Source organism: Monodon monoceros, unplaced genomic scaffold, assembly GCF_005190385.1.
Source record: "Monodon monoceros isolate NGI ecotype Baffin Bay Population unplaced genomic scaffold, NGI_Narwhal_1 Super_Scaffold_20, whole genome shotgun sequence".
Taxonomy (NCBI): Eukaryota; Metazoa; Chordata; class Mammalia; order Artiodactyla; family Monodontidae; genus Monodon; species Monodon monoceros.
In genome coordinates this window covers 94,619,915-94,908,272 of record NW_021703777.1, presented here as the reverse complement: position 1 = coordinate 94,908,272, position 288,358 = coordinate 94,619,915, and the positions used below count along the sequence as shown (strand labels likewise).

General features: G+C 39.9%; 1 protein-coding gene and 1 pseudogene across 2 annotated transcripts; one reads left to right on the top strand and one right to left on the bottom strand.

The window, feature by feature from the left end:
* Positions 1-133,472: 133,472 nt before the first annotated feature.
* C1QTNF7 (C1q and TNF related 7) lies at positions 133,473-269,758 on the top strand. 2 transcript variants are annotated; one of them, XM_029234550.1, is made up of 4 exons: positions 133,473-133,531; positions 133,730-133,857; positions 262,848-263,093; positions 268,783-269,758. In XM_029234550.1, the coding sequence occupies exons 2-4, from the start codon at positions 133,836-133,838 to the stop codon at positions 269,412-269,414; spliced, it is 900 nt and encodes a 299-aa protein (XP_029090383.1). In that variant the 5' UTR covers positions 133,473-133,531; positions 133,730-133,835; the 3' UTR covers positions 269,415-269,758. The 2 variants fall into 2 exon arrangements, with proteins under 2 accessions (XP_029090383.1, XP_029090382.1); XM_029234549.1 differs by having other exon boundaries at positions 133,506-133,857.
* LOC114902258 lies at positions 158,245-158,841 on the bottom strand (annotated as a pseudogene).
* Positions 269,759-288,358: the final 18,600 nt, after the last annotated feature.

Sequence of the window (288,358 nt, the reverse complement as noted above, 5' to 3'; positions counted from 1 at the left end):
ATGCCCCAGTCCAGGAAGATCCCACATGCCATGGAGCAGCTGGGCCCATGAGCCATGGCCACTGAGCCTGTGCATCCAGAGCCTGTGCTCCACAACGGGAGAGGCCGCAACAGTGAGAGGCCCGCGTACCGCTAAAAAAAAAAAAAGTAACAACTGACACTGCAGAAATACAAAGGATCATAAGAGACTACTACAAGCAACTATATGCCAATAAAATGGACACCTTGGAAGAAATGGATAAATTCTTAGAAAAGCACAATCATCTAAGACTGAACCAGAAAAAAATAGAAAATATGAACAGACCAATCACAAGCATTGAAATGGATACTGTGATTAAAAATCTTCTAACAAACAAAAGCCCAAGGCAGATGGCTTCACAGGTGACTTCCATCGAACACCTATCCTTCTCAAACTCTTCCAAAATATAGCAGAAGGTGGAACACTCCCAAACTCATTCTATGAGGCCACTATCACCCTGATACCAAAACCAGACAAAAGTGACACAAAAAAGAAAACTACAGGCCAATATCACTGATGAACATAGATGCAAAAATCCTCAACAAAATACTAGCAACAGAATCCAACAGCACATTAAAAGAATCATACACCATGGTCAAGTAGGGTTTATCCCAGGAATGCAAGGATTCTTCAATATATGCAAATCAATTAATGTGATACACTGTATTAACAAATTGAAGGAGAAAAAACATATGATCATCTCAATAGATGCAGAAAAAGCTTTTGACAAAAATTCAACATGAGTTTATGATAAAAACTCTCCAATAAGTGGGCATAGAGGGAACCTACCTCAACAAAATAAAAGACATATATGACAAACCCACAGCCAACATCATTCACAGTGGTCAAAAACTGAAACCATTTCCTCTAGGATCAGGAACAAGACAAGTTTTCTCACTCTCACCACTATTATTCAACATAGTTTTGGAAGTTTTAGCCACAGCAATCAGAGAAGAAAAAGAAACAAAAGGAATCCAAAATGGAAAAAAAGAAGTAAAACAGTCACTGTTTGCAGATGACATGATACTACACATAGAGAATCCTAAAGATGCTACCAGAAAACTGTTAGAGCTAATCAATGAATTTGGTGAAGTAGCAGGATACAAAATTAATGCACAGAAATCTCTTGCATTTCTATACACTAGTGATGATAAATCTGAAAGAGAAACAAAGGAAACACTCCCATTTACCATTGAAGCAAAAAGAATAAAATATCTAGGAATAAACCTACATAAGGAGACAAAAGATCTGTATGCAGATAATAACTATAACACATGGATGAAAGAAATTAAAGATGATACAAACAGATGGATAGATATACCATGTTCTTGGACTGGAAGAATCAACATTGTGAAAATGACTATGCAACCAAAGAAATCTACAGATTTGATGCAATCCCTATCAAACTACCAATGGCATTTTTCACAGAACTAGAACAAAAAATTTCACAATTTGTATGGAAACACAAAAGACCCCTAATAGCCAAAGCAATCTTGGGAAAGAACAATGAAGCTGGAGGAATCAGGGTCCCTGACTTCAGACTATACTACAAAGCTACAGTAACCAAGACAGTATGATACTGGCACAAAAACAGACATATTGATCAATGGAACAGGATAGAAAGCCCAGGGATAAACCCATGCACATATGGTCACCTTATCTTTGATAAAGGAGGCAAGAATATACAATAGAGAAAAGACAGCCTCTTCAATAAGTGGTGCTGGGAAAACTGGACAGCTACATGTAAAAGAATGAAATTAAAACACACCCTAACACCATACAAACACAAAATACCTCAAAATGGATTGAAGACTTAAATATATGGCCAGACCCTATAAAACTCTTAGAGGAAAACACAGGCAGAACACTCTATGACGTAAATCACAGCAAGATCCTTTTTGATCCACCTCCTAGAGAAATGGAAATAAAAACAAAAATAAACAAATAGGTCTTAATGAAATTTAAAAGCTTTTGCACAGCAAAGAAAACCATAATCAAGGTGAAAAGACAGCCCTCAGAATGGGAGAAAATATTCTCAAATGAAGCAACTGACAAAGGATTAATCTCCAAAATTTACAAGCAACTCATGCAGCTCAATATCAATAAACAAACAATCCAATCTAAAAATGGGTGGAAGACCTAAACAGACGCTTCTCCAAAGAAGACATACAGATTGCCAACAAACACATGAAAGGATGTTCAACATCACTAATCATTAGAGAAATGCACATCAAACCCGCAGTGAGGTATTACCTCATACCAGTCAGTATGGCCGTCATGAAAAAATCTACAGACAATAAATGCTTGAGAAGGTGTGGAGAAAAGGGAACCCTCTTGCGCTGTTGGTGGGAATGTAAATTGATACAGCCACTATGGAGAACAGTATGGACGTTTCTTAAAAACCTAAAAATATAACTACCATACAATGCAGCAATCCCACTACTGGGCATATAGCCTAAGAAAACCATAGTTCAAAAAGAGATATGTACCACAATGTTCATTGTAGCACTATTTACAATAGCCAGGACATGGAGACAACCTAAGTGTCCATCGACAGATGAATAGATAAAGAAGATGTGGCATATATATACAATGGCATATTACTCAGCCATCAAAAGATATAAAATTGAACTATTTGTAGTGAGGTGGATGGACCTCGCATCTGTCATACAGAGTGAAGTAAGTCAGAAAGAGAAAAAGCAATACTGTATGCTAACACATATGTATGGAATCTAAAAAAAAAAGAAAAAGGTTCTGATGAACCTAGGGGCAAGAGAGGAATAAAGATGCGGTCATAGAGAATGGACTTGAGGATACTGGGAGGGGGAAGGGTGAGCTGGGATGAAGTGAGAGAGTGGCATTGACCTATATACACTACCAAATGTAAAATAGATAGCTAGTCGGAAGCAGCCGCACAGCTCAGGGAGATCAGCTCAGTGCTTTGTGACCACCTAGACGGGTGGGATAGGGAGGGTGGGAGGGAGGTGCAAGAGGGGGGATATGGGGATATTTGTATACATATAGCTGATTCACTTTGTTATACAGCAGAAAGTAACAACATTGTAAAGTAATTATACTCCAATAAAGATGTTAAAAAAAACTATTTAACGTTTAAAATAGATTGTGAATATTAGTTATTGCCTTTATAAAAGTCTGGAGGATCAACAGTCCCTCAGTTGGGAATTGTTGCCCTGTCTGTTCAATCTCATTTATTCAGCACACATTTACAGACATCTAGGGTTATAGAGAGGAAGAATTCTACGCAGCCCATGGAGAAGTTCTTTATGGATGGGGCTGGGGATGGGGGGTACAGATAAGCATAAATTACTATGCAGGGTTGTAAGCACCTGAATAAATGTTTGTTCCTGGTGGAGTGGGGTCAAAGGAGAAAAAGGATCAAGTCTCCTTGGGTGAATCAGAAAAGATTTCATGAAGGATATGTCTAAACCAGTTTCTAAGAGGATGAGTAAGGAAGTTTATAACCTCAACTTGTTCCAGGAATCAGTGCCTCTCAAAACCGCCTTCCAAAAATAGTGAGAAACACATGTTGGAACCCACCTTCACATCTTTACTCCTCAAACACATAAACACACAAACTTATATACGAAACTCAAGAGAAATTGGATACATTCTGTTCTTTTTTTAAAAAGTGATGGTTTTAACTATGGGAGTATAGCAGAATCATCTGAAAAACTTTTTAATTTTCAAAACACCCAAGCAAGAGACCTTTTTCCTAATAATCTTGCATCACCTTCAGTGTGAAATAGGATTGAGGCAATCACTGACATCAATGTTTACGCAACTTTGGTCTCTAATATGGAGAGAATTAGACTAAACCACCCCTATCACTCTAGATTTTCTCAAGGAACAGAAGACTTCTCTCTACAGAATTAAAATTTTCTCTTATAGGTTGTAAAGCCATGTCAGTCATAACAACTTTGTTTATTTCTAGGGTAAGTCACGGAAGACTTCAGTTCTCAAAGAATAAGTTCATGAGCTCCATGGTAATGGGGAGGGAGAGGCAGAGCTATTTCCCCAGCCCCCTGTAAGGTAAGTCCAGTCAACAGTACCATCTGAGTGCTCCCAGAAAAAGAGCAAGTCACTTCTCCTAGTGTTTCTTTCTTCCAAGAAAATATAAACACACTGAGTTGGTCAATAGTTCGTTTTATCTTGCTTTATCAAAGGGAACAGGGAAACCTCTGAGAAACCTCTCTTACGTGGCACCCATTACCCATCCAGTGACACCTAATTGTATCCTGATGAAAATATGTAGAGCTTTATGTGTCAATCTTCAGTTTTGCAGGACAGCCCCAGTGGGATGACCAGCAATGTGTAGGCACATATCCCAGGAAGATGCTTAGGATTTTAAACTCAGGAACCCGTTTTTCAACTTCTCAGGTCTAAGCTGCCTGTGTGTTAAGGTGATGGGGGCGTGGGGACAGTAAGGGAGTCAGAGTCAAGTAATGTGTTGGGGAGTGCCCCCCCTCTCGAAGCCTGGACCTTTTGTCAGGGACTTGCCTGCAGCTGTAGCCTTTATTTCTACACTGTCTCAGGACTCTGTAAAGAAACATAAGACAGTTTCTTCTCTCCTTTTAAATCTCAAATCTGGCAGAGTTATAGACTTCATGGGGGAGAGAGAAGAAAAGCTCAGGAATTGACAACCACCGATTCATTGAGCACTTACTGTGAACTGGCTAGGGAACTGTGAAGTGCTGGGGAAATACCATGAGATACAGTCCTTGCCTTCATCAAGCTTCTTGCCTGGGGAGAGATAGACAAGGACACAGATGAACTATAAAGCATTCAGAATTATTGCAGAGATCTAGGCAGGAATGGGGGTGCCTAGATCTCTTGATTTTGGGCTGCCAAAATCAAGCAGCCCAGTAACTTACTAGCCACCCCACCTCCTTCCCTAATCTCACCTCATACTCTCCCACTTTTCATTTTTGTCACATTTAGTCCCTATTGTTGCTCCAAACTGCTAAGCACTTTTCCAACTCAAGGCCTTTGTATTTGCTGTGGCCTCTGTATGAAAATACACCCACCCCAGGTTTTGGAAAGTCTGCCCCATTTTTGTCCCTCAGGTCTTGGCTTAAATTTGTCTCCTCCTGAAAGAGACCTTCTTTGAGGTCTCCTCAGACTCAGAAACTATACATTTTACTTTTACCATTCTAACTGCTATCTAAAACTTTTAACACTGTCCAAAAAACTAGGCTGGGCTCTTGTTAAAGACAACAAGGCAGATTTTATTCAGACGGCTGACATAGGGGAAAGACACTCCAGTACAGACTGAGCTCAACGGCAACTAAGACAAAGGTGACCGAGGTTTTCAAGGGAAAACAGAGAAGGAACGAAATTGGGCTATAGGAGAACATAAAGGGGGTTACAGGGAAATGGGAAATTACAGGAGGGGAGAAAGTGGAGAATTACTGAAAATGGTTTGTCAGTAAGGCTTGGGATAATGTTCATTCTGCAGTTTGGTAGCATTGTGTTTTCTTGAATGAAGACTCAGCCCAGAGGTCACCCTTAAGGACACTGCCTAGTGCAGGTAGAAACCAGACTAACATTTGCTCAAATCTCTTAGCATAGTGTTCAGGTAAGTCCTTTGTGCTACGTGGGAGTTCTTAGCTCCCAACTATGCTTAGGGTTTTGGGTTCTTTTAATCAATATCTAGAGTTAATTGGTGTCTATAATTTCTTCCCAAATAGGACAAAACCTAACCAAATTTTAAATTCCCACATTTCCTTGATCTGCTTTCAGTACCAACTCTGAGATTTATTTATCAGCTATTTTAATAATCAAAACATTTTTATTCTTTTTAATATATTTTACTGTTTTTGTTTTCTCTTTTCCTTTTTTTTACCCCATATTTTTTTCTTAGATTTATTTTGATTCATTTTACCAACTGCAATTTCTAGTAATTGTTTCAGTTAGCGTTTAAGGATGGCAAAACATTCCAGTCACTGAAATGTGCCTATTTTGTCCTCCCATCTGAATTGAACAGTAGTTTGGTTGGGTATAGAACGCTGATGATACTGTTATGTTTTCTTCTTGCATTCAGTGTTGTGAATTAGAAGACTTATGCCAATATGATTCTTATCCTTTTGTAGAGAAGCTCTTTTTCCCCCTTGTCAGAAAGGTTTTTGAATTTCCTCTTAATTTTTGGTGGTCTAAATTTTTTCTACAATATTTCTGGATGTGAATCATTTTATATGCCTCCTGCCCAATTCCTAATAGTCCTTTTTAACTCATGTCTTCCTGAAATTGAATATGTTTCTTTCATTATTTTTTGACTATCTCTTTCTATCTATTCTCTGTGTCTTTTCTTCCAGAACCCCTCTTAGAACTTCTTATTTTTTAATTGTTCTTTGATGTATTTTTTTTGCCATTTTACTTTGCCTTCTGAGAAAATTTCTCAATGATCTTCCAGTTATGAGTTCTCTTCTCAGTTCTATACATTCTGCTATTTAGTACATCTGCTAATCTCTCCTTTTATTCCAACAACTTTCTATAATCTAGATCTCTAGTTGAGTCTCTTTATTTGAATCCATTGTCCTTTCTCATCTCTCTGTATTTGCTACATTAATTTGTTTTCCTTAGTTCTCACAACTAATATTGGTTGAGTTTGTTGACTCAATTGTTAGATTGACTTTCTTAAATGTTGCATGAATCTTGGTTTTGTGCTGGTCTCTGTATCTTTGATTGCTTGACTATTTGAGAGCTGGATTATACTGCCTATTGCCAGTGATGATAAACCAAAGGTGGATGTACTGCTAGCTGGAAGGTCAGTAGCTAGTTTTCTAGTCACAGAGACTCCTTATTTCCCTTGAATATCACAAGCCACCCAGGGGCCTATTCTACCTCTTAGGTCCAATGCCTTCACTTACTGTTCCCACCTAGGAACAGACCTTTCAGTTGCTGCCCTGGCGTGTGAGGTGCGCATGGTAGCCGTGAGGGGGAGGGGGCAAGCCATCTGAACTCTCCTACTCTGGTAGAAGCCACTTTGACCACAAAGAGCTCCCTAGATCTCCCTCCTGCTCCAGTATCCAATCCTCAGCATTTAGACAGAGTATCTGAAGCCACTCCCAACTGGGAACAAGCTCCCCACAGCAGAGTTAGGGCTACAGCTTCATCGATTATTCATATCCCATCTGTCTCAAGCCTTTCAGAAATTGTTTATAATTTCTGGTCTCTGGAAAAGAGTCCCTCTTGTTTCACAGCACTGTTATGGGAAATTTTATTCTATATATTTAGAGGAGGAAAAGGGCATTATAGCATATGCTCACTTTATCATCTTAATCGTCTTCTGTATTTAATTTGCAAATTTGTTTTTGATTAATAGCTGTACAAGAACTATAAGCATAAGAGTATATATCCAATTTATTTGTACACATTTAAATAATATTGCAATTAAAATAATTGAACAACACAGGGAAATCACTATGTATTAAAATATTCTTGGGGGCTTCCCTGGTGGCTCAATGGTTGAGAGTCTGCCTGCTGATGCAGGGGACACGGGTTCGTGCCCTGGTCCAGGAAGATCCCACATGCCGCGGAGCAGCTGGGCCTGTGAGCCATGGCCGCTGAGCCTACACGTCCGGAGCCTGTGCTCCGCAACGGGAGAGGCCACAACAGTGAGAGGACCGCATAACCCCCCACAAAACAAAACAAAACGAAACAAAATATTATTGGAAGTAATGTCTATATATTACCCGTTTGAGAAATATTGTCTGGGTTCTTAAATGAGAACTTACTTCATCTAGAGTTGGTTGAAGAGGGAAAGACTAAAAACAATACTTCCCCTGACTCAGCTGCAAAGCCTTAACAATAGAAGCAACACTAGTGCTAGTGCCCTCTGCAATGACCCTTATCTTCAGGCTGAAGCAATATATTTTGGTCCTGCCAACCTGCTGGCCAAGCAGAACAGAGAGAAGGAAGGGAAGGAAAGCTGAGATGTAAATGACAGGGCTTATGCAATAATTTTAGTGCGTCAACTAATAATCAAACATATTACATTGACTTGTCCTGACAATAACCTGAATGTTTTGATGTTAGTGGGTTAGGTATTACCTCCATTTTACAAATTAGAAAAACAGAGGCTCACAGAAGTCAAGTGACCTGCCCAAGGTCCCACAGCTACTCTTGACTATGAAGTCAAAGTCCTTTACAAGCTGTATCAGTCAGCATCCCAGCAGGACAGAGATGACACGTTAAACTTAGGATAATTTAAGGAGGGTTTAATAAAGGGATTACTTAAATGGTGTTTCAGGGAGTAGAGAAATGACAAATGCAGGTCCCCTATGCTAGTGAGAGGGGAACAGTCACCACCACCAGGCTCAGTGGAACAAGGATGGGAAGTGATTACTGCATAGACTCCTAAACTTTTATCTGTCTGCTGGACCCTGAAGACCCCCAACTCAAGATAGTTTTTAAATGAATTCAATAAAATACTTATAGTTAAAAAAGAAGCCAGCTCTATTAAAATATGATGAATAAAATATTTAAATAAAATAAGTTTGTAATGTATTAATATAAATGTTTCTTTTTTGGCACATTACCTTAAAAGATCTGGCGGTAGTCAAAGAATCACTACAATTTCAAAGTAGTGACGAGCATAAAAATATTTGGGCATATCTGCACCTTCTGTAAAGTGATAGGAAATATACCTGGTAGTAGTCACAGGCATTGCCAGTGCCATTATGATGTGCTGCTTAATTTGATAATTGAAGGAAATGGTAAATTTTGGTCAGAGATTAGTGAATATAAAGATGTAATTTTATTTTCTCCATTAAAGTTTACAGACTTTTTGAACTCCTTCCACAGATCCCAGATTAACCCTTCAGCTATTGGAACCCAGAAGGAGAAAGTCATGCAGAGATGCTACTTTGAAAAGACCAGTGAGCTTTGGTAGAGGGACACACATCCATATAGCCAGCCCAGGGAAACTCCACCAGGAGGAAACTGGGTAATAAATATCCCAATGTCCTTCACCTCTTCCGTCTGATCTCATGCAAACTCTCCACATTGATGTAGTTTATATAGATTGGCTTCCCAAGGCAGAGAACAGGGTGAAGAAGACTGGAGAGAGACTCTAGGGGCAGATGGAAGCATCCAGCCTCCAAAATTCTGCTGATCTGCCTATTTCTACACTTTATCCGCATGCAACATACCTCTTTGCTCCAAGTAATTGCAACTGAATTATTTTAGTTCTAGAAAGCACTCAACTCCTTCCAACATGAAGGGACACCCCCTCCAGGAGATTGGTTCAAGATGGCAGAGTAGAAGGACATGCGCTCATTCCCTCTTGTGATTCCTTCAGGAATCACAACTAACTGCTGAACAATCATCACCAGGAAGACACTGGAACTCATCGAAAAAGATACCCCACATCAAAAAACACAGGATAAGCCACAATGAGATGGTAGGAGGGGCGCAATTCCAATAAAATCAAATCCCATAACTGCTGGGTGGGTGAATCACAAACTGGAGAGCAATTATACCACAGAAGTCCACCCACTGGAGTGAAGGCTCTGAGGGCCATGTCAGGCTTCCCAACCTGGGAGTCTGGTAACAAGAGGAGGAATTGCCAGATTATCAGACGTTGAAGCCTACCGGGATTTGATTGCAGGACTTCAACAGGTCTGGGGAAACAGAGACTCCACTCTTGGAGGGCACACACAAAGAATTGTGTGCATCAGGAACCAGAGGAAGGAACAGTGACACCATAAGAGGCTGAACCAGACCTATCTGTTAGTGTTGGATGGTCTCCTGCAAAGGCAGGGGGCAGCTGTGGCTCACTGGGGAGACAAGGTCACTTACAACAGACGTTCTGGGATGTACTCCTTGGTGTGAACCCTCCCAGAGTCCACCATTAGCCCCACCAAAGAGCCTATAGGCTCCAGTGCTGGGTCGCCTCAGGCCAAACAACCAAGAGGGAGGGAACTCAGCCCCACCCATCAGCAGACAAGTGGATTAAAGTTTTACTGAGCTCTGCCTACCAGACCCACACCCAGCTCTACTCACCACAAGTACCTCCCATCAGGAAACTTGCACAACCCTCTTAGATAGCCTCATCCACCAGACGGCAGACAACAGAAACAAGAGCTACAATCCTGCAGCCTGTGGAACGAAAATGCCATTCACAGAAAGATAGACAAAATGAAAATGCAGAGGACTCTGTACCAGATGAAGGAACAAGATAAAAACCCCATAAATACAACTAAATGAAGTGGAGATAGGTAACATTCCAGAAAAAGAATTCAAATAATGATAGTGAAGATGACCCAGGACCTCAGAAAAGAATGGAGGCAAAGATTGAGAAGATGAAAAAATGTTTAACAAAGACCTAGAAGAATTAACAAACAAACAGAGATGAACAATACAATAACTGAAATGAAAAATACACTAGAAGGAATCAATAGCAGAATAACTGAGGCAGAAGAATGGATAAGTGACCTGGAAGACATAATGGTGGAATTCACTGCCATGGAACATAATAAAGAAAAAAGAATGAAAATAAATTAAGACAGCCTAAGAGACCTCTGGGACAACTTTAAATACACCAAAATTCACATTATAGGGGTCCCAGAAGGAGATGAGAGAGAAAGAACCCGAGAAAATATTTGAAGAGATTATAGTCAAAAACTTCCCTAACATGGGAAAGGAAATAGCCACCCAAGTCCAGGAAGTGCAGAGAGTCCCAACAGGATAAACCCAAGGAGAAAAAGGCTGAGACACATAGTAATCAAACTGACAAAAATGGGAGACAGAGGAAAATTATTAAAAGCAACAAGGGAAAACTGACAAATAAAATACAAGGGTTAACAGCTGATTTCTCAGCAGAAACCCTACAAGCCAGAAGGGAGTGGCATGACATATTTTAAGTGATGAAAGGGAAGAAACTACAACCAACATTACTCTATCCAGCAAGGATTTCATTCAGATTTGATGCAGAAAACAAAAGCTTTACAGACAAGCAAAAGCTAAGAGAATTCAGCACCGCAAAACCAGCTCTACAGCAAATACTGAGGGAACTTCTCTAAGTGGGAAACACAAGAGAAGAAAAGGACCTACAAAAACAAATGCAAAACAATTAATAAAATGGTAATAGGAACATACCCTATCAATAATTACCTTAAAGGTGAATGGGTTAAGTATCCAACCAAAATACACAAGCCTGTTGAATGGATAAAAAACAAGAACAATATATATGCTGTCTACAGGATACCCACTTCAGACCTAGAGACACATACAGACTGAAAGTGAGGAAATGGAAAATGATATTCCATGCAAATGGAAATCAAAAGAAAGCTGAAGTAGCAATACTCATATCAGATAAAATAGACTTTAAAATAAAGAATGTTGCAAAAGACAAGGAAGGACACTACATATTGATCAAGGGATCAATCTAAGAAGAAGATATAACAATTCTAAATATATATGACCCCAACATAGGAGCACCTCAATACTAAGGCAAATGCTAACATTTAAAAGAGGAAATCAACAGTAACACAAAGATAGTGGGGGATTTTAACACCTCACATACAGCAATGGACAGATCATCCAGACAGAAAACTAATAAGGAATCACAAGCTTTAAATGACACAACAGACCAGATAGATTTAGTTAATATTTATAGGACATTCCATCCAAAACCAGCAGATTGCACTTTCTTCTCAAGTGCACAAGGAACATTCTCCAGGATAGATCACATCTTGGGTCACAAATCAAGCCTTGTTAAATTTAAGAAAATTGAAATCATATCAAGTATCTTTTCCAACCACAACGCTATGAGATTAGAAATAAATTACAGGGAAAAAATAAAACATCATGAACACATGGAGGCTAAACAATACATTACTAAATAACCAAGAGCTCACTGAAGAAATCAAAGAGGAAATCAAAAAATACATAGAGACAAATGACAACGAAAACAAAATAACCCAAAACTTATGGGATACAGCAAAAGTAGTTTGAAAAGGGAAGTTTATAGCAATACAATCCTACCTCAAGAAACAAGAAAAATCTCAAATAAACAAACTAACCTTACACCTAAAGGAACTAGAGAAAGAAGAACAAACAATACCCAAAGTTAGTAAAAGGAAAGACATCATAAAGATCAGAGCAGAAATAAATAAAATAGAAACAAAGAAAACAATAACAAAGAGTAGTAAAACTAAAAACTTGTTCTTTGAGAAGATAAACAAACTTGATAAACCTTAAGCCAGACTCATCAAGAAAAAGAGGGAGTGGACTCAAATCAGTAAAATTAAAAATGAAAAAAGAGAAGTTACAGTGGACACCACAGAAATACAATGCATCATAAGAGACTACTACAAGCAATTCTATGCCAATAAAATGGACAACCTGGAAGAAATGGACAAATTTTTAGAAAGGTATAACCTTCCAAGACTGAACCAGGAAGAAATAGAAAATAGGAACAGACCAATCACAAGTAATGAAATTAAAACTGTGATTTAAAATCTTCCAACAAACAAAAGCCCAGGACCAGATGGCTTCACAGGTAAACTCTATCAAATATTTAGGGAAGAGCTAACACCCATTCTTCTCAAACTCTTCTAAAAAATTTCAGAGGTTGAGCATTCTTTCATGTGTTTGTTGGCAGTCTGTATATCTTCTTTGTAGAAATGTCTATGTAGGTCTTCCGCCCATTTTTGGTTAGGGTTGTTTGTTTTTCTGTTATTGAGCTGCATGAGCTGCTTGTAAATTTTGGAAATTAATCCTTTTTAAGTTGCTTCATTTGCAAATATTTTCTCCCATTCTGAGGGTTGTCTTTTGGTCTTGTTTATGGTTTCCTTTGCTGTGCAAAAGCTTTGACGTTTCATTAGGTCCCATTTGTTTATTTTTGTTTTTATTTCCATTACTCTAGGAGGTGGGTCAAAAAGGATATTGCTGTGATTTATGTCATAGAGCAGAACAACCTAAGTGCCCATCATCAGATGAATGGATAAAGAAAATGTGGTACATATATACAATGGAATATTACTCAGCCATAAAAAGAAATGAAATTGAGCTATTTGTAATGAGGTGGATAGACCTAGAATCTGTCATACAGAATGAAGTAAGTCAGAAAGAGAAAGGCAAATAACCTATGCTAACACATATATATGGAATTTAAGAAAAAAAAGTCATGAAGAACCTAGGGGTAAGACAGGAATAAAGACACAGACCTACTAGAGAATGGACTTGAGGATATGGGGAGGGGGAAGGGTGAGCTGTGACAAAGCGAGAGAGAGGCATGGACATATACACACTACCAAACATAAGGTAGATAGCTAGTGGGAAGCAGTCGCATAGCACAGGGAGATCAGCTCAGTGCTTTGTGACCACCTGGAGGGGTGGGATAGGGAGGGTGGGAGGGAGGGAGACGCGAGAGTGAAGAGATATGGGAACATATGTATATGTATAACTGATTCACTTTGTTATAAAACAGAAACTAACACACCATTATAAAGCAATTATACCGCAATAAAAATGTTAAAAAAATTTTTTTTCAGAGGAAGGAATACACCCAAACTCATTCTGTGAGACCACCATCACTCTGAAACCAAAACCAGACAGATACTCCAAAACAAGAAAATTACAGACCAATATCACTGATGAATATAGAGGCAAAAATCCTCAACAAAATACTAGCAAACAGAATCCAACAACACATTAAAAGTATCATACACCATGATCAAGTGGGATTTATCCAGGGATGCAATATTTCTTCGATTTGTGCAAATCAATCAATGTGATACACCATATTAACAGATTGAAGGAGAAAAACCATATGATCATCTTAGTAGATGCAGAAAAAGCCTTTGACAAAATTCAACACCAGTTTACGATAAAAACTCTCCAGAAACTGGGCATAGAGGGAACCTACCTCAACATAGTAAAGGCCATATATGACAAAATGACAGCAAACATGATTCTCAGTGATGAAAAATGGAAAACATTTCCTCTAAGATCAGGATCAAGACAAGGATGTCCACTCTCACCACTATTATTCAACATAGTTTTGGAAGTCCTAGACACAGCAATCAGAGAAGAAAAAGAAATAAATGGGATCCAAATTAGGAAAGAAGAAATAAAACTGTCACTGTTTACAGATGACATGATACTATACATAGAGAATCCTAAAGATGCCACCCAAAAACTACTAGAGCTAATCAATGAAGTTAATAAAGTTGCAGGATGCAAAATTAATGCACAGAAATTTCTTGCTTTCCTATACACTAACAATGAAAGATCAGAAAGAGAAAATAAGGAAACAATCCCATTTTCCATTGCAACAAAAAGAATAAAATACCTAGGAATAAACCTATCTAAGGAGGTAAAAGACCTGAACTCAGAAAACTATAAGACACTGATGAAAGAAATCAAAGATGACACAAACAGATGGAGAGATATACCATGTTCTTGGATTGGAAGAATAAATATTGTGAAAATTGCTGTACCACCCAAAGCAATCTACAGATTCAATGTAATCCCTATCAAATTACCAATGACATTTTTTACAGGACTAGAACAAAAAATCTTGAAATTTGTATGGAGACACAAAAGACCCTGAATAGCCAAAGCAGCCTCGAGGGAAGAAAACAGAGCTGGAGCAATCAGACTCCCTGACCTCAGAGTATACTACAAAGCTACAGTAATCAAGACAATATGGTACTGGCACAAAAACAGAAATATAGATCAATGGAACAGGATAGAAAGCCCAGAGACACACCTATGATCAACTAGTCTATGACAAAGGAGGCAAGGATATACAATGGAGAAAAGACAGTCTCTTCAATAAGTGGTTCTGGGAAAACTGGGCAGCTACATGTAAAAGAATGAAATTAGAACACTCCCTAACACCATACCCAAAAATAAACTCAAAATGGATTAAAGACCTAAATGTAAGACTGGACACTATAAAACTCTTAGAGGAAAGCATAGGACGAACACACTTTGACATAAATCACAGCAAGATCTTTTTTGATCCACCTCCTAGAGTAATGGACATAAAAACAAAAATAAACAAATGGGACCTGATGAAACTTAAGAGCTTTTGCACAGCAAAGGTAACTATAAACAAGATGAAAAGAAAACCCTCAGAATGGGAGAAAATATTTGCGAATGAATCAGTGGACAAAGGATTCATCTCCAAAATATATAAACAGCTCATGCAGCTCAATATTAAAAAAACAAACAACCCAATCAAAAAATGGGCAGAAGACCTAAATAAACACTTCTCCAAAGAAGGCATACAGATGGCCAAGAGGCATATGAAAACTTCTCAACATCACTAATTATTAAAGAAATGTAAATCAAAACTACCATGAGGTATCACCTCACACTGGTTTGAATGGGCATCATCAGAAAATCTACAAACAACAAATGTTGGAGAGGGTGTGGAGAAAAGGGAACCCTCTTGCACTGTTCATGGGAATGTAAATTGATACAGCCACTGTGGAGAATAGTATGGAGGTTCCTTAAAAAACTAAAAATAGAATTACCATATGACCCAGCAATCCCACTACTGGGCATATACCCAGAGAAAACCATAATTCAAAAAGACACATGCACCTCAATGTTCATTGCAGCACTATTGGCAATTACTCGGTCATGGAAGCAACCTAAATTCCCATCGACAGATGGATGGATAAAGAAGATGTGGTACATATATGCAATGGAATATTTCTCAGCCATAAAACGGAACAAAATTGGGTCATTTGTAGAGATGTGGATGGACCTAGAGACTGTCATACAGAGTGAAGTAAGTCAGAAAGAGAAAAACCTATATCATATATTAACACATATATATGGAATCTAGAAAAATGGTACAGATGAACCGGTTTGAAAGGCAGAAATAGGGACACAGATTTAGAGAACAAATACATGGACAACAAGGGCGGAAAGCGGAGGGCTGGGGTGTTGGTGTGGGTTGAATTGGAAGATTGGGATTGACATATTTACACTAATGTGTATAAAATAGGTAACTAATAAGAACCTGCTGTATAAAAAAAAAAAAATTTTTTTAAGAGACCCCCCCCCCCAACCCAGGAAGATTTTGCCTAACCACCATTCATATACTATTATGCATTCTCATTGAGTAATGTCATTCTCATTCAATTAAAATAAATGTATAGTTTATATTTTTTTAGTGTTTTGTATCAATGGCAATTATATTTGGTGGCATGTAATAGAAGTCCAAAACCAAAAACAGTGGTTTAAACATATCAAGAGTTTTGTTTTTACTACATAACAAGTCCAAAAGTAGGCAGAATAGGGATAACTGTGTGGTGGCTTATAACTGTTATGTTATACCTTCGTTGGCACAGGGAACAGTGTCTGCAAATTGACGGAGGCTTGAGGACCTTGTCTTTGCAAGGAATCAAAACAGGGCATCGTTATGCTGAGAAGATAAAATGTGGTGAAAGATGAAAGGTTGGGAGTGATGGGGAGAAAGTCCTGAATGTCTGCTGTGGGTTGGGTCTGCCTTCAAAGAGAATGATTCACGTGGGAAACTAGGTCAGAGCAGTTTCTGATGAAGGTGAGGATTAATGACGATCTATGTGTTACTGTTCTTATAAAAAAAAATTGAATAGTATGACTGTCTTCCTGTAGGCCTGATGCATGTTCCCAATTTTGTCTCTCATCTAATTACCTGCAGAAAACACGAGTACCAACTTGATTGCTGCCTCCACCTTGTTTGTGACCCATGATAGGTATTCTGAGAAACAGGTCCTTGTCACTCCAAAACCTTACCTAAGATCAGGCTTTGGGAGAGACACACTGAAAACAGTCGGTGCCATCAACACCTTTGTTAGCTACATCTTCTATCCTTTTTGTCTCATTGTCTCTCCTTCTTCTTCCCCTATTTTTTATCTTTTCTTCCAACCATACTTAGGACCTCCTGAAAATCTCTTGATTAGTCCTTTCAATGTGACTGAAATGAATGAAGGTTTCCTACTGCTTATGAAAAGCTGAGAATCAAACTCAACAAACTTTGATTAAGCACCTCCTGTGTACTAATTTTTACAACTGCTCTGTCATTTCCATTTCAGATGAGGAAACTGACTTCCAGAAATATGAAGTGTTTGCTTTTTTTTGGTTTGTTTGGATGATGTTCAGTTTTATTCAAATTTGGCTATCCATGTAAATGATTCAAAGTTGAAAATTATGCCACATGGCAAAGATTTGACCAACTCCTGAGCAGGCAACCAGCCAGCCCAGCTGATGGACTGGAGAGGATCCAGCCTAGGATCACCTGTTCCTCTTCCTTACTAGATGACTTGACCTTTCCAAAGCAATGTTTCGTCTCCAACCAAAAGGTCTTAAACAGGCATGGGCCATCTCTATACTCTTGCTTTTCCTTCATCACTTGGCAGGATTGAGTGGAGGACTCCAGGGCTCTTGAAGAAGGCAAAGGCATCTGTGAAGGGAGGACATTAATCCCCAAATGACTGTGTGGAGCAGAGAACCCCCATCCTTATCTTCCCTCCCTGACCCACCACTGACCTGCATTGGACTATGACATGAGCAAGCAATAAAACTTTATTGCTTTATGTCACTGAGATATGGGGATTATTTTTTATAGCAGTTAGCCGACACTGGCTAATACATAGCTGGTGCAATATTTGTGTCAATCAACTAATATTTGGGGAATGCCTTCTGTGAAAAGATGCTATCAGTGCAATTCAGAGTTTTATATAATAAATTTCAAGTGAGTGGCACAGACAGTGTCTAGGTGATTAGAGCTTGAAGAGCTGGCTACCTGCCAGATTCCTAGAACAGGTGAGTTTCAAAGGCTAGGTAGAACTTGAACGATGCCCTCGACCACACACAAGGCAAAGTTTTCTGTAGTAAGCAAGCCTGTACCTCTGGAGACAAGGATACCAGGTTCAATTCTAGATTTACTCTTTACTAACTGCATGACCTTGTGGATTCTGGGCCTCAGTTTTCCCATCTTTAAAGTAGGGCAAATAATACCTCTCTTTGTTGGTTATTATGAAGATTAAATGAAAAATGTGTGTTAAGTAGATATAATAGGCCCTTGGTAGATGATTGTTATTGTCACTATTATCAATGTTACAAATATAAAGAGAACTTTAGCTTCTCACTGGTTTAGATACAACTAAATTAAGTAGTTACCTTAACCATAAGTATTTTTTCCTCTGCTATTGGACAGTGGCATGGATGAATCTACCTCAGTTTATGTTTTTGTTTTCTCTAAGAATAATCAAAATCTGAATTGAAAGTTTACCCTATAAGAGATTGCACACACTTTGGGCCTCACCTAATTCCATCTTCTTACCTTGGATCAACAGTTTATTTCATCCAAAAAGCATCCTCCTAAGAGTGGGCCTGGCCAAGAATGCAGTTGTTTCTTTGTGGCATATACATTGTTATGCAAACTAGTGTTTTATTCTGTCATTTAGATTTATAAGATATTAGAGCTGACAGGGACTGTGGAGGGTGTCAGATCCAGCCTATCATTTTACATATACAGAGGTAGAAACTGACACCCAAGTGTTAGTGTCACAGATGTTAATCTGCATGTTTTTTCCTGTCTCCCCCATGCCTTAGGTATTCTACTAACTTAATGGTTTAAGTCTCACCCACAAAGTTCCATAGAACCTCCATTAATCAAATTGCATGGGGAATCAAATTTTCAGATTAAGTGAATTAATGGAGAAAATGTTCTTTATACACATACACACATATATACATATATGTGTATATGTATATTTCTCCCTAAAATGCACGAGTTCCTCTTTACTAACTTAGGACAGTTTGATGAGCAGAATCAAATGTCCCTTTAGTTAGCAGTAAAAGGAACCTAGGGATCATTTAGTCCATATTTTTGTTTTTTTTTCCTTTCTGTGCACATTGACTACATTTGCCAGCTGCCCTTGTACATGGTTTGGGCACATGACTGAGTTCTAGATGATAGAATGCAAATGGATGGGATCTTTGTCACTTCCTGGCCCAGTTCATGAAAACCTACCACATGTCTCCTACATACTTGTTTCTTCTTTCAGCTGGTGAGGATGGAGATGACTGGACTTGAAAGCCATGAACTGAAGGTTATGAAACTACAAATCTAAAAGAGCCTGGATCCCTGAATCACTGTATGGAGGACAGCCACCCACTGGTAAATAATACTTGCTTTGGAATGTGAATAATAAGAAGCAACATCCTATTATGTTTGATACATTATATATCTTGGGGTCTGTTTGCTAAAACAGCTAGTATTTCCCTAATCCATACCTAGCTTGATAATGGCAAAACCAGAAGTACCTACTGTAGATGAGGCACTATGTTTTTGTTAAACGACATGAACATGAATTAAAGCAGTTTGGGACCTTGAGAAGCTTTAAGGCTAACAGGATACTGAGATATAGACAGAAATAGTGTAATGCAAAATAGAAATCTAAAATATGTCTACAGAAAAATAAATATGAAAGGACATAGGAATTAAGTAGACAAATAAGTTGTGTCATTGTGTCATGAGGCATGAATTTCAGGAGGAGGAAAGTGGGGTCTTTGGACTGGGAGGATGGGCAGCATGCAGAGATGAAATCATCAGGAAACAAAGCAATGAAAACAAAACAAAACAAAAAAAAGCCTGGCACAGTGAGTTGTTCAGTGGGACAGAGATGGCATACATGAACAAAAGAAATGGAAGGATGAGGCCTCATGATGAAAGACCCTAAATGACCGGTTAATAACTTTGAGTATTATTTATGAGTTTGGCTAAGGGTTGTCACCAATACCTGTTGGCTGAAAAATCTTGAAAATAAGCAACAGGCTGTGCCCTCAGAGTTTGAAGAGGGTTACAAGGCTGATTTATAACACCCCCTGGAGCTCATACCACAGAGAGTTTTCATTTCTGAGATCTGGTCTCCTAGGACTTAGGTAGTCAGAGAAGATCAGAGATTGTTGGGGGGAGTTGGAGAGGGAGGAGAGAAGACAGATCATCCAGAATCCGTACACCTTGACAAGTTTCCAGACTCTGAACAAGGTTGAAGATAAAATGATCTGATGAGCTTTTCAATCCTGTTCCATCTAGGCCTTGCACAGGGAAGTATGTCAACAGCTTTTGTTGCCTAGAAATACATATACATGGAAATAACAAGGTTAGTGTTGGATGTCATGGCAGAGAAGGCCACACTGGGAACAGTGTGCCTTGAAATCAGGTCACTTAGAAAAAAAAAAAATCCTGCAAAGTAAAAGCTGAAACAAAGCTAGTAATTTAAATACTTTTCACAGGCTGACTTACTGGTTCTTGTTCGAACTGAAATCTAGGAAAGGCACTTTCTGGGTCCATATCTCTTTAAAGCTTGTTTGAGTATGTCTTTCATTTTATTTTTAAATATAGTGCACACATAGATCTCAAGCTTTAAGTGTCCTTTTTATCACTGTAGCTAGAAGCAAAAAAGCCATCCAGCTGTTGGTTCTGTTTGTATCAAATTGGGTCTCTTCTGAACATTACAATTCTCATCCAGTAAGAGTCCCCAAATGGACAGAAGGGTCAAGCAGGAAAGAGGCAGTGACAACTTTGAATTTTCACTTATTTTTTTTAATTAAGAATCATCACCATCATTAATATCACAGAAAATTTGGAACATCAAATTAAGCAACACCATACAAATATTAAAATCCCCCCTAATCCATATGCAAGCAATAAACAGTTTGCAGGAGATGGGAAGGTATTTATAACACAGAGTGAGTGTTTGCAAAAAGCAAGTTATCAAACAGTATGTATGCCATGAGTTCTATTTTGGCTGTGAAAAAATACATAGAATTACATATATGTATATATGTATAGAAACACTCCAGAAGATCATGCAGCAAATCTTAACAGGAGTTCTCTCTCAGAATATTCATAATTTTAACTTGTTCTTTGCTTATTTGAATTTTCTGATTCATCTGAACATTTATTACTACTATACTGTTTTGGGTTTTTTGTCAAAGCACTTTTTTTTTTCATTTTTTTAAACATCTTTATTGGAGTATAATTGCTTTACAATGGTGTGTTAATTTCTGCTGTATAACAAAGTGAATCAGTTATACATATACATATATCCCCATATCTCCTCCCTCTTGCATCTCCCTCCCACCCTCCCTATCCCACCCCTCTAGGTGGTCACAAATCACCCAGTTGATCTTCCTGTGCTATGCAGTTGCTTCCCACTAGCTATCTATTTTACATTTGGTAGTGTATATATAAGTCTATGCCACTCTCTCACTTCATCCCAGCTTACCCTTCCTCCTCCCCGAAAAAGATTAACCAATTTGATATCACATCCTTCTTGGTTGAGAAAATACTACCCCTTTTCAAGGGCAAGTCATGTTAATTTCCCTGTAGAGATTTCTATCCAACAAGCCCATTGGTTTATGGAAGAGTCATTGACACCACATCTTGTTTATGTAGAGAACAGAAAAGAACAGAGCTAACATTTATTTAGCATATTCTATCTACCACATGCTTTTTATTCATTATTTAATCATCAAAACAACCCAATAATATAGGAATCCCTTCTCCCAACTTCTGCAGAATAGGAAATCAAAGTTAATTAATTTAAGGAACATATCCAAGGTCATATAGCTGTAAAGCACAGAGATAAAAGAAAGTTTGTCCTGGCTTGAGAATTCATGTCATTAAGTTGCTGTAAGCAAATATGCGATCCAATTGTAGGGTTTTAAAGAAATGGACCAAGAAGAGGAAACAAGCCATATACACATAAGGGATAAATAACACAGTATCAATCTCATCCATAAATTTTTTTTAACATCTTTATTGGAGTATAATTGTTTTACAATGGTGTGCTAATTTCCGCTATACAAAAAAGTGAATCAGCTATACATACACATATATCCCCATATCTCCTCTCTCTTCCATCTCCCTCCCACCCTCCCTATCCCACACCTCTAGGTGGTCACAAAGCACCGAGCTGATCTCTCTGTGCTATGCGACGGCTTCCCACCAGCTATCTACTTTTCATTTGGTAGTGTATATATGTCCATGCCACTCTCTCACTTCATCCCAGCTTACCCTTCCCCTCCACTATGTCCTCAAGTACTTTCTCTATGTCTGTGTCTTTATTCCTGTCCTGCCCCTAGGTTCTTCAGAATCTTTTTTTTTTTTTAGATTCCATATATATGTGTTAGCATATGGTATTTGTTTTTCTCTTCCTGATTTACTTCACTCTGTATGACAGTCTCTAGGTCCATCCACCTCACTACAGATAAAGTTCATTTCTTTTTATTCACCCATAAATATTGAATAAAACTAACATAAAGTAATAATCAAGTGAGATTATTTTAAGAATAATATCTAGGAAGTGTATCTAGGAAGTGGTGGGATTTGAGGAGCTTTGAGCCTGCTCATTTACGGATACTATTAATTTGTAAACATCATTACAATATGAGTATTGCAATACAGAATATTACAATATTTTGCTGTGAAAGCTACTGTCATGTTCTTTTCCTTTTTTATTTTATTTATTTATTTATTTATTTTTTTGCGGTACGCGGGCCTCTCACTATTGTGGCCTCTCCCGTTGCGGAGCACAGGCTCCGGACGTGCAGGCTCAGTGGCCATGGCTCACGGGCCCAGCCACTCCGCGGCATGTGGGATCTTCCCGGACCGGGGCACGAACCCGTGTCCCCTGCATCGGCAGGCGGACTCTCAACCACTGCGCCACCAGGGAAGCCCCTCCTTTTTTATTTTTTTATTGAAGTAGAGTTGATTTACAATGTGTTAATTTCTGCTGTACAGCAAAGTGATTCAGTTATACATATGTATACATTCTTTTTTATATTCTTTTCCATTATAGTTTATTTCAGGATATCGAATATAGTTCCCTGTGCTATGCTCTTTTCCTAATGCATTTATTTCAAAAATAAATTGAGCTCATTGCTCATTGCCTTTAGGCCTGAATAATCTTAATTAAATATTGACAGATCTATGCACAAAGCGATCCCTCTTGGATTCACTCATATATGAATTCACCAAACACTTACTAAATACCTCCCAGGTTTTAATAGTCAGAAGAAAAATAAATATGCAGTCATAAAATAACACAGAAAGTGCTATGATAGAAATTCTTATGAGGTATAGGATCTGGACGGGGGCTTCCTATATCACCAGGGATAGGTTTCATAGAAATGGTAATGCCAGGAAAACCTCTGAAGGGTAAGGAGGAGGTAGCTTGGTGGAGTAGGAGGGGTGTCACTGGTCAAGGAAAAAGTGTATTCGAAAGCTCAGAGAAGTGAGAGATTGTGTGGCGTCTTCACTAGTTTATTGGAGAGTGGCAGAAGGTGAAGCTGGGCAAGTAAACTGGAGGTAGACCAGGAGTATGAGCTCTGCATGTCATGGGTCCACTAGACATACTAAAACTGCCCTTCCACTCCTTATATTTTAGAGCAAGGCATCCATGCAATTACATATTTAAGTCCACGCTTTGCTTTCTCTTTCACGGTACTTTCTTTCTACTCCCCTCACCACCATTTTGGCTCCTTCTGATGTGATGTGGGTCAGCACCAGAGAATCAGATCTTTACTTGCTCAGTTGTCTGTCAGGTGGTTTTGCAAGTGAGGGTCTCTGGCCCCTCTCGCAGAATAGACACGACTCTGAAGGTTGGCTATACTTCCTTTCTCCTAAATCTTACACATCAAAGACATTTCATCAAATGCTAAAAGAATGCCAGCATTTAGAAAGTACTTTGTGTCTTCTGAGGGTAGCAAGATGCTGTATGTGAGATACGGTGACAGATGGCTAAGGGGCCTTGAAAACAATATCCTTCTTGAAACAAAGTAGAAAACCAGGTCATTGCCACCATGCATGGTCCTGTCAGAAGAGAAGAATTAAGGTGGGACATATTTTCAAGGTCATTTCAGATCCTATTATCCTGCTTCTCTGATGATAATGATAATAAAAACAGCAACATTTTTGTGACTTACACAATTTTCAGAGCTCATTCACCTATGATCTCCTCTGAGCAGCTGATGGGGAAGGTGAACTTGGAGGACCCAGAGTATGTCCAAACAGACCTCATGATTAAATGACATTTTAAATGGTAGGTGTGAGATATTGAACAACTTACAATCCATCCCTCTGTGTTTGATAACAAAGGATGGTTTCACGAAGAGCAGAGCTGACCTCCATATTTCTAAACTTGATATTTAGGTATATTCCAAGAATATCCTATTATTCCTGTATAATCTATTATTTATATTTGCTTATAAAAACATTTCAAACTGTTAAATTTTCATCTTGTTTCTACCATAGAAAAGCTGTTTTAAAATTTGCTGTTTTCCCCAACATACTTTAAATTTTCTTTTCAATTGTACTAAACTTACCTTTTTATAATTGCAAGCAGTAGTCCATAGTTAATTGCAATTTCAGTATTAACAAAGAGAATGTGTTTCAGAGACATACTCATTTGAGTGAAACATAGTAACTAGAGACAGAAATGATCTAGGAGACTTGGAGGAACTTTCCAGAAAACAATGGATAGAACCAATAACTAGAAATCATGCAATGTGTGTAAACTATGGGGAAGAGAGGGAAGAGGGTAGGACTTAGGTAGAGGTATCCTTTCCCCAAGTGTATTCTGTGGAACTCATTCTGCTACAGGTTTCTCAGAAGAAAATTGAGCTCTTATGGTCAAATAAGTTGGATATAACACCTAATATATCATATTAGCCTAACAAAGGCTCTAAGAAGTCCTGCAAAGCAAATTTTATTTACTCCAAAGTTTTTGAAACTTTTTTACTACAGATATTTAGGGGTTTTTTCATATAGCTCTGCACTAGGTTTCCATGAAGCACACTTTGCGAAATGCTGCTTTGAAGCTAGGGAAAGTGTGAGAGAGTCTGACCTACATTTTGGCAGAAAAGGTAACCTATCAGCACTCCTACCAAAGACAAAATGTTATTTTACAATATTTTTCTCAGAAGGTCTTTAAAAACACTCATGATAAGGTATTTGGTGTGAAGAGTTCTGATGTCTGCAGCTCACTTTGAAATGTATCAAAAACAACCTGAACTGATGAATGAACAGAAGGATAGACAGATAGGTGACAAAGTAAGTATAGTGAAATGTTAATTGTAGAATATATGTTGGTAGGTACATTAGGTATTCACTGTAATTTTAAAACTTTTCTTAATGTTTGAAAAAACTTTAGGTAAAATGTTGGGAAGAAAAAGAATACACATGCGATCAACACTTGTGTGAAGTATGGCTAGAAGGAGGTTTTCAACTTTCCATCACAGTTCCCATCTGTTGACCACATACCAAGTACTATGCCAAATACTTGACAGACATATTATCTCACTTAATATTCAAACTAAATGAAAGGAAAGTTTAGGGATCCCCATTTAAAGATGAGACAAGGCTCAGTGAAGTGAAGTGTCACGACAAAGTTCACCATTGGTTTAATGCCAATGTCTTTTATGCCATGTGTAAAAGGTGTCCAAATTATCATTCTCTTCTTGCCATAACATTCTCCACTCAGGAAAATATGGCAGTGCCCAGGGGGAATTTTCCCCCTCCCTCCAGCCTTATTTTATAGTTGAGTTATATTATAGTTCAGTTGTGGGGAGAAGCAGAAAGGTAGAAGTGAGTTATCTACTCCAGGAAGAGCCAAGATTTACTGTAGGTGGGGGAGAGAAGGAGCAAAAAGAAACAGGGAGAAGGAAGGAGAAGACCATTTGGAAGACACGTGTGGATTGTGGTGGACGAGATGAAAATGAGCTCTCTAGACAGTTTTAGGAGCAAGAGGAATAGAAGGAAATAATTTAAAATATATATGTGGTCACATATAAATGAAATTTTCTTTAATATTCTTTGAGAGATGCAGTATAGACTGAGGTTAGTTTTATGCCTTTGTTTTCTGGACTATATTTCTTGGAATGTGATATTTCTTTGCTCTATCTTTTTGAAAATGTGTGTAGGAAGCAGATTTTTGTTACTCAGAAGAAGGCATTCAGCTCCGGCATCCATGATCAAGCGACTTTCTTCAGCACTGGATTGGATGATGGAAGAGATGTGTGTTGGGAAAGTACAGGCAAAGATGGGGGACAGACACCCTCCTTCTCTTCTTACGATGTGTGAGCTTAAGCTAGCTAACCATGCCAACCCTTAGCACCATTATGCCAGTCAAAATGGTATTCGTTGTGGGGACCTTTGGCTAATTATTCATGGGATTCCTAGAGTCATAACCGTCAGCCTACTGAAGTGCTGCTTGAAGTATGTAATCAAAAACCTTTAGATCTGGAGAAGACAGGCCTGACCTTAACCATTAAGAAAGACCAGGCCTGGGCTTGGTTTCTGGCTACTTCAGTCCTGCGGCTCCAAAAGATAATAGAGTCTTTAGCGTCTTGATGACTTTAACCCTTTACATTGAGCAAGGAATTTAGAACTGTGTGCTTAATACAGTTGATTCTCTGAATCCTGGGTTCTGCATCCCCAACTTCAACCAACAACAGATCAAAAATAATTGGAAAAATGAAAAAATTCCAGATAGTTAGAAAAAGCTTGTATTTGCTGCACACCCACTGGCAACTATTTATATACTATTTGCATTGTATTTACAATTATTTACATAGCATTTACATTGTATTAAGTATTATAAGTAATCTAGAGATGATTTAAAGTATACAGGAGGCTGTCCAGAAGTCATAGGCAAATACTACACCATTTTATGTAAGGGATTTGAGCATCCTAGGATTTTGATATCCCAGGGGGTCTTAGTACCAATCGCCCTTGTATACTTGGGGATGACTGTCTTGTCTTTCTTTAAGCTATCCCTTTCCAGTAGAAGCAACCACCCACTCACACAGTGTTAGAAATTTTTATTCCAGGTTCTATGGCAGCTTCCACGAGTTCCCCACACCTCACCTTCCCTGGGCACTTTATGGTAACTGGCTATGCATGAAAATTGGATCCATGGTTTTGTCACTCCCTGGCAGGTTGCCAGAGTCCCACCCCTCAACTGGAGCTGGATTTTCACTTTCTGTGGTCCTAACCTGGCCAAATAATCAGTCCTAATTTCACCGGTGCAGAGGTCAAGGGCCTGATCACTGGCTGAGCTGACAGCAGAGCCCGCCTTCCCGGTGCCTGTGAAGGACCTCTCTCCACTGCTTGCTACCGCCCCCAGGGATACAAGTCACTCAGCCAAGTCAGCCTCTCCATTTTCTGCTCAGCTCTGTCTTGGTTTTGGTCTTTTCCTCAAGGCTCCCATGTGATGTGGTAAGGGTCTGGGCTCTTTGGAAGGGTAAGTTCACAGCTACTGGAAGGGGCCCTGCACGGGAGTTATTCATTTTCTTTCTGTGGGTGTTGACCCTAAACTCTATTTTCATTCATCCATGCATCAATTAATTAGTGAGCTATGTCTCTATGTGAGTCTACAGGATAAGACCCAGAAATAAGGATACATGTGAAAAGGACCTCTCCGATCCCCTCTGGTGGGGTGCTTGTCTGATTGGAAGCCCCAGGCCCCACCCTTCTGGATCGGCCTCCGCGTCAGTGGTGAGGCCACACTTTTTACCAGCTACAGGTTGAACACAGTGGCATCCTACAAAGGCCCTTGACTATGTGGCCTGGGGCTTCTCTCTCAGCTGAGTGACCTTGGCTCATGGACTCCCCATCCACCTGGTCAGAGCTGTCTTATGCTGCACTGCAGACCCAGAATCTTCCTAGCCAGCCCTCCTTCCTTCCCCTCTCCTTCCCAGGGGCAGGTCTGCATTTCCACCCAGAGACTCCCTGCCCACTCCCTCGCCTCCTCTTTATCCAACAGAGGCATCTCTCCCCAGAAGTTTATTGCACATTTGAACCTGTCTGAACATTTGCTTCGCTAGGAAGATTCAAGCTCAGAGGCCATCCCAGACAGACTGGGGAGGAGAGACAGCGAAGGAAGGAAAGCTGATGGAAGGTGTTGACACAGCTACCACTGTGGGCCACCAGAGGCTCAGCCCTGCCCAGAACCTTCTGAGAAACCATGCATTTCACCTCAGAATTCTATCACCAAGGGGCAAGACACCTGGAGTAGTTATTCACAACTGCTTCTCCTTCCCCTGCCTGAGGGTTACTCCTCGGGCATTAACCGTCTTGCAGGTAGTACTTCCTGATGCCTGCATTGCCTCTCCAGGTGGCTGGGATGGGGCCAGGCAGTCCATTCCAGAGCCCAAGCTCTTCATCACTAAGCTATGCCCCTCCAACACACTACAACATTTGAAAGCTTGAGTTTGAAACCAACATGGTGTCCAATGGTTACTTTTATTTGGTCACAAATTAGAAACAGTTTGGTAGTCCATCTTGCTGACCCCACAGAACAGTTTTGAGGACCTCTGGCATGCATGTATTTGAAGGAACTTTGTAAACTGTAAAGTGCTATCTAAGAGGAATAGATTATGCTCCTGGAATAACCTTGAAATTTTTCCCCACTTCCCTACTCTGTTCTGTTTCTGAAACAAACACATACATTGTCTTGTCTGTCCTTCCCCCATGCCCACCCACACTGTGTTCTAGGAGCTTCCTCTGATAAAACTGGTTTCACTATCTCACCAGTACAGGGTGTTTCATTCTATTCCAACATGGCTTAGATAACACAGATTTAAGAGTTTGTACTTCATCCTTCCTTGATCAATGTTCTTGACTGTTACATGCTTGCCTGAACCCCATCCCATTCAGTCATAGTGCCAGAGGCTTAAGAACAAGGAATGGTTTCACATCTCTCTCATGTCAGCAAGGCAGCTTTTTCTTAACCCTCTCTTCCTAAGATGGACCCTAAATCTTATTGGGTCTTTCTCCTCTTTGAGACTCTCATGAAGGTTAAGGTCTCTCTCCTCAGAAAAAATAAAATAAAATTACATAAGCCTATATACACACATATACACACAGGCACACAGACAGATGCACACACACAAATTAGGTACAATTTTGGGGGGATTCACAGCCCCTCTGAAACCCAAGGACTGTGGGTGCAGGTCTGAGGTAAAACATTTGATCTCTGATGTCAGCTAGATCGGATTTTAAATACTGGTTGGTTGTAAAGTATCTTAACAATGATCCCAGCTCACAGTAAGTGCTCAATAGATAACAGCTGCCTTCATCATGAAAGTAACGCGCTGTCTCCAGAAACTTACACAGTCCCAGGAAATGTTCAAAAAGAAGGCTGGGCAGCTTAAACAGAGATTGCAGTTTTCTAGGGGGAAGAGGTTTATGTTCAACCTTGGAAGAGTCTAGTGTTGGTTCTCCCTCTGCTGGCCCATGGTTAACACGCACCCTTTGTTTTGATTCCGGTGAGTGTTGGAGTGGTCCTTGGGAAGGCAATGGGGACAGAGCTGGGAGATGGGGAGTTAGGAGACCCGTGTGTTACTTATGAGCCAGGGAACATACTGGAAAAGCTAAAGACAGGGACATGTGTCTCTCCCTTTGTTTCTCTCCCTTTGCTTTTTTAAGCCCTAACTATTGTATTTGCTGAGCAAATCCTTTCTGGGTATCTACCCTGGGGACATAGCATGATCCCACATAAATAAGATATAGCCCTGCCCACAAACGCTGGGTCTCTCCCTTAGGAGGTTTGCCTTTACTTTCTGACTTAGAGTTTCAGTGGAAATCAGAGAGTACAGAATCACGCTGGATGGGGTAATGATTAACAGCAAGGGCTTTGAGCTCTGATTCACAGCCCTGCCCTTGCTAGTGGAGTAATTGGTTCACTGGGCCTCTCTGAACCTCAGTTTTCTCATCTATAAAATAGGGTTCATAATAGCCTCCTCTTATAGCATTGTTAGGCAGATTAAACAGTAAGCTGGGGGTGCAGTGGAGAGTTTAGCAATAAAAAGAAAAGTGGTAGATATTAGCATTATTTTTATTCTAACATAAAAATAAATAAATAATAAAAGCCTTTTTCATTTTTAAAATTCCACAGTAATACTTGCTTGTTACATAAGGTCAAACCCTTGAAATTGCTAGTATTCAGCCAGTTTTGACCTATAAAGCCAGCATATTTTCCTACGGTTCAACCTAGTAGAAAAATTAGAAATTTCAGATTGAAAAAATAGAAAGTATCCATAGCAACACCATCCAGAGATACCTGTGGGTGTATCCTTCTGACTTCTTGTATATATGTAAATAAATAATGCTGATGAGAGCTAGGAGTGAAATCTCAATCAAACTAGGTTGTTGTTGTTGTTTTAAGCTTAATCTGACTGGTGAAGGAGGGGTCAAATTTCCCCAGAGGGTACCAGGATTACGAGTGGAGCACATGGTCATTGAGGTCCCTGCTAACATCCACTCCACTTGAGAGAGATGCACTGTTTCTGTAGGACTCCGCAGCAGCAGTAGCCAGGCTGTCCACCTGTCCCTTCCCAAGGGTGGAGTGCTGACTCAACAGGTACACTTGGCTTTGGCCAGTGAGGGATGTGGCCTTGACAAGCTGTTTCATCAGCTCCTTAAGATGAGATGAATTGTTGCTTTGACCTTATAATTTCCTAACCACTCTGGGTAATCAGGGTTTGGGCTAGAGCACAATTACTTACTAGAGTAAACCCGTGGTAGAGTTAAGCCTGCCATCTCTCTTTATTGTGCCAAGCATTTTACCAACGTAAATAACTCTTCACTAATTTTTAGAATGGAGACATAGCTATCAGGCTGCACACAGCCTAGCAGGGCTTAGCAATACATATCAAGAGTTTCCTAAATGTAGTGCAGATCCTGTTAAGGGTGTAGAGGAAGCTGGGTCCAGAAGGGTCTGCTCTTTTTGTCTTCTGGCCCTGGGGCTGATGAAACTCTCACTGATGTAGATACAGCTTAACAACTGTGCTGTCACTTGCCATAGACACTCACTTTGTTCCCACCACTCGAATGAAAGAGTGAACGTGGCCATGTAAGAACACTGGACTAGGAGACAAGAGCCCCAGGCCCTAATTCTGTTAACTGAGTCAGTGACTCAGAGCAAGTTACCCATCTTCTCTGGCCTGTAGATTCCCAAGAGAAAAACCCAGGGATTTGAATCAGGCGATCTCTAAGTTTCCTTCTATTATTGTTTTCAAGCTTTCTACACCTAATAGAATCCTTTCTTCTCATTCACTGAGCCTATGAACTAGAAAGCAGCAAGAATCCAAAGATCTAAGGGAGAATTAGAAATTATGGGGGTTTATTTTGTTCATTAAAAACACTTTTGAGAGAATAAAAAGGCAAGACAGGTTGTAATTTATCTATCTGACAAAGGACATATACCCAACATATATAAAGAATATAGGACTTCCCTGTTGGGGCAGTGGTTGAGAATCTGCCTACCAATGCAGAGAACATAGGTTCAATCCCTGGTCCAGGAAGATCCCACATGCCACGGAGAAGCTAAGCCCATGAGCCACAACTACTGAGCCTGTGCTCTAGTGCCCATGAGCCACAGCTACTGAGGCTGCATGCTGCAAGTACTGAAGCCCACATGCCTAGAGCCCGTGCTCCACAACAAGAGAAGCCACAGCAATGAGAAGCCCGCGCACCGCAACAAAGAGTAGCCCCCGCTCGCCGCAACTAGAGAAAGCCCGTGAGCAGCAATGAAGACCCAATGCAGCCAAAAATAAATAAAATAAATTTATAAAAATAATTAATAATAAAACTTAAAAAAAAGAATATATATGTTCCTATATATATATCCTATGTATCAGTGTGCAAAAGAATGTGCAGACAACCCCCAACCCCAAAAAGGGTTAAATATTTTAACCAAAAGGGATATAGAAATAGTCAATAAATTTGTGGAAAGATACTCAATTTCATTAGTCACCAAGGAAATATAAATTAAAACCACAAAGAGGTACCCTACACACCCACCAGAATGACTAACATGAAAGAAACTGATGAGGCAAAGAATTAAAGAAGATATGGAGTGTTTGGGGTTCTATACACTGCAGGTGGGAGTATAAAATGGTCCAACCATTTTGGAAAATAGTTTGGCATTATCTATGAAAGCTGAACATATATATAATTTATGACCCAATAATTTCATTCTTTAGGTATGTACTTAACAGATATTCATACATATGTCTCTCAAAAGACTTGTGTTAGAAATCAGCTAAAAACTGGAAGCCACCCAGATTTCCATCAATTGAAGAATGAAAAAATAAGTGTGGTGTATTTATACAATGGAATCCTAAACAGTAATGAGGATGAACAAAATACTTCTAAGCATAACAACATAACTTCTAAACACAACAACTTCTTAACAAACATAACAACTTGGATGAACTTCAAAATATAATGAAGAGCAAAAGAAAAGAGACACAAAAGAGTACACATTGTATCATTTTATGTACCTAAAGTTCACTGATAGGCAAAGCTAACCTCTGCTATTAGGCATCAGGGTAGTAGTTTCCCTTGGAAGTAGGTGGTGACTGAAAGGGGGATTCTGAGATGTTGATGATATTCTGTTTCTTAATCTGAGTATTAATTACAGAAATGTGTTCTGTTTGTGAAAATTTACTGAGCTGTGCACTTATTTGTAATTTGGGGGGTATGATACACCAGTTAAAAAGTTTTCTAAGTAAAAAAATTAAAAGTTATAAATTTCATGATATTTTTGGTATTCTTTCCCTAATACCACTACCAGAGGCTTTTTTTTTTTAACTATTCTAGCTTCTGTTGATCATCCTCTCTTCCAAATTTACTCTGTCCCATGTAACCGAGCATTTGAAAATGTGCTTTTTTTCCATGGTTTTCTGATTATTTCATTTTCTTTAATATTGCACTGCCAACTGCATTGTGAATTTCTAGTACGTGGAAGCTATGCCTTTTGCCTTTGGACTCAGGCAGAAAGTAAAGAATGTCAAAGCTGCCAATCCATTCTTCAGATCCCATTGTTTATTGTGTCAATATTCTCATGCCATACTACAATCCTCAACCCTGGCTTTTTCTATCTTATCCCATTTGTTTATAAGCCTGTCAGTTCACCTTACCCCTGAATGTCCCATTTATAATATCTGCAGGAAAACCTGCCCCTTTTTCTCTGGATCACTCTGGCTTCATCAGTTCAGTTCTGCACAGATTCAGCAGCTGATCCATGCTGGATACTCTCTGATGCCCCAGGGATGTGGAAATTATGAAACTGAGTCCCTGTCCCCAGGAGCTCCCTGAATAGCCAGGGAAGACAGACTCAGAAATGGAAAACATCTCATCTATTCATTAACTATATGGAAATGAAGATGTGAGATACACAACCCAGCCATGGGTGGCTCGAAGAAGGCTTTCAAGGGACAGAGTCATCCTAGAATCCAGTCTGAAGGGTGAGTAGAATTCGACCAGGTGAAGAAAGAAGAAAGTCTTTTCAAGCAGAGGGAACAGCAAGTGTAAAATCACAGAATCACAGAACAGCAGAGCATTCCTCTGTGCCTGTGCCTGTGTGAGTGTGTGTGTGTGTGTGTGTCTGTGTGTGTCTGTGTGTGTTTATGCATGTGTGAATGTGCATGTAAGGGGTGGGGGAGGTGGAGTTATTCTAACCAGTTGGGTATCTCTGGATTCTAAGCAGAGGGACTGGGAAGGTGAAAAGTGAGCAGTATGTGAAGCTAAAGAGATAAGTAGGGGCTAAATGAGGGACCTTGAATGCTAAGCTGAGGAGCTTGGAGCCAGTAACATAGAACAGGGGTTGGCAAACGATAGCCAGGAGCCAAATCTGACCCACTGTTTGGTTTGTCAATAAAGTTTTACTGGAACATAGTCACATCTACTCACTTATGCATCATCTATGGCTGTTGGTGCACAACAGTGGCAATTAAACAGTTGCTACAGAGACCACACATCCCAGACCTTGATGACCCCCAGTGTAGAATGTGATGATCCACTGAGGGGTTCTAAGCAGAGAACTCAAGGTGTGTGAGAGGAAAGCCACCCAGACACAGACTTGGTCCATGCTGTGGAATGGAGACAACGTATTTTGCTTATATACCACAGAAGCATCATCGAGGGCCTTCTCAAGTTGAGTACCGTATTTTCGGAGCCCAGGACTATCCTGAGCTCTTCTCCACACCTGCAGATATTGACTGACATAATGGTACATGACCAGGGATGCAACTGGACCCCATGAGACTGAACAGGAATTGAACTGAGGTGGAATCCACCAACCTTCGGCTACTGTCCTCCAACACGTGGGTTTAGGTTTAGGTTTAGGGAGCTGTATGTAACATACCCCTTTCCACTTTTGAGTTTGGAAGCCAATTGGTAGAAAATCCTAGGAATATAGTGAATAGAAATACAAACAGGATCTTTATTGTTAGTATTTCACCCCTGAATTAGGCAAACTTACCACCTCAGAAACAATGGCTAAGCTGACCCACCTCAGGGTTCTCCCTGTGAAGTCTTGTTCCTGAACGTTCACTTCTGCAAACAAGCAGTCACAGAGGCAGACAGACTGAACTCCTCCAGGCACACTAATCGGATAGGTCACACCTCTGTCCCAGAGAATGGGACAAGAGGCAGTAGCGTCACCATAATGGAGCTTTCTCCACATAGAAGCATGAAGGCAGAGAACAGGAGCTGTGCCATCCCCAACACTGTGTTGTTATTTTCCACTGAAGAACTACATCTTTCAGTGATGTGCTGATGTTAGACTCTTGTGGGAGAATTTCTTTTGAGCCATCAGGCCAGACTCTACATCTATGGAGAGTAGTTTTCCTTTTAGGGAACTGAGGTCCTCACTGTCAGTAATCCTGAGAAGATACTGATGCTGAGAAGAGCAACAAGGACCAGGCACAAGTCTCAGATTAGATGAGAATAAGTTCGGCTCAGAAACTGAAGTGTGAAGATTCCTGGAGTGTTTGTAGTGGTAGGAAGTTAACTAGAGGGTGAGGCATGTGGAGGATGGGCCACTAGTCAAGGAAATGTTCTAAGAAGAGAACCTAGAATGAGAAGACGCCAGTTGGGAGGAATTACAGGTTACAACCAGCCTTGCACAGCCCTTTCACTACCCCTGAAACTTCAGTCCAATCCTGTTCCACTGACTGATCCCAGTTGTCAGGTATTGTACATGGCCCTGCCCTGTGATTCAGAGGGGGTAACAAAAGGAAGAACAATGCCAACCTCCTCTGAGGCCAAAATGGGAGAAAGAGTAATAACTAACAGCAACCACTCTTCTCAGAGAGAGGCCATCCCACCAGACACTAGAAGCAAAGAAATCAGCATGGAGACACCACAGGAAATATGCTGTGGAAAAAATTAAGGTCATGTCCCTGAGCATCTGTAAGTCAACCTGGACCTCTTGGAAACAGCCAGGGACACTTTGAGAAGGGCTAATTCCCAGAAATCAAGTCATGGGACTTAAACTGTCATCATTTGGGTATTAAGGTAAATGAGGTATTGTTTTGAAATCACAGGCAGCATATGAAAACACTTAGCCCATTTGCCAGCTCATAATAAGCAACAACTACTCAACAAACAGGACTTCTTATCATGTTTACTGTTGCATTATTATGATCTGTGCATCTTGGCTTTCATTTCTGCAGGGTGACTGACTGATCGGTTGCTGTAGCATCAAAGCTATATAGGGATCCCTGGACAGGCTCTTAACAAGGATTTGTAGAGAAGTAGAGTTCCAAGTTGTGCTTTCAGGACAGTAGAGATTCAACTTTGCAGACAAAAAGAAGCTCTACAAAATGTGGGTCAAAGTCGCTGGAAGCTGGGCTGTCTGGGGGGAGCTTTGGCCACAGCCATTGTGTGCAAAGGCGGGAAGAAGCTGGGAGTCGGAGGGGTGGAAGAGAAGCATGAAGTTTATACAAGGTGATTTCATAGAAGATCAAGCCTGACATATTTTTAGGTCCTGTGTAATAAATGCAAAACAACCATTTCTCTTAAGAAGCTTCTTCGAAATTGCAATAAATTCTCCTCAACAAAAACTCCAGTCAAGTCCAGCATGTAATCTCCTACTGTCAAGAAGAGTAATGCCGAGTGATATATGTTATTTTACTATTAAAAAAAAAAAAAAGAGGTTGCTGGCCTGGAAGATAGAAGTTAATTTACCAAAGCTCCTTCTCAAGGATCTGCTTGCTCACATAGTGGGATCTCCTTTTTAGCTTCTTGAGAAAAATGACTAATTTTAGGGAGATCCTCTTTGGTTAGTTCCTTCTAATACCATATCTCCCCCATGAAGTAGGAGTGAGAAGATCTGGAATTAGATAAACAGGGGATGGAACCCTAGCTCCATTATTGTTAGCTATGTAGTCTGGAGCAGGTTGTTTCCCATAGCTAAACCTCGATAATCTCACCTGTAAACAGGAGTGATAGTGGAACCTACCTCATAAGCCTTGTCTTGAGGAACAGGTGAAATTAGGCGCCTTAAGTTATGACCCTATGACCTGGCATTCAGTACATGCTCAATAAACATCTGTTAGTATTGTCATCATAATCACCACCATTATCACATCATCATCATCATCTTCTTCTTCTTCATTATTACTGTTATTCTCCACCATCTTTAGGTACATCATATTTTTCCCCCAGTGTATGTCCCTCCTCAATATCAGAGCCTTAGGGATCCACAGTCATGTTTTGCAGTGCGGGTGGAGTTTGAGATAGGGAAAAAAAATGGATTTTTTTCCTCTGTTATTTTACCCTGAACAGTCCTGCTGTGTTCATGGTGGACTTCATGGTGGATGGAGTGCACACTGTGTGAAGCAAGTAATGTGCAGGAAAAGGTCAGGCAAGAGGAACCAAAGGCACCTGACCCACTTCTCAAACCAAACACTCAGTTTCCTTATTTATCAAATGAAGAAAGTATTTTCTGCTTCATAGGATGTCGTGAAGATTAAGTCAGATAACATAGAAAGAGTGCCAAGCACAGTACCTGGCTTTTGTTTAGCATTCAAGAAATATCACTTTCCGTCACTGAGTTGACTTCAAGATCATACAACCGCTTTGATTTCCACTATATACGACACATATCTAAAGATATGGGGATTTTCCTCAGAACAAAAGAAGCCCTATTTTCAAGGGCTTACAAGGTCTCTCGTATTACAGGAGTTCTTCTCATGACTTTATTTGGAACAAAGCAGAACTATTTTTCAAGATACATTAGCCTGAAATGGACTCAATTAGCACTGATTTTCAAAGTGATGGAAGTCACCTGAGAGCATTAAATTTTTAAAAGACAGAAAAGGAATTTGACAGAGACTTAGTCATTATTTCTGGGGAGGGGGTATGATTTTCCAGATTGAAGCATATGTTATCACTTTAAACAAACCATTTAAAGGTGACTTTAAAACAAATTTAAATGAAAAGAAATGGAATACTGATACATGCTGTAACATGGATGAACTCTGAAAACATAATCTAAGTGAAAGAAGCCAGTCACAAAGAAACATATTGTTTAATGACATTTATATGAAGTATCCAGAATAGACAAGTCCATGAAGATAGAAAGTAGGTTGGTGCTTGCCTGGGCCAGGGCGGGGTGGAATGAATTGTGGAATGACTGCTAATGGGTACGGAGTATCTTTTTGGGGTGAGGAAAATGATAAAATATATTGAGCTCATGGTTTCAAAGCCCTTCTAATATACTCAGACCACTGAATTGTGCACTTTAAATGGATTCATCGTATGGTTTGTGATTATGTCTCCATACAGTTGTTATAAAAACAACTTAGTAAGTTGTTACCCTGTAAATATTACACATGAATAATGAAAGGAAAACAATGCAAAAGGATATTAATTGCTTGGAATAAAGTTTACAGTAACAGCATCATGGATCCAAAAAGCTTTGAATCTCAAATAACTTAGGTGGCAATGGAGTTGGTGTGCTCTGGACATCCTCCATAGAGAACACACAAAGTGGGTCTAGAGATGACCAAAAAGCTACATTAAGGAGGCAAGTGGAGAACTGAATAAAGCTGTTTCATGAAATGTGATAGGAGAAAAAATGTTTAACTAATGTATCTTTTTATGTACTATTGTTCATACGGTACAATACTGTATGATTTATAATTTATATGATGTATGATATATAATTTATGATTTATAAATAAATATATATAGTAACTAATATATATAGTAACTAAATTATAAATAAATATATATAGTAACTAAATTATTATGATTTATAAATAAATATATATAGTAACTAAATTAATAATGTTATAAGTAGACACTGGAGCATGTTATCGACATCCCTAACATTTATTTAATCAGATTGGCCACATAGTTGAAGGGAACTTTGTATTAGAAAAACGGAGTTTCAACTGACAGTGGTAACACCTTAGGATCCTGAAGTTACTTAGAATAAGGAAGAGCCCTAAAGGTATTGCAGAATCCTGCCAGTCTTACTGGCCACACATCTTGAGATTCAGGCCATGCCCAGGTTCAAACCTGATTGGAGGAAACATTTCTTGAAAGCACAAACTGTCTAGACCAGGGGGTGACCTAAGTAGACACTATTAAAGACCAATTGTTCAATGAATATTACACCTGTGAATTTTGCTCATAAAGTATTAAACCCCTCAACGATAGGACTGTTCAAATGAAGATGGGTTGACCAAACATCTGCCAGTAATTCTGTAATCTTGTGTTTTTAAAATGAAGATTGCAACATGTTAGTGAGATATGAAAGTAATTTAGTGGGTACCCAACCAGCATCGATGTATATTATATCTTATACACTTTATATCATGTATATATATATATATATATATATATATATACATACATACACACACACATATATGATCAGAATACAATAGAAGAAATTAGAATAAGATTGATCGGTATATATTGTATACGGTAAGGGTAAGTATTGTTTCCTGAAAACATTTTTCAGAAATGTGTGTATGTGTGCATGTGTATATGAACATCCTTGGTCAATCTGTTATATGATTTGCATTTTAAGAATCTTTGAAACACACTGTGGGTGGGTGGGAGGCTGGATGGGATAATCCCTAAGCTTCCATCTAATTCTTGGTCGATTATTCTGGAATTCTCAGCACTGAAGAAGAAAAAATATGAGGCTCTTCCAAGACCAAGGAAATGGTGTGTCACCACTCAGTGCTCAAACACACACATACGAAGCAAGCCCCCAACCATGTAGTAATTGCAAACACATTGCTTGACAGTGCCCATCAGCTCCAGCAAGATGTCACAGGAGAAGCAAAATCCAGAAACTCTTCCATTGTTGTAACAGGAAAGTATTTCAGTGGTTTAAGTCACAAATCTAATGAATCTAAAAGGCCAGACTATTTAAATGTCTAGACAGAGGAGGCTTGTAGTCAGTAAACTTCTTACCAAGAGATCCTCCTAGGGGCCCTCATTTGTGTTAATAAAATTCTCAGTAGTAGGTCCCTTACCACTGATAATATTTTCAACAATGCATCAGTGCCAACTCTGGGGCTATAGTGCAGCACTACAGTTGAAGACATGAGTACAATCTGACCACAGAGCACTGGAACACCTCTTAAAAATTCCAAAACAAGTTTTTAAAAAGTGAGTTAGGGTTTTTTCCTCTTAAAGGATGAAGTGCCTCCACTTGGCAAGAAGCTCTGTGAGCAGTATGTTATTATAAACATATTTAGCTTTGGGGGAGTAAAGTGACTAAAACTAAAACAATCTGGTTAAACCATTAACTCTGCAATAGTTCAACTCCCAAAAGCAATGGTTCAACTTAAAAATAAGTTAATATTTACTGAACGCAAACTATGTACCAGGCATCGTGATAAGTGCTACGGGTTAGCTGAAAAATCTATCAGACATAAGTTCCTGCTGTGTCTCAAGGATATATAGTTTAATAGTGGAAATGGGCTGTACCCAGATAACAAAAACAGAGGGCAGGCCATGGTAAGCATTAATCCTTTCTGGATCAAAACCACCCATCATTCAGTGTTACACTGACCAAGGGTCCGAGGTGTTTGTTCCTGTCTTAGCTCTGGCTTCATACAAAATACCATAGACCGAGTGGCTTAAACAACAGAAATTTATTTTCTCTCAGTTTTGGAGGTTAGAAGTTCCAAGATCAAGGCAATTCAGCTTCTGGTGAGGTCTCTCCTCATGGCTTGTAGGTGGCACCATCTTGTTGTGTGATCACATGACCTCTTCTTTGTGGGCATGTGGAGAGGGAGAGGGAGGGGGTGGGAAGGAGAGAGAGATCTCTGATGTCTCTTTTTAAAAGGACACAAATACTATTGGATCAAGGCCCCCCCTTATGATCTCATTTAACCTTAATTACTTCCTTAGAGGCTGTCTCTCCAAATAAAGACACACTGGGGGTTAGGGTTTCAACACATAAATTTGATGGTTGGGAAAGGGGTGGTTTGCACACAAACATTCATTTCATAACAGCTCCCAAACCTGATTTACACAGGAAATTACATAATTTTCCTAATAGAATGTAAATCCAGGTAAAACAAGGGTGAGCTCTGTAGTAGGCAGAATAATAGCTTCCCAAAGATGTGCACACCCTAATCCCCACAACCTATGAAAATGCTAGATTAAATGACAAAGGAGAATTAAGCTTGCGGATGGAATTAAGGTGCTAATCAATGGCCTTTAATATAGGGAGACTATCCTGGATTATCCAGTGGACCCAATGTAATCACAGGGGTCCTCAAAAGTGGAAGAGGCTGTCAGAAATTAGCCCCAGAGAGATAGCAACATAAGAAGGAATTGGTAGTGTATATATGTCAATGCCACTCTCTCACTTCGTCCAGCTTACCCTTCCCCCTCCCCCTGTCCTCAAGTTCATTCTCTATGTTGGCATCTTTATTCTTGTCCTGCCCCTAGGTTCTTCAGAACCATATATATTTTTTTAGATTCCATATATATGTGTTAGCATATGGTATTTGTTTTTCTCTTTCTGGCTTACTTTACTCTGTATGACAGACTCTGGGTCCATCCACCTCATTACAAATAACTCAATTTCATTTCTTTTTATGGCTGAGTAATATTCCATTGTATATATGTACCACATCTTCTTCATCCATTCATCTGTTGATGGGACACTTAGGCTGCTTCCATATCCTGGCTATTGTAAATAGTGCTGCAATGAACATTGTGGTACATGACTCTTTTTGATTGAGATAGTGACATTGACATATATACACTACCAAATGTAAAATAGATAGCTAGTGGAAAGCAACTGCATAGCACAGGGAGATCAGCTCGGTGCTTGTGACCACCTAGAGGTGGGATAGGGAGGGTGGGAGGGAGAGGCAAGAGGGAGGGGATATGGGGATATATGTATACGTATAGCTGATTCACTTTGTTATACAGCAGCAACTAACACAACAATGTAAAGCAATTATACTCCAATAAAGATGTTTAAAAAAAGAATTAAATGAAGACACAGATCATTTTCAAGGTATTGAAAGAACTGTTACCAAAAAGCTTGGGTAATCCAGCTCTTTGGTAACAAGTGATAAACCGGGAATAGAGTCCTGATTCAGCCTCTGCCACTAGCCTGTATCATGGGCTCAGACAACTCAACCTTTCTAACCTTAGTTTAGTCATTTGTAGAATGAAGTGGTCAGACTACCGGATTGCTCACATTTCCCCTAGAAGGTGCTAAGTGCCGTCTTCCTGATCTCTTTCTCCCTGTTTGGATGGAGGGATGGGTCAGGATTCGTGGAGAGTGAGACACAAACTCTTTCTTCTCCTTTCTTTTCTGGGAGCTGCAAAGATTCAGTCTCATTTGTGAATCGTACACTTTAGACTTGATAAATGTATAACTGATTAAACTTTACCTCTCTAAAGAAAAACATCTTATGGAAAGAGAAGTGTTCCGTGACTTTTAGGTTGAGAAAGGTGTGGTTGGTTTGAAGATCTCAGCTGGGAATACACACTCACAAACCCATTTGTACATCTGTTAGAAAAACCAAATGCCATAGGAAGTAAGAAAGTTTAACGTATAGAGTAGACGTTTGTTTCTAGAAGTTGCTCAGAGATTGCTCGTTTTAAAACGCACACCATTGGTAATTGAAGGACGATTTGCTGCAGCCAGTGCAGGGCAGGATGCTGCAGTCTCCTATTTTCAGGACTGAAGATGGCTACTCGGCATTTTAAGGAAACCCCTCTGGGTGACAGCGATAGGGCAGTGAGATTCTGTTCTGCGTTAGTATGTCACGTCAGAGCCTCTCACTGGTAATGCTGGAGCTGTGTCAAATCACAGCAATTATATATTTAAGGGGCAGCAAGTGCTTTAAAGCTGTGAATTACAGTTGTGCGGACATACATCTTATTTCTAAAACGCCTGTTTGGATCACTATGCTTTTTTGGAATTGAGATGTCTAAAATCCCCATATTTTGGAACAAGTCTAGCCCTCTCTGTTTGGGATAAACTCTTGTCTACTGTGCATGAATTCTGCTTTACTTCTGGTCTGAGGACCATAGGTGGTTTAAATCCATCTTTTCTATATCTTGGTCAGAATATCAGCTGAAATGTTGACTGCTGGCTTTGTTTTCCTTATAACCATAAGAAAGTCACATTTGCATAAAATTCTTGTTAAACAGAATTTTCTTCCATTGATGGTCCCTTAGTATTGGATCCCATGGTTCACTGTAGGCTACAGATGACCTTGTATGTTTTATGAACTGCTGTGTCCACAGTGCCTGGCAAACAGTAGGCACACAAGAAATATTTGTAGAATAAGTGAGAGAATGAATGAATGCTCATGTTTTCTAACCTTAAAGGATTCAAGGCTATTATCTGTTACATAAACAAGTAATTAAAGTGATTGTTGGAAGCATCAAAAAAAAAAAAAGAAAAGAAAAGAAAAGAAGGAATTGACCTGACACCTTTGGCTTTAAAGATGGAGGAGGTGGGATCATAAACCAAGGAAATTTGACAGCCAGGAAACATATTCTCCCCAGGCCGTCCAGAAAGTATCACAGCCCTACTTTGATTTTACCTCAATGAGATACATTTTACCCCAGTGTGTTGGACTTCTAACCATAACTGGAAGGTAATAAATTTGTGTTGTTTCAAACAACTAACTTTGTGGTAATTTGTTACAGCAACAATAGAAAACATAGAGAAAAAAGAAAACAGAGGTCCCACAATTTTTTTTTTCCCATAAGAGCTGGGGTCATGCTTTGGAAAGACTTGATAACAAGTTAAGTCAAAATTGGGCTTCCCTGGTGGCGCAGTGGTTGAGAGTCCGCCTGCTGATACAGGGGACGCAGGTTCATGCCCTGGTCTGGGAAAATCGCACATGCCGCAGAGCAGCTGGGCCCGTGAGCCATGGCCGCTGAGCCTGCGCGTCCGGAGCCTGTGCTCCGCAACGGGAGAGGCCCCAACAGTGAGAGGACCGCGTACCGCAAAACAAAAACAAAAACAAAAACATTTGTTATCATATTAAGTGCAGGTCAGACCCATTTTAAAACATTGGTGGAGGACTCCCCTGGTGGCACAGTGGTTAAGAATCCACCAGCCAATGCAGGGGACATGGGTTCGAGCCCTGGTCTAGGAAGATCCCACATGCTGCAGAGCAACTAAGCCCGTGCACCACGACTACTGAGCCTGTGCTCTAAAGCCCTCGAGCCACAAAGACTGAGCCCGAATGCCACAACTACTAAAGCCCGTGTGCCTAGAGACTGTGCTCCTCAACAGGAGAAGCCACTGCAAGGAGCAGCCTGTTCACCACAACAAAGAATAGTCCCCGGTCTCCACAACTAGAGAAAGCCCACATGCAGCAATGAAGACCCAACACAGCAGAAATAAATAAATAAATTTATAAAAAAATAAAAATAAAACATTGGTGGAAAGGCAAATGGGGCAGAAGCAATAGTTGAAGACTTGATGGCTAAAAATGCATTTTAAAATTATGGAAAGATGCTTAGCCACAGATTCAAAAGACATTATATATCCCAATGAAAATATCTTTATAAAATTGATTTTAAAAAAAACAAATAAAAAGAAAATATCAAAAAAAGAAAATGGATCTAAAATAAAATTATCTTCGGCTGACTCTCACCAGAAACAATAGAAGCAAAAAAAGAACAAAAACAAAATGATGTCTTTGAAGTGCTAGAGAAAATTACTGACAACTCAAGCTCTTGTACCCAGGGAAAATATTCTTCAAAAACAAAGGTAAAACAAAAACACTTACAGACAAAAAAAGAGAATTTTGTCACCAACAGACAAAAAAGATACTAAAGAGAAGGAAAATGGTCACAAATAGAAGTTATATGGAAGGAAAAATAATTAGCATGTGTAAATCTAAATGAATAAATGGATAAATAAGAATAAATAATAATAAAATTTCTTATGGAGTTTGATCTATAGAGAGAATTTAAATATCCAATAACAATAACATATGTCAAAAGTAGATAAATGCAGTTAAAGTGTTCTATCATCCTTCTATGGACTAGGACATGAAAAAGGCAATAATTATATTGCATTTAATGTCATAAAAACATATTGTAGAGGGAGACCTTCAAGATGACGGAAGAGTAACACGTGGAGATCACCTTCCTCCCCACAAATACACCAGAAATACATCTACATGTTGAACAATTCCTACAGAACACCTATTAAACACAGGCACAAGACCTCAGACTTCCCAAAAGACAAGAAACTCCCCACATACAAGGGTAGGGTAAAAGGAAAAAGAAGAAACAGAGACAAAAGAATAGGGATGAGACCAGCACCTCTGGGAGGGAGCTGTGAAAGAGGAAAAGTTTCCACACACCAGGAAGCCCCTTCAGTGGTGGAGATAGGGGGCAGTGGAGGGGAAGTATTGGAACCATGGAGGAGAGCACAGCAACAGGGGTGCAGAGGGCAAAGCAGAGAGATTCCCACACAGAGGATTGCTGCCGACCAGCACTCACCAGCCTGAGAGGCTTGTCTGCTCACCCGCCAGGGCAGGTGGGTGCTGGGATCTGAGGCTCTGGCTTTGGAGGTCAGATCCCAGGGAGAGGACTAGGATTGGCTGCGTGAACACAGCCTGAAGGGGGCTAGTGTACCACAGCTAGCCAGGAGGAGTCCAGGAAAAAGTCTGGAACTGCCTAAGAGGCAAGAGAAAATTGTTTCAGAATGCACGAGGAGAGGGGATTCAGAGTACTGCCTAAACAAGCTCCAGAGACAGGCGGGAGCCGTGCTTTTCAGCGCCAACACCAGAGAACGTCATGAAATGCTAACGCTGCTGCTGCAGCCACCAAGAAACCTGTGTGTGAACATGGGTCACTATCCACACCTCCCCTCCCAGGAAACTGTGTAGCCCGCCACTGCCAGGGTCCCATGATCCAGGGACAACTTCCCCAGGAGAACACACAGCACACCTCAGGCTGTTGCAATGTCATGCTGGCCTCTGCCACCACAAGCTCGCCCCACATTCCTACCCCTCCCTCCCCCAACCTAAGTAAGCCAGAGCCCCCAAACAGCTGCTACTTAAACCCCGTACTGTCTGAGTGAAGAACAGACCCCCTCAGGTGACCTACATGCAGAGGTGGGACCAAATCCAAAGCTGAACCCCAGGAGCTGTGTGAACCAAGAAGAGAAAGGGAAATCTCTCCCAGCAGCCTCAGGAGCAGCGGATTAAATCTTCACAATCAACTTGATGTACCCTGCATCTCTGAAATACCTGAACAGACAATGAATCATCCCAAAATTGAGGCAGTGGACTTTGGGAGCAACTGTAGACTTGGGGTTTGCTTTCTGCATCTAATTTGTTTATGGTTTTATGTTTATCTTAGTTTAGTATTTAGAGTTTATTGTAATTTGTAGATTTGTTTCTTGATTTGGATGTTCTCTTCCTTTTTTTAATATATAGATATATAATTATTTTTCCTTTTTCTCTTTTTGTGAGTGTATATGTGTATGCTTCTTTGTGTGATTTTGTCTGTATAGCTTTGCTTTTACCTCTTGCCCTAGGGTTCTGTCTGTACATTTTTTTGATTTTTTTTAGTATAGTTTTTAGTGCTTGTTATCATTGGTGGATATGTTTATTAGTTTGATTGCTCTCTTCTCTCTATCTTTCTTTCTTTTATGACTTTTTAATTCTTTTTATTTTTAATAATGTTTTTTTAAATTATTTTATTTAATTATTTTCTTCTTTCTTTCTTCCTTTTTCTCCCTTTTCTGCTGAGCCGTGTGGCTGAAAAGGTCTTAGTGCTATGGCCAGGTGTCATCCTGTGCCTCTGAGGTGGGAGAGCTGAGTTCAGGACATTGGTCCACCAGAGACGTCCCAGCTCCACAGAGTATCAAATGGCAAAAGCTCTCCCAGAGAACTCCACCTCAACGCTAAGACGCAGCTCCACTCAACAACCAGCAAGCTACAGTGCTGGAAAACCTATGCTAAACAACTAGCAAAACAGGAAAACAAAATCACCCACTAGCAGAGAGGCTGCCTAAAATCATAATAAGGTCACAGACACCCCAAAACACACCACCAGAGGCTGTCCTGCCCACCAGAAAGACAAGATCCAGCCACATCCACCTGAACACAGGAACCAGTCCCCTCCACCAGGAGGTCTACACAACCACTGACTCAAACTTAGCCACTGGGGGCAGACACCAAAAACAACAGGAATTAACAACCTGCAGCTTGCAATAAGGAGTCCCCAAACACAGTAAGTTAAGCAAAATGAGAAGACACAGAAACACACAGCATATGAATGAACAAGGTAATAATTCAACAGACCAAACAAATGAAGAGGAAATAGGCAGTCTAGGTGAAAAAGAATTCAGAATAATGATAGTAAGGATGATCCAGAATCTTGGAAATAGAATATCAAAAATACAAGAGACATTTTATAAGGACATAGAAGAACTAAAGACCAAACAAACGATGATGAACAACAAAAATATGATATTAAAAATTCTCTAGAATGAAACAATAGCAGAGTAACTGAGGCAGAAGAACGGATAAGTGACCTGGAAGATAAGTCAGTGGAAATAACTATCGCAGAGCACTAAAGAAAAAAGAATGAAAAGAATTGAGGACAGTCTCAGAGACCTCTGGGACAACATTAAACACAAAACCCTACAAATTTTAGGGGTCCCAGAAGTAGAAAAGAAAAAGAAAGGGACTGAGAAAATACTTGAAGAGATTATAGTTGAAAACTTCCCTAATATGGGAAGCAAAATAGTCACTCAAGTCCAGGAAGCACAGAGAGTCCCATACAGGATAAATCCAAAGAGACACAATCGAAGACACATATTAATCAAACTATCAAATATTAAATACAAAGAAAAATATTAAAAGCATCAAGGAAAAAACAACAAATAGCATACAAGGGACTCCTTATAACGTTAACAGCTGATCTTTCAGCAGAAACTCTGCAAGCCAGAAGGGAGTGGCAGGACATATTTAAAGTGATGAAAGTGAAAAACCTACAACCAAGATTACTCTACCAAGCAAGGATCTCATTCAGATTTGACGGAGAAATCAAAAGCTTTAGAAACAAGCAAACGCTATGAGAATTCAGCACCACCAAACCAGCTTTACAAAAAATGCTAAAGGAACTTCTCTGGACAAGAAACACGAGAGAAGGAAAAGACCTACAAACACAAAACCCCCAAATTAAGAAAATGGTAATTACAACATACATATAATTACCACACACGTAAATGGATTAAATGCTCCAACCAAAAGGCATAGACTAGCTGAATGGATAAAAAAACAAGACCTGGAAATACGCTGTCTACAAGAGACCCACTTCAGACCTAGGGACACATCCAGACTGAAAGTGAAAGGATGGAAAAAGATATACCATGCAAATGGAGATCAAAAGAAAGCTGGAGTAGCAATTCTCATATGAAACAAAATAGACTTTAAAACAAAGACTATTACAAGAGGCAAAGAAGGACACTACATAATGTTCAAGGGATCAATCCAAGAAGATATGACAATTGTAAATATTTACTGCACAACACCAGAACACCTCAATACATAAGGCAAAAGCTAACAGCCAGAGAAGGGGAAATCAACAGTGACACAATCATAGTAGGGGACTTTAACACCCTGCTCTCACCAATAGACAGATCATCCAAAATGAAAAGAAATAAGGAAACACAAATTTTAAATAATACATTAAACAAGACGGACTTAATTGACATTTATAGGACATTCCACCCAAAAACAAGAGAATACACTTTCTTCTCAAGTGCTCATGGAACATTCTTCAGGATAGATCATATCGTGGGTCACAAATCAAGCCTTGGTAAATTTAGGATAATTGAAATCATACCAAGTATCTTTTCTGACCACAATGCTCTGAGACTAGCTATCAATTACAGGAAAAAATTTGTAAAAAATACAAACACATGGAGGCTAAACAATACAATACTAAATAACCAAGAGATTATTGAAGAAATAAAAGAGGAGATCAAAAAACACGTAGAAACAAATGACAATGGAAACATGACAACCCGAAACTTATTGGATGCAGCAAAAGCAGTACTAAGAGGGAAGTTTATAGCAATACATTCCTACCTCAAGAAACAAGAAGCATCTCAAATAAACAACCTAACCTTACACCTAAAGCAATTAGAGAAAGAAGAACAAAAAAGCCCCAAAGTTAGCAGAAGGAAAGAAATCATAAAGATCCAATCAGAAATAAATGAAAAAGAAATCAAGGAAACAATAGCAAGGATCAGTAAAACTAAAAGCTTGTTCTTTGAGAAGAAAAACAAAATTGATAAACCATTACCCAGACTCATCAAGAAAAAAGTGGAGAAGACACAAATCAATAGAAATTGAAATGAAAAAGAAGAAGTAACAACTGACACTACAGAAATACAAAGGATCATGAGAGATTACGACAAACAGGTATATGACAATAAAATGGACAACCTGGAAGAAATGGACAAATTCTTAGAAAAGCACAACCTTCTGGGACTGAACCAGGAAGTAATAGAAAATATAAACATACCAATCATAAGCACTGAAATTGAAATTCTGATTAAAAATCTTCCAACAAACAACAGCCCAGGACCACATAGCTTCACAGGTGAAGTCTATCAAACATTTAGAGAAGAGCTAACACCTATCCTCCTCAAACTCTCCCAAAATATAGCAGAAGGAGGAACACTTCCAAACACATTCTACAAGGCTACCATCACCCTGATACCAAAACAAGACAAAGATGTCACAAAGAAAGAAAACTACAGGCCAATATCACTGATGAACTTAGAAGCAGAAGTCCTCAACAAAATACTAGCAAACAGAATCCAACAGCACATTAAAAGGATCATACACCATGATCAAGTGGGGTTTATCCCAGGAATGCAAGGGTTCTTCAGTATACACAAATCAATCAGTGTGATAAACCATATTAACAAATTGAAGGATTAAAACCATATGATCATCTCAATAGATGAAGAAAAAGCTTTTGACAAAATTCAACAACGATTTGTGATAAAAACCCTCAAGAAAGTAGCCATAGAGCGAACTTACCTCAACATAATAAAGGCCATATATGACAAAACCACAGCCAACATTGTTCTCAATGGTGAAAAATTGAAAGCATTTCCTCTAAGATCAGGAGTAAGACAAGGTTGTCCACTGTCACCACTATTATTCAGCATAGTTTTGGAACTTTTAGCCACAGAAATCAGAGAAGAAAGAGAAATAAAAAGAATCCAAACTGGAAAAGAAGAAGTAAAGCTGTCACTGTTTACAGATGACATGATACTATACATACAGAATCCTAAAGATGCTACCAGAAAACTACTAGAGCTAATCAATGAACTTGGTAAAGTAGCAGGATACAAAATTAATGCACAGAAATCTCTGGCATTCCTCTACACTAATGATGAACACTCTGAAAGAGAAATTAAGGAAACACTCCATTTGCCATTGCAGCAAAAAGAATAAAATACCTAGGAATAAACCTACCTAGGAAGACAAAAGACCTGTATGCAGAAAACTATAAGACACTGATGAAAGAAATTAAAGATGATACAAACAGATTGAGAGATATACCATGTTATTAGATTGGAAGAATGAACCATGTGAAAATGATTCTACTACCCAAAGCAATCTACAGGTTCAGTGCAATCCCTATCAAAGTATCAATGGCATTTTTATTAGAACTAGAACAAAAAATTGCACAGTTTGTATGGAACACAAAAGACCCCAATTAGCAAAAGCAATCTTGAGAAAGAAAAATGGAGCTGGAGGAATCAGGTTCCCTGACTTCAAACTATACTACAGAGCTACAGTAATCAAGACAGTATGGTACTGGCACAAAAACAGAAAGATAGATCAATGGAACAGGATAGAAAGCCCAGAGATAAACCCACGCACATATGGTCACCTTATTTTTGATAAAGAAGGCAAGAGTATACAATGGAGAAAAGACAGCCCTTCAATAAGTGGTGCTGGGAAAACTGGACAGCTACATGTAAAAAAGTGAAATTAGAATACTTCCTAACACCATATACAAAAATAAACTCAAAATGGATTAAAGACCCTAAATGTAAGGCCAGACACTCTAAAACTCCTAGAAGAAAACACAGGCAGAACACTCTGCGACATAAATCACAGCAAGATCCTATTTGACCCACCTTCTAGAGAAATGGAAATAAAAACAAAAATAAACAAATGGGACCTAATGAAACTTCAAAGCTTTTGCACAGCAAAGGAAACCATAAACAAGACAAAAATACAACCCTCAGAATGGGAGAGAATATTTGCAAAGAAAGCAACTGACAAAGGATTAATCTCCAAAATTTACAAGCAGCTCATGCAGCTCAATATCAAAAAAACAAACAACCCAATCCAAAAATGGGCAGAAGGCCTAAATAGAAATTTCTCCAAAGAAGATATACAGATTGCCAACAAACACATGAAAACATGCCTAACATCACTAGTCATTAGAGAAACGCAAATCAAAACTACAATGAGGTATCACCTCACGCCAGTCAGAAAGCCCATCATCAAAAAATGTACAAACAATAAAGGCTGGAGAGGGTGTGAAGGAAAGGGAACCCTCTTGCACTGTTGGTGGGAATGTAAATTGATACAGCCACTATGGAGAACATCATGGAAGTTCCTTTAAAAAACTAAAAATAGAATTACCATACAACCCAGCAATCCCACTCCTGGGCATATACCCTCAGAAAACCATAATTCAAAAGAGTCATGTACCACAATGTTCATTGTAGCTCTATTTACAGTAGCCAGGACATGGAAGCAACCTAAGTGTCCATCGACAGATGAATGGATAAAGAAGATGTGGCACATATATACAATGGAATATTTCTCAGCCATAAAAAGAAATGAAATTGAGTTATTTGTAGTGAGGTGGATGGACCTAGAGTCTGTCATACAGAGTGAAGTAAGTCAGAAAGAGAAAAAGGAATACCGTGTGCTAACATATATATACAGAATCTAAAACAAAAACAAAAAAAATGTTTCTCTCGAACCTAGGGGTAGGACAGGAATAAAGACGCAGACATAGAGAATGGACTTGAGGACACGGGGAGGGGGAAGGGTAAGCTGGGACAAAGTGAGAGAGTGGCATGGACATATAAACACTACCAAATGTAAAATAGATAGCTAGTGGGAAGCAGCCACATAGCACAGGGAGATCTGCTCAGTGCTTTGTGACCACCTAGTGGGGTGGGATAGGGAGTGTGGGAGGGAGACGCAAGAGGGAGGAGATATGGGGATATATGTATATGTATAGCTGATTCACTTTGTTATAAAGCAGAAACTAACACACCATTGTAAAACAATTTTACCCTATTCAAGATGTTAAATAAAGTAAATAAAGTTATTACAAAACAATAAATAAATTTAAAAAAATAGAAAGTCCAAAAAATAAAAATTGTAAATCTCAGAGTTACCAATAAAAGTATATGTCAGTAATTTATTACATTCTTTAGTAAAACTCATTATGTATGTTTTGTATAAAAATTATAATATGTATAGTGCAGTAAGTTACAATACAGTAAGTAAATTTTAATAACATGTTCATAGAAGGGAAGATTAGAATAATTATTTGAGAGAAAATAGTAAAGAAGAGAAAAAGGAATAGGGTGGGACAAGTTTTTAGATGGGATTGACTCCAATGAGGCAAGATAGAACATTATGGAGTGACAGAAATATTCTATATCTTGATCACAGTAGTGCTGACATAGCTATATAACTTTTTAAAATTAATTAAACTTTATACTTATAGAATGTGAGTTTATTGTATGAAATTATACCTCAATAAATTGGATTTAAAAAGTAAATACCTGGTATGACCCAGTAGAACTTAAGGCAAGAAATATTACTAAATTGGAAGAGGGCCATTTTATGAGATAAAAGTTTTATTTTCCAGGAAGATGTAGTATCTATAAAAAAACATGAAATAAATGGCCTCTAGACATCTAAAGCAGTAATAATAAACAGATCCAAACAGAAAAATTTGCAAATCCACAGTCAAATGGTGGATATTAATACAGCTTTCTCCTTAATCAATAGAACAAGTAGACAAAAACAATACAAATATAAAAGATTTGACAACATGGTAAACACAATCAACCTAATTTACTCACACAGAATGCTGCAAGCAATAGCTGCATAATACACAAGTTGTCAAGTATACATGTGGGGTATTTACCAATACATTAAAATAAAGCAAGTCTCAAAATTTTTCAAAGATTGAAATCATACAGAATATAGTCTAACTACAGCAGAATTAAGCTGGAAATTAATTTTTAAAAGATAACTAGAGGGCTTCCCTGGTGGCACAGTGGTTGAGGGTCCACCTGCCGATGCGGGGGACGCGGGTTCGTGCCCCGGTTCGGGAGGATCCCACATACCGCGGAGCTGGTGGGCCCGTGGGCCGTGGCCGCTGGGCCTGCGCGTCCGGGGCCTGTGCTCTGCGGCGGGAGGGGCCGCAGCGGTGAGAGGCCCGCATACCGCAAAAAAAAAAAAAAAAAAGATAACTAGGAAATAATCTTGTATTTGAAAATAAGGAAGTATTCTTTTGAATTAACTCTGAAGTCACAGAAGAAATCACAATGAAAAATTTTAAATATCTTGAAATTAATAATAAAAATACAATATATCAAAATTTCTAGAATGTAGATAAGTTGTGTTTAGAGGGTAATTTATAGTCTATTAGAAAAAGATAACAAGTTAAAACTCAGTCATCTAGCATCAATCTGAAGAAGTTAAAAAAAAAACAACAAAATAGTATATTAAATCCAAAGAAGAGAATAACAAAGATCAGAAATCAATGAAATAGAAAAGAAACATGCAACAGTGAGACTCAACAATGTCCAAAGTTTGTTATTTGAAGGTATTAATACAACTGATAAACCCCTAGCAGGAATAATAGGACAAAAAGAGAGAAGGTTAAAAACCAACATCATAAATGAAAAGGATGATAAAAGTAGAAAATTCTAAAAGAGAAAAATGTAATAAGATCAATGGTTTCCTGAGATTAAAGATGTGGGATGTTACTGACCAGCCAGGGGGATAAGAAAGGTTCTATATCTTGTCTGGTGTAATAACCTCTGGTCATACACATTTGTCAATGTTCATTGAACTGTATACTTAAAAGTCATTCATTTTATTGTATATGAATTATTCCTCAAGAAAGTTTACTTTAAGGAAAAAAGTAGTAACTATTAGAAAGCAAGGGAAAAACTACCAGTATTCAAAGATATGTAGAGAAGCCAAAGGAAGTACACATAAGCTGTGGAAATTAATAAGTTAATATAGCAAGATTGCTTGGTACATGGTCAATATCACAAGAATCAATTGTATATCTAATTACCAATAACAAACAGAAAATGAAATCCAAGAGAAGGTATTATTTACAACAGCATTAGAATATACTCCATGGCTTAACTGTCAACAGAGCTTACACAGTCATTGTAAAATATCCATTGAATACTGATATTAGTTTCTAAGCAAATTATGATAGAATTGTAATGGTGAGATAGGAGAAATGTGATAACAGCAGAGGCAGGAGCTGGGAAGAGAGGTAAATACCTATATCCAGTGACTGGAAGTGAGAGGGTGAAGATTAAAACAGATCAACAAGTGACAATGTAAGTAGTTTATTTAGAGACATAAAGGTAGAAATATGAGTATGCATAGTTTTGACAAATTTAAAATGACTTTAGAACATGAACTTTGGAATCAGATGACCCTGAGTTTGAAATCTTTCTCCTTCATTTTCTAGCTGTGTAAACTTGGTGGACTCACATAACATCCCCAAGGCTTAGATGTTTTAATATGTAGACTAGGAATAATAGCACTTACTTCATAGGGTTGCCGACTAAAGTCTATGATTCTCGGTCTTCTACTGGGAGAATCTATCAAGATGGTAGAGTAAGAGGCATGGAATTCACCTACCCACCACGAACACATCAAAAATACATCTACATGTGGAACAATTCTCATTGAAAATTAACTGGAAAATGGCAGGAAGACTTTCCTGCAACCAAAGCTGTAAGAAAGATCCACAGGTAATTGGGTAAGAAGGAAAGAAAAATGATCAGGTCAGTACCTGTGCCCCTGGAGGGGACTCAGAGGAAAAGGGAGAATATATGTGCAGAGCCCCACCTTGGGGAGTGAGGAGTGAGAGCCACAGACTGGATGCCCCAGTCCTGGTCTCCTACCATGAGGATGACAAGCCTCCTTAGCTGGTTGGAGGACCGCTGGCTGAGACTACCAGGAGGGCTGTGGGAAGCCTGGACTCTGCTCATGAGGGGCACACTCACTGGCTTACCCCCAGGTGGAGTGGAAAGGGTGGTTAGAGGTCTTCTCTAGAGGCTGCCAGGTTTCCCGTGGCTGCCTGGGTGTGCACTCCAGCTCCACTCACTCCCCGTCACAGTGCTGCACTGGATGTGGGACAGCCAGGTCTGAGAAGAAGACTCAGCTCTGGGACACAGAGGAGACCCAGTCCTGGGGCAGGGCTTGGGCGGGGTTGCTGTAGCCACTGTTGGCGCTTATTCAACCAGTTCATCAGAAGAAGCCCAGAATTCTGACAGCGGCCACTCCACCACCACTCAGGCCCCGGGAATCCACGCCAGCACTACCTGCCTTATGGTGTGGCTCCCCATCAGGGAGGGGGGGTGAAGGCTGGGGGCAGTGATCAGCTGTGAAGGAAAGGGGACTTCCACGTGATGATGTGCCTGAGCGGAGCGAGGGAAATAATTGCAGGTGCTGCACAGACAGCGTCTCAAGGACAGTTCAGAACCCTGTCTGTGGCCAGCATTGTGGTAACTTATAAACCAAACTAGCATAGGAGCAGTAGAAGATTTAGAAATGATTGGAAAAGGCTTTAAGTAGCCGATCCCACCCCACCCTAAAATCCCTTCAGAGATTGGAAAAGAATTCTCTGTGTACAGAGTGGGATTCGAGTCATTTCATTTGGATCTCCAAAGACAGCCTGGCTCAGCTGACATTTGGATTCAAAACAAGAGCTAGACCAGAAGAAAATATATGGAATCTTCTTCAGACGATGTAGCCTTGAATGGGCCCTGCATGGGTCCCATTTTCTTCAGCACTCCTCTACTCTGGGGCAAGGGTCCCAATCCTGGGAGAGGGGTTAAAACACATTAAAGGGAACAGAGTCAGCTCAGGCCCAACCCGCAGGGCTTCTGCTCCAGCAACTTGGGATCAGACCCCACCCCAAATAGGGTGGTGATGGGCATTGAGCAGAGGGGAAGTCCCACTTCACTCGCTTGAGCTCCAGCCCCTAAATCTCCAGTCCCACCCCCTACCAAGGTGATAGCTGTCAGCACATCCCGAGGAAAGATGTGACTGCTGTGTCCATGTCAAATCCAGTCCTCTCACCAAAGGCACTGGGCACATGTAGTCAGTATAGGGACTCTCCCACCTAACAACACCTTTTCAACACCCCAATGGGATATTGTTTCATATAAATTCATAAAGGCAGAGAAAGTTAAGCAAAATGAAAAGGCAGAAGAAGTGCTCTCAATTGAAAGAGCAAGAGAAAACCCCTGAAAAAATAAATAATGAAACAAATAAACAATTTACTAGATAAAGAATTCAAGGCATTGGTAATAAAAATATTGACTGAATTAGGGTAAACAATGATAAAGACAGTGAAAAATTTTACAAGGAACTAGAAAATATAAAAAAAAGACCCAATCAGAAATGAAGTGAATGAATTCAATAACTGAAATAATAAACAAACTAGGAGGAATGAATAGCAGACTAAGTGATAGAGAAGAATGCATAGGTGATCTGGAAGATAGAATAATGGAGATCACCCAATCAGAACAGCAAAAATAAAAACAAATTAAAATAATGAAAACAGCTTAAGAGAGCTTTGAATAATTTTAAGTGTACCAAATATGTGCATAATAAGGGTCCCAGAGGGAGAAGAGAGAGAGAAGGGAATTGCAAAAGTATTTGAGAAAATTATGGCTGAAAACTTCCCAGACCTGAAGAAGGAAACAGATATCCAAGTACAGGAAGCACAGAGGGTCCCAAACAAGATGAACCCAAACAGACCCACGCCAAGACATATCATAATTAAAATTGCAAAAGTTAAAGAGATAATTCTAAAGACAGCAAGAGAAAAACAGAGTCATATACAAGGGAATTCCTACAAGGCTATCAGCTGATTTCTCTACAGAAACTTTGCAGGCCAGAAGGGAGTGGCATGATATATTCAAAGTGCTGAAAGGGAAAAATCTACAACCTAGGACACTCTATCCAGCAAGATTATCATTTAGAATCAAAGGAGAGATACAGATATGATCAACAAGTGGTTAATATCCAAAATCTATAAACAGCTATTTACCACTCAATACCAAAAACCAAAAAATGGGCAGAAGACTTGAATAGACTCTTTTCCAAAGAAGACATACAAATGGCTAACATGCACTTGAAAAATTTCTCAACATCACTAATCATTAGAGAAATGCAAGTCAAACAAGCACTGAGATATCACCTCACACCTATTACAATGGCCATCAGCAAAAAGTCTACAAATAATAAATGTAGGCAAAGATTTGGAGAAAAGGGAACCCTCATACACTGTTGGTGGGAATATACATTGGTGCAGCCACTACAGAAAACAGTATGAGGTTCCCAAAAAACTGAAAATAGAACCACCATGTGACCCAGCAATTCCACTCCTAGGTATATATCCAGAAAAAAACAAAAACACTAATTTGAAAAGATACATGCACCCCAAAGTGCATAGCAGCACTATTTACAATAGCTAATATCAATATATGGAGGTAACCCAAGTGTCCATCAACAAATGATTGGATAAAAAAGATGTGAGATATATATATATATACATATATATATATATAAAACATATAGATATCTATAGATATATAAATATTATATAATAGTACTATTATATAATATCTATAGATATATAGATATATATAATGAAATATTACTCAGCCATAAAAAAGAATGAAATTCTGCCATTTGCAGCAATGTACATGGACCTAGGGAATATTATGCTTAGTGAAATGAGTCAGACAGAGAAAGACAAATACTCTACGATATCACTCATATATGGAATCTAAAAAATGAAGCAAGTGAATATATACAGCAAAACTGAAACAGACTCACAGATCTGAAAAACAATCTACTGGTTACCAGTGAGAAGAAGGAACAAGGGGAGGGGCAAGATAGGTGTCTCAGAGATATAAACTCTTATATACAAAATAGATAAGCAATAATATATTGTACAGCACAGGAAATTATAGTCATTGTTTTGTAATAACTTTTAATGGAGTATAATCTATAAAAATACTGAATCATTATGCTGTACACTTGAAGCTAATATAATCCTGTAAATCATTTTAAAAATGTTACTATAATTTTATTGTATTGAGTGGTAAGCATATTTTAAATATTAAGAGAATAAGTTGCCAACTACCTTCAAAGTTTATATACCTACATTTCATACCAATAATTGACATACCTCTGCCTTAACTCCTCCTTGGAAGGAGACTATGTGCAAATCAGAAATAAGTGGTTAATATGTAAATTTTTAAAATAAATAAAGTCTATGACTCATATGGGTAAGATGAGATTAATACAGTGCCATTCATCTTTCAGCTGCTAAGGAACATTGTCCACAATGCCTCCAAATCCTCCATCCTCCACGGGTTCAGCTTCCCATCACTGCCCACTGCTCTGCAGTCTCAAATGAGGGCACTTATTGTTTCCTTTTCTCCAGGCTTTGAGATCTTTGCATGAATGAGATCTTTGATCTCCCCTTGATCAAAGGCAGCAGGCAACCTGGAAGGGAAACCTCATTTACAACAGGTACACCTCACTGTGGAATACACAAAAATTACAGAGACAAGGAGACAGAGAAGAGGCAGAGTGATGTAGAAATTATCCAAGATATGTAAAGTTAAAAAAAAAGTCCAGTTGCAGAAAAACATGTTAGTATGGTACCATTTTTATTAAATCTCACACACACGCACACACACACACACACACACACACACAATCGGTTCATTCATTAAACAAAATGAACACGATAATATGCTGAACCTATGAGAGAAGGTTGGGATTATGGACAATGTTTTCTTTATAGGCCACATGTTTCTGTACTGTTTCAATTTTATTTACAGTAATCACATCTTACTGTTGTAGTAATAAAAATAAGAACTTTAAAGATTTAAAGGAAAAGAAGAAAAGCAGTCCATTCTGCAAACAAGGACCCCAAGATGCAGACCCAGAGCAGTTTTCCTGAGTATACGATACAGGAAACATTGGCCTTTATAATAGAATATTATTTTTAATTAGAACTAAATGTGAACAGAAATGGGGTCAGCCGTGTTGAAACACAAAAGAAACAGCAGAATTTTCTTTCTAATGGTGTTCAGAGTACTCTCTGACAGAAAAACACGTGGAAAAAAAAAAATGGACAAAGCCCATCAGCAAGAAATTTTCATTATCTGCTAGATTGTTCGTAGCTTACCAGGAACCTAACGTCAGGAATAATTCACCAGATAAGACTTCACATCACTTTTGAATCTTGAATGCTTTCTAGGTTTATATAGATATCACCGTTTAACAAGCTTGCTTTTAAAAGTATTTATTAATCTATCTCTAGTACTTTCTTTCTCATGCCTATCCTTATTCATGTTCTCATTAACCTTATCTAGTAGATTATCCTTTCTTATTTTGTTAAATGAGAAAACAGAGGTTCAGAGTGGCTAGAAAACTTGTCACAAGTCCAGTTAGTAACAGAAATAACCTGATTACTGGTCACCTTGATAAGAGGTAAAATAAGGAAAGTGTGTATAAAGGAAACAATGTTCCAGGTAGAAGAATCACAGTGATAAGCGGACACCAGTCTCTCATTTCATAGAGAACTTGCCTCAGACAAGTGGCCTAGAGTTTCCCAACTATGTGGATCTGACACTTCCCTAAATGTTTTGGGAATAGGGCTCCCAAACAGAAGTTTAAAGAGACCCTGAAGTCCACACATGGGCTCCCCAGGAAACATTCCTGGAATTTGGGAACTGGGAAATATCTTAGGCTCCTAAGAACTCTGATCCATTACGATCCCTATAAACTCGTGAAGGGTGGTATTTGAGCGGACATGACCTGCTCTATCACAATGAAAATAAGATGCCTTATCATTTTCCTGACTTATCTAAAAGAGTCCTTATTTCATATATTCTAGCCACTTGCCCCTTCAGGTCATTCTGTTCAGACATTGGAATTTGAAAGATATGGCCACCACACTGATAGTTTTTTTATTAATTTCATTTTTTGCCTTAAATTAAGAATTAATCCATTTCTCTCCTGATAAATATGCCAAGAAGATTATGAAATGACATTTGATTTTCTCTTTTTTTTTTTTGCGGTACGCGGGCCTCTCACTGTTGTGGCCTCTCCCGTTGCAGAGCACAGGCTCCGGACGCGCAGGCTCAGTGGCCATGGATCAGGGGCCCAGCCGCTCCGCGGCATGTGGGATCTTCCCTGACCAGGGCACGAACCCGTGTCCCCTGCATCGGCAGGCGGACTCTCAACCACTGTGCCACCAGGGAAGCCCGATTTTCTCATATTTTTAAATCCACCTATTTTCTTATTAGTTTGAAGGAGATGCTGAAGGGCTTAGATTTTCAATCTTCATTTCCATTGTTAACTTTCTTGCCAAAAGTATGTATAAAATATGAGTTTCTTGTTTATTAAGTGTTCATTTCTACACTGTCAGCTGCTTGATAATTGGTTATTTGTACCCATTCAGGTACTTACATCACCATGATGGTTTTGTGTTCCCATCTAAACCTATGCAGTTATGAATCAGCTGTCACTTCTTACCTGTTATAGCAACTCTTAAAATCAACTTACCCTGGCCAAACTCCACAACTGATGGTCTTCTATTCAAAATTCTCTACTCTAGTGATGGTGGTGCATTCCCATCGACCTCTTTTACCCTAGAAGTAAACAAAGGTGAAGTTGTGGCTATATTTTATACAACCACGAGGGGGCAGCAATGTGCAAATAACTGCTCCGGGTCTCACCTTTTGGCCTAGTTTGGGAGGAAAATGTGGTTCTCATTCCCCATGTGCTTCTCAGATTTAAAATAATGGTAATGTAATCATTTCAGTCTTGCTCTGGAAACTGTCAGAGCTAATTCATTTCAGACAAAAATATACTGACTATCCACATATGAATTCAAATCAGTCTTCAAGATTCAGGCTCTGCTCATTCAGGCATGTGTTCATCTATTCTGTACTCAGAACCTACTGCCTATGCTATGCGCCAGGCATTGCTCACATCCACACCACCTTCTGAGGGGCTTCCCCAGCAACCCCGTCTAAAATCACAATTCTCCCTCTTCTTCAGCGTCTCTTAAGCACTCACTTGCTTATTCTATCTTAATTTTTTGTTTGTCTACCTTGCTCCTTAAGAGCTGAAGTTTTATTAGTTCTGTTCATCAGTGTCTCCCCAGCTCCTAGAACAGTGGCTGACACATAACAAGGACTCAAAAAACATTTCTGGAATGAACAAATATAAAGTTACCAACACATGCCGCCATGGAGGTGGGTCTGAACCTCTTCATCTGAACTAGATAGTGCCAAACTGTTTCCATTTTTCATTCCCACCAGCCATGGGTGGGAGCGATGCCCAAAAGGAATGTTATTTGATATTAGCATTTGAAGGAACTTGGGACATCACCTAGACTCTCCTTTTGCAGAAGAGAGAATTGAAGTCCAAGTGGAGGAGAGATTTGCCCAAGGTTACGTCTATCTTGAATGGTTGAATCGTTCCAAGCCAGGATTCCTGACCTCTGCCTACCTTGCTGCCTCCCTGACTTTTTCATTTTCCTTAAACACCACCTCCTGGGAAAATAACCTGCATTCATTAATCACCTGATCTGTATAATATTTATTTGGTAATTGGCTGAGAAAAGACTTGGGCATCTGCTTCCAGGTTCCCCAAACCAGCACTCTCAGAGACATCTCTGATCAGACTCTGCATGAGACCCAGTACTTACCTGCCAGCACCTGCCTTGTGCTAGGTCCTTCAGAAACATCCAGCCATTTGTTCCTCACAAAAACCCTATGTACTTTTATCCCCACTGTGTACTTTTATTACCAATGAGAAGGGGTACATCATATCCACATGGCACTTATCGTGGACTTGGGGTTGTCCTAAGGGGTCCATGCTTATAGCTCATCTAATTCCCTTAAGAACTTTTGAGGTAAGTACAGTTGTTGTTGCTAATCATAGATGTGGACACTGAGGTCAAGAAAGGTAAGAACCTTGTCCAAGTCCCCTCTGCTATGAAGAGGCAAAGCCGCCATGTGTTTTATTACTGCGCTCTGCTTCCCGACAGAAAACAAGGGCTGGGAATGGTGCAGTGGGCTGGTACCATCTGACCCTCCTTTTGTGCATCGTTTTTCCACAATATTAGGTTGCAGATTTGGGCCAGAATCCTTTTGTTAGAAAGTCACAGGTCTGAAACTGGGCAGAAAAGAAGAGACAATGTTAATGCAAAAGCTGCCCAGGCTGCAAACAGTATTCCTCCCCTGTCTATTCTCCTCTAATTTGCTGTCATCTGCCAGGATCTTTCCCTGGTGCCACAACTGCTCACAGAAAACTCTGTAAAATATGGCATTAACTGGCCACCCTTCCGTCTGGGCATCCAGATGCCAGCTGTGCCGTGGGTGTGGAGGACTCCCCAGAGCTTGTCCGTTCCAGTCTCAACTGGATAGTGAACTGAAGTTACCTCATAGAGACTTGGAAATGGCGTTTGCGGGAACGAAGCTGGTTAGCTCTGTTATCCTGTCAAACTAATCTGGGCTTGAAGCCCCTTTGCAACTCATCAGGAAAACATAGTCTAAAAAGACTATGCTGGCTGGAGATGTCCTTGCTTATTGAACTTTTACATCTGGTGTGAAATAAATGAGCAGAAAAGGCTTGGCTTACTGATTCTATACCTCTAGTTCATCTCTGGATGTCTGGCTGGAGTTCTGACCTCTGGAAATGCAATGCACTGGTGACTCACTGAGCTTCTTTCTGTGGCGGAAAACAATGTGTTGAAAAAAGTCTTCAGGGTCCAGTGGACCAGGGGTGCTTTACCAAGCACTAGATGAATGAATATGGGCAAGTAACTTTACCTGTCTGAGCCTCAGTGTCCTCAGCTGTAAAATGGGAGTCATGATAAAGCCCTTCTCATGGGGCTGCTGTAAGTATCTGGCATTTAGTATATGCTCAATAAAAGGTGTAAAAAGCACAAAGGAGCAGACCCGAGTCCCTGCTCCACTGCCTGCTAGGGAGGCGGCATCAGACACACCACTTCCCCTCTTGAAGACTTGAATTCCTCCTCCGTGAAAGGAGGAGATTGAAATATCCCCCTCTCTAGGGTCTCTGACCACTGTGTTCTCCTACCAGATGACCACTCCCTCCCCTGCATATCTAAGCTGTTTTTCTAGAGTTTTCAGGGGGATAACACAGAGATCATCAGGGTCTCCACTGCCAGTCTCTGGGAGGAAGACAATATTTATTGAACATCTGCTAAGTGCCAGTCACTGATCCAGACACTGTTCCTTTGCTAACCCACATAAACCTGTCAGTAGACCTCAATGTGTGTTCTGCTATCACTAGATTATGAAAGAGGAAACAGGTTGAGAGAGCACAGGTAACCTTCCCAAAGTCACACTAAATGAGAATGGCAAAATCTATACTTCCATCCAAGTCTGCCTCTATCCCAACCACCCTTGCCCCCAGACAATCTCAAGACATTGGAGAAATGAAAATTGTCCTTTAGGAACCTTGGGTCTATGAAGAACTGACATCAAGTATTGCTGCTGATAATACTCACTTTTTCAATGCCATTATGAATGCTCAAATGGGAAGCAAATAAAAAGGGTATTTCCCAGCTTTTTGCAATGGAGTAATTTACAATTTAATTTAGCCATACTGGTCTTATAGAGCACTAAATCATTTAGATTTAACAAGAAACCTCATGGTAAACAATCCCAAGTAGCCTTTGGAATTCTCCCCAGATACAAGGTTTTGGAATTTCCCATATTTTGGCTGATTATCTCAGCTGTAGTAATATTGGCCAGTTCATTGCACATTGCACATGGCAGAAGAAAAGGCAGGTATCAATTGGAGCAAAAAAAACACAGAGGAAAAAATGAAGTTCTTCTTGCCTTGGTTTTTCCCCTATTATATTTTTGATGATATCTCTTAGAGAAATGATCAAAACAACTTGAAGCTTTCTTCATTTCACATGCCCTGGGCAGCAGCTGTTGGAAAACCCAATTACTGAAATGCATGAGATTGTTGGCTAATTAGGGGGAGCATGCCCTATCTGAGGATTCAGACATGATGTAGCTGGCACACTCTACAGGGCAGAAACCTATCTGTTCTTTCCTCATTGTTAAATTCCTCTCTTAAAATCGTTCTCCAAGGGAAAACTTTAATTTAGAAAGGTCATAGTTGGAGCTTCTGCCAAAAACAGCACAGGCTGGGAGAACAGACAATAATTTTGTCACAGTAATCATTGACCACCAGAGACAATGGAGATAGCTTCTTTTTTCCCCTTAAGATGATATTTTTCTATTTGGTCATTTTAGTTATAACAACAGATACCAGATTATTAAACCTCAAAGCCAATCTATTTACTTTACTGAAAGAATTTCTCTCAACCTTGAACACACACACACACACACACACACACACACACACACATACACATATCATTGGAAAGATATTTAAGGGGAATATTTCTGTCTAAACATGTACTTCTTGGTAGAATTCTGTTTTAAAACTGGTCAAATTTCTCCCATGAGAAGTGCCAGTTTAGAGATTCAAGGAGGCTGATCTGAAGCCTCAAAGTTTGGGGCAAGTGAATGTATTGAATTAGTCAGAGAGCAAACGTGGTAACAAACAGCCCCACATCTCAGTGGCTTGATGCAGTCAAGGCTGTTTCTTGTTAATTCCAGTGAAAGTCAGCTGGTAGAGGCCTCTCTGTTGCATTCAAGGACCCAGGCTCTTTCATCAGTGGCTCTGCTATCATTTCTAGGGATTCAGACTCCTTCATCTACCGGCTCCAACATCCCTGAGGCCTCAGGATCTGTCACTGGATACCCTGACTCCAAAGAGCAAACAAAAGAAGAGAGAGAGGGAACTTCCCTCGTGACACAGTGGTTAAGACTTCACGCTCCCAATGCAGGAGGCCCAGGTTCGATCCCTGGTCTGGGAACTAGATCCCACATGCAGGCTGAAACTAAGAGTCCGCATGCCACAACTAAGGAGCTGGCAAGCTGCAACTAAGGAGCCCACGAGCCGCAACTAAGACACAACACAACCAAATAAATAAATAAATAAATATTTTTTAAAAAAAAAAGAAAAAGAGAGAGAGCACTGAGGTTAGCGTGGGAGATTTTAGGGATCAGGCTTGTTAGTGGCATACATCTCTGGTGCCCACATTCCATTGGCTGGAACTCAGTCACATGACCCCACCTAACTGCAAAGGAGTCTGGGAGATGCAGTTTAGCTATGTGCCCAAGAGGGAAAAGGAAACAGGAGTTGATGAATGCATAGCAGTCTCTTTATTACCAAATGTATTGAGAAACTACTGTGACAGTCAAAGTGTGTGACAGTTTCTCAGGACAGGTTAATTATGGCTTTTTGTTGCTGAAGACATTTAAATGGTCTAAGCAATTTAATTGTTCAGTGAATGATAAACATTTCCGATAGGAGTTTAGGAAATGTGAGTTAGGGATGCAGTAAAGGTCAAAACTGAGATGAGGCTGAACGATGGAGACCCATTTGGCACATAACTTGCTTCTTGTGTGGCATCTAAAAGGGTATGTTTGGACTGTAGTTTCCTGAAGCACATGAGGCAGTGTGTGAATGCAGACTCCACAGGTGGCAATTATCAAAGGCCAGTTCTGGAGCAGCCAAAGCCATCATTGGTTCCAAGGAGAAAATACAGAGCCAGGAACAGAAAATTAAGTCAAAAGGGGTTAAGAGACAGGGAAATACAGAATCAAAATGGGATTGAAGGCAGTGGCCAAAAGGAGCCAGGAAATTCTGCCACAAACATTTATTTCCTCCATTTTCTGAATGTTCATTGAGCACTTTCAATGTGCCAGTTTCCATGTTGGAGAACTCAGTCTCTGCCTACAAGGAATCCAACATTCTGTTTGGGTGGACACTGGCCACGTGGTACATGGATGAGCTTGTCTGACCTAAAGTCCAAGCTCGAGGGGAGACGCAGACCTCTTCATGAAGAGATCTGACAAGACAGCAGCTTTAACAACTGCTAAGATGTCTTCAAACAAAAGACCCTCTTTCTGAGATTGTTTCCATCCTTCCTAAGAATTCTAGGCCATGCCATAGCCAGCCCACATCATGGGAATGCTGAATCAGGAAATTTTAGAGTTGAAAGAGCTCTTATAAATAGTCTTAGTCAGGGCTTTTTGTTTTCACCAGAGGAAAGGAAATCTGTGATATGGCGGTTCCCATATCACTGTGGGTATCCCAGCCCCAAAGACTCACTTTTTACACCAAGATCATGCAATCAGCCCCATTCCCTTGATGTGTGATCTACGTGGCATGGAAATGATTAAAACTTTTCACTTCACAAGCATCTACTGAATTCCCACTTATAAGACCCACTCACTCTCCTTGATGATCGGCCTTCACATGTCTCTCATGTCTTTTTCTTTAAACATGCCACTACGTTTCACTGAAGTTTCACCACAATGGTCTTTGTTCTCCTCTCTGGAACTCTATGGAATGTGTATGATTTTTTCCCCATTTTATTATATGTAATTAAATTTTATCAAAAAACTACTGCAATCGTTAAGAGTTTCAGCAAGTCAGGGAGAGCACATTCAGATGGAGCCCTTGAGAAAAATTTAATAAGTACTTATACGTCCAAAGATTTAGATAGGATTAAAATGAAACAATGGTGTGATGCACTAACCAGAACTAGCCACAGAGGGGAGCCATTACCACCTTCAGCACCCAGGAGGGGCTGGGGTAGGAAGTGGTTAACTTCAAGAGAGAACCAAAGACTGAATCTGTGTTTTGGGTGGAAAGATTCGCCAGCACCCTTGGACCTACTTGAGAAGGTGCAGAGGAAGGAAAACAGACCTCCCCCTTCTCCTGCCTGCCCCTCCCATTGGCAGAACCTGACCAGAAGTGAGAGGTCAAGGGAAACCTATTGATGCAAGTAATGAAAGTCAGCTTCTCAGCTTCAGAACAGGATGGAGAAGACGGGGTGGGTGCAGAGGGGCAGATGGAGAATACCGAGCCCTCCCATCATTGCCAGGCACCATGCTATCCCTGAATGTGGAGGAGTTGGGGAAATAGTCTTGGTCCATGACTTCACAGAATTTACTGTAAATTCTGCATTGGTGCATGTACCATTGGGTCATTGGTACATGCACCAATGAACTTGGCTAAGCATTTGAAGGAAAAAATAGGCACAATAGGAGGTAATAATAAGGGATCTCTTTTAGACTGGAGATCTTCCTGTGGATGTACCATTTCAGCTGAGCCAGAGCATCCCAGACCAGGGCAGAGCATGAACAAAGGCCTCTGACACATACAGCTCTTTAGAGATTTGACTCCTTGAACTTCATTTGAATTTCTGTGAAATACATGGGTGTTATTTCTTAGGAACTGCCCCCTAGAAGTGCCCAGATCAAATGGAAAGACAGTGGCTTGGGAGTCACGAGGCCTGCTTCACCAGCCCTGTGTCTGGACCTCACTGTCCAGGAGACGTGGCCCAGGTCACTGCGTCTGTCTTTGCTTCCACTTATTATCTGTAAAGTGAAGATGTCAGCTTGTTGGCCCAAGTCCCTTCCAGTTCTAAATTCAATGCTGGTCATGGACTTTATCTTTTTAAAGGTGTTTTTCAACACTTTTCAAAATTCTATTTTCTGCTACGTGAATGCCCAAGAGCAATTTAAATGTTCTTTAGATCTTCAGATGAATGGCAGTTGAACGAGATCTGTGCTGAGCACAAGCTGAGTTCTGTGTACAGTTCTACAGGGATTAAATAATATTCTTTGGTATTTGGCCAAAGTAAAAACACCAAGTCATAAAACTAAGGGAAGAGACTCTAGCTGTGTCTGTGGTTTTCAGATAGAGTATGTTTTATAGGATCAGAGAGTATCTGGGTCATCTCTCTGACCCCATCCCAAAGCTTGATTCCCCCTCCAGCAGCCCCACCCTGCTTACACACACCTGGGACAAACACTGAGAAAGGCCATGATGTCACCAGTCAACTCTGGCTTCTCTGAATGTCCCTTTACATCAACCTGAAATCTGTCTCCAAGATGTTCCCTCAGATTCCCCATCATTCTGCTTTGGGTCCTATGGAATTGGATGCCCTTCAGAAACTCTAATTACCATGTTCCCTCTTCCTTCCAGATTCTCAAACTCTCCATTCTGTCATCCTGGAACACTGCTCTCTTCCTCTCCAAAAAACTCCTTGCTTCTCCCTCCCAAGAGTGATACTTCAGGTCTCAGGTGAAACGTCTCCTCCATGGGGCAGCCTTGCCGCACTGAGTTAAGTAGGATGCCTTCCTCTCATTCAGGCTGAGCAGCTGTCTGTCACCTGCCTTTGCTTTATCACTTGTCTTCCCTCAAGACTCATGCTCAGAGGGAGCCCAGATCGTGTTTGCTGCTCTAACCCGGCACCTAGAGAAGCAGTGAGGGACGTTTTGTTAATTTCCACTGGAATGAGGGATTTTAAGAAGACCTGGGTTTTGCTGAGAATTTTGGAGTCCACAGACTAGAGTAAGAACTAGGAAAACTTTACTACAGAGCTTTAGATAAATGACCTATCACAGGCATTGGGTGCCTTTAGATATCTGTCTCCACGTGGTGAGAACACTTTAAAAGATGTGATGAAAATCATAGTCTCTGTTCTGGCTGATTCTGAATTATTTTCTGTGTGTCACATATTGTAAACAATGATTTGTTGTTAAGTTGAAAGAGCAAGTTTCCAAACAGTGTCAGCTGTGAACCCTATTTCTGTGAGCGAAGGTTTATACACACACACACACACACACACACACACACACACGAACACAAAGAGAAGGTCACAGCTTTTGTAGATCTACAGTGGTGGGATATAGAAATGTTTAGAATCTCAGGATAAAATCAAAATACTATAAAACCATATGAGCTTTTAAAAAACTGTCAGGATTCAAAGAATTTGAAATCTAAAGGTCTGAGAGAATGTTCATTGATGTTTGTGCTATGGGGAGGGCCCCCTTTGCTGCTAATCAGGAATCTTCACCATCTTGGGGTCCACATGGTTGTCTGCTCTGGCCCTCAGGTGAGGGATTTCTTGGACCACCACACTGTTAAAGTTTCATTCTTTTTTAAAAATTTGTTTTTATTTTATTTTTTTATTGACCTATAGTTGATTTACAATGTTGTGTTAATTTCTGCTGTACAGCAAAGTGATTCAATTATACACATATATACATTCTTTGTTATAGTCTTTTCCATTATGGTTTATCACAGAATATTGAATATAGTTCCCTGGGCTCTACAATAGGACCTTGCTGTTTATAACTGTTTTGATTTTATATCCTCAAATAATGTTGACCAAACTTTCACTAGAAAGTGATACTTGAATGGGAAAACCTTTCTGAATAATCAACTTTGGTATTAAATAGTAGATGCAATTAGGTGTTACAAAGAAGGTCATAATATGGCCTGAAATGAGAATTTGTAGTGTGAGTTTTGGAGTGAGAAAAGCATGAAATGAGACAATGGTTTACCAAAGTCATCCTGTAACCAGCAAAGGATACTGAAAAACTGGAAGAAAAAAAGTCTGGTTACTTGGTTACAAGATGTACATGGTAAAGGTGTCCTTCGGCGTAAGGGTTGTAGATCCACATGCACCAAGAACACAAACCCAGCTGCTTTATATTTAATTCCTATGAAAGAATCAGTTTCAAGATTTGCTATTTTTAAATTAGGTGAGCTCTTTAGAAACCTATCCCTCAAATCAAAGGGAATTATGTAGGTTAAAGCTGGGATGATATACATTAAAATATTAAACGTGGCAGGTTCTTGGGGACAGGACAAAATTATGAGTGGCTTGTATTTTCTTCTTTATACTTACATTTTTTCTAGTTTTTAAAGGTTAGCATTTATTGGCTGTAAATAAATAAATGAAGTGTTACATAATCAGCCTTTAAGAAAGAACTAATGCCAAAGGCAGTAAACGGTTGAAGCCAGCAGCATCTGTCTGGTCCGGAAGATTTTTCATGCCAATGTGTCATAGCCTGACACAGCACAGCTGTGTCCCAGCACCCTTGTTGGGAGGAATCTCATCCCCTCCAGGAGAAGTTGGCTCCTGGGGACACATGTGATTCATGACATACATCATTGAACATGGGCAGGAAAAGGAAAGAGGATGAGAGGCAAAGAAAAATACATTAAAAAAAAAGAAAAATACATAACCACCCTCCAATATGTTTAGACTGTTTTAGAGCCTAAAAAGTTAGGAACAGATGTGAGTCGACAGTCACTTTATACACTTAAGTCCCAGAATATTTGAGAAGGCAATTTTCATTCCTTCAACTAGAAGGGAGATTCCCATTCTAAGTCCTTTATCTGAAATAATGTATGACTTAAACTACCACACCAATGTCCATCTCTAAGGATAGGGTCTGAATTATTCTTCTGTCTAAATTTCTAAAGGTGTCTCTAGCGGTTCCCCAATCTGTAAGGTCGAATAGAACCAACAGCCAATTGTGAGAATGTCTCTAGTTCTGAAGAGGGATATGGCCCTCTAGGGAATTTCTGGTAATGAAGAAAAATGGTAGAAGGAAAAAAAGCCCCCTTATGAGCAGATGTCTTGGGCATACGATTTTGCCTATACAACCATTTCTGGAAACCTTCCTCGCCTGTTCTTATCCCCGGCTCCAGAGATGAGCAGCTGACCAGGACTGGACAATCAAAGATACTTCAACTTTCTGGCCACAGTGACTGGCTTAGGTATGGACACTTGAACTAGACCAGGCCAATCGGTTACTCCCCAGGTCTTTTGCTGGGATTTTCTGAAAAGAGATGCCCTCTTTCCCCTGGGATCATGGTCTGGAAAGATGCTACAGTCCCAGAGTTGCACTCAGTCATCTTAGCCTCCTCAGGCAAGTGAAGCAATGCTAAGGAAAAGAGAGACAGAGCTCAGAGCATCATTTGTACACTTGGTCCAGCACCCGGAGGCCAAGTGCACCCTTTGAACGTCTCAGTTGCTGGACACAATAAATTTCCTTTTTGACGACAGTCAGTTTAGTTGACTTTGAAAGGTGGAAGGAAAGCCTTGCAAATGAGAAACTCCTGAGTAATAGGATAGATCTTATTCTAAGAGTGAATTCTGCTCGAATATAAAGTATAGAAAAACTACTTGGGACTCAGAATAACTCATTCTTCTAATTATCAGAATTCTGGGGCTATTCATTTGCTACTTGGTCTGACATATCTCTGCTAATGAAAACTTACTGGTTTCTGATATTAATAATAAGCCCCATATTTTGAGCAGCCATTATGCACCAAATATTATACTAAGCACTATATTTACGTTATCTCTCATTTTACCATGACCTTCAAGGCTGGTATTGTTATCCTTGTTTTATAAACGGGGTAAGTGAAGTGAAGCAAGATGAAGAAATTTGCCTGAAGTCTCCCAGCTGGTAACTGGCCACGCTGGCCCTCGGATCATGCAGCAGCTGGTCCTACTACACATGATTTTCCATCATGGCACGTTGCCACTTGTCTGCCAGGATCCCCAGGTCATCTCCATCTCCAGAGGCTTATTGGACCCTTGCCTCCTTCCAGTCAGAGTGTCTGGTCAAGGAGAAAGGTCAGGCTTGGTGAAGGTCATGCACTGCTGACCCCCAGTCTGGCTCATTGTTCAGAACTCTCACCAACTCCTTCGGCTTGCCTGATCTTGACCACCACCCCGTATCAAAATCTACGTGCCAAACATTTTATATTAACCCCTGTGGGGTCCATTTAAGTTTCCAGAACCGTCCTGATCATGGACATCAGGCACCACCTAAAAAGTGAGCTTCCCTAAGCACTTGATGTTCTTCGTTTTCAACTGCCCTCCTAGGTCCATTTATCCCTCCTGATTCTGTTCTGCTTCCCTCCTTGCTACTGACTTGACTAGGTCTTTCGCCAGTTCCTGTGCTTCTCTTCTTTCAGAGGTGGGCTTGTTCCACTTGCTGTCCTGAGGGAACCACCTCCCCTCGCTGACTCGGCCCTACAGCCCTCATACTCCAGCCCAGCTTCACAGATGCTCATTGTTCTGGACTGGTTCTCATGGGATCCACAAGCAGCAGCCGGGCCACGTAATCTGAATTCCCAGAGGAAAGCAGGATGAGGCAACTGGCAGGTGTGTTAGTCTAGGTCCTCCAAGAAGCAGATGACAAGTCAGGATTAAAAGTGCCAGGATTTTATTGGAGGAAGTGCCAGTAAAAGAGAATGAAAAGGGAGCCTGGAAAGGCTGAGAGGCCATCAGAATACGATGAGAATCTGACTAGGTGAAGGGGAGAAGAAGATGAGATTAAGTGGAGGCATCATAGACTGTCTGCCATCAAGTTGAAAGGGGATTTGGCCAAGGGACCAGCGAGTCCTTGAGATAAAGCTGCCCATCAGAGAAGTCCCTTAGTCTTCCTAGTATCTCCAGTACCATGTTCAGTTCTTAGCAGCAACAGCCGTGGAAGGCACAGCCTGGGCACAAACGCGACAGTGGATTTCAAGCCTAGCAGCTGGATCTTCATAGGACTCAGCTCTCAGTGGTCGAGGGTCTGGAGACACATTCTCGTGGCCCCCATGGCAGGCCACTCTTGCTAGGATTTGCCTCTGATCCTTTAGACTCTGAAAGCCAATCCTGCTTGAGGAGCACAGAACATGAGAAACTTCATAACACAGAAAGGCAGCTCCCATTGTGGGGCAGTGGATTTCCACCCCTTCCAGGCCGCTCAGGAGTCCCCAGGGAATTGACTCAGGAGCAGCTTTGGGAGTCAAGAGGATGCTGATCTGATGGGACTCCAGACCTATCAACATTACATCTACTAGAGAGGCTGACTTCTGACTTATTTCATACCCTGGGATCGCGAGTAGGAACATTTATGTAAAAGAGCAGAACACTTAGAGAATTTTAAAGTCTCATTTGCGATGGGATCAGATGGGTCCAATTCTCCTGCATCTCTATTTCTCCAGTGCCCTAGCACAGAGCCTCACCTGCAGAGGCGCTTAGTAAAGGCCTCTACTAGTGTATGAACAAATGAGTGAACGAATGGAATTAGTCCATGTAAATTCATTCTCAGAATGGCTCTTTTAGTTAGATTCTCACTGTCCCCATTTTACTGATCACAACTTAATATTCACAGAGCTGATATTAACTGGTCATGACCAAGAAATTATTCAGCAGGAGCATTGAGAGTGAAATCCAGGTCATTTGAGCCCAAACCTTGAGACCTTTGTGCTGCACTCCTCTGCAGGCACTGTGTTCTAGGGCCTTCTTTAAAATCCCCCACTCTGTGTCTGCAGCATCTAACTATAGACAGTGTAAGGCTCTAACATTTTCAGTTTCTCTCTCTACAGGCCGTTGGCAACAACTACTCCGCATTCCGGGTTGTCAACAAGTTTAAAAAAGTAATCTGCACTCTGCTTACTTCTACATTCCTCAGAAAGCTTTCAAATGCTCAGAGGCCATATCCTCTCATGGTACAGATGAATTACAGGCCTGGGGTGAGGGAACTTGCAGACTCATTGGTTCTCTTGTCATGATGTTTTTCTCTGTACTTGAGAATGTGCACCATGCCCAGAGCAGAATTATTCAATTGTGGGTTGCTGCCAATGATGATTCAAGAGATGCTGAGTGAACAGGATGGATTTTTGCTGTGGCTCTTGCAGGAAATAAATCTTCTTGGTACTTAAAAGTTTGGATTATGTCTTTGATGTGAAATTTACATGGAAGGAAAACCTTAGACAATTGGGCTAGCTAGGAAGATTGAAAATAAAAATAATAATAACTACTTTCTCAGGGGACCAGATGCAGTGTTAGCACTCCATGAAACTCATCTCATTTAATCCTCCAACAGCCCTAACAGTAGCTACAATTAATATCCTGGCTTTATAAATAAGGAAACTGAGTCTCAGATGGTTACTTGGCAAAGGAAATGCAGCAGGTAAGTAATGAAGTTGACCTGTAAATCTTAGCAGAGCACAATTAGAAGCAAATGCAAGTATTAAGGACAGAATTCTGAATTAATGCTGGTTATATTTTATATACTATAAGAACAGGGATGTTGCTGTTAGTGTATTTTTAAATTTTTCTTAGATTAACTGGATTCCAGCACTTAATGGCAATAAGGGTATTAGTCAATATGTTACGTCATTGGATTACAGGGTGGTTTTATTTATTTATTTTTTAACATCTTTATTGAAGTATAATTGCTTTACAATGACGTGTTACTTTGTTTTATAACAAAGTGAATCAGCTATACATATACATATATCCCCATATCCCCTCCCTCTTGCATCTCCCTCCCACCCTCCCTATCCCACCCTTCTAGGTGATCACAAAGCACTGAGCTGATCTCCCTGTGCTATGTGGCTGCTTCCCACTAGCCATCTATTTTACATTTGGTAGCGTATGTATGTCCGTGCCACTCTCTCACTTCGTCCCAGCTTACCCTTCCCCCTCCCCGTATCCTCAAGTCCATTCTCTACGTCTGTGTCTTTATTCCTGTCCTTCCCCTAGGTTCCTCAGAACAATTTTTTTTTTTTTTTTTAGATTTACAGGATGGTTTTAAAAAGCCAGGCTTGGAAACCTCATTAGAGTCCCTGGCTTCCCAGTTTCTAAAAGACTTTTCCATATTAAAACCATCCCACTTCCTGACATGATAAATGATTACAATTTCATGAGCCTCAATTCTCACATTTGTTTCAGTTCTCCTACTAAATCTACACAATTACTTGACATCTTTGCAAATGTTCTTGAAAAATGTCTGTTCATGGACTATAATAACAAAAACTTCACTATTAAGATACACTGATAGCAGAATATAGCACTTGTAGAATTCAGTCCTTCACTAATGCTCTCTTCCAAAATCCTCAAGCCAGCTATTACTAATGCTTCCAAGAGTTACTCTTTTTATTTTAAAGGAACATTTATTTATTTATTTATTTATTTATTTATTTATTGGCTGCATTGCATCTTTGTTTCTATGCGTGGGTTTTCTCTAGCTGCAGCGAACAGGGATTACTCTTTGTTGCGGTGCGCGGGCTTCTCATTGTGGTGGCTTCTCCTGTTGCGGAGCATGGGCTCTAGGCACACGGGCCTCAGTAGTTGTGGCTCACAGGCTCTAGGGCACAGGCTCAGTAGTTATGGCACACGGGCCTAGCTGCTCCATGGCATGTGGGATCCTCCCAGACCAGGGATCGAACCCATGTTCCCTGCATTGGCAGGCGGATTCCTAACCACTGTGTCACCAGGGAAGTCCCCTCAAGAATTACTCTTAAAAATACTCACTATATTATGCCTGGTAGTATAGATTATACACACACACACACACACACACACACACACACACACACATATATATATTTTTTATATATATATATTTATATATCTTAATATATATATATGAAGTAATACAAAATTCCTTTAGTGTGGCCCTCCATTAGGACATTTTTAAAAATTTACTTATATATATATTTCATCTTCTTTTGGGCCTCTGCAGAGAAAAAAGCAAAGGATTCATTCTATAATAGGTACAAGAGAGACTCCTATGGGAGACAACTCCCATTAAAGATGAATTCATATTTTTAAAATTTACAAAGCACCCAAAGATTGCAAGTGTTAAAGGAAAGCGTGTGCCAGTTGATTCAGTAAGTAGGATAATTCACAGCTAAACAATTAGTGATAATAGAATAACATGAAAGGGACTTATAAATAGGCAAAACATGTTTAAATAGTCAAGTCAAGAAATAAGGTAATATAAAGCAGAACTTTTTGAATAAAATAGCAGGTACAGTCAGCCTTCCACATCTGTGAGTTTCACATCTACAGAGTCAACCAACCTTGGATTGAATATTAATTCCAGGATCTCCATGGATACTGAGGGCAACTGTAGATTTCAAAATGAACTCTAAAATAACCTAGAAATGAAGAATTTCCAGAATTTCATCAGAAGATGAACCAAAAACTCATTAAACAATTAAATTCAACTAAACACAGTTGAGACAGAATAAGAAAACAATAGAGTAGAGATGAGGAAATCAATCAGAAAGTAGCTCAAAGAGATAAGGAGATGGAAAATATGAAAGTGAAGGTGAAAGATGGGAAGGAGAGAAGTACAGGATTGAACAGGTATCTAATGAGAGTTCCAGAAGTTGAGAAGAGAAAGAATGAGATTCAGGACAGGAATCTCTGTCTACTTTGTTTACTAATGAATCTCAAATTACTAGAGCAGAGGCCAGCCATAGTAAGTGCCCAGTGTGTGTGGGGAGGTGGGGTGGGTGTGAATGCACACGGGCGTGCGTGCGTGCGTGTGTGTGTGTCTATTAAGCAAGTAGCATAAATGGGCACTTGGATAAACAGAAAATAAAAAATTACCAATTATTATCCGATATGATATCAGCAGTAGTCTCTCTGAGATTCTCTTGGTCTTTCCCTTATGCTTGTCACCTCGTGGTGACAAGGTGGTAGCATCGGGCTTAGACATCAGATCTTCATTCAAGACAGGAAAAAAGAGGAATAGTTCAGGATAGATTCTGCAATTTTTAACTTATTTCTCATTGGCCAGAACTGAGTCAAATTATTATTGGAGCTACAAGGAAGGTTGGAAAATCAACTATTTCACCTTTACAGGCTCTATAATGGAGGCAGTCATAGAAAATTAGGTTGACTTCAGAGCTTGGGTAAGCCAATCTGTGTCAGCCACATTCAAAAAGAAAGGATTTGAACCCAATAGGAAGGAGAGGAATGTAAGAAAGAATTTTAAAAATAATAGAAACATCATATCATAACAAGAAAATAAAGCAAGAACATTTTTTTGTTTTTGTAGTATCTCAAAGGTCACAGTCTGAAGAAAGAAATGGTGACCAGAAGGAAGGGGTACAGAGGGGAACAAGACAGAAGAGCAGAATGCCCCCTATGATACCATGGCCTGCCTCATACAACAGCTGGAAAAGTGGTTTCTTCTCAAATCTCTCTCCCCTCCAAATTGGAATTCATTCCCAATAGAACCAAGCCTCTTAATTACCAATAGGCAGAGGAATCCTTCCTCCCACTTCTGGATAAAATTATTTCTGTGGTGTCAGCAATGCAGCAGTCTTCAGACAACAAAATAAGGAAGAACCAGGGCATCCCTGGTGGCGCAGTGGTTGAGAGTCCGCCTGCCAATGCAGGGGACACGGGTTCGTGCCCCGGTCCGGGAAGATCCCACATGCCGCGGAGCGGCTGGGCCCGTGAGCCATGGCCGCTGAGCCTGCCCATCCGGAGCCTGTGCTCCGCAACGGGAGAGGCCACAACAGTGAGAGGCCGGCGTACCGCAAAAAGAAAAAAGAATGTCTAAATGTGTATAACTGAGTCACTTGGCTGTACAGCAGATACTGGCATAACATCGTAAATCAACTACACTTCAATTTTAAAGTTAATTAATTACTTATTTTTTTAAAAAAAGAAAAGAGGTTGAAATGTCTCCTGCCAAGAGGAAAAGGATGTTGGATTGATGTCTGTAAGCCCTTGATTGGGACCCAGGCCCGGCTCAAACCCCTTCTCTGTCTCTTCCCCAAAGTTTCTCCCTGACTTAGCGTCGTCCATGGCTCTGATGACCTGATTCTGGTCACACCAGGGGAGGACATAAAGGGGGCTTGGGAGAGAGAAAAGAAGGCTTACATCCAAGTTAGGCCGGATCTACTTGAAGGCAAGTCACATCAAGACTTGCACTGACAAGAGAAATGCACTGACAAGAGAAAGAAACTCACATCAAAGGCAGACTGTGGGAAGGTAGGGGCAGGAATCCGCCCAGGCTGCCTGCTGGGCATCAGCCATCCAGCCAGAGCCACGGCAAACCTGGCCAGGTAGTTTCTGCAGCTGTTCTTTTCTTTGTTTTGTTTGTGTTTTTTAACATCTTTATTGGAATATAATTGCTTTACAATGGTGTGTTAGTTTCTGCTGTATAACAAAGTGAATCAGCTATACATATACATATATCCCCATATCTTTTCCCTCTTGCGTCTCCTTCCCTCCCACCCTCCCTATCCCACCCCTCTAGGTGGTCACAAAGCACCAAGCTGATCTTTTAAAAAAACAAGGTCTAGGTAATTTCCCGATCAGCCTCGTTTTTCTCACCAAGTCATTAAACAGGGAGATGCCTTGTGGCCTTGGACACTGGATTTTCTTTATCTAAGTGAAAGTCATCCTGCAGAGGGAACTCTGGGTTTCTGCCATTGTGTCCAGAATCCACTCTCTCTCAAAGGCGGTTTTACATGCAGGGGCTGTCGGCTCCACTGCGCTTTATACTCAGGTAGAGTTTGCTGCTGTTTTCCTATTAAATCTGAAGAACAGTCATTCTCTTTCCACACACACCTCCTTCAAAGCAGGGAAAAGATGACCTATTATAGCAGAAGGCAGTGGTGAAAGGGGAGAAACTTTGAAACAAGCTGGACCTGATTTGAAAACCTAATTTCTGATAGTTTCCTCATTCTCAAGGGTAATACCCAGCCATCCTGCAGAGTTATTATGAGGACTACAGAAAATGCATGTAATGTTCTCAGCATGTGCTCTGTATGGATCAAGCGCTAAATAAATGACTCCTATGTATTCTGATGCCTATTTTACTGGGCTAGATGCTTTCCTGTTACCTCACCAGATGCAACACACACACACAAACACAAACACACACGCACACACCCCTGAATCTCTAGGTCCCATTAGGTGGACAAACTAAGGAACCACTATGTGTGTATTATGTTGATTCTGTGTTGCCACCAGGTATTGTGCTACAGAAAATGGAGTGTGGTAGGAAACATAGTTCTAAACCACCCTGAAGATGGCCCAACCCTGGGTAATATACTCACGTGTTTAATCGTAGAGGAAAGAATAATGGACTAAGGGTCTGGGTTTGTGGGCTTGCTTCTGTCAACACTATGTACTTTCCTTATATCAAGAACATACAGTGCAGATGGCATCAAACAAGAACTTTACATGTAGCACCTCATTTAAAGGCCCTTAAAGGACAACGATCTGAACACACAGGGCTTTTCTCCACCCCTCATATCCCCTCCCCAAGGGAGAAAGAAAGGCTTCCCTAATGTACGCTCCCAAGGGAAAGAATTTAGCAGCAGCGCCCTGCCCCACTCCCATTCATGGACACACATACTCTCTGATCCTGGATTTGACAAGCTTCCAGGGGAGCACTCTGTCCCCTCCTAAGACGTAAGTGGTTCTTGGACTCCACCTGGGAATAGCAAAGGAGATAGAATTCAGGGAGGACATTTTAGGAAGCTCACGTGGGTATAGAGTCACACCACATTTCTTCAATTCAGCCTTGATGCTAATAAAACTGAGGTTTTGATCTCCACCTGTGTGATTCTTGCAGCTGTCTTTCAAGGGGCTCCAGACACAGTGGAGGTGACAGGGGTATTATTTAAGGGTTCCCTTAAGCCCCCCAAACAGGTACTTCCATTCACATTTTAATATATGAAGAATCTGAAGCTCAGAAATTAAGTAACTTGCCCAGGGCTGTTGAGAGACAGTGGGTCACACAGGTGGAATTGAACCCAGTCCTTCTGGCTTCAAAGCCTATGGCCCATGCTCATGCTAAGCTGTCATCCCAGAAAGCTATGTTCCACCCTGAGTTAACTTGAACAAACGATCTTCTTTTTATGACACAATCTGGAGAACTAGCCTTCCCTTCTTGCTCTTGTTTTTCCATATCAGCAAAATCAAGAGGTTGGATAAACACCAAGGAAGTCCCTTCCAGATCAAAGACTTTCCTTCAATTCACATCATTCCTCCCTCTCCAGTGTATCTTCAGTGCTGAGGCTCCACAAGTTTTAAACCTCTGAAAGCAGAGGAAATTAAGTTTTATACCTTTCATTATAATGAAACATATAAACCTGAATTTATAGATTAATAATTTTTAAAAATAAAAATAAAAGCAGAGCTGGTCGGGTTAAAGTGGCAGTTGAGAATGTGTAGTCAAATGTTTTTGGTCATCACCAACCTCCCATCACAGTTTGAGGCATCTCAGCACAAACCTGGATCACCCTGAAACCCAACTAGAAATTCACGTAAGTAACAGGAATAACATGAACTTTGGGGCCAGAAGGCCTGGGTTCAAGTCTCAGCTACTGCATTTATGAGCTGCTTGCCCCACACAAGTCATTAACATTTCTGAGACTCGGATTGTCATCTGTAAATTAAGAGTCTAACTATCCTCAAAGTTGCCAGGAAGGCTCAACATCATTAAATATTAGAGAAATGCAAATCAAAACTACAATGAGATATCATCTCACACCAGTCAGAATGGCCATCAAAAAATCTACAAACAATAAATGCTGGAGAGGGTGTGGAGAAAAGGGAACCCTCTTGCACTGTTCATGGGAATGTAAATTGATACAGCCACTATGGATAACAGTATGGACGTTCCTTAAAAAACTAAAAATAGAACTACCATATGACCCAGCAATCCCATTCCTGGGCATATATCCTGAGAAAACCATAATTCAAAAAGAGTCATGTACCAAAATGTTCATTGCATCTCTATTTACAATAGCCAGGACATGAAGCAACCTAAGTGTCCATCAACAGATGAATGAATAAAGAAGATGCGGCACTTATATACAATGGAATATTACTCAGCCATAAAAGGGAACAAAACTGAGTTATTTGTAGTGAGGTGGATGGACCTAGGGACTGTCATACAGAGTGAAGTAAGCCAGAAAGAGGAAAACAAATACCGTATGCTAACACATATTTATGGAATCTAAGGGAAAAAAAGGTCATGAAGAACCTAGGGGTAAGACGGAAATAAAAACACAGACCTACTAGAGAATGGACTTGAGGATATGGGGAGGGGGAAGGGTGAGCTGTGACAAAGCGAGAGGACATATATACACTACCAAACGTAAAATAGATAGCTAGTGGGAAGCAGCCGCATAGCACAGGGAGATCAGCTCGGTGGTTTGTGACCACCTAGAGGGGCGGGATAGGGAGGGCAGGAGGGAGGGAGACGCAAGAGGGAAGAGATATGGGGACATATGTATATATATAACTGATTCACTTTGTTATAAAACAGAAACTAACACACCATTGTAAAGCAATTATACTCCAATAAAGATGTTAAAATAAAAGAAAAGAAAAAAAAAGAAAGAAAAAAAAAGTTGCTAGGATGCAAACTGTTTTGGAAAATGTCAAACTGTACAAATGTGAGTCATATCAATAAGTATCAATTGTATCATTGTATCAATAATGTAGTAATTTTTTATCATTCATAAGACCATAGCTTCCTATGAAAATGATCAGGGAATGCCATCTTAGAGGTGGTATCTTAGAGACTCAGAGAAGCTTTGTGAAAAATCAACAACTCAGGCTAAACAGGATTAAAGGCAAATGGGATTGAAGACGCTGACACAACTTCTCAACTACTCCCTAAAATGCTAGCACTCTCCATGCAATTGGGTAACACGTGTTTTCAATGTCATGCAACTTTGTACTATGACTGGAAAACCTAGTGTGTGGAAAGAGCTCAATTTAAAGATGGAAAGTTGGGTGCTTCCCTGGTGGCACAGTGGTTGAGAGTCCGCCTGCCGATGCAGGGGACACAGGTTCGTTCCCCGGTCCGGGAGGATCCCACATGCCACGGAGCAGCTAGGCCCATGAGCCATGGCTGCTGAGCCTGTGCATCCGGAGCCTGTGCTCCACAATGGGAGAGGCCACAACGGTGGGAGGCCCGCGTACCGCAAAAAATAAATAAATAAATAAAGATGGAAAGTTGGGATATTAGTCATTTCTCTTCCTTCTACTGCCTTTAGCCAATTGGACATCATTTTCCTAATGAACTTCTGGATAATTTTTAGGAAGCGCACCTCCTTTATGACACTTAACCTTCTCAAAGAGAATTGATCACTTTCTCCTTCTCTGTGTTTCTATTGCAACTTGTATTCTTATATCTAGAGTTGATTCTCATTATCCGCAGGATTTATTTCCTGTAATGTCATCATAAGAACTAATTTGGTTAAGTACTGAACAATTGCTCCTAAGGGAAATACAGGATTAGGTTCCTGTGAACCTCTGGTCACAAGTTTCTTGTCAACTGATCAATACATAACCTTGTTTCATGTACATTTCAGTCTAGAGTACCTTATGTAGTATATTACTGATATTTTGTTGATTCATTAACACCAAACTCATGACCAAGAGCACTGTAACTCATACTTGAAGAAAGCTTATCTAACACACGTATTTTCTCCAAAAGGCCCATCACATCCTAAGTGTTCTTGTACTCAGGAACACTAGACTGCACTTTAGTGCTATGCCCAAGGGCCATTTTAAACAGCAAAGTCACCACAAAAGGTACAAAAATGCAGAAAAACATGGCACTAAACAGACCATGGAAAGAACAACTTGTTTATAGTAGAAGAGCTAAAACAAGAAGGTAAAGCATCAACTCATCCAGCTTCAGCTGGCAATGTGTGTTGGGAGACAAACTTTTCACTGCTTTGTGCATATCTGCAAATGACCTGGAAAATGCTATGATTTGGGAGTTACAGATAAATTTTAGCAAGTAGGCACATTCGCAAATATGGAATTCACAGCTCGTGGGGAGAGTCTATCTCTACTACAGAGCTTTTATAAAGTAAATGACCCAAACTAGGTAAAACACCTAAAACTTCAAATATGATTATTTTGCAGTTACTTTCTACACATCTGCAGTTCTAGCCCCAAACTTACTCCTCAGTGTTAGAATCAAGTTCCCATGTGCTTATCGTGAAGGGAACACAAGCTCAACAAAGCCAATGCTGAAGTCACCCACTTTTTCCCTAAGTTTGTCTTTCCTTCGTCTATTTTGCAATATGGATCTCCTCCTTCTAGAAAGCCTCAGTGTCCACCATCGCAGACATATCTCTTGAGTGCTCACTCAGAGGCAATTATCCCTCTGAGCACTTTACTTCTATTATTTCTTTTGATCCTGACAATAACCCTATGAGATAGGTACAACTATTATTTCCATTTTACAGATGAAGAAACTGAGGCACGGAGACTATAAGCACATGGCCTCAAGTCTTCCAGCAAGTAAGTATTAGAGCTGGGTTTTGGACCCAGGTAGTCTGACTCCAAAGAATGAGTTCTTTTCTTAACCACTCTGTTACACTGATGTAATCTTATTAAATGTAAGCCATTTTGACAGTCATCTGCTTAAGTCTTCAATGACTCTGTATGGCCTACAGAAAATAAATAGATATAGATAGATAGATAGATAGATAAAATAAAAGCTCCTGGACAGAAATTCAGGACCCTTCCTTATCTCATGCCAAATTTGTTTTCCTGATTTAGAGTCATTTATTTCTTTCATGAATGTTACACTTCCAATGCCAAGGATGACCATGTTTCATTTTACCTTCCTGCCTTTGTGCTTTTATGTATATAAAAGTCCCTTCCACCTAGAATACTTACTCCTGCAATGTGGACCTAATCCTACCCATCTTTGTGCACAACTCATCATAGCATAATCAGCAGAAGAGCCCAACACAACAGAGGCCACCACGTTTGTTTAGTGGTAAAGGTCAAAGAAAGTTTCTGCATGGCATAAATTTTCAAAGCAAGAGGAATGGCAGCATATTCCTAGTTGGAGGGACAGCATCCCACTCCCCCACGAGGATGCTAATGCCGTACATGATGCAAGGTTCTGCCATTCTCACTGGGTGTTGTTTGAGGGGCAAGAGTCAATATTCTCCTACCCTTCTGGCTGTTGCTGGACCCCAGGAAGTATGCCTGCCTGTTAAGAAATGCAATATAATCTCTATGCATCCCTGAGTGTTTTCTGCAAAACTGGTTAGTTAGGGAGGAAGTCTTGCTTATTCTTAGGTATTTGAACACTAGTAGGACCCAAGCATCCCTTAACCCTGCTTCTGGAGCCACCATCCTCACTGGCCTTGCATCTGGGTGGTGCTTGCTCTGAATTTGTTTGGTGGCCCGTGACCCCATACCCAGTTGCCCACAACATATTTTAAAAATAATTTTAGGGACTTCCCTGGCGGTCCAGTGGTTAAGACTTCACCTTCTAATGCAGGGGGTGTGGTTTCGATCCCTGGTCGGGGAGCTAAGATCCCACATGCCTCATGGCCATAAAACCAAACCAAAACATAAAACAGAAGAAATATTGTAACAAATTCAATAAAGACTTTAAAAATGGTCCACATCAAAAAAAAATCTTAAATAAAAAAATAATAACTTAAAATGCATTTTGTCTTCCAATAGGACTTTCTTTCCCCAAAGACTCCAAGTCATGAACTTGTATGTGGGAAGGGCAGCCATTTCCTGAGTACTTAACAAGCCACTTCACTAAGAAATATTTCTAATACGCCATCTCATGCAAACGCCACGTCAACCCTAAAAGTGTAAGAATTATATCTTCCTTTTGCAAACAAGGAAGCAGAGGTTTGAGGAAGGCAAAACATACACTCAAGTCCACACAGGCAATGAAAGACAGAGCCAGGAAATTTTTTCCCATTAAACAGCAATATTTAACTGACCATTAGGTTCCAGGTACAGTTCTCAAATACAGTCAGCCCTCTGTATCCACAGGTTTTGCATCAGTGGATTCAACCAACCGCAGGTAGAAAATATTTTTTAAAAATTTCCAGAAAGTTCCATAAAGCAAAACATGAATCTGCCACTTGCCAGTAGCTATTTACATAGTGTTTATGTTGTGTGTACAACTATGTACATAGCATTTACCTTGTATTAGGTATTATAAGTAATCTGGAGATGATTTAAAGTATATAGTATATGGGAGGATGTGCATAGGTCAAATGTAAATACTGTGACATTTTATATAAGGAACTTGAGCATCCGTGAATTTTGGTATCCACCTGGGTTCCTGGAACCAATCTCCTGCAGATACTGCGGAAAAATTGTACTGACAACACCATGAGGGTAAAGTCAGACAAGCTCTCTACTATCATGGATGAGACAAATATTAATCAAATAATCACAAAATTCAATGTATAGTTGCAAACCATGATAAGTGAAGAAAGGGGCAGCCATGCTGTGAAATGGACAACATTTGAACCTCTCCTTGTCTGGGAAGTCAGAAAAGGCTCTTTCCTCAAGGTGAGTTGCTCCTGCTGCAACCTAAACAATGATTTGGGGCTAACTGGGAAAAGAACGGGAGTGTTGGTAGGGACAATAGAAGGGTACAGTTGTGAGGGATATTTAGGAGATAAAATGATAGGACTTGCTGAGTGGATATAGGACTGTCAAGTGAGACCCTAGATTTCCAACTGAATTGGAAAGATTCTGCTGTTCTGTTCTTGAGAACAAGAGAGAGGAAGGATCTTGGATGGGAAGACAGAAAGGAAATTGTGAGTTTGGCTTTGGAGTTGGTGAACGTAAGATGCCTTTGAATTACCGTGGTGCAGAGGTTGAGTGGAGAGATGGAAGGAAGGCCTTGACTGATATAAATGCATAAGTCACCAACATACAGATGCTGAAATTGAAGCCAGGAGGAGAGACTAAGGAAATGATTTAAGAAAATGATCTATGTTGGAGTTTAATGTAAGGAAAAAAAGAGGAGGATAAGCTTGCAAAGATTATCGAAAACAAAGAATGTATTGTATCATTGAAAACGAAACAAAGAGCTTGTTTCAAAAACATGAAATTCTTCTGACATCAAGCGAGATTATAGCTGAAAAATATCCTTTGGATTTAGCAGCTTAGAAGCCATTGGTGACTACTAGCAAGAGCCCTTCTGGGGTGATGATTATCCAAGCCAGATTAAAGTGACTGATCAGGAAATTGACATGAAGATTATAGATGACTGGTGTGAGAAGGATGGAGAGCACAAGGGCTGTAGACAAGGGGTGTCCAATAACAAGGGCCGTGATCCTGATCACTTCACTATTTCACCTCTCCCTCTTAAGGCAATGAAGGGATTCTATTTTCTATTGGTTCTATTTTTCCTCATCTTCTAGCTAATCAGTGGTAAACTGAGTCCTGTGTCATTTTGATTAACCAACTAATTGAGTTTAAACTATAGTCTGACACATAGTAGAACCTCAGTTATTGTTTATTAAAGGAGCGATATAAGGAAGGAAAAAAGGATGCAAGGAAGGAAAGGAGGGAGGGAAGGAGGGAAAGAGGGAGGGAGGAAGGAAGGGGGGAAGATTTAGGAGCTAAAAAACATGAATCTCTTTATTCTGAAACAAGATCCTACTACATAGCACAGAGAACCATATTCAATATCCTATGATAAACCATATGGAAAAGAATGTTTAAAAAAGGAATGCATATATATGTATAACTGAATCACTTTTGCTGTATAGCAGTCATTAGCATTGTAAATCAACTATACTTTAGTAAATAAATAAATAAAATCTTTATTCTGGAGGGTGAGGAAATGGTGAGACAGTCAATTGTCAAAAAGAAACATCTAGGCAACTAACAGCATAAAATGTTTAACTCATACTACCTTCACAATGGTTTCCTCTCCCTAGTGAGAAAAAAAAAATCTTTTGGGGAAAAATACCCCTAAACTAATGTTTTTATGAATAACTACTTTTATGATCATACTATATAAAGTAAATTTTGCAAAACCAATTTAGGGTGAACCAGCCTTTTAAAAAGTTACTTCAGATAGAAAGAATTTTGCATAGAAGCCAAGTTCTTGAAAGGGTGCTAAGGCAATTTACATCTATTACTGAGATACACCACTGCTGTAAGTGTCCTGGAGGGTATGGTATCCGCAAGTAATGACACGTCTCTGCTCCCTCAGGCTTTCTCCTGAGCACTTGTCTCTTGATCCCATTTGAGTAACAGATCATCATTCATGTATGGGGAGAGCTGACTCACCCTGAAAGACCTCACTTGGGTGTGCTTGCCAGGTTTTGAACACGGGTACCCTTTATTTCATTGTTTCAAGAAATATGAGTCTTTGCACACAGACAATAGCACACAGCATCCAAGTTTCATATTTTTGGCTCTCTCAATCTGAATCTAAACATCATACCTTTGTTTATACAGAGCTTATAAAATCTGCTCATGCTACTGTGTTGACTGAGCTAAAAACATAAATTACATTCCTTGTGTTTCAACAATCTTCACATTAGGAAAACATTGTCCAGTGAACAGATTGTATTCACTGTTTGGCCAGGTGATTTGGAGCAGATTCACGTCATCTCAGGATGTTTCAGGGTCTAACTTTTACAGAAGGAAAATTAGTCAGACTTAACGGTCCCTGTGGCTTTGTAAGAACTGATGGGTTCAGGCCATATTCCCTTCAGGAGACTGAGGTGTTAAGTTGCCAACATATAGCTGGTCATTTATCGATTGCCTGAGAAAATAGCATGCAAATTATTAATTCAGTTGCTTTTGCTTTAAGCTAGTCTGGTATGCAGTAAGGAGACACTCAGTTTAGTGAGGGGTTAAGGAGGAACCAACCAGCTTACCTTAATAAGAGCCTATGAATAAAACATTCTGCGTCTGATGGCCAGAACTCAGCTCCCAAAATGTTGTTGGCCTTGGTGTTTTACCCCTCCCATTTCCTCCTCAGGAATGACAATGGAAACCTCTTCTTCAGTCTCGACCTTCATTTTTCCTACTAAATCAGCAACTTAGAGTGAATTCTTGGTTCAGTCACCTTCTGGCCACTCTGGGAAAATGCCAAAGCCCGCATCCCGTCCCAGGAACATCCACCTCCCGCTCACCCTGGATTCACAGCTGTGCAAACCTGGAATAAGCAACTTTCCTACCAGTCTTTCTAAAAACCCTACTAACTCCCATTCCTTCTAGAGTGACTACTGTCAATTAAATGTATAGGTTCAAGTTAATACTATCAATGATGAGGCTCTTACATGAAACGTAAAACCCCGAAATTCAACTTTTTAATAACAGTAATAATAATGATAGCTAATATACTCTGTGTGTTGTGGACACCCTTCAGAAACAGGAGGGACCTCACCCATCCCAAATCTGGTTCAGATGTCAAGACTGATAATGCGCACACACCAAGAAAGTATGAAAAGATTTATTATTTACATAATAAGGCTTTTCAGGGAAAGCAGAACAAGCCTCCCAGGCTGGCCTGAAACTGGCTTGAAACAGCAAGGAGAGGAGACTGGCTTGAGGTTTCGATTGTGGTTAAGGGGTGGGGCTGGTTGGGGATTTCAGGGGCTTAAATAGTTTGAATCTCCCATCAATTCCAAAGGAGGAACCACCCTGTCTTTCTAATCAACTTGCCCAGATGTGAGGCAGAAGTGGGAGAAGGGAGGGGTAAAGCTTAAGAGCTGTCAACAGTCAAATACCAAAAATGGATTCAGACTGTTTATTACACTGAGGCAGGTCCTGCGCTAAGGACTTTATGTGTCAGCTCATTTAATTCTTTCCTCTGCTTCAGGAACAGCTGATTAGCCCCATTTCACAGATGAGAAAGTCAATGCCCAGAGAGGGCCAGATGCTCACCAAAGCCAAACAGCTAGAGCTGGGACTTGGACCTATGTCTGTCTAAGGACAAATATCTTGACTTTGACTTTGACCAGACAGCCAGGGTAGCCTAATCCAGCCTGACAGCTGGCAGGTGATGAAACTCACAGCTAGGCACCCTCACACTTATGTCCTTGTCAGTACATACACTGGGGGTGGAAATCATGTTTTCAATGATGAACTTGGTGGAGTAGAGTCCAGATCTTGGGCAGAAAGGTCACATGACAAAGCAGGAAGACCTCAGGCATTGAAATCAGAGAGATCTTGAATTGAACCCTACCTTCCTCATTTGGGGGAGTTCAGGAAAGTTCTTTATGCTCTCTGAACCTTAATATCCTAATCCATGAAATGGGGACAAGAATATTTACCTTAAAAAGTTTTTATATGTATGTTAGAAAATGTCAGGTATCTATCTAGTACCTAATGCCCAGTAAAGTAGCTATCATGATCCCTATTCCTAGGTGCCTAATATAGCCTGCTAATTAGCACATTGAGCAATTTAAGAATCTAGAAGCTTCTATCATCCTTTTTTTGTGATCGTTATTGAACATAAGACTTGGGAGTAGATGGGTTGCTATGTATACATACACATCCATTTTAGCATTTATGCCCAGATTAATGTTTACTGGCCAGATGCTAGAAAAATGGCATCAGGTAAGAGCAAAAAGTTACAGACAGGTCCTCCGAGAGCTATCAATGAGTTGCTGTAAAAACTCTTTCCTAATCTAATCTAATCTAATCCTAATCTGTCCTAATCCAGTTACTGAAGGAAATCAGGAGTGGTTTTTAGTCCCAAATGGTTTCTCCTTCTCATCTGATAATAACTCCTCAGGACAGATTTGGTGAGGCTACCCCAATCTAATTCAAAAAGTGTATGTTGCATTTTTCATTAATTTCATGTAAAATACAGAAAGAAATCCCAGGAGAAACTTAATGTCAATGTCCATAAATGAAGCTGGTTTCTCTTCAGAACAGCTCATGTTCCAAGGTGTGCCTCTACTATGGCAGCCTCATTCCCATTTCCTTGCGGTTTTTCCACGTTTACATGTGCCAATTTAGTTAGATTTCCTGAGATAACGTTGAAAAACAGTGAGGATAAATGACTCAGAGAGTCACTCTGCAGGGTGGAGAGAGCTTAGATAGCCTGGGTATAAAGCTGGGTGTACCATCACTACTCATGGGAACATGGGTGAGTTCTCACTGCTCTCTGAACCTCTGTAAAATGAGAATGATATTCCCTATCTGTAAAATGGGGACAATGTTCTCTCATGCCTGTGTATGCTGTGTGGATTAAGAGAGATCCAGAGAGAATGGTGTCTAGCCATTTGCCTGGCACATAAATAATGTTTTGAGGTATATGCAAATTACAGATATCTAACTCAAACCATGTTAATAGAAGGTGGAGTTGATTTTGTATGCTGTTCATAACCAACCATCAGTCCAAGGGTGGGTTCTCTGTATGGCTTAAAGCCAGTCTAGGCTGATAAAGTCAGTACAGAAGGGAGATGATCAAGTCTGTGCCTTCTCGCCACCCTTCAGATCTAATTGCATCTTCTTGGCTTTATTCTCACACTGGTTCTCTTCACATGGTTGATAAGATAGCCACACAGCACTTTGGACTCACAGACTCCTGATTTACTACTGCTAGTGGAAGGAGGACTTCTTTACCTGATGCCCATACAGGAATCCCAATGAAGACCCTGACTGGCCCTGCTTGGCTCGTATGTCCAACTCTGAATCAATCATTGTGGCCAGGGGAATATGGTACTATGATGGGCCAGCATGAAACTGATTGGCATCTCTGAGTAGAGGGCAGAATACCCAGACCATGGAGTGGGGAAGAGTGATTTCCCAAAGTAAGTGACACTGATACCTGAAAAGGAGAATCAACGCACTGCAAGCAAAAACTTTAGGACAATCCCTTCCCTAAATAGGTGAATGAAACTACTAATTGAGTATGTTTCCCTCCACCCTCTCTCCTCCCTATACAGCTCAAACCCCATCTGGCAGAGTGAGCTAAAACAAATGCATGGAGCACGAGCCAGTATCCACAGAGCAAACATAATACCCAATACATGATTTCTTATAGATTGTCTTGCAATTTTCTAAGCAGCTAAATACAATTTCTTCAGTGAATTGGATAAATAGAAGAACAGGTTGCATTTAGCCAGAGAAATGATAGGGTGGTGGTGTTTTTTTTCCCCAATATTTGAAAAGTAGTGACACATTATTGTCTTGGCCTGCAATCTTATGGAAATTCACATAACAGGTCCCTTCCTCTCATAAGCAATTTCCTTCCTGACAGGCTTAAGTGGATGAGTGATTGCATACCTGCTGTCTTCCTGAGGATCTGAGTGAAAAGTGTCTTGGAACCAGTATCGCAATTTTAGAATGTTGTCTGCTCAGCTCAATTGTAAAGACTTACATTCAGTCTCTGATGCAAACCTTTATCAAAAAATGTAAGGCTCCTTAATCTACAATTCAGACCACCAGTAGAAGCATAATTGTAGCTGAGTGGACAAAAAGAATATCCAATTTATTACAACTAACTTTCAAGAAGTTGTGTAACCCATCAGAAAAACACTGTGACTCTTTAGCCCTATGGCAAGTGGCTGGATCTTCCATGGTGGATAATGGTTGATGACGCTAATGGATAAAAGCATCCGTGAGAATGATGAGTGGTGTTCCAGAGATCTTGGTTAGCGCTCAACTTTTTACAGCAGGTCTCAGATGAAAATGAAGATTAAACCACACCCACTTTCAGCCACTGGAGTGTGTCACCAGGAGCATGCACACACACGTGCTGTGTGGGAGAGGGATGCTGTGACAATGGGAGAGATCACACATCCCATCACCTGAGATGCATGTGAAGATGGAGCCCTGAGACCAGTTCTCCAAAATAAGAGGATGGGACAGGAGGAGAAGGTGTGTGTCTCATGTTGTCCATAGCTTTGTCATTGATGACAAGTCACAGATTAATTTCCTCATGATGCTTTTGTGCACCAGCAGCTTTCTGGCATGAACCTAACTTCACTGAAATGGAAAAATGTGCTTCAAGACATCAGCCCAGGCTGTCAGCTATGACTGATGACTTAGAAGGGATTTTATATTATCCAGGTTACTGCTGTAATTGGATAAAAGCTAGAGGCAGAGATGATGTCATTTGGGGCACTGAATTCCCTCCAACAAGTGAGTGATAGACAGCAGCTTGAGCTAGACATGTTTAAAGATCTCAAAATAATTTAAATACATAAAGTAACATACAAGTAATGATTCAGTACCTAGAAAAAGGTCCTTGTACCTGGTAGGTAGTTTGTGAATGTTCATTGTATAAATGAGGGAATTCCAATCCCTTTTCTTTTCTATCATACACTGTACCAGAATCACAAATGTTTTCAGGTTTAAACTAATTGGCCTCTAGCAATGTCTTTATGAGGTGCCAAAAAGGGCCTATGAATTCTTTTCTTCTCAATATCTGAGGAATCTGAGACATGAAGAAGTTAAGTGATTTAAAGATAACATTCAATAAATCCTGGATGAGGTGGACAGAAAGCATATCTCAAAATTCCTGCTTCCCATCCAGAGAATATTCCATTTCTTTCACTATTTCCATCAACTTGCTGCTTGAAGACACTCTATGGTACAACAATGTGAGTAAGAACCTTGATTTTCAAGCAGTGACCTGGAGCAGATCTGTCTCTAGGTCCATTTACGGATGATGCCAAGAGAAATGTCCTTCCTCCTTTCTCATAAAGTGAAATTGCCCCTCTCCTTGAATTTTGGAGATTGTTGCATTCCTGCTATGAGTTCATACTAAATTGGCAACCTAGAGTGGATTCTTGCCTCAGCTGGCTACTCTGGGAAAATGCCAGAGCCCACCAACCCAGCCCAGGAACATCCACCTCCTCCTGCACTGGAGCTGGACTTGTCCCAACCTGGAGAATGGGGACAGAGACACCCTGAGAAGATGGGCAATAGGTGTGACCTCAGCCCGCACCTCCCCTTCCCCACCTGCAGATGAGCAAAAGGGGTCTGCAGACAGGGAAAGTGAAGCAGCCAATACTATGGCTGAAATCATGCTCTGAGCATGCCCAGTGGACCCAGGGCCCTAGGCATCTCCAGAGTCACAGAGAGAAATTCTAGGGAGGGGCTAGTCATTCCATTATGCAACTGGTTTTCTTGGACTGCGCGCTTTGTGAGCTTCAACAAGGTATTCTCCCTCATCTGTGTTTGAGATGGACTGGACATCCAGATTAAGTGAAGGATTCTAATCCATAATAAGCAGTCAATGTGTTTAGCTCTTGAAAGAAATACTCAGAAAAGAAAAGGAGTCAAGAGGTGAAGGAGTCTTCTTTATCATAATAGCAACACTAAATTAATTGCCTTTTGAGTAATATTCTTTACTATGGCTAGTGCAAATGTTGAGCAGTTGGTCTCAGGCCAAATAATTGTTCTACCTTTAGAAATTTAAGAACCTCTAGACAAAAGAGACATTTTCAAAATCCCCTTGTTCAAATATGCACAAGCTGCATGACCCTGGGCAAATGGTTTCAAAGTCTGGGGTTCTTCATCTGAAAGGTGATCTTCCAGATTTCCTAGGTTTGTTTGAGGATTAAATGAAATCAGGTTTTTCTAGGGCCTAACACAGTGCTTGACACATACAAAGTTTCAAGACACTGATTGCATTTCTCTTTCAAGTACAACTGAACTCTTTTTCCTCCCACCTGGACATATGCTCCTCATAACACTCCTTAGCTGCTGTGTGATAAAACCAAGTCAGACCCTCTCTGGGCCCAATTTTCCTTCTTCATAAAAAGAGGATGAAGTTGGGCAATATATGAGATTTCTGTAGACTGTGCTGTTTTGATCTTCCCCAGAGAAGATGTCTCCCATTGTGAGGTCCTCAGCAGTTTCTGTTCCCTCCCAGTTCTATTCTTGTCCCTCCACATGTGAGGTATGGCAGTAGTTTTCTAATGTCTGTGGCCATGATGCTGCCTTTTTTGCCTAAAAGACACAAGAAAGGAACACACTGGCTTCTCTTCTTTTCCACATGCCCAGGCAGGAACTTTGGCTGAAACTGTGAGAAAGGGGACGTGGATCTCAGCTTCCACTTCAGTAACTCTTTAGTCCAAGGACACCCAAGGATAAAGAAGAACATACACTGCTATCGAACCAAGTGCAGAAAGCCACCCACCCATTATTTCATTTATATTTCATGATAAGCATTTACCTTCTATAGACTGACTGGGACAATAGATCAGAACTCCAACCTTCCAGCTGTGCAACTTTGAGCAAGTTACCTGACCTCTCTGTACCTCAGGGTCTTCATCTATAAAAGAGGCATCATAAGAGAACTTGCCTCATAAGGTTGTTGTCAAGATTAAAAATGTTGTAGATATAAAGTTCTTCCAGTAGTGCCTGGCATATGGGGAAAGTGCCAAGCCCTCTGTTGGGTGCCCAGGACACAAAGATGGACATGCCATGTCCCTGACTAGATGGAGTCAGGGGAGTCATGGGGAGGCCCATGTTGAGTTTGGCTGCCTTGATTTGAATCTAAGGTGCCAGTTGTTAACCATGCTTGTGACCTTGAGCATGTTCCTTAATCCCTGAAACCTTCCATTTCCTCATCTGCAAGATGCAGAGGCCAATGGCACTGACCTTGAGCTTTGGACGAGATGTGATGCATAAAGACCTGGCCCAGGACACAGCCCATGTAGACCCAAGCAGCTCCTTCTGAGTACTTAGAGCAAAGGGTGGGGAATGCCATGAAGGCAGTAGACCACAGGGGCTATGGAAGCACAGAGTAGGAACACCCAACTCAGACAGGGATGGGAGGAGGTGCCAGTGAGGCTTTCTGGAGGAGGGGGTCCTTGGGGTGACTGTCAAAGAACAAGCCAGGGCTGACTAGGTATGGTGTCGGAGAACACTCGAAGCAGAGAAATCATGAGATCCAGGATATTATACAGATAGTCTTCTGCAGAGTTCTCTCGCCACGGGGGTACCCTGGAGGATAAAACAGCTTTACTGCCTAGTTTAGGTCAAAGGAAGTTGAATCTTGAAGTTTAAAAACTTGATCTTGAGTTAACTGCCCATAAGGGACCAGTCTAGCTTCAACTGCAAAGCCAAATCTCCCAGATTTCTTTGGGACACTGGAACTTAAAGGGAAGGATGGAAGGTATGTCTCTGGAGTGTCATCATCCCTTGCTACCTGCGTTCGATGTGCAATTTGACACAGATTAGAGAGAGCTTGGCAAAGCTTGTTCTGAGTGGTTCAAAGTTGAGCTAGATCATACCCCTCTGTGCTGTTCCTCAGAAGAACAAAATTATACAGCAAGGAGACACAGCGTAAGGAAGGTCAGCACATCCCCCATCTAAGAAATTAGCAAAGCTGTAAATTCTAGCAGCTTCTCCCCAGGCCCAGGAGAATCACAAGGACAGACTACAATGCCGAGCACAATTACATTTTGAAGACATCCACTACAGGGGGCAAGGCTGATATTCAACATGCACAGGACACCTTTGAAGACAGAAAATAAATTTTCTGCAACAAATGACCCCAGGAAACAAGCAACCCCCAGACTCCTAGCCCCTGCCGCTTTAAACTAGAAGTCGCATAAGGGAAGGGTACTCAGAAAGGCCAGTGAGATACAAGCCTGTGTCCTTCAGGGGATTACTGGAAAAACTCAAGAAAACATGGAAAAAGATGCAAAGAATGACCAGTGCAAGAATGTACCTCTGCTGACCTTTTTTTCAGCTTAAGCATGCCCCATTTAGATAAAAAGATGTTGTGATTTGCATTTACATGAGAGTTTTGCTTGTTTGTTTGTGGACTGGTCTGTACACCCTTTCACTGGTTCCTTGGTAAATGCAGCTTCAGGGTGTGAAGTGACCCAGGAAAACCCAAAGGTGGCATCTGCTTCCCTTGGCAGTATCTCTATATTAATGAAAACCATTAGTCCTTATCATACATGAATTTACAGAAAAAACATAAGGATGTGGAGTTGTCACCCAAAGATTTATCTCTTTGTTGTTTTTTTTTAAAATTTTTCAGGAGCTCTTTTTTTAATTTTTTTATTTTTCTCACATCTTTATTGGAGTATAAATGCTTTACAATGTTGTGGTAGTTTCTGCTGTACAACAAAGTGAATCAGCTATATGTACACATATATCCCCATATCCCCTCCCACTAGAGCCTCCCTCCACCCTCCCTATCCCATCCCTCTAGGTCCTCACAAAGCACCGAGCTGATCTCCCTGTGCTGTGCAGCAGCTTCCCACCAGCCATCCATTTACATTCGGTAGTGTATATACGTCAGTGCTACTCTCTCACTTCATCCCAGCTTCCCCTTCCCCACTGTGCCCTCAAGTCTGTTCTCTTCATCTGCATCCTTATTCCTGCCCTGCCACTAGGTTCATCAGTACTGCTTCTTTAAATCCCATATACATGTGTTAGCATGCAGTATTTTGTTTTTCTCTTTCTGACTTACTTCACTCTGTATGACAGATTCTAGGTCCATCCACCTCACTACAAATAACTGAGTTTTGTTCCTTTTTATGGCTGAGTAATGTTCCATTGTATATATGTGCCATATCTTCTATATCCATTCATCTGTTGATGGACATTTAGGTTGCTTCCATGTCCTGGCTATTGTAAATAGAGCTGCAATGAACATTGTGGTCCATATCTTTTTTTGAATTATGGTTTTCTCAGGGTGTATGCCCAGTAGTCGGATTGCTGGGTCACATGGTAGTTCTATTTTTAGTTTTTTAAGGAACGTCCATACTGTTCTCCATAGTGGCTGTATGGAGGTTCTTAACTCCACACCCTCTCCAGCCTTTCTTGTTTCTACAGTTTTTGATGATGGCCATTCTGACCGGTGTGAGGTGATACCTCATTGTGGTTTTGATTTACATTTCTCTATTTATTAGTGATGTTAAGCATCTATTCATGCATTTGTTGGCCATCTGTATGTCTCATTTGGAGAAATGTCTATTTAGGTCTTCCGCCCATTTTTGGACTGGGTTGTTGGTTTTTGTCATATTGAGCTGCATGAGCTGCTTGTATATTTTGGAGATTAATCCTTTGTCAGTTGCTTCATTTGCAAATATTTTCTCCCATTCTGAGGGCTGTCTTTTTGTCTTGTTTATGGTTTCCCTTTCTGTGCAACAGCTTTTAAGTTTCATTAGGTGCCATTTGTTTATTTTTGTTTTTATTTCCATTTCTCTAGGAGGTGGGTCAAAAAGGATCTTGCTGTGATTTATGTCATAGATTTTTCTTCCTATGTTTTCCTCTAAGAGTTTTATAGTGTCTGGCTTTACATTTATTAGGTCTTTAATCCATTTTGAGTTTATTTTTGTGTATGGTGTTAGGGTGTGTTCTAATTTCATTCTTTTACATGTAGCTGTCCATTTTTACCAGCACCACTTACTGAAGAGGCTGTTTTTTCTCCATTGTATATTCTTGCCTCCTTTATCAAAGATAAGGGTCTGAAGTCAGGGAGCCTTATTCTTCCAGCTCCATTTTTCTTTCTCAAGATTGCTTTGGCTATTCGGGGTCTTTTGTGTTTCCATACTAATTGTAAAATTTCTTGTTCTAATTCTGTGAAAAATGCCATTGGTAATTTGATAGGGATTGCACTGAACCTGTAGATTGTTGTGGGTAGTAGAGTCATTTTCACAAAATTGATTCTTCCAATGCAGGAGCATGGTATATCTCTCCACCATGTTCATGTTATCTTTGATTTCTTTCATCAGTGTTTTATAGTTTTCTGAGTGCAGGTCTTTTGCCTCCTTAGGTATGCTTATTCCTAGGTATTTTATTCTTTTCGTTGTGAAGGTAAATGGGATTGTTTCCTTAATTTCTCTTTCTGATCTTTTGTTGTTAGTGTATAGGAATGCAAGAGATTTCTGTGCATTAATTTTGTATCCTGCAACCTTACCAGATTCATTGATTAGTTCTAGTAGTTTTCTGGTGGCGTCTTTAGGATTTTCTATGTATAGTATCATGTCATCAGCAAACAGTGACAGTTTTACTTATTTTCCAATTGTATTCTTTTTATTTCTTTTTCTTCTCTGATTGCTGTGGGTAAGACTTCCAATACTATTTTGAATAATAGTGGGAAGAGTGGACATCCTTGTCTTGTTCCTAATATTAGAGGAAATGGTTTCAGTTTTTCACCATTGAGAATGATGTTGGCTGTGGGTTTGTCATATATGGTTTTTATTATGTTGAGTTAGGTTCCCTCTATGTCCACTTTCTGGAGAGTTTTTATCATAAATGGTATTGAATTTTGTCAAAAGCTTTTTCTGCATCTATTGAGATGTTCATAAGGTTTTTATTCATTAATTAGTTAATATGGTGTATCATATTGATTGTTTTGTGTATATTGAAGAATCCTTGCATCCCTGGGATAAATCCCACTTGATCATGGTGTATGATCCTTTTAATGTGTTGTTGGATTCCCTTTGCTAGTATTTTGTTTAGGATTTTTGCATCTATGTTCATCAGTGATATTGGTCTATAATTTTGTTTTGATATATTTGCCTAGTTTTGGTATCAGGGTGATGGCAGGCTTGTAGAATGAGTTTGGGGTTGTTCCTCCCTCTGCAATTTTTTGGAAGAGTTTGAGAAGGATAGGTGTTAACTCTTCTCTAAATGTTTGATAGAATTCGCCTGTGAAGGCATCTGGTCCAGGTCTTTTGTTTGTTGGAAGATTTTAAATTAGATTTTCTACTTCATTACCTGTGACTGCTCTGTTTATATTTTCTAATTCTTCCTTGTTCAATCTTGGAAGGTTGTACTTTTCCCAGAATTTGTTTATTTCTTTCATATCGTCCATCTTAGTGACATATAGTTGCTTGTAGTAGTCTCTTATGAGCTTTTGTATTTCTGCAGGGTCAGCTGTAACCTCTCCTTTTTCATTTCTAATTTTATTGATTTGCATCCTCTCCCTTTTTTTCTTCATGAGTCTGGCAAAAGGTTTATTAATTTTGTTTATCTTCTCAAAGAACAGCTTTTAGTTTTATTGATCTTTGCTATTGTTTTCTTTGTTTCTGTTTCATTTATTTCTGCTCTGATTTTTATGATTTCTTTCCTTCTACTAATTTTAGGTTTTCTTTGTTCTTCTTTTTCTAGTTGTTTTAGGTGTAAGGTTAGATTGTTTATTTGATATTTTTCTTGTTTCTTGATGTGAGCTTCAATTGCTATGAACTTCTCTTTTAGAACTGCTTTTGCTGCATCCCATAGGTTTTGGATCATCGTGTTTTCATTGTCATTTGTTTCTAGGTATTTTTTGATTTCCTCAGTGATCTCTTGGTTATTTAGCAGCACATGTTTATCCTCCATGTTTTTGTGTTTTTTATTGTTCTTTTTTTCCTGTAATTGATTTCTAATCTCATAGAGCTGTTGTCAGCAAAGATGCTTGATACGACTTCAATTTTCTTAAATTTTCCAAGGTTTGATTTGTGACCCAAAATATTTGTGATCTATTCTGGAGAACATTCCATGTGTACTTGAAAAGAAAGTGTATTTTTCTGCTTTCAGATGGAATGTCCTAAAAATATCAATTAAATCTATCTGGTCTATTGTGTCATTTAAAGCTTGTATTTCCTTATTTATTTTCTGTCTGGATGATCTGTCTTTTGGTGTAAGTGGGCTGTTAAGGTCCCCCACTATTATTGTGTTGCTGTCAATTTCCCCTTTTATGGCTGTTAGCCTTTGCTTTATGTATTTAGGTGCTCCTATGTTGGGTGCATAAATATTTATAATTGTTATGTTTTCTTCTTGGATCAATCCCTTGATCATTATGTAGTGCCCTTCCTTATCTCTTGTAACAGTCTTTATTTTAAAGTCTACTTTATCTGATATGAGGATTGCTACTCCAGCTTTCTTGCAATTTGCATTTGCATGGAATACCTTTCTCCATCCCCTCACTTTGTTTGTATGTGTTCCTAGGTCTGAAGTGGGTCTGTGTCTTTTGGTTGGTGCATTTAATCCATTTACATTCAAGGTGATTATTGATATGTATGTTCCTATTACCATTTTCTAGTTGATTTGGGTTTGGTTTTGTGGGTCTTTTTCTTCTCTTGGTTTCCGGCTTAGGGAAGTTCCTTTAGCATTTGTTGTAAAGCTGGTTTGGTGGTGCTGAATTCTCATAGCTTTTGCTTGTCTGTAAAGCTTTTGCTTTCTCCATTGAATCTGAATGAGATCCTTGCTGAGTAATCTTGGTTGTAGGTTTTTCCTTTTCATCACTTTAAATATGTCCTGCCACTCCCTTCTGGCTTGCAGAGTTTCTGCTGAAAGATCAGCTGTTAACCTTATGGGGATTCCCTTGTATGTTATTTGTTGTTTTTCCCTTGCTGCTTTTAATATATTTTCTTTGTATTTAGGTTTTGATAGTTTGAGTAATATGTTAATGCTTCTTGGCGTGTTTCTCTTTTGGGTTTACCCTGTATGGGACTCTCTGTGCTTTCTGGACTTGATTGACTATTTCCTTTCCCATATTAGGGAAGTTTTCAACTATAATCTCTTCAAATATTCTCTCAGACCCTTTCTTTTTCTCTTCTTCTTCTGGGACCCCTATAATGTGAACGTTGGTATGTTTAACGTTGTCCCCGAGGTCTCTGAGACTGTCCTCAATTCTTTTCATTCTTTTTTTTATTCTGCTCCCTGGCAGTTATTTCTACCATTTTATCTTCCAGCTTACTTATTTGTCCTTCTCCCTCAGTTATTCTGCTATTGATTCTTTCTAGAGTATTTTTAATTTCTGTTACTGTGTTGTTCATCACTGTTTGTTTGCTCTTTAGTTCTTCTAGATCCTTGTTGAATGTTTCTTGTATTTTCTCCATTCTGTTTCTGAGATTTTGGATCATCTTTACTATCATTACTCTGAATTCTTTTTCAGGTAGGTTTCCTATTTTGTCTTCATTTATTTGGTCATGTAGGTTTTTACCTTGCTCCTTCTTCTGTAACATATTTTTTTTGTCGTTTCTTTTTTTTTTTTTTTTTTTTTTTATGGCTGAGGCTGTATTTCTGTCTTACTGGTTGTTTGGCCTGAGGCATCCAGCCCTGGAGTTTGCAGGCAGTTGGATAGACCCAGGTCTTGTTGCTGAGATGAGGACCTCCAGGAGGCCTCACTTTGATTAATATTCCCTGGGATCTGAGGTTCTCTTTTAGTCCAGTGGTTTGGACTGGGAGCTCCCACCACAGGAGCTTGGGCCTGACCTCTGGCCTGGGAACCAAGATCTCACAAGCAGTGTAGCATGGCAAAAAAAAAAAAAAAAAAAAAAAAAAAGGAGCTATACAATAATAAAGAATAAAAACAAAATAAAATTAGAAAGATAAAAATATATATTAGGAAAAATAAAAATATAATTGAAACTACAACAAGGTAAAATAAAGGTAAAATAAAACCACAACAGAAAAAAAAAAAAAAATCTTGGCTATGGGGGATGGAGTTTAGGCGGGAGTGGAACTAGGCAGGGGCAGAGTTTAGGGTGGAGCAGAACTTAGGCGAGTGGTGGGTGACATTCAAGCATGGGACAGGGCCTCTGCTTAGGACCTGTGTGCGGAAGGGGAGAGGCAGCACCTCCAAAGGAGGGCTTCTGTAGTGAGGAGTTCAGGAGTTTGGAGGTAAGGCCCTGGGTGAGGGTTTGTGGGTGTGGTTTAGGTCCAGCACAGTTGAAGGGGGTCTCCGAGTGTAGAGGTGGGGCCCTGGGTGGGAGTGTAGGAGCGGGGCTTGGGCTCTGCTCAGTAGGAGGGAAGCTCCGAGGACAGAGGATTAGACCTGGGAGCCCAACAGGTTCCCTGGTGCCTAAGTGGACAGGGAAAGTGCTTGCTGCATTCCCTTCTGTTCCTCCGTGCCCCCCGGCCATGGGTCTCCCCCAGGGTCTCCCCCATCCCCGCTGGACCCCTAACCATGGGTGGGTCCCACTGGGTGTAGGAACTCCTCCCCTCCCCCAGCTACCCCTCAGGTGTGCCTGTCTTGTAGGGCTGTACTTTACTTTTGCTCCCCCTTCCCTCCCTCCCACTCCCTCAGGACTGGCACAGCTGGAGGGGGCCTCAGTGGGCAGAGTATCAAGCCCAGGTCTCAGCAGGCTCCTGGGGGCCCACGTGGGCAGGGGAAAACTGGCTACACTCCCTTCTGATTCTCTGCCCTCCCAGTGGTCCCTGAATTTCCCCCTTCGGGTGTGGGATCCCTTCCCTTCCCCCAGCTGCCCCTCAGGGGCACCAGTCCCGTCCCACATCCACTTCTCCTCCCCCCTCACTCCTCCCCATGCCCCATGTCCTACCCTGTCACTGAGGGTTCCTCCCATCCCCTTAGGTGTTCATTGTCTCCCACCGGTGCCTGGTAGGTGCCCTAGATGTATGGAGATGCGAATTCTGCATCCTCCTAGTCCGCCATTTTGACTCTGCCCCCCAAAAGATTTATCTCTTTAATGGCTATTTTGCTAGCTTCTCTCTTTCTCCCTAATTTGTAAATGTGCAATTACCCCAGACTCAGTCCTGGACACACTTTCCTGCTTTCTTTGGTCATCCGTCTGTGCAGTTTTAACTGATCTATGATTTTCACTTCTATACTAGTCAGCAAGGGTTAGGATATGCTGTAATAACAAACAATCTCCAAGCCTCAAAGGCTTTAAACAACAAAAACATGTTTATCTTTCACACAAAGTGCCCTGAGGGTCTGGGTGACTCATTCTATTGGCTTTCCTCCATGTGATGGTTCAACATTTTCTTCTGTCTGCTATTTCTAAGGTAGGAGAAAATTGGGTGGTTGAATCTCACATGGGCAATTAGTTGATTGGCCTGGAAGTCACATCACTTCCACTTACATTTGGCCCGCCAAATCAAAGCACATGGTCCTACTTCACGCCTGCTTTTCCACCCTCACCTCATGGCCCTCACCCCTCTCTCACTTCCATCACATCAGATTGAAGCTCTCCAAAAAGGGTTGCCTCCCCCATGAGGACTTCCCAAAGTGTGGTTGACTGTTGTTGTAATTGCTCCTGAATGATTCACGTCTCCCTGTACTCTTACCCTCAACCCCTTGTCTCATTGACTTTGAAATTTGCCATGTAATTTGCTTTGGCTGCAAGGCAATAGAACTTGTGATATAAGCAGATAGTTGATCACTGGGATTTTCTCTTTCTTTTGCTCTTTGGAACCTTGAGACTACCATGAGGAGAAGCCCAAACCAGCCTCCTAGAAGAAGATACCATGGAAGGAGAAACGAGGCAACCAATTGAGGACCATTGAACCAAGCATCCTACCAGCCACTATACATCTGAATGGAGTCACTATAGACCCTCCATGATGCCAGCTGAACAGAGAGATCAGCCCAGCCAGCCCTGAGCAGAAAACCACCCAGCTGGCCCAAAGATTTGTGAGGAATAACACGTTTGTTATTTATGGCTGGTTTGTTATATGGCAAAACTACCAGACACAGAAGAACTGTCTTGTTGAGAAGGTTATTTCTCTTACTTCTTTACCACACTGCCTCCCTTCTTATCTTTCAGGACTTGGGTGAAATGGCAACACCTTTAGATCCTAATCATAATGATAGCTTGACTTACACAAAATCATCAGCAATCATTCTTGATTTATAGCTTCTGGTTGGCTGGGGCCATTACATAGTTTTTGTTAAACATTTTCTATTGATCTAGGCAACAATATTTTTTATACCCACTACACTGTTCACCTCCATTCCTTTTATGTACTAAAACAACTGTCATTCTTAGATTTTTACCTTAAAGTTTCTCATTTTGTTTCCCTACCTACCATGTCAACAACTCTTCCTAAGATACTTGATTTAGCTTAATAAATGTTTCTGGATATCTACTACATGATAGAATAAGTGCTGAACATTTATAAGTAAGTAAACCACATCTCCTACACTTGACAGTTTACAGTAATGGAGCTAATGACAAATGAATAAATGGAGTGCAGAAAACAGGATGTTTGTAACAACAGATATCCAAGGAGGGGCAGAGCTAGTACAGAGATGGAAGGGAGGGAAGGGAGATGGAAAGCTGTATCCATTGAATAGGGCTACTTGGAGATTATTCTTGGAGCTGCATTTTAATGTATGAGAGACAGTCAAAGCAGGGAAAGAGTGTTCCAGAATGAGAAAAAGACCATGAGTAACTTAAAGCAGTGAACAACACAGGGTGTGGGTAACCAGGGTTGGGGGATACTATAGGCAGCCATGTGTCACGGAAGGTAAAGTGAGGTGGGCTGACCGAGCAGGAAGGGGCCAGATGACTATATACATCTCCTGCCATCCCAAGGAATTTAGATACTGCTGATGTCCTCTTCCGTCTCCCTTTATTTCATGGATTATTGGGACTGGAAATGGTAATTTATCTGTATCTCACCCATCTCCACTCAATCTCCACCACCTCAACATGAAGGTTTTCCATCTGCCTTTAGGATAACAATTTCCTGCTTTCTGAATCTGTTCTTACTCTTTCTCCTCCACCCCAACACCTCCCTCTATCCTTACCTCCACCAGCATATGCCCCCATACCCTGCCCACTTTTTCTCCTGTCATTATTGGTTTCATCACTAATAACCCCCTTCCTCCTCTCCTCTTCTGTCAGCCTACATCACAAGTGGAATGACTTTTTGATGAAGAAGACATTCCAGACAGAGATCAAGGTGTGACCAAAGATTAGAACAAAGCTGACTTAATGGCAGGATGGGGGTTGGAGTGAGAAGGGATCCCAACAGGGATTTATTCGTTGGGCTGAAGTCAAAGATTCATGTTTAAGGAGCAGTGAGTAGGAAAAGAAGGCTGTGGTCAAACAGTGGTAGACCTTAAATAATAGGCCTAGAAGTTTGTATTTCTAACCTGAAGGCAACAAAGAGCTTCTGAAGACTTTTCACCAGATGATCCAGTGTTTTACTGGGTGGAGGAGAAAGGAGTTGTACACTGCACTGGTATAAATTGCATGATACAGAATTAAGGAAACTGTTACCAGAACAAGCAAGAGATGAAGGGACCCAGAAAGAATGGAAGGTAATCATACAGTGTAAGGAAGTGTAGTCAGGCTCTGACTACGTGTCAACTGTCATGTGTTATATGTCCAATAACGTGATAAGCCCTTTACATATGTTCTCTCATTTAACCTCATTAATCCTCACAACAGCCATGTGAGTTAGATACCATTACCCCCATTTTCCAGTTGAGAACTGAGGCCCTGGGAGATTTAATTATTTGAACAAGGTTGCCCAGATGATGAGAGATGGAATGTAGGTTCCATAATCATTTTACGACACTTGGAATACTAATTCCAGGCTCCCTAACAGGAGGCCGTGGCCTGAGGGTCTCCACACAGCCCGAATTTAGACAGGCTCTTCCTTTTCTATTTGTTCAAATAGAATTATGTGCTTGGTTGGCTTCCCATCTGCAATTTCATGTCAAAATGAATTTTGTTTCTACATTCTCTTCTTTTGAGTTCCAACCTCTGTCTCTGTCATTAGTTTTCAATTTGAAAGTGACCGCAGAGGCCTCCTTTGCTAATGCCTCCTTTCTCCCTTTGCACTTTTGTTACTATGATTCACTGGTTGGGGCCTCCCTGCTGAGGATGAGAGGAGGGGTGACCTGTCTTCCTGAAAATGTCCATTAAAACCCAGTTACTGAGCCAAATGCAGTTATATCCCTCCCATGATGCTTTCTCTTTCTCACACCTGCAACCACTTTCTCATCCTGTCTCATCCTGCTGTTTGTCCTTCAGATGTGCTCTGTCCTCCCTCCATCCATCTTCAGCCAGTCCAGGCACTTGCCCTGTAGGGTGGCTCTCCCCCACCACCTCACCTCACCCTGAATGTCTCTCTTACTTTGCTCTACTGCCCCAGTGTCTCACTTTCTAGCCGTGAATGTCCAAACTCCCCACTTCTTCCAAGCCCAGCTGTCACTGTTTTCTCTCACACCTGGATCTTTACCATTTCCTCCCAACTGTCCCTTGTGACTTATTGATACTTCATGTGGTGTTACTCAGTGAGGTTGACTGATTAATGGCCCCTCAAAGGTGTCCATGACCTAATCCCCCACTAACTGGGAATATGTTACCTGGTAAAAAGAGACTCTGAAGATGTGACTAAATTAAGGAGTTTGAGATGGGAAGATTATCCTGGGTTTTCTGAGTAGCCTAAATGTAATCATAAGGGTCCTTACAAATGGAAGAAAGGCAGGAAAGGAAGAGAGTGAGGTAATGTAAGGACTCAAGCTATCGCTGCTGACACTGTAGATGGAGAACAGGGACCATAATCCAAGGAATCAGGACAGCTTTTAGAAGGTAGAAAAGGCAAGGTAATGGGTTCTCTCTAGAGCCTCCAGAATGGAATGCACAGATGAAGGAAATGAGGCCAAAGATCATGTGGGCAATAAAGGATAAAGGCAGCTCTTCCTAGTACCAAAGCCTGAGTTCTTTCTATTAAACCTTACTTATATGGTAGGCTTGTCAGAAAATAAGTAAGTCTATTGTCTTAGAGAAGTAGAAGTACTTAGGTCTTCTGAAGACCCTTCATTAAGCACAGATGCCTCTCCTTATTGAACTTATTCTACTATCTCTAAGTTTTTGCATATCTGCCTCCCAGCTCTGGGTGTATTTCTGCATCTTCAGGGTTTAGCACAGTAATCGGCAATACTCAGTAAAAGCTGACTGAAGAAGTGAAGAAGAATAATAGCCAGTGGTTATTGCAAATTCACTATGTGCCAGGCACTATTCACTTCATCTCTTCTGGCCTCAGTCACTTGCTTTATAAAATGAATGGATGGATGAACAGTTAGGTAGATGGGATGGATGGATGGATGGATGGATGGATGGACAGGCTGACAGATGAAGAGATATTTGGATGGCTGGTAGGATGCTCAGATAGGGGAAAATATATCTTAATATCTAGAAAAATTTTTACCAAAGTATTGAATCTGTTTGCAATTCCTCCTCTTTTGTGTAATTAATTGTGAGCACAATCAACAGAGTACAGAGCTGGAAATGTTCTCTAGATGTTCTTGATGCAACCATTCTGGGTATTAATGAGTTATTGCCCAGAAAGTGCTTTAAAAATACAATTAAGGGGAAGTTTCATGAAGAAATAGCAAGTGAATTGCTGGACTCTATCACAGTATATACATGTCTCCTTTTTAGAGCTTTTAAAAGTTCTTTTTCTTTTAAGTTCAATTTTGTGGCTTTTTTTTAAAGTTGATTGTTTTGATAACTGTTTCTCACAATAGCTCTAAGCAAGTAGATGACAAGGATAATATTTTATTCATCTTTCTATTTCTACTATGAAGCATAGAATCTGAAATGTATTGTTTGTCAATAAATAACAAATAAATGAATAAATGAAAGGACTTGATTACTCTCACTACACATTTGAATACTGAGAGTTTATAAACTTGTCATTCTTCCAACGAATGCTAATTTTAAAAATCCTGCTGTCCCCAAGGCCCTGTCCTGCTCACACTGATGGATGCACATGATACTTTAGAGGCTAACATAACTTCACATTGGCTACATGTGGAGAAACTGAGAAATCAGGTCACTGATTGAATAGGTCCATTCACACAGCAAACGTCTATTGACCACCAGCAACATGCCAGTGAGTGGTGGCGACTTTGTGAAGAACCTGGTACTTTATGCAGGGACCACACGTAGTCATTAGTGGGCTCCGTGCTGAAATCAGAGCTGAGCTGCAGAAAGAAAAGGGAGAGAAACTACTGTTATCAAATTGAAAAGTAGCTAAATATTTTCTCCTATAAATGCTGAGCCATGTGTGTCTCTGTTGTCTCTATCAAGTTCTTTTTGATTTTCTAAATCTCAAAAATAAGAACTTTGCTGTATCACTGCATGGTAGTGGAGAACATGAAATCTGAGGTCAAAAGGACCTGATTCTGAGTCCTGGCTGTGCCTCTGATTAAGAGTATGATCTTGGGCAAGTAAGAATCTCTCTCGGCCTCAGTGTCCACATCTGCAAAATGGGAGAAATAACGGTACTGCTTGCACGGAATTACAGTGAAAATTCAACGAAGTAATAAATGTAAAAGGCTTAGGTCTGTGCATGGCACACAGTAACCACTCAACAAATACCTGCCAACTGGGGCACTGTAGACATAGGGTGGAAGGGGCCAGCCAGTTATTGGGCGCCAAACATATGACAAGTCCTCTACCGGGTGCTTATGCATGCATTTATTCAGTGAGCTTTATTAAGCCTCTACTAGGTACCAAGAACTGTTCTGAGGACTGAGGTCACAGCAGTGAAGAAAACAGAGCAGGAGAAAACATCCTTACCTTCAGGGAGCTCCTATTCTAGTGACACTGCTTAATCCTCATATGTGCCTCAATTTCCTCATCTGTGAAATAATAATAAGAGCTGAACTTTCCTCATGGGGTAGTAAGGGAAATTTGCTTATTAAATATGAAGTGCTCCAAACTGCATCTGGCACAGAGTAGGGACTACATAAGGACTTGCCGTCTAAATAATATCTGTTGCTGTTGTTATTATTATTATTATCATCATCGTCGTCATCTACCTTTGTACCTCTGGCATCAGCTACAGGAATTTTTATCTATTTTTTACAAAGAGGTTGAGTAGTTTTACTAAAATGACACAATTAGTAAAAGGCAGAGCCAGAAGTTGAGCAAAACCTGTCTCCAAAATTGATATTCTTACACGCTACAAACATTTCCAGCTCCCTCTCCACCTGCCCTTGAGAAAAACTTATTTTACACCCACTGACTAGTATAAACAATTATATCATATACTTCCTTTCCCAGAGTCATTTAAGTTCTTAACAAACGGGTTTTTCTGATTATTTTCAGTGATGAATGATAGAATTAGCAGCGCCTTTGGAATTTTTACTTCCAGGTTGACCTCATTAGCCTTGTTTATAGACCAGGCAGGGCAGACAATGTTAGATCCTGTAAAACAAGAAAGGAAGGTCTGTTGGATGGGGCAGCTTGCTTTGATTACCCATTTTGGACCATGGAAGCCTATACAGTAGTGATTTTATTAAGTGTTTTAATATGAACCAGTGAGACAGCTTTGGAGTTCCAAAATGCAGACAGGGATTTTTTTGTGTGTGTGTGTGTGAAAAGTGACTTTTAAAAGTCTGAAAATTTGTTGTTCTTTCTTCCTTCCAGTAATGAATAGTATAGACCTTTTCTCTAAAGACAATTTGTAACCCCCTTTAATCTACAGATTAACACCTTGTTGGAAATGACATTCTTTCTCCAATAAAAGGGACAAATAAGACAAAGATCAATATTGTGTGTGGTGATGCTTCTCAAAGAGCAAAGTTCAAAGTTAAAGCCAAAAACTTCATGGGGGGAAATATGGAAAGTATATGAGAGGAAAGTTGCAAGATGAAGGGGAAAAAATGGATTAATAAAATCTATGCCAGGGCAGGAAATCAACCTAGACATATTTTATTTAAACCTTTGAGTTTCTGTTTGAGTTGATTTCCAATGGCTTTGAACTTTTTCAAAAACATCTAAAGATATTTCTTCCAGAAGGAGGATGCTTGGTGTGAATACAGGAACTCAGTGAGATCCATTAATTATCTCAGCTCCTGAAGTCCTTGTTAAAGTGCCAAGATTCTTCTGGTGAATGAGACTCTCTTGCTGCTTACGTTGTACCTGAGGAGCTTATTAAAACTATCAGTTCCCTGACCATATATGAATTGTACTGAATTAAAAGCCCAGATGCAGGGGTGGGGGTGGGTGAGGAGCTCGTATTTTCAACAAGACCATGCATGACTCTGAAGCAGGCAAGGACACTCTATTTCCATCTTTCCTCATTGGTCTAGTGGTCCATTTTGTGGATGGGAAAGCTGAGAACCAGAAAGGGCAAGTAACTCACACTGAATTTTTTTTTATTATGGTAAAATATACATAAAATTTACCATTTAACCACGTGTAAGTGTGCAGTTTAATGGCATTAAGTACATTCACTCTGTTGTGCAACCATCACCACCATCAAATCTCCAGGAATTTTTTCATCATCACCAACTGAAACTCCATCACCATTCAATGATAACTCCCTGTTCCCCACTCCCTCAGCCCCTAGCAACCACACTTTCTTCTTTCTGTCTCTGTGAATTTGACTACTTTTAAGTACCACATATAAATGGAATCATACGATATGTAACCTTTTCTGTCTGGCTTCTTTCATTTAGCATAATATCTTCAAGATTCATCCATGCTGTAGCATGGATGCAAATTTTATTCACTTTTAAAGCTGAATAGTATTCCACTGCATGCATGTATATATCACATTTTGTTTATCTAGTCATCCATTGATGGATATTGAATTTCAATTCTTGACCCTCTTGGACCAAGGACAGGACATTTCACTTAGATACCTTTATTCTCTCATCCCCTTCATAGGGTTACCAAATTTAACAAATAAAAATACAGAGTGCCCAGTTGAATTTCAGGTAATATATATATATATATATATATATATATATATATATATATATGTACATTTTGAGTATAAGTATGCCCTATATACTATTTGAGACACAGTTATACTGAAGATTATTCATTGTTTATCTGAAATTCAAATTTAACTGTGTGTCTTGTATTTTATCTGGCAGCCCTATGGTCCACAGAGAGTAAAACCATAAGGAAGGAGATTCCTGTCTACTTGGAACCTTGAGTTGCCAGAGTTCTTGTTTTTGAAGCTTATCTTAATCAAGATTAATGTAAAGCAAGCAAAAGCACAGTATAAGCAAGCAACCTTTGTACACATCTTCTCAGGTTCCAAAGCTTTGTCTGATACGTTGCACCCTCTCCTTAATCCTGCAACCACCATCTCCATTTTCTACCTAAGGAAACTGGGGAGTTCCTAAACTCAAACAGGTGGTAAAAATCAGAGGTTTGGCTCAAACCCAAGACTCCCAGATCTCAAATCCAGTCCATTTGAAATTTTATTTTTCACTTTAAGCATAGAAATACGATAGGCTTTGGAAGAACAAGTACACTCATTCAGTGATGGAGGGGATGCAAAGTGCTACTGCTCCAAGAGAGGGAAATTTGGTAATACCTAACAAAATAAACTAAACATAAAACATAAGCCCATCAACCCAGTAATCCCACATTTAGGAATTTACCCCAAACATACACTTTCAACAATATGAAGATACATGTGCATGTGATTATTCATTGCTTTATTTATAATTAAAAATATTAGAAACTACTTAAATGTCCAAATATAGGATATTGGTTGAATAAACTATAATACATAGATACAATGGAGTACTATGCATCTGGAAAAATAGAATGAGGAGGCACTCTAACAACTGATATAGAGTGATTTCCAGGAAATAATGTTAAATGGTGAAAGCAACATGCAAAAAATATATCCTTTGTGTAAAAAAGAAGAGGAATTAAGAAACATATACCTGCTTAACTTTACAAAAGGAAACCCAGGAAGGATAAAGCAGAAAGTACTGATGTTGGTGGAGGTAGTACAGGGTGGAGGAAATACAGGAGTGGGTGACATTTCTCTGAGTAAACCTTCTGCATAGATTTGACTTTCAGAAGAAAGTTTATTTTCTACATATTTTAAAAATAATCTTAAATCAACAAGGATGGAAAGGAGGAAAGAAAACCTAAAGCAGAAAATAAACTAAAATAAATAAACCCAAATGTATTTAAAATGAATACTGATGAGGTTCAGTAGGTGGATAACTAATTTGAGTAACTATGACACAGTGTGCCACTGTGTACTCTTAGTCTTAAATGGGGTTGAGGACTGGGGAACAACTGAATTCCTCTTAGTAGATTTGTTTTGCTTAGTGGTGTGGGTAAAGCAATTTTAAACCTACTTTAGATGTATAATAAGATTGAGCAAATGACTAATATGTCATTGAGGTTGTTGGTATCCAGGCTTCTCACTAAGGAAGAAGGGAAATTTAAATATGGAACAGGGATTGGTTGAAGAAGATATGGTATACATATACAATGGAGTATTATTCAGCCATAAAAACGAATGAAATCTTACCATTTACAGCAACAAGGATGAACCTAGAGAATATCATATACTAAGTGAAATGTCAGACAGAGAAAGACAAACAGTATATGATATCACTTACATGAGGAATATAAAAAATAATACAAATGAATTTATATATAAAACAGAAATAGACTCACAGGCATAGAAAACAAACTTACGATGACCAAAGGGGAGAGGAAGAGGGGAGTGACAAATTAGGAATACGGGATTAACAGATATAAACTACCATACATAAAATAGATAAGCAACAAGGAATTACTGTATAGCACAGGGAATTATACCCAATATCTGGTAATAAACTATAATGGAATATAATCTGAAAAAAAGAAAAAAAAAAACCCTGAATCACTATGCTGTACATTGGAAACTAGTACAATATTGTAAATCAACTATATTTCAATTTTTAAAAATTAAATAAATTAAAAAAAATGGAATGGGAAAAAACAAGAACAACCACCCAGACTGGAGTTGGAGGTTTCAGTCAGTGCACACACGTGATTCCCAAAATGTACATGTATGTGTGTATGCATGTGACTGTGCACTTGTGTGTATGTATGTGTGTCAGTGGCATGCCAGACACAGCCATACTGGCTCATGAGATCTCATTTTTAAATTTCCAGACACTCTGTGAGCCCATTGTTAACATAGCTGTTATTAAAATTAAATTATATAAACTTATAGCTAAATAAATAATATTAAAAATAAAGGTAACAAATATAAAAAACTCATAATACCTTCAATATTTTACTACATTTTATTATTATCTATGCTCTTGATGTTACTTGCATTTATTGTACCTGTTCCCAACTCCACATTCAGTGGTGACATCACATTGGTAGCTTAAAACTGGCTGCAGTGAGAGTAATTATACCATTGAAATCAGTAATTACTACAAAGCAAAGTCTTGTTTGCTTGTTTGTTTGTGGTTGTTACAGGTACCAGGATACGTTGAGTGTGTGTATATATAAGTATGCAGACATATTTCCAGTTCTTATTATTGCAACTTTAAAAATGCACATCTAAGAACTGGTGAAATACTACTGTCTTTGTTCACTTGGCCTCTGTGGTCTGCCCCAATCCTTTGGGACATACATTCTGGAAGAGCAGAACTTTGTTTATTTTGTGAATTGCTTTAATTAAAGCCTAGGACACAGCCTGCCATGCAGTGGGTGGTTGATAACTGTTTGCCAAATGAGTGAAAAGACAAATAAGTGACTAATATTTCTCATTTAAAAGTTCAAAGGGGTCCCTGATTCATCACAGTTATATCGAGATGAGTCTACCAAAGAATCCCAAGCTCCTAGCCAAATTTGAGTTTAAGAGACCGCTCTTTCCAGCAGTGTAAATAGAATGTCACGTGAATTCATGGGCTTCCACACACAGACTGGTGTCTCCTAACCTCCCTCTCCACCAGTGCCGCTGGGAAGACGGGCCTGCTGTGATCACTGCCAAATCCCCAGCTCCATGTTGTAGTCCCTTGACTAATGACAATGGGGTTTCTTCCGGCAGTTCTTCTCAAAGAATGAACTTGAGCCTTTCCCCTTTTAGATCAGCAGGGTATTCCCCGCATCAGCATTTACAGGCACAGCCATTGTCCCTTAATTAACATCTATGTGACTTCAGATAAATCAAGGGAAGTTATTCATGGAAAACAAAAAGTTGAAAACCCAAGTATTCAAATCCAGTGAACAATACTTTTGAAATCAAAGATTATTCATTGAAAACCAAAATTGGCAAAAGGATAAGTCACCTTGGAGAGTCAGCCAGGTCAGGTAGCACAGGAGGCCCACCTTATGATGTTATGGTCCACGGTCTGCTTAAGTTAGGAATTCAGAGTTGAGACTTCTTTAGACACAGGCTCCACTGCAAACCTGTACTGTGAATCGCTAGCAATTCATGTGGGCTCCCTCCCTGTTTGAAGATAGATCTGACCTCTGATTTTTTCCTGCTGCTTCCTTTGCAAATCCTTCAAAATATCATATCTTCCACTGGGATCCTGGGGACCTCATCCATTGCTTAGATCCTGAACTTCTTCCCATTTGAGAGGGGCCTCAGACACTATGTTTCCCTCCATGTCATAGGCTTGTCTCCCTTTCCCACTTGGAGGGGAGAGCTGGCCTCCAGCTGGTGGTTTTCCAGTTTCCCCAGGGAGTGTGAACCTGAGCTCTTGCCTTATGACCAGGAAGGATAGAACTGTTTGGTCCTAGAGATGGAGATAGGAACACCACGTCCTCAATAACGTGACCTGTAGACGTCATGTTTGGTTGGATTCCCCAGTTCTCCAGAGTAGACTTGACTCTCTACTATCTTGTACACAGCCAGCTCATTCACTTATCTTCTGGCCCCCAAAAACATTAGAGTTTGAGCCTCTCTGGGATGTATAAAATTAAATGTGCCTCACCACCAAGAGAATTAATTTCTTTCCAAAAACTCTTGTCTGGTCCACATTAAAAAAATTTATAATCCTGCTCCCCATGTAACTGACCTCATTTCTTGAGCACTAATAACCTTAGCCATATTATGCATTTGTTGGTCCCTATCCTTCCTGCCAACTCCACCCCCTCCTTCCTGCCCCGAGTCACATTACAATGGTTCCAATATTGAAGGGCCCCATGCCCCAAAAGTTTCTCTCTAATCATTAGGCTTCTACACTCACCATAGGAGGGAAGATCAAAGAAGAGTTTCTGATGCCAGTGATTTTTGCAACCTGCTGGATTGCACAGATAGGATAGCAAGATGGCTAATGCAGAGATAAAGGGACTGTCCTAAAACCAGACAGACCCAGGTTTTGCATTTGACTTGCTGAGAAGACTTGCACAGAGAAACCCCCAAGTCTTAGAGCCTCCATGGTTTCATATCTAAATGGAGATAGCAATGCACTACTTATAAAAGTGAGACAACGTAAAGAAATGAAAATCACTTCTTATGGTGCAAAACCATACAGATACAGAAAATTGCTACTATTTTTCAATCCATGCACTTCCAGTTTCTCCTACATGAAGTGATCCTTCTATCCACATCCAGAACCACCAACCTACTCTTGACTTCTTCAGTGTGCAAATGCTGCTGACAGGTCCGTTAGAAGGCAGATGTGGATAATCAGAGACACGACTTCAAAGGGGAAACACCAGCACCATCATCATTATGGTCCTGGTATGATTTCAGGAGAAGTGCTTCCTTCCTGCCCATCTACCCCCAGCAATTGCTTTCAGGTTCCCTTCACAGAATGATTATAACTTGATCCCCAATTTGGCTGCTCATGTCAATGATAATCATCTCCATTGTCTGTAATATTTTGAAACCTGCTGAATCTCTACCACCACCCACCCTTGGAATAGGAAAAAGAACCAAGAACATGGTCAACAGATGTGACCAAATAAGGGGGATGAAATATGGGAATCCATAAGAAACTCTTCCTTTGTACATTCCTCCATCTACTGCAACATGGAGAGATACAAATTAAAAATAATAATAAACATTTATTAATGCCTCCAATATGCCACTATTTCTCTTAACTCCTGTGGATTCTCTAGAGAAACAGAACTCAAAGAGACAGATAGATAGTTAGATAGCTAGATAGATGATAGATAGATATAGATGGATAGATATAGATAGACAGGTAGATATAGAGAGATCTAGTACGTATATATATATATTTATTTTTTTTAAAGGAATTGGCTCATGTGATTGGGGGCTGCTAAATCCAAAATCTGTAGGGAAAACTGGCAAGCTGAAAATTCCATCAGGATTTCTATGTTACACTCTTGAGACAATTCCTTCTTCTCTAGGATACCGGCTTTTACCCTCAAGGCTTTCCTTGGATTTGTTGAGGGCCACACATATTATTGAGGCTAGTCTCCCTTACTTAAAAGTCATTGATTATAGATGCTAATCCTATCTACAAAACACCTTTCCAGCAACATCTAGACTGGTGTTTGACCAAACAGTTGACACCATAGCCAAGTTGAGACAAGATTGACCATCACTCTCTGTGAGGAAGGCTGTAGTAGGCCCATTAGTGTGGGGAAACTGAAGCTCCTGGACATCAGATAATTTACGCAAGGTCACATCACTAGTGAGAAGGGTAGACAGAATTTGACCCTAGATGAAGGCCATTCTCTCCACTCCAGCACATTACGATACGGAGAGACAACTGAACTTGTAAAATAAGCAAACTACAAGAACAATCCTAGGAAAAAAGACTGCCAGGAAAAAAAGTAGAGCTAATAATAACAATTTATTTATTTCCTAAATGGTATAATACTGGTGGAAAAGAGAGTTTGACCAGCGTTACTGTAATGTTTGTGTTCTTTCGCGTCTTGCTACCCAATTTAATCTCCAGACCAGCAGCATTTGAGTCACCTGGGAGCTCATTAGAAATGCAGAACCTCAGGCTCCGTGCCAGACCTACAGATTCAGAATGATCATTTTAGCAAGAGCCTCGGGTATTTGTTTTCTATTTCTACGTAACAAATTACCATAAACTTATGTTTTTAACTTTTATTGGAGTATAGTCGATTTACAAGGTTGTGTTAGTTTCAGGTGTACAGCAAAGTGAATCAGTTATACATATACGTATATCTTAGTGACTGAAAATAAGACCCATTTATTAGCTCCCAGTTCTGTAGGTCAGAAGTTGGGGTGGGGTGCAGTACAGGGTCAGCTGGATATCATATTCAGAGGCTTCGAAGCCCAAAATCAAAGTATTGGCCCGGCCACTCTTATCTGACGGTCCTGAAGGAGAATCTACTTCAAACCCATTCAGGTTGTTGGCAGAATTCATTTTCTTGTGGTCATAGGACTGACAGCTTAGCTTCCTTACTGGCTGTAACCTGGGGTCCACTCTCTGCATTTGCATTTCTCCTCACGGGGCCACCTCCAAATTCAAAACAGCAACAGCACATTGAATCCTTCTCACCCTTGGAATCTCTCTGACATCTGGTGTTGCCACCAACCAGCCAGAAGAAGCTCTCCACTTTGGGGGGTGCCTGTGATCAGATGAGACCCACCTAGATAATCCCCTCTCTTCAGGTCAACCGTGCCACATCGTAAAACACAATCACCAGAGATATATCTCATCACATTCCCAGGTTCCAGGGATTAGCCTGTATGATAAGTGTTTTTTTCTTACACCTCAAGCAATTCTCCAATTCTCAGCAAAAACTGACCGAGCCTCCCACAAGTTTAACTCAATTCTGACCTACCTATCTGGAGATGGTGTCAGATACCACAGATTAAGCACTCAGCCTCACAAGACTACCCCTCCTGCAATGGTTAAGAATCCGTCTGACAATGCTGGAGGTACAGGTTCCATCCCTGGTCCAGGAAGATCCCACATGCCACAGAGCAACTAAGCCCTGGCACCACAACTACTGAGCCTGCACTCCAGAGCCCTAGAGACACAACTACTGAGCCCGAGCACCATGACTACTAAAGCCCACGTGCCTAGAGACAGTACTCCACAACAAGAGAATCCACTGCAATGAGAAACCCATGCACTACAATGAAGAGTAGTCCCTGCTCACCACACCTAGAGAAAGCCCACACGCAGCCATGAAGACCCAACTCAGCCAAAAATAATAAATAGATTTGCCTTTAAAAAAAAAAAAAGATTGCCCCTCCACCCTTCAGACACCAGTCACATGTCCAGGTTATCACCTGTGCTTCTGAGCAACCCGCTGTGGATGGGAGGTTCCCATGACCTCTTTCTCCCCAGATTTAATTAATTTTCTAGAGCAGCTCACAAAACTCAGAAAAATATTTTACTTACTAGCTTACCAGTTTATTACGAAAGAGTATAACTCTGGAACAGGCAATGGAAGAAGTGCATAGGGCAAACTATGAGCAAATATAGCTCATTTTAGATTGCACTTGCATTATCTCATTTAATTCTTCAATCAGCTTATGTCCGGTAATGGCTACTTTCCTTCTGAAGATGAAGAAGCTGAGACTCAGAGAGCCTCAGTGTTCCACCAAGGTTACAGGACAAGTGCACAGACAGCTGGTATTTAAACCTAAACTCCTGCTTAAAAGTCAAGCATGCTTCCTTTCTCTCTCCGTCCTCCAAATAATACTCATATACACTTAGGGAGGCTGGTTTTCCTAAATTATTAGAAAAGCAACTCTGGTATTAAGTTCATTTTTTTCTGACATGCAGAAGACTGATAGAATAACTAATTAAATGGTTCAGTGTTTAGTGGGTGACTTGCTCTAGTGAACAAAACCAACTATCATCTCTGTCCTCACTGGAATGGGATGTCAACAGTTAGCAGACAGGGCACTCCAGGAGCTAATGGCTCAGGGCAATAATGAGGGGTTCTAACCTGGTCTAGGAAGCTCAGGAAATCCTTCCAGAATGACTTGCAATTTATGGAAGTCATTTCAAAGACAAGGCACCCAAATAGCATTTTTGAGAAGATATTTTTAGATGGAGGGCCTTGCCTCTTAAATCCTTCAAATCATACCCTGGGAGTGATATAGGCATGCCACTGAATTTGTGTATAACATAAAGAACATTTGCCTTGGAGGAAGGTTTAGGATCTAGAGCTCAGGCTCTCAACCAGGCATCAGTAGTTGTCATGGGGAGTATCATGTACTACCTCTGATCCTCTGATTTTGAAAAACCTTGGTTGGTTTTTGAAAAATCTTGGTTGATAAATTAACTTTATGATCCTTCTGTTCAAGGATGCTGCCCTAGAAACAGCTGTAAGGTGAAGGAGGGGCTCATGAAAGGTGGGGACCAAATACCTGGAAACAATTTCTTGGAAAACATCCCAACCCTGGTGGCCCCAGGCTCTGCTCTTAGTCCACATGGCTGGGTGCAGTGCCGAATCTAAGTCATAGAGCAAAAGCCAAGAAGGCTGGTAGCATCAGAGTGGGCCAAAAAGAGGCGCCTGGAGGAATTCTGTTATTGACAATTATCTAAACATAGCAGTCTTGTAATTTGGATTAAGTGTTGCTGTTGCATGTGTGATGCAATCTCCTCTATCTCCTCTCAAAACCTTTAGTAAATATACATTTCTCACCAGTATGTTTGAGATTAAGTTTGAGGTACCAAGAGTAGAAGTTACCCAGTGAGATACCATCACATTCATGCTACAATTATTATAAACTTTGATAACATTAAAAAGTATATAACACTATATCCATTATATTACTGAACTCTTAACTTTCTTCCAGTCTAATATTTTGGTTTGAAGAAGAAAGACAGAAAGCACACGGCAAGTTTAAAGAACCACTATCATCAATGAAAATATATTATTTCAAGTTCTGGCCAATTCTGAAATAAATCTGAAGATCTACCCTAACATTTTATTTTGACTTTTTGTGAATTGAAAGAATCACCCTCCACAATCAGGTACAAGTTCATCCATGAAAGCAAAATAAAAGTTGAGCCAGGGATTTTGTCCATCCCTGAAGCCAAATCCAAGCAAAAATGTTTTCTTGACTCTCTTCCCATTTTCCTCTTTCATTCTGGCAATGAACTACCATCAAAATGTAATAATTTCAATTTCACACAGTCTCCCTCTTCCCTCACAGGGTTCACAGTATGGTAACGTCCAGTCCCAAGCATTATATCTGGTAGTACTTCACGTCTGTTTGAAAATGGATGAAATCATACATGCCCACCTTAAATTTGCTTGGTAACTCTGAACATGGTTTTACAACATAACCTTCCAAATGGTTTTCCCCTTATGTGGTTTCATTTGGTAGCTTTTTTTTTTCTCGTATGCTCATAAATACAAGGTATTATGTGAGGCACCATGGGGATAATAGAAAGTTACAATGAAGGCTAAGACATAATCCCAGCCTTTGAGAAACTTATGCTTTAATATGAAAAAGAAAAAAAAAAAAACAGTCGTATAAAGAACTGACATAAAGCAGAAAGTGATAAATACCCTGTGAGTGAGATAAATGACTACAGCTTGAAAGCATTGAGTGTCCTTGTAGGCAGGGTTTTGCCGGGACAAGAGAACTATGTATGTAAAAATTAGTGGCCAAGTGAGGAATAAAATAATGCTATTAAATAGCTTTGCAAATGCCCATTCACACCACACCCTAGTCAAGGAGATGGAAAGCTGATCTTTTCTCATGCTTAGTGTTGAAGGACAAGGTTTATGCTTCAAATTCCAAATAAGCATTGCTACTTTCCATCTTCCACCCCCAGATCCACAAACCAATGCCAAACCCACTTACTTAAGCAATTGTTTGGTCCAAAAGTCTAACATAGTGAAAGAATGGTGGACCTATCTCTGGGTAGATGACTTTCCTGTTATTACATGGAAATAGGAAATTGAAAACCACACACCTCACCAGGGGAAGAGGAAGTGAAAGGGTAAACAGGATAGTTGTCTTTGCCCAGCCCTGAGAGCAGAAGTCATCCCCTGATCTATCACAGAAACAGAAGAGAGCTCAGACAGCAAAGCCCCAGGCTGTCAAGGATGTGTCTCCACCCAGTGAACTCTGGCCAGGAAATTTCAGTCTTGGACCAAGCAGACCAAGTCTTGGACCAACTTTTTCTCCATTAGAGGGACACTAGACAAGGAAAGGAAGATTATGGAAAGAAAAAGTAGTATTATCTCTTTCTCTCCTAAGGACCGAAGATAAGATGTGAGCAGAGGGATGGAAAATTTCCTTTCTCCCAATAAGTGTAATTACCTTAGAACAGCCTCTTCCTAAATCTGCTTTGCACAATATTTGTACCATAATGTGTGCCTCAAAATAGGCATTCTTTGAATCAAGTGTTTCTTTAGGAAAAAAGATGGAATATTTTTTCCCCTTAGTGGAAGATTAATAGCACCCATGACACAAACTTTCGCACATTCTTGCATCCATATCTGAATTGGTAGACTCTAATGCTGATCCTGGGCTTGAGCATGTGACTTGCTTTGGCCAATGAGTCAATAGCAAACTTGATGCAAGCAAAAACTTGAAAAATGAGTTGCGTATTTCAACTTCTTCTCTTAGACTCTTATAATTACCTGAGGACATGTCCAGACTATCTTTCTGGAGAATGAGAGCCATGAAAAAGAGTCATGTGCCATAGCCAAGGCCATCCAAGATAAGCCAACAGCCAGCAGACTACAAGACATGTAAGGGAGCGCCTGCCAAGACCAGAACTGCCTAGCTAAGCACAGCCAAGATCAGTGGAACTGTCCAGTCGACCAACAGATTCATGAGGAATAATAAATGACTGCTGTTTTAAAAGCCACTAAAAAGCTGTTTTAAAAGCTGTGGGGTTTTTTTGTTTTGTTTTGTTTTCTTTTGTTTTTATATAGAAATAGCTAAGTGATACACCCTTCTTAGAGAGTGCTATGGACTGAACTGTGTCAACCCAGAATTCATATGTTGAAATTTCAACCCCCAATGCGATGGTATTTGGAGATGATTTTAGGAGGCAATTAGGTTTAGATGAGGTCATAAGGGTGGGCTCACAATAGGATTAGTATTAGTAAACATGTGCTATCTTTCAAGAAAAGGGAAGAAGAATCTCCAACGCAATTCAGAGACCATCAGTGTTGCCACTCTCATGGCAGGCCCAGAATGCACAGGTTCATGAGGCAAAGCTGCCTCCACCTCTGTTTCACAGGGTGGGACCACCAGCAGCAAAGCCACATGGGTTGTGTTACCCCACTAAGACATGGCGATGACAACCACCCCAGTGGGTCTGAAGGGCAGAGCATTGACCAAAGAGAATTATCCTAGAGTCTTAAGAGCTAATGCAAACCGACATGCTATGTTTTGGACTTGCTTGTGTTCATCACCTCTTCCTTCTTATTTCTCCCTTTTGGAATGAGGCTATCTTATGCTGTTCCACTATTGTATTTTGGAAGCACCTAACGTATTTGGTTTCACAGGTTCACAGCTGGAGAGGAATTTTGCCTTAGGATGAGTCATACTTCAAGTCTCACCCACATTTGATTTGATGGTATTTAGATGAGAATTTGTACTTTAGACTTCAGTTGATCCTGGAATGAGTTAAGACTTTGGGGGCTATTGGGAAGGAATGAATGTATTCTGCATGTAAGCACAATATGAATTTTGTGGGGTCAGGGGCAGAATGTTATGGACTGAATTGTGTTCCTCCAAAATTCACATGTTGAAATCCTAACACTCAATGTGATGGTATTTGGAAATGGAGCCTTTGGGAGATAATTAAATTTCGATGTCATGAGAGGAAGGCCATCATAATGAGATAAGTGCCCTGTAAGAAAAGGAAGACACGCCAAGGCCATCTAAGATGTAAGGGCACAACATGAAAACACTTCTACAAGATGGGAAGAGACTTCTCATGTTGGCACTCTGATCTCAGCCATCCAGCCTCCAGAACTGTGAGAAAATAAATGTCTGTTATTTAAGCCACCACTTTGTTATAGCAGGCCAAGCTGACTAAGAGATTCCCACATATAACTAGTATCACGCAAACTTATTTTACCATTATGTCCCTCTCCGTGGAACATTTCAGAATATGATTCCATAGACAACAGTCCAGAGAGACACTGGGGTAAATAAATTGCAATAAATAAGTGCTCCAGGATGTCATATTTTAGAGATGTAATAAAGAAACGACAATCAGGATTTAATGATGGGATGTCTTAGGGAAGTAGAAGAGGGAGTAAAAGCAATAATATATGTTTAAAAGCTTGAGAACCTGAGAGGATTGTGGTATTTTTTTTTCACACATACACACTGTATTTTATTTTTACAATAGATAAATAAACTGACACCAAACATTGTAAATGTATGACTACAACAAAAGCAACAATGATTGCAATTACCAAACACGAAACACACTCATACTGTGTCATAATATTGACATTCAGTCCAGTAATCCTCCACTGTAACAGCTCCTTTACTTTGCAGTGAAAATTGATTTGTATATCTTTTGTCTCTGAGTCCTTGTGGGATTTTTTTTTATTCAAACAGAAAGTCACAAAAATTATAATCATCCTCATCAGTTCACTCAGTCCCATGTAATTAATTTTTTCTTATCTTGATCTTTTGTTACCACTTTTATGAATTCTTCAGTTTTCCATTAGAGCTCTGAAAATGCTTATTCATTCAGTTCAGCAGTGTAGTCAGTTACCAGAAACCTGTACTTGTCAGAGTCTTCTCCATGAATTCCTTGAAGATGAAACCCTTTTACAGGAACATTTTTGCAAAAGCCTCAGAGTACACCCAGAACTGTCTGTAAATGACAGAAGACTTAAAAATGACCACGGTTAAAGATTTGATGGAAGTTCATAATAATGCAACTGACAAGGAAATTTAGTTATTTCTGAGATATACATTTTAAAGTAATAACTAGAATTATGACTTACAACATTACACCAGAATATATGATTTTTAGAAATTTCATGTAATGTCTGAAACATTTATATTAACATATTTCCATACAAATAACCCAAAGAAAATTTAGTATTAGTTGTTTTCTTGGTTTGTTTGTTTGTTTGTTTATACTGAAGGTTTTTATTAGTCATCAATTGTATACACATCAGTGTGTACATGTCAATCCCAATTGCCCAATTCAGCACACCACCATCCCCACCCCACCACGGTTTTCCCCCCTTGGTGTCCATACATTTGTACTCTACATCTGTGTCTCAAATTCTGCCCTGCAAACAGGTTCATCTGTACCATTTCTCTAGGTTCCACACACATGCATTAATATAGGATATTTGTTTTTCTCTTTCTGACTTCCTTCACTCTGTATGACAGTCTGTAGATCCATCGATGTCTCAACAAATGATTCAATTTTGTTCCTTTTTATGGCTGAGTAATATTCCATTGTATGTATGTAGCACAACTTCTTTATCCATTCATCTGTCAATGGGCATTTAGGTTGCTTCCATGACCTGGCTATTGTAAATAGTGCTGCAATGAACATTGGGGTGCATGTGTCTTTTTGAATTATGGTTTTCTCTGGGTATATGCCCAGTACTGGGATTGCTGGGTCATATGGTAATTCTATTTTTAGTTTTTTAAGGAACCTCCATACTGTTCTCCATAGTGGCTGTATTAATTTACAATCCCACCAACAGTGCAAGAGGGTTCCCTTTTCTCCACACCCTCTCCAGCATTTGTTGTTTGTAGATTTTCTGATGATGCCCATTCTAACTGGTGTGAGGTGATACCTCACTGCAGTTTTGATTTGCATTTCTCTAATAATTAGTGATGTTGAGCAGCTTTTCATGTGCTTCTTGGCCATCTGTATGTCTTCTTTGGAGAAATGTCTCCTTAGGTCTTCTGCCCATTTTTGGATTGGGTTGTTTGTTTCTTTAATATTGAGCTGCATGAGCTGTTTGTATATTTTGGAGATTAATCCTCATCCATTGATTCGTTTGCAAATATTTTCGTTTGCAAATATATTCGTTTGCAAATATTCTGAGGGTTGCCTTTTCGTCTTGTTTATGGTTTCCTTTGCTGTGCAAAAGCTCTTAAGTTTCATCAGGTCCAATTTGTTTATTTTTGTTTTTATTTCCATTACTCTAGGAGGTGGGTCAAAAAAGATCTTGCTGTGATTAATGTCAAAGAGTGTTCTTCCTATGTTTTCCTTTAAGAGTTTTATAGGGTCCGGTCTTACATTTAGGTCTTTAATCCATTTTGAGTTTATTTTTGTGTATGGTGTTAGAGAATGTTCTAATTTCATTCTTTTACATGTAGCTATCCAGTTTTCCCAGCAACACTTATTGAAGAGACTGTCTTTTCTCCATTGTATATCCTTGCCTCCTTTGTCATAGATTAGTTGACCATAGGTGCGTGCGTTTATCTCTGGGCTTTCTATCTTGTTCCACTGATCTATATTTCTGTTTTTGTGCCAGTACCATATTGTCTTGATTACTGTAGCTTTGTAGTATAGTCTGAAGTCAGGGAGTCTGAGTCCTCCCGCTCTACTTTTTTCCCTCAAGACTGCTTCGGCTATTTGAGGTCTTTTGTGTCTCCATACGAATTTTAAGATGATTTGTTCTAGTTTCATAAAAACTGCCATTGGTAATTTGATAGGGATTGCATTGAATCTGTAGATTGCTTTGCGTAATATAGTCATTTTCACAATGTTGATTCTTCCAGTCCAAGAACATGGCATATCTCTCCGTCTGTTGGTATCATCTTTAATTTCTTTCATCAGTGTCTTATAGATTTCTGCATACAGGTCTTTTGTCTCCCTAGGTAGGTTTATTCCTAGGTATTTTATTATTTTTGTTGCAATGGTAAATGGGAGTGTTTCCATAATTTCTCTTTCAGATTTTTCATCATTAGTGTATAGGAATGCAAGGGATTTCTGTGCATTAATTTTGTGTTCTGCAATTTTACCAAATTCATTGATTAGCTTTAGTAGTTTTCTGGTGGCATTTTTAGGATTCTCTATGTATAGTATCATGTCATCTGCAAACAGTGACAGTTTTACTTCTTCTTTTCCAATTTGTAATCCTTTTATTTCTTTTTCTTCTCTGATTGCTGTGGCTAGGACTCCCAAAACTATGTTGAATACTAGTGGTGAGAGTGGACATCCTTGTCTCATTCCTGATCTTAGAGGAAATGCTTTCAGTTTTTCACCATTGAGAATTATTTTTGCTGTGGGTTTGTCATATATAGCCTTTATTATGTTGAGGTAGGTTTCTTCTATGCCCACTTTCTGGAGAGCTTTTATCATTCGCGGGTGTTGAATTTTGTCAAAAGCTTTTTCTGCATCTATTGAGATTATCATATGGTTTTTATTCTTCAGTTTGTTAATATGGTGTATCACATTGGGTGATTTGTGTATATTGAAGAATCCTTGCATCCCTAGGATAAATCCCACTTGATCGTGGTGTATGATCCTTTTAATGTGTTGTTGCATTCTGTTTGTTAGGATTTTGTTGAGGATTTTTGCATCTATATTCATCAGTGATATTGGCTGTAATTTTCCTTTTTTGTAGTATCTTTGTCCGGTTTTGGTATCAGGGTGATGGTGGCCTCATAGAATGAGTTTGGGAGTGTTCCTTGCTCTGAAATTTTTTGGAAGAGTTTGAGAAGGATGGGTGTTAGCTCTCCTCTAAATATTCGATCAAATTCACCCGTGAAGCCATCTGGTCCTGGACTTTTGTTTGTTGGAAGGTTTTTAATCACAGTTTCAATTTCATTACTTGTGATTGGTCTGTTCATATTTTCTATTTCTTCCTGGTTCAGTCTTGGAAGGTTATACCTTTCTAAGAATTTGTCCATTTCTTCCAGGTTGTCCATTTTATTGGTATAGAGTTGCTTGTAGTAGTCTCTTAGGATGCTTTGTATTTCTGCGGTGTCTATTGTAACTTCTCCTTTTTCATTTCTGATTTTATTGATTTGAGTCCTCTCCCTCCTTTTCTTGATGAGTCTGGCTAATGGTTTATCAATTTTGTTTATCTTCTCAAAGAACCAGCTTTTAGTTTTATTGATCTTTGCTATTGTTTTCTTTGTTTCTATTTCATTTATTTCTGCTCTGACTTTTATGATTTCTTTCCTTCTGCTAACTTTGGTTTTTCTTTGTTCTTCTTTCTCTAGTTCCTTTAGGTGTAAGGTTAGGTAGTTTTCTTGAGATTTTTCCTGTCTCTTGAGGTAAGCTTGTATAGCTAAAAACTCCCCTCTTAGAACTGCTTTTGCTGCATCCCATAGGTTTTGGATCATCGTGTTTTCATTGTCATTTGTCTCTGGGTATTTTTTGATTTCCTCTTTATTTCTTCAGTGATTTCTTGCTTTAGTAACATATTGCTTAGCCTCCATGTGTTTGTGTTTTTTTTACGTTTTTTTTCCCTGTAATTTATTTCTAATCTCATAGTGTTGTGGTCAGAAAAGTTGCTTGATATGATTTCAACTTTCTTAAATTTACTGAGGCTTGATTTGTGACCCAAGATGTGATCTATCCCAGAGAATGTTCCGTGCACTCTTGAGAAGAAAGTGTAATCTGCTGGTTTTGGATGAAATGTCCTATAAATATCAATTAAATCCATCTAGTCTATTGTGTCATTTAAAGCTTCTGTTTCCTTATTTATTTTCATTTTGGATGATCTGTCCATTGGTGTAAAAGGTGTTAAAGGTGAGGTGTTAAAGTCCCCCACTATTATTGTGTTACTGTCAATTTCCTCTTTTATAGCTGTTAGTAGTTGCCTTATGTATTGAGTTGCTCCTATGTTGGGTGCATACATATTTATAATTGTTATATCTTCTTCTTGGATTGATCCCTTGATCATTATGTAGTGTCCTTCCTTGTCTCTTGTAACATTCTTTATTTTAAAGTCTATTTTATCTGATATAAGTATAGCTACTCCAGCTTTCTTTTGATTTCCATTTGCATGGAATATCTTTTTCCATCCTCTCACTCTCAGTCTGTATGTGTCTCTAGGTCTGAAGTGGGTCTCTTGTAGACAGCATATAGATAGGTCTTGTTTTTGTATCCATTCAGCAAGCTTGTATCTTTTGGTTTGAGCATTAATCCATTCACGTTTAAGGTAATTTTCTATATGTATGTTCCTATTACCATTTTCTCAATTGTTTTGGGTTTGTTTTTGGAGGTCTTTTTCTTCTCTTGTGTTTCCCATGTAGAGAAGTTCCTTTAGCATTTGTTGTATGGTTTGGTGGTGCCGAATTTTCTTAGCTTTTGCTTGTCTGTAAAGCTTTTGATTTCTCCATCGAATCTGAATGAGATCCTTGCCGGGTAGAGTAATCTTGGTTGTAGGTTCTTCCCTTTCATCACTTTAAGTATATCATGCCACTCCCTTCTGGCTTGTAAAGTTTCTGCTGAGAAATCAGCTCTTAACCTTATGGGAGTTCCCTTGTATGTTATTTGTCATTTTTTCCTTGCTGCTTTCAATAATTTTTCTTTGTCTTTAATTTTTGCCAAGTTGATTACTATGTGTCTTGGCGTGTTTCTCCTTGGGTTTATCCTGTTTGGGACTTGCTACACTTCCTGCACTTGGGTGGCTATTTCCTTTCCCATGTTAGGGAAGTTTTCGACTATAATCTCTTCAAATATTATGTCTGGTCCTTTCTCTCTCTCTTCTCCTTCTGGGACCCCTATAATGCGAATGTTGTTGTGTTTAATGTTGTCCCAGAGGTCTCTTAGGCTGTCTTCATTTCTTTTCATTCTTTTTTCTTTATTCTGTTCCACAGCAGTGAATTCCACCATTCTGTCTTCCAGGTCACTTATCCATTCTTCTGACTCAGTTATTCTGCTATTGATTCCTGCTGTGTAGTTTTCATTTCAGTTAGTGTATTGTTCATCTCTGTTTGTTTGTTCTTTAATTCTTCTAGGTCTTTGTTAAATATTTCTTGCATCTTCTCAATCTTTGCCTCCATTTTTTTTCCGAAGTCCTGGATCATCTTCACTATCATTATTCTGAATTCTTTTTCTGGTAGGTTGCCTATCTCCACTTAATTTAGTTGTTTTTCTGGGGTTTTATCTTTTTCCTTCATCTGATATATAGCCCTCTGCCTTTTCATCTTGTCTATCTTTCTGTGAATGTCAAGGATTGTGGTATTAATAACAGAATTAGGCAACTCAGGAGAAGTGGGTTTGAGTGAAAACAGATTTGCTTTAGAGATATTAAACCTGAAGGGAATGTACTGTCTCCTTGAAGTGAGACTTCACAGGCATCAGAAAAACAGGAGTGATGCCCGGGGAGAGAGCTGGGTTTGTTCTGCAGATTCGAAATGGTGAATGACCAACTCATGAAAGAAGACCCTGCAAAAGGAAGAAAGTCAGGAGCTGAGTGAAGCACCTCAAAATGCTGTGATATAGGTGAGCCATACATACAGAGGCGAAGGGTGGGAAAATGAAATTGTACCTCATTTTGAGGTACATTTTAAGGCAGATTTGAGAGACTGTACCTCAAACTGTTGATTTCTTGGTAACCTTACAACAGTGCTCATGAGTCATTTAGCCATTAATTGGATATTGATTCACTAGAGGGCAACCAACCAAGATGGTGACCTAATTGCCATCATGTTGCATGAAGAACAGTTGAAAGCACCAGAATCAGTGAGCATGGAAAATGGAAGAGGAAGTTGTGGTGGAGGAGGGAGGCAGAGAATTGCCTTCACATATTGTAAAGGCTTTTATGGGTGGAAAATGGAGCAAGAATAGTCACTGTTACTCAGAGGATTCTTCTATGTTTTGTTGTGGTTCCTTCCTCTGGGAATCATCAAGCAGAATGGAGTAGCCAACTGTCAAGGCTATGAAGATGGATCATGAATAGTATGAGAGTGAATTAAAACACCCTCAAATCTTCTTCCAAACCTGTGATCCTGGATCTACAAATAAGTCATCTCCTTTCCTAATTTTGACTATTTTCTATAGGCTGATCTGCTCCCCTCTATCACTAAGAAAGTAAAAAGGGAGCTCAGATTTGCTCCCCATGACCAAAATCCATGATGAGTTAGCCAGAGACTGCAAACTCAAAGAAATGTCTTCTGCTCCATCTGTGTCTCCAGTACCCAACAGTGATGAGCACAAAATACACATCTGTGTACTACCTGACAATTTGGAGAAGATCAGCACCTCCTGTGTGGTTGCACCTTGAAGTTAGGATTGAATTACAGTCAGCCCTCCATATCCACCAGTTCAACACCTGAAGATTCAACCAACCATGGATAGAAGTTTTTTTTTTAATTCCAGAAAGTTCTAAACAGCAAAACTTGAATTTGCTGCACACCAGCAACTGTTTACATAGCATTTACACTGATTTATAACTATTCACATAGTATTTACTTTGTATTAGGTATTATAAGTATTCTGGAGATGATTTAAAGTATACAGGGAGGATTTGGGTAGGTTATATGCAAATACTACATCATTTGATATAAGGGAGTTGGGCATCCTCAGATTTTGGTATCTGCTAGAGTCCTGGAACCAATCTCCATGGGTACTGAGGGATGACTGTATTTCCTACCACTCCCAATAAATAACATTTCACTCGGTCTCCAATCTCCAACCTTTAATAATGTCTTCCAAGAGGAAGATGAAGTTTCCCAACAAGGTTCATTTCTTTTTTGGCCCCTTCCTCGATGTTTTCACATGTTTGATAAAACTCAGCAAAGACTTTATTATAAAATCCAGATGAAACCACCTGGGTTTCAGGATATAATTGGAAACTTGGCTGCTTTGATGCATGCAAAGGAGAAGAAATAAAGTCAACTATAAGAACACAAAGCTTAATATATGAATAACGTTCAAACTTTGTAATTACATTCAGATAGGGAAGTACATGTTTTCCAAGAAAAACAACCTGCTGCCTCTAAGAGTTTAGAGTGTCTTTCAGAAGTAATCAGTACTCCAATGCAATGGATGCTAAGGAAAATACATGATGTAAACATATTTTCTTTATTTGGCATGAAGAATGTGTTTTAACCAGCATTTAAAAGTTCAGGTACTGGAACCAGACAACTTGGTTCAAATCCCAGCTTTGCTACTTACTGGCTGTGTGAATGGAATTAGTCACCTAATCTCTCTGTGTTTTAGGTTCCCCAGCCATAAAATGATGATAACGTTAGTATCTACCTTATAGGATTATTGAAAGGATAAAGTGAGTTAATACATTTACAGAGCACATGAAACAGTGCCTAGTATGTAGTTAGTGCTCAACAAATTGTAATTATTGTTGCTGTTGCTTTAAAATAGTAGAAGAGAAAAAGGCCTGCCTCTTTTTGAGTTTGTAGAATGAAGGAAGCCACATGTCTATTGGGAATTGCTCAAAATACCTGAGGTAGAAACAAAATATATCAACCAGGGCTTTCTATACCCCTGTTCAAAGACAGTATAAAAAAACACATGGCCTGAGTAGGGGGCAATTTTCAGAAAAATTAGCTCTCAACTAGTATTAATGAGATATTTACCCATTTCTACAGAGGAGTAAGTAGCCTGGAACAGTCAATGTCAGGATGATGGCTTTGTTCTGTATACATAGTAAAACAAATGTTTTTTGTTTTGGAGTTTCCTAGTTAAAGGTTAAGGAGATTACTTAACTTGTAACTTGGAATTTATAACTTTCTTTATCCCCTGAATTGAAGGTTGCTTGTGAAATCTGACAGTAAACCACTGGACAATTTTCTTAATAAATGCATATATTTTGAAAGACAGGGAATAAGTTTTGTTTTCAACATCTATTTCTCTCTCTAATCTTTCCATCGTTTCCAATTTATCTTGCCAATGAGCACACAATGTAGAAAACCTAAATTTACAGAAGTACTCACAACTGACATTTAGCTAGACTCATTTTCCAAGAGGAAGAAAGTGAGAAATTACGGTTAATATGAAAATAACTATCATTTGTCGAGCACTTATTGTTGTGTCAGGCCCTGTTCTGCATTCTTTACCTCCATTATCTCAATCAATCTTCCAAGAATCTTTCAAGATAGCTATCTGTGTTAGAGTAACTGATGCTAGCTAACTCTGACAAATAAACCCCCAAACTCAGTGGGGGAACTCAATATAGGTTTGCATATTACTGAATAATGTCTGATGCAGGTCACACAGCTTTCCTGGGTAGCAGGTCTCTAAAAGGTGCCTTGAGGTGTGGAGTTCCTTCTATTATAGGGCTTCAGCACCTCTGAGTCTTTTGCTTCTTGCCCTGTAGACAGGGAGAAAGAAAGAATGTGGCATAGGTATACCAGTTTCTACCTACCTCAGCCCACAATTAACCTACATTACTTCTGCTCAAATTGCCCAGAAATCAGTCACATGGTCAACCAAACTACAAGAGAGGCTGAGAAATGGTGAGGAAAATGTAGACACCAGTAAACACTTAAAGTATCCTCTATAGTTTACCCACTGGTCACCAAATATATCGAGATTTCCTTCCCTCTTTTCAAACACAGAGCACACTTACCCCTCCCCAAAGGAACTCCCATCTGGTCACTGCAACCAGCTCAAAGTCCAGGACTTCTGGTTCTGTGAAGTTCTTGTTCTTGTCTAAGTCTGGATGAGGCATCTCTTGACCCAGTGTCCTATGAACCAAAAAGAAAGTGATCGATAAACCAAAGTAACAAGTGTGCTCTCTCTCACACACACACACAAACACAAATACACACAAAGTATAAATGGCATAATAGCAATAGGATAGCTATAATAAAAAATCCTGTCCAGAAAAGGAAAAACTGGGAGACACACAGCAGTCATTGATACTGCATATGGCCATGTTGACACACCCACCCTCTGCCTTGTGGGTAGAGAAGATTCTTCATAAGGCACCGGATCTGCTCTCTTGGGGAACTCCTTGTCTGTTTTTCTCTATGGCCAGAAGTTATTCCTTTTGAGAGGGTCCCCTTGTCCACCTCTGAGGTGTGTATTGAAGAGCTGGCCCTCCATGCAGCCAACAGTCCACCTCTTGCTAGTGGAAGAAGTGGTTTTCAGTCTTTCATGACATTTTTCAGATAGGCTTATGGTTATTTTTAACAATATAAGTCCCTCAAAAAAATTGGCAGTCTCTTGCAAGTCATCAAATTTATGTACTGTCTCTATTCCCTTTTATTTCTCTTTGTAATTTAGCTATTTCTTTCCTGGGCTCATCTCATTCTTGAAACACTTGCCAGTGCAGTCAATAGTGTCCACCACACACAACTAATGATTTTCCCCGCATTTTCTCCTAGATCTACAAGGTTACTTGGCACACGGAGCCTTCCAAGTTGTGGTAGCTGTCAGTTTAACCAAATGTTTTGTCACTGCAAAACGTAGCATCTCACCTTTCCAGCATTTGGTATCAGTTTCCTTGACTATTGACTCTTATGCCAATGCCACCAAGTTTAGGATTTTGTTAGAGCAGCATCCCATGTCCATTACCAATTTTGGTACTGGTCAGGGGAAATAATGCTAGGTGCTGTGTTACATCAAGGTGACTGATAAATAGGTCTTGCTAAGTACCTTATACGTAGTGAGGTGCTTATTAATATTATTGGAAAATACAGTATTAGGTGTATATATGCAAATCAGTTGTTTGAACATATTTGTATTTAATCTTTCGCAATTAAGGAAACCAACACTTAAAGAAATTAAGTAACACATTAGAGATGTGTTACTGGAATCTGGAACAGATTGATCCAGATATATCTGGAATGGTTGATCCAGGTGTATGACACCACCTGTGCTTGTGCCTCTGGACGTCTCCTCAGTAGAAGCCAGAGCGAAAAATATGCTCCACCTTGTTCTTTGCTTTTATAGCATAGGAAATCTGAAACCTGACCGTTTCCCTGTAGTTTCTGATCCTTTTTCTCTTTGCACTATTTCAGAGGTATTACCCTCTGTCCATAGCATAATAATAGTTACTTAAGATGACTCAAAAACACAGTGGAAAATAATCTGTAGTTTTTGAAACAATGAACGAGGTCTTTGTCTCAAAATTTATTTATGTAAGCTTACACAGTGAGCTTACTTAATGGATTGTGCCTGTGTCAACATTTCTATTCTCCACTGAATGGTTTATTTGTTTAATGAATGTTTTCTGTATTCATTTAGGGAATTTTATTATACCATAACCATTCATTAAATCTGGCGGAGGTAACGTTGTCGTATGCTTAATCTCTGTACAACCTTTGACATATTAACCTTCCCTATGGGAACATATATGCAAACCAAAATTGTCAAAACTGTTGGTTGACCTGAGCCTACACAATACTTTATTCATCCAGTAAATATTTATTAAGCACTTACCATCTATCAGGCGCTGAGCAAGACATGCTTTAAGATAGACTATAAATATTTTTTAAATCACCATTTTCAGTTGACCACATTTTACGTTTGCTGAAATGTCGATTCACAAATGTGTGTGTGTGTTGAGAGAGAGAGAGAGAGAGAGAGAGAGAGAGAGAGAGATTAATGGCAGTTTAGTAAGGGTGGTGGAAATTGTAAAAACTACTAACATTGGTTACAGACTTAATGTCAGAAGATTTCTTCAGGTACACAGAAAGACTGCAAAGCAAATTTTCTTCCCTGAGGTTATGATTTGCATACAGAATGAAGGTTAAAATAAGACCAATGTAAATAACATCATTTTAGATATTTTCCCCTCTTAGTAAAACATAATGTACACTAATTTAAATTTTCAAACAGAAACATTAGGGAGGAATTGTATGGAAATAATTGTATCAGCAAAAGTGATGTTTAAACACAATTTCACTAGCATTACTGTTCCATAAGTAGGAACCTAAACTTTCCTATGTGCTTTTTGCTTCCAGTGAAGTGATACCACTTGGTCTTAAGGCATCACTTTAAAAGGCAAAAGCCACTTGAAGGAATACGGTGAGAAGAGCGATGCATAAAAGAGAGAAACAGAACTGTTTAGATATCTGAAACCCTTGCTTTTCATTTGCCTCAGCCTGAGTTTTGCAGAAGGACGTCACCCACTCCCACTGATTCCTAACAAGAGTATATATTAAGCTCTTTGAAATGTGAGTGTTATGGGAAGGATCACAGCTGCTTTAAATTATAGAAGTTGGCAAGTGCCGGGGAGGAGAGGGAGGTTTTTTAAACTGAGAAAGACAGTTGCAAAACTTTGCACAGCAGCATGAACTCCAAGCTTCAAAAGCATTCTCACGCGCAGACGGGCACTTTATTTTTCATCAAGTTTTTTTTGTGTTGTTTTGAAGCTGCTTTGAATGATAAACACATATTTCTGCTGTAAACTTTTTTAATGGTTTCTAAACTCATGGGACAACCAAAGCAAGAAACCCTCATGATTTGGGGCAAGGTTTGATGTCAGCAATGCCTAGAAAAGGTAAGCTTCTATTTTCACTGCAGTTTTTTTCCCTTCTATTTGGCCTTTGTCAACAATATTTACTGGAAAGACTTAAGACACCTACTTGTAGAGAAATGGGGAACTTGTAGAAAGTATGTCAACAAATGATAAGTCAGAGGTTGGAAAACCTCAGCTGTAGTGTTTTCTACTTTCTATTCCGCTTGTCGCAGGAACAGCTGTGAACTATTTTTGACTGTATGAAAAATGGCATTTCTCTCAGAAAGTATGTGCAGATCTTCAAAATCTCCAATCTGATGCGCCTAGCATTCACCTGTGTGGTGATGGGCTCATTTATTGCAAAGGTCAGATTACCTGTGTTTTCTTATCCCATGATATGCAGCTCAACTTCCGGAGCTATGATCTTTCTATTAACTCAGAAATCTTTCCCGTGGAAGATTTTAACATCCTTCCAGAAGGTCTCTGAAGTGTGCTTACTCTGACTTCTTATAAACTTGTTTTGCAGCCTATGTTTTTTAAAAGTTAAATAAATCGTTTGACTTTTCCTTTGGAGTGACATGAGAGGACTGTTATAGATATTGTGTCCTGGGCAGAGTGAAAAAGTTCAATTCAAAATCTGTGAAGTTTTCGTTGACTGGCAATGCTCTCATCTGAATAGGGTGGCTGTGTCTTCTTGATTGTGCCTCAGAAACAGGTAGGGAGCAGAGAGCCTAAGACAGTCCTGGTTTTTCTATGCATGGGTCATAGGAGAAGCATCCTGTGGTTTTAGGTAGAGGGGCAAGTAACTGTCTGCTGTGTCGTTATTATTTCCTTGAGAAAGTCTCTGTTATCAGTGTTGTCATCTTTCTTTCCAAAGCAGAATTCCAGGTGCAAAAAACTAGATATCCACAGAGATCTGCAAATCCCCCCAGCAGGGTGCGATTTTAGCAGAGCTCACATTCATTCTTCACGCACACACATGTACTCAGAAAACCCTGTAGGTTTGCTGGAGCTTGAGTGGTTTGGGACATCTAAGCAACCTCAGTCTGTGAAACCCACTGCTGCAGAAACTCTAGCAACAAGCCAGTTAGGCCTGGGTGAGGAAGTGAGATGCTGCCCCGAAGACGTGGCTCTTGGGGTGCAAAGGGCTCTACCTGCTTTGCTGTACCAGCTGTTGATCTGTTTCTGGACTGTTTTTCCTTGTGTGTCAAATTCTGATGACATAAAGTGGATTACAGCGACGTCCCCTGCCTTCTGTGATCTCAGGGAAAGGAGAGAAATTCAGATCAGAGAGAAGGGCGTGATTGTAGAAAACTGAGAAGGCAGTTCCATCAACTCATGGCAAGGTCGCAGGGAGAAAGGATTACTTCCTTTCTCCATCCGCATTTGTGAATGGAGGAAGTGAGGGACCCCGCCTGTGGCTTCACTGTCTTGCTCCTTTCCAGACCCTCTCTGTTCTCCCTCTCTCCCTCCTGTTCTGTCCAAGCCAGCCATGCAACCTCAAGAAAGGGAACGGTGGGTTGGACAGACAAGATGATTAGCATCTCCTCCTTCTCGTCCTCTTGGCCATTCCCAGGCCAGTTGGGGAAGCCCCCACCCTATTTGGAGGGGGATCTCCAGGACCCCACCCTGTGACCTCATCGCAGGCAGCCGGAGAGCTGGGATGGCCAGGGGTTGCGTGGCGCCTGAGTGCACCCTGGGGATGGGTGCGGCCACGAAATGTGCAGTGTGGCGTGAGGTGACTGCCAGGGATGGAGCGTGCACTTCCCATCTTGGGCTCCCATGGCAGCTGGCAGCATTTCTAGAAGCCAGATCCTCCAGGCCCCACCTCTGGGCCCGAGGAGGCCCCAAAGAGGACAAAAACAAAAAAGGAGGGAGGGAGACGCAAGAGGGAGGAGATATGGGGACATATGTGTATGTATAACTGATTCACTTTGTTATAAAGCAGAAACTAACACACCATTGTAAAGCAATTATACTCCAATAAAGATGTTAAAAAAAAAAAAAAGGCAATTAGAGTTTCTAATGAAGCCCCAAGCCAGCTGACTCATCTGAGGCGCAGTCACTGGGGGGCTTTGTGATGAAACCTGGACAGAGCCCTGGAAAGGACAGGTCAGGGTTGTACCGAAAAGGACACAGATGATCAGCCCATTGTGACCTAATCGTGCCTTCTCACCTCAGAGAGGCTGAGAGAAAGGCAACATCTGTGAGGGACAAGAGAGGAGAGTATTAACTAATGAGCTGCCAGGGAGTGCAGAAGCCACACTGTCTGAACCTGTAAAGAGTTTCAACCAGATTTAGCCCAGGTTGCCAGCTACAGCCTCACACCCCAAGTCTGTAGATCAGGACCTGAGAAGCCCCAGACTCCGGAATCAACCCCTAGGGCGCCTGGGAAAAAGACACCATCGCAATTCAATAAACCTTAATTGTGTGTCTACTCAGTACCAGAACCTTTATCAAGGCTCTTTGAACTTGACCCTTGACAGACCAAATGGTAACAGCCTGGAAAGTTCATGGCAAACACAAAGAGGGGCTTTGCAAATCAGCCTGCTGAAATCAAAGACAGCATCTAGTTGCATTTGAACTAGACCTTGGAGGAGGTGTAAAATATCATGGGAGAGACAAAAGGGTCAAGAGCATCCAGGCAGAAGCCAGGGGACAAAGGCACAGAGATGTAAAGGTCATGGCTGCTTCCCTGTGGATGTTGAGGTGCTATTTCCCCAAGTGCATTTCAAGGAATACCAGCTTCATGGGTTATTAATAAGAAGATAACCAAAAGTATTTCCTGGGCAGGCAAATTTGTGAAAGTGAAAAACTATACACCACAGAGGACCAGAATTCAGGCTCTCGGGTCACAAACATCTGACTTCAGATCCCTGCTCCACCCCTTAACTGCCATGTGAACTTGGACCCGTTCAATCATCAGTTTCTTCACCTGTTACGTGAGGATCATTATATACATTCTTATGGGGGCACTTTGAGGATTTAATTAGAGAATTCATGAAAAGGGCCTACGATCAACGTGTCTGGCATATAAGAGCTCCATGAATTTTAGTTATTCTTACTAGCTATTAGATGCTTGTTTCTTTACTGCAGGAATTCTCACATGTTTTAGTTCCTTAACATGTCCTCTGTCTCTCCATGGGGGGGTCATTAGACTCTAATGTTTCCAACATGTTAGAATATGAAACGACTTCTTTTCCCCGAAGGGTATCATACAAACCATGCGACTCGGAATGCATGCTGGGAAATGATTGGGTTGGCCCAGTGAGTTGAGGCTATACGGCCTTCAAGCCAATGACGTTTCCCGAGATTTACTTGAAATTTATCAATCTCCACCAGTCACTTCACGAATTGTCTTCCATATTTCTATGAAACCAAAGCCCCCAAACTCGGATTCTCCTGTCAAAGGAAATTGACTTTTTTCTTAAAACTATTGTCAATTTTTAGAAGGAAGAGAAAAGTAACAGCAAAGCAAATTCTTGTCCTTCTTGGCTTTCACACCCAAAAGGCCAACCTCTGCCTATGGTTTGAGGGCCTGTGTATAGAGGGCAAAGCAAGGGCAAAAGGTAGGATAAAACATGATCCCACCTCAAGGAGCCATCAATTGAGTGGAGAAAATAAAATGTGTGCTCTTATGTCTAAAATGCAAAATTAGGTTTACAAGGAAGGCTATAAGAGGGGTTCAAAGTGAATGGGAATTCAGAGAAAAGGAGACCTTGGGTCCCTGGAATAATCAGAGTAATAGGTAACATTTTTTGACATATACCAAGTGTAAGGAATTGTGCTAAGTACTTTACAATGTGATAACCCATGTGTCCTTTATAAGGTTACAAGGTGGGTGTTGACTTGCCCATTTCACAGATGAACAAACTGAGCCCTAGAGAAAAGCTGTAACCTGCCAGAAGTCTTCCAGGAAGTAAAGGGCAGAGTATGGTCTCAAACTCAAGTCCATGTGATGCTCTGTATCCCTTACCCAGGAATGACTCTTCAGAGGAGATAATGTGTCACTTGGCCTTGAAGAATGGATAAGGATTAATGGGAGGGGAATTTCAGGCAGTGAAAAGAATATCAACAAAAGTATGAAAGAGACCAATGTGGGGAGTAGCAGGAAAGCCTCCCTGGTAGAACAAAGGGTGTGCATAGAAAGAAGAGGGAAATGAGCTCAAAAGACTTGGTTGGATCTTAAAAGTTTTCACCACAAGAACAAAAATTTATAAGTACGTTTGGTGATGGATGTTAACTAGACTTATTGTGGTGATTATTTCACAATATATACAATTACTGAATCATTATGTTGTACACCTGAAGCTAATATAATGTTATATGTCAATTGTATCTTAATTTAAAAATAGAAAAAAAATTAAGAAAATTCTAAAAAAGAAATGTAAGAAAATGCATTAAGCTAGAAAATGTTGGAAAATAGAGTTATATTGTTATAGAAATGTATAATGAATAAAAAGTTATGTTATTTTCTGGAAAAATTAAAAAAAAGACTTGGTTAAAAAAAGAAAAAAAAACGTGGCTGGAATCAGATCCTAGAAAGCCTTGAATGCCAAACCACAAAGTTTGGATATTTTTAATGGAGGAATCATTAAAACTTTGTAAAGAAAGTAACAAGAATGTAACTCCCTGGTGGTTCATTAGAATAATAATTTAAGATGATTAATCGGTCTGTACAGCAGGGGCAGAGACTAAACCTCCAGTTAGGAAGAGATGTTTGTCCAGGTGGGAGATGGCAGTAGTTGGTGCCACAGCAGCTAAGGGATGAAGATGCTCATTGGACCCAGTCTCCTAAACCTGCTACACCAAAGCCTTGACTGTCATAGTGGTCTTTCAAAACAACAACCTTGAGGCCTCACTAAATCCAGATTTAACCCTTAAGATGACAGGGGGTGGGAATGGAAGGTCCAAGAGGAGCTGGTTGACCTCTGAGAGCCTTCTCAGCTTTCAATCTCCGTGGAGATAAACTCTAAGCACTTTTATGGAAATCACTAACCATACAGTTCCCTATTCCATCACCAGTTTCCAGACTTCATATCAAGCAGGCATATTTCCTAAAGAACTTCAGAGTCTGCAAAATTTTTATGAGTTTACAACTATGGCAATTACATAACAGTGGTAGCAGCACACAGTGATTGGGGGAGAGTGTATTTTAGTATATCCCTTCAGGGGAAATTTTTATCCATCCTCTTGGCTGTCTGCCTTTTGCAAAATTCAGCTGTCTACCTCTTGTGACTGAAAACTCTTCCTGCAGCGCGATACCACATCAGGATCTTGTGGTGCTTTGAATGACAGTGATTCATGCAGGGCTCATATGACTTCCACCAGTTCCCACATAGGGTGAGTTTCAGAGAGTAGGAATGAATTCATCTTTAGATTTTCCAGTGCCTTACAATTATAGTAGGTGTGAATCAATCTACAGACACAGGTCTGCAAGAAATTTCATATTTCTCCATTTTATTTAATACAACTTAAATTTGATTCTAAGAGTTAATGGCAGCAGAAACTTTTACTTTCAGAAATGATCAGGCTCCTACTCCCACAGATACCGATACCGGCAAGGTCTTCCTTCAGTCAGCTATGCCCACTTTTATAAGTTGCCTGTCCTTTTGATGTCTGTGAATTGTGCTCTCCAGCCCTGCTTGGGAACTGTCAGTCACTGTCCAGCCAGGAACCTGGGGTCTGAGCAATCCTAGTCTGAGGTCTGGTCACAAAGAGTGAGCGTTTCCACTTCTCACAGATCCACAATATCTGACCCCAGTCCCTCCAGGTCTGGGGAAATCTCCCATCAAAGGCCCTGCATTCTCCCCTTTCCCACCATATACTCTTGGGCTTGGACTTTCAGAAAAGAAAGGAAAAAGTATTATTTTCAAGAAACTTCTGCTTTCTGCTCTGCCTATACAACCTTGAAACAAGGAAGTACAAAAAGCCGGGCAACATTCTTGGGATAAGTTGGGAGTGGAGAACACACACAAATAAATATTTCCCTAAGTTATTTTGTTGCATACCCAATAGGTATTCAATAATGGTCAGTGGAATGCATGTCCCAATAATTGATGAAATGGCTTCTCCGAAGTTGCTCAGTTTGCCACAAGAGTTTAGTAGAGGCTTTTTATTAAGAACCTACTATGTGCCAGTACTTTACATGTACTTACTACGTGTCCCCATTTTTCAGGTGAGAGAGGTGAGTCACTTATCCAATGTCCTATGAGCACTAAGGGATGGAGCAGGTATTTAAAGTTGTTCCCATCTCTAAAACCCAAACATTTTCCACCCTGCTACATGGAGTCCTGGAAAGGATTCCTTATTCTCTACCAGAGCTCTGTTCTTAACTAATTCTTCAGTAGACATTTCCAATTAACATTTTTTAAATTTATTTAATTGAAGTTGATATACAATGTTGTGTTAATTTCTGCTGCAGAGCAAAGCGATTCAGTTATACATATACATATATATATATACATTTTTTCATATTCTTTTCCATTATGGTTTATCACAGGATATTGAGTATAGTTCCCTGTGCTGTATAATAGGACCGTGTTGTTTATCCATCCGATATATAATACGTTGCATCTGCTAATCCCAAACTTCCAACCCATCCCTCCCACCCTCCTCCCCCTTGGCAACCACAAGGCTGTTTTCTATAACATTTGTTTTAAATAGAGATTTTTCCCACCATGAACATAGTGTGATTCTGTTTGACATACTGATAATCTCATGGAATGGCTTTTTACCCCATCTCATCACTCATCTGCAAGGCAGCAGAGAGGGAGACTTAATCCCATTTGAAAGATTAGAGCAAGGTAATGTGACTTGTCAAAGGCCACAGAGCTAGAAGGAAGCTCAAAGTCGAACATGCATTTGTCTCTCTCTGCCTCTAAGTCAAGGGAAAGAAGTTAGTCCTAATCAATCAAAAGCTAATTACAAACCAGTATTAAATATTTACACTTTTAGTGCCTTCTTATACTACCAATAACAGAAAACCATAGCTGATGTCATTGCTTTAAAACTCATCCTGCCAGATGTACACTAATGATATTTGAGAGCTGTCATTAAAACTTTAGCTGGTGGCCTTGCCACCTCAAAGCAGCTTATTCTCTTAAACTGGTAAGTGCTTGTTTCAGTTTCTTTCTTACATCATTAATTCTTTTAGAAAAGACTTCTTAGGAGTAATTTTGACCCCTGGCCACTCTAAAATCTAATTTAACATCAGTAGAATCTCAGTTTAGGGATTCTTTGAATTACCAACCCATTTTATCACAGGTGTTCATATCAGTTCCTCAGATCATTAGCATCCCCTCTTTTCTTTCACAATAAAGACCATATTCCTTGGCATTGTCATGGGGAGCTTTGAAAATCTGTCTCTTACCCACCTTCCTCACTCCCTGCACCCCTACTGCTCCCCTCCATATATCCATATACCCATTGCACCAAATACCACAGACTAGGTGGTTTAAACAACAGAAATTTATTTTCTCACAGTTCTGGAAGCTAGAAGTTTAAGACCAAGGTGTCATAGGTTTGATCCCTTCTGAGGCTTCTCTCCTTGACTTGCAGATGGCTGCCTTCTCACTGTGTCCTCACGTGGTTTCTCCACTGTGCAGAGCATCCCTGGTATCTCTCTGTGTGTCCCAATTTCCTCTTCTTATAAGGATACCAGTCAGATTGGATTAAGAACCATCCTCAGGGTCTCATTTGAACTTCATCACCCCTTTAAAAGTTGGTATCTCCAAATAGTCCCATGGTGAGGTACTTCAACATGTGACTTTTGGGGAAGCCCAATTCAGTCCAGAACAACCCAAAAGCTATGCACAGTGAAGTCTTCACAGTTTCTCATGCATCCCTTTTCTCCATATGACATAGGTCTAAAGTATTGAGTCTATTCCCTTGCCTTTGTATAAATTATGTTGAGCCATATACAACTGCTGAACTTCAACCATTCTATTACCAACAAAAAAATGGCAATTTAATATAATTCCGATATAATTTAGAGACTTAAAAACTCTCATTTCTTGAAAACAATTTATGTGTGGTGTCCTTATAATATTACAGAAATTGTTGGTCATCCTCCTGTTTGTCCTCGAGTCTGAGATAAAATGGTCTCCAAAAGGCTTTGAGAATTTATCCACACTACAGACCCTACCTCTAGCTTCAACACCAGCCATAGCCAAAAGCTCATACTTAATAAAGCAGCCTCTTCCATTAAAATACCACTGGTCACCAGAAAGTTCTTTCTTATGCCAGAATCTGGCTCTTTTTTAATGGTTCTCTCCTGGTCCTTGTTCTGCTTTTATCAGTAGCAAGAAGTCCACCTCTTTCCTCTGGCTTCTTAAATATTTAAAGACCATCACCACCTCCCTTCCTAACTCTCTCTAGGGTATCCCTGGACTTGCAGGGAGGAATTTCCCCAGACACTATGTGGTTCACCAAAAATACTCATGCCTCCTTTGAAATGACGTCTATACCTGAACACCGGATACCAGATGAGTTTCACACCTAGTGCTAGCTCCATATCTATTTCCTGGGATGGGTAACAGCTACGCAGAGCCCTGCATTGAAAAAAAAATCTGAACCCAATCTAAGGTTAGCAGGAAAGAACGTAGAGTTTGATTAGTGATGCCTTAGGGAGAAGCAGATACTCTCCAGAGCTGCACTAACTACTACTCTGGATACTGTCTAACAGCCTAGGGCACAGGGGAGCTATTACTGTCTGTGATCTAAATACTCTATTTTCCTTAATGCTAAATTTGCATCAGCTTTGCTAGTCAGCCAATCTCATAAAAACGACAACAACAACAACTAAGACACTCAGATTATTCTTTAACTTAGTTACAGCAAAGCCTATTTTCATCCGTGCTGTGGTGCTGCTTTTCTTCCTAGTTTACTAAAAAAATGAAGAATCTGGAATCGTGATCTCCTTGTGTGGCAGTTTCAGTCCTAACCCTTCCTGGATGTGTGATTGTGGGCAAATTATTTGAATGCTCTGAACCTCTGTTCGTCACTGAAAATGAGAACAATATGTACCTGCTCCAGTGGGCCCACTGGTATCATAAATAAGATATTATGTGAGAAAAATTTGTAAGTCAGAAGGTGAAATACAAATACTAGTTAATGTTAGGAGCCTGCTGGTTTTGGCTGGCCAGCTAATTTTTTACCTCAGCCTCTTTGTCTTAGGGGATTTCTTCTCACTGGACAAACTGACATCTAGTAGGGGATTAGAAACAAAAGTACAAGCAAGAGGAATGGACACACACTAGATACTCAATGAATGGACTTGCACATGAATGTAAACTGGTCAAGGGAAAGAATTTTGGCCAAGATGAAAGTGTTCCCACCATGTTTTCAAAGCAAAATGATGAGTGAAATCCAGAGTGCCTCTCCCTGGTTGTTTTGATTATTCAAGGCCAAAGATGTTTGGTTTGGGATGATTTGTGCTTTCCATTTGCTTACACAAATCTACATTGCTGACCTAATGCTTTTGCCTGCGAAAGAAAATATACCCATTTCTCTGGCTGTTGTCAGCAACACATTAGCGTAGCTCTGCACCATATGCTGCATCGGGGCGACAATCCTAAATCTACAGGACAAAGCTGCTGTGCATGAATGAATAAGCATGTGGCAGAGACCCAGGAGGCCTGAAACCACACGCTCCACCTAACATGGGCAGTCACCACCTGCTCCAGTGGGGGGTGTCCAGGTGCAATGTGACCCTATGGTGCCAGATCTTCAGATTTTTCAAGAAAATCCACATATCTGGATTTTTATGTGACACGTTCCAATTTTAAAAACACTTGCTGTGTTTCTGACCTATAGAAATGACAATGTCATATGGTTCAACCTAATATAATCTAGAGACATAAAAACTGTTCCCATTTTCCTGCTATGTGGGAAACCACAGGAGCCCTCACCCTTCAAAAAAATTTCTTTTTTTTTTGCACACACACACACTATTAATAACAATAGCTAACAGAGAGCTCTTCCTACACAGAGGTATACATCTAGATAAACCCTCATTTAAACCTCCCAACACAGCTGTAAGGTTGGTACTATGTTTAATCCTATTTTACAAATGAGACCCAAAGCCCCACCATCAGTTTTTAGTGACACATATGTACGTGAATACATGATCCCCTTGCCAACAGAGCCGGAGTCCTTCTGTCTCTTGAATTTCAGGAAGAAAAGTAAAATGTATTTTACTGCCCATGTGCCCAGAGGTGGTCAAGTTGGGGTGAACAGTGAGTCTCCTGGCCGCTTCTGCTAACTTTAAATCTCCATATGCCTTGTGTTAGTCCACTAAGGCTGCCATAACAGGATAATACCACAGGCTGGGGGCTTAAACAACAGAAATTTATTTCCTTGTGGTTCTGGAGGATGGAATTCCAAGATCAAGGTGCCAGCAGGGTTGGTTTCCAGCCAAAACTTTCTTTCTGGCTTGCAGATGGCCGGCTTCTCTCTATGTCTTCACATGTCAGACAGAGAGAGAGAGAGAGAGAGAGAGAGAGAGAGAGATCTGGTGTGGTATCTCTTCCTCTTCTCATTTTTTTATTTTATTTTATTTTTTCTAATATCTCTATTGGAGTATAATTGCTTTACCATGGTATGTTAGTTGGTGCTGTATAACAAAGTGAATCAGCAATATGTATACGTATATCCCCATATCTCCTCCCTCTTGCATCTCCCTCCTACCCTTCCTATCCCACCCCTCTAGGTGGACACAAAGCACCGAGCTGATCTCCCTGTGCTATGTGGCTGCTTCCCACTAGCGATTGATTTTACCTTTGGTAGTGCATATATGTCCATGCCACTCTCCCAATTTGTCCCAGCTTACACTTCCCCATCCGCGTGTCCTCAACTCCATTCTCTATGTCTGCATCGTTATTCCTGTCCTGCCCCTAGGTTCTTCAGAACCATTTTTTTTTAGATTCCATATATATGTGTTAGCATATGGTATTTGTTTTTCTCTTTCTGGCTTACTTTACTCTGTATGACAGACTCTAGGTCCATCCACACCACAAATAACTCAATTTTGGTTCTTTTTATGGCTGAGTAATATTCCACTGTGTATATGTGCCACATCTTCTTTATCCATTCATCTGTCAATAGGCACTTAGGTTGCTTCCATGTCCTGGCTATTGTAAATAGAGCTGCAATTAACATTTTGGTACATGACTCTTTTTGAATTATGGTTTTCTCAGGGTATATGCCCAGTAGTGGGATTGCTGGGTCATATGGTAGTTCTATTTTACTTTTTTAAGAACCTCCATACTGTCCTCCATAGTGGCTGTATCAATTTACATTCCCACCAACAGTGCAAGAGGGTTCCCTTTTCTCCACACCTCTCCAGCATTTATTGTTTGTAGATTTTTTGGTGATGGGCATTCTGACTGGTGTGAGGTGATAACTCATTATAATTTTGATTTGCATTTCTCTAATGATTAGTGATGTTGAGCATTCTTTCATGTGTTTGTTGCCAATCTGTGTATCTTCTTTGGTGAAATGCCTATTTAGGTCTTCTTCCCATTTTTTAATTGGGTTGTTTGTTTTTTTGATATTGAGCTGCATGAGCTGCTTGTAAAATTTGGAGATTAATCCTTTGTCAGTTGCTTCATTTGTGAACATTTTCTCCCATTCTGAGGGTTGTCTTTTGATCTTGTTTATGGTTTCCTTTGCTGTGCAAAAGCTTTTAAGTTGCATTAGGTCCCAATTGTTTATTTTTGTTTACATTTCTATTTCTCTAGGAGGTGGGTCAAAAAGGATCTTGCTGTGATTTATGTCATAGAGTGCTCTGCCTATGTTTTGCCCTAAGAGTTTACACTGTCTGGCCTTACATGTAGGTCTTTAATCCATATTGAGTTTATTTTTGTGTATGGTGTTACAGTGTGTTCTAATTTCATTCTTTTACTTGTAGCTGTCCAGTTTTCCCAACACCACTTATTGAAGAGGCTGTCTTTTCTCCGTTGTATATTCCTGGCTCCTTTATCAAAGATAAGGTGACCATATGTGCATGGGGTTATCTCTGGGCTTTCTATCATGTTCCATTGATCTATATTTCTGTTTTTGTGCCAGTACCATACTGTCTTGATTACTGTAGCTTTGTACTATAGTCTGAAGTCCAGGAGCCTGATTCCTCCAGCTCCATTTTTCTTTCTCAAGGTTGCTTGGGCTATTCGGGGTCTTTTGTGTTTCTATACAAATTGTGAAATTTTTTGTTCTAGTGCTGTGAAATATGCCACTGGTGGCTTAAATAGGGATTGAATTGAATCTGTAGATTGCATTGGGTAGTATAGTCATTTTCACAATGTTGATTCTTCCAATCCGGGAACATGATATATCTCTCCATCTGTTTGTATCATCTATAATTTCTTTCATCAGTGTCTTATAGTTTTCTGCATACAGGTCTTTTGTCTCCTTAGGTAGGTTTATTCCTAGGTATTTTATTCTTTTTATTGCAGTGGTATAAGGGATTGTTTCCTTAATTTCTCTTTCAGATATTTCATCATTTGTGTATAGGAATGCAAGAGATTTCTATGTATTAATTTTGTATCCTGCTACTTTACCAAATTCATTGATTAGCTCTAGTAGTTTTCTGGTAGCATCCTTAGGATTCTCTATGTATATATCATGTCATCTGCAAACAGTGACACTTTTACTTCTTTTCCAATTTGGATTCTTTTTATTTCTTTTTCTTCTCTGATTGCTGTGGCTAAAACTGACAAAACTATGTTGAATAATAGTGGTGATAGTGGGCACCCTTTTCTTGTTCCTGATCTTAGTGGAAATGGTTTCAGTTTTTCACCATTGAGAATGATGTAGGCTGTGGGTTTGTCATATATGTCCTTTATTACGTTGAGGTAAGTTTCCTCTATGCCTACATTCTGGAGGATTTTTATCATAAATCAGTGTTGAATTTTGTCAAAAGCTTTTTCTGCATCTATTGAGATGATCATATGTTTTTTCTCCTTCAGTTTGTTAATATGGTGTATCACATTGATTGATTTGCGTATATTGAAGAATCCTTGCATTCCTGGGATAAACCCCACTTGATCATGGTGTATGATCCTTTTAATGTGCTGTTGGATTCTCTTTGCTAGTATTTTGTTGAGGATTTTTGCATCTATGTTCATCAGTGATATTGGCCTGTAGTTTTCTTTTTTTGTGACATCTTTGTCTGGTTTTGGTATCAGGGTGATATTGGTCTCATAGAATGAGTTTGGGAGTGTTCCTCCCTCTGCTATATTTTGAAAGATTTTGAGAAGGATAAGTGTTAGCTCTTCTCTAAATGTTTGATAGACTTCACCTGTGAAGCCATCTGGTCCTGGGCTTTTGTTTGTTGGAAGATTTTTAATCACTGTCTCAATATCAGTGTTTGTGAATGGACAGTTTATATTTTCTATTTCTTCCATGTTCAGTCCCAGAAGGTTGTGCTTTTCTAAGAATTTGCCCATTTCTTCCAGGTTGTCCATTTTATTGGCATACAGTTACCTGTGGTAATCTACCATGATCCTCTGTAGTTCTGCAGTGTTGGTTGTTACTTCTCCTATTCATTTCTCATTCTATTGATTTGAGTCTACTCCCTTTTTTCTTGATGAGTCTGGCTAATGGTTTATCAAGTTTGTTTATCTTCTCAAAGAACCAGCTTTAATTTTATTGATCTTTGCTATTGTTTCCTTCATTTTTTTAACATTTATTTCTGATCTGATCTTTATGATTTCCTTCCTTCTGCTAATTTTGGGGTTTTTTGGTTCTTCTTTCTCAAATTGCTTTAGGTGTAAGGTTAGGTTGTTTATTTGAGATGTTTCTTGTTTCTTGAGGTAGCATTGTATTGCTATAAACTTCCCTCTTACAACTGCTTTTGCCACATCCCATAGGTTTTGGATCATCGTGTTTTTATTGTCATTTCTTTCTAGTTATTTTTTGATTTCCTCTTTGATTTCTTCAGTGATCTCTTGGTTATTAAGTAGTGTATTGTTTAGCCTCCATGTGTTTGTATTTTTTACAGTTTTTTTTCCTGTAATTGATATCTAGTCTCAGAGCGCTGTGGTTGGAAAAGATATCTGATACGATTTCAATTTCTTAAACTTACCAAGGCTTCATTTGTGACCCAAGATAAGATCTATCCTGGAGCATGTTCCATGAGCACTTGAGAAGAAGGTGTATTCTGTTGTGTTTGGACGGAATGTCCTATAAATATCAATTAAGTTCACCTTCTTTAATGTATCATTTAAAGCTTGTGTTTCCTTATTTATTTTCATTTTGGATGATCTGTCCATTGCTGCTAGTGGGGTGTTAAAGTCCCCTACTATGATTGTGTTACTGTCGATTTTCTCTTTTATGGCTGTTAGCATTTGCCTTATGTGTTGAGGTGCTCCTATGTTGGTTGCATAAATATTTACAATTGTTATATCTTCCTCTTTGTTTGATCCCTTGATCATTACGTAATGTTCTTCTTTGTTTTTTAAGTCTTTATTTTAAAGTCTATTTTGTCTGTTATGAGAATTGCACTCCAGCTTTCTTTTGATTTCCATTTGCATGAATATCTTTTTCCATCCCCTCACTTTCAGTCTTTATGTGTCCCTAGGTCTGAAGTGGGTCTCTTGTAGACAGCATATGTACAGGTCTTGTTATTGTGTCCATTAAGCCAGTCTATGTCTTTTGGTTGGAACATTTCATCCATTTACATTTAAGGTAATTATCGATATGTATGTTCCTATTACCATTTTCTTAATTGTTATGGGTTTGTTTTTGTAGGTCCTTTTCTTCTCTTGTGTTTCCCACTTAGAGAAGGTCCTTTAGCATTCGTTGTAGAGCTGGTTTTGTAGTGCTGAATTCTCTTAGCTTTTGCTTGTCTATAAAGGTTTTAATTTCTCCGTTGAATCTGAATAGGGTCCTTCCCGGGTAGAGTAATCTTGGTTGTAGGTTTTCCCCTTTCATCACTTTAAATATGTCCTGCCACTCCCTTCTGGCTTGCAGAGTTTCTGCTGAAAGAACAGCTCTTAACCTTATGGGGATTCCCTTGTATGTTATTTGTTGTTTTTCCCTTGCTGCTTTTAATATTTTTTCTTTGTATTTAATTTTGGTAGTTTGATTAATATGTGTCTTGGCATGTTTCTCCTTGGATTTAGCCTGTATGGGACTCTCTGTTCTTCCTGGACTTGATTAACTATTTCCTTTCCCATATTAGGGAAGTTTTCAACTATAATCTCTTCAAATATTTTCTCAGTCCCTTCCTTTTTCTCTTCTTCTTCTGAGACCCCTATAATTCGAATGTTGGTGTGTTTAATGTTGTCCCAGAAGTCTCTGAATCTGTCCTCTATTCTTTTCATTCTTTTTTCTTTATTCTGTTCTGCAACAGTTATTTCCACTATTTTATTTTCCAGGTCATTTATCCGTTCTTCTCCCTCAGTTATTCTGCTCTTGGTTCCTTCTAGAGAATTTTTAATTTCTTTTATTGTGTTGTTCATCATTGTTTGTTTGCTCTTTAGTTCTTCTAGGTCCTTGTTAAACGTTTCTTGTATTTTCTCCTTTTTATTTCCAGGATTTTGGATCATCTTTACTATCATTACTCTGAATTCTTTTTCAGGTAGACTGCCTGTTTTCTCTTCATTTGTTTGATCTGGTGGGTTTTCACCTTGCTCCTTCATCTGCTGTGTGTTTCTCTGTCTTCTCATTTTGCTTAACTTACAGTGTTTGGGGTCTCCTTTTCACAGGCTTCAGGTTTTAGTTCCCATTGTTTTTTTTGTCTGCCCCCAGTGGGTACGGTTGACTCAGTGTGTTGTTTAGGCTTCCTGGTGGAGGGGACTGGTGCCTGTGCTCTGGTGGATGAGGCTGGATCTTGTCTTTCTGGTGGGCAGGGCAGCATCTGGTGTTGTGTTTTTGTGATGTCTGTGACCTTATTATGATTTTAGACAGCCTCTCTGCTAATGGGTGGGTTTGTGTTTCTTTCTAGCAGGACAGGAACACAATCTCTTCCTCTTCTTTTAAGGACACACATCCTGTTGGATCAGGGCTCCACCCTCATGACCTCATTTAAACTTAATTACCTCCTTAAAGGTCCTACCTCCAAATATAATCACATTGAGGATTGGGGCTTCGACTTCTGCATTTGGGGGGTGGGGACACAATTACGTCCTTCTCACCCAACCTCTTCTACAGATAATCAGCCTCTCCTGTCTTTTTCTCTTTTCCACCCTTACCCTTAGACTTCTTCTCACCCAGCCCACGACATTCAGCCATTTTCCTCTTTCTACCCTATTCTTTGTGTCCTTCAGTTCATTATTCTACACAGCTTCTCTTTTCTCACTTTCTGTAAGCTCCTTTTCATGTATTCTCCTCCTCTCTCTTCCTCTACTTTCTCAGCCTTTCTCTTTCATCTCAACCATCACCTTCTCCAAAGTCCTCTCCCCTCTCTTCATTTTCCTCTTGTCCTCTTCTTCACAACAACCCCAAAGTCTAAATTCTATTTTTTGTTTGTTCATCTTTACACCTCATACCCTGTAGCATGTACACTCCAATAACTGGAGTGCCCCAAGCAGTGCCTGGTACATAGTACAAACCTCATAAGTGTCAGAATGCCCGTTTTACACAGGATTTGAGGCAAGTTAAAAGAAATGTGCAAAATGAAGCAGCTTAAGTGGAAGTTAAAAAGTCAAAGCCCTGATGCAAAAGGGAAACAAAATATGTGAACCACAAGACCCAATTTGGTTACTGTGATTGAGCGTGAAATTTCACTTCCTGGCAGCCAAACGCAGAGTCCTTTCAGACTTAAAGTGACCCATGTATTCTCTGGTGTGCTGGGGTAAAGTACAGGAGGATAAGAAATGAATTCCTTTCCTCTTGCCCTGACCCAGGCACCTGTTTTCTCCATATCTCAGCTTTCTTTTCAACAGTTCATTAATCTCTCACTGGCTATCCAGTGCTGTATTGTATTAAAAGCTCACTCAAATCCTATTTAGAATATTGTTTTGTGTAGTAAAGAATGCAGATCTTATAATGAAGGCAATTTGTAGTTGAAGGCATTGCTAGGAGGTTGCTAAAGGAAATCCACAGTATTGTCAGTGTCGTGTCAAATCCAGAACTCACAAAGCAGAGCCAGCAATATTTTATTTGTAGACAATCAACTGGAATGTATAAATTATTACTGGCAGATTATTATAATTCTGAATCCCTAACACAAATAAAAGGAAACCCAGAGCATCTTGATAAGAAGTTTTTGTTTTTGTTTTTTTCTGGAAGTCAGTAGAACAGCAGTTGTATGTGTTTATATTAGTCTCAAGATACTTAATTTGCTGAGCTTAGTATTTCAGAAAAAAAATTGTATGTATTATATTTGTGGGAATCAAAAATAATGGTTTGAGATTTTTATCAAATATGGAGAGTGGTTATGTATGAAAAAAAAAGTTTACTGAATGTGGGTTCAAGCAACAGCTGTGAAGTTCATGGGAGAAAAATATCAGATAAAGGGAAGAAGGAAAGGAGGGGAGAAGGAAGGAGGAAGGAAATGTTCCTCTGAATTTTTTTCTACTTTCCCCTACAGATACTCAGTTTCCTCATCTTCCCTTACATTGTACTATTCCCTCTTTTCTGTCACTGTCACCTTCCCTCTGAAGCCTGCAGAGAAACCTGTATCTCCACCTCAGACTACTCCCTCTCCGTGAAAACCTAGTCCTTTATTTTCAACACTTTCTCCTGAACATAGAAATGTAACCATCATCACAGGTTTTCTGTATTGTTACTGACTCAGCCATTATCCCAAAATATGCCTAAGGCTATCACTGTTATACTAGACTCTGGACACCACATGCCAATAGGGCCATTGTCAAGCTGAAGTAGAGGTAGCTTGTGTGACCAGAAGATGAGAAGTAATAAAACCAAAGCACACAAACAAGGATTGCAAGGTCCTCCCCTGGAGATGGGAAAACTAATGGGAGATGTGAGTATGATTTCAGGTATTTGAATATCTCCCTCAAGTAGGACTTTGGAAGCAATTCTCCAAGATTTGGCATCAATTACTTAGGATTCTAATACAGAGAGGATTTGACCTGAGTTAAAAATCACAGTTTTGTCATTTTTCTAGGCTTGTGTCCTTGCGGAACTAACTCTGCCCACCTCCATTTCTTTGATGTAAAAAATGAGGATAATAATATCCATCTCATTGAGGTTGTTATGAGGATATACCATGGTGCTCAATCAGTCATAGCTAAGATTAATATTCCTGGTACTTCTGTTGAAATACAATAGAAGAGAAAGCATTAGATACACAGAGTTATTGTTTGGATCATAAAGCATAAGATTTTCTTTCCTTCCTTCCTTTCCTCATTCTTTCCCCATCGTATCCAGCCATACCTTGAACCTGCATTTGGTAAGCTTTCTGATTAACCACAAGTGGCAGATTCCCTTTAGCAACACTATAGCAAAAACTCTAACTATAAATTGCCTTAATGCAACACTTGCCTCCTTTATTACAGAAAAACACACTCTAAGAACAGAATTTGAGGAAGACCCCAAAAGAAATTCAGAAGATGTGAAACAGAGCTTTGCAATATTATATAAATAAAAGAGAAAGAGAGTCTTAGCTGTGGTTCTCAACCCTAGCTGCACCTTAATCATCAACAAGGGAGCTTTGAAAAAACCTAAAGCCCAGTTTGCACCCCAGACCATTACTTCAGAATCCCTGATGCTGGGATCCAGGCGTAAATAATTTTTAAAGCCCCCCAGGTGATTCTAATATACAGCCAAGGTTGAGAACTGCTGTTCTAGAGAAAGTTACTAGCCAATGGTGTGGAAAGCTGCAGAGTTGACAAGGCTGGATGTGTACACACTGGTGTGAGCACATCGATAATGTTCTAAACTCTAGAGAGACTTTTCAGGAGAGCGGTGGGAACAGAAATCAGGCTTGAAAGGAAGGAGTGAGTGGCTAGGAAGAGTCTACAGCAGGCGTAGCTTAATCCTTCAGCAAATATGGTGGAACCCAGAAGGGAAGAGTGAGGAAGACAGCGTGAGGAGTTAGCAAAAGCAAAACAAGTTATTTCTAGAATATGGGAGACCTAAGCATATTTGAACCAAAGCTGAGTCTACCATGTCTTGTACACTTCCAAATTAAATTTGGGGAAATAGTGAAAAAGTGTTTGCACTGATCAAATAAATTTCATCTTGACGATTTCAGATACATCACAGGCTCTTGACCAATTATGCCCTCTGCTTTATGTCTCACCACTCCTTTCATTTTAACTGCCATTTGTTCCATTTTCTGCTGTGTGTCAAATATGTCACTTGATGGCCGCTCTTAATCCTCACAAAATCCTGTAAAGTGGCTGCCTCCCACTTTACAGATGAGGAAACTTTTCAGATGAGGAAATTAGATTCAGAGAGGCCCCGTGGTTTGTCCAGAGTCAATAAGTGACAAAACCAAGATTCGAACTTGAGTCTCTATGACCCCAAAGCCCACAGTCTTTTTACCCTGCTCCCGTGCCTCCAGATAAAGCACAAATTCAATCCTTGGAGAGTTGCGTGCTTCCTTCGAAATCTGCAAAATGACAAAAACTATGCCGTGAAAGGTGGTGTCCTGGCTCCAGGACCTCTGGATGAAATGAATGAAAAAGTGAAAATGTATCAGAGGCTGCAGAAGGGCTTGAGCAAGGTACAAAGCATTTCAGAGAGAGGTGGGCATGAGGTCTGTCATCATTGACACAGATGCCCAGGAAGATAGCGGAGGGGCAGCCAGAATTGAGGTTGCCCACAGCAGACACTAACCTGAAAACGCTCCATGCGCAAGTGCAGCGGGGTTTGGACAGCAATGGTCATTCTCAACATCGTTCCTCTCTGCCATCTGCCCATGCCTTCCACCTTCCCTGGACTTATCATCCTTGCTGACTTCTGCCTGCCAAATCATCCAACTTGTGCCAGCTCATTTGACCATCTTCTTTTGCTCAAACTGAATCTCCACGTCCCTTGATTACCCCTGAAAACTGATCAGTATCCATTTGCAAGCAATATTTTCCTCCTAGTATGTCCAGGTATATAGGGTCCAGAGGGCTGTTTGATTTCTGGGATATTAGCTTAGAAGAGAATGAAATTTAATAAAAAAGTATGAGTTCCAAATAGCTGCATCATCTGTGTCAAGGAGATGATTTCCATTTGGGCTGCCACCCGTAGATATTATTATCAGTTATCCCTTATACTCAGATGGGGGAGTGAGCAAAACATTATTTTTCCTTCCAATCAAAAGGCCTGGAAATTGCTGATGCAATGTCCACATGAAAGAGCCAGAGATATTTTGTGTTGCCTTTTTAAAACATATTTTAATATTATATTTTAAAAAGAAACTGGCCAGCAAGTTCATTCCAGAACAAGTTTTAGACTCTTTGAGAATCAAGTTGGGTAAGAACATAACAGAGGCTGTTTAGTTGGAACAGAAAAATTGCCAACATGCCCATAAAAGGAAGGATAGGCTGAACATTTTCTTTTGGCTCTTATTTTCAGATTTTCTTCAAAAATTAGTCTAATAAAAATTCAAGAGAAGCCATGCAATACACCTATGAAATACAAACACTTCAGGTAGAGCTTGTATCTCAGACCAAAATCAGTCCAGGGAACATGTGGTAATTTGGACAAGATTCCTGTCTGTGATGTCCCAGATTGATTACAAGATTCATCAGAAGGAAAGCTGGGGCATTTGCTAAGTGCCAATTTTGTGTCTGGCATGTGCCTTACACATGCCAGACACCATAATGGATGAACATTATCTCATTCAGTCCTCCCAGTTACCCCTTCAGAATGGTATTAGTCCCATTTACCAAGAAAGAAAAAGAAGTAGAAAGTGTGGCAAGTGTGTGGATAAGATATGAGTTGAAGCATAGATTGAGACTACTGTTTATCCAAACTGTGTTTGAATCAGTGAATGAATGAAACTTAGAAGGTAACAAAAAAGAAATATATTATATACTGAGTTGATAAGCCTTGTACTCATTTCAACACTTGGAAACTGGAAGCCAATGTTTTGTGTGAGTCTAAAGCGTCAGTCAAGGGACATCCCAATATTCGTGGATCTCCATGAAGAAGCACCACCATCTCCTCCTCCTCCACAGCAGTTTTTGTTGTCAGCTAGTTAAGTGAACTTAATCCTCATCACAATGCACTTTCCAACTAGGGAAAATGAGAATAAGAAGTCTTAAACATCAAAAGAGAGAAGTTGGACTGGGTCTTGAAAGGATACAGACCCACACACCCAGTGGAGAACAGAAAAAATGATTTGCAGATGGAGTCCTTGGTGAAGGCCAAGTATCCCTGTTTGATCAGAGAAGAATGTTCCGGAAGGAAAACAGTAAGATGAAAGCTAGATAAGGGTTGGAGAAAGTTCAAGCCATGAAGGACACAGAATACAAGAGAGGTAATTTTGACTTTATTTTCAAGGAACTGGGAACGCATCAAAGGCTTTTGAGTGAGGGAGACAAGAAGGAAACAGAGTTTTAGAAGGATTAAGCTGGCCATGGTTCGGAAGAGGGACTGGAAGTGGGGAGACCAGCTGGGGGACTTCCTCAGAAGAATTCCATGACACTCAAGGCCATGGCTGTCGGGAGGCTGTGCATGCCATTTTGGCTGTGCTGTGTGCTGTTTGGATGAGACAGGCATCTGTAGGTTGTTTGTGCCCTGTCCAATGGGCTCCCATGGAATGGCCTAATTCCTGTGGCCTTTGATGTGGAAATGTCATCCTGACAGTGAGCGAATTCCAGGAACTCTTCCAGCGAGAACACCTACTGAAGAAGGGGGCCCCCACTACCAGGATGTTGACCTTAGGAAGCAAGGAGATGGTGATGAGAAGCAAGCTGCTTGGGGAAAAAAATGTGCTTGACTCTTAGAGAATTGTTTCCAATGCCCTAGAACACAAATTTAAACTACGGCCTCAAAGCAGGAATGGCAGAACATGAAGGGCTCACTTGAACTTCACACTTAAAGAACAATTTTCCATAGAGACATTGTTGCCTCACCCCACCCCTGCTCTGCACCGCTGGATCCTCGCTTTTATCAGAGCAATCTCCAGAGTCCATTGCATTAGGAACATCCTAACCAGACCTTGCTTTTCGTGGGTAGTGGGTCTGTGCATAATTCAAGAAGACGGTGTAGAAGAGGCTGGAGAAATAAGATTGCATCTCAGCTCACTTAGACATCTGATCTTGGGCAAATTCCTTCAGCTGCAGAATAGTCATAAAAGCATGAGGATGAGATGAAATAATATACATGACAGCATTATATTCAAAGTAAGGGGCTGACTACAGAGGTCAGCATGATCATAAATCAATGCCTCCAGAGCCAGGCAGGAAATGCAAATGAACGCAATGGGCTGAGTGAAGACCTGAAAACCAGAGCTTCCATGCTCTGGTACCAGTTTCTCGGACACCCTCAATTTACTTCCCAATGTTTAAATAATAGCAACTAATTCAGATCACCTATAAAACCCCAAACAAAGCAGTGGATCAAATTCAGCTGTCAGTTTGCAGACATGGACTGGCTGCTTGAAAACTGTTACACTCAAACCCCAGTTCTGCCACTTTCTAGCTGTGTGTGTTAGACGCGTCTCACACCTTCTCTAAAGCTTATTTTTCTCATCAAAGAAATGTGGATAAGAAGGGCAATGTAGAGAGCAGTGCTGGAGATTAACTGAGATTAGGTGCCCCGGAGCTCAGCAATCTGGAGGTTGGAACTGGGGGATGGAAGCCCCGTGCTCTGCCAGATATTAACCCTTTAGTTACTAGTCTGCAGAGAAATCTGCTGGGTGGGAGATTGGCACAACAGCTTTCACCAAAGTCCTTCATACATTTTTCAGTCTTCTTAATGCTCAGTAAGTATCAACAGTTATTTTTATTAACTGAAGTATAGCTGATTTACAATGTTGTGTTAGTTTCTGGTGTATAGCAGTTATACATATTTTTTTTTCAGATTCTTTTCTAACATAGGTTATCACAAGATATTGAATATAGTTCCCTGTGCTATACAGTAGGTTCTTCTTGTTTATCTATTTTATATATAGTAGTGTGTATATGTTAATCCCAAACTCCTAATTATCCATCCCCCACTTTCCTCTTTTTTTTCTTTTTTTTTTGGCTAGACAAGACTTTTATTGGGTACAAGATGATCATTTTTGATAAAGAATTATAGTAGAGATCTTAAATGAAGATAACAAGGTTCAAAGAAGTTTGGTCAAAAGACCAAAGCAGATCCAGACTTGCCACCTGCCTTGGAATATGGGATTATTACCTGTTACCATTTCTCTGCAGTGCTTCAAGATGCTACTACTTGTTACAGGGCTTAAGAAGCAACTATCCCCTAAATAATGGTACCTGCCTCAGAGGGTTATTATGGAGACTGAATAAATACGAAATAGTGCCTGGCATATAATAAGCTATTATTAAAGGCCCCTGGAATCCTATACTGTCGCTCATAGTTCTTGCTTGTCTGAATACTGGAGGGCTAGGTAGGCTGGGGTAGCCGTGTCTAGAAGGTGCCTAGAAGGGCACCACATGATATACAGAAGGATTCTCAGTCCTGAATCTGCTCTAGCCTCAAGAGCCCAGGAGGAATCCACCTTTGCCCCACTGACAACCCTCCCTCAGGACAATGATATGAGGACAAGAAAGAACTACCCTTAAATCAAGGATAGAAACCCAGGGAAGCCACGAGGTGCTCAGCACTGTGCTTTTGACAGAGAAAGCCCTACCCTATGAACACCAGCGCCTGTGTTTGTCTCCCCCTCCCGCTTTTAGTTCCAAAGCTACTGAAGCCTATATCTCTGATCTTTTACAGAACCAGTACCAGGCATTTATCAGAAGAGGCCAAACTTCAGGTTTTCATACAGCCCTCCCAGCAGTATAAAAGTAAATGTCAGTAATCTCAGTGGGCTCTTAACCTGCAACCCAGCCTATGCATAAATTGCAGTGCCTTGGCCAATACTATAGTAGGTCTTGCTCTTCTCCAGATATGGTGAAATGAAACACCTTGCTTCAGGTCCATTCCCTGTATCTCCTTGCATTTCCCCTCAATATAATTTCCTGATTCTGAGGCAGCTCTCACACCTCATTTTCCCCTAAAGAGGGAAAGCAAAGAGTAAATTCCTCTTACACTCAAAGGCTAATGCCCCCCTAAAATGAAGAATCAACAAGGTCTCAGCTCAAGTTTAATAAAGCTACAAAAGACCAAAAGTGATACCCTACAACTATACACATCAGTTTGCCTGCCCCATAATACAGCTCAGGCCATTCCCTCCAGAGGAAGAAAGGCTGGCCTCCCCAACCCCTGCAAGAAAGGCCTGTCCTGTCCCACACCACATCTGGGTTGAGTGTAAGGTCTGTGTTTTAAGCATGACAACAGTACAAAAGACAATAGTTTTGTTCTCATGGCCACCTACTGCAGCCTGGCCCTAAAATGGTCCAGCGCTCACTTCTGCTTAGAGAAATATTCTTTCCTCTTCTGGACATCAGGCTTGATGGTATCACTGCCAGGCTTGCAGCCAGCTGGGCATACTTCCCCATGTTTGTCAGTAAACTAGAAGGCCTGAACTAGTCTCAGTGTCTCATCCATAGAACTGCCAACAGGAAGGTCATTTATGGTAATCTGTTGAAGGATACCTCTTATCATCAATAATAAAAAGGCATGAATGAGATGCCTTCATTGGCCTTTAAGACCCCATAGTCCTGAGCAATGATGCACTTGGGGTCTGATATCAAGGGAATGTTCATGGGTCCCAGTCCTCCTTGTTTCTTGGGTGTGTTGATCCATGCCATGTGACAGAAGTAAGAATCTACAGAAGCACCAATCACTTGGCAGTTGAGTTTCTTAAATTCTTCTGACCTATCACTGAAAGCAGTGATCTCCATGGGACACACAAAGGTGGAGTCAAGAGGGTAAAGGAAGAACACAACATATTTTCCTTTGTAGTCAGATAGGCTGATATCTTTGAACTGACCATCTGGCATTACAGCAGTTGCTTTAAACGGGGCGCACGGTGCCAATTTTGGCATTTCCTGAAGACATATTGCTATCAGCAGTTCTCACAGACAAACCACAGAGGACAGTCAGGAAGGAGACATGCCCCCTTTCCTCTTTGGCAACCATAAAATTGTTTTCTGTGTCTGTGAGTCTGTTTCTGTTTTGTAAATAAGTTCATTTGTATCAGTTTTTTAGTTTCCAGATATAAGTGATATCATATGATATTTGTCTTTCTCTGTCGGACTTACCTCACTTAGTATGATAATCTCTAGTTCCATCCATGTTGCTGCAAATGGCTTTATTTCATTCTTTTTTATGGCTGTGGTATATATATATATATATATGTATATATATATATATATATATATATATATACCACATCTTCTTTATCCATGCATCTGTTGATGGACACTTAGGTTGCTTTCATGTCTTGGCTATTGTAAATAGTGCTGCAATGAACATTGGGGTACATGTATCTTTTCAAATTAGAGTTTTGGTCTTTTCACAACAGTTATTTTTAAGGCTCGTTAAGGTTCACTGCTACTCCCCATCCAGATTTTCATGTCACTTGAAACTGTGCTCTATGTTAAGGGAGATTAAATAGGAGGAAAACACAGGCCCTAACTATTAGAGGACAGACTATATTTAAATAACTCATCACAGAAAAAGGCAATGTCACTAGACTTGGGCTGTCCCCGACCCCTGACTCGGCTAGGTTTGGCCTCCTCCATCAAGGTCTGGCAGGTGTAATAGCATGGTCTGGCTCACTGAAAAGCTTCAGGCACTCCAGTTGGACAGCCAGCTATCCTCTGAATAATCAGGGCTTTGGGATTGGGGTGGATGACTAGGCATTTGAGAGTTGGGTTCTGTGAGCAAAAGGACTCCATCAGTGTTTTAAGAACACATATAGTCAATTCTTGCTGTTCACAGCAGCTATGTCCTATTTAAGGTCATTCCAAAGGCTGAATTAGCAAATTCATTTTTCCTAGGGGAAATACAAAGTTAGGTTCCTGGAAGTTTCTGGTCACAGCATTTTCAGCAGTTGACCTACACATACCCTTGTGTTACATGTGTTTCTGTTTAAAGACACTTTAATACATATTGTTGATTCATTAGCATTGAATGCAGGCAACGGAAATGTAACTCATGCCTGAATGATGCTTATCTAACACACATATTTTCTCCATAAGGCACATCACAGCCTTCTTGTGCACTTAGGAACAATAGACAGCACTTCTCCTCTTGGGGGCCAATTTAAACAGCAAAATCACCAACAAAAACCAAAAAGTGCAAAAAACATGACAGTACATAGACTGTGAAACGGATACTTGTTTATAGTACGAAAGCTGAAAGAAGAAAGTAAACCATAGCCTTGGTGGACCTCAGCTGGGAACACGCATGTCAGGTGACTCATATTTTTGCAGTTCTGTGCATATCCGCAAATGACCAGGAAAGTACTATGAGTATTGATTTGGGGGTTGCAAATAAATTTCAGCAAGTAGGCAAATTTGCAAATACAGAATTCACAAATAATGAGTATTGACTGTATCTAAAAGTTATTCACACACTTAACATTTGCATTTAAACTCAGCCTGGTAGGACTCTGGTCAATTTCTATCAACTCAATTTATTTTTAAAATGTGTAAGTATTAACTAGCACAGAGGACATCATGGATGTTGAAAAAGATAAAATGTTGCATTGTAGAATTGTTTTTTTTTTCCTTGAAAGGACACAGACAACAACTGGAATTATCCCTGAGACATATTACCAAGATACTACATCAGCCATTTGCATATTTTAGCATGAAATTTATAAAAAAAAAAAAAAAAAAACTTCCTCCTATTAAGGCAGACTCTCTTCCTGGGACTTCTACTAATTGATCCTAGATCTGTCCTTGAGAATTACCCAGAACAGGGTCAAGCCTCCTTCCACACGGTGGTCTCTCAAATATCTGAAGATGCTACCAGTTCCCTCTTTCAAGTTGGCAATTTTCCACATTTGAAATCCCCATTCCTCGTAATTACTCTAATTTCACCATCTTTGTTGCTTTCTTGGAACATTGTTTCTAATCTATCAGAAATTAACTTGCCATGTCCTGCTTAGGCTCTAGAATGAAATGAATAGCCTCAAATTCTGCTGGTTAAGGTATCAATAAACAATTTTACTGAGGAGTACCTTGGCAATATATGTGACACTCTTTAAAATAAGCACATCCTTCCATGTCTTAAAGTTTATACTAAGGAAATTATTATGAACATGTGCTATAATTTAGTTACAGGGAATTCCCTGGCAGTCCAATGGTTAGGACTCTATGCTTTCATTGCCAACGGCTCAGGTTCAATTCCTGGTCGGGGAAGTAAGATCCCGCAAGCCACATGGCACAGCCAAAATTAAAAACCCACAAAAATAAATAAATAAATAGAATTTAGTTTAGATGTTCATTACAGGGATCTTTATTATCCCAACATGTGGAAACACCCAAGAATAGAACAATATTAAAGAAATTATGGCACATCAATACAGCTATTAAAATGACAATGTGAACAAATCTACATTGACTTACATAGGTATTTATAAAATTGTAATAGAAAAGAAAATTATAAAAAAGTGGTTACAATCTGATTACATTTTATTAAAACATCCATCTATAAGAAAGGAAAACATTCCCAAGAGGTTAACAAAACTCTCGAAGTTTAGTTCAAAGTGTTTCCCTTCTTCTTTATCTATTTTTTTCTACAATAAGTTATTACATTCATAATTTAAAAAACACAATTCTGTTCAGTGTTTTAAAAGATTACGATTAAAACAACCCTTTGGTAGTTCCCTATTGTTTTCAGGAAAGAGTCCAAACACCTGGCTTGGGACACAAGACTTCTTATGATCTTACCTCTTAGGTTCCATCACCTAACTGGCCTCACAAGTAATTTCCACTTTGGTCATAATGAACCATCTGAAATATCCCCTGTTTTTATCCTTGCTTTCCACCTCACACCTTCTGCTTGAGATATCCTCTAGGTTTAGAAACTGGTTTGGGGAGATTATCCAGAAATTACACAACTGGCAAAACCAGTCTTGGCTGCCTGACTCCGAAACCCATGCTGCCTCCCCAGGATCAGAATGAAAAACTGACACAGTCAACCTGATACTTTTCTAATTATCTTGGTGCCATATTTAATCTTAGCATGGGCAAGTGAGTCACCTGAGCATTTACAAAGTTATCTGGAAGAGAAAGAAAACCCTGAAATACAGCCTGTTCCATTGACATATATACAGAAGGTCAAAATGATTTCAAAAATGTGTTTTTTCTTTTGGAGAGGAATGGTCCAGGGTATTTGGAGCAATATTTCAGCCAGAGAGTAAAGCTAAGTTCGCCAGTCTATGTCCTGTGTGTCAGATTTCGCTAATCTGGCCCACTCCGACTTCTTCTCTTTCATTATAAGAAGTTAATATTGAATTTCAAAACCCAAATGGCATAAATAAATTCCAGATGTCTTCCCAAATTCCTAAATCTCACATTAGAATAAGGAGAAGCTTCACTGTATATGAGTAGAGGGTTACATTTTAATTCACTGAAGAGCCAAAAGGATCTCTGGGCAATTCTTCAGCCTTTATTTCACCAAGAAAACACATGAACTCTTTGGACTTTCTTAAGGAAATGAGTCCTCAAGATTCACAGCCCAGCTGTCTGACATATGTTCTGCTTTATTTCTCCCCTTAAGAGGTAAAATAACATCGTCATGAAATGCAGGGCCCTGGAGCCAGGCTACCTCAATTCCAATCCAACTGGGTGATTTGGGGCAAGTCACTTAAACTCTCTATTCCTCAGTTTTCTCATTTGGAAAATAGAGGAATAGAGAGGGATAATCATAGTACCTACCTCACAGGGTTGTTATGGAGATAAGTGACTTAATAATTTGAAGTATTCAGCACAGTGCCAGCCACACAGCAAAATGTTTGCACTCATTATACCTAAGAGGTGTAAGTATGGAGAGCTGATGGAGCCCATCTTAATGGTTAGAAATTATTTTCCCTTCTTCTCCTCCAGATAAAAGGGCTTAATCCAAGGTTAAGGAGGCTCTCATCCTTCCGTGAGTGATTAATAATCTAACTTCAGATCCCAGACCTTTCCCCTCAGCTTGGTCCAGACCCAGACTTACCTATCTGAGTCATGGTTTCTCAACCTTCTGCCTTAGCCATGCCATCCCACCAACTTTGCATCCAGGATAACTCTACTTACAAAAATGTAAAAGCTCTCTCCTTGGAGGATTTGTGGATGCAGTTTCACACCTCCAATTAATTATAGGAGACCATATATGTAAAACACCAAAGTGCCGTAAGTGCTCCAAAAAATTATCATTTTCTTCCTTTTTTCCCCACCACCATTAATGTCTGATGCCTACGTTTGCAGAAACACTTAATTATAACCATGCAAGACCTTCAGTGATCATCTTTAACAGAGAATTTATAGTCCACATATCCTTTAGCATCTCAGTTTCACACCTCTAGACCATGCATCCGTGCTAGAAAGCAACTAGACAAACAGTGCTATTTCATACATGACGTGTATTTTCACCTCTCAATAACAATGAAAGCTTGTGTAATATTTTAGTACGTACAGATCCCTTTCACATGCATCACCTTACTTTGATATCAACTCTTTAAGTAGGTACTGATGTTGTTGTTGTTGTTATCGTTATCATCGTAATTTGCAGTATGGAAAACTAAAGCCTAGACCAATGAAAAGGCTTGCCCCAAATCCTGCAGCTGGTAAGTGATTCAGTGGGGATTTGAAGCTGGATTCTCTGCCCTGAAATTCTTTGCTTTTCTTCTAGCAAATTTCACTGCTGAAGTTATAAGATTAAAGACTGCAAGCCTTAAAAGAAGCCTTATGAATTCCTTGCTTGCATCACTTTTCATTGGATGTCCTTTTTTATTTTAAGCTCTGATTTTTGTTTTCTCTTATGTTGCCATGGTTGGCAAAATCAAGCTCAGCACAGTCATTCAGCCAGCTTGGAGCTGTTTCTGTAGGCTATCATGATTGTGTATTGGATGACTGGTTTAAAAAAAAAAAGACATGTTTAATTGGTGTTTTCTTTCAAGCAGCATTTTGTTATACTGCAGCCAAATAATGCCTCATTTAGAAAGAAAAATGAACTATTCCAGAAAGTTTGTTCAGAAAAGAGGCCAAATCTTTTGCAACCATGAAGTATTATACACAAATCTGAAAATAGTCCATATTGAGAACAGGGTGGGAAGGTGAAGTAGAGCTGTGCCAATCAAGAATGTCTGACTTCATGTATTATAACAGAAACTCAGCTTCAGTGTCCTGGCTAAATAGGGGCTTGTGGTTCTCACCTAAAAAGAAGTGAGTTTGGAGGTTTGCAGTTAAGGGTTGGTACAATGGCTCCACAAGGTCATCAGAGACCCAGGTTCCTTCTACCTTTCTGCTTCTCCATCTTGGTATATGACTCTCTTTAGCAGGATCACAAGATGTCGAGTCTACATCAGTGTCATAACTGTCTTCTGCATGAAGGCAAAATACAAAGAACAAAATCTGAACAGATGACACCAGCTGTCTTTCCCCTTTTGGAAGTTTCCCAGCAACATCTTCCATCAACCTCTGTTTACATATTATTGTCCCTACTGGGTGGGTCACATGGCCTTCAGTGACCACAGGGAGTCTGGGAAGATGGGTATTTACCAGGTACCATTGCTGCCCCCAAACAGATGAGACCTCTGTTAGTAAGAAAGAATATCAAAATCGGCATTGAGAAGCAACTAACAGAGTCTGCCAAGAAGACTACCATTCACTGGGGTCCTGCAATGTGCTAGACACAAACTAAAACAATGCTAAAAAAGAAAGAACACTATCCTTGCATTAGAACTAAAGAAAATGATATCCAGAGAGATGTGAAATGTGAAATGCATTTTTCTCAGAAGATCTCCATGTGGATTTTTCTCATGTGACAATTCCTGGCACAGAATAGACACTCAAAAATGGCTTTAAATATTTCCCTTTTCTTTGTCCTCCCTCACAAAGGAAATTAGAAATGCAGTACCAGCTTCCCCTTGGAGTGCCTTTATATCTGCATTGTCTAATTGATCTTGTTATGATCTAACTATAGCTACTGGTCTGGCCAGTGTGTCCATATCCTCAACCTCTGGCAAACACAGCACTGCTGACTTTGTTAGATCATGTCAAATTTTTCCTGCATGATATATTCTCTATTTTTGATTTTCTCTCCAGAGCTGTAATGATATTGTTTTCACTTGCAATGTCATCAGCTAAGACATAAGTAGCCTTTTGTTTGGTTTTTATCAGCATCTTCTTTTGCTTGGCACTTAGTAGGAGCTCAATGATATCCATTGAACAAATGAATCTCAGCTTCATCATTTACCAGGTGTGTGATCTTGGACAAGTTTCAGACCTACCATGACGAGAGAAAAGAAATGCTTGTTTTAGAGATTTTTTATCATGCTGCAGCATTATAGCTGCAATAGCTGATGACTATAGCCTGCCACCAGTTAGTGAGGGAGGGAAATTCATGCAAAAGAGATGCTCAGCAGATAATGCCAAAGATATTTACTATAGAATAACATCCATGCTGTAACAAGACTCTTTTCTCTACCATTTGTTAAAATTAATAGACAATCCTGAGTGATAATAGCCTCACATATAAAAAATGCTAAAAAAAATGACACAGGAACTTCTCTAAATCCTACTCTGAGGTTTTTAGAGCATGTAGAGCACCACCATGGAAGGAAATGTTTTCCGAGCAAGCATCATTCTGTTGCATCAGTGGGCAAGTGCATGGGATGCCGATGATAAAAGAAAATACACAGAATGCTTATCTCACTGACACAACTGCATTATAAATGCATTAAGTTTGAGTTATGGGAACCAATTAAACAATCCCTGTACAGAGAGCAGAATGGGTAAAGAACCTCTCCTTTGTCAAAAATTGAATCTCTTGATTGTCAGTGAAAACCAAAGCTGGAGGAAATTTGGAAATCTGATATGTGGTCGCCTGGAGGTTTATCCCTACCAAAATGTAAATTCACACCAGTGTTGAATGGGGTTTCCATCTTGCTTGACACACTTATGTATCAGACCTCTCTTCATAAAACATCCAGTGAAACTGGAATTTTAGAAGCAATAAGAAGGTGTTTGGCACCATATACAACTTCATACATAGGGTATGATTCATACCCTAGTGTCTTTTCAAGGCATTTGTTAGATAGCAGAAGGTAGCTCTCAAGAGATTTCTTTTTGTCAGGCAGCATAAACAACTGGAAATGTATTTGTGTACTTAAGAATCAAACAGACCTGGATTTGATTCCAGGTCTGCTATCTAATAAATGTGCAACACTAGGCATACTACTTATCACCACTGAGTTTTTTCCTCACCTGTAAAATGGAAATAATACTTAGGTTGAACCAAGTGAAATTGCCATATTTGAAGTCAAGAGAAGTCAAATATTGGTGATTTCATATGGTTCAGCCTGTACCTGTTTCACAGGACTGAGTCCAGATTAGAAGACTAAGTCCATGAATGCCTACGAGTCACAACTCTACTGTTGCACGTGATAGGCACCCAACTCAAAGTAGCTTTAGAAAAAGGGAATATATATCAAATCACCACAATGTACACTTCAAATATCTTTCCATTTTATTTGTCAGTTATACATCGATAAAGCTAGAATGTTTTTAAAAGGGGAGAGAATGCACTAACTCATGTAATTGGGCAATCTAGGAATGGTGCCACCTTCATGCATGGCAGGATCCAGGGGCTCAGATAATGCACTGTATCCTCACTCTCTCTCTCTCTCTGCTGCCATACCTCCTTCTGTGTCTGTTGACTTTGTCATGTATGGTGGACAGGATGACCAATGATAGTCTTCACCAGAAGCAAAAGGGACTGCTCTCTTCCAAAGGCTGTTTTTCTTGTGTTACATGTTCAGCCCTTAACAAATCACTGTTTCCATTGTGTCAGGTGCCAACTACTAGGCTTGGTCCAGCCTGGTTGATTTTCTCACCTCCAGGGTGATGGCCGGAGTGAAGGGCACTACACATGAGAGCCTGATTAGAGCCACAAAAGATAATGAAGCAGTACCCAAAGAATACTGGGGTATTAGACAGGAAGGGAAAAAATTGTCCACTACAGTATGTACAACACTTATTACAGATCCTGGCACACAGAAGATGTGCTAAAATTAGCTGAACAGTTTCCTACACTATAGTCAAAGGACATAAGACAAAGTGAACAACTTTTCTCAGTTTGCCCAGGATTTTCTTGGTGTTAACAATCTATAAGTCTCACACCCTGGAAAATTCCTCAGTCTCATGCAAACCTTCCTGGTTTATCTAACATATCCCTGTTTTAAAGCTGAAAGTTCCACATTGGGAAATCACCTCATTCCCAGGCAAACCAGGACAGCTGGTCACCCTGATCAAAGAAAGCACTTGTAAGTGTAAATCTTAACTGCAGTTGAGGTCTTGTTAGGTCAGTTTATTAGTTTGTTGCATCAATAGAAGAATGACGTGCTATGGTACATCCAAAACCAACAAAATAGTAGGGAAATACTATTTCTATAGATAGTCCAACGGAAAAATGCATAGACCATGTGTTTTATTTAGAGTTACATGATCTGCTCCTTTGCTTTGCATTCCCCCTCTGTTTTCTTTGTTTTTATTTCAGTGTTTTTCTTTCTCCCTTTTCCTCTTTCCTTTCATACTTTCCTTCCTTCCCATCTTCCTTCTCTCATTTTCTTCTCTTTCTTTTCCTTTCTTGTTTGGCAACATATTCACCTTTCAAATAACATGTGATTTAGATTTGTTTGTGATCTTCAGAGGAGCTGTTATGTGTTGTCTGACTAAAACACAGCAGCCTCACTAAATACATTTATAGTGGTTAATCCACCCAGTAAGTGGAAACTTCACTGTTGATTAGGACAAGAAATGTATGTGCAATTACTGTGGGCTTGCTGAGCCAGCATGGTCATGATGCTGAGCATGAAGAATGAAAAAATTGGGGGGAAAAAAGGCAAAGCAAAGAAGATGGTGATGATTGTGAAATGAGTAGACTGGAGACTGGAAGAACTTTAGATTGAATTCTTTCAAGGGACATTTTGGTTTAACTGTTTACATAGGGGTTGCATCTACTACTAATGGAAATTGCTGAGATTTGGGAACTCTTTCTTCTTTTAAATCAATATTATCATTAATTAAGTAATGTAAACCAGGAAATCCTTCTTGGTTACAAACTATGCTTTGAAGCCAGGCCTGCATTTGAATGTTTTCAATCAAAATCTTAAAATAAAATTAGAAAGAAAGCAATGTCTAGTCTTTGAAGGAGAATTATCTTGAGGAAAACAGAGCCTTCTGAATTAAACTTTGGTGAGGGATGAGAATTTTGTTGCCGTTATTAAAGTGCTGAATTTCTAAAGAATTAACTCCACTTTGGAGGCAAATTCAAATGCTCCCTCATGACAGGGGTTCCATCCACAAGTCAGAGTCACATACTTGGGACGTGCACTACCTTTGGGTTTTCCAAATAACAGCATTCACATCAATTTCACAATTTTTGTCAATACATAGTACCACTTGTACCATTTATTTACATAACATTTTCCCACAAATTTACTTTTTTAGACTAAGATGATGTAGCCAATGCAGTTCATTAGGGCTCATGCATAGCAGTGTCCTGAGGAGCCAGGCTGACTCTCAGACTCTAATGATTTTTAAACTTTTGTGGGAAGAAAAGTATTATCACCCACAAGAAAAGCAGTATACTCTGGTGGCATTGAAAATGCTTGGAGCCTCACTACCTGATTCTTATCTTGGTTTTACATTTTGGTAGCCTCGAGATTTTGGATAAGTGACTTTAATTTTCTATCCATATGAGTGTGAGGATTAATTAAGACAATGCCTAGAAATAATCAGTGAACAGTGCCAGCACTTAACAAATGTTAGTAAGGATTTCTTCTTAGTTCATTAGTAGAAAGAATGAAGGCTTGCATAGTCCTGTAGGGCAGACAGTTCATTTATTCTGGGAAAGCCAATTAAATGTGGAATGTAATGCAAAGGTTAAGTTCTGAAATAAGTGGTTTCAAGTCATTTCAATGCATTATGGGAAATATTTTTTTAAAAAGTTTAAGTTGAAGCCAGAGGGTATCTCTGCAGATGAGAGCACTTTGGGAGGAAATGTATCTAGCTCCTTAGGGACAAACAGTGTTATAGTGTTTGTTGCTAAACTGGCTTCACCAAGACCAGATTTGTATCACTTGCAGTTATTGAATCAGAGGTAAGAATCTGAAGGGAAAAAAATATATTTTACCAAGATTTTGTGAGTCTCTTTGCACAAGTTAAGGTGATTAAGTGCCCAAGTGAGAAAACACAGCCCAGAGTTAGGGAGAGGCTGATCTCCCCTTCCTCTGCAGAGAAGCCAGCATCATTTTGCTATCACAAGGATTTTTGATAATTATTTTAAACATTCTATTCTATATATGATTATTTTGGGAATATAGGAAAGCTACTTCTAGTGTATTATTTTTTTACTCTGGCAGCCATATTGAAGATACATAATTTCTAATAGTCTTTTAAAATGTGTTTGCATTGTTTAGATGCACAATTGTATGACCTGTCAATAATAATAACTTTGCTTCCTCCAATCCAATTCCTATACCTCTAATTTTTTGTTTCCTGTGTCATCACATGTAAATTATATTACCATTATTTAGGAATGATTAAAATAGTATTGTATTTTTGATCCACTATGATAAGGATGACTTTGAGAATATAGCAATTAAAAGCCCAAGAAATAGCTAAAAATCTGTTGCAGTAAATGATGTAATGTGACAATGCCCTGGGCAAAGACAATGGGTAAAAAATAACAGATGGAAAAAAGTATCAATGAGCAATAATTTTTTTTCATTTTTTTATTGAAGTATAGTTGATTTACAATGTTGTGTTAATTCCTGCTGTACAACAAAGTGATTCAGTTATATATATATATGTATATATATATTCTTTTTTAATATTCTTTTCCATTATGGTTTATCATAGGATATTGAATATAGTTCTCTGTGCTATACAACAGGACCTTGTTGTTTATCCATTCTATATATAAAAGTTTACATCTGCTAAACCCAACCTTCCATTCCATCCCTCCCCCAACCCCCTCCCCCTTGACAACACCAGTCTGTTCTCTATGTCCATGACCCTGTTTCTGTTTCATAGGTAGGTTCATTTGTATCATATTTTAGATTCCACATATAAGTGATATTATATGGTATTTGTCTTTCTCTTTCTGACTTACTTCACTTAGTATGGTAATCTCTAGTTGGCATCTATGTAGCTGCAAATGGCATTATTTCATTCTTTTTTATAGCTGAGTAGTATTCCATGGTATATATGTACCACATCTTCTTTATCCATTCATCTGTCGATGGACATTTACGTTGTTTCCATGTCTTGGCTATTGTGAATACTACTTCTATGAACATAGAGGTGCATGTATCTTTTTGAATTATAGTTTTGTCTGGATATATGCCCAGGAGTGGTATTGCTGGATCATATGGTAATTCTATTTTTAGTTTTCTGAGGAATCTCCATACTGTTTTCCACAGTGGCTGCACCAACTTACATTCCCACCAACAGTGTAGGAGAGTTCCCTTTTCTCCACACCCTCTCCAGCATTTGTTATTTGTAGACATTTTAATGATGGCCATTCTGACCTGTATGAGGTGGCACCCCAATGAGCAACATGTTAATTGAGTAAATAAATGTAAGAAACAAAACTTAACTACAGGGCTTTAAATATGAGATAACACCAGGAAATTATCCATCATACCAATCAGGATTCAGTTAGGTAAAATCACTCTAGGTAGGGATTCAAGATGAGAATCAAAGCCTTAAACAATCATTGAGAGAACTATAGAGAATCTATACGTAGGACCAAATTTCATTGACCTATACAACACACAAAGGAATCCATGCAAAAACTGCTAAAATCTGAATAAGTCCTGTAGTCTAGTTAATACTATTGCATTGATGCCAATTTCCAGTTTTGATCTCCTATTACAGTGATGTAAGATGTCACCCTTGAGGGAGGCTAGTTTTTGTTTTGTTTGGTTTTTATGCAATTTTTCAACTTCCTCTGAATTATTATTATATATTAAGTATAATAATATTATATATTATATTAGTATATTATATACACTAGTTGATTCATGTATAATTATTTCTAAATAAAAAGCTTTTTTTAAAAGGGGGCTGTAGAACCAACAATTGAAGAAAGAACATACTGTTTTGCTGGAAACCCAGAAGTGCAGGATTGCTAGGAAGCCACACTAATGTGTGATTACAGGATCTCACATAGAAGCTCCTGTAAACCTTGCATCAGTTGACTGTCCTCACGCTGCCTGCAACTGCCACCAAAGAATGTCCTCTTATTCCTTTCTGCCTTTCACATCCCTGTGAGTGCCCTCCTTGGCTGGCTCTGATCAGGGACCCTGACTGCAAGGGATTCTGGGAAATGTCATTCCAGGCTCCAACTCCCTGGTCTGTAAGAGAGGGAGTAGAAAGGTCCAGGAATGGATGATGCCAAGCTGAAAACATATACCCCAGCTCACTGATATTTAACAGATACTATAAATTTATAATCTAGTCCTTGAAAAGGGGATTAGAAGAAGGAAATTAGACAAAATTTTCAGTTTATGAATAAAAGAAATTCTTAAATAATTCGGTTTCCCAGCATAATTCCTTGGTATCTCTTCCAAGCTATCTTCATACAGAATAATTTATAATAAGAAAGTTTTCATAGAATTTTTCCAGTTTTTAAAACAATTCCACATGAACTCGCTCACTGACCCACCAAACAATGCTGAGAAATAGATAATAATGAAAACACAAAATATTTATCTAACTCTTTTATTTATAGTATCACATTTCCTTGCCAGCCACCAACAAAAGTGTGCTCCTTGTAGTTCTCTGAAGAAAAAACACCATCTTTTCATGTCTTCGTGCATGTGGTTTCTTTAGCTGAGAATGTCTATCCCTGGTAACAAATTCCTCCTGGCAGGCCCTATACCTCTTCATACCCTGTCCCACCAAGGTCTTACTTCCTTTCTTTCCTGAAAGAGACTGAGTCTGATGGGATATGAACAGGCATCCCTATCGTGCAAAGAGCCAGGCTGTGCTGCCCTTGCAGGAGTCCAGAGGTGGACAAGCAGGCCAGCAGGTGTGACACAAGATCTGTTCCTCATCTACACCTCCTTAGTCTAAGAATTCCATCCTTGATCAGTCAAATCTAGAACCCCCGTGCAAAATAACAAGGAGAAGAATAAAATTGGTGGTATGCAGAAGACTTAATAAAGGTTCCAATTAGATGGAGCTCTCTCTCAGGCATATATGTGCCAGTCACATGACTGTAAAGGAATCTGTTAGCCTCTTTCTACTATTTATTTTCCTTGGTTCACCTTTTCCTACCCCTCCCTTCCTTCCCTTTAGGTCCTCCTGTTAGTGGTCTAATTGCTGCAGATACTTGGGAAAAACATCCCTGCCCTCAGGGAGTTTACAAACCAGTAGAAAGACAAACATTATGCAAATTATCTTAGAAGTATTATAGCTATTGTAACAACTACTACAACTGTGAAGAAACATTCATGAAGTTTTACAAAAGGAAAAAAATTACGAAGGGGAAGTATAGGATAATATGTAAGAGAGAGCAAGGGAGAGCTAAGGTAGGTGAGGAGCAGGTCAAAGAAAACTTCCCTGGGGAAGGAACACAAGTTGAGCTTGAAATGATGAGAAAAATGTATCAACATAAAGGAGGCTGAGAAGAAAGCAGGGAGAAAACATTCTGGGCAGGCTCTCCACAGCTGTCAGACTAAACTCAGTGGGGACCCCAAGGGAAAACACAGAGCTCCTTCTACCCCCTTTGCCTTCTCAAAGTGCTGTGGGTAACAATGTCCTGCCTCAAGGCAACTGAGCTGGGAATTAGCGTGAAAGAGAAATAGAGGTTCCTGGCTCAGAATCAAGGAGAGAAAAAGAGGTGGAGGCAGAATGTGTCACGGAAAGAGCAGAGCTTTGGTTACCACAGTTTACATTTGGACACGGCCCCTTATTGGCTTTGTGACCTTGGAAAGGGAATACCGACTATCATAGTTGTTGTGAGGATTGACTGAGAAAAGAAACAAGCAGGACCTTATGCCCGGTAAGGGCTCGATAAACGTTAGTTCTCTTCTCTCACTTTCTCCAGGTTCACTATGGACTGAATTTGTGTCCCCTGCAAAATTCATATGTTGAGACCCTGACCCCCAATGTGAATGAATCTAGAGATAGGATCTTTAGGAAGTAATTAAGGTTAAATGAGGTCATAAGGGTGGGGCCCTGATCCAAAAGGACTGTGGCCTTATAGAAAGAGGAAGAGAGAAAGATATCTCTCCTTCTCTCCATTGTGAGCAGACACAGCAAGAGGCAGTCTACAAACCAGGGAAAGGGCTCTCCTAAGAACCTGACCATACTGGTTCCTTGATCTCAGGTTTCCAGCCTCCAGAACTGTGAGAAGATAAATTTCTGTTTTTGAAGCCACCAGGCTATGATATTTTGTTATGGCATCCCAAGCCGACTAAAACGAGGCTCACTTAGAAAATTGCTCTTATAGATGATCAAGTGCAAATCTTAATTGCAATGACATTTAAAGAATAGATTTATGAAAGGGCCAAGGAAATGGTGGAATAACTAAACATGATCTGGTTTGGGGCTTGAGTATTTTAAAAAATGAGGCTGACCTTGATTCATTTGGTGTTTGGTTGTGATGACTTCCAAAACAAAGATCCAGTCTGTGTCAAGACTTCAGATGCTTTTCCATGTGATTGAGCAAAATGTTTTCTCCTTGCTTTTATTCTTACTGTTGCATGAGCAATGGAAGGACACTTAAACTCTAAGAAAACCAGTAGTGGCCAGCATGGGGAGACAAGTGCCAAGAGCTGGGATGACAGGGAAGAAAGGTGAAATATACTCCTTAAAAGGAGAAGAACAAAAGGCCAAGGACCCAGGATCTCAGACACTAAGGGCTGTGAGCCAGTGCCACAGATGAAATGGGAAGTGCTGGTTGCACCACCCCATCAACAATGTGTTCTGTGTGAAGTGCTGTGCTGAGTGCTGGCAAACACTGCTTTCCAATTTCAAAGCCTGCACAGGCTGATAAGCACCATCTCAATGAAGACCTCATTTGAATTTCACCACAGCAAAAGTAGGTGAGCACAGCAGGACAGGAATCATGTCTCCAGAGATGACGCTGTGGTTTGGAATATTTAAATGGGACTCCCTTTCCTGGTAAGTGTTAGAGGCAGAGTGGCCAAGCCTTGATTTTCTGATTCCAGACCCGGTGTCCTTTCCATAGCAAATGTCAAGCCTTGCTCTACCTAGTCATCTGATCTTGACCTGGTTTTCCAAGGTCAAAAGTTTTCTCCATGCCCCATACCATTTTCCAACCAATATTTTCCTTTTCCACCAAGGTCACTTGATGGTTTCTTCTAGAACAGAAAATAATGTTGGTGGAACATGAGAATGGAAAGGAGAAGAGAAGCGTGTAATTTGGGCCAGGTTGATAAAAGTCCATCATATAGTGTAATTGCTTTCATCCTTGATGATGCTTATTCATAGAGATCATCATATTGTATGACCAAGCAAGGAGAGCTATTATTAGGATTCCCATTTTGCAGCTGGGTAAACTGAGACACAGAAGAATTAAGGACAGAAGTATCCAGTGACATGTGTCCTAAAGATCAAGAGCCAGACCTCAAAATTTTGTGCCTGTCTCCACCTACCTGTAGGGGACAGAGTTCTGGTTTGACTGCCAGGAGGCCTTTTGACTCCAATCCTTCCCCTCACAGCCTGTGTGATCCTGGTCAAGGCCTGTCACCACTCATCTTGATCTTCCTCTGTAAACTGAAGGGGCTGGATGGCCTGGTCTCTAAGAATATTCTCTAAAGTGGCTCATGAGAAAACAATCACAACCTGCCCTGAAGACCCATCAAAGGTGCCCCTGATTTCCCCCAGCAAGAAATATAAGATGACGTTCAACTTGAATTTTACACTTTTAGAGCAAATATTGTCTAGACTCTTTGTGCTGTTTCTCAAGTGTGATTCGGGGAGTGAGTCAACTGATAGAGGAAGAGATTTATTTTTGCTTGTGAGGTTCACAAACCCTTCTTTCAGGCTCTATCGAACCATTGGGAGGTCTGTGTAGGCCGTGACATCTCCACACAGCGTGGGCCTGGCTGGTTCCTCTCCCCCGCCTCTGCTCGAAGCCTGGGAGGATGCTTTGGAAATGAATCAGGAAATTACTTATCACTCTGAAGCCCCAAAGAGCTATGAGTCCTCCTCACTGCCAAAGGGAGGGGGACTTCAAGTGAAAACTCCACATCTGTGTGCAGTAGAGTTCAAAGACTCAAAGTGTTGGAAGGTCTTGCAAGCGATGTAAGTAAAGATCCCTCTCTCCTGATTGAAATGAACCTCTTCAGTCTTTTTTTCCTCCCAGAGATGAGTCATTTGGCTCATGCTGGTGTTACTCTTTCTCTGTTCTTCGCTAAGATTTGGGGGTGTTTACTGACCTGGAGTTTCTCAATGAAACATCTCCTCTGGGGGCAGCTCATGTGGAACAGAGAGAGAAAGCAAAAGTCAGAATCGGCTTTGCTTGGGTTAGTTTTGAAAACAGCCCCTGACTTGGCAGATACGCTCTCTCATGGCTATAGATCCATAAACAAGAGGAGTAAGAGGCTGATGTGCACACTTGTGGGAGCAAACAGAAGGAGTTCCATCGCCTCCCCTGAAAAACAGAATGATCATCGAGTCAGTGGCTACATAATTCAAGCTGAAGGTTTTTCCTTTGTTTTGTAGGCTTTAAATAGAGGAAAAAGAAAACATTAAAGCTCTTACTCTCTTGTGGAGATTTCCTTGTAGCAGTATAAACTGTGCACTCAATTTACTCTTGGTTAAGGGTGCTGATTTATTTACTGTTTATTTTATTAAATAAATGTGCCCATAACTGCATATAGCTTTGGAAATGACAATGCATTCATTGCAATATATGTGTGTAAATATTTAGACTGCACTGGTAAAACTACGAGTTTGAATTAATAGTAACTCTATGAAAGGATTGCATAGTTTCATAAATAATGCATTGTTCTAGAACGTGTCTTTTATGAGTATTTTTTTAACATCTTTATTGGAGTATAATTGCTTTACAATGGTGTGTTAGTTCTTGCTTTATAACAAAGTGAATCAGCTATATAAATACATATATCCCCATATCTCCTCCCTCTTGGGTCTCCCTCTCACCCTCCCTTTCCCACCCCTCTAGGTGATCACAAAGCACAGAGCTGATCTCCCTGTGCTATGTGGCTGCTTCCCACTAGCTATCTATTTTACATTTGGTGGTGTGTATATGTCAATGCCACTCTTTCACTTCATCCCAGCTCACCCTTCCCCCTCTCTGTGTCCTCAAGGCCATTCTCTACGTCTGCATCTTTATTCCTGTGCTGCTCCTAGGTTCTTCAGAACCTTTTTTTTTTTTTTTAGATTCTATGTATATGTATTAGTATACGGTATTTGTTTTTCTCTTTCTGAGTTACTTCATTCTGTATGACAGAATCTAGGTCCATCCACCTCACCACAAATAACTCAATTTTGTTTCCTTTTATGGCTGAGTAATAGTCCATTGTGTATATGTGCCACATCTTCTTTATCCATTCATCTGTCAATGGACACTTAGGTTGCTTCCAAGTCCTGGCTATTGTAAATAGAACTGCAATGAACATTTTGGTACATGACTCTTTTTCAATTATGTTTTCTCAGAGTATACGCCCAGTAGTAGGATTCCTGGGTCATATGGTAGTTCTATTTTTAGTTTTTTAAGGAACCTCCATACTGTTCTACAAAGTGGCTCTATCAATTTACATTCCCACCAACAGTGCAAGGGGCTTCCCTTTTCTCCACACCTCTCTAGCATTTATTGTTTGTAGATTTTTTGATGATGGGCATTCTGACTGGTGTGAGGTGATAACTCATTATAGTTTTGATTTCCATTTCTCTAATGATTAGTGATGTTGAGCATTCTTTCCTGTGTTTGTTGGCGATCTGTATATCTTCTTTGGATAAATGTTTATTTAGGTCTTCTACTCATTTTTGGATTGGGTTGTTTGTTTTTTTTATACTGAGTTGCATGAGCTGCTTGTAAATTTTTGAGATTAATCCTTTGTCAGTTGCTTCATTTGCAAATATTTTCTCCCATTGTGAGGGTTGTCTTTTCGTCTTGTTTATGTTTCCCTTTGCTGTGCAAAAGAATTTAAGTTTCATTTGGTCCCATTTCTTTATTTTTGTTCTTGTTTCCATTTCTCTAGGAGGTGGGTCAAAAAGGATTTTGCTGTGATTTATGTCATAGTGTGTTCTGTCTGTGTTTTCCTCCAAGAGTTTTATAGTGTCTGGCCTTACATTTAGGTCTTTAATCCATTTGGGTGTTAGGGAGTGTTCTAATTTCATTCTTTACATGTAGCTGTCCAGTTTTCCCAACACCACTTATTGAAGAGGCTGTCTTTTCTCCATTGTATATTCTTGCCTCCTTTATCAAAAATAAGGTGAGCATATGTGCATGGGTTTACCTCTGGGCTTTCTATCCTGTTCCATTGATCTATATTTCTGCTTTTATGCCAGTACCATACTTTCTTGATTACTGTAGCTTTGTAGTATAGTCTGAAGTCAGGGAGCCTGATTCCTCCAGCTCCGTTTTTCTTTCTCAAGATTGCTTTGGCTATACGGGGTCTTTTGTGTTTCTATACAAATTGTGAAATTTTTTGTTCTAGTTCTGTGAAAAATGACTTTGGTAGTTTGATAGGGATTGCACTGATTCTGTAGATTGCTTTGGGTAGTATAGTCATTTGCACAATGTTGATTCTTCCAATCCAAGAACATGGTATAATCCTCCATCTGTTTGTATCCTCTTTAATTTCTTTCATCAGTGTCTTATAGTTTTCTGCATACAGTTCTTTTCTCTCCTTAGGTAGGCTTATTCCTAGGCATTATTTTCATTTTGTTGCAGTGGTAAATGGGGATGTTTCCTTAATTTCTCTTTTAGATTTTTCATCATTAGTGTATAGGAATGCCAGAGATTTCTGTGCATTAATTTTATATCCTGCTACTATACCAAATTCATTGATTGGCTCTACTAGTTTTCTGGTAGCATCTTTAGGATTCTCTATATATACTATCATGTCACCTGCAAACAGTGACAGTTTTAGTACTTCTTTTCCAATTTGGATTCTTTTATTTCTTTTTCTTCTCTGATTGCTGTGGCTAAAACTTCCAAAACTATGTAAAATAATGGTGGTGATAGTGGACAACCTTGTCTTATTCCTTATCTTACAGGAAATGTTTTCAGTTTTTCACCATTGATAATGATGTTTGCTGTGGGTTTGACATATATGGCCTTTATTATGTTGACGTAAGTTCCTTCTATGCCTACTTTCTGGAGGATTTTTATTGTAAATGGGTGTTGAATTTTGTCAAAAGCTTTTTCTGCATCTATTGAGATTATCATATGGTTTTTCTCCTTCAATTTGTTAATATGGTTTATCACATTGACTTGCATGTGTTGAAGAATCCTTGCAATTCCTGGGATAAACCCCACTTGATCATGCTGTATGATCCTTTTAATGTGCTGCTGGACTCTGCCAGTATTTTGTTGAGGATTTTTGCATCTATATTCATCAGTGATATAGGCCTGTAGTTTTCTTTTTTTGTGACATCTTTGTCTGGTTTTGGTATCAGGGTCATGGTGGCCTGATAGAATGAGTTTGGGAGTGTTCTTCCCTCTGCTATATTCTGGAAGAGTTTGAGAAAGATAGGTGTTAGCTCTTCTCTAAATGTTTGATAAAATTCGCCTGTGAAGGCATCTCGTCCTGGGCTTTTGTTTGTTGGAAGATTTTTAATTGCAGTTTCAATTTCAGTGCTTGTGATTGGTCTGTTTATATTTTCTATTTCTTCCTGGTTCAGTCACAGAACGTTCTGCTTTTCTAAGAAATTACCCATTTCTTCCAGGTGGTCCATTTTATTGGAATATAGTCGCTGGTAGTAATCTCTCATGATCCTTTGTAGTTCTGCAGGTTCAGTTGTTACTTCTCCTTTATCATTTCTAATTCTGTTGATTTGAGTTTTCTCCCTTTTTTTCTTGATGAGTTTGACTAAGGGTTTATCAGTTTTGCTTATCTTCTCAAAGAACCAGCTTTTAGTTTTATTGATCTTTGCTATTGTTGCCTTCATTTCTTTTTCATTTATTTCTGATCTTGTGTTTATGATTTCTTTCCTCTGTTAACTTTGGGGGTTTTTTTGTTCTTCTTTCTCTAATTGTTTTAGCTGTAAGTTTAGGTTTTTTATTTGAGATGCTACTTGTTTCTTGAGGTAGGATTGTATTGCTATAAAGTTCCTGCTTAGAACTGCTTTTGCTGCATCCCGTAGGTTTTGGGTCGTCGTGTTTTCATTGTCATTTGTTTCTAGGTATTTTTTGATTTCCTCTTTGATTTCTTCAGTGATCTCTTGGTTATTAAATACTGTATTGTTTCGACTTCATGTGTTTGTATTTTTTACAGATTTTTTCCTGTAATTTATATCTAGTCTCATAACATTGTGGCCAGAACAAATACTTGATACGATTTCAATTTTCTTAAATTTCCCAAGGCTTGATTTGTGACCCAAGATAAGATCTATCCTGGAGAATGTTCCATGAGCACTTGAACAGAAAGTATATTCTGTTGTTTCTGGATGGAATGCCCTATAAATATCAATTAAGTTCATATTAATGTATCATTTAAAGCTTGTGTTTCCTTATTTATTTTCATTTTAGATGATCTGTCCATTGGTGAAAGTGGGGTGTTAAAGTCCCCTACTATGATGTGTTACTGTCAATTTCCACATTTATGGCTGTTAACATTTGCCTTGTGTATTGAGGTGCTCCCATGTTGGGTGCATACATATTTACAATTGTTATATCTTCTTCTTGGATTGATCCCTTGATCATTATGTAGTGTCCTTCTTTGTCTCTTGTAATAGTCTTTATTTTAAAGTCTATTTTTTCGATATGAGAATTGCTACTTCAGCTTTCTTTTGATTTCCATTTGCATGGGATATCTTTTTCCATCCCCCCACTTTCAGTCTGGATGTGTCCCTAGGTCTGAAGTGGGTCTCTTGTAGACAGCATATATACAGGTCTTGTTTCTGTATCCATTCAGCCAGTCTATGTCTTTTGGTTGGAGCATTTAATCCATCTACATTTAAGGTAATTATCAATATGTATGTTCTTATTACCATTTTCTTAATTATTTTGGTTTTCTTATTGCAGGTCTTTTCCTTCTGTTGTGTTTCCTGCCTAGAGAAGTTCCTTTACCATTTGTTGTAAAGCTGGTTTGGTGGTGCTGAATTCTCTTGGTTTTCATTTGTCTGTAAATGTTTTAATTTCTCCATTGAATCTGAATGTGATCCTTGCTGGGTAGGGTAATCTTGGTTGCAGGTTTTTCCTTTTCATCGCTTTATGTCTTGCCATTCCCTTCTGGCCTGCAGAGTTTCTGCTGAAAGATCAGCTGTTAACCTTATGAGGATTCCCTTGTATGGTATTTGTTGTTTTTCCCTTGCTGCTTTTAATATTTTTTGTGTGTGTTTAGTTTTTGATAGTTTGATTAATATGTGTCTTGGCATGTTTCTCCTTGTGCTTATCCCCTATGGAACTTTCTGTGCTTCCTGGACTTGATTGACTATTTCCTTTCCCATATTAGGAAATTTTCAACTATAATCTCTTCAAATATTTTCTCAGTCCCTTTCTTTTTCTCCTCTTCTTCTGGGACCCTATAATTCAAACATTCATGTGTTTAATATCCCAGAGGTCTCTGAGACTGTCCTCAATTCTTTTCATTCTTTTTTCTTTATTCTGCTCTGTGGTAGTTATTTCCAATATTTTAGCTTCCAGCTCACTTATCCTTTCTTCTCCCTCAGTTATTCTGCTGTTGATTCCTTCTAGAGCATTTTTAATTTCATTTATTTTATTGTTCTTCATTGTTTGTTTGCTCTTTAGTTCTTCTAGGTCCTTGTTAAACGTTTCTTGTATTTTCTCCTTTCTATTTCCAAGATTTTGGATCATCTTCACTATCATTACTCTGAATTCTTTTTCAGGTAGACTGCCTATTTCCTCTTGTTCTGGTGGGTTTTTACCTTGCTCCTTCATCTGCTGTGTTTCTCATTTTGCTTAACTTACTGTGTTTTGGGGTCTCATTTTTGCAGGCTGCAGGTTTGTAGGTCCCGGTTTTTTTGGTGTCTGCTCCCAGTGTGTACACTTGGTTAAGTGGGTTGTGTAGGCTTCCTGGTAGAGGCAACTCGTGCCTGTGTCCTGGTGGATGAGGCTGGATCTTTTCTTTCTGGTGGGCAGGACCACATCCAGTGGTGTGTTTTGCTGTGTCTGTGACCTTATTTTAATTTTAGGCAGTCTCTCTGCTAATGTGTGGGGTTGCGTTCCTGTCTTGCTACTTGTTTGGCATAGGGCGTCCAGCACTGTAGCTTGTTGGTCGTTGAGTGGAGCTGGGTCTTAGCCTTGAGGTGGAGATCTCTAGGAGAACTTTCACTGTGTGATATTACATGGAGGTGGGAGGTCTCTGGTTGACTGATATCCTAAACTCGGCTCTCCCACCTCAGGGGCACAGCGCTGACATCTGGCCAGAGCACCACGACCCTGTCAGCCACACGGCTCACAAAAAAAGGGAGAAAAAAAGAGAGAAAGAAAGAAAAAAAAACATAAAATAAAGTTTTATTAAAATAAAAAATTTTTAATGTTATTAAAAATTAAAAGTAATTTTAGAAAAGAAAGAAAGTAGAGAGCAACCAAACCAAAAAATAAATCCACCAAGGATAACAAGCGCTAAAAACTAAACTAAGATAAATATAGATCAGAAACTAGTCAGTTGCATACAGAAAACCCCAAGTCTATAGTTGCTCCCAAAGTCCACCACCTCAATTTTGGGTTGATTCTTTGTCTATTCAGTTATTCCACAGATGCAGGGTACATCAAATTGATTGTGGGGATTTAATCCACTGTTCCTGAGGCTGCATGGAGAGATTTCCCTTTCTCTTCTTTGTTCACACAGCTCCCGGGTTCATCTTTGGATTTGGCCCCATCTCTGGGTGTAGGTTGCCTGAGGGCTTCTGTTCCCCCGCCCAGACAGGACGGAATTAAAGGAACAGTTGATTCGGGGCCTCTGGCTTACTCAGGCCAGGGGGAGGGAGGAGTACGGAATGCGAGGCGAGCCTGCAGCAGCAGAGGCCAGCGTGATATCACAACAGCCTGAGGCGCACCGTGTGTTCTCCGGGGAAGTTGTCCCTGGATCACAGGACACTGGCAGTGGTGGGCTGCACAAGCTCCCAGGAGAGGAGGTGTGGATAGTGACCTGTGCTTGCACACGGGCTTTTTGGTGGCTGTAGCAGCAGCCTTAGTGTTTCATGCCCGTTTCTGGGGTCCGCGCTGATAGCCGCACCTCGCGCCCGTCTCTGGAACTCGTTTAGGTGGTGCTCTGAATCCCATCTCCTTGTGCACCCTGAAACAATGGTCTCTGCCTCTTAGGCAGGTCCAGACTTTTTCCGGACTCCCTCCCGGCTAGCCGTGCTGCACTAGCCCCCTTCAGGCTGTCTTCATGCAGCCAACCCCAGTCCTCTCCCTGGGATCTGACCTCCGAAGCCTGAACCTCAGCTCCCAGCCCCTGCCCGTGCTGGCAGGTGAGCAGCCCCTCTGAGGCTGGTGAGTGCTGGTCGGCACCGATCCTCTGTGCGGGAACTTCTCCACTTTGCCCTCCGCACCCCAGTTGCTGTGCTCTCCTTCATGACTCCAAAGCTTCCACCCTGCCATCCCCTGTCTCCGGCAGTGAAGGGGCTTCCTAGTGTGTGGAAAGTTTTCCTCCTTCACAGCTCCCTCCCACAGGCGCAGGTCCTGTTCCAATTCTTTTGTCTCTGTTTTTTCTTTTTTCTTTTGCCCTACCCAGGTACATGGGGGAGTTTCTTGCCTTTTGGGAAGTCTGATGTCTTCTGCCAGCATTCAGTATGTGTTCTGTAGGAGTTGTTCCACATGTAGATGTATTTCTGATGTATTTGTGGGGAGGTGATCTCCATGTCTTACTCCTCTGTCATCTTGAAAGTCCCCCTTTACAGGTATTTTAAATTAGATTGTGGTTAAGGGCTGAGAAGTAATTGCAGGAATGTAGCTCACTTAAAAGAAATAGTTCTGTTTCGATCAACCTCTGTTCTGCGAGTCTTTACAGCTTCACCAGGACCTCATGTCCTTTTCCACGGTCCCTCATCAAGAACCCTATGGCTGCAGGGAATATGTGTGATGCAGTGAATCATAAGGTGGAGGGATGTATGTCTGGAATGTGAATGGAAATTCTTCAAATATTGGGAAACATTTACTGAGCATTTGCCATATTTTTGGCTGTCTACTGGCCATGTGTCATGTGGTCTTTGGAGAAGGTGGCTCACTGGTAAAGAGTAGTGTCTCTGCAACCAGAGCACCTGGGGACACATGCCGAGTGGCCTCTGTGTGACCCAGGGTTGGTTATTTAACTTCTCTGTGCCTCAGTTTCCTTTCCATGAAATAAAGGTAATAATAGTGGGGTTCGCATGAAGCTTGAGAGTTAATGTAAGTGAAGTATTGTTTTCGTCTCACATATATGAGAAACTGAGGCTAGCAGTAACTAAGTAACATGCCCATGGCAGCACAGGTGATAGCTGGCAGGGCTGGATTTGGGAGTAAATGATCCAGCTTTATCATAATGGAGGAAGTCCACATTTCTAACCATTGCCTCCTTCCCTTGTGTTATTGGGTTCTTTCACATGCATCCTTTATCCATCCCTCTTTGTCTCTTGAAATAGTCTTTGTTTTAAATCTATTTTGTCTGAAATGAGAATTGCTACTCCAGCTTTCTTTTGATTTCCATTTGCATGGAATATCTTTTTCCATCCCCTCACTTTCAGTCTGGATGTTTCCCTAGGTCTGAAGTGGGTCTCTTGTAGACAGCATATATACGGGTCTTGTTTTTGTATCTATTCACCAGTCTATATCTTTTGGTTGGAGCATTTAATCCATCTGCATTTAAGGTAATTATTGATATGTATGATCCTATTACCATTTTCTTAATTGTTTTGGGTTTGTTATTGTAGGTCTTTTCCTTCTCTTGCGTTTCCTTCCTAGAGAAGTTCCTTTACCATTTGTTGTAAAGCTGGTTTGGTGGTGCTGAATTCTCTTAGCTTTTGCTTGTCTGTAAAGGTTTTAATTTCTCTGTCAAATCTGAATGAGATACTTTCTGGGTAGAGGAATCTTGGTTGTAGGTTTTTCCCCTTCATCACTTTAAATATGTCCTGCCACTCCCTTCTGGCTTGCAGAGTTTCTGCTGAAAGATCAGCTGTTAACCTTATGGGGATTCCCTTGTATGGTATTTGTTGTTTTTCCCTTGCTACTTTTAATATTTTTTCTTTGTATTTAATTTTTGATAGTTTGATTAATATGTGTCTTGGTGTGTTTCTCCTTGGATTTAGCCTGTATGGGACTCTCTGTACTTCCTGGACTTGATTAACTATTTCCTTTCCTGTTTTAGGGAAGTTTTCAACTATAATCTCTTCAAATATTTTCTCAGTCCCTTTCTTTTTCTCTTCTTCTTCTGGGACCCCTATAATTCGAATTTTGGTGCATTTAATGTTGTCCCAGAGGTCTCTGAGACTGTCCTCAATTCTTTTCATTCTTTTTTCTTTATTCTGCTCTACAGTAGTTATTTCCACTATTTTATCTTCCAGGTCACTTATCCGTTCATGGCCTTCTAGGTAAATGTTCTTGACCATGGACCGTGAGGATTTCAGACAAGGAAACTGAAGCTCAAAGACATGAAGATGTAACCCAAAATCATACACTTAGAAATTAGCAGGGCTGGGAGTGAAGCACAGATTTTTGAAGTCCTGTGCTCTTTTCACAACCCCATCCTCTGGACCAGGTCAGGCCCATACTGCCCCCTGCAAGGAAGAGTGAGCTAGTGAAGGATGATTATGTTTGTCATTCAGGAGGCCTTTCCTCTGTGCCTCATTAACTAAATAAAGCAGGTCCCTGGGTCCCTGTGTTAATCATTCACCAGAGGATTCAGATCTGCATCAAAGTTTGACAGTCACTCTGCTCAGCATGTTTTGTAATCTGGGGAAAAATGGATTGAGGCATCCCATACGACCTTCAAAGGAGGTGAAAAGTTCTGTTAAGGACAAGAGATGGAGCACTTTCCCCCATTCAAATTTTTGGATTTCCCTGTGGTCAGAATCAACATTATTTCAGAGTGATTTACTGTCTTGTTTCTATCCCAGTGTTTTCCTCATCTTTCAGTACATGTGACCTTCTAAGCCCTGTGACCATCTGAACTTCTTGTCATAAACCCCTTTGATTGCATCGGCCTTCAGTGTCAGCAGATGGGTAGATTTCTTTCCCTTTGTAGGCCTTTTATTATAAGTCAGTACAACTCAGTGGAATTCACCACTGTGTTAGAAGAGCATGAGCTGTATCTATAATCTGAGAAAATTACTCAATGAACTTTACACAGAGAAACCAGCAACACAGAATATTCACAGTGCTGAATAAAACATAATCAGATTGATTTCTCTGGAGATTAGGGCGGCACAGAGACATACAAGACAACAGGGAGATGTCAAAACACATACCGGGAAGTCCAGATACCTCAAAGGGAGGTCACGGAAGGTGTGGTAGAGCAGGAACCATTGAACACTGGAAATAATTTCCAGTGTTGGCCAGCTTCAGGATTTGAAGTGAAATATCCCTGGCTTTGAATCCTGGCTTCACCACTTTCTAACTCCAAGGCTCCAGGTATGTCATTTACCTCTCAAGCGTGTGTAACAGGCATAAACAATCAGCATAATACCCAGCATAGTAGATGCCCAATGAACAGAAGTTCCTTTCCTCCCAGTTCTGGTCCATTCAAGCAACAAATTTTTATTGGGCACCTCCTATGTACTAAGTATTATTCTAGATACAGTAGTGAACAAGAGCCCAGGTCTCTGCCTTCATACCTTTAGAGGAGGAGTCAACAGAATTATAAATCAAAATGTAATTTGGAAGACTGATAAATGTTATGAAGAAAATAAAATGTGGTCATGAGACAGAGTAACTACAAGGGTGGGGAAGGGGATACTTCTTTAGCTAAGGTGGTCTGGGATTGCCTCACTGAGGAAGTGGTAGTTAGCACAGTCATGGATCATAAGAAAAACACCAAAGCCGTGGTTAAGCCACTAACTCACCACATGACACTAACCAAGTCATTGAAACTTGTTAGGTCTTGGTTCCATCACCTCCAAACTGCAGAGATGGAGGAAATCTATGGGGCTTCTGTTAGTACTGAAAGTGGGTTTTGTTGGTTCCTTTCCCTGTGTTAGGATCTTATGCCATGAGTGATTGTATAAGAACAAGAAAAACAAAATCCCTGAACCAAACTATACTACAGTTATTTCATTCTTTCATTCCATTCTCTGGGTTTTTTTCAAAACGTTTTTCTTAACAAAGATAAATGAATAAGTCCTAAGTGAATGACGATTAATTAGTGATTCCTTTTAAAACGCTCAAATCATCACAATTCCTAGGGATTACATTGCTGGAAAAGACAAGAACCACTGTATGGCAGATTTTTAGAGATGAATTGTGTGAGCTTCCCAATGACTTCATGTGTGGCTTCAAGTCTGAAATTGCACATATGTCAGTGGAGCCAAGACGCAAAGCTGCCAGAAGTTGGCTGATCCAACACTCTATTAGCCAAGAGTCATGTGCGTGGCTTTAAGAAATAATCCATGGTCTGAAATGTTTCCTTTCTTAAATTTGTGCAGCAGACCTCACTTGGGGCTGAGACAACATCCATGCAATGTGAAGGTCACAGTGCAGATAACCTGTACCAGAGGAGTCTTTGTCTCCCAATCCACCAAATATTTGTGGTCAGAGTATTGTTGGCTGGAACAATCCAGATGATTGTCTAATTACTCCATTTTGCTGTTAGCACCATGGTATAAACCCCAATTATGGATTGACAACTTTTGTATGCATGCCAACCAAAAATGTATAGGTCAATGTTTTCGATTCTCAAATACTGATAGTTGGTGCTTAATTTCTAAAAATGTGATCTCTCCAAATTGCTAACACATTTTTAAAAACTGTTTTGAAAACAAGGTCCAATGTTAGAATCCAAGCACTGAAAAATAAGAGCAAAGAGGATGAGATTAGGACTTTGAATTTAATTAACTGGTAGTATAGAGTTATGGGCAATTCAGGGATGCTCCTTGAAGCTCTAAAGCTATTGTAAGCAGTGACCTGCTGTCCAGTAGGGAAAGCAAGGTAGGAGAGAACTACTATTGTATAGTCACTATTTTTTTATTTTTTTGGCTGCGTTGGGTCTTCGTTGCTGAGTGCGGGCTTTTCCTAGTTGCAGAGAGCAGGGGCTCCTCTTTGTTGTGGTGCACAGGCTTCTCATTCCGGCAGCTTCTGTTGTTGCAGAGCACGGGGTCTAGGTGGGCAGGCTTCAGTAGTCGTGGCTCATGGGCTTGTTGCTCCGCGGCATGTGGGATCTTCCCGGACCAGGGCTCGAACCCATATCCCCTGCATTGGCAGGCAGATTCTTAACCACTGCACCACCAGGGAAGTCCTGTGTACTCACTTTCAATGCAAATGATATTCCAGCATTTTACATACATTAGCTCCTTGCCACACTCCAAGTATAGTGTGGCTATGTCTCTGCTTATTTTGCAGATGAGAAGCTGAGGCTCAGCGTAGTTAAGTAACAATCAAGTTCACCGGCTAGGAAGTGGAAGAACTACAACTTGAATCTAGGGCTGCCTTACTCCACAACCAACCAACTTGCCGCTCCACTACTCTGCTTTAGAAAGATAAAGGGCTTTTTATTCCCACATGCAATGCACATTCTATTTAAATAAAAAAAAGAATTTACTGCAAGTTTTTAAGTGTTGAAATGGCCTCCTGAGGGAAAAGTCGGAGGATTTGTCATCTTTGGAGAAGAAGAACTGCTATGTATGCTATTTTAATGACATTTTTCTTTATTAATACTAGAACCAGGTACATCGACCAATAAGCAGTACAGATTTAAATGATGCTCCTGGTAGTTATGGTGTTGCTGGCAGTTTCTTGGGCTTTATCAGATTCTATTAAAACAGGATTGGTTATCATATATGTCTGGGATAACTCCAGAGGGGTCCTTCCCCAAGGTGAAAAGACGGACAAGATGATTCCCCAAGTTCCCTTCTAGTTTTTCCAACCAAAGACTAAGTCTGCATCCAAGCAAAGCAAAATGGTGGTGATGGGCTAAGTCCAGCCACCTCACTCTGCCTTTCCTGCTCCACGCCGATTGCTTTGGGTGAAGTGATGTCCAGACTTTTTGGAAGAAACATAGTCTCTATGATCACAGGCTCTGCTGGCCATTTTCCCACAATTAGGCTGGGGACTTAACTCTGTTCCAGTTTGTGCCCAACTAAATGAACACCATTCCAATGAATCTAGTATCTAACTTGAGTCTGTACTTCCAATGTTTCAGAACTATAAATCAGGACCAAAGTCACATAAAACATGGAACACTGTTGGAAAGCAGGAATGTCTTTCAAAATTCTGGCTATTATGTGTATCAGTTAGGATTGCACTTGTCTGTGAGTATCTGAAGGCCCAGTTCCTTTCACATGGAAGGGGTTTATTTTTCTCACATAAAAATAAGCTAAGAGGTAGGTGATCAAAAGATGGCATAGCTGTTCAGATGTCACCAAGAAACCAGGCTCCTTCTATATTCCTGCTTCACCAGCATTAGCATGTGGTTTACGTCCTCACGATGGCAAGACGGTTGCTGCCTCTCTAGGCAGTGAGTGCATATTCCAGGCAGGAAGGCAAAAAACTTCTTGTCAAACCTTGGCTTTTTATTTGGGAAGGAAAGCCCTCTTCTGGGACTCTCTGTGTGCATCTTATTGACCAAACTGTGTCAAATGGCCACCCCTAGCTGCAAGGGACTCTGGAAGCTTGTGTCTTCTGTTTCCAGTCTTCCATATAGAGAAAGGCAGGGAAGAAGTGTAGTGGGATGGTTAGTTAGCCAGTCTACAGTATTTGTCAAAATATGCTATAAATTCCTATTTTTGAAAGCAATAAATTTGGAATTTGATACATAAATAGAACTACATTACATAGACATTTCTTAGCTGCATATATTTTAATGCTTAATTGTGAGCATGAAAATATTTTAAAACTAGTAATAAGAAGTAGGTGGGGACAGGATTCTACCTAAATTACTACAGAGTAATGGAAAGAAATGGATTGGACGTCAGATGAAGGTGTGGATTCCAGCTCTATACACAACTAGGTGTGGAATGTCTCTGGACCTCAATTTCTTTATATCCAAAATAAGAGTAATAATAGCTACCCATAGAATTGCTTTAGAATTAGATTAGATACCATATAAAGAGTCTGACAGATAATAGACATTCAAGAAATAGTAGCTCTCTTCTCTTTTTGCTTTGCACCTTTTATTTGGCAAGTGCAAAAACCTTCATAAAATCAAATTCAGCCAAGAGCTGACAGTTGAAGAATCAACCCTTTGACTGCAAGAAATTAGGACAAAGCCCCTGAATGGTGTGTAGCCTTTCTTGATCAGCACACACCAAGATTCTTTCATTTTGGGCTTCACCACATTATCTTAGCAAACCAGACAAAAATGTCTAAGTAATTATGTTTTTCAAGCTGCATCATATACTTCAAAGTGCCATCTGCTTATGACATGTTACAAAACAGAGTCAATAAAGCCATTTGGTGACATTTTAAAAAGTGACTTCAGTGTTTGTTACCAAGGGATATAATTCTTAGAATTTGTGCAACTTGTTCTGTGCTGTTGAGATGTGAACTGAAACCTTCACGGAGACGTTCAACTGTTTCAATACATTATCTTCATCTTAACCCGAGCAGCCAAGTTTTAAATTGAGTTTCTTTCTATTTTAATTACCTCCTCATGTCATTCTGACCTTTCCAGTCAAAGATGGATGACTAAAGCTTATTACCTCATAATCACCATTGCAAAATTAAAAATGGGAAATGAAACAAACCAAAAAGAGTTCACAGAATCAAAATCTGGTCATCAGCCAAAACCTCATTTCTGCATTATGGTAAGGTGGGGAAAAAAATGATAGAATGTAACTCAAAGCCATGGATTCTTGTTCACGTATGAATTCTGTGACCTTTAGCAAGATATTTAAACTTATTCTCTGGATCCTTACCTGGAAAAAGGAATGAACACACATGCCCCTCCCCTCTCACCTGGTTATTGAGATAATGCAAGACCTGCTAGTCAAAATAATGTATGATCTGCTCAAGCCTATTTTGTATTTCTTACCTATTATGGTACAGTTTGTACCACATTGTAGCATGTAATGAATCCCATAACCTTCTCAGACTTCCATCTGAATTCTCACCTTATTTTTACAGCCAAACTTTCTTAACAAGAGGCCATTATCTTTCTCCACTCTCTTTTTCATACCCTTAGTCTGAACTTAGCCACTTCTTCCTGGAGTGTAGCTCGTCAGACTAAATATCCAGCTCTCTGCAGGCTGACCACTTTTTTCTGTCCCCAATGCAACCAAATTCATCTCATGTTCATTGAATATATGTATATTTTTTCATTTTTATTGGAGTGTAGTTGATTTATAATGTGTTAGTTTCAGGTGTACAGCAAAGTGAATCAGTTATACATATACATATAACTGGTCTTTTTTTGATTATTTTCCCATATAGGCCATTACAGAGTATTCAGTAGAGTTCCCTGTGCTATACAGTAGGTTCTTATTAGTTATCTATTTTATATATAGTAGTATGTATATGTCAATACCAATCTCCCAATTTATCCCTTCCCCCCCCCCTTACCCACCGGTAACCTTAAGTTTCTTTTCTACATCTGTCTGAATATATATTTATTTATTGAATCAGGAGTGATACAAACAGAAAAAAATCTCTGCCCTTTTGGAGATCACATGTCAGTCCTCTGGCCTCCTCAGGCCAGGCATACTGATCAAGACACTGATAATATCAACAATCCAGTGTCATGCCCTCTCCTCTCTCTGAGCAACTTCCCCCAAGTATCTCTGTGCTGTGCCCACATGTGCTCCTGAATTCCTCTACGACAGTCCTTATGCAAATCATGGTCCAAATCACAGTCCACTATGCATGTCATGTACCTTAATGGTGTCATCTTGAGAATGGTAACTTTCATATGAAGAATGCAATCTCTTGTCTTCCCGAAACTGATCATCTCCATGCAGCCAGAGTGTTACTAAGTTCTGGGCAGAGATGGAGAGAAAGCCACCTCTCCATATTGAGTCACCTGACCCCAAAGTAGTTGTGCTTGTACCCAAAGACTCAAGTCTTTACTGGAAATGTCTTCCTGAAAAGTTTTCCTAGAAACACTGCTTTCAGCCCCTGACATTAACAACTCTCTCTATAAAGCCTCAAAACCAGAACAGAAACAATCTCTACTCCCCACTGTCTTTATATATCCCCCTCCCTATTCAGACACTTGTGCAGACACATCCCCCAAGACTCTCACCCTTAATGGTCAATCTCTAATGTCTCATTGGTCTTGGCTAGACCACTCTAGAAACCAAGGGAATCTGGGAAATTTATGACAAGTTTTGAGCCTTCAAATTGGTATAGTTTGGAAATAGTCATCACCACCTACTCCTAAGCACAGAAAGGCTGGGCACATATGGACTCTTTCAGAAAGTGGTTTCTGAAGAGTTGATATTCTTTCTTCACCCCTTTTTTGTCCTATGAGATGCCATTAACCTACAGGTTTTATTTTCCTTGGAAGAACAGAGATGCATGGTGGTTACAGGTGGGTCAAGGGAGCCAAGTCAAGGTTATTTCAAGGATGGAAAGAGACTTGAACATTTGTACAGGCTGAGAGCAAGCAGTCAGTGGTGGAAGCTGAAGATACCCGAGAATGAGAGAAGGTCATCTAAGTGAGGCAAGAGGTGGGTCGAAACAACCACCTGGGGGGAAGGCTTGGTCTTAAAAAATCATGAGTCTTGACTCACACCTGTGTCCACTGAGACAGGCAGGAAGTGAGTGAGGATGGTTGGGAATGTGAAAAAATTAAGGCTAGGAGGGAAATTGAGGGAATCATGATGCTTTTTTGTTTTTCTCTAGGAGGTTGGAACTGGGGTCATTGCTTAAGATAGGACAGTGAGCTGGTCAAGCGTGTGCCACAAGCACCCAGACTAGTTCTTGTCATAAAGTAAGTAAGCACGAGAAAAAAAATTATATTCCCTTCTTTTCCCCTGACAGATTGAAATTTATAGCAAATGTTTATTTCCAAAAGGCCTCATATAAAAATAGCCAGCATGACATCACCCATATATTTTGCATTTTAAGCGAAACACGTGAGCCTTCCTGAAACTTTTATTTTAAATCCTGAACTATAATGACCTCTCTAAACTCATCTCAGTTTTGAAAGTAACTTGGCCCAAGTGCAGACTGTCAGAGAGGCCCCCTGACCACACATATGCTCTCTTTGTGACCCACAAGTCTGGAGAATGTTCTGGAACTTCTCCAGCAAAGAGGTGTGTGTAGGAGGAAAAGGGAACCCTTGGAGCTTTTGATTTTAGTGCTGTGACAATTGTTGCAGACATAACGAATGAGGGAGATAATCTAAAACATGGGCCGTTTGCATGTTTGGCCTTTGAAGATTTTAATAAGCATCAGCTTTCCTGGGCCAGATCAGGTTCTTCGCTCCCAAATGTTTCAGATTTCGACTGTCTTCCTTTGATTATTTAAAATCCTAAGGGTGAGTTCAGGGAAGTTTCATGCTCAGACTTGAGGGCAGCTGGCGGGTAAAGCAGAGCAGGTAGAGACCTCTGGGGGGAGCTCCGACCTCTCCTTCCCTGGCCCTACCTTCCCTCGCCCACATCACAGTGAGAGGAGCACAGATATGGGTGGACCGTGTCTAGATTCAGCCAGTGTTTCAGGAATCCCCAAACAAGAATTCTCTTGTGAGAACAAAGGTAAAACTTGGGGGTTTCCTGAACAGTGGTTTTCTCAATCTCTGTCTCTCTCTCTCTCTCTCTCTCTCTCTCCCCCGCCCCTCTCTTTTCCCCTTTCTCTCTTTCCCTCTCTCTCATCTCATCTCTTGCAAATAAGTAAGTACTGGTCTCTTTGGCTTGCCTTTTACGACTTCTGGTCACTCACAAAACCAGTACAGTCACAGGGAGGCAGGATTAAGTATCCACAATGTGCCTGGCACTATTCTAGGCACTTAAAACAGAGCCGTGATCAAAACAAATTCCCTCCTGCCAGAGTCCAGTTGAGGGATAGACAGACAAAGAAAACACAAAGATGTGTGTGTGTGTGTGTGTGTGTGTGTGTGTGTGTGTGTCAGAGGTGATGAGGACCACAAAGAAGGAAGTGGGGTAAGAGAGGGCAGGTGTGCTGCTTTAGACAGGTGGGTCAGAGAAGGCTGGGGGCAAGGAAAGCCAACATTTGAGCAGAGACTTGAAGGCGGAGAGGAATGAGCCACACCAGCATCTGGGAGAAGAGTGTTCTGGGCTGGGGCGTTAACAAGCAGGAGAGAAAGCAGGATTGATGACTCTTGGCTTATTGCAGGAACAGGAGGATGCCAGGTGGCTGGAAAGAAGCACATGAGGTGGACACGTGAGGTCAGAAGGGAGTGGGGATCCAGAGCCTCTAAGGCCTTTGCAAGGGCCTTTGAGCTTTATCCTGAGGGATGCACAAATCTCTTCCTGGGTTTTGAGCAGGAGAGTGACTGACAGGTTCAGACTTAAATTCTGTAAGACCACTCTGACTGCTGTTCGGAAAATGGACTGTAGGGGTGGCAAGGCTGTGTAAATCACATCATCCCCACTCTAGCACTCAGTAGGCTTTCCAGGAGTATTGTGGTTTCAACACCAATAGCAGGCTCCCTTGATAAAGAATTCACAATAAAATGGACATACGTCAAAAGTTTGACAATCTTCACCTTATGGATTACATTTTACATTATGCTGCTCTGCCTAAGGACAGACAAAGCCCATCATAGCACAATAATAAAATGTAATTAAGTTGACTAAGGACATTCTATTTGTGGCATTTTATTTTGCCAGCAAAAAAGCTCAAATACCAAACTGTTATTTCAAAACCAGACCTAGAAGCCAAAGGAAAAAGCTGTCTGTTTGTCTTTGTTTTCCCTGGACTTGCCTTTCCTGGCAATCAGAGTGATATCCACAGAGAACACGAACAATATCTGTGTCCCAGCTCAGCCCACCAGGGTTCTGGGATCCTTCTCAGGCATTTGTGAGCAAAGCACCAGCTGTAACAAGATGTTCCTTTACCTGGTCTGTGTCCTGTGCATGAGACCCTTCAGGTGGCCATGTGGAGGGAGGCTTACTACAGAAACTAGCTAAATGAAGACTTAGATGTGAACGGTCATGGGCCCCAATTAAATATTGTTTATCAACATTGCTAGCTAATACTCACCAGACACTATTCTAGATGCTCAACACTCAGCAACCAAAAGTGCAAATGAAAATACCTGACCTCATGCATCTCACCTCATGCATCATGGGGAAAAAACGTGGTAGAAAAATAAATAAGTAAAACACACAATGTTGACAAAAAGAAACCAAACAAACAAAAAACGCACAACCTAAGAGTTATAAGATACGTTTTATTCGGGAAACTTACTGAGGACTATAGTCCAGGATACAGCCTCTCAGATTGCTCTGAAGAACTGTTCCAAAGAGGTAAGGGAGGAGCCAGGATAGAGAGGAGTTTTCACTGAAAAAAAAATGTAATCAAACATTAAAAGAGTACTGCTAATCACAGAAAAAACAGACATCTCAAGTTAATCATTTAGGTGCTTTCCTATGTATGGGAAGGTGCGAGAGTCTGGCCTCTTTGAAGTCATTCCTTAGATATACATCTTAACTACCTAGAGCCAGTGTTCTGTTTTTCTTCATCCTGAATCCCCTCAGGGTGCACTGTCTGGGGGGCTGCAGTGGCTCAGGGCTTGATGGCAACAATGTCCTTTGTTTACTGGAATGGCAGGCAACCTTCTTTCTCTACTGAAGTGACAGTAAATATTTTTTTGTTCACAATAGTATGTTAGATAATTATACATGTAATGGAGAAAATAAAGTTTAAAAAGGTGCAGAATGGTTAGATTTGCAATTTTAAGAAGAGTGGTCAGGAGAGGCCTCACTGGCCAAGTGAAATTTGAATGCAAACCTAAAAAAAATGATAGAGCAAAATGATGATACAGGTACAGATATAGATGTAGATGTCAGTGTATAGGTATAGGTATTGATGTGAGTGTAGATAGAGGTATGTATGTATGATAGAGACAAACGAATGTAAAAAAATAATAAACAGAAACCTCAATTAAATAAAATTAGGAGACCAGAAGGGGGAGATCTCGTTCCCTGTGATCAAAGATTCCTGTTCCTTCCTGGCAAGGACTCACCAATAAAACCATGAACTCTTTGTTTACCAGAGCCCCCTCAACTTTCTTTTCCCCTTTATAAAAGCGTTCTCCTTCCCCTGCCATGTGGGAACTTGCACGCAGCTCGTCATGGTTTTGTAGATGACAAATTGCAATTCTCTGATGAATCCGAATAAACCTTTTTTTTTCTGGAGAAATCACTGGAAGACTCTTTGATTTAGGTCAAAAAGAGATGATAAAGGTAGAGAGAGATAGAGGTTTAGATGTAGATGTACGTAGATGTACGTGTAGGTGTAGGTATAGGCAGGTGATATAAGTATAGGTACAGATGATTACAATTCTAACTCCAATTGCAATGTGTGAAGATTTTTCCCTGCAATAAGAAATTCTCTGTGACACCAATTATGATTCTGCTCCTGTGCCAGCTGGGCATCCTACAATTCAATTCAACTCTGACTCTCTGTACCCAGAGATAGCATCAGATCCTACATGTTAAGGGCTGTCTTACAAGGCTGCCCCACCTTAGATGCCAATCGCAAGTCCAGGTTGGGGCCTATGCTCTTCACAGACAAGCTGTAGATTAGAGGTTCCAACGACCACCCCCTTGGGTTTGACTAGTTTTCTAGAGAGGCTTACAGAACTCAGAGAAATATTTTACTTACTAGATTACAGTTTGCTATGAAAGGATATAACTCAGGAAAGGCCAGATGGAAGAACTTCACAGGGCAAGATATGTGGGAAGGGCACCAAGCTTCCATACTCTCTGAGGGCACCACTCTCCCCAAATCACCACGTGTTCCCCAACTCGAAAGATCTCTGAACCTTGTCCTTTTAGATTTCTATGGAGGCTTCATTACAAAGGTATGATTGATTAAATTATTAGCCATTGGACTGAACTCAATCTCTAGCCCCTGTCCCCTCCCCTGAGGTGGGGATGAGGGATGGAGGGAGAGGGTGGGGCAAGGGACCAAAAATTCCAACCCTCTAATGCAAGTGGTTTGTTCCACTGGCAACCAGCCCCCATCTTAGGAGCTTTCCAAAAAATCACCTTCTTAACATAACAAAAGATACCTTTAACGTTCTTATCACTTAGGAAATTCCAAGAGTTTTAGAAGCCCTGTGCCAGAATCTAGTGGAAGACCAAGTACATACTTCTTATTATATATATCGCAATATCACAATAACATAGACAGAGACAGAGATTGAGATAGAGACGCACATCTGAGGGAAAAGCTTTCCAGGCTGGAAGAAAAGTGTATGCAAATACCCTGTGTCAGGAATATGCTTCAGGAGCAGCACAGAGACAGTATGATTGAAGCCAAATGAGTGAAGAAAAGAGAAGGAGACTATGAGGTAACATGGTGGGGAAGGGCAGGCCTGTGGCTCCTTCTAAGCCTTTAATTTTCACTCTAAGAAGGGTCACATGGGCCTCTTATGAAGGATCAATCAGGGAGTCATAGCATAACGTTTCTCTGTTGAGTGCCTTCTCCAAGGGCAGGAGCAAGAAGACCAGATGGATGTCATCACAATAATTCAGGCAGGAGATACTGTTGAAAGGGACAAACGTGGCAGCAGTAGAGATGCTGAGCAATGGTGAGATTCTTGAGATAACATTTAAGATGACTAAGATAACATTTAAGGAGAGTCAGAAGGATTCATGGGAAAGAAGAGCATCAAGGGGTTTCCAAGTTATTTGGTCTGAGCATCTGAAAGAATTTTTTACCAATTAGTGAGCTGGGGCAGAGCAGGGGAAGCAGTTGGGGAGGGAGACAGGAGCTCCTATGTTGGACACGTTAGGGTCATGGTGTCTAGTAGACACACACATGAAGATGTCTAGTGGTGGTTGGATGTGAGTCCAGAGTTCAGGAGGAAGCTCTGAGCTGTAAATAGACATCTCAAGCCATGTGACTGGATGGGATCACCGAGGGAGAGGGTGTTGATAGAGAAGAGAAGGGATCTGAGGACTGAGCCTGGGCTTCCAACACTTACAGGTTAGGAAGAGAAGCAGGACCCAGGAAAGGGGGCAATGAAGAAAAAAAGAGGCAAGCAGAAAACCAAGAGACAGTGGCTTCTCAGGGATGAATGAAGAAAAAAAGGAAGAGCCATAGGTCAAGTACCAAGAAGTCTGAGAAGTGACCACTGATTTAGACATGTGGGGTTGTTCATGCCTTTGACATAGGTGATTTCAGTGGAGTGGTGGGACAGAAGCCTGACGGGATGGGTTTGAGAGAGAATGGGAGGAATGAAATTGTAGATACTGAGTAGAGATCATTTATTCAAGGAGTTCCCTAAAAAGGGGACCAGCGAAATAGGGCAGTGACTGGAAGGGAAGCGTCTGGAGAAGGTAACATATTAGTAATGTAGCTAGTAAATATAGTAATATGTTTTACTACAAATATAATTTACTTTATATATTTCTATACATTATTGTATGATGATATATGTATATATTTTACTACCTACATAATTTCTATTTCTATATAATGTATATATTGTGTCTGTTACACTACCACAGGAACTCTGAAGCCAGGGTACGTGATGGGTTTTCTAAGCAGATACTGAAATCACTGAGAATTATGACAGTGATGCTGGAGAGAATGGCAGGAGCCAGGAGTAGACATCTCCAAAAATGAGGGGCGTGGTATAGATTAGTAGGTGACTGGTGGGTGGCATGGACTAATGACATGAGATTCAGTGCTGGAGGGATATAAGGAGGCAGGAGAATGAATGATCTGGTAACATCAGAGAGGAGCTGAGAGGCGACCAAGTTCACCTCCAGGCCCAGTGGAATGAGGAGCGAGGGTAGGAAAGAGCTGCCACTTGGGTGGGCTGCAGGGACAGAGATGTCCCCAGGGGAGACCCAGGCTTCAGTCAGAACAAGAAAGTGAAAGAATATCCAGAAAGGAAGATGAGGGTGCAGAGGACTTTGCTGGTCTGAGTGGAACTTCAGTTCCAAGGGACACCAGGGAGGGACTTCTGGTCCACCCCTGGAAAGGGTGGGAGCTGGGCTGGGAAAGGGGCCATCAGAGTGAGAGTCCACAGGATGAGTGATGACCTGGGGGCTTGAAGGACATGCATTGGCATTAAGGGTGTGATGAGGCTCCCCCGAGGGTTTCAAGGCAGAGTGGTGGTAAGTGAGGCTGTAAGTGGGAAGGAGAAGTAAGCTGGGGTCTTCAAGAACTGTGACAGGTCCACAGAGGCTTGGAGCTGGGAGAGTGAGAAGCCTTACCTGGAGCACCCAGAAAGCTCTGAGGTGCCTTCCTTGCTCCCAGTATAGATTTTCATTAACTATCTAGAGAGGCCCAGGAGCATTGGTAATCCTGGATTATAAAGTGTGAGAAAGTTGAGGAGGCAGGAAAGGAGGCTGATGGAGTCAGCAGGGGCAGGTTATGGAGAACTGTGCATCGTGCTGAAAACTTCGGCCTTTATCCCACAGACTTAGTCTTTGTGATGTGACAGGGCCCTTATGAAGATTATGGTTTTACTTCCACTCCACATAACCCTACGCATCCTTTCTACCTACAACTTCAGGGAGTTAGGGGTTTACCAGTTGTATATGTCAATGTTCAACCAGAGAAACAGAACCAGTAGGAGATAATATATATTGAGATGTATTGTGAGACATTGGATTATGGAGTTGTGGAGATTGTCTAGAGAGTCTGAAATCTGCCGGGGAGAGCTCCAGGAAGGGCAGAGTAGAATTGTCAGGGACGAGCTGATACTGAGGTCCATATGTGGAATTTCTCCTTTATCAGGGAAGCCTCTGCTCTGCGTTTAAGATCTTTTAACTGATTGAATCATGCCCACTCAGATTTTCTAGGAAATCCTCCCTTACTTAATCACATCTATAAAATACCTTCTCTGCAAAACCTAGACGAATGTTTGGTGAAAAAACAGGGACTGAAGAGTCTAACCAAGTTGATACATCAAACTGAGGATGACGACATCAATGTACTCCCTAAAGTCTATAGATCCATGGTAGGAATTCCTTCTGTGCGCAATGAGGAGTCCACAGAGCATTATAGGGAGAGGAGTAAGATGGTCCACCTTGTACTTCAGAAAAGTCAAATCTTTGGGCTTAAGTGGTAAAAAATCTTAGGAAGGAATTTGAGCTAACAGTACTATAAATAAAAATGACTTTCTCCAGTGCAAATCAATGTGAATTATAGTTTATCTCAGTGGGAAATAAAGCAAGTTGGAGAGAACCCCAAAGAAAAGTTATTCCAAATTTCCCTGGATATTTCAAGAAAGGAAGTATTTGTCCAGTGTGCAAGAATTTTTAAGTAATAGTTCAAAATTCCCAACAATCACCCCGTCTTCCACTAAACTTACGATTAATGAACTGACAAAGATTTATGAGCACCTAGTCAGTACCCAGCATCCTAATGAAAATAGGAAAAAAAATAATTAGCCACTGTTCCTGCCTCTTCCCCATGAGGCAATTTCTCTGGGGAGGCTATCAGCTAGCACTCTCTCAATTGAAAGTGAGAGAACATCCAAATCAAGATGCTTCAAAGCAAACAGAGGGGAGGAGGAATTCATTAATGCACATAACTAAAGTCTGGGGTAGATCTCCCGCTTCAGGTTCAGTTGGATCCAGGTACTCTAAGAACATAGTCTGAACTCTGTCTTTATGCATCTTTTTGTTCTGCTTTTCTCTGAGGTGGCTTCATGGTTGGTCAGGTCTCTTCTGGCAGCAGCAGAAAGGGTCCCCAAGAGCTCCAGGCCTACATCCTAGAGCAGTTTAATTCCAGCAGAAAAGTCCCAGGGTTGAGTTTCACTGGACTCCTGTAAGTCACTAGCCCTCCCATGAATGAATCATTGTGACCAGAGCAATGGAACAACCTGGAGAGGCTGAGCATGGGTGGAGAGAGAAAAAGGTCCCCAACAGAAAATCAAGAGGTTGTTCCAGAAGTAGGAACAGATATTGGGTAGACAACAAAAGGCAGGGCCCTCTGTAGGAATATCACAATTCAAGATCCAGAAACCAGTGCAAGTCAGAACAGAGCTGAGAATCCCATTGGAGATCCTGCCCTAACCTTGAGCCTCAGTTTCCTCATCTCCAAAGTGGGGCTAATAACAAAACTTACTATGTCTCATAGCTACAAGTATTATTAAAAGTCAAATGCAATATATGCAAATATGCCTTATAAATAATAAACCATATGTAAATAAGATATGATGAGAGCTTTAGCCATGGAGTGAGGTTCGAGGTTGTGCTGCAAAGGGGAAGCAGGGAAAAAGAAAGCTAGCAGGAAAAAGTATCACTATCTGGACAAAGTTATCCCCAGGAGAAGAGAGATTTGTTCTGTTCTATTAACATAGTTAATACAGGTGATCCTTTGTATTCAGAATTTTCATCTGAGAGAATGAATTGGAATAATAGTAGTGAGAACTATAAATTTGTTCCTTAATAGCTATGTGACTTTGGGCAAGGTTTTTAATCTCTCAGTTTCCTCATCTGCAAAGTGGGATAATAGCAGCACCTGTCTCATAAGATAACTGAGGATTAAGTGTGTTAACATAGGTAAAGCACTGGGCATATACTAAGTGTTCTATAAATATTAACTATTGCTATTGGTCCTCAAAATCATCTGAGTTAGTAGCTATTCTTATTCCCATTTGTTTCTGGATTTAAAAATTGATGCATAAAGGAATTAAGTAGATAAGGTAAGATTTGAACCCAGATCTGACACACTTCAACTCTCAACTTCAGTATGGTCTCATAAACACAGGCAGGCAGGGAGGGAGACATGGGACCAGGGAGGGAAGGAGGGAGGGAAAAGGCATTTATGATATCCAGGTTATTGCTTGGACTTACTTTAAGCAGGAGTAAACCAGGTATTCTAGAATATCCCTTTAGCCTTGGATTGAGTGATAGCAATCGGAAAGGCTTTGTTAGAGAACGTTTTAGCCAGCTCCAAAAAAGAAAACTGAAAATTCTGGGAATGTGCCATAGATAACACATTGCACTTAAGCATTCTTTTATCAAAATCCCTAAACTCTCCACTCCAGACATGGAGAAACCTGACTCCGTCTTCTGCCAGGAGACTGAGATTGCACGTTCATCCCATCGTGGTCCATACCCATGTGTATATAGAGGCATGTACCTTGCATCACCTTGTTTTCTCCTCACCGCAGTGGCCCCAGCATGGATACAAACTTCCTGTCAGCTCCACTGTACAGATAAGGACAGAGGGGCAGAGCCCTTATGTGAACCAAACCTTCTCTCCCAAACCCAGTGCTTCTTCAGCTTCTTCACAGGCATCTCTCCAGGAGAGCAGCCCAGCCCAAGGGTGCTAGCCCTGCCTTCTACAATCCATAAGCCCTGAGGGACATCCCTGTTCATCTGGCCCCTGCTCAGCCTCTCCAGGAATGCTTAGAGGCAGCCTTCTTTCTAGGAGCATGGAGTGAGGCCATGAGGCTCCCAGGGAGAGCAGATTAGAGGGTATAATGGGAGAGATGTCTAAGCCAGAAATTCCTTGTGAGTCTGCTTTGTCTCCCTATGAACATATTTCCTTTCTCCATCTCTTAGCAAGAAACTGCAATAATTCTCATTTTCTAAAAAAAAGCATCAAGGATGTTTTCAAGAGGGATTTCAGTGAAAGTGTCGGGGTGAGAGGAACCAGGAAAACAGGTGAATGCCAAAGCCTGGGAGTTTGCTAACCTCCAACAAGGAAGTAATCATAACAATTGCAATAAAAGCCCGGAAATAGACTGTGAGTTTGCCTGGAGACACTGTCTCCCTAACTGGACACTCCTCCCACGGGGCCACTCTGCAGGACTCTCCCACAGTGGCTGCGAGAGGGCGGGAGGGATCAGACCCTCTGGGAAAGCTGACACACGTTCTAGGCCAGAGGGTTCCCAACCCGGGCCTTCCCCAGAATCACCTGGAAGCTTGTTAAAAGGCAGACTCCCAGGCCCTATCCCTAAAGATCCTGATTCTGAACATGTAGGGTGGGGCCCAGGCATCTGTGGTTTTAAAAGGGCCCCTTGGATATTCTTGAGGACTGTGTGAGTTAGAGAACCATCACTCCAGGTAACTCCCATGCTGCGTAACCTGAGGCAAAGGAGGTACCTCTCAGAGCTTGTAGCACAGAGAGCTTGCAAGAAATCGTTGAGTTGACAAAACTAGACAGCCTGACGCAGAGCAGTAGGGGAATGCCCAGATGACTCAGAGTCCCCTCAGACCACAGAAACTCAGATGCAGGGGCAGAGACAGACACTCACTGAACACTGTGGAGTGAAATAACATGTGGTAGAAAACAGATATGTATGGATCCCGCTTTTTAAAGAAAATTATCTCAATATGTGTACATGTTTGTGTAGAGTTTACAATAAAAATGTGGAAGGATGTGCACACAGGTCTGTTAATGGGATCCTTTGAGGACTAGGATTCAAAGGAGGATATTTGTGGAAAGGGATTCACATTTTCCTTCACATACTTCTATATTGCTTTAATTTTTCACAACAAAGATATTTATTTTATAATTTTCAAAAAAATACCCAAAATAGGTGTCTGATCCAAATTGAATTGGAATCCACTCTTCACATTTCAGGGATCACAGGTGAGATGGTGAAGAGTCTCACTGGTCATAAACCATGAAACCTGGCTCTAGCACTTTCTTACCTAGAGCACCCTAAAGGGCCTTGGTTAAGAAATGTGTACCCAATTAATAATTAGGATCAGTAATAACAATTTAAACACTCCATCTGTTTCCCAAAAGTAGGAATATCTCAACATGGACCCATGGGATCTTAATTTATAGAGGTGCCTGATGAGGACATGGAGAGACCATGACAACCAGGGCCACCTGGGGAAGCACCTGGTTGGTCAGGAGGCAGAGGGATAGAGAGAAAACACTAGACCAGGGCCTTTATTACATTTTCCACTGGAAAGGTGAGACAGGAATGGGTAAAGGGGATTGGTTAGTTTCAAAACTGGTTAGTTTCAGCCAGTTTTGGGGCATAGGGACTGTCCCCAGGTGCCTGGCACCTGTCACTGATTTAGGGCAGCGAGAATGTTGGCTTGGTGTGTGAGACCTGGGTAAAAGAGCTCTTTGGGGGTCTGGGCTCTGGATTGGACTTTGCATAGGAGAGGCACACTCCCAGTCCAGCCCTTTGCTATCTCCACAAACTGGTGAGCCCTGGGAGGGGCAGTCTCTCCCAGGGCAGTGAGGCCATATATGCTAGAGCATCAAGAATATAGAAAATAAGAAAATATGGTGAATACAATTGGCTCTGTGATGAATGAATGTCAAAGAGACAGATTCAGAATTGAAGAAAACACAATTAGAACAATGACCCAATTAAGAGGCCAGTCTCCTGGGTCATAATTCAGACCTCCTCTGCAGTAGGCATGATGGGCTGGGAGTGGAGATGGAGAAAGAAGAAGGAGGCAGGGTCAAGACCAAGGGACCACGAGCAGGGCCAACAATCCAAATGAGACTGAAGAGACAGCAGAAAATCATTGGGCCTACTATGTGCTGAACAAATATAGAGCACCCTAAATTTATTATCTCTAGCCCCTTGAAACAGGTATTACCATCACCATTTTACAGATGAGCAAACAAGGCTCAGGGAGGCTATCTTACCCAAATTCATCCTGCCAGTAAATGGTGGAGGTAGGATTTAAATCTCAGTCGGTATGACTCCAAATTTAAAGCCTGATTCCTCATAAATCTGGGCTTGAACCTGGGCAGATGCTACCCTGAGGAGATTGATTCCGGTGAGTCAGGGAGAAGGATGAGGGCTTTCAACAACAGTGGTTCCTGATCAGGGCACAGCCACATGACAATTCCAAGCAGAGCTGCCAAGCAAGTAATTTAGTGCAGCTGAGATTTTCACAAGGCTCTCATCAAGGCAGATGTCACTCCAGTCCTGGTGGGCAGCAGGCATGCAGGAGGGCTGCAGCCTGAGGGCAGCCAGGTGTGGACACTTGGCCACTAGAATTGCATCCTGGGCCCCATAAGTCCAGACCTGCACCGAGGTGGGCCTGAGCCAGCCTTGGGCAAGTTTGAAGATGAGAATGGACCATCTGCGGATGGGAGGGGAGCAGTGTCTCCAAAGGGGAGGTCCAGGGGCAGAGAGGGACTGATCCGGAGAGGCCCCATCCAGAGGTCAGTGGATTAGCACAATTGTGCACTAACTCTTCTGCCAGTGTTAATCACGGTTTGGGGGTGGGGTGAGGGGATTAAGCAAATCTCATATATTCCAGCAATATTTATTGAGCTTCAACTGTATACGTAACACAGGGTATCATAGTACTTGCCTGGCAGCTTGGTCTTCCCTAAAGCAAACCCTAAGACAAAGATTTGGCGACATAAAGTAGGAAGTGGGGAAAGTGAGGCAGAATAGGGATAATAAACCCCAAAACATGGTATATTACTGAGTAGATTAACACCGTGAGCAGCCGAGGCTCCATCCCTCTGGGGACCCTGAGGGGCTGCGTAGAGCACACCTCAGAGTGGTCTCATCCAAGATGGGAGGCTGGGGTACTTATCCACCATCCATGTCCCGCATGGGTTGAGGTTTGCCCCTGGGGCTTCCCATTTCCAGCCCTGCTGGCAGCCCACAGTCTGGCTGAACAGGCTCCAAAGCAGGCCCCTCGGGCAGGGAAGCAGAGGTCCATGGGTAACTCTGGGGGCAGTTGTCAGTGTGGAGGGGTGTTTCCCACCACAGTGGCAAGTGAGTCTGAGGTCGGTCGAGGGCCATGGAGCAGGGCAGCCCTAGTTTCTGATCCTCAGAGAGCCCTCGCAGACTCTGTGTTTCCACGCTGAACTGTCCGCAGTTACCTGGCATACCTGCTCTATAACCAGGACCGCACTCAGGGTTCCTCCATCTGATTGGGAATCTGCTCATCACACTTCAGGGCTGATCTTGGGCATCCATTACTCCAAAAGGCCTTTGGTGACCATCAACCCTTAGGTGGTAGTCTGCTCCTAGTTCCTATGGGTATCACTAGAGACTCCATAGATAGTGGTTAAACACACGTGTTCTGAGCCACACTGCGCTTGAGGGCACTAAGTCATGGCCCTTACCTTCGAGGGGCTCACAGGCATAAGAGCAAGACGATCTCAACCCCCTCCAGGCTGTGAACACTCCCAAGAGTCCTTAAGGCTTCACTCAGAAACATGCTTTCTGAGAAAACAAAACAAGCAACATTCTTTGGAATCAGCTTCCTTCTAGATCCTAAATTATCATAGGACACCTAACAGCCCACCTCAAAAAGCCCCACCCACAGCCAGGGATTTGCTTTAACAAACCACATGAAAATCTCCCACCTGAGGCACGTAACTACATAGTCCTGCTCCCCAAAATCCCCAGATCATCCAAACCGCTTTTGAAGTTGCCAGAGCACACAGTGGGATAGAGTCCCACCACTCACCCCCCCATCCCCAAGCACAGCCCACCCTCTACCAGACCACCACTTGAGCATTCCAACAAACCTGGTCTGGCTGTTTTCCTCCATCTTGGCTACTATCCTTAATCTACTTAGTCATTCATTTATTCACTCAGCCAACAATTTCTCGAGTGCTAGTCACGGGTCAGATGCTATATTTGGTTCCAGCAATGCAAACATGATGAGATATGACCCTAGGTAAAAAGGAGCCTATAGACCCTAGAAACAATAGCAATTTTATTCTTCCACGCCCAGCTGGGAATTTTAAAACACTTGGAGTTACAAAGAGTTCTAATTAACCCTGGATAGAAGCCGTTTACCAAACACTAATGGCAAGCCAGTCATATTAGACTCATGTGTAACTATCACTGGCCTCATCGGTGTCTGAACACCTTTGTTTGATGTCTTGATCGGATTCCCGCCTACTACTCAAGCCTTCTCCTCCAACATTGACCTTCAAAAACTGTGCTTTCAACATTTCTGTTCTGTGACCATCTTTGCCCGTGCTCAGGTCTCCTCTGAGTGGGCACCGCCTACTCAAATTTCAGGGCTGAGCTCACGCAGCCGTTTCTCCAGACGACCTTTCGTGACCATCCATCCTGAGGTAGCAGTTGGCTTCCAGCATCTATGGTATCTCTGCAAGCGCTCTAGATAAGCATACACACTCTGAGTCACACTGCATGCACCGCCCATCCCAACTCTGCTGCTTTGTGAGCTGCACCAATTCCTTCACATTCCTAAGCCTCAGTTTCCTCTGTCTAGAATGGGGATAATGATAGTAATACATGGAGAGTTGTATGGATTGAATGAGATGGCCCATGTAACGCCTTAGCCTGGTGCTTGAGCACAGAGTAAGCATGCAAATTTAGCTGTTGGAATCTCAGGATATGTACAACATTTGACTTTAATTGGTACCTTAATTTGACTATCACTTCTTTATGTTACTATAAATGACTCTATAGGTGTTGAGTACATGAATGAATTACGGATATGCCATTTGCAAAATTTATAAGATGCCTTCAAGAAATCTGTCCCAAGTGCCCACTTGGGACCAGGCACTGAGCCAGGGGCTTTCCCAGATATCAGCGCATCTGCTGTTCTCAATATTCCTAAGGGATGAAAAAGTCCATTTTTATTATCACATTTTTACAGATGAGAAAAATAAGCCCAGAAAGTTTATGCAATTTTTCCAGGGCTGTGCCATTAAAGAATGGCAAGATAGGGGTTTAAGCCTAGATTGCCTGGTTCCAGGGAAGAGATATTATTGTGGTCTAACATGCATGCTGGATTTTAGGGAAAAAAGACTGGAGCTAAGATCACTGTCTCTAGGCTCAATAGTACATCAAAGATGTAATGCTTTTATTCTTAGAGAATGTCTAGGATTGCACACACATTTTTTAATTGTGGAGAGGAGAAATACCTTATTTTAAAAAAAAATAGAAGAAAGCATTTACAGACCGTAAATTGCAGGAAGACCTGAAGACAGCAGCTCCCATGAGCTCCCATGATCACCTTACAGGGTTAGATGATCAGTATAACCCATCAGAAATCAGCCAAGTTTGTTCAGAGACAGTAAATAAAGCTGTCAATGGCACTAAATTTGGTACACAAGAAGATATATGAAAAGAAGTAGAGAGAAACAGAAAAGTTCTATTGTCTTGTTTCCTGGTGAACACAAGAAATCTGAAACCCTCTGCAACAAGAGACCTTCCTTTGGAGATTCTATGAAATTTCCCCTCCAACACTCAGGGAAACCATGAAGCTGGTCAGCGTCCAGGACGGCTGATGAATGCTCTGCTCTGATGCACACCTTCCAACCAGCCCTTCCAACCTCCTCCGTGTCTGCACTTCCTATCATTTGATACAGAAATTGTTGGCTTTTCTTTCCCTGTTTTAGTCAAAGAGGCTAGTTTATGCAGGAGTAACAAACAAACCCCAAATCTCAGTGGCTTAAGACAGCAAAGATTTTATGTTGTTTATTGCTGTTATCATTGCTACATTTTGTTGTTGCTACAATATTGCTATAGCTACATGCTCAACATGGGGCAACAGAGTAGGCACTCAGGGACATGGCCAACTGCACCATCTTCCTGTACCACCATCATAACTTGAGGCTTCATAACTCACCGTGGAAGGGAATGAAAGCATGTAGGTGATTTGTGTCACTTCCACTCACATTTTGCTGGCCAAGCAATCCATCTGGCCATGCTTAGCTTTGAGGATGGAGGAAGGAGGTGTTACAGAAGGGGATAGAAAGGGAGATACTGGTGGGCTCCAGTGCTGTGGACCTCACATAGGAGAAGTCAGAACATCCCTGTAAAAATCTGTTTCCACATTGCAGATAGCCAGGGGGAAGGGAGTGGCAAATACATGAAGAGGAACCAGGAAGACTCGCCATGTTTGTTGTTTACAAATAGTCTCTGACTGGGAGAGCCTGGATGTGAAAAGGGGTGAGTAGGGCTTGGAGAGAGAACCCTGGAGTCATAGCTCTAAATGTTTCATTATGAGCTACACTGACTATCTGGAGACAAAAGCCTGAAGGAGACAATTCATCAAGGCTTGTTGGGTAGGAGGGCAGAGACCACAACCAAATTTGGAGCCCAGTTAACAATGCTCCCTCCCTCCTCTGCTCTACTGTTAGTCAAACAGCTGGATGCACCTACTCATATTTGAGTAATACTGAGAAAGAAACCAGGCGGCAAGGGCCCCAGCATGGGTATTGCAAGAGGAAGAAAAAAACAAATACAGAAGGCAGATTAAAAATACAAACGCCACGAATGATCTATTCCAGAGAACAAAGAAATTAGTTCTCTTCAGTCTTAAACGAACTGACAGCATAGTTTTTCAGAAAAGAAAGTTCAAAGAAGCAATAGAAGTGATCAAAAGAGAAATAAGAAGAAAACCAGTTGAAAAGTGAACCGGCAGAGCTCAGGAAATAAATGGAAGATAAAAATAAAGCAATTAGAGATATGAAAGTCAACTTAGAAGCAGCAGAAAATAGATAAATACTGTTGAGAGCACAGGCCAAGTGTAAGAAATCACATGAAATGAAATAGAAAGGAAAAATGAGATGAAAATGATGACAGACAAGACAATATGAACTGAGGAACACAAACTGGTATTCTGAACAGAAAAAAAGAGGGAACAGGAAAAAGCTTAAAAAGCTCTTGAAGTAAAGAAAGCTAGGTATCTCTAGATTTAAAGGACACACCGTATCCTAGGGGAAAAAAAGCAGAACTGGCAACATTGGCGAATGCACTGTGAAGATACTGAAATTCAAGAGGAAATGTTCCATCTGCCTCATGCAAAGAACAAGAATCACAAGATTTTTCTCATTCCAAAACAACACTCAACACGAGTAAACAGAACAACATCCATCACGTTCTAAGAGGAAAAGGGTGGTGACCCAAAGAGTTTTCTACTCAGTCATAGTCTGCTGTGTCTATAAAAGAAACAGGCATTAACATGCAAGAATGTTAAGAAACATTCTTAAACATGCAGGAATTCAAGGGCTATAGTAACAAAGCGCTTCTTGAGAAATATCTGATGATGAAATCCAGCGTACAAGGCATGAATCAAAATTAAACACCCAGCCATGGAGAAAAGGACAACAGTAAGCACTGAACTCATTTAATCACAGAACCAAGACGGACGAACAGTGGGAATGAGTTGGCAGAACAGAATATAAATATGATCATTCTAGGCAATCCCAAAATAATAATGTAACTAACAAAAATCAGGAGGTTGGAGGTGGTAGGGAGCAGAAAGTGCATAGAATCCTCCTCTTTCATGGCAGAAAGTAAATATATAAGTGGAAACATACAGAGGTTTTTTAAAGCAAAATAATATCAAACAACATTTTTTCAAAATTGTCTTTTAACCTTGGAAACATCATTTAGGAACTAATATCCGTTGTTATGAACAAGTATTTATCTGAAGTTCAACCATTCCTTCAGTTTGATTCTAGTTTGTTTTCCTTTGGGTAAAATCAAGTAGACTTAGGTTTAGCATGGAGATCATGGGCCCTAATCCACAAAACTCAGGCTTCCCAAGTTGGGTTCAGTAATCATTTCAATTTAAACACATTGAGTTGTTCAGAATTTTAATGATTTGCATATTATTCCGGGGAATCACTAATGAAGTCAGCGCTCACTTTTCCTCAGTGATAAATGCATCACTTAGGAATGCTTTGGCTGCAATCAACAGAATATCTGAGTAACAGCAGCTTAAACTAGGAAGGGTTTTTATTTCTTCACACAACAAAAAGTCAGGGGGTCGCTGGCATGGGTTCAGCTGCTCATTAAAGCCCCTGAGACCCAGCCTGCTTCTCTTTTCCCACCATTTCATCCTTAACATGTTATCTTGCATCCTCATGCTTGTCATCAAGATGACTCTGTGCTTGAGACATCACCTCTGTGCTCATCACAGGCAGAGGAGGAGGGGGTGGGTACCAATTGTGTATGGTGCTTTCAGGAAAGCAAATCTTTCCAGAATTCTCCATTCAAAGTTTTATATATATATATACCTTATTGGCTATAATCATGTCACATGCCTCCCAAGGCCACCGGCAAATGAGGCTAGGCAGTGGGCATATATTGCCAGCTGACAAAATTGGAATTGTAGTAGCAAAAGTAGATGGGGAGCAAATATTGATTTTATAACAGTATCTGCCACAAAAAGAAAGTTGGAAAGCTCAGGAAACTAAAACTCAGAAAACCCTGTTCCTTCCTCTAAGTCAGTATCTGCTAAGGAGTTATCATTCTCCCTGCTGAGTGTTTTGTCATCTGGATAATTTTGGCTTAGGATAAATTTTGAGCAGAGTGATCTTTTGAAAATGAAAACCAGATCATGTTCCTCTCCTGTTTCCTACAAGGCCTTCCCACTGAACTTCAAATACAACTTAAACTCCTCCCCATGGCCCCCATGACCTAGCATGATGTAGCCCAGCATAACCTAGCTCATCTTCAACACCCTGGCCCTTGTTCTCTCGCGGCTATCTCATCTCCTTCCTGGGAACAGGCAGGATTGTTCCTGCTGCAGGATCCTTACAGTGGCTACTCCTCTACAGGGACCACTCGTCCACCCAGGTTCATTTGTCACAGCTTCGTCTCATTCAGATCTCTACTCTAACATTGCCTCCTCAGGAAAACCTCCTTTGATCTCCTTCCCAAGACTTTCCATCCTCCTAAGTGCTTTCTAGTCTTTCCAGCACTTCCTGCTATTTGAGGTTAACACTGCATTTGTTCCCTTGGTTGTTGTCTGCCTACCACTATACAGCACCACTCCCTGAGGGCAGGACCATTTTCTGTCTTATTTGCCCTGTTTCCCCAGTGTCTGGATTCCTGCTTTGCACGTCTTAGGTTCTCAACTGATCTCTACTGAATGAGTAAGGGGATGGACCAGAGTTAAGAACCCAGACATCAATATCCAGGCAGAACCAGCAATGGGGGCACAAGTTCAGGGTGGCAGACACGGTAGGAACACACGGAGAGCTCATAATGGTGCCATGTATCCGAGAGGAGAAGATGAATAACACGTGCTCGCTGCCCTCAAAGGAGCATACCCTTCACCACACGCATAACAAACCACACAGGGGACTCTGCAAAGGGAAGCAAGACGAAAGGAAGGTGTGGGCCGAGTATGACAGCTGCCAGCTTCAAATTTCCAAATTGGAGAATAGCGCACAAAGATTTCACTAGAGGGATGTGTATTGCAATGTTACTGGCAAAAGCAAAAGCTAAAAACAACCAAACCATCCCACAATAGGAAATTAGTTAAGACAATTTCCATACAAACTTATAATATCATTTTTAAACTACATTATAGAATTATATTTATTATACGGAAATATGAGTAAATATAGAGTAAATGACAATAGGATTCCCCCAAAAAAGTAATGCATAGAATAGTATAATTTAAAAGAGAGAGAGAGAGAATATGTATCTTTCCAGATGTAGATGCCAAAATGATAACAGGATTATTTCTGGGTGGTCTGATTAACAGCTGATTTCTATTTTCTTTTTTGTTGTTGTTGTTTATCCATATAGTCTAATTTTTCCATGATTAATATGTATTAATTGTGTAATGTTTTTCTAGTTTCAAATAAATGAATCAGGATGCATGTTTTAAATCCCATCTCAACAGTATGAAGAAACACTGGATATCAGAGGGCCTTTCCTTGGAGCAGGAGAGCAGCCTGCTGTTAAATATTATTCCAGGCACACGCACATGTTTAAAAGGCTCAGCTGGCATGGGGACAAGAGTGTCAGGAGGACAGCACCAATAGTATAGCCAGGTGGTGGCCTAGGCAGCCCTAAAACTGAGGGTCAGTAACACCGTATGGATGTGGAAAACAGATCCCAGAGCCAAAATGTCACTTACAGCTGCATCTTGTGCCAAACTCACTTTATCTTCAGAATGTGCAAATTAGGTGTTACTCTCCCATTTTACAAATGAGAATCCTGAAGTTCAGGGAGGCTCAGTGAATTGTCCTATATCCTCCAAGAGCAAAAACTAGATCAGCTCTGCCTGACTCCAAAGACCTTACTCATCTCCCTGCATCAGTTAATCTTCATACATGTCTGCCTTAAGCCCAAATAAGTGGAAGACACCTAGTGAGCAGTTAATCCAGTGGATGTAAAGCATTTTGTGTTGTTATTCTGGAATCATTAGTTTGAATAAAATCTAATCAAAGGCAAAATCAAATAAAACACTAACTGCAATGTGGTTTCCTGGACTGGGTCCTGGAAAAGACAAAGAGCACTAGTGGGAAAGCTGGTGAAATCTAAGCAGTCTGGAGTTTAACTAATACTAAAACAATGATAGATGATAGATAGGCAGATAGATGATAGATAGATAGATAGATAATAGATGGATAGATGATAGATGATTTGATAGAGAGATGGTAGATGATTTGATAGATAATGGATAGATGATAGATGATTTGATAGATAGATAGATAGATAGATAAATGCTCTTGCAGAATGATGAGGGTGAGGAAGCATATGGTCTATTAAGGTAGACATCTACCTGCCCAATTACCACCTCCTTCCTCCATCTCAGCCCCAGAGAGAGCTCCAGATCCCACTAGAGGTCACTTTGGAAACCCTTGAGCTGGTCCAATCAGCTTACTTTATAGATGAGGAAACTAAAGCCTGACAATCGAAGTAGCCCAAGAACTCTCGGTTGGACATTGGCAGAGTGGACTGGAGCCCAGTGTTCTGGACCAAATGTTTATGTTCCTTCAAAATTCTTATGTTGAAGCCTTAGCCCCCAGTGTGATGGTATTTGGAGGTGGGGTTTTGAGGAGGTAATTAATTTAGATAAAGTCATGAGGGTGGGACCCCCCTTGGTCGGATCAGTGTCCCTATAAGGAAAGGAAGAGAGACCAGAGTGCCCTTTCTCCATCATGTGAGGACACAACCAGAAGATGGCATCTATATGCCAGGAAGAGAGCTCTCACCAGGAATCAAATTGCCTGGGACCTTGATCTTGGACTTCCTAGCCTTAAGAACTGTGAGAAATAAATGCCGTTGTTTAAGCCACCCAGTATGTGGTATTTTGTTACAGCAGCTTGAGCTGACTGAGACACCCAGTCTCCCCTAGGTTAGTGCTCCTTCCCGGACACCAGCTGGAGTCAGGATACATGGAATCCTGAGATCATTTTCAAATCTACCTCTGCTGAGAAACATTTCCAAATAAAATATACCACTCTCTAAAATTGTTGGATTTTGCAAATCCAAGAAAAGGTGAACTAGTTTTATCAAACACCTATATTCCTGAAAGGCTATATGCAAGTGAAATATTGTTGACATAAGCAGTGTGAATTTGCTATTTACTATTTTTTTCTTTGGTTAGACACCACTGTATCACTGAAACAATGATCCTCAACCCCAGGACCTGCATCCAAACTATCAGGGAAGCCTGTTAAAAAATTCAGGTTCTTGGGCAAACCTAGGTTTTAAGTCATTAAAACTTGAGAATGTGTCCCTGATACCTGTATTTATTTAGTGCTCCCCTTTTGCGATGGTTTTCTCAGAAAAGACAAACTGGAGAATGAGAGATGGTTGTGGGAAGGAGACTTACTCTCACTATATATACTTCTATCATATGAATTTTTCAAACACCATTGTGTGTTGCCTATTTGAAACTAAACTAAACTTAAAAATTCCCCTTGCACAGCCACGGCAGGGAATTACAGATCTAGCGAGACTGTGTTGCATCTCTTAAAAACAGAGTATTATACAGAGTTAGCTTAAGGTCTCAGGGCAGCCTAGTTAGGTCAAGTTCCTGGTTGAAATAATGAGTTTAGGAGTCCAACAGTTCAGGTCTGAACCTGCCTCTGCCCCAACGAGTGTTCAGTCTTCTGAGCACCTCATCTGTAAAACCCATATAATGGTACCCACGTAACAGACCTGTGAGGATGAGTGAAGACAGTATATGTAAAACACTCAACACGGAGCCTGGCATATAGCCAGCCCTCAGTAAATAATAGCTATTCTTCCTCTTTCTTTTTTCTGTAGCCCCTGTGCTGGAATGGGGATTATTGACATGATCAGAACTGAAGTATTTTGGAAGGAAAAATTCTTCTTTGTTTCACAAAACAAAATTGGCTGACTTTAAGCTAGAAAGTGTATGTGCCAGAAAGGTCTCCACATGCCCTGATAAGTGCTAATGGCCAAGACTTCTCACCCCTGTTTTCTTGCCATCAGCACTGATCTAAGAAATTAGAACTCTTTAGGCGTTTTCATCTAGATGAAAGTGTGCATTCATAGTTTTCTTGGACATCCTCCATACTGTTCTGAAGCTTTGGTTTATTGCTTTGCTTTTTAACTAATTTTTTCCCTTAGATATGTAAATATATTGCTAAATATTTGTAAAATAGAAGGGAAAAAAAGCAATTCAAAATTCCACCAGCTTAACACAATGGATGACAGTATTTTGGTATATTTCCTGCTAGGCCGTTAATGTGTGAGTTATAATCATAAAAAGCATTATATTTACACTGAACAGATTTCATCTTCTGGCTTTTCTTTTAACAGTGGATTGCAAATATTTTCCCTATTATAACCACACTTTAAACTAGCTTCATAATATTCAACGGGGTGACTATCCCACAATATATTTAACAATTCTCCTATTTTGTAACATTATAGTTTATTCTGATTTTTTGGTTGTTTTTAATGCTGCAATGAACATCTTTATATGTAGATATTTTTATTGAATTAAGAACTATTTCCTTAGGTTAAATTCACACAAATGGTGTGTTCTGTTTTTCAAGTATAAAACCCCATTAGAGAACAGTATGACCTTAACTAGATAAACTTAGAAAAATCACAACCATTTCATGTGAACGCGCTTTCTCCCTGTTTTTCAGAATTATCAGGGGAATAACTCTGTGCAGAGCAGAAACAAAACAGCCTGTGATCTACCAGAGACAAATGGAATTGCAAAAAGTTCAAAGGGCAACATTTTATTTGGCTGTTAGAGCTTCAACATGAATTTTGAATTATAACCAAGACAAAACAGAGTTTTGAGAAGCATCTGTCATCCAATTTGCATCCCCTTTCCATATGTGAACAGGAAGGGAAAGACACTACCATTGGCCCCAGCTGAAAGAGACTCTCTAAGGAAATGAACATGTATACTAACTAAAATCATCTTTCATAACATTCAAACAACTGGTGAGTTTCAACCAGCACCTTGGCAACAGTTCATTCATCCTCCGCTATTCCAGGGAGACAGCCATTCATTTCAGTAAGAATTCATTTATGTTAATAATTTTTGTTCATTGAGCACTCAACCGTGCCAATGTCCTAATATATTTTCTAAACGTATGATTTCATCCTATTTTATAGAAGGCACACTGAGGTACAGAGAGACTGTCACATTCCCAAGATCACACAGTTAGTAGGTGGTAGGGTTGGGCTTCAAACCATGCTTTCGAGCTTCAGAAATCATGTTAAGAAGCCCAGCCCCAGAGACCCGTACTCTGCCTGTTGCCTGGAACTCAGACAGGGTCTCCCGTTGTCGCTTGTGTTCGTTTTCTGTTGCTGCTATAAGAAATTATCACAAACTTAGTGGCTTAAAACAACACGGTTATTATCCTACAGTTCTGGAGGCCAGAAGTCTGAAATGGGTTCACAGGGCTGTGTTCCTTTTGGAGGCTCTAGAGGAGAAGCTGTTTCCTTGCCTTTTCTATCTTCTCGAGGTTGCCTACACTTCTCATCTCCTGGTCCCCTCCTCCACCTTCAAAGCCATTATAGCATCTTCTCCCTCTGATTTTGTTTCCCTCTGCCTCCATCCTCACATCACCTTCTCTCTGTAACTCTAACCCTCCTGCCTCCCCCTTATAAGGACCCTTGCGATGACATCAGAGGCCTACATAGTTAATCCAAGATATTCCTCCCTCTCTCAAGACCCTCAACTTAATCATATCTGCAAAGCCCCTTTGCTATATTCACAGGTTAGGACATGAACATCCTCGGGTGGCCATTATTCAGAATATGACCAGTAAAGAAAGCTAAACGACAACTGGAAAAGTCACAAGTGTCCTGCAGAGCTACGTTTCTAGAGATGATACAACAGGGAAAAGCTGTTCAAGTTAGGATTCCAGCAATCCCAACAGAACCAGAAAAAGGAGATGCAGATAGCGTAAAAAAGAGCAGGTATCACACTACTATATATACAATAGATAACTAATAAGAGCCTACTGTATAGCATAGGGAACTCTACTCAATACTCTGTAATGACCTGTAAGAGTGGATATATGAATATGTATAACTAATTAACTTTGGTGTACAGCAGAAACTAACACAATATTGTAAATCAACTATACTTCAATAAAAAAGAGCAGGTATCTCAGTTTTTGAGCACTGAATATGATCCACGTACTTCACTTACCTTAATGCATTTCATCATCACAACAACCCTGGCAGGGAATATCCTTGTCCCCAAAGCAGAGATGAGAAAAACTGAGGTTCAGAGTAGTTATGTAACTCTCCTGAGGTCACACAGCTAAGAACGCTGATGGGCACCATTCCTTTGATTTGGTCCCAGGTGACTCTGACCCCAAAGTCCAGGTGTTGTCCACCCTGTCCAGACAACTGACACCAAAATTGATCTAAATGAACATCACTGGCAATGGGGATCTAACAAGAGGCAGCCTCTGCACACAACCCTTCCATCACCCATTTCCTTATTTATTTGTTTGTCTACGTGTTTATTATCTAATGCTCCATGAAGGTAAAGATCTTGTTTTTTTCTGATCACTGTTCCCTCAGCTCTGAGAAAGGCCAGGAACATAGAAGACACTAAAGAAATATTCCTGTAATAAATTAATAACAGTCCTTTGACTCAGAAATAACCAATGTGAGCAAACTCAACCACTTACAACATGGAAGGGATGCTAAAAATTAACAAACACCACAATAAGCCAAACACCACCACAACAGCCAAAACAAACAACTCTCAATCCAAATTAATGCTCTATCTCTTTGGAAAACCCCTGGAGACATAATGCAGAACCTGTGTTCTCTTTCTGAAAAGTGATTTCTAACTAATTTGTTGAGCTCTTTATCACTCTACTTCCTGCTAAAAAGGATATATTTCTGTTATAGTTAAAATTTTAAAAGGAGGTCATCCATCTGAAACACAAGATCCAAGGGAGCGAGGTAACTGTACATCAATGTTATAATATTCAAGAGATACATCAGTAAAGTTATGGCCTCTGTAGATGGAGACAAGATTCAGAGAGACTAACTCATGACATTCCTCAAACTTACAAGTTGCCAAGCCTCAACCCCAGCACATGTGTGTGCCTCACTCAGCTCCCTGCAGAATGGACCACCTCAGTCTTTAGGTCCCATGCTCTCAAACACACATAACTAGATGCAGTGACGCAGACCCAGGCTCAAAGAGTTGATATTCTTTCATACATAGAAAACTTTGTCTCATGGTCAAGACATGTGCCTTCATTTATTTTAAAATTTTGACTCTGCACATAAGTATAATGGCCACTGCTTTTTTTTTGTTTGTTTAGTTTAAAGCAATATTCTTCCTGAATAGCAGAAAATTATCTTCCGTTCCATACCAAGAGACCATATATATAAACATATATATGTACAACACACACATATATGTATATATACACCTGTATATGTATATACACACAGATATAGCATATATGTGCAGATACACACATACATACACATAATATTTAATTAATTTTCAATATGCCAAAGTATTCCTTTGTAGACGTTATTTCATTAATTTCTGATATAGTCGGTTCTTTTTTTTTTCACACACACACACTGTATTTTATTTTTACAATAGATAAATAAACTGACACCAAACATTGTAAATGGATGACCACAACAAAAGCAACAATGATTGCAATTACCAAACACGAAACACACTCATACTATGTCATAATATTGACATTCAGTCCAGTAATCCTCCACTGTAACAGCTCCTTTACTTTGCAGTGAAAATTGATTTGTATATCTTTTGTCTCTGAGTCCTTGTGGGATTTTTTTTTATTCAAACAGAAAGTCACAAAAATTATAATCATCCTCATCAGTTCACTCAGTCCCACGTAATTAATTTTTTCTTATCTTGATCTTTTGTTACCACTTTTATGAATTCTTCAGTTTTCCATTAGAGTTCTGAAAATGCTTATTCATTCAGTTCAGCAGTATAGTCAGTTACCAGAAACCTGTACTTGTCAGAGTCTTTTCCATGAATTCCTTGAAGATGAAACCCTTTTATAGGAACATTTTTGCAAAAGCCTCAGAGTACACCCAGAACTGTCTGTAAATGACAAAAGACTTAAAAATGACCACGCTTAACGATTTAATCAAAGTTCATAATAATGCAATTTAGTTATTTCTGAGATATACATTTTAAAGTAATAACTAGAATTATGACTTATAACATTATACCAGAACATATAAGATTTTTAGAAATTTCATGTAATGTCTGAAACATTTATATTAACATATTTCCATACAAATTACCCAAAGAAAGTTTAGTATTAGTTTTTTTTTGTTTGTTTGTTTGTTTATACTGCAGGTTCTTATTAGTCATCCATTTTATACACATCAATGTATACATGTCAATCCCAATCGCCCAATTCAGCACACCACCATCCCCACCCCACTGCGGTTTTCCCCCCTTGGTGTCCATACGTTTGTTCTCTACACCTGTGTCTCAACTTCTGCCCTGCAAACTAGTTCATCTGTACCATTTTTCTAGGTTCCACATACATGCCTTAATATAGGATATTTGCTTTTCTCTTTCTGACTTCCTTCATTCTGTATGACAGTCTCTAGATCCATCCATATCTCAACAAATGACTCAATTTCATTCCTTTTCATGACTGAGTAATATTCCATTCTATATATGTACCACAACTTCTTTATCCATTCGTCTGTCGATGGACATTTAGGTTGCTTCCATGACATGGCTATTGTAAATAATGCTGCAACGAACATTGGGGTGCATGTGTCTTTTTGAATTATGGTTTTCTCTGGGTATATGCCCAGTAGTGGGATTGCTGGATCATATGGTAATTCTATTTTTAGTTTTTTAAGGAGCCTCCATACTGTTCTCCATAGTGGCTGTATCAATTTACATTCCCACCAACAGTGCAAGAGGGTTCCCTTTTCTCCACACCCTCTCCAGCATTTGTTGTATGTAGATTTTCTGATGATGCCCATTCTAACTGGTGTGAGGTGATACCTCATTGTAGTTTTGATTTGCATTTCTCTAATAATTAGTGATGTTGAGCAGCTTTTCATGTGCTTCTTGGCCATCTGTATGTCTTCTTTGGAGAAATGTCTATTTAGGTCTTCTATCTATTTTTGGATTGGGTTGTTTGTTTCTTTAATATTGAGCTGCATGAGCTGTTTATATAATTTGGAAATTAATCCTTTGTCCGTTGATTCGTTTGCAAATATTTTCTCCCATTCTGAGGGTTGTCTTTTCATCTTGTTTATGGTTTCCTTTGCTGTGCAAAAGCTTTGAAGTTTTATTAGGTCCCATTTGTTTATTTTTGTTTTTATTTCCATTACTCTAGGAGGTGGATCAAAAAAGATCTTGCTGTGATTTATGTCAACGAGTGTTCTTCCTATGTTTTCCTCTAAGAGTTTTATTGGCCACTGCTCTTTTGATTCACACTTTGACCTCAAACACATCTCCCTCATGGCAACTGTTCACTTCAAATCTATTTGTCTCTCTCCCCTGGGATGCTATAAGCTTCTTCATGGCAGATATGTGGTTTAATTATCTTTGAATCTCTAACGTTAGTGATTGGCACCTCTCTGTTGGATAAATGAATGAGTCTCTTATTATAATGCCTGACCATTAAGAATTTCAGAAATAGTGAAAGGTAGAGAGCAACAAATATAGTTCAATGATCATTAAAAAAAAAGGAAAAACAAGAAACATTTTCTTATAGTTCTCTCTGACCTTTTTTTTTTTAATGTAGAGTGTTTTTTTCTTTCTTTTTACTTTCTCCTTACAAAATCCTATGCACACATTTCTGTGTTGGGACCTTCTTACTAAGTATTAACATAGCCAATGCTGCATGCCGTCTCATACTTCTGAAGCTTGATGAAGATAAAGAATGTTCTAATGATTCTTGAAGACACAAACTAATTTTATGCCATTGGGCACATTATTAACCTCAGCTCTGGTGTGAGCCAAAGAGAATTTCAGCTATGTCCCAACTATTATAAATCAGGCTTCAGTTCCTCAGCTCTGCTGGAAAATCCCTTTGTTTTTCTTCTTTACCTTTTAGAATCCATGACCAAAATGAAGATGCCTCCATGTCTTATTGGTGTGGTAAGCAGAAACAGCCATTCAGATCTATCCCTAAACCCTCCAGTAGGAGTTTTTTGGTAAAACATGGTGTCGGGCATTTCTGGTTCATTTCTAGTACTATTCTATTGGGGTTTTTCCTATTAAAACAAACGTTTTCATGAACTCACAAAATGTGTTAGTCATAACCATCACAAAGTTCCAGTCGATGATTAAAAAACAAACTAAGTTTGGGAAAAAATTCAAGATGCCTTCCATACTCCAAACTCGTTCCTAGTAAACAGAGAACAGGGGCCAATGCCTTGAAACCAAACATATTTTTATGAAACCAAACACCATAAAACACGAGTGAGCATACCCTTACATCACTCTGGCCACTAAGATTAATAAACATGCTGAAAGCATTTGCTTCACACTTGCTCAACTGAACAAATACATCTTTTCACAAAACAAATCCAAAATCACAGCCATTCCCAGATGTCTAAAATTCAAGACTCTTTGCTGTCAAATTCATCAATGAGAAAGTGTAGAAGAAGAGAATTTGGGACTTTAACCAAATGTTTAAATCTGGTACCAGGAAGAGAAGGAGCTAAAATTATACATTAAAGAAACAAAAAACAAAATAAAAGAGAGGAGGAAGAGAAAATACACTGAGATAAATATCCACAAATAATCTTTTATATTATCAATGTTTTATTTCTTTTAGAAAAAGGACATTCTTTTCATCCACACAGGATACTGTCCATTGCATAGGTAGAGCGGGTTAGTGTTTATTGACTTTTTAAAACCAAAAGGAATATGCTTATTGTCCCTCATGGAAAACTTAGAAAATGCACTAGAAATTAAAGTAGAAAGTACAAATCACCCATAACCTCCTCACAAGGCAATATAGCCACATTAGTATTTTAGAATTGAAGTGTCTCATCTTCTGATAATATATTATTTTGTAAGCCAAAATGAATGTTCCAACTCTAGAGACAGTACTTGGTAGCCTACTTTCTTCGTTTAAGTAACATATTATAAACACTTGTCTTTGTCATTAAATGTTTTTACAGAACATAGATTTTAATTGCTACAAAGTAGTCCTTTTGTTGATGTGTCATTGACTTAACCGATCTATAACTGTAGAACAGATAAGACCAAAATAAAAAGGCATATTATGCTGTGATCATCATCATTGTACATATAGCTTTGCCTACCTTTTTTAAATTTTCTTCAAATTAAATCCTAAGAATAGAACTGTTGAGACAAAGGGTTGCAAAATTTTCAGACTCTTCATATATATTTGTCAATATAAATGTGGTACCACTGAATGACTGTACCACTTAATATTTGCACAAATAACCTATGAGTACACCTGCCCCTTAGCCGGTTTGAATTCTTTGCATCTTTACCAAACCACCAGGCTATTAAAAATTTGTCTTGTTTTGCTACCATTCATTTATTCATTGAGCAAGTGCTGATCCAACACCTTCTATGTGCCAGGGTCTGCTCTCAGGCTGGAATCACTGCAGTGAACACAGGTTACTGGCACCAGGCAGACAGGGTTGGAATCCCAGCCCTGTCTTATTCCCCTGTGATCTTGAGCATGTTCCTCATTTGAGCCTCCATTTTCTCAGCTGCAAAACAGAGGCAAATGCAACCCACCCAAGAGGTGACTCTGAAAGTAGGCCATGTTGGCACTTGCACAGTCGTGGGGCCCAGGCAGTGTCCACGGACCTCTCAGTAAGTGTTGGTGCCTGAACCCCACTCCCCTACAAGCCTGAGCACTACCAGCTCTTTTCATGACATTGGATTTGGCTTCGACTGGGGAGATCCAGCCCTCCACTCTGATGTGCCCTGCTGTCTCAGAAAACTCCTCTGCCATTGGAGGGAAGAGAGACTAATTATGGGAAGCTGATCTCTGTGGTTAGGTCTCACTTTGACATTTCATTCATTCTGCGACAGGGACTGTGGCCACAACACACTGTTTGAAGTCCCTCCTGTACGTTACAGTCAGAGGCTTTGGTGGAAAGAGAATTATGCTGAAATTTGACCAACCCTGCCTCTTGCTCGGCTATTGCTCTCTGTTTTGTCTTAGCTCCATTTCTCTATATAAAAGAATTTCCAGAAAATTCCAGAATTTTCTCAAGTAATGGCAGATTGGGTTTTTTTGGCTTCAGATCTTTTATAAAGAAATAAAAAATTTATTTATAAAGAAATAAAAAATTATAGGTTAGCTAAAGCCCCATTTTTGATCCTTTTCTTGCTCTTCAGTTAACTACTACCCTGAAGCTAGTATCAATACATTTCATTCCCATGTATTATTTTTTTATCAAGGTGAAACTTATATAACATAAAATTTACCATCTTAAACAGTTCAGTGACAACTAGTATAATAACAATGTTGTACAGCCATGACCTCCATCTAGGTACCGAAACATTTTCATCACCCCCAGAGAAATCTCTGGACCCATTAAGCAGTCACTTCCCATTCCTGAACCCCAACTCCAACCATTGGCAATTCCCAATCTGCTTCCTGTCTCTACGGGTTTACTTATTCTGGATATATCATACAAATAGGCTCATACAATACGTGTTCTTTTGTGTCTAGCTTCTTTCAATCAGAATACTGTTCTCAAAGTTCATCCGTTTTGTAATACATATCAGTACTCCATTCCTTTTTATGGCTGAACAATATTACATTGTATGTCTATACTAAATTTGGTTGAGTTTCATTCACACCTACTTGCTGCCTCCTGCACTGGGCCAGGATGTCTAATGCAGTGACGATCCAAGCAAGAATCCTGCCCTCCTAAGAGGCACATCTGGAGGGAGGTGCAGGCAGGAAGCATAGCTAGGTGACCCACACATGGTCTTTGTCACCAGCAGACCTGGATTCCAGCCTCGGCTCTATACTTCATAGTCACATGAGTGTGAAAAAGGAAATTAACCCTTTATGACTTTGTTTCATCTGCAAAATGAGGATGAAATAGTAACCACCTCATATGGGATTGCTGAGCATAGCACACAAGATGATGTACATAAAACTTTGCTCAGAGACTGGTACACAGTAAATGACCCATTTGACAAATTTTAAAAGCATTTATCAAGGACCTACCAACTGAAAGGCACTGTTCTAGAAGTAGGTGTGCAGCAGCAAGAAAAACAATGAACAACAGATACCTCACAGTCCAGCAGAGGAGATAAGGTAGAGATCATTGCCCATGTGACAAGAGGCTGAGAAGAGGGTGAGGTCCCATGGAAGGAGACAGAAGGTGCTGGAGCTAGCTAGTGTTGACAAGTGTGGAAGGAGATTCCCATGGAACACCATCAGGACTTAAACAAAAATATGTTCAAAATATCTCCATCTCTTTATCTCCTGCCACTATAGTGACCAACCATGATCATCTCTTGCCCGCTTGGCTGCATCAGCCTCCCAACTGGTCAACAACCTCCCCTGCCCAGCCCTCTCTGACGCATTCCCCACAGAGTAGCCAGAGCATCACTTTCAGCGTAACAAAGAGCATGGTTTCCCTTGACTGATGGCTCCCATTGCTCTTAGGATGAAAGCCAAATTTTTCAAGCTCTGAAATGATGTGACCTTGCCTATTTCTCTGACCTCCTCTCTTACAGGCTGCCTTGTCCTGTGAGCTCCAGCCCACTGACCTTTCATTTCCTAAAGTTCCCAAAGCCCTCTCCTGCCACAGGACCTTTACACATGCTGTTCTTCCTTTCTGGGAGGCTCTTCTCCTATCTTTACCCAGCTATTTCACCCTCAGGAATCCTGTTAAATGTCCCTTCCTTACAGTGGTCTTCCTAGACTCCTTGAACTAAAGTAGGTCCCCCCTTTTTAATGTCTATCACCAGCCTCTCTTCTTTTACTTTGTAGCTCTTGCTGTCTTTAGTGTATGCAGTTACTAAAAGAGGCAGTAAAATACAGTGGTTAAGAGTCTAAGACTGTGCGGCCTCAGACAGGAGGCTTACCTCTTGTGCCTCAGTTTTGCCATGTATAAAATGAAAATAATGGTCACTGTAACTACCTTCTAAGGTTGTAAGAAGAGGAAGTGACTCAATGTTGGCCAGTGCCTGGGCAGAGTTGAATATTAATGAAGATATTCTGAATGAGTGTGGGGGTGAACCAGGTAAAGAAACAGAGAGAAATATCTTGAAGGTTGAAAGAGAGGAACAACATACAAAGTTGTAGAGATCTAAGAGAATCAAGTGTGTGCAAGGACTAGAGCAGGCTTGTCTAACTGCCACCCTGAGCACATGGCCAGGGGCTGGTACCTAGGGGATGCTGGATAAATCTCCATGGAATGAATAAACTGCCTGGAGTTAGCAGAGCCAGCTCTCAACTGGATCTTGAAAAGTGGTGAGTTCTATATAGCCTGAAGGGCAAGGGAAGGCCAGGTTGAAGGACATGACCAGGGCAAATGTCACAGGTAAGTCTGAGTCAGAGTAGTACCTTGAAGGGAGGGCCAGGAGGGCTTGACACCTTGGGTGCTGAAGAGATAGAAATGGATTCTACCTCCCTGGTCACATGATTCCTCCCTGGTCATGTGACTCTTTGAGCAAGGGTCTCTAGGAAGCTTTTTAAGAGCATCCCATACTTCAAAGACCCTATAGAAGAGGAGTCTTGGGGACTGAGGGTCTCTGGTGCCCTTGAGCTCTGGCCATACCAGGGACCAACTGTTCTGTCCCAACACAAAGCTGCCTCTGGTGTCCTGCCAGAGCTGTCTACCTAGGGAAACAATGAGAGGGCTTTAATCTGGGCAGTGTGTCTCATCACCTATATCCAATCTGCCAAGCTGGACTGAGCACCCACTATGTGTCCAGCATGGGACAGGGCTGCAAAATTTTTGTGAAATTACAAATGAACAAGGCTTAGCCCCTGGCTGAGGTTGTGTAGAGAATCTGGGGCCACCCAACCCAGAGAGGGTACAATTATCAACGCCACTGTGGAACAAGATTTGATGTGCTCTCCACAAAACACACCTCTGTGATCAAGCATCAGTAGGGGTCAGCTTTGCTGACCTTTAAGGTCACCTCCAAATTGGAGTTTTTTGGCTCTGTCTGTGTTCCAGGGACTAGGAGTGCCTGACTGTTAAGGGGCTTACATTCCCTTGCATTTATTTTCATAAAAGGATGGGGCAGTATAAATTCACACAGCATTTTGGAAAGTAGTTTGGCAGCAAGTACCAAGAGAGACATAAAACATACAAGTCTTTTGACCCAGTAATTCCATTTCTGGGAATCTATCCTAAGGAAATAATCCTAAATAAGGATGAAGGCTTATGCACAAAAGTTTTCAATATAATCTCATTTATAATAGGAAAAAAATGGAAACAGCTTCATTGTCCAATAAAGAGGGGGTAGAGATTAAATAAATTATGGTATAATTTCTTGACAGATATTGTTTGGCAATTGCTTCTTCCAAAGAATAACAGAAGAGAAATGCTTATGATATTATATTAGGTTAAAGAAAAAGCAAACAGATGATCCAGGATTCCCACTTCTGGGTGTATATCCAAAGGAAATGAAAACAGAATCTCAAAGAGATATCTGCACTCCCATGTTCATTGCAGCACTACTCACAACAGCCAAAATATGGAAACAACCTAAGTGCCCAACAACAGTTGAATGGATAAAGATGATATCATATACATAATGAGATATTATTCAGCCATGAGAAAGAAGAAAATCCTGCAATTTGAGATAACAAGGATGGAACTTGAGGGTGTTATGCTAAATGAAATAAGTCAGAAAAAGAAAAATACTGTGTGATATCACTTATATGTGGAATCCAAAAAAGCTAAACCATAAACACAGAGAGTAAAATGGTGGTTCTCAGGGTCTAGGGGTGGCAGAAGAGGAAAGAGGTTGTTTAAGTGTATAAACCTGCAACCAGTGGACAAATGTAGGTCCTGAAGAGCTATTGCACAGTATAGTGAATACAGACAACAATACTGTAATATAATTATCAAAATTGCTAAGAGACTAGATCTTAATTATTCCCACCACAAAAAAAGAAATGAAAATTATGTTACATAATAGAGGGGCTAATTATCACTACAACGGCAATCATATTACAGTGTATAAATATATCAAATCAACATGCTGTACACCTTAAATTTACCCAACGTTATATGACAAATATATTTCAATTAAAGAGTGAAATTGAAAGCAAAGAGAAGAAGGCTCCTTCAAGATGGCAGAGGAGTAAGGTGTGGAGGTCAACTTCCTCCCCACAAATACATCAAAACTACATCTACATGTGGAACAACTCTTACAGAACACCGAATGAACACTAGCAGAAAACCTCAGACTTCCCAAAAGATGCCCTCAGGTGACCTACAAGCAGAGGCGGGGCTGAATCAAAGCTGAACCCCAGGAGATGTGTTAACAAAGAAGAGAAAGGGAAATTTCTCCCAGCAGCCTCAGGAGCAGTGGATTAAATCTCCACAATCAACTTGATGTACCTGGCATCGGTAGAATACCTAAATAGATAACAAATCATCCCAAAATTGAGGCAGGGGACTTTGGGAGCAACGTAGACTTGGGGTTTGCTTTCTGCATCTAATTTGCTTCTGGTTTTATGTTTAACTAAGATTAGTATTTAGAGCTTATTATCATTGGTAGATTTGTTCATTGAATGGGTTGCTCTCTTCCTTTTCTTATTTATATTTATTTATTTATTTATTTATTCCGTTTTCTCTTTCTGTGAGTGTGTATACATATGCTTCTTTGTGTGATATTTTCTGTATAGCATTGCTTTTGCCTTTTGTCCTAGGGTTCTGACTGTCCATTTTGTTTTTGTTGCTGTTGTTGTTGTTGTTGTTTTAGTATAGGATTTAGTGCCTGTTGTCATTGGAGGATTTGTTTTTCAGTTTGGTTGCTCTCTTCTTTCTTTCCCTCTTTCTTTTTTTGTATTACTTTTTTATTTTTAATACTTCTTTTCTATTTTAATTATGTTATTTTATTTATTTATATTTGCCTTCCTTCTTTCTTTCTTTTTCTCCACTTTCTTCTGACCTGTGTGGCTGAAAGGGTCTTGGTGCTCCGGTCAGGTGTCAGACCTGAGCCTCTGAGGTGGGAGAGCCAAGTTCAGGACATTGGTCCATCAGAGACCTCCCGGCCCCATGTAACATCAAATGGAGAAACTCTCCCAGAGATTTCCATCTCAATACTAAGTCCCAGGTCCACTCAACAACCAGCAAGCTACACCGCTGGACACCCCATGCAAAACAACTAGCAAGAGAGGAACACAAATCCACCCATTAGCAGAGAGGCTGCCAAAAATCATAATAAGTTCACAGAAACCTGAAAACACACCACTGGACATGGTCCTGCCCACCAGAAAGACAAGATCCAGCCTCATACACCAGAACACAGGCATCAGTCCCCTCCACCAGGAATCCTACACAACGCACTGAAAGAAATGTACCCACTGGGAGCAGACACCAAAAACAATGGGAACTACAAACCTGCACCCTGCAAAACAGAGACCCCAAACACAGTAAGTTAAGCAAAATAAGATGACAGAGAAACACACAGCAGATGAAGGAGCAAGGTAAAAACCCACCAGACCAAAAAATTGAAGAAGAAATGGGCAGTCTACCTGAAAAAGAATTCATAATAATGATAGTAAAGATGATCCAAAATCATGGAAATAGAATGGAGAAAATAAAGGAAACTCTTAACAAGGACCTAGAAGAACTGAAGAGCAAACAAACAATGATGAACAACACAATAAATGAAATGAAAAATTCTCTAGAAGGAATCAATAGCAGAATAACTGAGGTACAAGAACAGATAAGTGACCTGGAAGATAAGATAGGGGAAATAACTACTGCAGAGAACAATAAAGAAAAAAGAATGAAAAGAATTGAGGAAAATCTCAGAGACCTCTGGTACAACATTAAATACACCAATATTTGAATTATAGGGGTCCCAGAAGAAAAAGAGAAAAAAAAAGGGACTGAGAAAATATTTGAAGAGATTGTAGTTGAAAACTTCCCTAATATGGGTAAGAAAATAGTCAATCAAGTCCAGGAAGCACAGAGAGTCCCATACAGGATAAATCCAATGAGAAACAAGCCAAGACACATATTAATTAAACTATCAAAAATTAAATACAAAGAAAAAATATTAAAAGCAGCAAGGGAAAAACAACAAATAACACACAAGGGAATCCCCATAAGGTTAACAGCTGATCTTTCAGCAGAAATGCTAGAAGCCAGAAGGGAGTGGCAGTACATATTTAAAGTGATGAAAGGGAAAAACCCACAACTAAGATAACTCTACCCAGCAAGGATCTCATTCAGATTTAATGGAGAAAGTGAAACCTTTACAGACAAGCAAAAGTTAAGAGAATTCAGCACCACCAAATCAGCTTTACAACAAATGCTAAAGGAACTTCTCTAGGCAGGAAACACAAGAGAAGGAAAAGATCTACAAAAACAAAAACAAAACAATTAAGAAAATGGTAATAGGAACATACATATCAATAATTACCTTAAGTGTAAATGGATTAGATGCTCCAACCAAAAGACATAGACTGGCTGAATGGTTACAAAAACAAGACCTGTATATATGCTGTCTGGGACACATACAGACTGAAAGTGAGGGGATGGAAAAAGTATTCCATGCAAATGGAAATCAAAGGAAGCCTGGAGTAGCTATCCTCATATCAGACAAAATAGACTTTAAAATAAAGACGACTACAAGAGACAAAGAAGGACAGTACATAATGATCAAGGGATCAATCCAAGAAGAAGATATAAAAATTGTAAATACTTATGCACCCAACATAGGAGCACCTCAATACATAAGGCAAATGCTAACAGCCATAAAAGAGGAAATTGGCAGTAACACAATAATAGTAGGGGAGTTTAAAACCCCACTTTCACCAATGGAAAGATCATCCCAAATGAAAATAAATGAGGAAACACAAGCTTTAAATGATACATTAAACAAGACAGACTTAATTGATATTTTTAGGACATTTCAACAAAAAACAGCAGATTACAATTTCTTCTCAAGTTCTCATGGAATATTCTCCAGGATAGATAATATCTTGGGTCACAAGTGAAGCCTTGGTAAATTTAAGAAAACTGAAATCATATCAAGTATCCTTTCCAACCACAACACTATGAGACTAGGTATCAATTAGCAGGAAAAACATCTGTAAAATATACAAACACATGGAGGCTCAACAGTACACTACTAAATAACCAAGAGATCCCTGAAGAAATCAAAGAGGAAACCCAAAAGTACCTAGAAGCAAATGACAAAGAAAACACGACAACCCAAAACCTATGGGATGTGGCAAAAGCAGTTCTAAGAGGGAAGTTTATAGCAATACAATCCTACCTCAAGAAACAAGAAAATTCTCAAATAAAAAGCCTAACCTTACACCTAAAGCAGTTAAAGAAAGAAGAATTAAATAAGCCCCAAAGTTAGGAGATGGAAAGAAATCATAAAGATCAGATCAGAAATAAATGAAAAAGAAATGAAGGAAACAATAGCATAGATCAAAAAACTAAAAGTTGGTTCTTTAAGAAAGTAAAAAAATTGATAAACCATTAGCCAGACTCATCAAGGAAAAAAGGAGAAGACTCAAATCAACAGAATAAGAAATGAAACAGGAGAAGTAACAACTGACATTGCAGAAATACAAAGAATCATGAGAGATTACTACAAGCAACTATATGCCAATAAAATGGACAACCTGGAAAAATGGACAAATTCTCAGAAAAACACAACCTTCTGAGACTGAACCAGGAAGAAATAGAAAATATAAACAGACCGATCACAAAAACTGAAATTGAAACTGTGATTAAAAATCTTCCAACAAACAAAAGCCCAGGACCAGATGCCTTCACAGGCGAATTCTATCAAACATTTAGAGAAGTTTGAAAACATTATCGTTTTCAAACTCTTCCAAAATATAACAGAGGGAGGAACACTCCCAAACTCATACTACCAGGCCACCATCACCCTGATACCAAAACCAGACAAAGATGTCAAAAAAGAAAACTACAAGCCAATATCCCTAATGAGCATAGATGCAGAAATCCTCAACAAAATACTAGCAAACAGAATCCAACAGCATATTAAAAGGATCATATACCATAATCATGTGAGGTTTATGCCAGGAATGAAAGGATTCTTCAATATATGCAAATCAATCAATGTGATAAACCATATTAAAAAACTGAATGAGAGGGCTTACCTGGTGGTGCAGTGGCTGAGAGTCCACCTGCCGATGCAGGGGAAATGGGTTCATGCCCTGGTCCGGGAAGATCCCACATGCCGCGGAGCGGCTGGGCCCATGAGCCATGGCCGCTGAGCCTGCGCATCCGGAGCCTGTGCTCTGCAATGGGAGAGGCCACAACAGTGAGAGGTCTGCGTACCACAAAACAATAAAAATAAAAACTGAAGGAGAAAAACCATATAATGATCTCATTAGTTGCAGAAAAAGCTTTTGACAAAATTCAATACCCATTTATGATAAAAAAAAAAAAAACCTCCAGAAAGTAGGCAGGGAGGATAATACTTACCTCAACATAATAAAGGCCATATATGACAAACCCACAGCCAACATCATTCTCAATGGGGAATAACTGAAACCATTTCCCATAAGATCAGGAAAAAGACAAGGATGCCCACTCTCACCACTATTATTCAACATAATTTTGGAAGTTTTAGCCACAGCAATCAGAAGAAAAAGAAATAAAAGAATCCAAATCAGAAAAGAAGCAGTAAAGCTGTCACTGTTTGCAGATGACATGATATATACATAGAGAATCCTAAAGATGCTATGAGAAAACTACTAGAGCCAATCAATGAATTTGGTAAAGTAGCAGGATACAAAGTTAATGCACAGAAATCTCTTGCATTCCTATACAATAATGATGAAAAATATGAAACGGAAATTAAGCAAACACTCCCATTTACCATTGCAACCAAAAGAATAAAATACCTAGGAAAAACCCACCTAAGGAGACAAAAGCCGTGTATGCAGAAAACTATAAGACATTGATGAAAGAAATCAAAGATGATACAAACAGATGGAGAGATATACCATGTTCTTGGATTGGAAGAATCAACATTGTGAAAATGACTATACTACCCAGAGCAATCTACAGAATCAATGCAATCCCTGTCAAACTACCACTGGCATTTTTCACAGAACTAGAACAAAAAATTTCACAATTTGTATGGAAACACAAAAGACCCCAAATAGCCAAAGCAATCTTGAGAAAGAAAAATGGAGCTGGAGGAATCAGGTTCCCTGACTTCACACTACACTACAAAGCTACAGTAATCAAGACAGTATGGTACTGGCACAAAAACAGCAATATAGATCATGGAACAGGATAGAAAGCCCAGAGATAAACCCATTCGCATATCGTCACCTTATCTTTGATAAAGGAAGCAAGAATATACAATGGGAAAAAGACAGACTCTTCAATAAATGGTGCTGGGAAAACTGGACAGCTACATGTAAAAGAATGAAATTAGAACACTCGTTAACACTATATACAAAATAAACTCAAAATGGATTAAAGACCTAAAGGTAAGGCCAGACTCTATAAAACTCTTAGAGGAAAACAGAGGTAGAACACTCCATGGCATTAATCATGGCAAGATTCTTTATGACCCACCTCCTAGAAAAATAGAAATAAAAACAAAAATAAACAAATGGAACCTAATGAAACTTAAAAGCTTTTGTACAGCAAAGGAAACCATAAACAAGACGAAAAAACAACCCTCACAATGGGAGAAAATATTTGCAAACGAAGCAACTGACAAAGAATTAATCTCCAAAATGTACATTCAGCTCATGCAGCTCAATATCAGAAAAACAAACGACCCAATCCAAAAATGGGCAGAAGATCTAAGTAGACATTTCTCCAAAGAAGATCTACAGGTTGCCAACAAACACATGAAAGGATGCTCAACATGAGTAATCATTAGAGAAATGCAAATCAAAACTACAATGAGGTATCACCTCGCATTAGTCAGAATGGCCATCATCAAAAAATGTACAAACAATAAATGCTGGAGAGGGTGTGGAGAAGAGGGAACCCTCTTGCACTCTTGGTGGAAATGTAAATTGGTACAGCCACTATGGAGAACCGTACAGAAGTTCCTCAAAAAGCTAAAAATAGCACTACCACATGACCCAGCAATCCCACTACTGGGCATATACCCTGAGAAAACCATAATTCGAAAAGAGTCATGTACCACAATGTTCATTGCAGCTCTATTTACAATAGCCAGGACATGGAAGCAACCTACGTGACCATCAAGAGATGAATGGATAAAGAATATATGGCACATATATACAATGGAATATTACTCAGCCATGAAAAGAAATGAAATTGAGCTATTTGTAGTGAGGTGGATGGACCTAGAGACTGTCATACAGAGTGAAGTAAGTCAGAAAGAGAAAAACAAATACCGTATGCTAACACATATATATGGAATCTAAAAAAGAAAAAAAATGGTTCTGAAGAACCTAAAGGCAGGACAGGAATAAAGACGCAGACGTAGGGAATGGACTTGAGGATACGGGAAGGGGGAAGGGTAAGCTGGGATGAAGTGAGAGAGTGGCATGGACATATATACACTACCAAATGTAAAATAGATAGCTAGTGGGAAGCAGCCGCATAGCACAGGGTGATCAGCTCAGTGCTTTTTGTCCACCTAGAGGGGTGGGATAAGGAGGGTGGGAGGGAAATGCAAGAGGGAGGAGATATGGGGATGTGTGTGTATGTATAGCTGTTTCACTTTGTTATACATGAGAAACTAACACACCAGTGTAAAGCAATTATAGGCCAATAAAGATGTTAAAAACAAAAAAGAAATGTTAGAATACAAACATGCAAGAAATCTGCTGTGAAATAGAACAATGAGAGGATAAAAAAAAAGCAAACAGCAACCGTGTATGGGCAATATTACAAATCTTTGAACAAAAAGATCTATGAACAGACACACATATAGAACAATAAAAAATAAACATTTTTAATAAGTAGGTAATAATACCTACTTCACTAGGTGGTCAGGATTACTGTGGCTAGCATAGAGTAGGTGCTTAATAAATGGATGCTATTATTTGCTGCCTTCAAGTTAGGAATCCCAATAAATGGTGTTGACTCTTGGCCCCTTGAGGAACTTCCTCTGGGCTGCCAGGGGAAACCCTTCAGGTAGGTCCCTTGTCCTGACCACTGGCTAATGTCCTGAGAGGCCAGATATGTACGTCTCAGGGACCACAACTGCCCATAGAAAAAGAGCACCCCTGTGTAACCAGCTGCACAGGACAGCAGGTGTTTTTGGCTTCCAAGTTGCCCCAGAATCCAAGAGCAAGGTGGATCTCACCATTTCAACCAATGGCACTGATGTACTAGCAAATAATCCCACTTTCCATTTGCACCTTCTATGATTTTCCCTGGTATTTGTCACATGGCCAAGTTCTGCATAATGGATGCCTTTGAGCTCATTCTTTATTACTCTTAACAAACTGGAGGATATTGTTAGCTGGCCGCAAATGCTGCCTACTTCCTCTCCAGGCAAGGAGATGAGATCTCAGGTCCCCCTTCCCTTTTAACTCCTCTCTTTCCTGTCTCGTGAGGGTCCCAGGAGAACTGCTCCCAGGGCCAGGGATATAACCCCAATGAGCCACTCTAAAGCCAGAGGTGACCAGCTGACCTCAGAGGGCCCTCCTTCCTTTTTGCTTTGCCTCAAATCAGCCTGCTGGGCTCCAGCAAAGTGAAACTCCACACAGGATTTCTTGATTCCTCAAGTTCCATCCGTGGTCTAGCTGGATATCTTAGGAGAAGCAGTTATTGTGGAAACTTGGGACCTAAGAACGCTCTGCTTGAAACCAAACACTTCATACCTTGATTCCAACAATTACCAACTGGGTGACTTCGGACAAGTCCCTTACCCACCTAAAGCTGTAGCTTATGTAGATACGCAGTGGGAATAATAATATCCATTCAGCGTTCAGGTCCTCCTCTGATCCTTGCACTTTCCTGGGAAGGAACAAGTCCTTGATTGTTGTCCTCAGGGAGCTTAGAATGTGGCATACCAACCTCATGCAACTGTTAGGAAGATAAAATAAACGTTAGGTGCTGGGACAGTGCTGGGCATGTAGTAAGCGTGAAATACCAGTTAGCTCTCGTCTTTGTTATCAGCATTATTATGATTATCAGCATTGCTGTGAATGCTTTCATTCTTTTTTACAATCCAGTTCAAGATTCAAACACTCAAAACGTTTTCAAACCAGTCATCTAGCTCTCATCAACACTTTAACATGGGAACTACCAATGAATGAGGTCTGAGTTCAATTAATATTGGTTTATTTATTTATCCATCCTGGAAAATAGTAGACGTTCAACACATGTTTGTTTACTGTGCATTTCCTGCCTTTGTAGATTTTTTTTTCTTTAGGTCATAAAATCACAGAGTAGTTTGAATTATTGGAATGGTTTCAAATAGGAGAATGCTATTCTTCTTTCATTTAATCAATATTTATTTATCAAATGCTCATTGTTTGAGTTCACTTTAGCAGCAGACTAGACGTTGGACTTGAAGGCAAAAAACCACAATGGCAGAGAGAGCCATTAAAAGGCTGTTGCAAGAGGTCAGGTATGAGACATCCAGGCCTAAACCGAGGAAAGTAAGAGAATTATTTACTTGGCTGTTCATACACACCCGTTGTGTTTACTTCCAGAACCCAATCCTCATTGTCGACTGCTTTTCATGGTCTTATTTGGGCATCTAATTAGAATTAGTCATTATATCAACTGGCATATATTAAGAAATTCTAGATTTTAGGCCTTGGCTATAAGTGGGTGATACAAAGATGAATAAGACAGGGTTCTTGCCCCAAAGGAGCACACTGTAAGGTGCACATTCTTATCCCTGAGTTTATATCAAGTGTAACTCAGGTATAAAAGACTAGCTTCCCCCTACAGACTGCAACCCCTTAAAAGTAGGAGTTGGCTTTCCCACACTTATTGGGGGCCTCAATAAACAATACCCCTGCTTCTCTGCCAGATTTTATGCAAATTGAGAAATAAAACGAAGCAGTTTGCATCCGTATTGTGGAAATAAATGAAGACCAACTAAATGAGAACAAGAAAAGTCTATTTATTCAGAGCTGGCTATAGCAAGGGAGTCAGCCACCAACACTTGCATTTTGGCAGAGATTCAAAAACAGGCAGAGGAGTGGGAAAGCTTTATAGTGGAAGACAGAGAAGGTTTCAGGTATGCCCTGACTGGAGGGAATTTTCATAGGAAAGCTGTAGGTGGGATAACCAGACAAGGGTCATCCTATGTGATTGATTGGGGTGTATATTTGGCTTTCTTTGGTTGGACTTACACTGGAAGTGGAGATAAAAATTAGGGAAGCTGTCAGTTATTATTCAAGTTCTGGCTATGTGGGGCTGATTGTTGCAGGGGTTATTGTTTGGCTTCCAGGATTGTTACTAGAGACAGTAGTCTGACTTCCTGCACATCTAGCTTATAACAACAAGTTGGCCTCCTTGGCTGTTATGATAGGTAAGGTTGGTTTCCTGGGTAGGTTGCCTAAGGTTGTAGGTCAGAGTCTATTGTAAATATGGTCTGGCCATTGTCTGTATATTCAGTCTCTCAATTCCCGAACCCCCCCCCCAAAATCTTGACTTTTACTTCACCCCATATAAAAAATTAAAAGATATCATAAACCTAAATATAAAACCTAAAACTATACAATTTCTAGGAGGAAATATTTGTAACCTTGAGTTGAGCAACGATTTCTTAAATAAGATATAAAAACACTAAATATAAAAGAAAAAATTTAATAAACTGCACTTAAAATGAAATGCTTCTCTTCAAAAGACATAACTAATAAAAAAATAGTCAAATCATAGACTGGAGAAACTATTTGTAAAACACACATCTGATATATATCTAGAATATATAAATTCTTACAACAAATGATAAGCAGATAACCCAAAGTGAACAAAAGATTTGAACTGATTCTTCAACAAGGAAGATATATGGATGGCAAATAAGTACATGAAGAGATACTCAACATCATTAGGGAAATTCAATTAAAACCACAACACAATACCACCACACACCAATTAGAATGGCGAAAATTTTAAAGCAAAATCAGGAATACGAAGTGCTGGCAAGGATCTGGAGCACCTAGAACTTTCATCCATTGCTGCCGAAAATACAAATGGCATACTCTCTTTGGAAAACAGTTTGGCAACTTCCTATGAAGTTAAATATACATGTAACATATTCACCAACAATCTGTCTCCTAGGTATTCAGCCAAGAGAAATAGAAACACGTTTACACAAAGACCTGTGCATGAATGTTTATTACAACTTTAATTCAGAAGAGCCAACCACTGGAAACAAGTTTAATGTCCCTCAGCTTGTACATGGACAAACCAGTTGTGGTACGCCTATACAGTGGAATAGTGCTTAGCAGAGAAAGGAACATGGGTGACTCTCAAAAGCTTACGCTCCATGAAAGAAGACAGATTCAAGAGCCCACATGTTGTGTGACTCCACTTATATGAGATTCTGGAAAAGGCAAAATTATAGGGACAGAAATAAATCAGTGGCTGCCAGTGGCTAGAATGGGGGAGAGTTTTTACCACAAAGGGGCATGAGGAAACATTTAAGAGGGAATGGAAATGTTCTGTCTCTAGTATGTGATGGTTATACTACATTGGTCAAAACTCATTCGACCATACACAGAAAAAAGAATGACTTTTACTCTTTATAAATTATACCTTTTTTAAGAATATTGCTTTGGTGTGATGGTAAAGGAGCTTCTTAAACCAGATTCCCTGAAACTGGGCAGAATTACATCCCCAGTCAACAGAGCTGAACATACCTAGTTCTTCCCATATATCCCAAATTCATCCATTCTACTTTCTCTGGGGAAGAATAAATAAAGAGGTAGAGTGCTTCGGAAAATCCCTACTCCATGAAAATGAAAGGAACAGGGAAAATGCAGTCTCCTCTACCACCATTCCCTGTTCCTTTAGTGTTAAACTTTGAAGTAGCACAATTTTTTTCCTGCAAATGCATTGTGTCCCTCTTTTTTTTTTTAACATCTTTATTGGAGTATAACTGGTTTACAATATTGTCTTAGTTTCTGCTGTATAATAAAGTGAATCAGGTATATGTATACATATATCCCAATATCCCCTATCTCTTGCATCTCCCTCTCACCCTCCTTATCTCACCCCTCTAGGCGGTCACAAAGCACCGACCTGATCTCCCTATGCAATGCAGCTCCTTCCCACTAGCTATTTTACATTTGGTAGTGTATATACGTCAATACTACCCTCTCACTTTGTCCCAGCTTACCCTTCCCCCTCCCTGTGTCCTCAAGTCCATTCTCTATGTCTGCGTCTTTAATCCTGTTCTACCCCTAGGTTCATCAGAACCTTTTTTTTTTTAATTTAGATTCCATATATATTTGTTAGCATATGGTATTTGTTTTTCCCTTTCTAACTTACTTTACTCTCTATGACAGACTCTGGGTCCATCAGCCTCACTACAAATAGTTTAATTTCGTATCTATTTATGGCTGAGTAATATTCCATTGTATATATGTACTACAACTTCTTTATCCATTCATCTGTTGATGGACACTTAGGTTGCTTCCACGTCCTGGCTATTGTAAATAGAGCTGCAATGAATATTGGGTGCATGTGTCTTTTTGAATTATGGTTTTCTCAGGGTATATGCCCAGTAGTGGGATTGCTGGGTCGTATGGTAGTTCTATCTTTAGTTTTTTAAGGAACCTCCACACTGTTCTCCATAGTGGCTGTATCAATTTACATTCCCACAAACAGTGTAAGAGGGTTCCCTTTTCTCCACACTCTCTCCAGGATTTATTGTTTGTAGATTATTTGATGATTGCCATTCTGACCATTGTGAGGTGATACCTCATTGAAGTTTTGATTTGCATTCCTCTAATGATTAGTTATGAGCATCCTTTCATGTCTTTGTTGGCAATCTGTAGATCTTCTCCAGAAAAATGTCTATTTAGGTCTTCTGCCCATTTTCAGATTGGGTTGTTTGTTTTCTTAATATTGAGCTGCATGTGCTATTTTTATATTTTGGAGATTAATCCTTTGTCAGTTGCTTCATTTGCAAATATTTTCTCCCATTCTGAGGGTTGTATTTTCATCTTTCTTATGGTTTCCTTTGCTGCACAAAAGTGTTTAAGTTTCATTAGGTCCCATTTGTTTATTTTTGTTTTTATTTCCATTTCTCTAGGAGGTGGGTCAAAAGGATCTTGCTGTGATTTATGTCAAAGAGTGTTCTGCCTATGTTTTCATCTAAGAGTTTTATACTGTCTGGCCTTACATTTAGGTCTTTAATCCATTTTGAGTTTATTTTTCTGTATGGTGTTAAGCAGTGGTCTAATTTCATTCTTTTACATGTAGCTGTCCAGTTTTCCCAGCACCACTTACTGAAGAGGGTGTCATTTCTCCATTGTATATTCTTGCCTCCTTTATCAAAGATTAGGTGACCATATGTGCGTGGGTTTATCTCTGGGCTTTCTATCCTGTTGCATTGATCTCTATTTCTGCTTTTGTGCCAGTACCCTATTTTCTTGATTACTGTAGCTTTGTAGTATTGTCTGAAGTGAGGGAGCCTGATTCCTGCAGCTGCATTTTTCTTTCTCAAGATTGCTTTGGCTATTTGGGGTCTTTTGTGTTTCCCTATTAATTGTGAAATTTTTTTGTTCTAGTTCTGTGAAAAAATGCCATTGCTAGTTTGATAGGGATTGCATTGAATCTGTAGATTGCTATGGGTAGTATAGTCATTTTCACATTGTTGATTCTTTCAATTCAAGAACATGGTATATCTCTCCATCTGTTTGTATCATCTTTAATTTCTTTCATCAGTGTCTTATAGTTTTCTGCATACAGGTCTTTTGTCTCCTTAGGTGGGTTTTTCCTAGGTATTTTATTCTTTTTGTTGCAATGGAAATGGGAGTGTTTCCTTAATTTCCCTTTCAGATTTTTCTTTTTTTTTTTTTTGCAGTATGCAGGCCTCTCACTGTTGTGGCCTCTCCCGTTGCGGAGCACAGGCTCCGGCCATGCAGGCTCAGCGGCCATGGCTCATGGGCCCAGCTGCTCTGCAGCATGTGGGATCTTCCCGGACTGGGGCACAAACCCATACCCCCTGCATCGGCAGGCGGACTCTCAACCACTGCGCCACCAGGGAAGCACACTTTCAGATTTTTCATCATTAGTGTATAGGAATGCAAGTGATTCCTGTGCATTAATTTTGTATCCTGCTACTTTACCAAATTCATTGATTAGCTCTAGTAGTTTTCTGGTAGAGTCTTTAGGATTTTCTATGTATAGTATCATGTCATCTACAAACAGTGACAGTTTTACTTCTTCTTTTCCAATGTGGATTCCTTTTATTTCTTTTTCTTCTCTGATTACTGTGGCTAAAACTTCCAAAACTCTGTTCAATAATAGTGGTGAGAGTGGGCAAGCTTGTCTTGTTCCTGATCTTAGAGGAAATGTTTTCAATTTTTCACCATTGAGAACGATGTTGGCTGTGGGTTTGTCATATATGACCTTTATTATGTTGAGGTAGGTTCCCTCTATGCCTATTTTCTGGAGAGTTTTTATTATAAATAGATGTTGAATTTTGTTGAAAGCTTTTTCTGCATCTATTGAGATGATCATATTTTTTTTCTCCTTCAATTTGTTAATATGGTATATCACATTGATTGATTTGTGTATTTTTTGTAATGTCTGAAACATTTATATTAACATATTTCCATACACATAACCCAAAGAAAGTTTAGTATTAGTTGTTTTGTTTGTTTGTTTCTTTTTTTATACTGCAGGTTCTTATTAGTCATCAATTTTATACCCATCAGTGGATACATGTCAATCCCAATCGCCCAATTCAGCACACCACTATCCCCACCCCACCACGGTTTTCCCCACTTGGCGTCCATATGTCTGTTCTCTACATCTGTGTCTGTGCCTCAAGAATTTTGAAGAATCCTTGCATTCCTGGGATAAACCCCACGTGAACATGGTGTATGATCCCTTTAATGTGCTGTTGGATTCTGTTTACCAGTATTTTGTTGAGGATTTTTACATCTAGGTTCATCAGTGATATTGGCCTGTAGTTTTCTTTTATTGTGGCATCTTTGTCTGCTTTTGGTATCAGGGTAATGGTGGCCTCATAGAATGAGTTTGGGAGTGTTCTTCCCTCTACTATATTTTGGAAGAGTTTGAGAAGGATGGGTGTTAGCTCTTCTCTAAATGTGTGCTATAATTCACCTGTGAAGCCATTTGGTCCTGGGCTTTCGTTTGTTGGAAGATTTTTAATCACAGTTTCAATTTCAGTGCTCGTGATTGGTCTGTTTATATTTTCTATTTCTTCCTGGTTTAGTCTTGCAAAGTTGTACTTTTCTAAGTATTTGTCCTTTTCTTCCAGGTTGTCCATTTGATTGACATATAGTTGCTTGTAGTAATCTCTCATGATCCTTGGTATTTCTGCAATGTCAGTTGTTACTTCTCCTTTTTCATTCCTAATTCTGTTGATTTGAGTCCTCTCCCTTTTTTCCTTGATGAGTCTGTCTACAGGCTTATAAATTTTGTTTATCTTCTCAAAGAACCAGCTTTTAGTTTTATTGATATTTGTTATTGTTTCCTTCATTTCTTTTTCATTTATTTCTCATCTGATCTTTATGATTTCTTTCCTTCTGCTAACTTTGGGGATTCTTTGGTTCTTTGTTCTCTGATTGCTTTAGATGTAATGTTAGGTTGCTTATTTGAGATGTTTTTTATTTCTTGAGGTAGGATTGTATTGCTATAAACTTCCCTCTAAGAACTGCTTTTGCCGCATCCCATAGTTTTTGGGCCGTCGTGTTTTCATTGTCATTTGTTTCTAGGTATTTTTTAATTTCCTCTTTGATTTCTTCAGTGATCTCTTGGTTATTTAGTACTGTATTGTTTAACCTCCATGTGTTTGTATTTTTTACCTTTTTTTCCTGGAATTGACATCCAGTCTCATAGCCTTGTGGTCAGAAAAGATACTTGATACGATTTCAATTTTCTTAAATTTACCAAGGCTTGATATGTGACCCAAGATATGATCTATCCTGGAGAATGTTCCATGAGCACTTGAGAAGAAAGTGTAATCTGCTGTTTTTGGATGGAATATCCTATAAATATCAATTGAGTCTATCTGGTCTAATGTGTCACTTAAAGCTTGTGTTTCCTTATTTATTTTCATTTTGGATGATCTTTCCATTGGTGAAAGTGGAGTGTTAAACTCCCCTACTATTATTGTGTTACTGCCAATTTCCCCTTTTATGGCTGTTAGCATTTGCCTTATGTATTGAGGTGCTCCTGTGTTGGGTGCATAAATATTTACAATTGTTATATCTTCTTCCTGGATTTATCCCTTGATCATTATGTAGTGTCCTTCTTTGGCTCTTGTAATAGTCTTAAAGTCTACTTTGTCTGATATGAGAATTGTTGCTCCAGCTTTCTTTTGATTTTCATTTGCATGGAATACCTTTTTCCATCCCCTCACTTTCAGTCTGTATGTGTCCCTAGGTCTGAATTGGGTCTCTTGTAGACAGCATATATACAGTTCTTGTTTTTGTATCCATTCAGCCAGTCTATGTCTTTTTGTTGGAGCATTTAATCCATTTACACTTAAGGTAATTATCAATATGTATGTTCCCATTACCATTTTCTTAATTGTTTTGGGTTTGTTTTTGTAGGTCTTTTCCTTCTCTTGTGTTTCTTGCCTAGTGAAGTTCCTTTAGCATTTGTTGTAAAGCTGATTTGGTGGTGCTGAATTCTCTTAACTTTTGCTTGTCTGTAAAGGTTTCACTTTCTCCATCAAATCTGAATGAGATCCTTGCTGGGTAGAGTAATCTTAGTTGTAGGTTTTTCCCTTTCATCACCTTAAATACGTCCTGCCACTCCCTTTTGGCTTCTAGCGTTTCTGCTGAAAAATCAGCCGTTAACCTTATAGGGATTCTCTTTTATGTTAATTGTTGCTTTTCCCTTGCTGCTTTTAATATGTTTTCTTTGTATTTAAGTTTTGATAGTTTGATTAATATGTGTCTTGGTGTGTTTCTCCTTGGATTTATCCTGTATGGAACTCTCTGCACCTCCTGGATTTGGGTCACTCTTTCCTTACCCATATTAGGGAAGTTTTCAATTATAATCGCTTCAAATATTTTCTCAGTCCCTTTCTTTTTCTCTTCTTCTTCTGGAACCCCTATAATTTGAATGTTGGTGTGTTTAATATTGTCCCACAAGTCTCTGAGACTGTCCTCAATTCTTTTCATTCTTTTTTCTTTATTCTGCTCTGCAGTAGTTATTTCCACTCTTTTATCTTCCAGGTCACTTATCCACTCTCCCTCAGTTATTCTGCTATTGATTCCTTCTAGAGAATTTTTAATTTCATTTATTGTGTTGTTCATCATTGTTTGTTTGGTCTTTAGTTCTTCTTGGTCCTTGTTAAAGGATTTTAAAGGATCTTGTATTTTCTCCATTCTATTTCCAATATTTTGGATCATCTTTACTATCATTACTCTGAATTATTTTTCAGGTAGACTGCCTATTACTTCTTCATTTGTTTGGTCTGGTGGGCTTTTACCTTGCTCCTTCATCTGCTGCCTATTTCTGTGTCTTCTCATTTTGTGTAACTTACTTTGTTTGGGGTCTCCTTTTTGCAGCTGCAGGAACATAGTTCCCATTATTTTTGGTGTCTGCCATCAGTGGGTGAGGTTGGTTTTGTAGCTTGTGTAGGCTTCCTGGTGGAGGGTACTGGTACCTGTGTTCTCATGGGTGGCACTGGATCTTGTCTTTCTGGGGGGGCAGGGCCACGTCCAGTGGTGTGTTTTGGGGTGTCTGTGAACTTATTATGATTTTAGGCTGCCTCTCTGCTAATGGGTTGGTTTGTGTTCCTGTCTTGCTAGGTGTTTGGCATGGGGCATCCAGCACTGTAGCTCGCTGGTCATTGAGTGGAGCTGGGTCTTAGCATTGAGATGAAGATCTCAGGGAGAGCTCTTGCCAATTAATATTATGTGGGGCTGGGAGGTCTCTGGTGGTCCAATGTCCTGAACTCGGCTCTCCCACCTCGGAGGCTCAGACCTGACAGAAGGCTGGATCACCAAGACCCTGTCAGCCACATGGCCATGTACATGGGTATTTTCTTGCCTTTTGGGAATCTGAGGTCTTCTGCCAGCATTCAGTAGGTGTTCAGTAGGAGTTGTTCCACATATAGATGTATTTTTGATGTATTTGTGGGGAAGAAGGTGATCTCTACGTCTCACTCCTCTGCCATCTTGAAGGTCCCCATGCAATAGAAGACTCCACTGAAGATGCCAACATCTGCAATAGCTAGAGATGCAGAGGCATTTTTTTTCAGAGGGTTTGTAGTTTGCTTTTTTTTTCTCTTTTCCTTTGTGCCTTATCTAGTTTCACTTGTTCTCAGGGTGCTTCATTCAGAGGCCTCACACTCAGCAATTCAGATCAGAGTGCCCATTTCCCTTTTTCCCCTCCAGGAGTAGCTGGTTGCCTCTGCATGATGTCAATTGAACTGTTCCCAGTGTAATTCTTAGATACCATGCTATACTAACAATAAAAATAGAGAGGAACTATAGAGTAGGTACAGAGAAGAAAAGTGAAGTAGCACATTTTAATAGAAGTTTCCCATTCTCATTGCTGTCAAGTGTGTTGAATGTCATGGAGACAGACCCCTAAGCCAAAATTTGAATAGGCCTTGGATTTTACCCATATGGGTAATGTGATCACTAGTGAAGGTGAAGGTTTTGGAGTCCATCTCTGCCACTTACCAGCCTTGCCCTTCTTTCCCTAACCTCAGCCCCCTCACTTATCATGGGAAAATCATACCAGCTACCTCATGTGCTCTTGGTAAAGAATAAGTAAGAAATGCATATAAAGCACTTAGGACAGTGCCCTGCCATAATAAAACTCTTGATAAATGGTAACTATTATTTATTTTCTATTATTCAATGATATGGCATCTCAGAAACAACTTTAAGTGTCCATCAATGGATTAATGGATAAAGAAAATGTTTTATATATATATATTATATATATATATATATATATATATATATGCACACACATACACACACAATGGAATACTATTTAGCCATATAAAAATGAAGGAAATCTTACCATTTGCAACAACATGTATGGACCCTGAAGGCATTATGCTAAATGAAATAAGTCAGACAAAGAAAAACAAATACAGTATGATCGCAATTCTACATAGAATCTTAAAAAAAAAATAAAAATGAACTCAGAGATGCAGAGACCAGATTGATGGTTGCCAGAGGCAGGGATGGGAGGTAGGTGAAATGGGTGAAGGGGGTCAAAAGGCACAAACTTTCAGCTATAAGATAAATAAACCTGGAATGAAATATACAGCATGGAAACTATAGTTAATAATACTGTATTGTATATTTGAAAGTTGCTAAGAGAGTAGATCTTGAAAGTTCTCATCACAAGAAAAAAAATTTATAACTATGGATGGTGCTAGATGTCAACTAGACTTACTGTGGTGATCATTTTGCAATATATGCCTATATGAAACCATTATATTGTACATCTGGAGCTAATAAAATGTTATGTGTCCGTTATATGTCAATTTTAAGAACACACACACAACACCAGAAAATAAAAATTTAAAAAAACAGAGATACAGAATCTCTCATATGCCAAATATTTCTCAGGGAAATGTGCAAATTGAAGTCACTGTTACAAGAAGCATAGAAGTGGTAAAGCAAACACACAAAGTTTTGGTTCCTGTGGTTTGCCTTCCAGGTTAGGTTTTCCCCTGACCTCACCCTTCCGTCTGCACCATGGTGGGGATGGAGGTGGCCATGCCCAGCTGCACTGAGATCCTTCCCCAGGGCTGACAGGCTTCATTCTGTGCCTGTTGATTCTTAAGTGCCCAAGACAACGCAGATCACTCTGTTAGCCTTCGCATCCCAAGATTCCAGGACTCTCTAACATTTTAAAAACGAATGGACACCAAGCGGGGGAAAGGAGGGGTGGGATGAATTGGGAGATTGGGATTGACATATATACACTAACTAATGTGTATAAGATAGATACCTAATGAGAACCTGCTGTATAGCACAGGGAACTCCACTTCCCTGTACAGTAGAAACTAATACAACATTGTAAAACAACTATACCCCAATAAAAACATAAATAAAAAATAAAGATGATGCTAGTTCTCTCGTGTTTCCTAAACAATCTTAGGATGGTATGACAGGTTATGTTAGTAAAAGCCAAAAATTACACGTGGCAGCAGTATCACCCATCCTTGACATGTGGCAGGACTAAAGGCCAGCTCTGCACTGTAGTCTTTCCTGGAACACACGGACCCACAGACAGGCCTTTACTGGGCTCAAAACTTCTTGGAATTTCTGTAACAAGTCATCAGAGAGCTCCCCTGTGGACTCTGAAAACTTCACTGAGAAAGCTTGAGACTACATAAAATTACATTTTGCAACTTTTAGTGCACAGTGTAGCAGTTGGTGAGTAAAGTGCTTTTAAGACATTTTAAGCTACTCTAAAGTAAGCCTATTTTTGCTTAAAAGTCTCAAGGGCTGATGAAGCTGCACGGTGTCAATCACTCTGTTATTTATTATCCAAGATGATAATAATTCCTAGGTTTTCCTGAAATAGTTATGAAATAGATGATATGATGTGTGGAATTTGCTTCTAAACATACCAAAATGCAGGGGTAAGGGATTAGTTGAGTAGGGGTATCAATGAAATTATATTCCTCTCAGTAACTATTGAGCTGGTGGTGGGTACACAGCAACTCATTTTCCATTTGGTCTCTACTTTTTTGTATGCTCAAAATTTTCTGTAATTTTTAAGAATGTTCTTATGATTTAAAATATAAGAAGTGATATTTGCGGCAGAAAGATGAGAATCAAGTATTATGATCTGGGATAATACTACCATGTTAACTCTCAATTATCCACAGTAATAGGTATTTACGTGTATGAAAAATACTGCAGTGTCTTCTCTGTGTGAAGTCAGGAATCAGGTCCTGGTAACTAGATGTGCTGTACAGAGGAGAGAATCTTACAGGGGACCTGAGTTCTAACTCTGGCCTTATCCATAAATAGGGCCTTTGGAAGAGTCACTTTTCACTGAAGGTATTTTCTTCTCTATAAAATGGAAAAATCAGGCAGATGCCCTCAGAGGGCATCTTCCTTCCCTAATGACTTGAAATTCTCACTGGAGTGAGTTCCAAGGCATTAGAATCCTGTCTTCCTCTTTCAGCTCCTCATCTCCAGGGCCTGCGGTGGCACCTGGCACAGGTAGAGGTCATGACATTTGTTCATTCAATGAGTGTGTGAATTACCTTTTTTTAAATATGCAAACCACTTTTCTCACAAGAACTTACATCTTTCTCAACAATGAAAGCAGATTCAGTTCATAAGCCAAATGAAGTCTGTATAGCTTATTGAAGTCACCTCAATGAGAGGCAGGAAAATGGCAGCAAGCATCACGTCTATTTGTATCAACTTCATTATTGTAACAGACTGGGGTTGAGGGGGAGTTGGCAACCTGCCCCATAAAACCCTGCTCACAGCCTTTCAGGATAAAGACCAGAACCTTCCAAGCCCAGCAGAGCCCTGCTAGTTCCAGGCATATGCTCTCCTTTGCTCTTTTCAATGACCTTTCAAAATCATCCTATTCCACCTCAGGGCCTTTGCACATGGCATTCCCTCAGCCTGGAAGTGTTTTCTAATTTCTCTTCCTAATTAATGACTGTTCCCCTTTTATATTTCAGGTCACATGTCATTTCTTTAGACAAGCCCTAGATCTCAACTAGGTTGCCCTGCTTAAACACTCCCATAACACCCTGTACTTTCCCTTCAGAAAACACTTTCCAGAGTTTCCTGAATTTATTAAATGATCGCCTATGTCTTAAATATGATATAAATAAGAAACAACTTCATTTTTCTCCCATCACTTTTTCTAGTCAAATCCTGTTGGATCTTTTTCTCTGCCCTTTCGTGACAACTCAGGCAAATTCCTTAGTTTTCTGGTCACTTTGAGTGACATGAACAATCTCGTTGGTCAATTGTGACTCATTTTCAGACATTCAAAAGACAAATCTAAATCAACACCTCAATATCACATCCAATAGAAAGCTTGTTCTTTTCCAAGTCTTCAGCTCAGAATATGTTAGGCTTTTCACTCTTCCCCCATCTCCTACCTCTCCTTCTACTTTGGGCATGTCCAGAGTCAGATCAGAAGGGAGGAGAATTAGAAAAATGTGACCAAAGTATGTTTACTTAATAGGTACTGGTATGGTTCTTTTCTGGCTGCCGATACCTGCTTGGTGCTCCAGGTATTCAAATGCTGGCTCTCTCTGGTTGAACATTTCCCGTGGCCATTAGAGGCTTTCTGAGGGACCTCCATGCTTTACAATTTCCTAATATGGGTGATAAAGTCCTTGGGTGATACCCTGCTTTGCCCCCATACCATCCTCAGCTTCTGCAGTCAGTGGTATGCTAGATGGCTTCTTACTGGATTCCTCATCCTAGAAGGACTCCCTCCTGGCTCAAGAGGTCCCACCTAAATGGCCCAATCCCAGTTGCCATCCTCAGTGTCATCTGCCTCTTGGGAAATTCATACATCCTTGCCTCTCCAATAGCTGCTTCTATACTGCCCTCTCTTCTCCAGACAGCCTTCTGCCTTCAAAATTCTCTAATTTCTATGATCACATAAGACATCAAACTTTAGGGGTAGGTCAAGCTCCCCCACATTTCTCTGATCCCATGAGAACTGCAAGGCTTTCAGTTTCACAGTTCAGTTAATATGCAACTGGAGAACAAGGTGGTTTCTTTCTTGCAGGCACCTCTGATACTAACAGTAATCTCTTGGGGTCCTTGCCACTAGTCTGGGAGTTGGGGAGGGGGTATTATTCCTCCATCTCCTCCCTCATAGGAAGGGAGAGGAGAGGTCCTTGGCACTCCCTTATCAGCTAATGACTCTCTACCTTGATGGCCCCCTTCAACTATTCATCCTTTTTGAATTTCTAGTTTTCTCTTATGTGGGTAAAAGTGGACTATAGCTAGTATCAGATCCAGCTGGTTTTTGGCAAGTCTTAAATGGATGTATGGGAACTGATTGCCCATTATTCTCTGCCTTGAGTGCTCAACTGAAACTCCAAGATGATGGAAAGTCCCAATTAACATCTGCTAAACATAGTCTTATGCTTATTTGATGAATGTCTGTCTTCCCTACTAGACTTTTTCTCTCTAAGGGTAAGGGCTCCATGTTTGCTCCCCACTGAATACCAAGATCAATCACTCAGTATCTGGCATATAGTAGGAGCTCAATAAGTATGTAATGAGGTGATTAATAAAAGAACAGAATAAAAGAGTGAGAAGACCAGATCAGATTTATATCACTGACACTCCCTGGCTTGGAAGGACTAACAGAGGAGGCATCATTTGAGGAAAAGTAGATAAGGTAAAGATTCCCAATTTCTGACTGCCTATCAGAATTACCCATAGAGCTTTTGAAAAATATCAGTACCTAGAACTAATCCACTGGTGTGCTGATACAGTAGATTTAGTTAAGAATCCATGAGTTAAGGTGCATAAGAGAGATCCAAATAATGTGCTAGGAGGGCTCGAAGGAAGGGAAGGCTGTACCTGCTGAGAGTATCAGGGAGGCTTTCTGGAGAAAGCAATGCATAAGGAGGACAAAAGTGAGCATATGAAGAAAAGGGCATGGGAAGGACATGGCCAACAGGGACTTGTAAGCAAGAGGAGATGATATAAGCAAGGCACTGAGGCTAGAAAGACAAGGTTAGATTCCCACCCGAACCCAGTGCTATGGGAAGGAAGAGGAGGAGTCAGGCGTGCAATCCACCCACCTGCAAGTTGTGTGGATGCAGGAACCTGGTCTTGTAAAGTTAGAAACACCCTATGGGGATACATGGTACAGTGGTTAGGTGGGCCAACTGAGGATCAGCCTGCCCAAATTCCTCATCTACGAAGGGAGGATGATAAAATTACTCACCTCAAGAGGTTATGGTGAGGATTAAAGGAGAAAATGATGTAATGTCTTAGCACATAAGCTAGAACCTTCTTTTAAAAATAATTCTAGTACCGAGAATTGGCTTATATATATTCCCAGTGCTGTGCTGATTCAGCTTAGACCAGCTAGCAAGGGCCAACTCCACACAACTTTGCATTTAGTGAATATCAGGTTGGTAGCTTGAAATTGGCCATGATGGAAGTACTTACACCAAGGAAACTAACAAAGCTATCAATCTGTACCTGTTTCTTGAGAGCTGGTTCACCAGCACACTGTGAGACGCTCCATGAACGTTGATTGGATTGATCTAGATTGAACTGAATTCAGTTGAAAAGTGAGCTAAGGCTACAGGAAAATAAGCACAAGCTGAGAGGAGAAAAAAACGTCTGCCTAGAAAAGACAGAATAAGACCTTGGCCTCAGCATGAGTGGCAGGTGGAAATGGAACCCGACTTTTTCACTTTAAGCCAATACTTCCTTCAGCATATTTTTCTACCCACTTTTTTTTTTTTTGCTACTGTCTCTAAAATAAGTGTGAAAATGATGAGTGAAATAGGCAATAACAAGCTTTAGTAACATCTGAGGTCTGAATGCTCTAGGAGACAATTTCAAAGGTTTTATTCTCTCTGTGAAGAAGAGTAAATCCAGGAATATATAGACTATAATAAGTTAGCTAAGATGAAAAATAATGAAGAAAAACTCAAATATTGCAGAACAGAAAAAATAAAGTGATACTTTAATAATATAAGAAACCTTGCCGTCAAACACTAAAGGGAATTTAAGGAAGTTATGAATGACACAGAAAAAGCAAATACGAACACCCGTAAATTGTGTCAACACTTGGTCAAGTTAAGACAGAAAAATAAGAACACATCTACCTCTTTTGGAGGTCGAAAAATTTACCCATTTCTAAGCTCTTTGATGGAGATTGTACCAATCCAAAGAAAAAAGAATGAGAAAGGCCCTTTAAGAAGTCATCACTTACATGCACCCCAATATTCATAACAGCATTATTTACGATAGCCAAGAAATGGAAACAACCTAAGTGTCCATTGACAGATGAATAGATAAAGAAGATGTGGTATATATATACAATGGAATAGTACTCAGCCATAAAAAAAGAATGAAATAATGCCATTTATAGCAACATGGATGGACCTACAGATTATCATACTAAGTGAAGTAAGTCAGAGAAAGATAAACATCATACAATATCACTTATATGTGAAATCTAAAAAAAGATACAAATGAAGTTATTTACAAAACAGAAACAGACTCACAGATATAGAAAATAAACTTATGGTTACCAAAAGGGAAAGGGAGGGGAGGGATAAATTAGAAGTTTGGGATTAGCAGATACACACTACTATACATAAAATAGATAAACAATAAGGTCCTACTATATAGCACAGGGAACTATATTCAATATCTTGTAATAAACTATAATGGAAAAATTCTGAGAAAAGAATATATGTATATATATAACTGAATCAATTTGCTGTACACCAGAAACTAACACAACATTGTAAATCAACTATACTTCAGTAAAAATAAAGTCATCCCCTGTATACAAATAAATGAACATATCCACAGGCTGACATCCCAGAAATTAAGATTATAAGGACTGCTATTCTAGTCCAGCCTTTTAGAAGACCTCAGAGGGGAGTGTGGGAAGATTACCTTCAAGTCAGATAGTCAGGGCCTTCTTACACAAGACAGTGGGTTGTTCTGTGGTGTTAGGCTAGGAGTGAACTAATGAAAGAATTCAGCCTCTATGACCTATGTGCCAGTTCAAGTTCAAATATAGTCATGCCATTTTTCTTTTTTCCAATTAGTTCTCAGGATCCCATTTTTTTAATTATCAGGTAGACTAGTCAAGATCTAAATCCTCCCCTCCATGAATGATCTAAGAATTCTAGGGGCATTCTTGGTTCAAATGGGGTCATGTCTACTTCTATCCCAGGCAGAAAGTGAAAAACAAAAGTTTTGTCCACTAGTCTTGTTGCTTTAGCTGCCACCAAATTGCCACACTCTAATTGTGCAGAATCTAGTAGATGCTTGTCCATTTGTAGGAGATGCTCTCACTAAACCCGGTACTACCGCCTTACTAAGTTTTAATATAATGACCCTCTTAATTCTCCACTGTTCCCCAAAGGAGAGCTGTGATGACAGAATCACTGAAGACAGACGAACTTTCAGCTTCATCCATGTACTCCACCAAAACCAGCCACCCCCAAATCCTTTAATGCTTTTGGCCCAGACTCCCAAGTACCTCCCTCTCAATTCCATTCTGGGGTCCACAGTATTCGTTCTTCACAGCAGGCTTTGGACCAAACCAACCCTGTCATCCATGACTAATTTCTTTAAGTTTACATCATGGAAAGAAGGGGCTGGGTCCTTGGTTCCTTCCTTTCCAGAAGGCCCTAGATGCTTTAAGTAAATAGCCTCAACCCCTCTCCAGCCAAGGGTCCCTGAGAGGAAAACCTTCATCAAACCACTACCAAGTGCTTCCCTTTATGCAGAGAGTCACCTGAGTAACCTCTCTCAATATCAAGTATCCCCTTCCAGGTGACTTGTATCTCTACTTGTATGTAAGGTATAGAGTGGCTGACATTACTTTTTAAGCTCCACCTCATGAGGCACGAGATGAGAGAATATTAAGAACGGTGAGAAAACTTAGAAATAATCAAGGACAACCAATTTATTTTTTTATATCTTTATTGGAGTATAATTGCTTTACAATGTTGTGTTAGTTTCTGCTGTACAACAAAGTGAATCAACTATATGTATACATATATCCCCATATCCCCTCCCTCTTGAGCCTCCCTCCCACCCTCCCTATCCTACCCCTCTAGGTCATCACAAAGCATCGAGCTGATCTCCCTGTGCTATGCAGCAGGTTCCCACTAGCCATCCATTTTACATTCGGTAGTGTATAATTGTCAGTGCTACTCTCTCACTTGGTCCTAGCTTCCTCTTCCCCCCACCCCCGTGTCCTCAAGTCTGTTCTCTACATCTGCGTCTTTATTCCTGCCCTGCCACTAGGTTCATCAGTACTGTTTTATTAGATTCCATATATGTGTGTTAGCATACAGTATTTGTTTTTCTCTTTCTAACTTACTTTACTCTCTATGACAGACTCTAGGTCCATCCACCTCTTTACAAATAACTCAATTTCATTCCTTTTTATAGCTGAGTAACATAAGGACAGCCATTTTATTTTGAGGATGAGGAAACTCTCTCTGATTAAGGTCCTACTCTACTTTAGCAAAAGCTGTGCCTCACTTCTATGCTCAAGGCATTATTTTTATGACTCTATGTTCGAACTCAGATTTTTGACAGCCAATAAATTCAGAAGACTATGTCCTCCAGATGGGAGGGTGGATAGCTAAGGCAAAATAAAGCCCACGAATATTCTTGGTCAAGTTTGTGATTCGTGCCCATTTCCCCAACTGGAAGTATTTCTTTCAATTTGCATTCTTAATAGCTTGAGAAGAATGGTGGGGAAAGCAAAATAAAAACAAAAATTTTCAGTCACTCAGTTTCCATAAACACCATCATGAACTACATACTGCTCTTGTAAGGATATACGTGAAGTTCATATCAAAAGGACAAAAAGAAATTGATAGCACTGAAGATGAGTTGTCATAGGGTCTGGAGAACCATTCTGCCTTTTGAGTTGTGATCCATTCTCTATATGAACAAAGACCTATTAGTCTTCTGAAAATATCCAATCATTTATCCATTCAGAGAACAAAGAAAACAGCAGTACAGTATTCATCACCCTCTTTCATTTTGTAGCACATAGGATGAGGGACCATTTTCCTGCCGTATTTACCCAGGATAGGGACATCTTTCCTTGTTATCTCATGAGACACAATCCCACTGCCAGAATCTGAAGATTCTACATTGAAAATGCTCAAAAAGGACATAACTTTTTTCTCTAAGTTAACAACTAATTTCCAGTCAGTGAGTAATTTTTTTCCTGAAACATCCACTCAGTGGAAAACAAATGAAGAGGGGAAAAAATTAAGTAAACAAATCTGAAAACGAGGCCACAACACACAGAGATGGAGGCGCCTCTACAGTTAACGGTCAAGAAAAGCAGGCACCTTCAGGTTTAACTCAAACAAAATCGAGGTTTTTAACTGGCCCTGATTGAGCCTCACCCAATGAATGACTTTCAGTGCCTCTGGCTCTTTGGGACTAATGGAGAGAATTATTTTTAGCACAACTATTTGGAAACCTCTGAGAACTTGGATCTGTTTTTCTGTCTGGTACCAAAGCAAGATTTTCTCTGAGCTCTCATGAAAGATCCTCAGTCTCTTGTGGATTTAGAATTCTGGAGCAACCCACCATCCCAGAGCAAGGTATGGTGTTTACTCTTTTTTTAGAATTTTGGCAGATGTGGCTGCAATGTCCTATTTCATTATGGTAGCTTTTGAGTTTATTAAACAGATGGCTCTGGAAGAAGAATCCATGAAACTGAAGACCTGGTTTCAAATCTCTGGTCTGACACTAGCTTTGTGACCATAAACAAGTTACCTGACTTCTCTGGACATTGGTTCCCTGTCCAACCTACCACAAAAGGGTCCTTGGGAAGATGATACAGGCTTAACGTTGCTCTGTAGATGACAAAATATTTGACAGATGTTAGAACAGATTACTGTTGTGCCATCATAGCCTTTTACATACAGCAGATGGAGCTTTATAAATTATGAACTGTTTATAAGAATAAATATTGATGAATATTTTCCTTCATTCAACTTTTGTTGAGCCTCTACTGTAGATCAGTCTTTGTCCTAAATGTTTGTGATAGAGTTTGCATTTTGGTGGAGAAAAAGCAATAGTTAGCCATAACACAGTGTGGTTGTGTGGCTATGCTGGGTGGAGTAGAGACAGGAGAAGGAAGGGACTTCATGGCCAACAGAAGAAGCTGTTCTGAGGAGGAAAACCAGGGCCCCAAAGGGAGAGCTGAGAAAGAACAAACAGAAGGCACTGGGGTGTGAGTAGCTCAGGTCTGATCCCGTCTTGCTCACAGTGCACTCCTAGTGCAGCCAGAGGAGGACAAACCCTGCTGTTGTGAAATCCCTTCCCCTGCAGGCCAAGGATATGTCTTGTTTTGGCCTCCATGGTTACCTATCCTCCTCCTAATGAATTCCAAGCAAAACACATTTTCAGCTTGAATTAGTAATTGAGCCCTTTGCCATGAAGTACTGTTACAGTTTCCTTCACATGATGTCAGGGAAAACCCAAGTGTTTAGAGACAAAAGAGCTCAGTTCAAATCCTGCCTGGGCCATTTTTAGGGCTGTGTGGACTTGAACCCTCAGACTCTCCATTTTATTATTTATAAAGTGAAGATAATAGCACCAACTTCATAAAAGTGGTGTGGGGATTGAGTAAATGGTGTCTTGAAAGCACAGTAATAAGAATACTAGTAGGTTCCATACATCCCAATTAATCTTTTTTTTTTTTTTTTTGCGGTACGCGGGCCTCTCACTGTTGTGGCCTCTCGCGTTGCGGAGCACAGGCTCCGGACGTGCAGGCTCAGCGGCCATGGCTCACGGGCCTAGCCGCTCTGCGGCATGTGGGATCTTCCCGGACCGGGGCACGAACCCACGTCCCCTGCATCGGCAGGCGGACTCTCAACCACTGTGCCACCAGGGAAGCCCCTAATCTTTTTTTACTTAGTTTTTTTGTGGTAAAATATACACAACATAAAACTTGCCAGAGTATACAGTTCTACGGCATTAGGTACATTCACAACGCTGTACAACCATCACCACCATCCATCTCCAGCACTCTTCATCTTCCCCAACTGAAACTCTGTCTTCATTAAACACTCACTCGTCATTTCTCCCTCCCTCCAGCCCTTGGTAATCACCATTCTATTTTCTGTCTTTACAATTTTGATTATTCTAGACACATCATATAAGTAGAATCATACAATATTTGTCCTTTTGTGACTGGGTTATTTCACTTGGCATCAAAGTCTTCAAGATTCACCCATGTTGTAATATGTGTCAAAAATTTCTTCCTTTAAAAGCTGAATAATATTCCATTGTGTGTATGTGCCACATTTTGTTTAACCATTCATCTGTTGATGGACACTTGAGTTGCTTCCACCTTTTGGCTATTGTGAATAATGCTGCTGTGAATATGGGTATACAAACATGTTTGAGCCCCTGCTTTCACTTCTTTTGGGTATACCCAGAAATGGAATTACTGGATTATATGATAATTCTATATTAAATTTTTTGAGTAATCACCATACTGTTTTGTACAGCAGCTGGACAATTTTACATGTCTACCACCTACATTTTAAATTTTTTTCCAGCTTTATTGTGATATAATTAACATATAACATTGTGTAAGTTTAGGGTATATGACATGAAGATTTGGTACACATATGTATTGCAAAATGATTAACACAATAAGATTAGTTGACACATCCATCACCTCAGGTAATTATTATTTTTTGTGTGTAGTGAGAACATTTGAGATCAACTCTCTCAGCAACTTTCAAGTGTATGATACAGTATTGTTAATTATAGACACCACGTTATACATTAGATCCTCAAAACGTATTCATCTCATAGCTGGAAGATCCTTTGTTTGTACCCTTTGGCCAACAACTCCTTGTTTCCTCCACACTTCAGCCCCCGGTAACCACAATTCTACTTTGTTTCTGTGAGTTAAGCTTTTAAGATTTCACGTATAAGCAAGATAATTTGTCTTTCTCTGTCTGATTTATTTCACTTAGCATAATGCCTTCAAGGTTCATCCATGTTGTCACAAATGACAGAATTTCCTTCTTTTTTGGGGCTGAATAATATTCCATTGTATATTTCATACACACACAGACACACACACTCACACACGCGCACACACACACACACACACACATATATATCACATTTTCTTTATCCATTCATCTGTTGTTGGAAATTTAGGTTTCTCCCACGTCTTGGCTATTGTGAACAATGCTGCTATGAACATTGGGGTGCATGTACCTTTTCGAATTAGAGTTTTCATGGGAATACAGACATCTCTTCAAGGTAATGATTTTCATTTCCTTCAGATAAATACTACCCAAAAGTGATATTGCTGGATCATATGGTAGTTCTATTTTTAATTTCTTGAGGAATCTCCATATTGTTTTCCCTAGTGGCTGTACCAGTTTATATTCTCACCAACAGTGTACAGTATTCCTTTCCTCCATGTTCCCATCAACACTTGTTATCTCTGGTCTTTTTATGATGGCCATTCTAACAGGTGTGAGGTGATAGCTTATTGGGGTTTTTTTCATTTTCAATTTCCTGATAATAAGTGATGTTGAGCATCTTTTCATGTACCTGCTGTCCATTCATATGTCCTCTTTGGAAAAATGTCTATTCAGATTCTTTACCCATTTTTAATTGGATTATTTGGTTTTTAGTATTGAGTTATATGAGTTCTTTATGTATTTTGGATATTAACCTCTTCTCAGATACATGAGTGGCAAATTTTATCCCCCATAGGTTGCCTATTCATTTTGTTGATCATTTTTTTTGCTGTGCAGCTTTTTAGTTTGGTGTAGTCCCACTTGTTTATTTTTGCTTTTGTTGCTTATGCTTTTGGTGTCATATTCAAAAAACTGTTGCCAAGACCAGTGTCAAGTGCTTTCTCCCTGTGTGTTGTTCCAGAGGTTTTATGATTTTAGGGCTTACATTTAAGTCCTTAACCCATTTTGAGTTATATTTTTGAGTGGTGTGAGATAGGGTTCCAATTTCTTTTTTTTTTTTTTGCATGTAAATATCTAGTTTTTTCCAACACCATTTATTTATTGAAGAGACTATATTTTGCCTGGTGAGTATTCTTGGCTCCCTTGTCAAGTATTAGTTGACCATGTATGCATCGGCTTATTTTATTTTATAATAAAGAAAAAACAAGTTATTTACTGAAAGCTCTCAAACTGTGGGCACATTTTCTAGAAGTTGAATCTTTGCACTGATTTATTCAGTATTTCTCCAAGTATTTTCCATAGCTAGTTTAGCAAAAACTAAGGGTTTTATGACTTAAAATATTTACAAAACACTATATACTACATCCCTGCCTTACAGATTCAAAATATACATTAACATGAAGGCTTTGAAATCTATAGTACCACAAAGTATTATAATTTTTAAAATGGGTATTTAAAAAAATTAAAGATCTGTTACTTTGTAATCCTTACAGAAAAATAGGATAGAGAGTCATTTACAACTAACATCCAGGACAGATCTGTTCAAATTAACAATATTTCCAGAGCTTTGATTTTCTAACTCCAAAGGAGCACACTAGTGGAAAAAAATAATACATTTTAGCACATATTCTGCATAAATTTACATAATTCAATGTAATATTTCAAAGTATTTTGTATGAGGAGTGACTGCTAATGTGTATGTTTCTTTTTGTAGTTTTAAAAATGTTCTAAAATTAGATTATGGTGTACATTGAATTGTATACTTAAATTGGTCAGTTTTATGGTGTGTAAATTAAATCTCAAAAAGCTGTTTAAAGGTACTGTAATGTGTATAGAGCCATGACTCACATAGTTCATTCCCAGTCAGAATAACCAAATTCATCACAAACGAGTGGGGCAGTGGTTGAAGGATGGATTTTTTAATACAAGGTGTTGAAAATATAAATTTGGATCCCTACCTCACACATTTTAATCAGAAAGACTCCAATGGCTCAAATTTTAAAGGTGAAAAAATGAAAAGTGGGAGAATTCTTTTTATTATCTTGAAGTGGGGAAGACCTTCTAAACACAAGAAATTGAACCCCCAAAAGTGTCTTCAAGATAAAAAGATTTTTTAAAATACATGAATGAAGTGAAAAAACAAACTGGGAAAAGCTATTTGCTGCTCATGTCATAAACCACATGCAAAGAATATACATATAAATATCTATCGCACTATTGTTTGTAATATCACAAGAATAAAAATGTCCCAAGTATCCATCAATAAGTGACTTGTTAAATATAATAGATTCTTACGATGGATATTCCACAGCGACCAAAAAATGAATGAGGCAGCTCTATCTATATACTGATATCTCCAAGCTAAGTGGAAAAGCAAGGTGCAGGAATTTGCATACAGTATGCCTACAGGCGGAAGGACCCACAAGAAACTAGCACCAGTGATTGCCTCTAGAGAAGGAACCTACATGTCTGGGAGACTGAGAGGAAAGAGAAGAGATTTCCTTTTCATTGCACATCTTTTTTTAATTTTATGAAGGTGCATGTTTTATCTATATAAAAATAATATTTTAAATACTTTAGACTATACAAAGTTAAAACAACTTAAATCCTTTATCTGTATTTCTCAAACAGATACTGCAAAAGGGACCCATAGACCCCAGGAATATTTCTTTAAATTCTCTCTTTCCTCTTTCTTTTGTAATATTCTCATATTCCATAATTTCTATCTAGTCTTTTTCCCACAAAAATCACACCTTCCCTGCCCCCAAAATCTCCTTTGCCCTCAGCCTGAGTTTTTTTGTGCTAAACACTATTCTACGTGGTTGGAGACATCGATGGCTAACACAAAGATCCCTGCCCTCATGAAGCTTACATTCTATCAGATAGAGATATTTACAAATTTAAAAGCGTAATAAAATTAAGAATAATCTAGTAAATTAGGGGATGATGAGTACAATGGAGAACAGAAAAAAACAGAACAGAAAGAGGGCACGTCATGGATAGGAGAAGGCCGTTTGCAATGTTAGATGAAGAGGTGAAGGTTGGCTTGAATGAAATGGTAGCGTTTGAACAAAGGCAGAAGCAGATGAGGGAGGGAGACATGTAGGCATCTTGGAGAAGAGAGCTCCAGGCAGAGGGAAGAGACAGTGTGAAGGCCCTAAGGCAGAGCGTATCTGGCATCTTCGAGAAACATCAAGGAATCCAGTGTGACAGATGGTGAGGAAGTGGGAAGAGAGTAGAAGAAGATGAAGTCAGGGAGGTAAGAAAGGTGGGCAACCAATCAAGTAGGGCCTTGTAGACCATGTACCATGAGGCTTTTGACTTTTAAATGAAATGAAGAACCATTACAAGATAATGCCACTGTAGTTTTCCATTATAACCCACACCCCTTTGTCATCCTGACGATTTGAGTCCCAAGCCTCAACCCAAGCCACTCACCATCATGTCATCCTCACAGGTCAGGTGCCACAACACCTCGTCCCTCAATTCTGATGAGGGTTATTAATGGATAACCATGCTGAGTGCCTTTCAAAGTATTCTAACTAGGAATGCTTTCAGCATTTAAACTACTGTGCAGACAACATTCTAGTGCATTTGTCAAAGAATTGCAAACCATTTGTTCAATGAATATCTTTGTTTCAGTTGTTTTAATTTATTCTTTCTTTGAGTACCTTTGCCTGGCTCTTGGAAATATTAACATCCTTCTCCCAAGCACATCTTTAAAATTTTTGCATACTCTATCCATCATAACCTCAACTCTGACCACACGCTCCTTCATAGACTGATCCCCAACTATTGTCATGTGTGTTCTCAGCATCTCCACCAGTGTCTGAGATGCCACTGCCCAAAGCACCTTCTCACCAGATCGTTTCAAGTCCCTCTTAGGACCAGCTCCTGGCTTCAGCTACAGCATCGCATTCCATGTCTGGTTAAAAGTCTCCTTATAAGTATCTGTTCTCCTCTTTTAAATCCCTTCTCAAAGCTTCCTCTAATCAGTTTTTTGCAAGGTGGAAGATCTAGCAATTTAATCATTCTGTCTTGTTTTAACTGACAAGGGTTTGAATAAGAGATTCTTTCCATTTTCTTTCATCTGAGGCACCTTTGGAAGGGCTGGAATGTTTATCAGATCTGCTGGGCTTTTCAGAACGTGCCTTAATCCCAGATGAGTAATAAGATAAATAATTTTGAGTTTGTGTTCTATAAGCAGACAGGGCATAGAAAAATGTTCCATTTGATTTTTTTTTGGTGGGGGGGTAAGGGCACTGGTAACATGGAGATGTGGTCAAGGATACAGAGCCTATATTTGGATAAGTTGCTTCAGTTTTTCACTAATTAGATTTCTAGGAATCAGACTTATTTTGAACTACATGTGCACACTATGTTTTTCTCAGTTTGTCATTCCTATGCTCTGGCAAATTTCTGGATCTAATTCCAAGATGTTACAATTTCCTCATGGGTGCTATAAAAGTGGTACAGTGTGCTGGTTAATTTTCTGATGTGGCTGTCAAAAAAAAAGAAACTCTATCCAATTGCTTTTCCCACATGTTATGATTATCTCCTTTTGGCAAGTGTACACCAGGCATATACATTAAGCATTGTACAGATTTCTTTTTTTTATTTTATTGATGTATAGTTGATTTACAATGTTGTGTTAATGTCTTCTATACAACAAAGTGACATATATATACATTCTTCTTCACATTCTTTTCCATAACGGTTTGTCAAAGGATATTGAGTATAGTTCCCTGTGCTATACAGTAGGACCTTGTTATTTATCCATCCTATATATAATAGTTTGCCTCTGTTAATCCCAAACTCCCAACCCTTCCCTCCCCTACACCCTCTCCCTTGGCAGTCACAAGTCTGTCCTCTATATCTGTGAGTCTGTTTTCGTTCTGTAGATATGTTGATTTGTATCATATTTTAGATTCCACATATAAGTGATATCATATGGTATTTGATATGGTATCATATCTTTCTGACTTACTTTGCATAGTATGATAATCTCTAGATCCATCCATGTTGCTGCAAATGGCATTATTTCATTCTTTTTTATGGCTAATATTTCACTGTGTATGTGTGTGTGTGTATGCATATATATATACCACATATTCTTTATCCATTCATCTGTCGATAGACTTTTAGTTTGTTTCCACAGATTTCTTATTAAAGCATAGGTCCAACCATGCAATAACTGCTCATTTATACCACCCCAGAATCACATGTATACTCCCACCCAAGATACTGATAGCTCTAAGACATTAGCCTAGAAAATCAAGTGTCCCAAGCCTACACTACACACCTCTCAGCCTATATGCCAAATGTGATGCTAATAAATGATCCATCATCCTCAGTGGCCAGGCTTTGTGGAGGGAAAAACCAAATCCCATTAGATCAGAGCTGAAGAGATCTGTTGCCTGCTTCACTCAGACCATGTGGCAACATGTGTGATTTAATTTCACTCAGCTCTTTAATTGAGCCCCAGTGCTAACAGCTTAATGGGACAGTAGGGCATTATATCCTGCAGATTTTAAATTAAAGTTTGAGACAACTCCACTCAGGACATGCACAGTACTCCAATTAACACTAATTGGCATTACACATGATTATCAAATGAAAAACATGATTTTCCTGAAAATGTCACTTCCTTTCTCTTGCTTTAAAAAGCCTATAAATTCTAAGAAAACGACTGTGGAAGCATGCAAAGATTAGATATAAAGATGTCTATCTATCATGGTGTTTATACTAGCAGAAAACTGGAAGCAAATGTCTATAATGGGGAATGTTGTACATAAAGGATAGTAGAGGCAAATGCAACAATTTTTTAATGTTATGAATAATTTTTGACATGGAAAGATGCTCACGATATATTGTTAAGTGAAAAAAAGTTAAAGACTTGCAGGAATGTCATAACATCACTTTTCTTCATAGCATAGAAAGAAAACACCAGAAGGATGTATACGTCAAAATGTAAAGAGTAATTATCTGTGAGTGGTGAGAATAACTTTAATGTTTATCTTATTCATTTGCATCTCTAATTTTCCTTTTAAAAATGTGTACTTTTGCAAAAGCAAAACATTGTTTTTCAAAGTCCACCATTGATTCCTGCAGAAAAGAAAATGCAAATGCAACAAAGTGATTTATTCTGGAATTTTTAAAAATCTTCACCGACTTCATCTCCACCAACCCTTGTGTGGGGCACTGAGAACTCTCTATCAATAAAGTGCTAATAATTTTCAATGGAATTATTAGGGCAAACAGGGTATTTAGACACACATGGAGAGGTGAGCCCTGGGGTGAATTTTTGCAAATATCCATTCTCATGTTCAGTTATGCCAAAAACCCCACCTGAGAGGGTGCATTTATGTCCGTGTGTTTCTCTTCCAGAGCCAAAGATGTTTGTCTTGCTCTATGTTACAAGTTTTGCCATTTGTGCGAGTGGACAACCTCGGGGTAATCAGTTCAAAGGAGACAGCTACTCCCCAAGATATATCTGTAGCATTCCTGGCTTACCTGGACCTCCAGGCCCCCCTGGAGCAAATGGTTCCCCTGGGCCCCATGGTCGGATCGGCCTTCCAGGACGAGATGGTAGAGACGGCAGGAAAGGAGAGAAAGGTGAAAAGGGGGCTGCAGGTAATGAATGAAGTTCCATAAAAAAAACCCTCTGTCACCCCCACCTGAAAATCACTCCCTTGTTTTGTTGCTTTTTCTAATGAGAATTGACCTTTAAATCCCTTCTCAACTTCACCTTCATTAATCGTAACAATTTACTGAGTCCTCACTATGCTTCAGATACTGCTCTAAACCCTCTACCTGCATTCTCATTGCATCGTAGTGACGACTCTTTCAAGGGGACGTGATCGCGTTTTATACATGAGAACACAGAGCGGTAGCATGATTAAATGAATTACTGAAAATGGAAGTGCATGTCTAGTGACTGGCAGAGCTGGAGTCATCTAGAACATCTGATGTCCGTGACCTCTGGGCTGGTACAGCCAGCGGGCAATGGCTGCATGCGAGACAGCATGGATGGATAGAAAGACAGATGGATGGGGAGGAGACAGAGAGATGAAGGAGAGGCAGGAACTAGGATCCAAAAGCACAGGGGCCATCCTGCTCTGCACTCATATCCTTAACAAAGACACAAAAGGCTTACTTGTCACAAAGGAAATGACAATAATACTGTATAGCCTACCTTTCCTAGTTCAACACTCTCCCACCTGTCCTGTATCAGCTGAAATATAGATGTCGTATTGCTCTTTACAGCAACACAATTGTGTCCTACTCTTTCAGTAATTTTCACTTTTTTCCCCACAAATAAGTTGGCCCATGAAGCTTGCCAGATTCTGCAATCCTTCAAAGTAAACTGAATTGAAACTCTAGTAAGGCTGTGTTAACCCTAAAAGAGGAAAATTTGGATGGAATCAATCTTTGAAAACAAGTTTCTGAGTGTGAAATGTGGAACAAAAGACAGGAAGAAAAAGTCAGTAGATCTAAGAAATACATCTCTATCTAGTCATTGCACGTGATTTACTGGTATTATATGAAACAATATCATAATATATATTCAGAAGATTAGATACCAATTCATTGCTGAATTTATCATGCAGAAAATATTTGGCAAATAAGAAGCTACTGAATCTATGACCCTTAATCAACACTAGATAAAGTATCTTTAGGTAAATTTTCAACATCAGATAAAGAACTTTTCATTTGGAGCTTACATTTCATCTTTCAAAGGCTCTATTTGGTAGCACATATGAACACTCTTACTGCTGTATCATGATCATGAATACGTTTGAAAGCCTATAATAATAACACCAGGACCATAGTTAGATACTACTGGCCCTTTTAGTTTATTGTGTCTAGAAGCAATAATGTAGGAGTCACAGAAACATCCACTGGAGTCAGAAAGACATGACATATTCAATTACTAACAGCATCCTTGAGAAGAAAACCTCTTTGAGCCTCGGTTTCCTTATTTGTAAGTTGGGGGTGGTAAGTGTCATTGTGAAATTAAGGAAGATAATACATGCAAAGTACTCAATAGAATAAGTGCCATGTAGTAAGCATTCCGTAAATGTTTGCTGTTATTATTTATTACACTGTGATCTGCAAATATTAGCCTCAGCTAAGTTTGTGAATATCCAAAGCCATATAATAAACTAGAAATGAGCTATCCATTTCATGAGGTAGTTCTAGTGTTATTTAAAGATATGTATATGGATATGTATTCAGAGCAAATTGAATGTTTGTAACTGCTACAATTTTAACCATATATGAGATCGGCTATCCCCCATATTCATCAATCCATTCATTCATCCATCCATTCATGCATTTTTCATTCAACAAATATTTTTGTGCACCTCTTGCTCTCCAGTATTGTTCTAAACCAGTGTTTCTCAACCTCCACACTGATGATATTTGGGTCCAAATAATTATTAACTGTGGGATGGCTATCTGGTGCATTGAATGACATTTAGCAGCATCCCATTTGATGTCAGTGGCCTCCCCCACCCAAATGTTTGCTTATCAAGTCAGGGACAATGTCTTGTTCATGTTTGCATTCCCTAGAACAGTGTTCTCAACTGGGGGCAATTAAACACTGCCCACCAAGGGAAAGTTGGCAATGCCATAAGACATTTTGGTTGTCACAATTGGTGGGGGAGGCCAATATGGAAACACACATGATTACAATATGTCAGTATCATCATCACCATCATCACCATCATCACCATCATCACCATCATCACCAAGAACTTACTGTGTGTCAGCAATTTTACATTTAGTACTTAATTTCAGCCATAACCTTATTAGCTAAAATTATAATCAATAATAATAATAATGTTACAAATGACAAAATTGAGATTCAAAAGTAAAAGACTTTCCCAACCTTAGTTATTTAAATCCAATATATATTGATACATATACACAAGTAAGGATATACGACAGCTAAGAAAGGTAAGAATGCCTTTGTGGTCAATGAAGAGAAGCACACCTCATTTACAAACAATAAGAACAGAGTCCTGTGGCTTTGAGAATTAGCTTTTAATGTGGCTAGAACTAGACACAACTTGGTTGGAATCTTCTGCTTCCTGTTTCCCCTTTAATACCATATATGTCTTCTCATTCATCCCCACCACATCCACCTCAACCCCCTGGCAAGGTCAAGTATATGTCTTCTCCAACTTCCCTCCTCTAAATTACAAATACAGAGTTTATCATACTGAATTATCAATTTTCTGTAAAAATATCTGTCTCCCTCACGGGTCTATAGCAATTATTGTGGTAGCATATTTTTAAAATTTAATTTAATGCGAATGCACATCCATATAAATATCTTCAAATAACACTAGAACCACCTCATGAACAGATTATTCTACTTCATTATATGGCTTTGGATATTCATGAACTTAGCTATGGCCCATATTTGCAGATCACAACATAATATGTCATCACAGCTAACTTGAGGGTAGGACAGGTGTCATTCATGTCAATGGCATTCAGCCCTTGGAACAGTGCCTGGCATGTAGTGGATGCCCAATCAGTATTAGATGGTTTAGATAAATGTATGCATGCACACATACATATATGATGGATGGATGGATGGATGGAGAAAAGAAATGGCACTGAAGAAAAAAATCCTTGTAAGCTTGTTTTGTGGAGAACTAAGAAGAAATTCTTTCTCTCTAAGCTTCAGTATCTAAGCATAGACTAACACTCCATAATTCTCCTCTCTACCCAGCATATGTCTGACTGAATAGGGAGGGGGAATGATTTATCCCTTCATTCCATTCTTCATTAATTGGCTTTTATCACAAGGATAAATCCTTCATGCAAACAGAAAGAATTACTGTAAATTATTACCACTAGTCCCTGATTATCTAACTCTCAGCAGTTCAAAATATTAAATAGCTATAGAGATCCAAGTGTTGAGATTATAAAGATCTTTTCACGGCTAGCATTGTAAAATTGCATCTCAGTATTTACGGTTTGGTCTCAAAGAATTTTCAAGAGGATGAAACCTCAAGCAATCTAGTCCAACACCTTCATTTCAAGAACTGGGAAACTAAAGTCAGAGAGGTAAAGCCCCTTCTTCACAGTCACCTAACTAATCCATGGCTGAATTAGGGCTTGTCAAGTCTACTGAGTCACTGTTTACTACTTTCCCAATGGCTTTAGAGTGAACTTAGATCCAATTTCTTCATAGTACAAATGGGGCATTGGAAACTAAGACAATAAGTGACTTGCCCAAAGTTATAGAGGCAAAGAAATTTCAGTGCATAATGAAATTTAATGGCAGAAATTGTTACTGATGCCAAAATATTTTTTTATTGATACATCAGTCACTGGTGAAGACAGCAAAAGTTAGCTCCTATTGAAAATAAAATAACAATGTATAAGTTGTAGTCCTTGATTCAAAAGTTAATTTAATAGTAAAATAGTATTCATATTTCATTTCTACCAAAAAGAAACAAACACTGAAAGATTAGACTATTATGTCCTTATTTCCAGAAATAAATACCAGTTTGTTTTGGCTGGGGCTAGTGGAATTTCGACTTAATAACAAAAGTCGTCTAGAGCTGGAGGATGGTCCTATGACCAGTAACAATGCTGATCCTAGTCACCAAAAACGGGTTACATTCATTATTAGCATTTTCTATGCATCATAAATTATTACACAACCTCTTTCTAAAATTACTGAAACAAAATACTTGATGTTTTAAGGGTAAAGCTTTAATTCTCCTGAAACTTGTATTATCCAGAATACTTCATTTCTAAATTTGCCAAATAACTGAAAAATGATCAAATTCATACATTGATGTATGTGTAATATTCAAATAAATGATATCAAAGCACTATCAAGATAAAAGGTTTAGCTTAATAAAAGTTCCTGAGAACAAATACATAGTTAAGAGTAAAAGTACACAATATAACAACAATATGCTTTCCCTGACTACAAAAGTGCATTACAAATTACCAATCATTTGGATACTTTTCAAGAAAATATTTATGGAATGGATTTGGCCATAAAATTGAATGACATTTTTTATGCTTTTAAGTCACTGTTATTACATATAAGGTTTAAAAATTAAATAGATTTTGCTTATCACTTTCAACGCATGGTCACAATTTCTCTACAATTAGCCTATGGTTGACCTGTAGATATAAATATCTGAACAAACAGAAAATATTCCAGTATGATGATTTTGAATTTGTTGAAATCCTTTCACAGCCCTTATGTATTTTCTACAAATATGGAGACCCAGAGAAAGTAAAGGACTTGCCTAAAATAATACAACCATTTAGCTGCAGAGCCAAAAAGAATGAAAGGTTTTTTATTTCAGCCCCAAAAGTAAGAGGCATTTTGATGAAGGAGAAACATCATTAGGCTAAGACTTGGATTCCAGTCCTAGTCTTGCTACTGAAGCAAGTTTCTTCACCCTTCTGGGATTCAGTTTTCTCCTTCAAAAATGAACTCCTGCACAGTGGTGGCAGTCACTGTTGTTTGGTTATCATGACATATTGAAGAGCCCTTACTGTGGTGCACTTTACAAATGACACTCTGGCCACTGCCCCAGATGTTCAGATGCCAGAGTCAGGCAGGCATGAGTTCAGATCACAGCTCCATCACTCCCTAGCTCTGTTTCCTTGAGCAAACTAATTTCTCCATGGCTCAGTTTTCTCATCTACAGCGGAAGTAATAATAATTCATAGTTCATAAAGTTGTGCAGGGCTTAAAGAAGATAATGCATGCACCTAAAGCATTGACCCTGATACATTGTAAATGTTCAATAAATATGAGCTAATCTCGCTTTAACTTTTTATTGGGTTGGCCAAAAAGTTCGTTCGGGTTTTTCCAAACCCAAACAAAACTTTCTGGCCAACCCAATACTAATAATCCTGATAGAAGTAGAATGGTGCATAAGACTAAGTAGCCTCTAAGGATTCATCTTGTTCTGTCTTCCCCCATGACCTCACTCTGGGGAATAATATCATGCTCCTTGAATTCCTCCTATAGAGATAACTATCTATATGTGTCTAATTTAGCAGCAGGTAATCTGTCATCAAAATGACGGTTACTTATTTTAAATTAATCAGGTTTTAAATGATTTCTTACATATTCAGGAAAATTTTCTTGACATTTTGATGAAATTTTTCTATTTCCATTTTAGTGCATCAGTGATTTATTTAAATATTAATTATGTAGTAGTATACTGTTGAAAGTTGACTGAGAAAAACAATTTAGGGTATGTGGGCATGTTGTTTGTGACTCTATATTTACAGAAACTGTTAATTAAACTATAAACTCTTTTTGAAGGTTTGAGAGGTAAGACTGGACCACTGGGCCTTGCTGGAGAGAAAGGGGACCAAGGAGAGACTGGGAAGAAAGGACCCATGGGACCTGAGGGAGAAAAAGGAGAAGTAGGTCCTGTTGGGCCTCCTGGACCAAAGGGAGACAGAGGAGAGCAAGGGGACCCAGGGCTGCCTGGTGTTTGTAGATGTGGAAGCATCGTGCTCAAATCTGCCTTTTCTGTTGGCATCACAACCAGCTACCCAGAAGAAAGATTACCAATTATATTTAACAAGGTCCTCTTCAATGAAGGAGAGCACTACAACCCTGCAACAGGGAAGTTCATCTGTGCCTTCCCAGGAATCTATTACTTTTCTTATGATATCACATTGGCAAATAAGCATCTGGCAATTGGGCTAGTACACAATGGGCAGTACCGGATAAAGACCTTTGATGCCAACACAGGAAACCATGACGTGGCTTCGGGGTCCACAGTCATCTATCTGCAGCCAGAAGATGAAGTCTGGCTGGAGATCTTCTTCGCTGACCAGAATGGCCTCTTCTCGGATCCAGGTTGGGCAGACAGTTTGTTCTCTGGATTTCTCCTATATGTTGACACAGATTATCTAGACTCCATATCAGAAGATGATGAGCTCTGATGAGGACTGCTGGTCTGAATGTCCCAAGATCCTTGTGGCAGACACACTGATTTAATCTGGGGCCCTGGAAGGTGGGACAAGCAGAAATGAGATCCAAAAAGACACCCACTCAGATTCCAGAGAATTTACAGATAGTTCTAGCAGAATTTATTAAAACACGTTGAACTACCAAACCATTGAAACCACACCAAAATGAATTCTATAAAACAATAACCCCAGATATGTTTTCTCAAAAGTGATGTTCATAAATATTTAAACAAATTAAAGACAATGTTACAAATTTTCTATTAAATTCCCTGAGTGCTAAAACCAGCTGGCAATGATATTATATCATTAAATCTTCATACAATTACATTTTTGCCTGTTACTTAAGAGAGTCATAACATCCCAAAGTCCTTGACAATTCTCAAAAAGTAAAAACCCAAAGGTAAGAGAAGCCAAGTAATTTCAAGCAAGCTAAAGAGAAGTGATTATTTTACTATATTATTCATTCCTTCATGCTTGTATATATTCACTCAACAACTCTTTAATGAGCCCATATGAGCCAGACACTCTGATGCTGGTTCAGATTTAATGATTTAAAACAATATCTGTACCTTCATACAGGCTAATGTGTGATGAACACACTCTCACAGTTCAGTGTGATGAGCACCATGGCAAATAAAGTGACTGGATGCTGGAGGCATCTGTCCCTGGGGGTGGGAGGCAGAGAAGATTTTACACATGGAAGGACATTATGTGTGCTAAGTGTATATTATTAAGTAGGTGGGAGGTATGCAAATAAAACAAGGAATTCAGAAGCTGCATTCTCCCCATCTCATCCTCAAACACCATCAGGAATGGGTGAAAAATCTAGAGATACCCTGGGAGGGGTAATGGAAATGAAGAGAAACAAGTTACAGAGACCAGTCGGTAGATGATTCTCCTAAATTCTTTATTGTGATGGTTACCCAGGACATATATTTGTCCTCTTAGCTTTCTCACAGATAAGAGCACTACTTTACATTATAGTAAGACATTATTTCTCATGGATTTCCCAAGTATTAAATTCAAATAAAGCAAAGCATATGACCATTGATTTATGAATAGGTTGATGGGAGGAGTGAACAGGAGGAGAAGAGGGTGTGACCAAATATCTAAGCAAATAGCTGTCTCTTCAAAGTTTCACACATACCTTAGTTCCACTTTCTCTTAGTGTCAACATCTTGTTCGCGACTGAACTGCAATTCCTCAGTTAATCTCACCCATAGTACTCTCACCCACACTCCCTTGGCTGATAGTAATGGTGTTCTCTTGCTCCTCCTTTTTGGCGTCATCTGACCCTCCTTCCATGTATTCCTCTCTTTACTCTTTCATTTAATAAATATCATTTAATGCCTCCTATGTGTGAATCATCACATTGGGTTCTGTGAAGGCAGAGCAACACCAAGATGAATATAGAGCAGCTCCTGCCATCAACTTTCTAAGGACATAAGAAAGGAAATGACATGCACACAAACACAAATACCTAGAATTCTGGAAATAAACATGCTGAAATATGCTAAGTGCTAAGCTGGAGATAAAGACAAAATATTTTAGAAGGAATGCTGAGGGGAACATGTTAACTCCAAAACTGGGATGTAAGAGAAAACAACTAGGGAAATCTCTGCCCCCTTGGCCTGAAGTGACAGATAAGAAGTGGAGTGGCCAAAATGGAGAAAGGGCACGTCCAACAGAGGGAACAATGGGGACAAAGCATGAAAGTGAGAGCAGAGACCAAAAAGAAGAATCCATAGGCCATATTTCAAAAGTCTCAATTGTCTACCTGAGGATTGGGGAGTTTACTCATAAGAAAGTGTGAAACCCCTGTGTGTTTCAGAGCTGGGTGCTACTATTATCAAGGGTGAAATTTACAATGATCAAGCAGCTGTACATAAGGGCAATACTTCCTTCTCCCATCTTGCAGATCTATCTTGCTTTCTTCATCTTCCTCTGCCTACCATGCATTAACCACTTGTTTCTCTCTCCTTCTGAGTCAGGACATGTATCTGGGAGACCAAGGTCAATAAAGATTAGACAAAGAAGAGAGAGAAGAGGTGTTTGAGATAGTCACCTACCTCTAAATAGCATCTGAACCTGGAATTCCAAACTATAAACCATTTTAAAAAACAGCCAACGGAAGAAGCTAATGTGGGAAACAACAAAATATGGGCCCTTTGAAAACTATGGGATTTGCTGGAGAAACTGAAAATGGAAAATTCATTGCAGACAGTCAAAACCCATAAGAATATTACGTAATTTAAATTTTCTTATGATCATGAACCTTTAATGCATTCATTTTTGGATGTTGTTTACTTACTTATCTCTTAAAAGTTTTTCATTACAAAACCTACTTTCAGATCCAAAGGATTTAAAGCCACTTACAAAGATTGATAAAATACAGAAAGAACACATTAGTCAAAAGCACATGAGAACAAAAAAAAAACCAGTTAGCAGAAGGAAAGAAATCATAAAGATCAGACCAGAAATAAATGAAAACGAAATGAAGGAAATGATAGAAAAGATCAATAAAACTAAAAGCTGGTTCTTTGAGGAGAAAAACAAAATTGATAAACCATTAGCCAGACTCATCAAGAAAAAAAGGGAGAAGACTCAAATCAACAGAATTAGAAATGATAAAGGAGAAGTAACAACTGAACCTGCAGAACTACAAAGGATCATGAGAGATTACTACCAGCAACTATATTCCAATAAAATGGACAACCTGGAAGAAATGGACAAATTCTTAAAAAAGCAAAACCTTCCGAGACTGAACCAGGAAGAAATAGAAAATATAAACAGACCAATCACAAGCACTGAAATTGAAACTGTGATTAAAAATCTTCCAACAAACAGAAGTCCAGGACGAGATGGCTTCACAGGCGAATTCTATCGAACATTTAGAGAACCTGTTCTTCTCAAACTCTTCCAAAATATAGCAGAGGGAGGAAAACTCCCAAACTCATTCTACAAGGCCACCATCACCCTGATACCAAAACCAGACAAAGATGCCACAAAAAAAGAAAACTACAGGCCAATATCACTGATGAACATAGATGCAATAATCCTCAACAAAATACTAGCAAACAGAATCCAAGAACACATTAAAAGGATCATATGCCATGATCAAGTGGGGTTTATCCCAGGAATGCAAGGATTCTTCAATATATGCAAATCAATCAATGTAATACACCATATTAACAAACTGAAGGGGAAAACCCATATGATCATCTCAATAGATGCACAAAAAGCTTTTGACAAAATTCAACACCCATTTATGATAAAAAAAACCTCCAGAAAGTAGGCATAGAGGGAACTTACCTCAACATAACAAAGGCCATATATGACAAACCCACAGCCAACATCATTCTCAATGGTGAAATACTGAAACCATTTTCTCTAAGATCAGGAACAAGACAAGCTTGCCCACTCTCACCACTATTATTCAGCATAGTTTTGGAAGTTTTAGCCACAAAAATCAGAGAAGAAAAAGAAATAAAAGGAATCCAAATCAGAAAAGAAGAAGTAAAACTGTCACTGTTTGTAGATGACATGATACTATATATAGGGAATCCTAAAGATGCTACCAGAAAACTACTAGAGCTAATCAATGAATTTGGTAAAGTAGCAGGATACAAAATTAATGCACAAAAATCTCTTGCATTCCTATACACTAATCTTGAAAAATCTGAAAGAGAAATTATGGAAACACTCCCATTTATTATTGCAGTAAAAAGAATAAAATACCTAGGAATAAATCTACCTAAGGAGACAAAAGACCTGTATGCAGAAAACTATAAGACACTGATGAAAGAAATTGAACATGATACACACAGATGGAGAGATATACCATGTTCTTGGATTGGAAAATTCAACATTGTGAAAATGACTATACTACCCAAAGCAATCTACAGATTCAATGCAATCCCTATCAAACTACCAATGGCATTTTCTACAGAACTAGAACAAAAAGTTTCACAATTTGTATGGAAACACAAAAGCCAAAGCAATATTGAGAAAGAAAAACGGAGCTGGAGGAATCAGGTTCCCTGACTTCAGACTATACTACAAAGCTACACTAATCAAGACAGTACGGTACTGGCACAAAAACAGAAATATAGATCAATGGAACAGGAAAGAAAGCCCAGAGATAAACCCACGCACATATAGTCACCTTATCTTTGATAAAGGAGGCAAGAATACACAATGGAGAAAAGACAGCCTTTTCAATAAGTGATGCTGGGAGAACTGGACAGCTACATGTAAAAGAATGAAATTAGAACACTCCCTAACACCATACACCAAAATAAACTCAAAATGGATTAAAGACCTATATGTAAGGCCAGACCCTATAAAACTCTTAGAGGAAAACATAGAACACTCCATGACATAGATCACAGCAAGATCCTTTTTGGCTCACCTCCTAGAGAAATGGAAAAATATAATAATAATAAACAAATGGGACCTAATGAAACTTAAAAGCTCTTGCACAGCAAAGGAAACTATAAACAAGATGAAAAGACAACACTCAGAATGGAAGAAAATATTTGCAAATGAAGCAACTGACAAAGGGTTAATCTCCAAAATTTACAAGCAGCTCATGCAGCTCAATATCAAAAAAAAAAACAACCCAATTAAAAAATGGGCAGAAGACCTAAATAGACATTTCTCCAAAGAAGATATACAGATTGCCAACAAACACATGAAAGGATGCTCAATTTCACTTATCATTAGAGAAATGCAAATCAAAAGTACAATGAAGTATCACCTTACACTGGTCAGAATGGCCATCATCAAAAAATCTACAAACAATAAGTGCTGGAGAAGATGTGGAGAAGAGGGAACCGTCTTGCACTGTTGGTAGGAATGTAAGTTGATACAGCCACTATGGAGAAAAGTATGGATGTTCCTTAAAAAACTAAAAATAGAACTACCATATGACCAAGCAATCGCACTACTGGGCATATACCCAGAGAAAACTGTAATTCAAAAAGCTACATGTACCACAATGTTCATTGCAGCACTATTTACAATTGCCAGGACTTGGAAGGAACGTAAGTGTCCATCGACAGATGAATGGATAAAGAAGATGTGGCACATATATACAATGGAATGTTCCTCAGCCATATAAAGAAATGAAACTGAGTTATTTGTAGTGAGGTGGATGGACCTAGAGACTGTCATACAGAGTGAAGTAAGTCAGGAAGAGAAAAACAAATACTGTGTGTTAACACATATATTTGGAATCTAAAAAAAATAAATAAATGGTTCTGAAGAACCTAGGGGCAGGACAGGAATAGAGACACAGACGTAGAGAATGGACTTGAGGAAACGGGGAGTGCAAAGCGTAAGCTGGGATGAAGTGAGAGAGTGGCATGGACATATATACACTAACAAACATAAAATAGATAGCTAGTGGGAAGCAGCTGCATAGCACAGGGAGATCAGCTCAGTGCTTTTTGCCCACCTAGAGGGGTGGGATAGTGAGGATGGGAGGGAGATGCAAGAGGGAGGAGCTATGGGGATATATGTATATGTATAGCTGATTCACTTTATTATAAAGCAGAAACTAACACACCATTGTAAAGCAATTTTACTCTAATAAAGATGTTAAAAAATATATTTAAAAAAAAAGCAGTTGAGAAGAAAAGGGCAAAACTAACCAAAGTGAGGCTAATACAAAACTGTGTGTACATGAACATGCTTGTACCTGTGTTACACATTTATAGAACCTGTGTATTTCCTTGTATCTGTGTGTGCAAAATGGCATCCTCAGGTCATTCATCACTGTGAATGATGTTGTTTGTCGTGGAAAAAGAAAAGATTCCATAAACTTTAAATATACTTTTTCTCTGCCACTCAATGAAAAAGATCATGGACATAAATACATTTTACATATTAGCTATTTGTTGTTTTATACCTTCCTCTCTCTCTCCTTCTGTAGTTCCACTTTCAGTAAATGGCATCACTACTCATCATGTCACCAAAGCCAAAACCTAAGAGTTATTCTATGTCTTCCTTCCCTTCCCCAGTGAATTTTGTTCAGCGTAAATGTTTATGGTTCTAGCTCCTGTGTGTACATTTCTGAGTCATTGCAGCTTTCCATTCCCAATGCCAAAGTTTCATTCATATACTCATCATCTCTTCCCCCGACTAGTAAAAACTTTTTAACTGAGTCTTTTCCTATGGCCACAACCCTCCAATCCATTCTCTGCATTAGGTTAGATCTATCCTTCTAAATTATACATATGGCCATGTCACTCTTCAGCTTAGAAGCCAGCAATGTCCCTCCAATCTCTACAATATAAAATGTGTCTTGAACTTATTTGGGTTTTGCTACCTGACATGTATATCCTTTTTCTGGTATTCATACCCAATTTCCTCCTGAAGGACCACCATCCTTTATATGCTAAGTCTTTAAGCTTCTAAGTAGAATTGACTTATGCAGTTTGTAAATCTCAGGCCTGATCAATCAGACATAGCATTCTGCTCACCAAAATAATTCATTCAGGTGACTCAAACAGAACCGTGAGACTTTGCTTGTACATCTGTAAAAGAGAATCTCATTCTTTCCCAGTGGACTTGAGCCTGTAAAACTCTAACACATCTTATGATAACAAAGCATAATGCCATATGAGAATAGAACCACACACAGATGAAGTCGCAAAACAGAGATAAAGGGAGAAAAATAGCGCTCAGAGTCATCACTTGGATCCTGATCTAGACATATCTATAATAGCCAGCTCTTCCTTTGGACTTTTCAGTTATGGCTGCCATTAAATGCCATTTTCACTTAAGCTCTTTTGAGGTAGGTATTCAGTCACTTGCAAAAGTTGTTATCCTACCTAATATTAATGCAAGCAGCCTTTAGCTAGGCACATTAGACCCTTTGGGATCTAGCCTCTGCTGACTTTTATAGTCACATTTCCAAAAGTCACCCACATGCAACCTATAATTAAAGAAAATGCAGATAAATGCAGTCCCAGGATGCCTTGCTCTTACATGCCTCAGGACCTTTGCACACAGCTTCATTTGCTCATAATGTCATTGCTGTCCTTCTCTGCCTGGCCAGGTCACCTTTCAAAGCTCAGCTCAAAAGTTACTTCCTTATCTCTAATATTCTTATTCCTCTTCCCCTGTGCACAAGGGGAATCACAGGTGACCTCATGTGTCTTCCTTACCATCTGGGAACTAGTGCATAGTCACAGTAGCAATAGTGAACACTTACTGAGCACTATTTCAAGTGTTTCACGTGTATCAACTCACTCAGTCTTCACAACAATTATTCTCACCATTTTACAGATGAGAAAACGGAGAGACAGAGAGGTTAAGAAATGTATAAGTGTCACAAGAAATAGTAAGTGGCACAGTAGGCCTAGGCAGTCTGGCTCCAGAGTCTACTTTTTTAATCATCATGCTAGGTCCTTGTCCTATTTCACACTCATTTCACAGCAGTGCCATCACCATATAGCTGGTCCTATATGATGTCTATTTCTACATCTGTCTATCTGATGGAGGTTTTGTCCTATCATCTTTACATTCCAGGACTGGACACAATGCCTGCCATAATATGTGCTCAGTAGAAAATGGGATGAATTAATCAGTGACAAGTTCTTTTCAAATACAATTTTTCATGTGGAGAGAAAGAGATCGCAACAGAAAAGCCCTATGATCGTCCTGTGCATTAACCAAGACTCTTGAGATTACAACTAACAGAATCCAACTCAAAGTGGCTCAAGAAGAGGGAATTCACTGAAGTCACATAAAATTCTAGAGCCATATCTGGGTTCTCATTCATTATCACCAGGATTTCATCTCTCCCCATCTCACAGATCACCTCTCCCCAGTGCAGATTTCACTTTCAGGCAGGCACCTGCCATTGTGGCAAAGACAGCCACCAACAGCTCCAGGTTTGCATTTTGCAGCCTCAGCAGGAAAAATACATATATTTCTCTTTCTCAATAGTCCTAGCAAAAGACCTGGGGATGACAGCCCTTTAGTTCTGTTTGGTCCTGCTTGAGTCATGAGTATGCCCCGTAATCAATGATCAGCTAAGTGGAATGTGATGTTCCCATTGGCCGGGCCATGTCACATGTCCATCCCCAGAGCTAAAAGCAGAATCAGTCCCACCTAACTCATATGGAAAATAAAGGTGCCAGGTCTAGAAAAAGGGAGATTGTTGATGGTCAGTCAAAAGCAACAGGTGACCCCTGTAGGTTGATTTCATATAAAATCAAAACCACATTTATTTTGTCTGCATGATGCAAAATAAATCTGTTGCCAGAATGATTTTCCTCTGAGATAATCTAAATTTTTATAATATTTTGTCAGACTTGACTAAATATTGTATATTCTATGAACCTGGCATCTGTGATGATCTCTTGCTACAGGCTGTCTTAATGCTAGCTCCCAGTCAACACTTTTAATGAAAGAATGTATTATTCTCAATTGAAATCTTCTTCTCCCCCTCCAACCTTCAGATTTTTTACATCAATACCCTAAAATGTACAATAATCTATGCAGTTATCTTTGATAATTATAAAAAGAGAGGAGAAAGCATCCTTGGAGATTAGTCTCTTTGTAGAATTAAAAAATGACCAGTAAATCCAATTCATTTCTTGGCCAACAAAATAACAGCACTGAAATGGGGGATTGAAATGCTATCCTAGCTTATCGACTGACTGTATCGCTGTCCTCATGTTTTCCTTCTTGTTTCTTGAAAGATCATCAATCGATGCCTAATGATACCAGCAGCTGTCATTTACTCTGTGTCTTCTTAGTAACCAGTACCATGCTGGGTCCTTTTAGCTTTGTACCTTATTTCATTCTCAGGAAAAACAGTGCCTCTCCCACCTCTCTCTCCCCCTAGAAGGAGGAGCATAGTGTGAACATGTCAGGACCCCCAATCCTGGGATGTTGCTTAAGAGTGACAAGGGATGAGGTCAAAGTTGAGGCCACATACCACAGTCTTTATGGGCTCTTGTCTCCTGGGAACATGTCACTCAGGGTCTAAGAAAGGAGCAGCAGGACACACTCAAAAGGATTTCCCTATGGAGAGTTCAGTGGGATAACTGGATTCAGAAGTGCAGGCAAGGTTAAAAGAACCAAGTAGAGGTGTTGAGGTATCCAAGCACTAGCAATGGCAAGAACCATCACGACCCTGAGGTCTGAAGGGCAGAGGAGGCAAGACTCGTTGCTGAGTGCAGCAGACAGCAGAAGACTCGGAAGACCCTCCTCCAGGAAGCACACCTGGAGAAGAGCCTGGACACTGCTAGAACCAGGCAGAAGTGGAGAAGAAGAAAATGCAGTAGATCTCTGACCATGCTCTCCTCCACCCTCCAGTCTCCTATCTGTCCTCCCCCGACCAAACCCAACAGCTCCGGGAAGCAAGGGAGACTGGGTGATTCCATGCACAGAAAGGGGATTCTCATGTAAAGAGCAGTACAAGGAAGGACAGAAAATTGATGGGGAGTCAAGAATTAAGGTGGGAGCAAGTGGAAATTGAACAGCACAGGGATCCTCTCTTTAATACCTTCCCTCTCTAAGGTGTGGAGAAAAGGGAACCCTCCTCACTGCTGGTGGAAATGGAAATTGGTACAACCACTATGGAGAACAGTATGGAGGTTCTTTAAGAAATGAAAAATAGAGTTACCAGGTGATCCAGCAATCCCACTCCTGGGCATATATCCAGAGAAAACCATAATTCAAAAAGATACACACAGCCCAATGTTCATTGCAGCACTGTTTACAATAACCAGGACATGGAAACATGTCCATCAACAGAGGGATGGGCAAAGAAGATATGGTGCATGTGTACAGAGGAATATTACTCAGCCATAAAAAAGAACAAAATAATGCCATTTGCAGCGACATGGATGGAACTAGAGACTGTCATACTGAGTGAAGTAAGTCAGACAAAGACAAATATCATATGATATAGCTTATATGTGGAATCTAAAAAAACAGTACAAATGAACTTATCTACAAAACAGAAATAGAGTTACAGATGTAGAAAACAAACATGGTTACGAGGAGGTAAGGGTGGGGAGGGATAAATTGGGAGATTGGAATTGACATACACACACTACTATATATAAAATAAATAATAATAACCTGCTGCAGAACACAAGGAGCTCTACTCAATACTCTGTAATGGCCTATATGGGAAACGAATCTAAAAAAGAGTGGATATATGTATATGTATAACCGATTCATTTTGCTGTACATCTGAAACTAACACAACATTGTAAATCAACTATACTCCAATAAAAAAAAAAAACTTTTTAATCCCTTCCCTCTCTAGATTCTCTCCAAAACTCCATAGATGGGGTGCAATAGAACTGGTGCCCCATCTTGTTAAGGGCAGAAGGGAAACCTTCTAATGCTGCTTAGGGCTGCCTGTTAGTTCATGCACAAGAAGCCTTCCAGTCTCAGAGTGGTCCAGCTCGACTTACAAGAAAATTACACTGAGTTTGAGGCCAAGACCTGGCAGTGCTGAAGAGATGTTGATGAAGTGTCCCCTCCGTAAATCCCTCTCCTAAACTTGCAAAGGCCACAGGCAGCTGGCTGTGCTTTCAAGGGTTCAAGATTCTACCAAATAGCTTTCCAGCTCATCATGAGTTAACTGCTCCCCCTTCCCCATTAGAAATGAGAAAAGCAAGGCTCAGAGCCATTGAGCAAGGAGACCAGAGTCAAGCCTTAATACACATGGGGTTCGAAGTCCTGCCTACTCACCTCCAACCCCCATGCTCTGTCATTAGCACACACACCTCACTCCCCACCTCTCAACACCACTTCGTTGAGACACTGTTTCATAGATCATTGCACTATGAGGGAAAAGCTTCCTTCCTCAATCCTCTCCCTTTGATGCTGGTAAATATCCTTTCCCTCCTACTTCAACTGGGAACTAAGCTTGTCACTATCAGGATATGCTCAAGCACACCCAAGATATTCAGTGTGGCTATTAGACGAGGCAAATTTTAAGAAGCCAAAACTGCACCAACTTCCCTTGCTCTGCAAAAGGGACAAAGACTGGCCCTAAGAGATTGGTGCTGGGTCCGTGGGTCTGGTTTAGTTCTGCCAAGGAGAGCCCAGGCAATCTTTTAGCATCATCATTATATCACATGCTTAGAAAAATCAGGCAGCCTGAATGCCTCAGTTTTCTTTGCAAGACAGTCTCTACAGTAAACACACACACACACACACACACACACACACACACACACGTTCTTGTCAAGATTAATCCAAACAGAAGCCAGGAGCAAGCAGGACAACCCTTTTCACAGGCCTCATGTGTCCCTCAATGTGGTTGTAGATCAAGTTTAAGATGTGCCAAATACACTGGGTAACTGAAGAGTCCTTTGGAGAAGATATTTAAAAAAAAAAAAAAAATTTGCCATGAGGATTGCTTAAATGCTGTGTCATGGTTTCCAAGAGACACAGTGACATTGACACGCCTTTTCTTTCTGCTCTACATCAGGGTTTCCCAACCTCAGCCATATTGACACTTGGGGACAGATGATTCTTTGTTCTGTGGGTTTGTCCTGAGCATTCTAGGATGTGTAGCAGCATCCCTGGCCTCTACGCTGGAGGTGCCAAGAGCAACCCCCTCCAGTGGTGACAATCAACAATATCTCCAGACATTGCCAAATGTCCCCTGGGGTCAAAACTCCCCAGCTGAGAACTTCTGTTCAACATGTTCATGGTGGCAGAATCTACTCAGTCCCCACAATCTATCTGTTTGCCAACAACCATTTTCCAAATGACTTTTTTTTTTTTTTTACAGACATAACCACATGGCTGTTCACCATTTCAGGTAAGATATTTGTTCCCTTCTGAGAACCCCTAGTTGAACTGTACACTGTCCTGAAAGCACACGAGAAGCAGTCAGAAACTCTACCCTCACCCAAATCCCTTTCACTATAGCCAACATATTTCTTTTTTGTTTTGTCTAGGATACAAAAATCACAAAGTCTCCAACTTCTAAGAATGTATTCCAAGAAAATAATTAATAATGTGTGCAAAGATTTAATTACAAGAAAATCCTTGCAACAAAGTTCATAATATAGAAAACTGGGAAATAGCCTAAGTGTCTGTTAAGAGAATAATGTTTAAATGAGCTGTGGTACATTCATCCAATAGAATATATACAGTGTCATTAGAAGTGATGAGGATGGAAATGCATTGGCACAATAAGATGTTTATGAAATATTAACAAAACAAAGTAGGTTACTGAAAACATTCTCAGTGATTATCTCATTTTAAAAATATCTTTGCATGTGTGTATAGAAAAAGTCTGGATAAAAATTAGTTATTGATAGAGGCTTTTAAATTTCTACATCTTGAATTTCAATTTTTATAATAAACATATTTTACATAAAACTTTTTTATATAAGCTCTTGGGTATTCAGAGTAGTTGTACATTATTACACTCCCAAAGGATTACAGAAAAAAAAAAAAGTCTAAGAGAAGAAAACAACCACAACACTGTAGGTTGAAGTATGCACCAACATCATTCTTGAAGTTTTCTGGTGGCACATTTGCAAGTATATTCCAGAGGATTCTTCAAAGCAAGAATAAAACAAAATAACCCTAGTTTCTATATATTTTAAATTATCCCACCCTAACATGAACAGGGAAGGAAATGAGACTTGAATTCACAGCATTTTATTGAGTTTTTATTGAGTCAGGAACCATAAACTCAATGGGTTAATCACAGTATGAAGTCATTTAGAAACGATGCATTTCTTGGATAGCAAAGATGTTTATGAAAAGCCGTATGAAGAAGACTGAATCGTGGCTTTGCTCCAGTGCCATCACGGAGGTTGCAGGATTTATTGAAGCAAAGCCTTGCTCAACCTGGTCAGAATTCCAAGAAATGATCCGAAAACACTGAAAGTAGAAAAATCATAAATTCTAAGAGGTACAGAGATGCTCTTAAATTACAGTGCTATCTTTTCCAAGATTGCTTGTGAGATGTTGCCTTGGCTGAAATAATAGGAAAAAGCTGTCTCTATAATCTCTCCCTACCACAACTTCAGATAACATTCTTTGCACTGCAGTGTGTCCATGTTATTATTGAAATTACTCTGAAACAATGACAGGGAGTTGCAGGGATTTTCTACAGAAAACACCCAGGTCTTACTGTGCAGTCATCCCTCGGTATCCCCATTCTGCTTCCAAGGATACCGCAAGCTGACTGGAAGGGACTGGAGCATCCAGGAATTTTGGTATCCGCGGGGGACCTGGAAACAACCCCATGTGGATACTGAGAACCAACTGTATTCAGAACTAAAATTAAAGTACAGCTTCCTGAAGTTTTCCAGTGGTCAGATTATTGGCAAAAAAATAATCAGATGGCTGGTAGGCAAGATCGTCAGAACCCAGGATAGAGACACATCGATATATAAAGATAGGCACACACACAAAAAGCTCTTATCCACGTGACTCCTCCTAGGCACAAAATTCAGATTAAATTCAGGATGTCAAATCAAATTGAATTTCACATAGCACAACAAATAATTATTTAGTATAAGGATGTCCGAAACATTTAACCAGGTGCCTTGTATTTTTAAGTGTTAAATCTGGTAACTCTAACCCCCCCTAGAATTCTCCTGCAAAGGCATGATATGATTCCATGTGACCTTCAGAAGAGCTATGCATTAATTTCTCCTATAAGAAGCAGCTTTTCTTATGAGAAGGGATCCTTAGCTTCCCAAAACAGTGTCAAACAGCCAAATTTAACTGAATCAGAAATCAGAAAGAGAGGGTTGGTTCAAGATGGCAGAGTAGAAGGACGTGTGCTCACTCCCTCTTACAAGACCACTGAAATCACAACTGACTGCTGAACAATCATCAACAGGAAGACACTGGAACTCACCAAAAATTTCCCCACATCCAAAGACAAAGGAGAAGCCACAAGGAGAAGATAGGAGGGGCACAATCAAAATAAAGACAAATCCAATAACTGCTGGGTGGGTGACTCACAAAGTGGAGCACAATTATACCACAGAAGTCCACCCACTGGAGTGATGGTTCTGAGCCCCACCTCAGGCTTCCCAACCTGGAAGTCCGGCAAGAGGAGGAGGAATTCCCAGAGAATCAGACTTTGAAGGCTAGCAGGATTTGATTACAGGACTTCAACAGGTCTGGGGGAAACAGAGACTCCACTCTTGGAGGGCACACACAAAGTAGTGGGCACATCAGGACCCAGGGGGGATGAGCAGTGACATCATAGGAGACTGAAACAGTCCTACTTGCTAGTGTTGGAGGGTCTCCTGCAGAGGCGGAGGGTGGCTGTGGCTCACCACGGGAACAAAGACACTGTCAGCAAATGTTCTGGGAAGTACTCCTTGGTGTGAGCCCTCCCAGAGTCCACCATTAGCCCCACCAAACAGCTGGGAAGGCTCCAGTGCCGAGTAGCCTCAGGCCAACCAACCATGTCCCATGTCCCCTGCATTAGCAGGCAGATTCTCAACCACTGTGCCACAAGGGACGCCCAGCAAGATGTTTTTTGACCCACCTCCTAGAGTAATGGAAATAAAAACAAAAATAAACAAATGGGACCTACTGAAACTTAAAAGCTTTTGCATAGCAAAGGAAACTATAAATAAGACGAAAAGACAACCCTCAGAATGGAGAAAATATTTGCAAATGAATCAACAGACAAAGGATTAATCTCCAAAATATACAGACAGCTCATGTAGCTCAATATTTAAAAAAACAAGTAACCCAATCAAAACATGGGCAAAAGACTTAAATAGACATTTCTCCAAAGAAGACATGCGGATGGCCAAGGGGCACATGAAAAGCTGCTCAACATCACTAATTAGTAGAGAAATGCAAATCAAAACTACAGTGAGGTATCACCTCACACCAGTCAGAATGGGCATCATCAGAAAATCTACAAACAACAAATGCTGGAGAGGGTGTGGAGAAAAGGGAACCCTCTTGCCCTGTTGGTGGGAATGTAAATTGACACAGCCACTATGGAGAACAGTACGGAGGTGCCTTAAAAAACTAAAAATAGAACTACCATATGACCAGCAATCCCACTACTGGGCATATACCCAGAGAAAACCATAATTCAAAAAGACACATGCACCCCAATGTTCATTGCAGCACTATTTACAATAGCCAGGTCATGGAAGCAAACTAAATGCCCATTGACAGATGAATGGATAAAGAAGTGGTGTACATATATACAATGGAATATTCCTCAGCCATAAAAAGGATCGTAACTGGGTCATTTGTAGAGACGTGGATGGACCTAGAGACTGTCATACAGAGTGAAATAAGTCAGAAAGAGAAAACCAAATATTGTATGTTAACGCATATATGTAGAATCTAGAAAAATGGTACAGATCAACCAGTTTGCAAGGCAGAAATAGAGACACAGATGTAGAGAACCAATATATGGACACCAAGGGGGGAAAGCTGGGGCCGGAGGGCGGGGGAATGAATTGGGAGATTGGGATTGACATATATACACTAATAGGTATAAAATAGATAACTAATAAGAACCTGCTGTATAAAAAATTAAATTAAATTAAATTTTAAAAACTGAGAAATCAGAAAGACATAAGAAAAGCTGGATGGAAAGTCAGAAGACAGAAGATCTAGTCCTGGCAATTCCAGTAACCAGCTTTGTGTGACTTTTGGACAAGTCACCTAAATCCTGTAATTCTGTTTCCATATTACATCTGTAGTGGAAAATAAGCGGCTGCCTTCCTTTCTCTGAATTCACAGCAGACATTGCCAATCGATCACAGCATTCCTCCCCACTATGCCCAGGTGCAGCCTCAAAATTCTTCTCAGCAAAGCCTCCAGGGGGCCACCATCCATTGACAAGACTACACCCTTGAGAATAAATCTACTTATCTTCCTTGAATTAAATGAGCCAGCTCCAATGAAAGTTTGGAATACTTTGTGTTCCAAATTCAACCCTAAAAGGCAAGATCATACCTAGTTTCACACCTCAGTTAAAAGCCGAACATGACTGCCTTCTGAAGTAGATTTTTTTTTTAATTCAGAGCAGGAGAAATGGTCATGGAGTCTTGCTTTGACCAGACCTTGTAGGAACTGTCCTCAAGGACCTCAGTGGAGGATGAGGCAGGTCCTGATTCCTGCCCTCAACGTTGACCTTGATTCCACTCCTCTTCATGTCTGTTTCCTTCTGCACCCGTGGGCTTCTCATACTACCCCCTGGCTTCCTCACCTCTGTGTATCTTTTCTACTTCATGGATTCTGCTTTCTCATCATTTCCACCTCTCCTAGCCTCTCATGGTCCAGCGCAAGGTCATGAAATCTTTTTTGCTTCAGCTCCATTTGCCCAATCTCTGACTGATTTTCTTCCCATTTCCCAGTTCAGATGTCCCAGAGGGAGGGTCTCACGTCTTAGCTGGCCCCTGTTTGCCAAGGGGCCAGTCTAGAGACTGGCTGCATGCTGAGTCAGAGCCCTCCATTGGTCCGATCAGCTAGGACTCTAAGTACCCGTATAAAACATGGTTGCCTGGGCAAAGCCCATCAGCAGAAGAAGTTAGTGGGTTGTTGTTTTGTTTGTTTGTTTGTTTTCTCTCTTTTCAAAAGGGTCTGAAGGGCAGGCACCATGATGTTCATAACTTCATAGGGTCTTTTCAAGGACCAAAGGTGACCATCCATGTATGTCAAAAGTGACGTTTTATCTGGTTTCTTCCAAAAGCAGACCCTGAGGCAGGGACCTGAGTGTAAGTAGTTTATTTGGGAGGTGCTGGAAACACCAAAAAAGGAGTGAGGAAGTGATCGAAGGAAAGGAAGACAACTCATAAACATCTTTACTAAGCAACTACCACAGTAGCTGACTGAAGCCTATCCCAGAGGGAAGTTAAGGGAAATGGGAGAAAACATACCCCCCAGAATGAGCTAACCCCAAAAGTGAGGAAGCTGAACTATTTAAAGACCAACTCTCAATGGTCCTTGGTGGAGGCGTACTCCTGGGGATGTTATTTTCCCAGCACTTTGGGCAAACACTGGTGTTCCAGCACAGTGGCTTTCCAAGGTTCTGGAAAAAGGCCTCAGGCACAGAGAGGAAGATAAGACAGATGGATATCTTCCAGTGCACCCTGAACTGGTTAATGTCTAAGAAGTAGAGGAGAGGCACTGACATCACCTACCGTAGCACTCTGTCAACTCTCAAATCAATGTCAGCTTTATGAGTGAGGGGAAACAGTGCCTGGCACATAGTAGATGCTCAAGACATATTTAAGGGATAAATGAGCGAATGAATGAATTATAGAAAGTTCTATATAAATGAATGTAATGGTTATTATTGGGGCCATTGTTGTGGATCCTTATTTGTTTGCCTCCTTACGCCAATGAAAGAGTTAATATGATTGGAGAAGGGTAAAACGGAGCATTAAACAAGACAAAGAACCACCAGCTGGTACCAGACAAGGCCTGGCTTTTTTTTTTTTTTTTTGCTGCATTGGGTCTTCGCTGCTGCTGCACGTGGGCTTTTCTCTGGCTGTGGCGAGCGGGGGTTACACTTTGTTTTGGTGCGCAGGCTTGTCATTGCAGTGGAATGAGAGCACGGGCTCTAGGCACGTGGGCTTCAGTAGTTGTGGCTCGTGGACCCTAGAGCACAGGCTCAGTAGTTGTAGCACATGGACTTAGTTGCTCCACAGCATGTGGTATCTTCCCGGACCAGAGCTCGAACCTGTGTCCCCTGCACTGGCAGGCGGATTCTTAACCACTGCGCCTCCAGGGAAGCCCAAGGCCTGGCTTTTAATACCAACTCTTTTTGCACCACTACTGTGACTTGGATGAAGCCTAAGAAATATCTTCCTCCTACATACTCTTCAAGTTGTATTTTAATAACTTCTTTTCTACAGTTTGTCCTTTATGTTCATTTCAGTTTGATCTCAGCTCTATACAGTGATGATCAGTGGAGGAGGGCCATATTTGTCTTCTTTCCCCAGTCCTGTGTCCCCAAAGACAACCCTGAGCCCTACTCTTGCTTAAACCCCACCCTAATCAGGTCACAAACAAGATTGCGGTAATAAGCGTGAGGGGACAATATGAACCCACCTCCATTGATAGGATTTGAGAGATGCTTCCATTGTTATCCAGCTTCCCTTCTCAGACAGCACTAAGCCAATTGAGAAATATACTCGTAAGTCAAAAATGGAACCAAACACTGGCTTTCCTACCTGTAGCACAAAATCAGAGAATGCAACTTGGATATGAGGCTGAAAAAAACTTCCCAATGGTTTGTCTCTAGGTCCAGACCTTGGGGAGCATTTGCACTGCAGATCAGAACCTTCTCTGGTCCTCAGAAAGGACCAAGGTCTGCCTCACCCTAAGTCAATTTCAAAAGTGACGTTTTGAAATTTTGGCCAGATTGGCCAGATTGGCCAACTACCAGATTGGCCAGACCTGCAAGTGGCCCTTTACACACAGCCCACTCCCAAGAGTGACATAAAGACCAGTGGTTTCTAGACTCTTGCCATCTCACCAGACAGAGAAATTACTCCTCCTCCCTCCCACCATTGGAAAGGGTCATTGAAAGATAGAGATTGGCAATTTCAAGCCAGTAAGATACTCAAAGTTCCTATTTTTCAAGGTGGCAGGAACTCAGGGAGAGGGAGAAAAATGATGCCTTCCCCGTGCTTCTGTGAGCTGAAAACCTATTTCCTATCAGAAGAGCTGATCTGAAAACCTATTTCCCCTTTAATTCTCAGTGAATGGATAAAAGCAAGGCTGCCAGTGGATATGCAGAGGGAATTGATCTACAGAACAGTCATTTTCCATTTCTCTTTCATCCTGTTACACATCACTGCATTTAGGTCTGTACAGAAACCATAAATGCTTCAATAAGTAGGGCTGTTATCTTCTGTTCATTCCATCTCTCACACTAGGATTGTTAGTAAACTCTGCAGTCAGCGTTTAGC

Excerpts from the sequence above, each read along its gene's own strand:
- C1QTNF7 (XM_029234550.1), top strand. The coding sequence starts at position 133,836 with ATGTCAGCAATGCCTAGAAAAG. Across the intron at positions 133,858-262,847 it reads GTCAGCAATGCCTAGAAAAG|AGCCAAAGATGTTTGTCTTG; the intron begins GTAAGCTTCTAT and ends TTTCTCTTCCAG. Across the intron at positions 263,094-268,782 it reads AGGTGAAAAGGGGGCTGCAG|GTTTGAGAGGTAAGACTGGA; the intron begins GTAATGAATGAA and ends CTCTTTTTGAAG.